General features: G+C 36.8%; 4 protein-coding genes and 1 pseudogene across 14 annotated transcripts; 4 read left to right on the forward strand and 1 right to left on the reverse strand.

Annotated features, from left to right (window-relative positions):
- Nucleotides 1-8,724: 8,724 nt before the first annotated feature.
- shf (WNT inhibitory factor 1) lies at nt 8,725-52,506 on the forward strand. The gene is made up of 9 exons (XM_081742249.1): nt 8,725-9,227; nt 14,165-14,294; nt 15,544-15,641; nt 20,322-20,466; nt 25,868-26,011; nt 28,212-28,412; nt 40,047-40,142; nt 42,522-42,740; nt 52,122-52,506. Exons 2-9 carry the CDS (start codon nt 14,189-14,191, stop codon nt 52,196-52,198), a joined length of 1,086 nt encoding a protein of 361 aa, XP_081598375.1. The 5' UTR covers nt 8,725-9,227; nt 14,165-14,188; the 3' UTR covers nt 52,199-52,506.
- Nucleotides 31,250-72,608, reverse strand: Coq7 (ubiquinone biosynthesis protein COQ7, mitochondrial). Of its 4 annotated transcripts, none has more exons than XM_081742252.1 (4): nt 72,468-72,608; nt 38,388-38,544; nt 36,336-36,485; nt 31,250-31,599 (listed from the first exon to the last, which is right to left on the reverse strand). In XM_081742252.1, exons 2-4 carry the CDS (start codon nt 38,533-38,535, stop codon nt 31,322-31,324), a joined length of 576 nt encoding a protein of 191 aa, XP_081598378.1. In that variant the 5' UTR covers nt 38,536-38,544; nt 72,468-72,608; the 3' UTR covers nt 31,250-31,321. The 4 variants fall into 4 exon arrangements, with proteins under 4 accessions (XP_081598378.1, XP_081598379.1, XP_081598377.1 ...); XM_081742253.1 differs by lacking the exon at nt 72,468-72,608 and adding an exon at nt 72,303-72,439; XM_081742251.1 differs by lacking the exon at nt 72,468-72,608 and adding an exon at nt 72,242-72,345.
- On the forward strand, nt 72,334-153,461 carry ewg (DNA-binding protein Ewg). Of its 8 annotated transcripts, none has more exons than XM_081742242.1 (15): nt 72,334-72,445; nt 94,729-94,884; nt 96,326-96,504; nt 98,507-98,793; nt 115,443-115,567; nt 117,136-117,252; nt 122,453-122,648; nt 125,301-125,413; nt 125,600-125,773; nt 136,113-136,253; nt 139,326-139,494; nt 141,418-141,527; nt 146,264-146,404; nt 147,513-147,605; nt 152,046-153,461. In XM_081742242.1, the coding sequence occupies exons 4-15, from the start codon at nt 98,523-98,525 to the stop codon at nt 152,109-152,111; spliced, it is 1,716 nt and encodes a 571-aa protein (XP_081598368.1). In that variant the 5' UTR covers nt 72,334-72,445; nt 94,729-94,884; nt 96,326-96,504; nt 98,507-98,522; the 3' UTR covers nt 152,112-153,461. The 8 variants fall into 8 exon arrangements, with proteins under 8 accessions (XP_081598368.1, XP_081598367.1, XP_081598372.1 ...); XM_081742241.1 differs by lacking the exon at nt 72,334-72,445 and adding an exon at nt 72,678-72,817; XM_081742246.1 differs by lacking the exon at nt 72,334-72,445 and adding an exon at nt 72,678-72,817 and having other exon boundaries at nt 125,600-125,746.
- A 27,445-nt stretch (nt 153,462-180,906) lies between these two features.
- Nucleotides 180,907-223,084, forward strand: JMJD6 (Bifunctional arginine demethylase and lysyl-hydroxylase PSR). Its single transcript, XM_081742255.1, has 9 exons — nt 180,907-181,174; nt 183,765-183,970; nt 190,260-190,412; nt 192,939-193,135; nt 195,502-195,649; nt 199,091-199,279; nt 208,575-208,765; nt 213,635-213,691; nt 215,444-223,084. Exons 1-8 carry the CDS (start codon nt 181,102-181,104, stop codon nt 213,672-213,674), a joined length of 1,197 nt encoding a protein of 398 aa, XP_081598381.1. The 5' UTR covers nt 180,907-181,101; the 3' UTR covers nt 213,675-213,691; nt 215,444-223,084.
- A 50,591-nt stretch (nt 223,085-273,675) lies between these two features.
- Nucleotides 273,676-274,203, forward strand: LOC145672438 (protein GVQW3 pseudogene; annotated as a pseudogene).
- Nucleotides 274,204-288,358: the final 14,155 nt, after the last annotated feature.

Below are 288,358 nucleotides of genomic sequence, written 5' to 3' on the forward strand. Positions count from 1 at the left end.
CGATTTGAACGAAACTTGGTACACGCATAGCTTATAGCCTGACAGATAATAATATTGGAGTAGAACACCCCTCGCGCGTCCAGGGGCGGAGGTAGAGGGGTTAAAATATAAATAATGGCATAAATGCTGTTAATGAAATATCTTAAGAACGACTAAACCGATTTGAACGAAACTTGGCACACATATACCTTATCGTCTGGCGGATAATAACGTTGGAGTGGAACACTCCTCGCGCGTCCAAAGGCGGAGGTGGAGGGGCTGAAATGTAAAATTTGTCGAAAATGACCAATATTAGAATCGTTTATATAGATTTTGAGGTCACTAACATCAATGTTAACACTCCAAACAGGTAGTAGTAGTTGCTGTTGTTGTTGTTGTTGGAGTAGTAAGTTAGTTGCAGGTAGGTGTAGCAGTAGTAGTAGTAGTAATAGATGTAGTAATAGTAGTAGTAATAGTAGTACTAGGTAGTTGTAGTGTTAGTAGCAGTAGGTAGTTACAGTAGTAGTAGTGGTAGTATTAGTATTAGTGGTAGTAGGTAGTAGTGGTAGCAGTAGTAGTAGTAGTAGGTAGTCGTAGTAGTAGTGGTGGTAGTAGTAGGTAGTTGTAGTTGTTGTTGTAGTAATAGTAGTAGGTAATTGTAGTAGTAGGTAGTAGCAGTAGTAGTAGTAGGTAATTGTAGTAGTAGGTAGTAGCAGTAGTAGTAGTAGGTAGAAGTAGTAGTAGTAATAGTATAATGTAGTAGAAATAGGTAATAGTATTCCAATATATTTTTAAGAAACCAGATCTCCCCGTACGAAGTCGGGCGTTAAGGCTATTCACCTTTAAAAAATAGGAAAATACTGGGATAAACTGCATGTAACGTAAGACCAACTACAGGGTGGGCTATAATGTTTCAAACGAAAATTGGCAAGTGCACCACGAAAAACGTTACCCTCACCCTTATCTCCGAAACGAAGGGGAATAGACCCTATGTTCACATAAGCATTTGTGCTTAGCATGACCTTCCCGACCCCCCTCCCCATCATATCCCAAAATATTTGCATTTCCTCACCGGACACCGTGTATACATTATAATATACTTATTGGAAATATCAATATAATATTTCCAATAAGGGTGATGTTCGTATCAAGAAGTGATATTCGAAAAATCTGCATAGAAATTTTCTAGAATTTCTGGCATGAGGATCTCTAATAGTGGATTATCACCTGTTCTCACTTTGTGTGGGGTAGGATACATTAAAAAGACTGTTTATGATGTTCCACTGCGAACTACCGTGGATGAAATAGGGAATCAGTATTTTGCATATCGATAATACTCGGGAAGAAGAAGAAGACTAGATTAACAGATTCTACTCTATAGCGTCTCACGGTGCCCCCCTACACTATCTATCTTCTTGCGTAAACCGAATTTGAAAATTGTTCTTCGTTCCAAAGATATTTTCATTTGTCAAATTAAATGTACATAAAAACCCTATATATAAAAAGTGTATATCTTTTTTTTAACTTTATGAAAGTAATTTTTAATGCTGAAATTGTATTCAAACCGCATTTTATATGGTTATTACTTTTAACAAACATTAAGAAAATACCAATAGCTCAATACCCGCGAACTTGTACCTTTTCATACACACCCACAAATATATTCATTTTCACAAAATTCATATTTGGATTGAAATATTTTTGGTAAAAAAGAACAAAGCAACTTTATGGAGCCTGCGGTGCTACTTTCCGGGGTATTTATCATCTCCCGAACCTGGAAACGGAACGAAACTTTTCTGGTGGAAATTCACGCAATGCTGCTCTTTCAGCGCTAAACAAACTTATTGCTACGTGCTTTGAATGCACCAAATCGGCCCATTGGAATGTGTCCAAGCTTGTCGTTGGCCAACCTTGTCGTCAGCGATCCAAAATCGATCCCGACAAGCATGGACACCGCAGGAATGTGTCCAGGCTTGTCGTCGTCCAACCTTGTCGTCAACGACCCAAAATGAGATGTGTCCAGGCTTGTCGGAATCGACCACGACAAGCTTGGACACCCCAGGAATGTGTCCAGGCTTGTCGTCGTCCAACCTCGTCGTCAACGACCCAAAATGAGATCTTTCCAGGCTTGTCGGGATCGACCACGACAAGCTTGGACACTTCAGGAATTCGTTCGAGTCTGGCGCAAGAGGATAAATTGAGAAGTGTCCAAGCTTGTCGTTGTCCAGGCTTGTCGTCGTCCAACCTTGTCGTTGTCCAACCTTGTCGGGAGCGACCAAAATTAAGTGTCCAGGCTTGTCGTCGTCCAACCTTGACGGCGTCCCAGTTCAAACATATTTAGTTATTTCAAGTCTAAGTATTAAAATATGCTACGTATAGTTGCAAGAGGTTGGGTCCCCCCCTTTTTTTTTTCCTAAAACTGAACTTCGGTACCTAACATTGCCACTCATCTTCATCATCATGAATTGATGTAAGAAGAGGTCGCGCGATTTCCGGCCAATTGTTTCATCACCGGTATCTTTGAGCAATGATATCACAGCCAAAGTCAAACTTCGTTCTTCAAACTTGATACTTTGAAAAACTTATGCAAGTGGTTTTGTTATTGAAATACATATCTATTCACTCTAATCAGTTTCAGAAGTAGCATTCATTTTATAATAACATAATGCCTGTAAGAGTAACCCTGAAAATGTATTTTGAATTTCCTTTTTAATACGTAACTCACTTTTTTCTGAATTTCACTGGAGTTCAATTCCTTGGAAGGACAAGGAACCTTCAATTGTCAGGCCCCCTCTTTAAACTTTAATCGCTCCCCTATCGCCTCCAATGTAACACTAGGTATATTTCTTTTAAATAAAGATTTCCAAATATGGCAGAAATACTGGAGTTTTAAAATTATTAAACCATGCTAAATAATGACAAGTTAGACATAAGAGAGAGTTATCTTTATCTACCATCTCATTCAGGGATGGACCCAACTCTCCTTCGGAGGCGGTTAGGAGTGTGGCGGTGTGAAAGATTATTAGTTTCTCTCTGACCGGACTTTTGTAGCACATCCGAAAATGATCTCAATGCAAAGGAATTTTGTCACTAAAGACACTGCTTAGACAATCGATCGGAGATCACATGGTCAAACTTGGTCGCAATTTCGAAGACGTCTTATTTCAAAACTACACAATAGAACTTGCTTTAAACAATGAAAGCTCAGTTGCCAAAGTATAACTTTGATTCATAATAATGAACTTCGAGGTTTTGTTAATAGAAAAAGTAGGAATTCCTTACACACTAATGTTACGAAGTTCTTAGTGTTTCTTTGTACAACACTGAGGTTAGTTTATTCGTAAGTTATTGCCAAATTAATATGGAGGGTGTATGTACTTGCTTGCAGACCCTTAAAGTGTTCTGGAAATAACTTCTATAACTTTTGAAACTGTGTTTGTCTTAACTTGAAAATATGCGTGAAGTGGTTTATTACGAACAGGACAAAAATAACTGTGATAGATTAATTACAAGTAATCAAGTTAGAAACACTATTGTTTGTATTTTAGTTCCAAAACCGGCCGCCCGCACTCGTTCGCTGGTCAGGTAATACACATGCTAGTGTTAACAAATATTCTACACGTAGGCCTACTCCTGCTTATAAACAACAACCACAGGCACATACGATGGAGTACTACAAGTTGCACACAACGGAGAACACCGACACGACGGACCACGTGACGATGGGGGAACAGCAGCGCCACCACCTCCCGAAGCGCTATATGACGGAGGATTCCACAGACAGTCGCCAGTCTGCGATTGGTCGAATCCAGTTTCTGGGCTTGCACCACTCTCTGTTTGCAGTGGAGACTAGAAAGTACCTACCCTAACCCAAAGCCTTAGCTTGCAGTCGAGCGAACGATTCTTTCTTCTCCTGGTTTGCAATGGAGCCTTGTAGGATACTCTCTGCTTGCAGTAGAACAGCGAGAGAATTCTATTCACAACCCGGCCTGGCTTGCAGTGGAGCCTTATCGGGAACAAAACCACTCTCTGTTTGCCGTGGAGCAGCGAGTGTCCTACACCTCCTCACGTAGTTCGCTACTGAAGGATCCTTCCCAAGACTGTCTGGTCGAAAGGAGTCTAAACCTACCTTATATTAGAGAAATTTACATTATTGCACTATACTTATAGTGTATATAGTTGATTTTCATAATATAAACCGGTTGTTATACTAGTCCTGCCATTACAAGAAGGAGGCAGATACATGCCACATACTTAGATTGCACAGTTAATCAAATGATCAAGTTCATCTCCATAACAACGAATCCTGGCTGGAGATGCCAATTTATGTTAATACCCTTTTTGACGCAATTATTTAAACCGAACAACTATCAAATAATTTAAACAAACCCTGGCTGTTGTCACCAATTGATGTTGAATGCTTTTTATGCCAAAGAATAATAAAAAATAAAACAAGGAGACATACTAAGTAAGTCCGGGCTAAGTCAAGCCAATTTATGTATTACTTAGCGCAACGGCTGATTCAGTTAAATATCAATCATTTCAGTTTCATCCCAATAATCTAAATTTTTGACATATATAAAAGATCATAGATATGAATATCCAAGTTCTTGTTAAGACAATATTCCAGTGAAGAACTCCTAGTATCTACTTGGTTATTTGCTTAAATAACATACATATAAATTCCGATTGTAACTATTTTATTGTTTATTATTATTTCAGGTAGCAAGAATAACATATAATGTTCGCTATGAAGTTTCGTTAACATGAGAAAGGAAAGAAAAAAATCTATAAGGTATTAATTGATACAGTTCGAAATTTTGTTACATATCCAAATATATTTTGATTATTATTCAGTTTTATTGTATTTCTTCAATAAATAAGATTTTGTAAATATTATTATATTTGTTCTCTTTGCTAATTCAAACCTACTTGAATAACCTCATAATAACCTCGTATTATTCACATTTACATTATACCAACTAATTATATTCTCCCTAAGCTTTTATAGAAACCTGCCTTCATTAGCATACTAAATCGTTTAAAATTTTACTACCATTGTTTTGTCCTCCATTTTTCACCCTTCTGCGTTATGACTGTCATTATACTAAATTCAAATTTCGAGCTTGCGCTTCTACTCCTCGCTAACGCTGCACTCTCCACGATTTTTTTTCAAATATCGATTCTGTGACGGAGTTAAGGAAGTCAACACTTATAATTACTTTACTGTTAGGTTACAGCTGTGTTGATTCACTATGAGCTACTAATCAAACGAAGTATAAACATTACATTGAAGTTCTGCAGACAGCATTATTGGCGTGGACAGCAAACTGTACAGCGAAAAGAAAGATGGAAAACTGAAGGGTTAACTTTGAAAAGCCCGCTCCACTTGACGTGTTTATACAGACACGGACAGTGATATGGAGAATAAGTCGTATTAGTAAATGCTGAAACAAATCTTCAATTATGCGCTTACCTTCACAAACACTCCGATAATCCCGAACTTTTCAAAATATTCAGATGACTCAATAAATGCCATCATATTGAGATATTTCAGTATTTGTTGCCTTCAAACAATTCGAGACTTTCGAACAGTTCGAATGTTTCGAACTCATCGAATGATTCGAATGTCTCGATTATTAGGAATACCTTGAACACTTTGAGTGTCTCGATCATTTCGAGTGCCTCGAACATTTCGAGTACTTCAAATTTATTTGATTGCCTCGAACATTTTGAGAGTCTCGAAATTTCGATAAAATTAAAATTCTTTATTGGTGAAACGGTTTCGAAATTTTATCGAATTTGTTATCGATTACTCGATTATCGGGACAGAAATACCACCATCGTGAATTTTTTACATCCTCTGTATAGAGAGTAATATTCACCCAATGTTTTCGGTAGAATAGGTAACAGTGTTTCCACTAAATAACAGAAGATAATAATAATAATAATAAAAAAGAAATTTAGTAAGTAATGTTCAAATTTTCCCTTTGTTACTTTCTGCCTTCAGATAGAGCTCCCTCTTGGCTAAGCGGTTAGCGTACGCGTCTTTGACGTGGGAGACCCGGGTTCGATTCCCGGCGGGAGCTCATGTGGTTCGGATTCCACGTTAATCAGTAGGTCCACTTCTCATATAGCCTCGCTGCTGAAAGGGACGCTAGACTAAAATCAGCTCAGCTCTACCTATACTTGCAACAATCTGTACACCGTCGGAAAGCTTACCGGTACTTCACTTTACTTCATGCTGGGGAAGAAGGAAATCCTGTCTCATTTATGTTCCAGTCAAACTTACTTCATTACCTTTGGAATGAGATATATTTTTTAAAAATCTTTATTGAAAAAAAATTGAAAAAGGCTTTATTCAAGCAGGCGAGGTTCAGCATATTGCTGCTTTATATCAATTACAGGGTGTGTTATACGCAATTAACTTAAACAATTCAGAAGGTTTCAGGGAATGGAAAGGTACGGTGCCCTCTACTATCTCCAGTGGCGTAACTAAAGGCTTGGGAGGCCTCCCTGAGACAACGTGGAGTGGGGCCCCTTCCCTTCGTCCGACTTCACGATTTGGGGCCCTCTGATGGCTTGGGATTCCCACAAGGTGGGCTCTGCGGGTGACTTATTTATGCCCCTGAGTATCTCGTAAACCAGGAGGAATAGACCATATGTTCATATAAACTTTTTTGGCTTAGTATGATCTTCCCTAGCACCTCTCAAAATACCTCTACCTCCTCACTGGATACTGTATAAAAGTTATGCGGCAATTTTCCATGTAGGCCTGAACGTTACAATAGAGATGAGTTAAATATACAATACGGTTTATAATGCACTTTGAATAAGGTGTTCCCAAAGCCGCCTGAGAAAGAAAATATGGTTACTAGTTTTAACATTTTTTGTATGTTTTTAAAGGAATGTTTTGAACTTGTAAAAAGATATGGGAATCCAATTGATATGAGCTCTGAAAATCTATATTAATATAGCCTATTGCTGTATTAATACTAGCGGAAGAGTTTCGTACAGAAGTTGACTATTCTTGTTTTAGTAGTAATTCAGACACGAGTATTCTGATAGTAAAAACTTGTTTAGACTTGAATTTTGAATATGCTGTATGAATCTGTTATCATCAGTTAACAAATGGTTATGAACTGTCGTTGTATCATATTTTCATATTTCATATTTATTTATTTATTTATTTATTTATTTGACTGTTCCTAGTTTACAATATGAGGACAATCCCCAATTAAGCATTACAGTTTTAGATATGGTTTACATTCTCTATATGTTATCAGTAAGATAAATTTCCACGGAGTAATAGTTTTTTTCTAACAACAATTCTAACAGAATATTTCTGAATTTCCGTTTTTCGTTAATGTCCTTATACTTTGTTGGTAATTTGTTATATAATTTTATACAATTAATATATACAGTTTTACTAAAATTTACACAGTTCTGCTGGATAATATAATATTACAATTTTGCCTAGTATTGTATGAGTGAATTGTATTAGCTAATGTAAATAGATTCTTTCTTGTCTTCCGTTACATACATAATTGTGCGATATGTATATAAACTAGGTAATATATATTTTTTAAAACATTTTTACATGAGGATCGTTCAGGCATACTAAACATTATTCTAATATATTTTCTGTATTCGGAATGTACTAGCACTTATTCTCGAATTCCCTCAGGATATAACACTATAGTTTATTATTGTAAAAAAAACTTTGCTATAATATAAGGACATGACAGCTTCTTTACACAAACTACCTTGTAACCTACGGAATACAAAGCAGAGTGAACTGAGTTTAGTATTAATGTATTTAACATGAGTATTCCATGTTAAATCTTCATTAATATATACTTCTAGAAATTTAATGGATGTTGTTTTGACATAATTCTACAATGTCTACAGTTATTGATACAAGTTCATTTCTTTGGCTCGGGAATCGAAATTTGACAATGTTAGTTTTTCCTAAACTCATAGTTAATTTTTTATGTTTAACCAACTAATAATTTTTGTTAGCGTCTTTGTAGTGAGCCTTTCTGCTTCATTTACTTAGTCTCTACTGACAAGAACGTTTATGTCATCAGCATACAATATTGACTTCACACAGCCTAGACTGTTAACCAAATCATTAATATATACAACAATCAAAAGAGGACCCAATATTGATCCTTGTGGTACTCCGTTCATTACTTTCATTATAGATGATTTAAACATTTTTCTTCTGCCATTTACTTCTTTATAGATACTAACAGTTTGACTATGTTCAGATAAATACGACTTTATCCAATTGTTTGCCACACCTCTGATGCCATAAGAAAATACCACTTTTCTAGCAAAATACCATGGTCTATAGAATCGAACGCCTTAGATAAATCAACAAAAATACTAATTACATGCTTTCCTTTATTTATATCCATTGCTACATCAGATATGAAATTAAAGATTGCAGTGTTTGTTGACTTCTGCCTTTGAAATCCGTGTTGACTTGTGGATATTATTTTATTTAAAAGGAAAAAGTTATTTAGTCGCGCTCTCATTGGTAACTCAAATATTTTAGAAAACCACGACAAAACTAAAATAGAACGATAATTATTTAACTCCAACGTATAATTATATTACTTCCCTTTTTATACACATGTGTAACTCCAGGTGTCATTGTTTATATTCATAAAATTTACCCTCAGCTTTTCTTTCCTCCATGGCAAACGCCTCATAGAGAGCGAAAATGTGATTGGTGGTCTCTGTGGATTCAGGAATCGAATGCACAGTGGAGTGATCGCACTCCGCTGGCTCGTGCAAGTAGTGTGGGGGCCGCCGCAGACTAGTTAATAATATGCAATGAAGTTGATTACATTGATATTATCCTAATAAGGAATTAAAGTTTAACATAATAATGCTCTGTACTATAACTTCCAGCGATAGTGAAGTTGGTAGTAGAAAGTGATTGAACAGTTTGTGTCAATATCGTGATTCCAATGATTAATTATAATGCAAGAAATCGGATATAGACCTTACGGCAAATACGCAATCGTGTTTTAGATTAGGGATCTGCTTTCTAATATCAATTATTCTTGTTTAGATAATACTATGTGAGTATCCAGTGTATTAAACAAGAGAAAATAAATCACACTTGGCGTGGACAAGTTTGTATTCGAACTTTCATATAATACCTGTGCAAAATTATGATGTAAATAATGTGCTTAAATAATTGTATGCACATGGTCTTTGATTTCTAGTCTGAAGTAAGTAAATCGTTAACAGTTACTAATTTATTTCTGTGTTCTTGTGTATCAGATGCAATGAAGGATTTTATTTTTCTGCGTAATGGTGTTCTGTCGACCAGCAATAAGACTCTTTTTGATGGCCTTGCACTAAAGTTTTGTTACTTTCCCAGTTTAGGTATCCATAAATTTTAAACTTTACAGAACAAACTTAGGTATTACTCGCGAAGACGGTTCTACTAAATTTTGAGACATTTCTTACATTTTCAGGTTCGGGTACACCTTTGTCTTTCAGCAGACATGCATTGAGCTCTATTACTAGCTGCAAATTGACTTCAGGAGGGCTCAGTATATATACAGTGTGGACGTATGGCATGAAACTACAGTGCATAAAACGAAACTACTTGTGCTAGGTGACCACTGAAAAGCACTAATGCTAAGAATCTGGGCAGGAGCGCAGGAGGTGGAGCGAAGGCTAGTGAGAGGTTACGTCCGTAGGGTACAGGCGCGTCAGTGACAGTGGGTATATGCATAAATGAGAATGGAGGATCTCACAAATACAATACTTTCACTATCACTTAAAATTCATTTCAATATGCTATGTACTGACAGTAGTTGCTTATATTCACACACACATTTCTTCACGAAAAATGTTTCACATCGTGTTTTACCTATAAATTGTCTATTTCGTAGAACCGTCTGCTCGAGTGAACCCCAAACGTATAATATTTGAGTAGGTCAGTGCGTAAATAATTGAAATATGTTGCGGTCTTACATCTGTGATGCATATCTACGTTGAAATATATTAACGGAAGTGTAACGCATTAAGCACAAATTACTTCATAAGGTAGCCATTAACCATACGGTAGTAAGTAAAATGTAGTTCGTGAAATCAGTGTGCTGACACTGCGCGACCATAGAAGTGTCCGACAATTAGAGCACCGCCTATGTATAAAATTTACGTATTTTCCTTTTTACCGCAAAGTAGGTCCAGTATTTTCAGGATGAAAAACGTGAAATTTTCGTAATTTGTGAGGATGTTCATGGCATATTTTTGGAATTAGGGGGCCAGAGCTTTTTGCTTAAATTCGTACTTTTGTTGCTATAGGCCTATTTTCTGTATTTTTTATGGTATGGGTTAGTTTAGGTTAGGATTTTTGAATTGGGCGGGGGGGGGGGGGAGAGGCAGGATTCTTTGCTTAAAATTCGTATTTTCTTTTTGTATGTTCTGTGTTTTTGATGGTTTAACCTAGGCTAAGTAAGGTTTGTACTGAGTAATTACCTTTACATAACATCAACCCATTTTCCGTATAAACATGGTGTTTTTTACCTGATTTTGGCCCCGTAATTCAAGAATTAATCCCGAAATTTATTTTTCATACCTTAGAAAGTGTTTTAAGAATTCCTCGGTGCACATTCATTGTAAGGACTTCACCCTTTTGCGTGTAAATGCTTGTATAAATATGCTCTTAAATATGTTATAGAAGCTATAGCATAAAAAATAAACCAACCTGTGCTGGGTTTCTACTTAAAAGTACGAATGCTATTTAACTCATTCAGGGCAAGAGTGCAGCCCGAACGGAAGCAAAGGGTGCGTCTATATGGAGCAGGCGCGTCAGCGATTGTGGGTTTGCATGTAAACGAGTGTCGCTAAAAATACTAAGTTAGGTAACTTCTCTTTCAACGATTTTGTGTGCTCGAAAACTACTTTTTTTTTTTGGGGGGCGGCTTTTGCCATTGAGATTTCGCACCATCTACACGATTTTTACATTTGAAAATGTAACTGTTTCTCCATTTCTTTATTTTAAGTCCCTTCCTAGTTTTGACACGCTTTCTGCTCAATTTTAGCAGAGTTTGAAAAAACCCGGGTATTTTTGAAAACACCCAACCCACCTGGGCCCATATGGGTTTTTTCGGGTTTAATTGGGTTTTTTCGTAATATTTCAATGTCTTTAGGGTAAATTGTTAAAATATGAGTTACATTTCAAGACTCTCATTGTCACAAATTGCAACAACTTTCTATTCACTGCTGTTTTGAAAAATGGCCGCCATTTTGAAATTTTACATTGGATCGCCGCCAAAATAAATACAGCTAATTTAGTCTCTCGTGCTTCTACTCTGAACGTTTCAACTTAAGACCGAAAATTGCGCTTTAGCGTGGATACCTGCTATTAAAAAAAAAAAAAAAAAAAAAAAAAAAAAAAAAAAAAAAAAAGATTTTATGTTGGTAGGCCGCCAAAATCTATACAGGATGTCTCGTGCTTGTAACCTGACAATTTCAACTTAAAAGACCGAAAGTTGTACCCTGTAGTGTGTATGGCCCTGGCGGACAAACGAACAAATGTAGATAGAGTCATCCCAGGAGCCTCAGTGACGTTTGCCAAATATGAATGCAAAATGTATTAATTTAAAACAGACATAATTCATATTTTATAAAATAAAGGTTTCAAAACGTCTTATATGAAATAAATATTTTTCAACGTAAATTAAAAGGTTTTATTGCTGAAGTTCACTTCCGATACTGTGTTCAATTACGGGAATTTTCCGAGCACTTGTTGCAAGATGGTTTTTCTCCGAAAATTAATTTAAAACAATTAACAAAGATATAATTTATATTTTATAAAGTAAACTAGCCTTTGGCTAGCTAGGAGCTCCGCCCCTAGTTCCCTGCATTTGCTCGGCCTACGGCCCTCGCATCCTTATGTAAGTGAATTTCGTGCATTGCTCTTTATATTTCCTGAATTTGAGCTGCTGAAGGCTTCGTCTCCACACCCTTGCACCTCTTAAATCCACAATTCTACGGAATTCTAAGTTTCTTTTCGTATTTCAACTATTTAAAAGATAATATTTTGTATCCCAAGAAAACGCACATTTAAATAACTTGAGAATTCCTTCATCCCTCTTTAGGCTCCTTAAAAATATTCACTTTTGGCAATTTTTCTGTCGGTTAGTCCCGAAAGGCTACAACCATGCAAAATTTCGTCATTCTAATCTTGCCAGAAGTGCCTAAATATTTTAAGATGCAGAAAATGTCCCATATAAATATAACATGAGAAAGATTTTTCAGTTCTCCATAACACCACACTAAATTTGGATTTTTTAAATTTTTTTATTTATTTTTTAAATTTAATTTAATTTAATTTATTTATTTGTGATTTACTTACATAACTGAAACGAAAACGTACAAGTATGCCGAATTTCAAGTTTGTATTCCAATTCCAAATACCTAAAATATGAAATTATAAGTCCAAAAAGGCCCATTTAAATAGCATGGAGAATTTCTTCATCTCCCCTTTAGACCGCCTAAAAATTAAAAATATTCACTTTTGGCAATTTTTCTGTCGGGTAGACCCGGAAAGCTACAATCATGCCAATTTTCAACTTTCTGTGTCAACCGGAAGTACCACTTTAATTTATGTCAGTTCATGTAGTCTTATATATAGTTAGGGTGTTTCAAAATGTCAAATGAAATTAAATGTCTTCCAGCGTAAAATAAACGGTTTTATTGTTGAAGTGCTCACTTCCAATGCTTTGTACGTTCAATTGCGGGAATTTCATGAGCACTTATTTCACGACGATTTTTTTTCGAAAAATGCAGCTTCCTTTACTGTACATAGAAACTCCACTAGTACGAAGTTTGAATTCAGCACTTGGAATAGCAAGCGTTACATAGTCTTCGGAACTCCGAGCATTAAGCTTGTTGAATTTGACAAGAATTTTTACGCTATTGTTGGTGTTGACTCTACAGCATGCTTATTTGAAGAGTAACAACAAATGCCGGGACTAAACTGTTGTTGGAAAACCAAATTTGACTGAAATGTTTAAAGGTTAGAAATAATACTACTAGTTTTACTAGTGTATTTACATATTGACTGGTAGTACTGGCACTTATGGCCTTAAACCCGTCAACGTATGAGGGATAACGTCTCTCGGCGTCGCCGAGCCGGCGAGCACACCTTTCACGGAAAGTATTTTTTAAAATATAAAATTGCATATTTTACTTCAAATAGATTATGCATAATCCATACATGAATTTGTCCTTTAAGCTAAGATTTTTTTAAATCTATTCAGTGCATTCAGAACTTTATAACGGTCTTATATTGAATGTTCTATATCTTAACACGAAAGCATCTAATTCGCCTAAGGAAAGCCAAAAATCTGACAAAATTAACTTTTAGTGTGGTTACCATAGCTGTACCGATAATATACTGACAAAAAGCTCAAAAACCCAGGTGGGTTTTTTCAGGTGGGTCCAACCCGAAAAAACCCGGTGGGTTATTTTGGGCTGGGCCCACTTGGGCAAACCCTGACCGTGCCGCTACTCATATCGTAATGCCTTTTTCTGTGCCGACAAGGTTTCTTATAAAAGTCTCAATCGAAATGTCACATCCACATGCAACTCCATCTTTGAATAATGGGAATCAATTTCCTTATTATGCCATAATGTATGACGTCAACATGCCTCAAATTAGTACCAACAACACACACCTTCTAACACTTGAAAATATCACATTACAATTCTTTTGTTAGGATGATTTTTACGAAAAATAAACTGTTCTCCTTCAGTTATAGAAATCTGTTCTTAGTGTTTAGAAGTCTTTTACAAGAACATTTTTTTTTTTTCACTAATTTGTAAAATAATCTTGTAAACACTATAAGTGGCATTCATCATCTGAAATTTCTATATTTAAGAACAGATTTCTGTAAGTGAAGAAATACAGGGATTATTGAGTGATGCTGCAAACGTTTCAGTTTTAGTATTTTCAGATGAACCTGTAGTTTTTAAATATCTTTTTCGAGCATGAATATAGAGAAGAAAGGGCAACTGGAGGAACTGATACTGAAGATGGCTCCACATAGAGCCAAGATAATATAACAACATAAGTTAACTTCTGGACACAAGGTGAGTGTGTATACATTTGTTAGAGCTATTTAAACTTTATCTTATCTCTTTGCAGCTGTGGAGAAATGCTGTAACTGTGATGTTGCTGTTATTATTGCTGATGTTATGTGGAGGGACATATAGTCGACGAAATGATGGAGATCTGTCCCTCTGGATCGATGAGCAGCAGGTGAAGATGTTTAGTGGTAAGTAAACAACGACATCTATATCTTATATCAATGCATTAAAACTGATCGAGTGATTTTCTGAAATATGATAAGAAAATTGACTTACCGTGAAACGAGTGTTGCTATCAGAAGCTTTTGCTTCAAAACTCTTTATTCTTGTTCTGAAAAAAGTTGAAACGATAAAGGATTATGATGGGTAATGTAAAGAGAGTAAAAGGATTTGGCATCTTTTAACGCATGGCTGCTCGGATTAGTTTTAGTGAGATTTCTGAATGTTTAGTATTTTGTAAACTCATTATTAGAAGTTCAGCTCTACAATGATAGCATTTTCAGACGACCACCCAAAACTTCCAAATAAGGATAGTGTTTTTAAACGAGGTTCAGTGATTTAGTAGAATTTTTTAGATCAGCGATTGAATTCAAGTAAGAGGGGCTGTAATTGAAATACAGGATCTAGTGTGAATTTTGTTCTTTTTTTAAGAAGACTTAGGAATGAGATGAGGTGGAATTTAGAATCATTCAAGTGGTGATAAGGAAAGGAGCTCATAAAAATTGCCATCTTCCAGTCTTAACGACTGGAGGCTTATAAAATGTGGATGTGAAGAAGATGGAGAGAATGAGCTGGGTTGGGCGGGAAAAGAATGAGAAGGTATTAGAAATGGTGGCGGAGAAATAAACAATTTTAGATATTATTAAAAAGAGGGATAAAAACTGTTTGGGACATTGGCTAAGAAGGAGCTGTATCATGAAGGATGAGCTAGAGGGTATGGTTTCAGGAAAGAGGGAGGGGCCGAAGGGGACTACAATTGATGGATAATATCGAAAAGAAAGATCGTACGTGAAGACGAAGAGGTTAGCGGAAAATCGTGGAGCTTAAGCTTCTCAATTGCGGCAAGTGATGTGCTAATAATGGCAGATTGTTGAATTCATTTGAGCTTTGGCTCAGTGGTAGAGGGTTCACCTCTGGTCCTTGGGGTCCCAGCTCGCACCAAGTGAGCTTTGTGGTGGACAAACACCGTGTGCATGGATTTTCTTGGGGTTCTCCCGTTTCCTCCCACTTTCTTCCATCATTTTATTCATTCTCATCATCACCGTCTTCTTTAGCCTAGCCGGCATAACCGTGGGACGTAAGATTTCATTTCATTTGAGTTTTGGAGTATTGTGAAAAATCAAATTAATGAAAAGCGAGAAATGTATTATTCAAACTGAAATTAGTTTAAATGATACGAAAAACGCTTTTTTTAAAATATGCATACTTATATTTTAGGTTTTTCAATGGAAATATATGCTATAGTAGATGGACATGTATTGCCATATATACTGGATCCAAACTTCGAAAAGTATCTGCCAATAATTCCTTCAGAAGTAAGTAGTGCTTTTATTTATTTTCTTATTCATTATTGTAGTTCTTTTGTGTTAAGTGTTTATTCAGGTCTCAAGTACAAAAGATAAATGTGACTATAGTAGGATTATATACACAAGAAACTTTAAGTAGCCGAATATATAAAAGTACAAGTTTTCTAAATGAGTTCCATTCCTAGTAATGTGCAAAAAAATTCTGACATGTGACTGAATGCGTAATGAATTTGCTTGCTTTTCCATGTACCTGTGAGTATTGTCTGTGTAAGTAAAATTGAAGTAATCAGGGATACATGAAAGCATCGCACAGAGACTACGTACCTAATGTTTAAATTTTTAGTGTAATAATATACTTTAAATCAGTGGCGTTCTGCAGAGGTTGATTCATTTATGTTGAGCCGAAGTCAATGTGCAAATGTACCGCACATGCGCGTCGCATCGCCATGAGATTACCACAAGGCAGGCAACAGTATCTCGTTAGTTGCGCAGTAGAGCAATGTGGTAGAGCGTAGTTTGATGCCTCCGAAACTTCTGCGGGGGATTCATTGTAGCTCTTCCCAACATTGGAGCTCTTTCCATACTCACGGCGTCGAGCATCGTAGAAATGTGAATCGTATTGGGTCTAGGTCAAAACCCCCACACGATCGGTCATAATCCCACACAAATGGACAAATCCCCCAAACGCACGAACGGTCAAAACCCCCACACTCAAGAAATGTCAAAACGCCCACACGATCGTTCATAACTCCCACACAAATGGACAAATCCCCCAAACGCACGAACGGTCAAAACCCCCACACTCAAGAAATGTCAAAACGCCCACACAAATGGACAAATCCCCCAAACGCACGAACGGTCAAAACCCCCACACTCAAGGAATGTCAAAACCCCCACACGATCGGTCAAAACTCCCACACAAATGGACAAAACTCCCACACATAGCCACAGTCACAATCCCCACATAATTGGACAAAACCCCCACACAAATGGACAAAACTCCCAAATGCAGAAATTGTCACAACTGCCACACAAATGGACAAAACCCCCACACAATCGGACAAATCCCCCACACTCTGAAAATATCGTGATTGCACGTCTTTGTTGCGGCTCTTTACGACGCCCACTTTAGTGTTTCTGTCATTACAAAACAGTGCAAGAAGAATACTTGCAACATCAGTTTAAGTGGAATAAAAAATGTTATTAAAAAGTACAAGGGCAAGACATACAACAAGGATCATTTCAGAGTGTGGGAGATTTGACCGATTGTGTGGGGGTTTTGTCCATTTGTGTGGCAGTTGTGACAATTTCTGCATGTGGGAGTTTTGTCCATTTGTGTGGGGTTTTTGTCCATTTATGTGGGGATTGTGACTGTTGCTATGTGTGGCTGTTTTGTCCATTTGTGTGGGAGTTATGACCGATTACCAGTGTGGGGGTTATGACTGTTCGTGTATTTGGGAGATTTGTCCATTTGTGTGGGGGTTATGACCGATCGTGTGGGCGTTTTGACATTTCTTGAGTGTGGGGGTTTTGGCTTTGGGGGTTATGACCGTTCGTGTGTTTGGGAGATTTGTCCATTTGTATGGGGGCTATGACCGTTTGTGTGGGCGTTTTGACATTTCTTGAGTGTGGGGGTTTTGACCGGTTCCCATCGTATTATGCAGAAATATGCGGCAGAACCCATACCGAGGTGAGCAGTTAGTAACTGGCTTCCTGTGAAAACAACCCATATACAGGGTGTCCGAGAAGTCCTTCCCTGATTACAGAAATTGATAACTCAGGCTAGAAATAAGATAAAAATATGAAACTGGTGTTGAATTGTTTACAAACTATAAAAGTTTTGGTCATATCAGTACACTTCCACATGAGCACCCTTGGTAGCACGTAGCACATCTAGGCGATATTCAATTTCCATCCACACATTAGCCAACATCACTGGAGGGATCGATGCAACGACTGTGGTTATTCGTTGCTGCAGGGTTTCAAGATCTGGTACACGTGTTCGGTAGACCTCATCCTTGACATAACCCCATAAAAAGAAGTCTAATGGGGTTATGTCAGGAGAGCGTGGAGGCCAAGCTGTTGGCCCATCACGACCAATCCATCGCCCAGGAAATGTCCTATCGAGGTAGCAAAAAAAAATTGAGACTTTGTAAAACAAAACAAACCTAACACAGACAAAACCTTTTATAGTTTGTAAACAATTCAACACCAGTTTCATATTTCTATCTTATTTCTAGCCTGAGTTATCAATTTCTGTAATCAGGGAAGGACTTCTCGGACACCCTGTATATGCATGTTCTATGATAATTCTGAAGCACATGGAATTACTTCATCCAAACTTCGGATTCGAGTATGATTTGGGAAAATTGCTATGTAGTAAGACACTCCTTGCTCTACCAGGAGTGGGAGTAGAACGGGATGACGTATAAAAAATATGGAAAAATGACAGGTATTAATATCGAATATTGATATTCCTGACGCCATTAAGTCCAGGTTCAGTTCCCAATATGGATAAGACACCCCTAACACCGTAGACAGTGTTCATCAGACTTACATTATTATCTAATTCACACCTTTCGGAATCGCTAAGTTGCATACTGTCGCTCCCGAGCTGTTTTAAGTCCACTTTTAGCTGTCATCAGCATGGTAGGTAAAAAGATGTGAAAAATAAAATGTCCAAAATGATCTTAAATAGTGTCAAATCCATAGGTTTTGGGTGCCAGGAAAACGGTTGACCCGTTTGAATTATCTTTTGAAATGTATTTAATATTTACTTCAAGGTAAGTTTTTAACATGTCAACTTCGATTATTGAAGTTCGTATTCTACCTAGATATGGGACTTGGGTGTTTTAAAATTTATGCGAAAAGTAGTTTCTTATGGATTATCATCACAGTTTTATTGAAATCGGTATCCTAAGGGGCAAGGGGATTCAAATATTTCCGATACATCTATTCTTCCCGTGCGAAGAACGAGTGTTTCAACTAGTATTTAGTATTATATATATAAAAATGTTTGTATGTTCCGCATAACTCTAGAACGCCTGAACAAATATAACCAAACTTGGTACACACCTTACAGTTTGAAAAAGAGTACTGTGGGGGGCTGAAATGAATAGTGACCCCGTAGCACACCTAGAGGAATGTGGGTGACCTAAGAATTATTGAAACATTAGTGTGATAACCATAACCGGAGTCATTGAGATGAATAGTGACACTCCCATTTTGTTGAATCCCAGATTTAGCCCGTAATTGGCTTCCCAAGAAAGGGGGGAGAGAGGAGTGATATGTAAAAATAGTTGAAAAGTACGTATATTAGTGTCGATGATGTTACTCATATATATATTTGGATGTAGCTGTATGAATGTATCATTCTAGCGGCTGGAGCAATTTCAACCAAACTTGGTAGACATATGACTTACAATCTGAAAAAAAAAAAAGTACAGTGGAAGTAAGATACTTCAAGAAGTGACATGTAAAAATAATCGACCGACATTAGTGTTAGTGTCCATAGCTTTCGGGGTCGTTGAAATAAATAGTGACACTCTCAGCGCCTTTCAGTCTCATCGGCAGAGGGAAGGGGTGAAAAATAAAATGTCAAAAATAATTAAGATTTGTATCAAATTCAACTTCTGGGGTCGGGAAAGCGGCTGACCCGTTTGAAATGACCTTTGAAACATAGTACACATCTGTAATCTGGTTTCTTTTTAAAATCATATGTTTTATTAAAGGTAATATTTTGTTGGGGTAGGATGTTTCATAGTTTATGCCAAAAGTAGAGTAACTTCTGTATTTTTATCACTAAATTTTCATTGAAATAGTATCCTAAAGGGTAAGGGAACTTGCATATTTTTCATAAACCTAATTTTTCCCGTGCGAAGAATGGGCATTTCAGCTTCTTGATCAATATAAAATATAAATTTTCTCATTCAGAAATGATTTTCATTATCATTTATGAAATATAATGAGGCTAGTCCCAAGAGTACACTACTTAACAAAGAAAACAGACGTCATTCGGATACTTTCCGACAATATAGGCAGTGAAGTCTGTTATTAATGATCTTCGTAGCGTCGTAAAGACTCTTTGCAATTCCCTGTCACCATGTGACTATATTTTACGAAATGGCAGAATACGTGGCTTTAAATTATTGGACTAGATTTTTTTTGTGTGTTTTCTTGAAAACCTTCTAGAATCTCCTACAATGGATCATTGACAAAGTGACAATTGCAAGACTCATATGTATGAACTGGCCTCGGTGGACAGAATATAAATATGTATTAGCATGTGTTGTTGTGTTAATAAGTTAGGACAATGGAAAGTATTTTCTCAGTATACCTTTTTTTTTCTGTCTTTAACTTACAATACTATTTATGAAGTCCTATTATGTATAATTTTATAAGTTGACCAGGTTTCAGTAAAAAAGATTTTGCTGTATAATTTTTCTATCCAAAACCCTAAAAATCTTTTTTGTTTTCCTAATATGGAACTTGTCCTTACATTTGGTCTTGATATAGAGAAATGTTCTTTGTTCCGTTTGCTTTTCTGTATAGGTCGTCAGTTGTTAATGTAGATATGTAATGCTTTGTTTGTATTTGTGGAAGTGTCTAGCTTTTTTTCGTTACAATTTGGTTACTGTGTCCCTTTCCACAGGTTTGTTTTACCAGAGCCTATTTTCTTCACTACCCCAGGTGAACTATGTGAACTTCACATGGAAGTCAGGTGCAAAGAAGTATTACTACAACTTCGATCGCCTGCAGTCCTTCAATGAGGATATCTTACAGGCTCCCGTCGTGTCCATCAAGACCAAGGGGAGAATTCCTCGACGACCGAAAGGTAAAATTTAGTTGGCTATTATTATTATTATTATTTCCAATTGGTTAATATAAGGTGATTTCTCATACCTTTATTCCCGATTTTACCGATTCCCGGTGGGGGCACTCGGTCGAAAAAGTGTAAACAACAGCTTTTTTAGGCCAGCCATCCTGAAAGACGTTTTCCTCATTCATACCAGGCAAATGCCGGGTTGGTACCTAACTTAAAGGTCCCAGGCCGCTTCCTTCCTTGCCTAATCCTTTCTTCGCTTCCTTTCCCCATATAGTGTGCTCGCCGAGGGACGTTATCTCTCATACGTGACGAGCTAAATGGCCATAGATGCCTAAAGCCCAGAAATCTAAATCCTAATTCCTATTTTAATTTTGTAGAATTATTTCAACTATTGCAGATCTAGTTGTGGGGGTTAAAAGTAGATTAATAAACATACCAAGGAAGTAGAAAAAGAGATCTACTGAGGAATGACACTGCAGAATTACTTCATGCAGCCTTCCTGACAGCTGCATTTTATAGACCAGAGGGTCTTCAACCCGTCAGACAGTGCGAACGACATTGACAGTTCTCATGTTAAATGTTTAATTTTTGAAAGGGATATGGCCTGCGGACCGTGTGTCCTTGTGAAAACTGTCACTGTTTTTTTATATCAACACGTATTAAAATTAAATCGGCATTAAACATTGAGAATATCTTCATAGGCGTGCGCAACGTGGGTGCCTTGGCACCCCCATTAGACAAACTTTTTTTATGTAGAATTATTACAAACTGAGAAGAGATTATGTGTAAATTATTTCCCGTCTGCATGTGTGCCGTGCGTCGCCGACCCAGCGTCGGGTGCAATGACGATATCTTTTCTTAGGGGAAAGGGGGGAGGACGGCATTCCATATGGTGGTACTTTAGATCTGGCACCCACATTCCCAATGTCCTGCGCACACTAGTGAATATCTTAGGAATCTAAAAGCAGAATATTTCGTTTTAGATCTGTTGGAACATAAGTAATAACAATAAAAAGCTCCGAGATTGAGTTTTGGAAGTTCTTTTATTTATCTAAAATTTTTCAGGCAAAATATAGGCAAAAGTTGGTAAAAAATTTACTGAAACATTAATTTGAAAATACATCAAATGTTGGCATAATCTATGTATTCAAATGCCGGGTTTATATGTTTGTGGTCAATTCTTTTGACAATATCTCGGAAACCACAAGCTCTAGAAAGATGCTATTTAAATGACTCATTGCAAATTTTGTGTAGATTGTTTAGTTCTAATTGAATATTTTTTTAAAATGGCGTTTTTTAGGGGTACACTGGAAGTATTGAAATTTTAAAAAGTAAAGCACCATATCCTACGAGTTATACATTCCAACACCACACATTCCATGGGGTTAGTATATATCTCCGGCGTTTGTTTCATGGCCAAATTATAATGAAAAACGAAGGATAACCATTTCTCCAGTCTTAAGATGAATCTTTATTTTTTGGAGTGTTTTGTCCAATGAACACCGTATGTCACTGACATTATAATTAATTGTGTGTGTAATGTATTTGCTTATTACATACCGCATGCAAGAAAAAATGTAATGAAATCTTTGAGTTTTACGTACCACGGTTATGCCGGTTAGGCTAAAGGAGACGGTGATGATGAGTAATGAATGAAATGGTGGAATGAAGAAAGTGGGAGGAAACGGGAGTACCCCGAGAAAACCCACGCACACGGTGTTTGTCCACCACAAAGTTCACTTGGCGGGGGCTGGGATCGAACCCGGGACCCCAAGCACCAGAGGTGAACGCTCTACCATTGAGCCACCGCGGCCCCCGCATGCAAGAAGAAAGAAAACACTAATCATATATGAATTAGAAACTTCAATCGAAAATAGACTCAAATCTTGCGAACGGTGCGAGATATTGAAAGAAAAACCGAAAATATCTCCCCTTTATGATACCCCTTGCCGATTTTTTCAAGACGTCCTTCAGTTGTGTCTATAAAGGAACATGTACAGATGTTGTGAGGAATGACAAGGAGATCCATGCTCGTATGTGAATGATGCAGTGTTGTAGAGAGCGCAGGTAGTAATAATAATAATTTTGACTAGGAGAACACACAACCTGGCCACTTATTTCCTTAATTGGACTTAATAAAACTTCATCACTTATACAGGAAAAATGTTCCTGGACTGCTCTTGTGTGGTACATCCGTTCGTTATTATTTCTTTTGATATTATTAATTACAGCGAAAATCGAAAAATACAAGGGTTCTACACTAACATAGGAAGTAAGTGAGGTGATTGGTAAAACTCCATTTTTCTGTACCGACTGAATTTAACACTCATTCTTTTTCTTTCTCTGAATGTTCGGGGTGCCTGTCGGTCACGAAAGTCGCGAAATCAGAAAACGTTCTTGAAAGTCAAGAAATTTAGCTTTTGGGTCACCATTTTTTTCATCTGTACAAATATAAGTAGAGAGTGGGAAATTTTATTCTACAAAATGTCAAAATTCATCGCCAAAAATGTCTGGTCGGCTTTAGACACTGCCAAAATCGCAAGCAAACCACGTTTCTATCGCATGCATGAAAATTCGGCCTAATTTACACCCAGATTCGCTCTTTTGATTGCCCTTCAGCTGTCATCATTGAACAGTAACGATGCAAATCGCATTGCATCACCGAAACTACCTACGCTTCTAACCAGTTTATTCAACTGTGAGAAGACACTAAGTTTTTATCGCTCCAGGGAACAACATTTGAAAGTAGAGATAAGTGCTAAAGTATAAGGTACTGTTATTAGATTTTGAGTGTTACGAAATTTTATGGTTTGGTAAAGAAAAGGCCACGAAATTTCATTTTAAAATTTTCGTAGACACCCTGATGTTCTGTAATTTTCATCGAGTTGTAGATTAGAGGCTGTCATCTTACAAATTAGTTCATTGCTTTCATTATGATGCTCATTATAAGTATTTTGCGAGCATTGGTAAACCATATCATGCAAACTAATAAGTTTTCAGGCAGTAGAATCACGCTATCTTCGTTTTCTTCACTTTCTTTACGTGTGAATTATATTGCAGGTAAAACAGTTATAATGCAAGAATTGAGAATTTTGTTCCTACCTCTGTATTCCGTGACGACTATCCTTATATTAGTGAGTTAAGTCGGTTATTGCTGCAATCTTCGTCAGCTCTATTACTTCTTATAAAGCTTAATTTGTTATGTAACTATTATAGAAGTTGTTTCCCTATATATGTATATATAAAGAAAGCCAGAATCATGTGAAGAACCTTATAGCTTTTCCCTTTCTTCTTATTCTTACACATGTTGACTGTTTAGAACCTTGTGTTGTTACCGTAGATTTTTTTTTATGAAGTTCATTGCAATTTCTCGTATCTGAATGCAGAAAAATCGTGGTTGTTCACTTTTAACGAACTTCTGTAAATTTTGCGTATTGTTTAAAATCAGTGTGTGTTCTTCCACACAGAACCTGTCAGTCCACTGGAAGCGTTTATTTTCTGTTGTGATTTTTTTTTTTTTTTTTTAACTTCCAGTATGTATAAAAATCAAATTATAATTTTGTATGTGCACACAAACCTTGTATTACCAACGCCAGGTGAATACAGAGATAGGTTAAACAATCATTTGATGCGTGTTATGTATTCTATAACATCCATTAGTTTTCTTCCTCTTGTCGTTTTGTCGTCTCCAATAGTTCCTTTTCAGCCTTTTCCGATACTTTCTGATTGTCACTTATCAGACAATTTTCTCCGTTCTTCGTACTCTCATTTCGAAAGCTGTGAATAATTTGATAGAGAATTTTCAGTGCTTCTACAAAATAATTGCAAGAAGCTATCTAGTTAATATGAGGCTCCAAAAGTAACGAACGCAAATAGTTCATTGTGTTGCACGGGTAGAGATGCAAAAAATTAAAGAGGGTAGGGTCGTTTTTCCCACATAAAAAGTCTGCTATTATGGAGGGATATAACGCAAATTTTAGCTTTCTGGACGGTGCAGAGGGCTTATTTTTATTTTATTTTATTTATTTTGTTCAGCTACCAAGTTTGCTTTCTTACAGTAAATTCTGCAATTAAAAAAGTATCTTGACTGGTGTTAACTTTTCAAACTAAACCTGATTTAACAGTAATTAACCTTCACTTATTATTAATAGATATGCATTCTACTGTATCAATTAGTAATTAGACATGATAATATTAATTTGAACAAAGGAAAAGACTACGAAAGTCACTTTTTATATAAAAGTATACTTACACCACATTCTCAGTTCGACTGTACTTTTCCACAAGCTTCAAATATTCTAGTGGGAAAGGCTAATCTAAGTTGTGTGCGCAAAATTAAAGAAATTGGATATGTTAAAAGCCTAGTAAGGCATAAAAAGTTATTTCAATCACGACATCTTGGGAATAAGGGGAAAATTATTTTGCTTATCGTCGAACTTAAAAAGCCTGTATGAATGCGATATAAATATCGTACGACCTGTGCTTCCATATAAAACTTGATGCATGTGACAAACTGAAGTTTTATTTTATATTTAATGTGTACTATACAATTCCATAAAACAACATTTAGCCATTAATTTTTTATTGTAGTTATTAATGATATTATTGATCTTTGGAGAAATAATTTTACCGTTAAAAAAAAAAAAAAAAAAAAAATCGTTGGAACTGGAGAGGCACGGTGGCTTAGTGATAGACAATATCGTGTCCGTTGGTTTTCTCGGGTATTTCTGTTTCCTCTTACATTCCCATTCCGCTAATTTCATTATCATTCACTTATCTTAATCATCCTTCTCCCTTAGCCTAATTGGTATAATTATGGGACGTTAAACTGAAAGATTTTATTCCATTCTTGGAGAACACACAATTTGCGTTTTTCTTCTTTGTTTTTTCCTTAAGTGGAATGACTGTGTTCCTTTGATTCTTGAATATTTTGTATTTTTCTGCAGAATACAATAATTAAATATTCGTGTTATACTAAAGAAAAGGTCAACTGGAACTAAGGTAAAGAGAGATTCATCAAATTGTTGTTCCTTCTTTAAAGTTTTGGAAAAAAAGCCCAGAAATTCCCAGGAAAAAAGTGCTAAAAAAACAAGTTTTCTTTCTTTAGAAAAACCTGTTTTTTCCGGTTCTTAAATTTCTAGTCGAGCTAGCTCAATAGTACGCCGATTGCCTAGAAAATTGAAGTGGGGGATTCGATTTTCCGCCCTATAGCGATTAGATTTTTTTTGTGTGTATTTTTTTTTTTAATTTATTCTGCACGTGTACTAATAATCTACTTCATGTATTATTTGCTTTCTAACTCATATCATTCTATTAATTAGAAATATTTTATGGTGTACAGAAGTGAATTACGTGTGTGTTTGATCTTTAAATTTTGGTAGAAAATGGGCATTTATTGTTTATTGTTCAGTTTTCAGCGTACTTCTACCATGTTCGGGAAACGTCTCTGGAATTGCGTCGTTTAGTATTGGTTTACTGATTGAAGGAAGAAAGCATAAGCCATTACCTGGAACACCACTGAGACTTCGTTTGAGGAAAGAATGTGCAGAACGAGGTAGGCAATTAAAAAGAACAAAATAAAGTTACTTAAATATGGAAATTACGCAGAAAAATATTTTATTGCTTCCACAGTTCTTGGGTCTGTTCACGGATCGAATGTGTGCTCCAAAGCTCATATAAGTTCAGCCCAATATTATTCCTGGCTTGAATATTATGTTAAAATTAGTCATAAACGCGCAGAATAGACTGATCAGCCAGAACATTATGATCACCTACCTACTATCGATATAAACTCGTCCAGGCGATAGCATTGTCACCTGACGACGAATACCTGCTAGTCAGAGACACGTACGGTGCATGTAGTATCAGTGAGCGTGCTGGTCGTGTGTAGAATGGGGAAAGCGCGCGATCTGTCTGAGTTTTATGGAGGTCAGATTGTAATGATCCGGAGGTTTGGCACGAGCATTTCGGAAAGAGCACGAGTTGTCGGGTGTTCGAGGAGTGCTATAGTGAGTGTCTTCAACAAATGGCGAAACCAAGGTGAAACGACTTCCAAACATCGAAGGGTTGGACGGCTCCCCTTATTACAGATGTTGGAAGTCGTAGGCTGGGCAGACTAGTAAAACAGGACAGGCGGCGAACTGTGGCGGAACTACCATCAGACTTCAATGCTGGACAGAATACAAGTGTGTCTGAACAACACAGTGCACCGAACACTCCTAACGATGGGCTTCCGCAGCCGACTACCCATCCATATGCCAATGTTAACACAACATCGGCAACTACGACTGAAATGGGCATGTGGCCATTGCCACTGGATTTTTACTTTGGCGCAGTGGCAGAGCGTTGCATGGTCTGATGAATCCCGATACCTTCTTATTCATGTCGATGGGAGAGTGCGAATCCATCGTCTTCCAGGGAAACAGCTCCTTGATACCTGTACTGCGGGACGGAGGCAAGCTGGCGGCGGCTTAATTATGCGCTGGGGAACATTCACGTGGGCATCCATGGTTCCAATGGAGCGCGTGCAAGGCACCATGACGGCCGAGGCGTATCATACACTGGTTGCAGACCACGTACACCCCTTCATGATGACCGTGTTTCCCAACGGCAGTGGCATTTTCCAACAAGATGATGCGCCATGTGCCAAGGCCAGGAGTGTGATGGAGTGGTTTGAGGAACACAGTGGCGAGTTCCAATTGATGTGCTGGTCCCCCAGCTCGCCGGATCTGAACCCAATTAAAACCTGTGCCACGATGGGAGGAAAGCGCTGAGAGACTTGACTGCTATGTTGAAAAATAGCTTTAATATGAGTCTTTACTTCGTATATATTTTTGAATGTTACCTGTTACACTTTCTTCTACATTAATTGTTGTGCGTTACTTATTGATCTACCCTGTATTATTTCTGGAAATGCAAAGGCATGAGAGAAAAGGGTAATTGAACGGTTGTTTCTTTTGTATTGTTGGGCAAAAGACACGAACTTTATAATGTGATTTTTTTTCTTCTTTTTTGTTTGTTTGTTTCTATCTTGAGACAATATGAATCTGTCATTCAATTACAAGAATTGCATATATATCACCGCTGCAACTTTAAAAAGCGCTATGTGCAGATTTTGTTCAAGGTGCTATTGTTACTGATATAGGAACATTTTGGTATAGAGCATATTCCGAAAAAGACTTTTATGCAGTATCGTTCATTTAAGGGATAATTATGTCATAAAATCCGCCACATGATGTTGCGGTCGAATTGCTGCTCTCATTTTCCTCTAAGAGTTCTCAAAGACAATCTTTCCTATAAAATTTTGATTTTTGCATATAACGCTTATTCAGGGCGCAGCGAATGGAAAATATTGTTCGCGGTAACGTGCGTAAGCAATTGCAGGTGCACGACTCATACGTATTTTAATACTTTTTGCATAGTATTTTAGAAAAGTTACTACGTAGCTATAGTACGTGGAGATCAAACAAATCATAGAAAACGTCAGGAATGTCGTATATCAATGTGTTCTGTGTACGTTTTATTACTATTATCATTATTAATTAAACAATTGAAAAAATGCACGCTTGCTTTTAAGAGGGATAAATGCTGACAAAATGTTCCGTCTATTCCGTTGACCGAGAGTTGTTCGATAGAAGCAGAAGTTTACGAGATTTGGTCTTTTGTCGTACGTTTAGTTCATATACTTAATGCATAATTGATATGTAGTATTTCATGTAATGTTCTTTGCTGTTTATTTTGTTCATTTTTTTTAGGTCCAGATCCAGAATGTGATAAAAAATGTGCCAATGGCGGATGGTGTAACCATGAGAAAATCTGCCAATGCCCAGAGGGGTATATGGGCCAGTATTGCAAGACTGCTCTTTGTTACCCTCAGTGTATGAATGGAGGGAGTTGTACCTCTCCTGGTCTGTGCAGCTGCCCGTCAGGATTTCAGGGGCGTCATTGTGAGGGTGGTATGTTGCTAATTCTATTCATTTCTTTGGTATCAGTTCAAAAGTTCAGAAGCAGCAATTAGTTGTTTCCGAGAGCTGCGTTGGGCTGTCTGATATTTTTTCTGGAAAGATAAATAAAATTTTCTTATTGAAAAAGGAAGAAAAGTCATTAGATAGTTCATTCAGTTAGATTAGAAATTTCTTTAGGAACAAACATTCAACAGTTCTGGTAATTTTATTTCGTAGTACATTGTAAATGCTAGAACACGATGATCTCATTCGTGGTGATTGGTTACTATCATCTTCGGTTCGAATATTCGGGTTCGATCCCTGATCGGAGTACATGTGATTCGGATTCCGTGTTAAGCACTAGGTTCATATCTCATATAACCTTAAAGCTGAAATTAGACAGTTTAGCTTCAACCATCCAGCTGTGTTCATTAAATTCTGCTGCTTTTCCCATTGTTCTGAAAAGCGTAGATCCATTGCTAATCCAGTAGATCTCTTTAAATTGTAACTGTGTTTTATTGATCTGTTATTGCATGTTGATTCGAAGAATGAAGTTGTTTTACGTTTGTTTGATTGTCATTATAACATTTGCATTCCAGGATTTAGGAAATAGGAAAATGTGCGAAATAAATCATTAGTGTTTCGGTGCCTTTCTCTTAAGGATATACTTCTCAGTCTTGAGAGAAGTTAAAAGTCAGAATGTACAATGAGTTCATATTTTAAGTGAAAATCGCTCTTCTATTAATCTATACAGTTTTATCCAGGAACAAGATTCAAGCTATTCTTGTTCAAGCTGTTCAACACACGTTCAGTATTGTTAACAGTCATAGTCGTCCTGTCACTAAACAGACGTTAGGTTGACGTCCAATGAAATTGATCCTTGTAGCTGTTTAGAATTATATTTAGCTACTTAGAACCATATTGCTAGTTAATTATATTGTTAGCATAGGCGCCTTCACGTGTGTTCGGTTCTCGCTTGGAAATGTAGTTCGGATCGCACGTTCAGTTGTAGATCTTGTCTCGTATAGCTTCAGTGCTATTTAAAAAAAAAAAAAAAATCTGGAACATACTATTACAGTGAGAACCACTACTTGGACTTTTATGCGAGCCAAGTATCCCACAGGGATCAAATTTTCGAAGCACGCGCGTTACCTATGTAACAATGAGCGAATTTCCAGAATTTTTGACTAGCGGAACCTGTTTCAGGAGAGCAAATCATAATGCAGAGTTATAGGATATTGTGGCTCATAATAAGCAACATGTCGCATTAGATGAGCATCCTTTATCTTAATATTTTATTATTTTTATACTACATTTTTATTTTATGTTCAGTGGTTGGAGTTTATCATCCCTTTCAGCACCGAGACTATATGAGACGTGATCTACAGTTTAAGATTAAATCCGAATCATCATAATGTGTTGAAATTCCAAGGCTCTTCCATTGAGAATCGAACCCAAGACCTCGTGCATCAAAGACATGCGCTAGCTACTAGATAAGTGGGTAGGGCATTTTATGTTGATCGTAGTTTATGGCTTGGTTGTTGACGGAAAAGTTTTTGAGATTAACCTATTATTACGAGGCAATTGGAAAATTACACATTGCTGGCAGTTTTCTTATGGAAAATAAGCTGATAAGACTACTGCTCATATTTCTTATTTTATATAGATATATTATATATTACTAGTTCAACACGTTACATACTGCATTCCAAACTGAGTTAATCTCGTAGTAATGTGGAGTAGTTGACTTCGTACGTTAGTGATAATGGTTGTGTACTGCATTGGTTAGGTAAGTCGGGACCTGTCCTGGCAAGTAACCTAGAGAGGTCAACACCGAAGTTAAGATGACTTAATAAAGAAGAATTGCCAGCTAACAGGAGAACGTAGTTATCAAAGTAGCGATCGTATTAGCCCTACAGGAAATAAATTGACAGTCATTTGATAGGTTATACATCCTTACAGAAGCAAGACGATTCAGTCTGTCAGTCATGCTTCTAATAGTTGTCGCTAGTGCACAGACAATTTGCAGACGAACTGATGGCTTGGAGGGGAACAATTAGTCTCATATAATCTCAAGCGTTTCTATATTAAGGATATATCAGATATCTTCATAGGACATAACTTTAAATAACAAAGCACAATATCAGCTCACTACGAACTGAGACACCATTCTAACGTTGTAAATACTTCCGTGTGGCTGAATAATGAATGTTTGTGTCTGTGGTACGAAAGACTCGGATGAAGCTTATGTAATTTGGCTTCCACGTTAATCTACAGACAACCTGTTTTATATTGTACATGCTAGAAAGAAAAATAATAAAGACAAGGAAACCAAATCAAACCATCTTTGACACAGTCCAATAATAATTACAATAAATCATAGCCATTGTCACCCGACGCAGTTACCTGTTACAGATGTCTCTCTGTGTAGACAGAAAAATTTAGACGGGTGCAATCTACCTACAATAGCAAAAACGCCCACAAAAATAAACTTATGTATGAAAAGTAAACTTAACATTTATTGCACGTTACTTCTTTTAGTGCTAAAATAAAGTATTGTTGGGAATTGCTTCTAATTATGACCAAAATGTTAAGGTCTCTCGTGGCTAAGCGATTAGCGTACGCATGTTTAGGGTGGAAGACACGGGTTCAATTCCCAGTGGGAGCTAATGTGGTTTGGATCCCATATTAAGCTATAGGTCCACGTCCGTGTCTCATATAGCCTCGCTGCTGAAAGGGACGCTAACCGAAAATCAAAGTCCAAATGTTGCATTATCATTAGATATGTAGTTATGTGTAATGAAGTTTCTCAAAGGAAAGGTAAGTCTTAAATGAAACAACAAAAGAAATATATAAAAATAAGCGTATTAATTACTGGTACAAAAATACTATACATGGAGAAAACGAGAAAGAAACTTTAGCTAGACTTTTTCAGACAACCAAATAGCTGCTTTACAGCCTGCTTTTATAATTTCAGTGAAGGCGTCGTACAGCGGGGCTTCTTCAGCTCCTTCCACCAGCCCTGTGTCATGGTGTTCTTGTTCCTCATCTCGAAATTTGCGAATTACATCTAAAAGCTCTTTATTTTTTACTGGATCTTCCATCAACAGTCTTAATTGGTTGTTGTAGTGATCCACAATCACAGATTCTACAGCTACTGTACAGGCCATCGCAGCCTTTGGACCGAGTAAAGCACTTCCTACAATGAACAATACAAGAGTATAGATCTTTCACCTATCTTGTCCTGTAAAATAAATATATGATATAGTACACTAATTGTTTGATCTAAACATATAACTTATAACCAAAAAGTAATTGGACCCAATTCTGATACATCCCTGTCATATTAGTATCTCTTGCATCTATCACGTGCTGCAACCACTATAAAATAAATTCTCCACAAGTTGGCTAAGGACTCAAGATCAGCTAATTGAACCAATAGTAGGATCTACGTCGTGACGGCGTTTCTAGGATGTTCTTCAATGTTCTTCACTTTTCACTTACGAAATTAAGCACCATATATGATTTGAGACCCTAGAAATCTCGAGGAGGGGAGGAATCCTCGAACCCACGAGGTAGTTTTTCAACAATTAGTATTTTGTCAGTCAGTTTTTCCTTATTAGTTCTCTGTTAGTTAAACAATTTGCCATAGTGATATAAGAGAATAGTTCATAAATACCTTAGAAAATACATAATTTTATGATAGCGGGTTACGGGAGCCCCCAGCCTTGGGAATATTTGGAACCATTTCATTTGAAGATAGTAAGAGATTTAACTTCAGTACGAGACTATCATCAGAACAGGGTAATTTTGTCTTCCCTATCTCCGAAATAAAGTGTATATCTGGCTACACTGGCCAACAAGCAACAGTTTTGTACTTTGGGCAGTTTTTACATTTTCTTTCTGCTCGACGCGGTGTTGGTAACAAAACTTGCTATCTTGTTTTGAGAATGTCACAGGTTACAGGAGAGTTCTATAGATCGAGAACTTTTAAATAGCCAGAAGATGAAGAATATAATTTTAGTGGTGAAAGAGGATAGCGAGAAGATATCACTTACGAGGTACGAATTACCAGGGGAAATTTGGTCCTTCAATCACATTTTCATCCCTCTCAAAGATACTAACTGAACTGTCCGACCTTACTTACCACTTGGCGCTACAGCCCTGGGTGGGCTTTGGCCTCTTCCACTATTTGCCTCCACTCTTCCCGATCTTTGCATTTTTCTTTCCATCCTCGAACCTTCAATTTTTCCAAATCACTTTTCACCCCGTCCAGCCACCTGGTTTTTGGCCTTCCTTTCCTTTTGCTGGAATAGAGTCTTTCTTTCATGATTTTGTATGGCATCCTGTAGCTGTCCATTCTTATTACATGTCCTAGCCACCTTAGTCGATTCGATTTTATGAACCTGACTATATCCTGATTCTCTATTATGTCGTTGATCTCTTCGTTAGTTCTGATTCGCCAGGTTTCTTGTTCTTTAATTGGTCCGTAAATTTGCCTTACTATTCTCCTGTCGAAAGTTCTGAGTTTTTTCTCGATTTCTTTTGTCAGTGGCTATGTTTCGGAGCCGTATGTTACTACTGGTCTTATTAACGTTTTGTATATTCTCATTTTTGTCCCCCTACTTGTGTTTTTACTTTTTAGTAACTTCATGTTTGCGCAATATGCTTTGTTGCCTAGTTGTATTCTTTCCTTTACTGTATCTTTTATGGAGTTTTTATCTGTGATTGTTAGGCCTAAATATTTAAACTTGTCTACTTGAACTGTTCGTACCAGAGATGCTTATTTATCCCCCTCGACTCGTTAAACGATGTTAAAATGCTCGAGTATATTGTCAAATTTGACTGGTTTTTGTTCGTTCATATAATTTTAATCTGTTAGCTGTATATCAAAATGAAAGCTGTAAACTATTCACGCCTGGCTTCTAATTGTATACTCACAGCTACCACATAATACTTTAAAATTCTTTTCTTCAGTTTTCACCGTCGCCCAATTTAACTATTTTATTATGTCTATGGTTGTCACTCACAATCAAATCTTTATACTATTCACTTCATCTTCAGAGGTGAATTTGGATGACGACATCATAACGATGTCATTTGTCGATTTGCAAGTACTTCGGGTGATATAGGACCTATAGTTAATTTAGTTATTTCGAAGTTCATTGATTCAATGAATTTATAGTTTATTACTGTAGTCAGATAATCATACTTGTGTGTGTTGGGGAGGAAGGCATTATTGTATAATTTTGAATTACTGTGTATACCTTTATACCTCAGTGTTCTGTTCGGCCTCAGTTTACCAATTCGCACACTAGAATAATAAACCATGTGTATCAAAAAGAAAACTGCAGAAGCTGGGATTACGAAATTCAGGCAAAGTGAATTTCTCTGAAGAAGCTCTCAAGAAATTCTATGTCCCGAAGTTATTGTCGAGCATTTTGAAAAGAAAGAAAAAAAAAAAAAAAAAAACCTCGAAGACGTAAAATTGACTTTAACAACAAAGACAGGGTTTGCCTGCCGGGTTTTTTCGGGTTGGACCCACCTGGGTTTTGGAGCTTTTTGTTAGTATATTATTCATACAACTAAGGTGATCACATTGAAAGTGATTTTTATCAGATTATGGACTTCGGGCGAATTAGATGTTTTCATGTTAAAGTATACAACATTCAACGTTAGACCTATATAAAGTTCTCAATCCACTGAATGAATAAAAAAAGCTTACCTTAGCTTGAGATAGTTACAGAACAAATTAATATATGTTTTATGTTGATAGCCTATTTGAAGTTAAATATGCAATTTTATATTTTAGAAGATACTTTGACGAGTTTAAGGCCATAGGTGCCTGTACCACTAGTAAATATGTAAATACATTGGTAAAACTATTAGTATTATTTCATACATTTGATGATAACACAAGTATTATTCAGTACAATTTAGTTTTCCAACAACAGTAGTTTAGTTCCGTCATTAGTTGCTACTCTTCAATTGAGCATTCTGTAGAATCAACACCAGCAATAGCGTAAAATTTCTTCTCAAATATAAGATGCTTAATGCTTGGAATTCCGAAGACTATGTAACGCTACTGTTTCAAGTGCTGAATTCAAACTTCCGTGCTAGTGGAAGTGTCGATGTACAGTAAAGTAAGCTGTATTTTCGGGGAAAACCTATCGTGAAAGAAGTGCTCGCGAAATTTCCACAGTTGAACGCACAAAGCATCGGAAGTGAATACTTCAACAATAAAGCTATTTATTTTACGCTGGAAAACATTTACTTTTATTTTGTAATACATGCATTATATCTTTGTTTTAAATTAGTATATTTGGTATTCATATTTGGTGAACGTTACTAAGGCTCCTGGGATGACTCGATCTACATTTGCTCATTTGTCTGCCTGTATCACACACACATTACAGGGTACAACTTTCGGTCTTTTAAGTTTAAATTTTCAGGGTAGAAGCACGAGACGCATTAAATTTCCTGTGTAGATTTTAGCGGCATACCAACGTAAAATTTCAAAATAGCGGGTATCCACGCTACAAAGGGCAGTTTTCGGTCTTTTAATAGAAATTTTCAGAGTAGAAGCACGAGACACTCTAAATTAGCTGTATATATATATTTTGGCGGCGATCCAACGTAAAATTCCAAAATGGCGGCCATTTTTCAACTAGCGGGTATCCACGGTACAGGGTGCAATTTTCTGACTTTTAAGTTGAAATTTTGAGGGTAGAAGCAAGAAACATTCTAAATCTGCTGTATAGATTTTCTCGTCAATCCAATGTAAAATTTCAAAATGGCGGCCATTTTTTCAAGACAACAGTGAACAGAAAATTGTTGCAAGCTGCGACAATGACAATCTTGAAATATAAATCACATTTTAACACTTTTACTCCAAAGACATTGAAATATTTCCAAAAAGAACCAATTAACCCCATATGGGCCCAGGTAGATTTTTTTTAAATACCCGGGTTTCTTCAAACCCTGAACGAAGGTGAACTTCTTGGTTTCATTGTTTTACTTATTCTAATGGGGACCAACAGAGTCAACACCCTCAAACCCCTTATGATAATTACCCAACTTCTACACCTTTGGACCAGACAACAGAAGACGAGATGCTATCTTCATTTTGGGGTCGATGTCCTCTTAAAAAATGTTTAGCAAGAATAAGCCTGGAAAGTACAGAATTTTTATTCGTATGTTGGTATGTTGTGTGACGCAGAAATTAGGTATGCTGTTTCGATGCATGTCTATGAAAGAAAAGAAAAGAAACCGCGGTGTCACTGAAAGATACTGACGGGGTGGTTAAAGAGCTGGTTGAACCTATCAAAGAAACTGGTCGTAATGTACCTACAGACCGATATTATCTATTAGCATCAGTTAAATTAGAAGAACTTCATGAAGATTTTACATTGATCCTCATGGGAACCCTCAAGCTGAATCGAAGACATATTCCTGAGGAGCTAAAAACGATAACAGAACACTCGTAGAAATTTGTTTACCAATCCTACTACTTGTGGCTTTGTTTCATTTATTTGTAATGATAAACCAAAGAGGAGCTGTTATTATTTCGAAAATGTTATTATTCAATGAAAGCTCAGCAAAACCTTGAATAGGTCGTGGTTAGATATTGGTATACCATCTGAACATCCATGTCTTGCTGACTACACAATTGTTAATTATAGAACATTCTGTGTGTTGTGTCAGCGAAATACTAGCTTCACATGATAATTACGGACATTTTTTTTTCCTAAGGTATTTTAATTTTGTCAGTATTAAGTATTTTTAAGCACCCTAAACATGATTAAGTAAAGGCTTGCCGACAAGTAAATGACGGTCATAGAGATTCAGCTTATTTGCAACACAATTATTTTCATTTTTTGAGTTAAAATAACAAAATACTACTTAGAATATACCGTTGTTACTTTTCAATCATACCTGCTCCAAGTACGAATCCTGCTATATTCCATATAGGAAGAAGCGCTGTTGGTCTTGCTCTGTATTTGTTTATTAGCTCTTCAAAAGTCTTCTTATGTTCCTTTTCTTGTTCCCACATATGATGAATTAAGGGACCAGAACTCGTTTTACCTAAGATAATAAACATTAATTACTTAAAACAGGAATAAATACATTTACTAGCTCTCGTAGTGCATGCATATCACTGCTTTAATTGAAGTTTATTAAGCTAAAGATGCAATTTTCATGAGTGAATATAGTATGGTGGTATTTGCTTACTTACTTTGCGCCACCGCATACTTTGAACATTGTTTTTTTTTTTTTTTTTTTAATTAGTTTGAACTATATTATTGCTCCGTGTATCTGTGTATTTGACGCACAGCTTTTAAAAATTTATTTCCAATTCGATCTGTGTCTATGGGACTAGTAGTTGTTTCTTACAAGGGAACGAGTTCTCGCATTTCACAGTATTGTTCATTCACCAGTAACTTCACTATCTACTCTATAAAGAAATCCTAGATACCGTCAGTCAAACACTGATGCTTGTCTTTTGTAAATGTAAAAGGGGTAGTGAAAACAGTAAATATTTTAGTTGCTTTTCAACAATTGTAATATACATTTATGTTAAAATTGAGAAAGAAGAAGAATAATAATTATACAGCGTTGTACAAATTAAAAGTAATAGGTTTCGCGGATCAGTTCGGCCTTCGTGCAGGAGAATGAATAGGAATTCTCGAATCTGTTGTACATTATTGCAGGAAGCTAAAAGACACACGAAGGAAATGCAAAATACCATTTAGGGCCTTTTGTGGTCTGATGCTGGTGCTATATACTTTGCATTTATTATGATTTCATAAATTTAATTATTGATTGAGCCCTTACAAAACAACGACAAAGGTATTATATTCTGAATTACTATGTACTACAATGAAACCCAGCTCACGACCTTTATCTAAAATCCGCATATTTTACGTATCCCAATTTTTCATTGGTCAAAATAGATTAAAATGCATGCAGATTATATGAACAAATACGGTATATCAACTAAACACTGTTTTAAAATGGTGAATATTTTTGCAGCAAGTAGTTTACAGAGAGACTTGTAAGGATTTATAACAGTATCTCTATTAAGGAGTTACTAAGATCATACAATACCAACTGAATTGGAACTCCGGCATGCCAACTCAAGCTATACTAGGGTGTCCTATAAGTTTCCCGCCATGTGAGAACATGAACTTTGGGCATCTCTGGAAATATAATAGAAGTTAACAGAAACATAGCGTTCAATGCGCTAATGTACAAAGGAATCCTTCCCTTGAAATACATTAATGGCTTTTTTTAGTTTCGTGACAAGTGCTCTTCTAATTTGAAATATCAAGCGGCAAGGAATGCCTAATCGTAAAGTGCTGTATGAGTTTCAACTGAGAAGCAAGATGAAACATTCGTGCAGCGAAAGGGGAGCATGCAGTGAGTTACGCCCCAGCAAAGGTATAGGTGTAAAAGAAAAATGAAAATAAGGTGATTATGACTTGCTAGTAAAAAGATAGTTTGGTACGAGTGGTCTCGGATTCGATTCCCGGTGGAGACGCTCGGTCGAAAACGTGTAACAGTTTTTCCAGGCTAGCCATTCTAAGTAAGGTATTTCCTGGGTTTTCCCCATGGACATCAGGTAGATGCCGGGAGTAGTTTCACCGAGTTCAGAAGGCAATGATTAAAAGGTACCTAATTCGCTGTCGCAATTAGGGTAATTTTCATGTGTTGTAATACATATTAAATAATAATTCATTCGGCATCTTATCGTTTTCAACATTAATATGTGAAATTTAAAATATAATTACCCTAATACAATTACAATTTAAATACAATTTATTTTTGTAAACGAAATCACTATGAATCATGAAATTCTTATTATTCATTTTTGTAATGAAATTTCGTTACAGTATTTCGTATTAAAATAAACAAGAAGGAATTCTACGTATTTTTAAACATAAATATGAAAATATCATAGTCAGCTCCTTAGTAACATGTTCTTACCAAGAATGGCGTGTTGTCCAGCATAAATTCGATCTGCACCATATTCTCCTGCATGATCCACCCGTATTATTGTGTCAATTATAGCTTGTCGATGAGCATTGCGTATCGTTGTGTGCCAGATAAGTGCCGCAGTTGAAGGACGTAACATTGCTAAAGCCTAAAAGTACAAGAGTCATATCTAAGTTTTATTTTCTATTTACCAATGGTATCAGTAATATACGTATGTACACTTGTATAAAGATGATACATTCTAAAGTGACTGTAAAATTAAGAGAAATACAGGGTGAAGTTAATGATGTTATACAACCTATTTTAAAGAGTTCATTATATATATATATATATATATATATATATATATATATATATAACTAATGATACTAATAGTGGTGCTTTTAGTCGTGTACTACTTTTACTTTACTGTTCTGTGCACGTTCGAAATTATTTGGATATGAATATTTTCGAAACAACGATTTCTTACAAACAACAGTGGGTGGTAAAATTCTAATCTTATTTAATATGCCAAATGACTCCCTTCTATAAGATAAACCGCTTCGAAAACAATTTTATCAATAAACTGGAAAGGTACTCGCCTTGTTTTATTGTACTTTGTAGTTCAAACATGTTAAAAGTCAAATTTTCGCTGACAACTGTTACCATTGTCAAGGCATATCAAATCCGCATTGAAATATTTTCATACTCATGTCTTGACAACGGATGTCCAAGAAATTTGAACTTACAGGATACAAGGAATAAACTTTGTACGTTTCTGAGTGTATTGACTACAGATTTCTTGAAACGGCTTATATTATAAACAGGATACAAAAGAAAAGGGTGAGTTCACTCCCACTTATTTATATATTAAGCTTCATTTAAGGTGACTGTCAGAAATATTAATGTGTATGACGATCGCGCATTTCAGAAGTGAGAAGTCGACTAATACGACTTATATTAGTTTCCTGTTTCTAAAACAGGAAAAAAGGTTATTGATACTTGTACATTGCTTTGCGTTTTTCGTAATAAAGGAAAGTTGGACGAGGGACACCACTGGGGGGAATAGCTTCTCTTTTACACTTCAGGCCATGTAACTTTGTAGTAAACACCATAACGTTTCTGAATTGACTTGCGATTCTCCAGTTTCTTTACACTGTCTTTATTTTACCAATTCTTTCATCATTCGCTTGTATTTATCATCCACTCAGTCTTGTCTACAAAGGGGGAAGCAAAAGACCAACACACCTTGATGCTTTCATGCACTTAATACTTCATGTAACATAATTATTATTTGCTACGCACATTGCAGAACTTGATTTGCAGTAAATATAGTATAATATTTAACATATTAAATACTAAGCGCTGTATAGGCAAATTTATTTTGACATGTATTTCGAAGAGCTTCGTAAATCTATAGAAAGCTTGTTGCCCAACGCTGCGGACGGCCTGTCTGCAGGTCATATTTACAAGACGTTCGAGTATAAATTTCATTTCATTCCGCTGGATTTAAAATAATGGCATATTACAACTTCGTTATACTGTATTTTCCACAAAGTCAAAATTTTACTGAAAATGAGCAGATATTTTTGCTTGAATTTATTTATATTTTAAGAACGGGAACTTTATAGTGTACTCTTACTCTTTTCCTAATTTTAAGTTTTTCCGCAGGCATTTGTGCTGAAAAATGTTTGAATGGAGGGAAATGTGTGCAAAAAGATACGTGTGATTGTCCAAGAGGATATTATGGTCTGCGTTGTGAATTTTGTAAGTACCCTACTCTTAATTAACTGTCAGTTTTGGGTCTTTCGAATATTTTTTGTTTGAAGGCAAGCTCTAGGTTATTGGTTTGAAGTAACTCTTCAGATCCAGTTAAAAAACTTTTTCTTGCTATTCAAAAGGTTAAATGGAAAGTAGAGCCATGTACTGAGTGGATAATTTGAGAATTAGAACACTACGTATGCAAAAACTGAGTAATTGTGGGTATATTATCCAAATATTTACGTGTACAGAGACGAAAGAAAGGTTTTTTAGGTCACACAAGAGAGAGAAGAAATGTCCCATGCTGTCGGCACGTGTTAAAGGCTCTTATTTGCTTTACCTTCAGGCAAACACGGGCAATTGGAGGGTTCAGTTTATCGGGAAGAGAGAAAGCACAAACGCTTTATCCGTACTACGAGTGAACTTTTTTACCTTCATACTAGCAATTTTGAACAAGTACATTGTAAATTTATTTTATTTTAATATTCTAATAGCGTGTCCACACTCTATGCTTATCGTTCCTCCAGTACCTTACGTGTGTGTATCTTGTTAAAATTAGTGTTGGCTTAAGACACTTCCGGGGTCAAACTCTCCCAGAGATGGTCAACTGTCCTTTCGCACGGATCTAATGTGAATTAAATTGGCGATTACAGGTCACTCTTGTGCACGGTTCATTTTTTAGTGAATAGTGTCCCAATGCACATCCTTACATTTGATTTTTTTTTTCAGCGAACAAACTTTTTCTAGAAAGCCTGATTTTGTATTTCCAAAATAACTTTTTCTTGTTCATATCTTGGGCAGTGATAAAAATTGATGGGTAGAACAGGAGTGCCCGTAGACACGTATTAGAGCTTTGGATGCGCCCATGAGATTATTTGGGGCAGGCATAATTTTACATTGATAATGACACAATGGAACTTGAATTGTTCCATAATGATTCCTTTAAAAACGTCGTGAAGGAGAACTTAGCGTGAACAACAATTCAAAATTATTTATCATCATAGCAAAGAATGCATTCTCTTTCGGGACTGCGAAGACTGAATGGTAGAGCCTTACCTCTGGTGCATGGGTTCCATGGTTCGATTCCAGATCGCGCCAGCAGGGCGTTGTGGTGGACAAACACCCATTGTCATTGCCTCCCGCTTTCTTCATTCTCTCTCTGAGCTTCAGTGCATGATCGTTGGTCGTTAAACTTAAAAAATTAACTCTTCTAATCGAAATGACAAAATTGTGGCGCGTGACATAACCGGACATAGATTGATTTTGCTTCAAAATGAGGCACAGGCTACCAAGCAAGTAGTCTTCTATATAATTTGGGGGGATTGCCCCCAAGCACTTGGATGAGATGGGAACTGCTGGGGTAGAACTAATATTTTTATATGTAAGTTTATTGTACAGGTATCGATCACGAAAGTCACGAAACCAAAAAACGGTCATGAAAGTAAAAAAAAAAAAAAAAAAAAAAAGTCACGAAATTTAGCTTTTGGGGCACGATTTTTTTTTTTTTTTTTTTTTATCTATACAAATATAAGCACAGATTGGAAAATTTTGTTCTATAAAATGTCAAAATTCACCACCAAAAATGTCTTTATGATGGGCTTTAGACGCTACTGAATCGCAAGCAAAGTGTTCTATCGCATGCATGAAAATTCGGCCTAATTTGCACCCGAATTCGCTCTTGAGAATGTTAGGAAATTTTATGGTTTGGTAAAGAAAAGATCACGAAATTTCATTTTGGAATTTTAGTAGACACCCTGTTGTAACAAGTAATAAGTAATTTGAATAATTCATTTCAAAACGCAAAAATAATAAAAATGCAAGAGCAACAGCAATTAAAAAAAAAGAAAAGAAAAAAGGTACTGGTGCATACATTCAGAAGAAAGCAATGGTTGTAACGAACCAAAACGAAGTTAATGAGGAAATATAAAGTAGATTTGTCGGGTAATTGCTGCTACTACTTCGTGACAAACATCTCCTGTCGATGAATATAGAAGACATGAAGATCAATAAAGTAGAAGGTATAATCTATGATCTCTTGCTGTGTGGATACAAAAATTACGCGGTAACTTACATGTTTTAATTTTTCTTTCCTTTGCAAAAGGTGCAGGGGAGATACACATGGACCATGTATAGTTTTGGTTGCAAAACTTCTGGAGAAGTCCAGGAGAACAATACAAAACATGATGTTGGGAATGTGGGTAATAGTAATTCTGTCATAGAGTCTAGTAGTATAGTCTAGAAAAAACTAGATTCAGAGGAAACAGGTTTTCTAATTTAAACTTAGCAGCGTATTCAGTTACAAGATTACATACTTAATGTTTGTAGTATCTAATAGTTTATGTACTCATATTGCTAGCATACTTTTATTCTATTTTTCCTTTATAGCAAAATGTATAATTCCTTGCCTAAACGGTGGCCGTTGCCGAGGAGCGAATAAATGCCGTTGCCCAGTGGGATTCATGGGTGACCATTGTGAAATTGGTACCATTAGTAGGAGGGCGTCTCCACAGAGCTCTTGTACTAAATCATGTGGACACGGATCCTGTGGATCCAATAACACTTGTGTCTGTGATGAAGGATGGTTTGGCAAACACTGCCAGAGAAGTAAGTGTAAAGATCATATAATAAAAATTATGGTTAACGAAACTGATACTCATATAACTTAGTAAAAAAAATTAGAAGAATAACTGTAAATAGAAAATTGTCGTACCTTAAAACTTTCAAAGGACATGAAATCCGCATATAGTTGCGAGGCAATCGTGACCTCTTCTTCGGCGCATCTGAAGGAAAAACGTGTTAGAAAAAAATTCATATATTATGCTTTATTGTTTTTCTTCAGATGCGCCGTGGAAGAGGCAAGGAGTGCCTCAAAACTGTACATAAATTTTGTCTATTGGATGTTTTAAGGTACGAGATTTTATATATATAACCGGTTTGTAGAAAACCCGTAACCCGAAAAACCGACATTTCGGTTTTCTCCAAAAACTGGTTCGGTTTTTTCGGTGAAAATCTTGGGAAAACACACAAAACTATTTCTGTGGAAATGGATTCGGTTTCCGAAGAACGGAACACTATTTTGGAACAAATTTTGAATAGAACACAGAAATAGAACAAATTTTGAAGAAAACCGGATCCGTTGAAAAACCGGTTTTTGTGCCCACTAATATATATATAAATTTACTGTAAGTAGATATGCATCCCATCGTACCAATTAGTAATGGAACTTAGAATAATCTTGGTAAATAACCCAAAGATAGTGAACAAGACCAGGAATTTAGAAACTAATTACTCTTTAAAAATGCTCTTACCAGGGATGAGTCTAACCTAATTATATCCTATATCAAGGTAATGAAACAAACAAACAAACAAACAAAAATATTTTACTATAACTATCCTATATTAGTGAACCTCACCATCATGCCGTAAAGTGATCGTGAGGCAGTGTGAGTTTCGTGCTCCTCACACCTTAAAAATAAAGGCCAAATCCTGGCAGCACCATGTTACCAGGATTGTGACGTGTGAGTTATATGACTCTCACACATAGCCAGAAACAAAAGCCAAGCTCCGGCAAACAACATCCAGGCGGAGCCTACTTCTCTCTCATTACCCGGGCCTTGTCGTGGCTAGAGGGCTTAAACTCTGAAGGTGACCAATCAGGTTTATGTAGCTACAAAGAAGAAGCTCTTCGGATTGAGTAAATGAGCTCAAATTACCACCACGACTAGTTTTCATCTAATTAGTAACTCAAAATCTATTGAACGTTTTTGTACCGTGTGATCTATCAAACAACTAGTCTAGATGAGCAGTTGACGAATACATAATGAACGTACTGATCTGACAGCGTATATAGGTGAAATCAAGGAAAATAACCACATTGCAATATTCTATATTCAATTTCACATGTCACCGAATGTGTCAGATCAAGCCATAACAATGAATGACATTATTTGTGATACCAAATGACTTACTGTTGACTGGATATTTTGGATATGCTTTTCTCAACTTTATAAATGCACTAATATAGGGTATTTATAGTAAAATAATCAATTGTTTGGTTTTATTACCTTGATATAGGATATAATTGGGTAGTGCATACTATATTCTTAATCTACTAGTCATGTGGAGCACTTTAATATGTAGTACATATACGTAAAGTTGTTCTATATACAGGGTGCGGCACGTAAAACCGGCCTGTCGTAATATTCTGGTATATTGTGTTTTTGGCAACAATTAAATAATCTACCTTCCTACCAAGAGATGGCGTGTCGAGGTCGGGTCGACTTACGTGACCTGCAGCAGTCACGTGCAGCCGCAGCCAGTGAAACTTGTCGAAACCAGTTGAGAAAAAGGCCTCGTTGTGTTAAGCCGGGTGAGTGTCAGTGTGTGATAATGCCGTATTCGATACCCGAGCGTGTTGCCATTGTTGAAGGGTTCATTCTCACTGGATCTTTTGTGAAAACAAAGAATTTGTTTCGGGAGAAATTTCCAGGACGTTCTGTGCCAGCAAAAAGCACCATTTAGGAATTGATTGAAAAATGGCGGCGTACAGGATCGGTTCAAAATGCTCCCAGGAACAGACGACCATCTGTCTGCACACCTGAATTAAAGATGTAGGTGGAGGAGATAATGACAAGAAGTCCTCGAAAGTCAACCAGGAGATTGAGTCAACAGGTTCATGCGAGTGAGAGAAGTTGCAGACGTGTTTTAAGGGGACTGAAGTTAAAACCGTACCGGATAAGTGTTGTGCAAGAGCTGAAGGAGCCTGACCTGCAGAAGAGGGTGCATTTCTGTTCATGGCTGTTGAGCAATGTTGCCAGTGGTTTCTTGGATCCACTAATGCTCATCATGAGTGACGAGGCGTGGTTCCATCTGTCTGGGTACGTAAATTCCCAAAACAACCGGTATTGGTCGACAGAAAATCCACACGCAATCCACCAGGTACCCTTGCATGATGAGAAGATTGGTGTTTGGTGTGCCATTTCCGCCACACGCGTTATTGGGCCCATATTCTTTGAGACGACAGTGAACAGTGACGTGTATATGGGAATCCTGGAGGAGTTTTATACACACTTGACCGAAGAGGAGCGTCAGTTATGTTACTTTCAGCAGGACGGTGCAACATGCCACACATCAGCTGCATCATTGTCCCTTGTGCATGAGATGTTTACACCAGAGAGGACAATCAGCAAAGGCTTGTGGCCTCCTCGGTCACCAGACTTGTCCACATGTGACTTTTACTTATGGGGACTGTTAAAGGGAAGAGTATACGAAACAAATCCACACACAATTGAAGAACTCAAGACCAGGATCCAGGATGTCACCAATAGCATTACAACACAAGAACTGACAAGGGTATATATGAATCTCCACAATCGTGCTCACATGTGTGTTGAAGTGGGCGGAGGACACTTTCAGCACCTGCTGTGAAGGTGAGTAGTCATATTCAATACATTACATTTTATTTATGTGTTGTAGTTAATCATATTCAATACATTACATTTCATTTTATGTGTTCACTTTACGGGCCGGTTTTACGTGCCGCACCCTGTATATCCAAACCTAAAGGGTAGTCACTTTCGGGCACGGAATTGAAACCTGTTTGGCACGTGCTTGACAAAGCCTTTTAGAAAATATATAGGCTTGAACCCAGATTCAAGGTTCAACTTTGGACTCATCCCCGGTTAGATAAAATAATACAAGTTCCATGTCTTTTCTATACTGTGTTTGTGACGTCTTAATTATTGGACACTAAATTTCGTCCGTTGCTGTTTAATTTCACTACCAGATGGTGCATAAATTCGAGAAAATAATGGTGGAAGTTTTCATATCGTATATTCATATCTCGTTCTTAGTTATAGACTTGAAGTTAGGGCTGAGCACATTGTAACAAAACTGGTATTAGCAGCGCAACTTTTTTGCTGTTTAGGTAAATATGAGCTTTGTTCGAGAAAATGTGAATTTCATGTTATGCTGGCCTGACACTACGAGGCGTTGTTTGTTAAAGAATTGTAGTGACACACAACTTCATCACGCAACAACATTTACATGCTTTGGAGAGGGGGGAGGGGGTTGTTAAAGATATAACTTACAACCAAAAGTTTCAGATGCATTAAAAGAATTAGTTTCTTACACATTTTGTGTGCTCAGTGACAGTAAATCTGTATATATATATATATATATATATATATATATATATATATATATATATATATATATATATATACAGGGTGGGCCATTTTAATTAATCCACGGAAATATCTGAAAAATGATAAAACATAGAAGAAATTTTTGAAGTACACGTTATATATTGCTAAGGGGGAAAACCAATTCCGCCAAAAGTACCCCTCCCCGCCCCCCCTAAATGGGAGTAACGGGGGGTAACTTTGAAATGTCAAATGGGAACATGGGTCGAGTAATACCTCGTTCGAAAGGTCTTGGAAAACTAAGTAACGCTGTACCAAAAGGTGTTCCATATTGTGCACCGGTTTCAAAATGGCCGCCATGATATGGTTCGGGAACTCCAGTACCCGTAGTGTGAAAACCATGGAAGGTAAATGAATGGAACAAAATTGAAATACGTAAATATCAGAGGGCATATCGAACGGTGTGGTCCCTGTGATCCCAGTGGCCTCCCTAAAGGGGTCTTGGGGGCTAACTTCAAAATTTCAAATAGTAACATGAGTCGAGTGGTACCTCGTTCGATAAATCTTGCAAAATCTAACATATTGCAGGAGAAAACGATTGATGTGAAATGGCAGTGTTCTCAAAAGGCCGCCGAAACATAGTATCCGTGTCAGAGAAAAGGTTTAGTACCCGTAGTATGAAAGCGATTGGAGATAAATCAACAAAAGAAAAACTGGAGTAGCTAACTGACGTAAGGCACATCGAGAGGTGTTGTCGGGGTGACTCCAAGGGCCAACTGAAAGGTATCCGGGGCCAACTTGAAAATTTCAAATAGCAGCTTGAAGCGAGTAGCATCACGTTACATAGACAAATTAATATCAAACAGCTTCTGTAAGAAAATTTTCGACATGAGACACCGTTTTCAAAATGATCGCAAAGACATGTTGACTGTGTCTGAGAAAACGTCTAGTGCCCATAGTATGAATACGGTTAGACATAAATGAAAATAACGAAAATTAAATAGGAAAACCACGGAGGCGTTCCAAGGCTCGAGAATAATACAACAGAGATAAAAATATTAGAGTAAAATTGCCATAATGTATAGAGAGAAATCCAAGTCCTGCAAAACAATCTCTCCCTGCGCTCTGTATGTGAGTGGGGTGGAAAGTAAAGTGAAAGTTCAAACGAGAACTCTACTTTAATTCGTAAATTAAGGCTAACCTTACAAATAGATATGGTGTGGTTGAAACATTTGTTTGTAAGGATGACGCTGTAGTGACTAAAAAAAGAGAAACTTTTATGCAATGCGTGCTGGTTATTCAGAAAGCATTTCGGGGATATACGTACACACCGTTTCGTCCCTCAAGCTCACAATATGACATGAATGCTAATAGTTAATCAAAATGTAACTGTGGCCATCCGCGTTAACTTAGTGCACCAATTCTCTATGCATGAAGTCTGCCTTCCAAACAGCATTGGGTAGGTCAAGCGTACGCCCGAACCGTTGTCCAGTCGGACATTGAAATTTTGAAGTTAGCCCACAAGACCCCTTTAGGGAGGCCACTGGGATCACAGGGATTACATCATTCGATATGCCTTATGATATTTAATTATTTCAATTTTGTTCCATTCATTTACCTTCCATGGTTTTCACACTACGGGTACTGGAGTTTCCGAACCATATCATGGCGGCCATTTTGAAACTGGTGCACAATATGAGACATCTTTTGGTACAGCGTTACTTAGTTTTCCAAGACCTTTCGAACGAGGTATTACTCGACCCATATTCCCATTTGACATTTCAAAGTTACCCCCCGTTACCCCCATTTAGGGGGGGCGGGGAGGGGTACTTTTGGCGGAATTGGTTTTCCCCCTTAGCAATATATAACGTGTACTTCAAAAATTTCTTCTATGTTTTATCATTTTTCAGATATTTCCGTGGATTAATTAAAATGGCCCACCCTGTATATATATATATATATATATATATATATTTACTATTCTATTGTTAACTGTAACTTCTAAAAAACATGATTATCACTATATGTATAAATTGAGGTGTGCACCATTCTGTTTTAATTTATTTAGTACATATTAAAGGATATAAAAAATAAAATAATAAAGTTTACAGCGGTAACTTTGTAGTATAGTATTCAAAGCATGTGATCAAAAGGGCCAATTATCTTCTAAAAAGTTCCTCTTTGTTGAGCCAGCATTTCAAGTCTTTAAATTAATTGGGACTTCCAAAGCCATCAGATTAGGGTTTGAAGAGGAGGAGAGGAATATAACTCACAGAATGTAATTACAGAGAAACCTTTAGAAATAACAATAAGAGGGATTGTAAAAGTAAAGATGAGCGGAAATATCTAATAAAATATAGTGTAAAATAATAATAATAGAGTAAAAGAGTGTCCACCGCCCACACTTGTTTTGGTCACCAGCGAGGGTAACCATGTTATAGGACTAACCTTACACTTTTGGCCGGTTCGTTTTTGTGTACGGAGTATTTCCAGGAGACTTCAAAAGAGATTCCGTGTCGTGATTCCTTATACTGTTGAGTTTTCAGCCCTTGACGGTCAGTCGTTTCCCTAGCGAGTGGGGGGAGTGATGACATCTGAGCGTTATAAGGAAAGGTAAGCTCTCCTTTGGGAAGATGTCTCCAAGTTACCCGAGTACATAATCACTTCCCAGCAGAGACCAACCCTAACCAGGATCCCCAAGATAACCCGCAGGGCTTTAACCTTGACCGCGTCTACCTACTTGTCGTTCAACCAGTTCCCAAGAGGTACCGCACAGATGAAAAACCAACCACCTCCCGTACCCAAGGGCACGTCTTACTCATCTTTTGGGAGGCATCTTAGAAGGCTTCCCTCTCCGGTAGAAATAACAGGGTTCCAACCCCTGCCTACTTCATTTTGTGGAAGAAGTACACCGTACATTACTGGTAGCGATTGGTGTAGTCCTACATCAGGCAGATATTCCTATTTGAGAAGCATCAATCGCTCTGTTCCGGTAGGTCCGGGTATAGTAGCATGCCCCATTGCCCTCTTAGGCACCGTGGTAAATTACCATGCATACTCCTGAGCCCAGTGGTCTGTGTCATTGACCCTTTTAGAAGACTGACATCCTCTTGCCCCCTCCAGTAGGAGAAATAATAATAATAGAAACGGACGCGATACATAGGAATCGGTAAAGGAAAATCGTATGGTTGAAGAACTTTAAAATGGCGTCGCCATTATCATTATTACATAACACAAAATGTGCAGAGACATAGATTGATGGAGAAGGATTTGTTCTGCGCCATTTAATCTTGCATAATAACTTAAGTATTATAATTAATTATTATACTAACTTATTATAGCCAGTTACTGCAATAACATAAAGCAGGGATGGTCAACATTTTTAGGGTTGAGGTCTAGTATTCATTTCAGAAAGCACTGGCGGCCTATTTATCTGTTCACTAACCCACTAAAGGGTATCAATAACAATGATCCATACAGATAGTATGACACTGAAAGAAATGTAAACCAACACAGCTTCATTACTTATTTATTGGACCATGAACCTTGATTGTTACTGTTGGAATAGTTTTTAAATCAATAAACGACGGTGATACTACGAACCTATATCGCTGATCACGAATTGGGAATGGCTGCTGTTAAAACATTACGGGAAAGTTTGTTAGAAATGTCTGAATTTTTTTTTAAAGAAAGCTAAAAAATTATTGGAATAAAATACTGTCTAACGATTATCCGAAAATCCGAAAGAAGGGAATTTCTTATGATGTTATCAGTCTAATTGTAGTTCAAATAACATGACTGCAGTTTAATGCTTCGCTAATATTTTGAATTGTACGTTCATTTCTGACTAAGCGCGGTGTGTTGTGTATTATACTTTCTTGAAATTGTCTTGTCTACTATTGTTTGTTTTATAATATTAGTATCGCTGTTTTACGAGTCCTTTCCCGATCTACTGCAAAACATTTTACTTTCGAATGACGAATGTAAGCGTAAAGAAGTCGAATTGAGGATTTCAACGAATTGACAAATTTCATGATTCCTAAATGTTGAAATGTATTTATTGGATGTGTCTCTTTGTGTTTAGAGGATTAGTGTTCAGTGTAGCAAGGGTTCTTATGAGGTTTTTCAGAGGGAAATAAATCGTATTTTTTCCCTGCGTTCAAAATTAAGGAAGGTTACTGGCAATAAAAAATGGAAAATCGTTCTACTGTTCAGTTCATATTTCATTTATATAGCTCTCACTAATAATATATTTGCTGAGAAAAAGTCAGACGGATAATTTATAGATGAGTGTTGTTCAAACAATATATTTGAAAATGGCTTTATCATAAATTTATATTTCATTTGTGAGTACAGTATGGGATGATCCGTGATTTAATTTAAAGGAAAGAAAAGGAAGGGATGAGTGAAAATTGTATAGGTTTTAAGATCAAAATTCAGAGTGTAGAGAATTCATACTTTGTTTTTTTTCGCTGTAGCATGTACAGCCTTGAAAAAAAAAAAAAAAAAAGAGAGAGAGAGAGAAAAAGTTAGCCTCTTATTGAAAAGTCCTGTATTTTTACCTGTGCGTGGAATAAACAAAATCTTTGGACAACTAAGATCTTCATTTCAAGCCGAAGTATAGTTTCGTACGCACTACGAGAATATACTTAAAAGAAACGAGGTATCAGTGGAGTTCGTATAGTTGAAGTTTAGCTTCCCTGTACAAACCAATTTGGACTACAGTTTTAAATAGGATAAGAATCCGCCCCCCACAGATTTGAAAGTTAATCAGTATAATTCCCAAAACTTATTGGGACTTATGCAGTCATTCTGACGCGTGATTAGTGCCATACTAAAGAGTTCGACTAACATATGTTTCCTGCAGTAGTCAGACTTTTAGTACGACGCTAATCATACGTCAAAACGACTCTGCATAAGGCCCAATAAATTTTAGAATTTAATGAGTGATTAATTACTATAAGGGGCACTAATTAGCACTCTTGAAATTAAACCAATTACTTACCAAGAATAAAATAACAGAAATGCGAATTTTTTAAATCTTTGTTCACAACAACTATTTTAAAATTAAATTAGTTAACGAATAGAGCATATTTTTAAGTCCAGTAAGATTTGTATTAATTAAAGCGTCCAACACTTGAACAATTCCAATATACTAATAATCTAACTTCACGTTTATTACGAGTTTCGCTAAACGTATTATTGCAGTTTTTACATTCCCTTATTTAATTAAACAATATTTTTCATGATACAAAGAATACTTTTGTGGAACACTATTGCACTGGTTCTAGTATCTCGAATTCGACTGAACTAAAACAGCAATTTTTCAGAACTATCAACATTGCCTGTATCGAAGAGATTTTTCTATACGAGAGTTATAACACAATAAGTCCAACATTTTAGTAAATGTTCCCATATCGGGGGAATTTTTCTGCACAACCTACAACTTGTTTAGTCAAAGAAACAGGATGAGAGCTTCCGACGTGACACCACTCATCAAGTCTTAGTTCCCACCTTGCTTCGCGTCAACAAGTTTCGTAATCATTGAGTCATCAGTTACCTCTTCCCAAAGATCTTGACTTTAACACACACACATTACGTAATTACATTACTCAGTCTTTTTTTTTTTTTTTTTTCCTCAAAAGAGATACAGTCTTTCTTTCGAGTACGTCACATTCAAGTATTGTATCGTTAAGGAGTGTGCACGCCATAGTACCTAGTCGCCATAATAGTAATCTGTGCTGTAGACCTAGTGTGTTTGTGTGTACTCTAATACATATATTTTGAATGAACTGTTTGAAACACAAATTTCGTTATTATTTATTGTTTTATTTCATTTCAGAGACACCTCGTGTAAGAAAGCGAGGAGAGAAGGAAAAGCGCCGGAGAATTCGAAATGCAGATAGTAACGATACCTGATGATTAAATGAACAAATTATACTTCGCAATGGACTGGAAACCCCGTCGTCGTTTTTATTTCAGTTGCATATCAAAAGAACAAAAAACTAATTGTTTTGCTGACCGCCATGATACCTACCAGTTGGTGCTATGTGCCTTACAAGCTTATATAAATGACATTATTGTTTGTCATGTTTCGTATTGCGTGAATATTTTCCATGTTTTTAACGATGTTTACATGTGATACTAGCTTCGTAGTCATTTAATGCCTTGCTGTGACCATATGCGTAGTGTGAGGCTTAAAGCTTTAATAAAAAGATCAAATCAAATATTGGTTGCATTATTAAAGAAATTGTCTTTCCAGGCATAAATAATGTTTTTACAGTGTGTCAAAAAGTTACTCGGTAAATTCTCCAAGTTGAGTCGTATAATGAAGCTCTGAGAACGAGTATAATTGAAGTTTAAAAATATTCCATTGAGTCAATTCTCTTTCTAATTTAGATACGCGCTTGATGGCTTCAGAACAGATTCGTATTATTAGACACACAAAAATCCTCTACATTTATATATATACTCGGGTGGCCCAAAAGTAGGTACAGTACCATACTGATCAGCTCATTGCATTTTATATTATTTCTTATTGTTATCCATCAGGTAGACTTAGTTTCTTTATTACTTGTTCTTAATGTGTTTTTACTTATATTTTAAGTGTGGAAGAGCCAAAGCAAATAAACCCATAAACTAGAATGTTATACTTGATTAATGCAGGGGTATATACCTACTTTTGGGCTGCTCTGTATATAATGTTACTTCTTGAAGTCAAATTTATCATCGACGAAAATCATCGATGTACAAAATCATCATTTTGTAAATCATCGACGAAAAGTAAACATTTCATAAAATATATGTATAATGCTACTTTTTCGTTAATGATCGTGTCTATCCTTTTTTTTTTTTTTCTGAAGACGCCAAATGCTAATGTTCGTAAATATTTTGTCGTAGAGAACCAGAGGAACGTAACTCCATTTTCATAGTTTTACAGGAAAGAAGGGGGGGGGGAGTTGTTTCTTTCAAACAAATATTGTTTTAATAAGATGGTAAAAACATTATTGCATAGCAGACAAGTCAATAACAAAGTCAATTTCAATAACACACAAAAAGCACCAAAGCAGCTTTCAGAATTATGTTCATAATCCAAGCAAACAAAAATTCCATTCTTGGAGTTACGTTCCGTTGGTCCTCATACGACGATCTGAGCAAAAAGCAGTTTTTATGTTGCATTAAAGAGGTTGTTACGCTATATGAAGTTTCTTTCAAAATGCTGGAGTTGTTCTGAAATCTTTGCAAATCACATAAAAAAAAAAAAAAAAAAAAAAAAAAAAAAAAAAAAAAAGTGAACTACAATTTTATTCTTGGCTTGACTTCAAAACGTACTAGATACGCCAATTTGGTAAGAACATTCACCATTACTGAACTGACGCAACCTCTTTACCAAGCACAGCATAAATTGGAAATGAAATGAAATCTGAGTTTTACGCCCCACGGTTATGCCGGTTAGGCTGAAGGAGACGGTGATGATGAGTAATGAATGAAATGGTGGAATGAAGAAAGTGGGAGGAAACGGGAGAACCTCGAGGAAACCCATGCACACGGTGTTTGTCCACCACAAAGTTCACTTGGCGGGGGCTGGGATCGAACCAGGGACCCCAAGCACCAGAGGTGAACGCTCTACCGCTGAGCCACCACGGCCTCCCACAGCATAAATTGGATTTAAATCATACGGCGTTCAATGTGGGGGAAAGATTTTTTTTGTTGAAACAGATGAAAATTTTAATGCTCTGATTTCAGTAGTTTCAACCATATGATTAATGTTAATATTCCTTTACACTTTAAAAGCGATCTTAGTTTCGAACATAAAATTTATAATATGTAAAGTAAGTAGCGCAATAGGTTTCAGCGCTCTCTTCGTCACTCAGGATTAAATTCTTGTAATGACAGATCGGTAATCTCTGGAAGAGAGTACTTTCAGATACTAAATTTAGTGAAGTTACATCGAGCAAGTCAACAGAGGTGTGTGGCAATAAAGTAATCTTCCGTAAGTGATTAAAAACTTATCATGGCCTAAGAGTATCATCGTGCAGAATCGATAAAGTTGCTTTTGTAAGATGCTTGATCAAACAAACTACAGACAGAAGAATTAGCGATATTAACTTTAGAATTGTACTACCGCATCCCCTGCCCCTCAGACTTTTTAATGCCCTAAAGTTATTAACCGAAATAGTTCCTACTTTAAGTTTTCTAATAATCTCATGATGTATGAGCCTCTTAACAGGCATACATAATCTATATTATTTCTTTCCAGTTTAACCCCTTTTCAATCCTTTCCAGTTTAACCTCTTTTCAATCCCCTTAGATTTTACGAGTAAAATATTTTTTCAGCAGGGAGAATTAAGAACAACATTTTTTCCAAATTTCATCTCAATACTGAAAGCATTTTGCAAAATACAGTTATCTGCCAGCCACCGATTTCGCATTTATAAAAATACTGTTCTATAATGCAAACAACGTTTAATAAATAATATACAAGAAATCAAACGATCGAACTTTCCACCTCTTTCTACACTTAGTTCCCAAGCCAACCAGTTTCGAAAGCTAGATGTTCACATTTAGTCCTTCAGTAAGATTTTATTTTAACGCTATATAATATTTACTCCCGAAGATCAATACCTCGTACTGAGATACAGGTTCTAGAGAATATGCCCACTGTCTTGCACCTCGCGCCGAATACGCTTCAAGACGGGCGACCCACTTTGTAGGACGGCGTCAGAATATGCGGGAGTATGTTAGTACAGACATCTGTGATGTAATGACGAAGGTGATGTGCGTTGCAGATTTTCTCTGAGTAAACAGTTTCTCTCAAGTAATACCATAATAAAAGCAATGAGTGAAGTCAGGTGATATGAGTAGCTATTCAACGGGATCAGGCCGCACAATCCAGTGACTAGCAAATTGCACATGCATCAATTGATAAAGCTCTTGTCCATATTACGGTGGTACTTATCCTGCTGGAAGTAAGGGAAAGTGCCATCTTCTGTTAGAAAAGACGGAAACGTTGTATCCTGAAGCAGTTCAAGGAAGCACGAAAAGGTGACAATGGTGTCAGGACGTGGACCTTCGAAATGCCTTTGAAGCATCTATATCAGTGGGTGTTTGTGTCACACTAGATCTATTCAGATTGCCATTTACGTAAGAATAGATATAGTCGAAAAACTAAATGGTCATTTATACGTGCAAAATTAAGCCCGTCTGAATCATCCTCTGACAGTTTCTGATGCATTTACACGTTGTACTACGGATGCCACTTATAAAATGAAATTTCTAGTGTAACGTCGGAAGATTATCCCTTATAGCTTAAAAGGGACGGATGATTAAGTGAAAGAAGTGATGGAATAAAAATGAAGATGGAAAAAAGACCTCGAGAAAACTCACTGGCACGATGTCGTTTACATGACCTAGGATCGAACCCAGGACTCCTCGCACAAGAGGTGAGAGTTCTACCAGTAAGTCTCCGTGCTACCCTCCCTTCGGATGCCATCTAGGCTTGCAAAGTCCGCATAATGGATGTCTGACTGAATTATTCTGCTGATAGACGTCAGTTGTCTACCTTGAAATTTTAGCGTTTGTTCTCAGCAACGAAGCAATATGACGCGTGAACCTAACAGTTTAAGGCGGAATCCGAACAACTGTAATGCATTCAGTGTTCTCCCACCAGGAATCGAACAATGAAAGGTGCCCGCACTAGCCACCACCAGCAGGTAGGGCTGAGAGATTTTTTTTTTCCCTTTCTTTTTTGTCAAAGGATCCCAGTACCATTGTGAACATTTCGTCATTGGTAGCCATCTTCGCTGCAGGGCTTGTTCGCCGCATTACTGCGTAACGAAATTTCACTATCAAAGATTCAATTGAAATTGGATCTCAGCAGCTAATTCCCCAGCCATCAGCCCTCTCTTACGTTGTTAGGGACTACCATACTTTTGTTTTCAACGGATCTCTTGAAACGTTAAAGCTACCAAGAAACTAGTTACAGCATTGCATTGATGGGAATATTCTCGTGTTATAGATCCCTATGCCATTTACAAACTACAGTGTGATTATAATTAAAGTCTCTCTTTCAAATGCTAAAAAGGTCAGAATGACTTCAAATTTGAGCAGAATATACCTGAAGAAGGGGGAAACGATATGGCATAAGAATAAAAATTTCAAATTGTATCAATAGATGGTGCTATAAGCGGTATAAGAAAAGTGGATTCGGCTACAAATGACGAAAAATATTACTTCCAAATCATTCAACAGTTGGTGCATGGGCTTTTCACTAACAGTGCCACAACTGTTGAATGACTTGGAAATAATTTTTTCCTTCACAAAACCGAAACAATCATACACATTGAACAGTACAGTTGATTTAATGTGAAACTTATGCCAAAGACGTCGTATTTCGATTCAAAATGTCACTTGTAACCGAAATCCACTTTCGTTATGTGGTTTACAACGCCATCTATTGATAGAATTCGAATTTTTTATTCATATGCCATATCGGTTCCCCCTTCAAGTATATTCAGTTCAAATTTGAAGTCATTCTGACCATTTTTTTTTCTTAGAGCATTTTGAAAGTGGGACATATAACCATCTGTATAACTTCGATGCAACATGGAGCCCATGGTTCGGAAATACCTTAAAAGATAGGCACTCGAAAAGGTAAGTCAGGAATACTGAAACCCCATCCGTTTCGAAGAGAGAGGAAGAAAAAGGATATCCTGGAACTTTTGAAAAAAGTCACAAGTTTCAATCCCTCGTTCGAAATTTGTCATATCATGATCACAGTATTCGATAATAACGAAGTACTTTGAATGTGGTTGCCCCGTCCGTCTCACTTGCATTATTACTTTTGGAGAGGCCTCCAAAATGTTGATGGTTGTGGTAGTATAGCATTCTTACTTTACAACACTGAATAATAAATGTGATACTTTAAGTGTTCGTTTAACATGTAGTGCTACTCGAAAATATACTTTTTTCCCCTTCAAAATATGTCAAACTGTTCTCTCGTCGATATTTTCATTTTTTTTTTGGGGGGGGGGGGTACATATCAGCTTAATGGTTAAAAGATGGATTCAAGATAAATGGTTCACCGTCTATAGCTAAATAAATCGGGTGTTCTACAAATAACACCCACGGAGCACAGAAAATTATTCTACAGGTAAATATAAAGCAAAGCAAAAAAGCTCATAATGATATATCCTCCAGGGCCTTCTTGAAACAAAGATTTTGATGAAGTGACAACGTTATACGTAAATGGTTGACCCATTGCACTTTTCTAAGAATTCATCAAATAGTTACATCGATTCTTCCACATGCCAGTTAAAGACCGTAGATGTTAATATTACAGGTTAATGTAAATGAATAGAAATAAAATGCCAGTTAAAGAACGTAGATGTTAATATTACAGGTAAATGTAAATGAATAGAAATAAACACAGTAATTTACTAACAGAGGAGCAAACAAATACACATACACTAATTGCTTAAGATGTGACTTTTCTTAGAGCATGTTATAACTTGTACCATATTAATAGATTGGGCCAATATTTAATCTACTGGATGTAAATGCCATTACTCTCATAAATAAATAAATATATATAACTGCTAAATTTGTAGAGCATTGCTTCTAATGGTTCAAAGTTTAATTATATTGCCATATCGTCATAATTTGGTTGGCCCTAACGCCTGAAGGAGGCCTTGGAGGTATACTATTATATAACATTTTCGTTTCATTTTGACCTGTAGAATAGTTGGCCGTGGGCGTCATTTTTAGAATATGGCCAATAAAGCACTTCTATAATAATCCGTTACTTCTACACATGGTTGGAGATGACGCAGCTAAATACGAAATACTAATACTCGGACTGATGTATTGTCAGCAGAGTTGAAATTAGCCTGAGGGAGGCCCTGCGACATTTGAAGAATATTCCAGTTATGAAAGACTAGGGAAGAGGTGAGAAAGTCAGGACACACATGGGAATTGTCGAACATTTGACGTTTTTCGTCTTTCTCCAGTTTATAATTATGGTTGTTCGATGAGGGAATGTATATCATACAAAAGCACCACTCTTAATTGAGGTTTCTGTGTTTGAATGTTATCGCTTCAGTTCCTAAAGCAAATAATCTTTTACTAGGATGGCCATTCTGTTTTAAAACATTTTAACATTACATTTCAGCACTACATGCATTTGCATATTTATTAATGTTATATATGGCAAGCGACTTTCGCCGCCTGTACACCTGAGCTAGGAGTTTCATTTATTTACTTATACATACTTCTCCGCATAGCTTTAAATCTGTCACGTACAGTATAAGGGATGACGTCCATGGGCAAGCATGCTATATCCGGGGAAGGAAAGAAGCTGCCTGGTGTGAGTAAGGAAAACTCAGGGAAAACCTCACTCGTACAATCCAAGATTAAACTTCATTTTGCATCGTAGTTAAGTCACCGTAAAGTGATTCCTTTTGTTACCTTTTCAGTTTGTTTGATCCTTAAATTTCGTATGATTCTATCAATTTCCTTGTAAATTTTGTATTGGGGGAGGAAGGACATCTGTGAAGCTTAAAACAAACACACACAAAGTGCTACGTGGCTACTAGAAGCAAAAAGTGGAGTTTTGTTCCACAAATGTAATCCAAAACTAAGCTCACCTATAAATATCTGACTCGAATCTACGGAACATATTCTCAAGAAGGGTATCTCATCCGGGTAAAGGCAGAGTAAAGCTGGTGGGCCCCTGAGATGCGCCCGTAGGAAGCAGGCACTTTTAGCGACTGTCAATGTGCGCGTAATCGGAGATAGTGCAAAATGAGTAACATACTTTTGTACATTTTACAAATATATGTTCCGATATAACAAGGAATTGGTACGTATCATGACAGCATATTGCCTTCATATACAACTACAGTTCATCATGGCTTCTACAATATTGCGTGGTTAGAAACACACTTTGCATTACGTATTTCCACATACACTGAACTGCGACCACACCAACTGGCAGTATTGCAAAGAAAGAACACACTCGAGGCTATATGTTGGCAGACAGCATTGTTACTGGAGGTGGACAGGATACTGGCAGGATTTATGAGCATTCCAATAGGGCATGAGAGTGGGTACCCGAGTAATACGTGCACTTGATGCGTCCGTTCTTGTGTAGTGAAGGTGTACAAGGAATGGGAAGAAAATATGGAAATGGTCCGCAAGAGACGGAAGTGTAGGGGCATACGAAGTTCAAAATGTGGGGCAAATGTCCGGGAATTACGTCACCAGTGCAATGATAGATGCAGAACACTCATATCTCACGTAACTATACGGCGTGAACTAGCACGCATGAACTTCCACAGGAGACGACCCACTCCTTAGGACTCTTCGTCGCGCTTAGGCACAGGAACACGCTAATTGGACCGTGGATGATTGAAAAAGGGTGTGTTGGTGCGATAAATCGTGGTTTGTGCCACTCCGCTCGGACAGGCGTATGCATGTGTGAAAGCAACAGGACGAAGCTATGGATCCCTCGTGCATGTGCGTACTGTACAGGCAGTTGGGAGTGAATGTATGCTTGGGGCACAGCGAGACATCTGTTGTGTACCTGCAGGTTTAAAGGATCACGTAAACTCTACAATGCAACATTTCTACCCACACGAAGGACCAGGGGCGGATCCAGGATATGATCAAGTGAGGGGCTAAACCATATTTTGCCCTTTTATCCAGTGTAAAGCAGGATTGAAGCCCGTTTTATCCAGTGTATACCTGAACGTCAAGGGGGGCTATAGCCCTCCCCTTTGGATCCGCCACTGCGAAGAACCCACATTTCCAGGACGACAATGCACGGTGCCACCAAGTCAGCACTGTATTTGCTTGGCGTAAAGAACATTCCACAAAACTACAATGTACGAACTGGCTCCCTGACTCATCAGATTTTAATCCTATAAAACATTTATAGGATGTGGAACGAGCTCTTCGCACAATGACTCCTGCACTGATATCTGTGGGCTCATTGTAAGATGCCATCAGGAATATATAGTGTCAGATCCCCGTAGAAACATATCAACAACTACCAAAATCCATGCCACGCAGTGTCTAGGCCAGCGTTTCCCAACCGGTGTGCCGCGTGGAAATTGGAAAAAAAATATTAATTCTATGGAAACCAAATTGCAAGACATAGGGAAAAATGTATATTTTTGTATTTCACATTACTATGAATTTCTACCATGGAAAAAATTACTGTAATTGTAATATATTATTCTATATCTATTACTGTGTAGCAGACAGTATTTCGGCTAGTACACATTTCCACGGTTAGCTGCTATGTTACGCTTCAATTGAGAGTCATACTAACACAGAGAAATGGAAGCACTTGTACGGTACGCGTCAAGTGAACGTTCATAAAACACTCATTCGCACGTGAATGACATAACACTTTGTTCAACAGCTGTGTTTTGACCGACGCATCGCAAGCTGTGTGATGACAATAATATGCACCGGTTTTGGTTAAAACAGCAAAGTTAAAAGTACAAGACATTTGTTTGTTCGTTCGTTATTTAGTGATCTTCGTTCTTAGTGAAAGGTGGATACAGTTTTCGAAAAAGAAAGCGTATTTTTAAAAATCTGAGTCCTATATTTCATTGCAATTGTTTTCTATTTTAAAATTAGAATAAAAAAATAAGCATAATAAATTAGCATGGGGGAAAACCAATGATCGAGCTTGCATCTCTGTGAGAAGATCAGTAATCACAGAAAAAAAAAAAATACCATGGTATTTTATATTTGCAAATAATATTAATACAGTGAAACCTCTACTAACGGACACCTCCCATAACGGACATATTTTGTAATCCCCAAACACTGTAATAGAAAAAGCACATTAGCAAACCTCTTTAAAGCGGACACTCTCTAGTACGGACACGGACAGTCTTTCCTGTCTTTATAGGTATTATTTACCTCCGTGTTACGGACACTTTCTCTAGAAATAAGTTGAAAACTACAGTAAAAATAATACATTTTTTGTGATTCCTACGTGTATCAGCCAGGAAGTACATGGGGTGTGACAACATTTTGCCTCTTCAACCGGCTGCTCAAGAAGAAAGGTCTCCGTTTAACAACATCCTCATGTTCTTTGCTTACATTCTACTCTCACCCAACGTGTTTTAGATACAAAAGTGCTTGACAGTTTCCCGCCGTTTGGGATGATAAGTCATTCTACTGTCCGCTGGAATCTCTATCTAAGCAAACGACAAGTTTGGTATTTTTTGCCTGCGGGTACGCATATTGTCTCAAAAGTCATTACTGGACTGCAATTAACTCACAAATTAAAGCAATACACCGAAAGTGTAGTAAGTAGCAATAAGTGTAAATTGCACAGAACTATAACATTTTATTTCCATGTTGTGTCTCGAATATAGAGTATTGGATGGCACAAGATAATGCAGGTACAGTAACATTTTGGCAATATTCGTAAATACATGATTCATGCAAAAATATTTTTCTAATTGCACAATACCTTTTACTAATTTACATAAGAAGATATTGAAACCTCTCTAAGGCGGACACCTCTCTATAGCGGACAATTTTTGATTCCCCACGGCTGTCCGCTTTAGAGAGGTTTCACTGTAGTAATATCTATGAGTGTGCCGCAAGAATTCAAGTTACACCCGTAGTGTGCCGCAAGTTGAAAAAGGTTGGGAAACGCTTGTCTAGGCTGTCATCTGAGCAAAGGGTGGATGAACAAAGTATTAGGAAGGTGGTGGCAATTCAGTTAACACTCAGTAAATTACGCATGCCTCAGGTAAGATCCCCATAAATTTGATTACTTATATATTCCTCTTTCTTAAATCAAGACATATATTTGCTCCGTAAATTTTACAAATGTATGGTCCCAGATTCTAGACCAGTATCATAATGTTTTACTTGTAAATGAATTCCTCGAAGGCTCAAAACTCTCTCAATTTCCGGCGGGGATTGAATATTTAAATTCTATTGGCGTGGGAGTAAGATTAAAAAAAAAAATTACAACAGCAGGGCATTATGTGTAAAAATAAATAAATAAATAAAAAATAAACTTAGGGAAGGTTTGTAATTAATCCTTTAAAATGTTTATTAATATTAATTTCATGAATTAAATTTTCATGAATTGAATTAAACTTAATTTTTAATTGATAATTGTTAAAAAAATCGTAAAGGTTAATCTTTATTTTTTTCTCGAAAACTCCAAAGTTGCTTATAACAGTAATATCCCTTATAGCAGTACTTTTTCCAAAAGGAAACACTAACCTTAACTTGTTTTAAAATCGTGATCAGCGTCCCCTCTTAGAATCGTCAAGCCGAGAATAATATATATTTTTTGATGGTTATATTACTTTTTTCCCCTGTATTACAGGCACGAAATGTGATTTAACCGGCATTAGGGTTGTTTGAGATTTGCTCCCTTCCGTTTCATATCCGTTTGTACACTTCTCCAAGATATAATTGCGCGCCCGATTTTTTCTAAGTCCCTTAAGATTGTAAGTTTGGCAACATCGCAGTCGACGTGATGGTAGGGGAAGTGAAAATAAAAAAAAATGAGACTTACCAAAAAGGCTCACAGTTTGCTGTTTGAAATACTCAATTGTTTTTTTTTTTTTTTTTTTTTTTTAATAACTTAATGTAATGATACATTTAGAACATCACAGTACTTGGTAAATGCAGAAAACTTGGTTGTAAGTAAAGCACACACGCTTTTCGACCACAATATCCGTTAAAAAAGGGAGAGGGAGTTGTTACGAAATTCGTTCTCTATTTATGAAATAGGAATGGAACTTCATAGTTGTTTCGATAGCCATGCGAGCTAAGTTCTTGCTTTCTGTGCGGATTTAGTACTTTTGAACCTGGTTCGAGTCCCACTCGATGCTCTTACTTTTCTTCATTTTGTAATTTTTCATTTATTTTTGCCGTATACTTTTATAGTATATGTATAAATAACAAGGAGGTGATGGACAACTTTCTAATGTATCCAAAAATAAGAAGGTGTACAGGTGCAAAACCTTTTCTATATAACCCATTGTGATTCCTTCTTGGTGCAAATTACTTCTTGCTCGAACTGTAAGATTTTCGTAAACCTCAAAATAAATCCAGAGTTCTAGTGTCCAGATCACTATTAGCCCTAATACCTCCTTCATCACTACCAGAACGCAGTTCATATTATTATTATTATACGCTTCTTTAGCGTGGGAGACCCGGATCGACTCTCGACCGGAGCTCATGTGGTGCGGGGCTTACTTTAAGCTGTAGGTTCACTTCTCATATAGCCTCGCTGCTGAAAGGGGCGCTAAACTCAAAATCAAATATATTATTATTATACACGTCTTTGGGTTCGATTCCCGGCGGGAGTTCATGTGGTTCGGGGCCTACGTTAAGCAGGTTCTCATTCTCGTACGTTCCCATAGTCTCGCTGCTGAAAGAGACCCTAAACTCAAGATCAATTATTATTATTATTATTATTATTATTATTATTATTATTATTATTATTATTATTATTATTATTATTATAAGTAGGAAATAGAAAAAAAAATAGGGTACTAAATTTGGTGAGACATTTTATTTCTTCCATTTTGTTGTTACACCCAGGGTCGTAACTTGTGGGGGAAAACGGGCAACTGCCCCTTGCAGAGAAGCTCCCCGCCGTTCGATGGAGGCCCATGTTAAGACATTTTTTTTTTTTTTTAACTCCATATACGATACGAAGATGAAATTATAAATGAAGCATCAAACAGATTCACTATATTATATAAACAAAACAACACACAAAAGGTAAATAAAACAAAAATGAGTCTGGGGCCCATTTCAGTGAAAAATGTCTACTATTAGGTGCTCTAGAAATAATATGTATTAGTATGGCTTTGAGATTTGTGATATTGTACCCTTAATTAATTTGTGATGTATGAAACGGGCTCAGGGGCGCAACTAATGGAACTGCAGATCTTGGCGTGCGAGAGGACCCACACGCTCCGGGGGTCCATAAAGAATAAGAGTAAGATGGAAAGAGGGGGTCCAAAAATTAGAAAAACAACTTTTCTATGGGACCCTATTACACGTCTTAATGCTTTCGCCCCCCCCCTCCCCCCGAAAAATTTAATTTACATCGGTGGTTACACCTATGGACTGTATGTTGTTATCTTGGTGTATCAGCAGGGTTGGCAAAAACCATGGTTTTTATTGAAAAAACAAAAAAAAAGTTTTTTTTTTTTTTTTGGTTTAAACCAGGTTTGTTTGGTTTAAATAATTTGCTCTACATATTCATATCATATATGGACAGAAATAAGTTTGTTTCATCTTGATGTTATTATGCAACAACCGGGTTATGCTGGAAGGGATCACATAAGCTTAAAGCGGAATAAAAACCGCTTCTCGAGTTACATCCGAGAGAAATTGTCCTCCATTTGAACTCGGAACCAGGACTAATTGGCCACAAATGCGATACGTCTGCCGACTCATTCACGAAGGAATCCTGATAAAAATACGTTGAACTGATCTTTACATGCTTCTTGATATAATTGTCAAGAGTAATTTCGGAAGAGCAAAAAGATAAACAGTTGCACAAGTGAAACTATTATACAGAATTACATATGGACAATTTCAAAGTACTACGGAGTACAGAAGAACTAATTTAGTTCAAGTTAGTTAACAATGACTTTTATTGGTCCAAATTAAAGAAATACAACGACTTAATTTGCATATCAGTAAGAAAAGTGAATAAAGATACGAATTATTTGAGTCCACTATGGCTCAGACTCATTTATACATAAATAGATACCAAAAATACTTCTCATTTCACTAAATGCCTCTCGTGGGGTCTATGACCCCCTCCCCCCACACACAAAGTACGGCATTTCGAAGTATTTTATCAATAGTCAACATTGAAACGGAACAATATTTAGAATTTTTCTTTGATTGCAATTACATAACACTAATAACAACTACAAAAAAAAAAAAAATAAAAAAAAAAATCACAAAACAAACATTTATAAACGTAAAAAAAAATTGCTTTTGTAGTATAATCTTTTTGAGTAATGAATGGGGAATTTAGGTCTGAATATAACACGAATAATATACGGGAGTGAAACGTGATAACCCACAAATGTGTGTTCATCAAGATTTTACAAACACTTACACTTTTATGAACATTTTTCGTTTTTTGGTTTAAACCAGCCAACCCTGTGTATCAGAACCATATTCGATTGGTTTTCACGACGATCTCACATTTTTTACTTAAACGTCTTAATAGCTCTCAATAGTATCATATTTGCCAGATTCTATCTCACAAGAATGCCCTCAGCTTCATGAAACATTGGTCATCATCTTACCCCGAACAATCTCTCATGAGTATTTTGCGAGTGGAGATGAGGTGTTTTCTCTACGGCTTTCAAATCGGTATTTTTCAAGTTCTAAGTAGTAGTTTTGTCAACGGCTGGAGCAGCTCGGCTCCCGGCTCAGTCACCACCGAGCCGAACTGAGAAGTGAGCCGGGCCAACAGCTCATCCAACCGTGCTAGCTCGAGCCGATGGTTCATTCCAACTGAGCCGGTTCGAGCCAATGGCTTACCTGAGCTGAGCCGAACCAAGCTGATGGCTCACCCCAACCGAGCAGGCTCGAGCCGATGGGTCGGTCACCTGAGCCGAGCCGAACCGAGCAGGTAGCTCATCTCAACCGACCCGGTTCTAGCGAATGGCTCACCTGAGTCGAGCCAATGGCTCATTCCAATCATCCCGACTCGAGCTGTTGGCTCAGTTGAACCGAGCCGGTTGACACCACTATTTCCAACTCGATAAAGTTTTTGCATAGCTATCGTAAAGAATTATCGATTTAAGCAGTGTTTAGTAGTTTTCATCGGTTCAGGTGAGTAGGGCCATGGTTTTCATGCCCCTTCTTTGGTTATGACCCGAGTAATCTAAATCATATCCTTAACTTTAACAGTTTTCTAAGCATACAGAAAACCAACTGGGAAAGGTGATAAATTTCCTTCTAACGCATGTTGAAATCAAGGAACGCAAGATCGCCTAGAGTAGACCCGAGAGGCACACGTAGAAGGCAAGTATATAGTATATTCACAATTTGCCAACATTATTTTAATATGTTATTTTAATATTTATATCGGAAAGTTACAAAAGTAGCTGTTCTAGAGCTACATGATAAAAATTGTAGCTCGCTACAACTATTAGCTAGATTTTCAGAAACGTATTCGCTACTTAAGCTCTTGTCACAAATACAGCTTACTTGGCATCATGCATTATAATATATGTCATGGCATCTACATGCGTAACTGAACTTAAAAGTTTGGTTAAAATATTACATAAAATATTCACAGTAAAGTATGCATTTTGTCTGCTCTTTTAAAAGTATATGCTTTCGCTGCTAGAATGGCATGTAGGCAGGGTTGCTTCCCGGAGGGAACTCATGTGGTTCGGATTCCACGTTAATGAGTAGGTCCCGTCTCATATAGCCTCGCTGCTGAAAGGGACGTTAAACACAATCAACTCGACTCGTTTGTCTGCCTCTACCACACACACTACAGGGTATAACTTTGCCTTTTAAGTTAAAATTTTCACAGTACAAGCACGAGACACACTAAATTTCCTGTATAGATTTTGGCGGCATACCAACGTAAAATATCAAAATGACGGCTATTTTTTCAAAACAGCGAATATCCACTCTACAAAGCGCAATTTTCAGTCTTTTAAGATGAAATTTTGACGGTGGAAGCACAAGATATGCTAAATTTGCTGTATAGATTTTCTCGGCGATCGAATATAAAATTTCAAAATGGCGGCCATTTTTTAAAAACAGCAGTGAGTAGAAAATTGTTGCAAGTTGTGACAATGACAATTTTGAAATATAAATCACATTTTAACACTTTTACCATAAAGAGATTGAAATATTTCGAAAAAAAAACCGATTAAACCCGAAAAAACCCATATGGGCCCAGGTGGGTTGGGCATTTTCAAAAAAGCCCGGGTTTTATCAAACCCTGCATGTAGGTCTATTTTAAGAGTCATTACTATCCTTTTGACCGATCGTCAGTATGCAATTTATTTCAGAAAATTTTCTTGTAATACTACGTATTGTTGCAAAATAATTGGAGATAGAAATCAGAAAATAATCATATTTTCTTCCTATCATCATATAAAAATTTACTACAAATTGTGAGGAAATGTTGGAGTTACAAAATATTTTTGCGTCCTGGCAAAGGTTTATTTGTAGCTTTAGTGCAAAATTCGCTACACAATATAAAAATATGTACCTCAGCTACAAGCTACAGGTTTTGACTTGTAGCGTCGTTACATCTAGAGCTACAAAATTTGTAGCTAGCTATTGTAGCTTCACTACAAATAGCGCGCTAGTTCCGAACCGACTATGAGTTATATAAGTAAGAACTATCACTTAGTATAACTTGTGTCATATACTGTATATAAGAAAAAAGCTTATGACAAAGTAACTCAATACATTTTACAACTGTCTACAGATTGAACTCTAGACAAGATATTTCACGTTTCTGTTAAATTATATTTCTATATCATCATTTTGTTTTAATGTACCTATATTAGGCCTATTCAAAATTACCCTGTATATATTCAAAAGTTTGGACTACCTTTTAGAAAATTCATTTCCGATAATTCATGAATCTTCACGCTTACGCTGGGAAGCATGAGAGAACATCAGCGTATCGTTGTTGCCCAAATTGATACTCATTAAACACAGATACTGATATTTCCAACAGAACAGCAAAGTGCATAAACAGTAAAGAAAATTGAACATTTCTAAAAAGTGAAAGATATTTTTTTAACTAACTTCGCTGCACTGCACCTTCAATAATACTGACAAAGAAAACATTGATGTTACCCATCACAGTATTGCAAAATCAAAACTTTTGGTAGTGCTCCAGCTATTATATGGCAATCAGGGCCGCAACTGCCCCCCCCCCCCCGCCAGGGAAGTGAGTGTGTTTTCTTTTTTAAAAAAGGAAAAGAGTTTGCTGCAATAATACTAAGATACTGTTTTGTACAGGAAGTATCGTTATTAAAAGTAACAAGAGAGGAACTGAGAATTTCAAACAGTAAACTGTGAGCTGTGTTCAGAAGTCTTGTTTCTTTTTTCATTCCTTCCCCTCCTCTCACTCAGAAAGCGTTGTTGCTAAACTTACAATCTTACGGGACTTAGAAAAAATCGGGCGTGCAAGTATATCTTGGAGAAATGTACAATGAGGCGGCCACGTATATCTTTGAAACATAGTCTGCCACCGCTGGGTAGTCCATGTATCATTGGTATTTGCTAAAAATGGCGCAAAGACAAAAACGATGAAAAAATATACGTACCGAATACATTACATTTGAGGATATGCGTCCTGTAAATATGTTCTCTCTTGATGTTTCTAACCGGGAACAAAGAAATACATTGACCAATCAAAACATTATGACCGTTAGCAACTTTTTAAACGAAGTAGTTGAGATCATGTGTCATGATGCATGATAGAACCGCATACCAGATAGTGACAGGCACTGTTTCATTTAGTTGGGAACACTTCTGTACCATATTCATTCCAAGAAGAATAAAGAAAATAATTTTGCGCTCTTGCGCTACCTTCCTTTTCTTCGCCTAAATCTGTAATACCGGTATATGATGATTCATATTCTTCATGTTCATGTCTTTAACGCCTTGCTGCGCAGAATGTTTCAGTTTGAATTTGTAAAGAAATTTTCGCTTTCAATTGTGTCTTCCCCATGGTGCACTTTAATACGATCCTGTTCAACAACGTACTGCCTCCTATCTGCGTACCTCAGCCATTTGCTATACGTGTACAGAGTTTGTGACCATGACCTTACTCTGTCCATGTGTTGTGTTGATCAGGTGTTTCTAATAGCTTGCTTTTCACTGGCCACCTAGCACAAGTTAGTTTGTGTTTTAAAATTTGGTTCGTGATTAATGCAGTGTCATCTTTCACAGTTATAAGAGGAAACAAATTTATAATTCCACTGAAACTGCTTTCGTTATTTCTGAAAATCGCAACACTGAATCGTTGAAAGGTACTACTTTCGTGCACTAACACAATATGGATGGATACTTAAAGTTCGTGAAGAAAAAAGCAGGACATTACAAATTTTTGCGAAATACATTCATAATGAAATACAGAATTGAAACAGGAGTAATTCTGAGTAAGGTATATTAATATAACCATTAGTAATTAGGAAAATAACGTCTAAAATACCTTTATGTTCTATAAGGTGCGGGGAGGGGCCATTAGTGGAGCTTTAGCCGACGTTTTTCTCTGTCGCTTATATGGCATATGTCTGTACACTGTATTTATATTCGTTAACTGTTAAGCCCTCCTACAACGAATCAGCACTCAGGAATACAACTTCTCCTCCCGTAAGAAATGATGTCTAAAGGTAGTAGCAGGATTTTAGGAGTTTAGATTTCTACGCTTTCGGCACCTACGGCCATGTTAGCCTGTTACGTTTGAGGGATGACGTCCCTCGGCGAGCACACTATTCGGGGAAAGGGAAGGAAGGAAGCAACCTGGGACCTATCTTAGGTACCATCCCGGCATTTGCCTGGTGGTGAAGGAGGAAAACCCAGGAAAACCTCATTCAGCATGACGGCCTGAAAAAGCTTGAGCGTCAAGCGCCATATGCCATACGATTCCTTTCCCGTATATTATTCTTGCGCTAATTCCAACATGGCAACTTTTCAGATGTCCCCCCCCCCTCCGCGATTAACATTACGTCTGTTTAGAGGAGCTCTACATGCACTCCTCGTATCCAACATTTGACCCCAATACCTCTACTAGTTTTAAAATTAACATAGCATTTTTTAGATATTTTCTACTTTCTTCTTCGCACTTACTTACCTCCCACCCCGTATACGATCTGCCACTAAACACCCTCTTTTTCTGTTTCTTTTGGTGCTGAACCCAGTACTAGCAATCATTTTCAGCAATTGAATGCACCAAATCCTAATGTCCCCTTGTTAATACATAGATTTGGGCCGGTGAGACTTTTTTTATTTTTTCACAATATAGGAAATCAGTATTTCATGTTTCTTAAGTGTAATGTTACTGGTATAAAACCATTACAAGGCCTATACTAAGGTTAAAATGAATGAGTACGTATCAAAGACTACCATGTGACATACCAACTTCCACCACCGTAATATTTCTGCAAGATGTAGGGAAAGCATATTTGTGGTTACAAGTACTTCAACCTATGTGATTTTACGCGATATCAAGTGTTTTCGGGTAAACTTGACAATACACGTTCCAGCTGCGCATCGATAAATAGGATCACTTTAAAAGGGTATAGTAGAAGAGGGTAGGGTAGAGTTGAGTAAGATAGGGAGGCCTATGTTTAGCAGAAGGGGTCCAGCTCTTTTCTCTTAAAAACGTTACAATTTTAGTAATTTCTGTTCACACTCGGTTAGTTTATGGTAGGGTTGGTTAGTTTAAGATAGGTTAGGCTAGTTAGGTTAATTTAGCTTATGTTATATTAGTGTAGGAGTCCCGCATAATTTTCCAAAAAATGACAGAATTTCGCTTATTTCTACTAATATTACGTTAGTTTAGGTTAGTTCAGGTTAGCTTATGTTAGGTTAGGTTAGATTTGGTTACGTTATGTTACGTCTAAGTACTTGCATCACTCATTTCTCCTGTAAATTTTGTGTTTTTTACGTGCTTCTGGACCCCTTGTACTAAACATACCCCGATAGGGATAAGAAGGGTAGGAACAGGGGCGAATTAGCTTAAGGTTAGGTAAGTTTTGGCCAATTTTCATAAAGTTAATAGAGTGTAATTTGTTGTTTCTGTGAGAGTAAACCAGCTGGAGCGAGCATTGTAAAATTATCCAGTGTTTTCTTGGGCATCTCTGTTGTATCCCCGGACATGAAAATCGAAAAAAAAAAAAATGTTTCTTCCCTTAAATACAAGGTTGTGACCCTGGCTTACTTGGTAGTGATTATTAATCGAAATGCAGTGTGGACGTATGGCAGAAAAAACAGCGCATAAAACACGAATCAACTTGTGCTTGGTGGCCACTAAGGTAATAGTTAAGAACAGCTACTTCTCTTCTCATCTCCCGTGCACGAGGATACATCTTACTGTTGCACTACCTAAACACCCTAAGTACAAGGGCAAGAACTCAGTCTATTACCTACTTTTTAGCATCCTAGATAGTCAATGAATAATGCCTGAAAGTATGGAGTTTCTCGTCCTTCCCTAAATGGGAAGTACGGCTCCTTAACTATAACCCCACTAAAATGCACGAATGCTATCTAATCGAGTCAGGGCAGGAGCGCACCAGGATGGCCGAAAAGGATAATATTTAGTATCTCCCCAAAGCTGTGCAACACCGTTTATGCATATACTCACTGCCGCTGACGCGACTGCTCCCTACGGACTCACCTCTCGCTATCGCTCGGAGTCCCCCTGTTCCGCTCCTGCCCCGACTCAGCATTCGTGCTTTTTAGTAGCCACCTAACACAGGTTGATTTGTGTTTTATACCATACATCCACATTGTATTTCGAATAATAATCACTACCAAGTGTGAGACAATCTTGCATTTTGGGGGAAAATATTGACTTTTTAAAAATTATTATTATTATCGTATGGTCCGGCTATACAACAATAATGCCTCAATCAGTACTTAATGTTGATTTCTATTAGTTGTAACCGCTCAAAGAGAATTTAGGTGTAAACAAGGGTGCACGCTATTCCGCCATTATCGTAACAAACACTCATTCGTGCCCAACTGATATAGTGCGAAAAACTTCATCAGCCACAATTTCTGCTAAAGAAAATATTCATCACACGAACTAATGAGTTTCAATCTATGTTAAATGGAGCAACTCATTTTTTTATCAAATATTCTACCATATTTATTGATTGAAAGAGATCTTGCGTTAAATAACTAAATATATGTCACGCATTAACATGAAAAATCAACAGCTACCATTTCAACGTAATTTCACCTTATTCAAGCATAACATCAAATTTTCATTTTAAAAATTCACCTAATAGCAGAATGGAAGACACGCTGTAGTTCACAATTTCAGTGCTAGATGTCAGTAGCATACAGTGTGATATAAGAGTACAAGTGGATATATTGTAGGAAGTAATCGATTGCTGCTGTAGTTTTGTTACACCTTACGTGATTGTAAGTATATTATATCTCATACCTCAACTGTACAGATGATGGTAGGTATTGTTGAATAAACAAGTTGCACTGAAGTGTCCACACAACTAAAGTAGATGGTGATTTAGTATCGTCTGCAAAAGTGTCTTCCGCGCAGACTCAATATGGCTACCGCGAAAATTTTGTTGTGCATTTCTTTGGAACGGAAGGTTTCGATCGATATTCATGGTTGTCCACAAGATTTTTTCAGGAGGAGTGTTTTTGGTATTAGTTTGTGCTGTTGATCACTAGTGAAGTGGGATGTGTGCTAGAAAGTACCGCTTTACGTGTCATTTTTGTGGAACAAGACGGAAAGACACATTTTCGTGTTGAAATGACCCTCCCTACACGCAGGTGCGTACGCAGCCGTAGTGTCCAAATATTAACTGGGCTTGCTCAGTGCTGCCTTGCGCATTTGTTCTTCATGCCAAGTATTTTAGTTATTTTCTCTAAGAGAAAGGTTATTTTGCATTGCAAGTGCTTTAGCGGTCTAATACATAGCCTGTTTGTACTATGACGATGTTGCATCCTGCTCGATATATGTCGGAACTGGAGGCCATGTTTCATATGGTACTTGCTTATAACTCTCTCAAGTATAGAAACCCAAAACATATTTATAGTGGTTTTTTGGGAATGTCAAGGGCGAAGGGGGAGGATCATATTGCTCTTTGTAAACATACCACTATAGTGTTTAAGGTAGTTAATTCTTATCACTGTTCCATTTCCTAATGGTATCAGTAATCCCATAGTTCTTTGCTTGTAGGTGGTTTGTTATTGATTTTCTTTGACTTGACAAATTTATAGGAGGAAAAAAGAGCAGCCTAATCGGTTTTCAATAAAACAATTTTATGAGTTTCTGTATTGTTATGAACACAAATGTTACCCACTAATTATTAATATAATTAAATTAGACTCCGTATTAATTAGATGCGGAAGAGAAAGGACATTATGTAATTTAAAAGGATCATATGTAAACATTGGTATGAGGATTGTTAATTTGCGGGATGGAAAACTATTTGTGGATTGCTTCTAAAATTTTAATTCACACGCTATGTATCAATAGGGAGCATTTATTTATTACATGATATTGACTTTTGATTATTGTTTAACCTGATTTTATTGACTTCTTTATTATGAAGATAATATTAAATTTCTGAACAGCTTCTTAGACTTATTGACGCTTTTATTCTTTATTACCTTGTACGAAAAATTACTCTAATCTTTTTGCGACTGCAACAATGGCTGTGAGAAGATTCTTATCTAAAGTGCAAGGACCGTGGTTCAATCCTTGCTACGTACGCTTGTGGTGGGGAATATCGAGTCCGTGGATTTTCTCTGGTTCACTTTTTATTTCAAAAACTACATTTTTCTCCTATTTTTTACATTATTCACTTCCTTTTGCCTATGGTGCATAAGCAAAGGCCTTATTCTGTAAGGATTTACGTAATTCAACATCTACATTGTAGTATGTGATAATAGGCTTAGAAGTTTTGCAGATATATTTGCGAAGCCTGGTACGGAATAGGACTGGTCTTATTGAGCTAAATATTCGTCTTCAAACTAGGGCAATATTTAGCACTCCATAACTTTGCCTTAACCAAAGTGATTAACACAGGATTGGAGTGTTGAGGAACCTAGAAACCCCACGGACACAGTGTTCCTCCCTTTATACAGCGGACAGTCATCGGAGAGGTCAGCTTCATTCATTCATTTGGTCTCCCTTCATCTTTGTCTGCATTCCTTGCTCTCTCCGTTGCGAATACTGTTGCTGGATTCGCCGTTGATTTATGAAAGTCTTGATGAGAATGCACAGTAGACCTCTTCCTCTAACACAGGTGGATGTGCACCATTTCGTTCTGGCTTGTGCGTCCAGTGTTTATATTTTAAAAGCAAATTTATAAATTACATTTTAAAAAAATCCACACCAGTTTGTTTGGTACTTGTTTTGGGTTGTAAACGTTGTTTAATTACATAATTGAGGTTTTATTCTTGTATCACTTATTATTTCGGGTCATATGCTTTTCTTCACGGGAATGGTGGTTTGATGCACTTCTCCGTGCCCACGTTGTCTCCATGGTGATTCTTCGGTAAAGGTGTGTCTACGTGATTGCTAGGAGAATAGCGTTGGTTCTTCCTGCGAACACCCGTGTATGGTGGTTTTGGCAATCACACGCATTTTTCAATTTATTGTGTTAAAAAGAAAGAGAACCACTTACGCTTAAATCATCGTCAAATTCTTCATAATCGGACTACCACTAATAAAAAGTCCAAAACCCAAGGTCAAGAGCAGGATTCTTTTCTTAGTAAAAGTATGGAGAAAAGAAGACTTGCGGCTCTGGTAGTTGGCTATTTTGTAGTTGAAACGGAAGAGTCAGCTCTAAGCACGAGTGCCAATTCTAATTCCTTTTGTTATTAATAAAGTTGTAAAGTATTCAGGCAGAAAGATGATAGAAGTTTAACACTGTTTCTGGAAGTGATCAGCAAAAAGCAGAGAAACTTCTTAAGCACTCCAAGTCACACGTCTGCTGAATGTTAGCCGTGGAGTGTTGTATGTTTTAATCGTTGTTTAAATGTTGTATGTAAAACATAACAGATGATAAGATTAACCCCTTCAGTGCGTAATTTTCAGATGCGAACCGCTGTAAAAAGTTTTTTTTTTTTTTTTTTTTTTTTTTTTTTTTTTTTTTTGTGGAGAACTTTGGATGTTGATTCTAAATGAACAATCATTTTCAGAATCACTAATTAATAACTATTCCTCGATGTCAGTATCGTTGAAATATCGTTTAGAAGCCATTACTGTGCTGTCTGCGCTCAAACAAAACAAAGAATGAAAACTGTATTTGACGAAGCCCAAACTCTATTTTAATTTCTTTGTTTTTCCTCTTCTTTTAATTAAGCAACAATTGAAACCAACTGAGCGCAAACTCGCTAAATATTGTCGGGATAACATTACTCATACTATGGGCAAGTATATACGCCATCCGCATAGCAGGTGCGTTTTGAAGACACTAGTTAACTCGCCACCCACATTGAAGGAGTTAAACCAGATTTTTCAAATCAATATGTAGTGGAAGTAGCTCGGATTAAGAGTGAGAAGTCACGTGAAACTGCTTCCAACACGATCATTGATTCTTGGTACTCCGGCAATATGTGAAGGCTGCTTATTACCGTCTCATTCTTTGACCATACATACCTAGTCTACTTCGCTACTTTAAGTGTCAGCATTTCAGGCGCATTCACTTGCCTTAATTATCGTCTCCCATAGACTAAAGGGCGTAACCATGGGACATTAAACTGAAAGATGACAGCTGAACAAACCACGTAGTGAATTGGAGGTGTTGTTGCCGTGGCTCTGCGGTAGATACAGCAGCTCTGATGATGAACTTAGAACGTTAAAATCATATAATCGTAATAATATATCAGGAATGTCATTTCCATATAACAGCAATAGTAGTAGAATTACTGATAGCTACTATAGGGTACATCTTATATAATAATATGCTCACCATTGCACCATGCGCACAGTGCAAAAGTAAGCACATTATTAAACAATAACATTGATATTTTACAAGAAAAATAAAGGATAAACTAAGTAAGTTGGTTTTATTTTGAGTTTACAACAGCTGCGGAACTTAGCCAGCTTGAATACTTTTATTTATCTAACAAATAGTCTCTGTAATATTGTAATTCTGAATCGAAATCGCCATTCGAACTTCTTTAAAATAAATAAATAAAACTCCTATATGTTTCACTTACCAAAAAGTGCTTTCATTAAACTCCTGTCTATTTGTTAGATGAATCTTTTACAAAGGCGTGTACTCAAAGTCATTCCCAAAATATATTAAGTTACCCCCTGTACTGTTTCCGCATACGTCGATATTAACAGGCAACTGGAAAATCATTTTTCTTTAGAATAACGAATAGACTCATTCAGAACAGAAAATAAATAAACACCAAATGATTTACTGGGCTTGCTTCCATATTATACTTTTAAAAATAACTGTTACTTAAACGGCATTTTCGTTATTGATTTCTCTTTCGCAAAGTTGCCCATAGCCATTCTTTTTTTTTTAAGGGGGGGGGGAGAGGAAAGTTCAAAGAGGCGGATTGAGTCATGTTGCTAAGACTTTTACATGAGAAGTGTTGCAATATTCAGAAATTTTAGGGTGGGTTTAGAAAAAATTTAGAGGACAAGCTCACTTGAAGGGGAAGGGGAAAAGACAAGGAATGTCCATGTATGAGCTTTTTCGGGTGCTTTGTCCTATCTGTTGATGACTCTTGGTTCTATTTGACTGTATATGCCATACATACATGCGTAGATGTAAAAATGTCTATGTAAATAGGGGCAAAAGATGTGACTAACCCTATTCCTTTTGCGCGGTTTTCAATATTTATACGCCGTTTTCTCGAAAATGCAGTTTTGTGACATTCCTTCTTTTTTTTCCCCTTACCCTTCACTTGTCATGGGTAGAGGGCTCTGTGCACACAAATAGCTATCGTTGTAATACTGCGACAAACAGGAATCGAATGATTTTTTTTTTCAAAGTGTTGTAAAATTTATGACATTCTTACCGTTTGAGTAGAAAAGGTGTGAAATCGTCAAATCAGAGAATTCACTATTATCATTGCCTAAGTTTACCACCAACTCCTGAATGAATGCCTCCAGAATTCTCTAAGTTGACGTACATTCGTAGTTAACGACATTGCGTGATTAACAACATATTGTCAGTTTAACTGTTGAATTTTTGTTCGCAACATGTTAATTGAATTGACAATAATGCGGAGGCAGCTAAACCTCGTTTAGTCCATGCTTCGTGCTGTTTCATCTACCGCGTACTTGTGGATGTGGATTTCATATTGCTGATTCCAGTAGGTTGGCTGCATTGACGTGCATTTAATCAAACCATACTATTTTCTCGTGTTTGATATTAACCATCTTCGTCAAAAAAACGACACTGGTTAGGCACTGCGGTGACGAATCAGGGGTAGAATTTAAAGTTGTGTACTTCTTTGAGACGAATTTCTTCCCCTGTGAAGTCACTTATGATTGTTTTTCGAGACTTGCTTGTTATTTTATTTTATTTTATTTTTATTTTTTTTTTTTTTTTTCATGTGTTTTAATGGATTTCGAAGGATTATCGTTTGTGTCTCCGAATTGTCCTGAGTTTCGCGGATAACATTGCTTTCACTGACTTCCAAACAATCTGGAACTTGTTCTACGGGAAAAAGAAATCATTTTATTTTTTGCTTCTGTTCCAAATAGAACCGAGCGTTATATATCGTTTTCCGTGACTCACTTGTGTATGTTGAATCGCATTTTTTTCAGTCATAATATTTATCATCATTTCATAAACTCGCACTGAAACTATTCATAATCAACAGTTAATTATTAATTCGAAAAAAAATATCTAAAATAGCACATATAACACTAACAACAAACACTAAAACACAGCAATAAAAACCATTTCGTAGAAGACTCAATCTTCAACTACCAACAAGAATGCGATCAGTGACCTTTGGTTGCCTAGAAACAGCGTGAAGGAGTACTGCAGTTATTGTTGACAGATAACTTTCCCCTTCGTTTTGATTACAGCACGTGCAGCTGTCTGTCAAAGGACAGCTTTCTTTAACTTCACTGTAAACATCGCCTCAAACAGCATTCCAAACGCGCTTCCCCTTCCGCTTGCCGATTGTTGCTGCTGATTCTCAGAAATCTGTGATAACCCAAACATATGACGTTTCCATCCAGACTAAGCTGTCTCCATCTAAGGATCTTGAAAGATCCAAGAAACACAGTCACTGCTTTATCAAACGAATCTCCGAAAATATCACGTATTATTCGTAGTCTCAAACTAACATAATCGTATCGTCATATATATTACTGGCATCAAATTGAGTCAGCACAGACGTCTTGTCTTGACAACCCTATTCTCTCTCAGAGGAAATCGAAATCCCTATATCAGTTGGGAGGCCATCTTTGCTTTCACTACTATCCAATATGGTGGAAGATAAATTGATGGGAGAGCTCCTTCGTGGCTAAGTGGTTAGTGTACGCGCCGTTGGCGTGGGGGACCCGGGTGTAACTCTCCAACAAATAGTAAATAAATAAAAAAAATAAATAAATAAAAATCTTGGCTGAAAAAAATTTATTTTGTATCTACCCAGAAATAAATAAATAAAAGAAAATGTAATTACACATCTGACTTATGTATTGTATGACGTTCACCTTCCCTTGATTGAGGTATGCCCAAATGTATTGCAAGTTTAACCAGTCACAGACCTGTTTGGGCCCCCACAGAAGTGCGCCTGGCAACCCACAAAACATTCGTGCACTCCACTATCATGTGAGAACGCTGAACTCAAACGGGGTAATGTGTGAAAAACTTCTTTGATTCTGCTCAACGATCGAAAGAAAAAAAAAAAAATCAATTTTGAAAAGGTTGTTATGTCTACTTTTGGGTTCCCCTCAAACGCCATCTGTACCGTTTCATCTTCAGTTGAACTTTTCACTATAATTATTACAGATTGTTGTTACTGAATCTACCCTTGTACCATTTGAACGTACCTAAAATTCCCTAAACTACTGGGTTTTATCTGTATTTATTTGAAATGAAAAATATTAGGTTTCAAATTATATCAATTTAATTGGTATCTCAAGAATTTTTTAATTAAAATAAAAAAATAAAATAAAATAAAATGGTAATGTGTACAGTTATGCTACATTTCTTTTGTTCAGCTACACACATGTTCACCTTCTCTATCTACATTTGCTATATTGAACGTTATTACATGTTCTTTACCACAAAATAAAAAAAAAAATCATCTTTACAAAAGTTCGCTTTCAAATCTTAAAAAAAAAAAATCCAAATTGTTACTACATCGTCCCGGTTACTTATTAGAATCGTCATGAATCACAGCATTCATTTATATTTTATATATACTGCAGGGAATTAAACATCCTGCCCCTTCAGGTTTTGTGTGCTATATTACTTATTTTGTCATAAATTATTCATTACAAATTATTCAAGCAGGAATATTCAACTGCTATCACAACATTCATTAAATTTGCACACATCAAACATTGCATTCTTACCCTAACTTAACCTAAACTTAACCTACGCACAAGTACATACATAAACAAAACACAAAATATCACACTATATAGATATATATGCACATATTAAGTATAGGGACGTGCCAGAAAGCGAAAACGGATATCTTTAATTTCCATCATTTTATGCCTGAATTTAGCGTTTAAAAAAAAAAATCTTTCAAGGTGAACAGCAAACTGATGTTTTAAATAAAAGTATCGAAGACGGGATACGAACTTCGTACCATCAGTGACGTGGTGCAGCTGTACACATAATAAATTTTCCATTTCTTTCGAGAGTGTATGAAATAGTACTACACTATAGATATTTCGGAACGCGTTACTACCAAATTCTCAAATTTTTCCTTGTATGAATCATTACGGTACTACCTAATTAATTTGGTACAGGATTATATTAAGTAAATTTTGTTATGCAAGCCTAAAGAGATATCGAAATTTCTATGGATTTAGTTACCTTCTACATTACATACGAAAATAAGAGACTGTATGTTACGTACATTTTCCATAACCCCCCCCCCCCCCTTTTCCAAAGAGAAATTGTTTGCTTACATGTGAATGATCGAAAAGTAGCTCTGTAGGGAACGAAGTTCTCTACTTAGACATATTGTAAATGGATGTCATTTTAAAACCAAATGCACTACACCAAACACGATTCTTTAACACAACTTATGAAGTTGGAGAAACTTACATCAGTCACAATCCTGCCTTTCTATCTCCGACACAAAATTTATACTTACAGCACCAAAATCCAGATTTTTGGATGAAGGGGTCCGTAGCTATCTAACTTACTTGAGGTACATTGCTTCAATTCTCGCGCTATGCAGATCGGTTTCAAAGGACGAACGAATCATTAATTTCACTCCGATTTCTAAGCATAATTTTTTTTATGTATCACAGCTTCATGTCCAGCTTTACTTCCCAATATCCCACAAACTTTGCCACTCTTATCCTTAAGAGTGCTAGGCAATCTCAAAAATTTTCATTGTACGAAACTATCGTACACATCACTTTGCGCCATGTTGCGTAATACATTACAGTACACCTTTCAATTTTGTTTCTTTTCGTTCCGTCACTAGGCTTTCCTTTTTAGATTTTTTATAACCAACTTGAACGTTCACCACTTTGGCTCCCCTTTCAAAACTAATTTTCCACTTAAAATAATCCAAAACCTTTGTATTCCGCCGAAAATTATTCACCATCATAAAATCCGTACCATCCACTATGGATGCTACTCTTCAAAGCGTCTGTCTCACAAAGATGATTACGGGGATTGGCTGATGAATCTCGACAACAATAGGATGAACAAATCGTGATTTAAGATGAAAAATACCGACCAATTGACTTTTGACACCTGATAATTCTTCGTTTACGTCAGATGATGCATGTAGAAGAAAGTAATGTTCTATTTAAAGGACTTTTTAAGAATTTATGTTAAGATGGCCGAAAATATAGAAACCAGAAATTATCAAAATTTACGTAGAAAATTATGAAACTTTTATAGATGACTCCTAACTTCAGAATTCGATAGGAAAATGTTCTGAAGACATGAAAAACACTGAAATATGAAGTTTTTACCACAAAAAATCATAAAACACAAGAAAATACAAAATGACACAAAAATCAATATACTACAATTCTACCAACTAAACTAATCTAACCAAGACACCATTTTTCCTAATGACACGAAATACGAACAAAATAAAATTTTCATACCATTAAATACATGTCTATCTACAAAACCTAATTTATTTATATATAGGGTGTTCCAAATTTTTCCGTCACATGATACCTATCATGTTGGGAGGTATCACGGGTTCGATTCTCGGCGAGAGTTCATGTGGTTCGGATTCCACGTCTCATATAGTGTCCTTACTGAACGGGACGTTAAACTCAAAATTGAGTCATGAATCGATAGATAGTGACTCGACAGTAATTGGCTCATGAGGCTTTAGGTCTACTTAAACGTTAATCTTTCCAAATATAGCACTTCTAGTATGCGTCAACGACATCAGTAGTTAAATTGAGGAATTAAAACAGCTGATCTCTATCTATTCACCAAATGCTGTCAGTTTACAGGAAAATAATTTTGAGCCAACACGGTTATATGTTGTAGCAATCTATACAGATACCCTCCCCGCCTGTCGAGTGACTAGCGTGTATGCCTGTAGTGCATGTGTTCCCACTTTCGATTCCCGGTGGGATATCACAAAAGATTTAATTTTACAATCCTTCATTTTCATTAATCATCCGTCTCTTTAGCATAACAGCCTTAATCGTGGGATGTTAAACTAAAATTTTATTTAATTTCACAGACGTCATAAACACACTGTTGGTCGTTTGTAGCGGCGTAACCATCGCTGTACTTGTTGACTTCCGTTTTCGGTGTATTAATATAAACTCTCAATTCTTCCTTCGATCGATCACTGTCTGTTCATTGTACTTTTTTTCCTGCTGAAGCCTTTTCGACGGCTTTACGATCGATTAGAGTCACCGGTGATGACTGTCGTGCGTACTATCGCCTATGAGGGTCGATCCGCACTGATAATCGTGGCTGTTAGTGGAATACCCATGCATTGATCTCTTCCTGTGTAATGTTTCCATTGCGGCTTCCGTCACATGCAGAGTACATTCAGATCACAATGGCAGTGATCATTGACGGTTTGCCTGTTTTAATTCATGTAAGTTTCGATTCTTGAGCTCGAAGCGTGCTGATTGGCCGAGTTTTCAGGAAGTTAGTTTTATCCCCTTACAAGTTTCCGTATGTGCTACTGTAGGTTTGTTCACATGAAGATGTTCATGTGTTTTGTAGATGCACGTGGTTTTCGTTTATTTTGTGATGAGGAGGAGGATGTTGGAGATAAAAGTTTATTTCCTTGTAGGTTAAAAGTGGAGCAGAATATGGTTACACACACACACATATATATATATACTCTTCTAGAAGTATTATGTGGAATATTTAATGTGTCAGCCATTAGCTTTATTCTGACAGGGACAGATAGCCTCGCTGCTGATGTCTCCATTAAACTACAACAAATCAAACAATCAAACTTCCCTGTTTTTTTCGGGTACAAAAAAGCTATTTAATTGTGTATATAAACGTTGAGAACGCTCTCCAGGATAATAGTTTTTCTTGTAACAACTTAAGGAACTAAACTGACACACAATTACAGATATTCACGTGAATTACAGATATTACAGATATTAATCTTGGTATATGTCTGTCATATACAGGGTGTCCACATTTTGGAAAATCGGGGAAAGGTCAGGGAAGTAAAAGTATGTCAGAGAAATGACAAATTGGTCAGGGAAAAATCGGTTTAGGTCCATTGTTCAGTTATTGAATTTATGAAATAGTGAATGTAGTATCGGCCTAATGCATATGTTTGTAAATTTACATTCTTTTGAAATAAAGAAAAATGTAAAAAAGAAAGAAACAAAAGCGGAGAGAGAACAAGGCCAACAATAGGGAGGTTAAAGGCTGGGGTTTCTTCCTTTTTTTCTATATTTTTAAATTATTCAGTTGCAGGGTGGATTGGTTTAAATCAGTCTGATTTAAATTGAGATTTAAATACATGATTTTTTAAAAATAAAAATCGTTGATTTAAATCAAATTCCGAAATAAATTAATTTAAAGTGAAAATATGTAAAATCCAGCCTCTGTTGTGTTATTTCAATTATGGAAGATAATCATAATACAATAAGATGCAAATATATGTACAGCACAGTATGAAAACGAGTGTTTCATGCTGAGGATGATTAGGGAAGATCCCGTCTTGAACGGGTAACGTAGGAATTCTGCTTTCTTATCTTCGTAACATAAGGTTTTTAAGTCGTTAACTATTCCAACGAGAAATTCACCATGGACATTTAAGACGAAAATTCTTTTGTGTACGCGTCTGTTTTGTTTGTTCCCAGATAATAGGGGCGTGTTTATAAAGGGGTCCGATTCCCCCTCCGAAACTTAAATCTTTGTTAGATTTTATAACTTTAGGCGAAATTTGCTTATTTTAGGGCTATATGTATTTCGTGCCGCAAGCTGGTTCCAATTTTTTTTTTTTTTTTTTTTTTTTTTTTTTTTTTTTTTTTTTTTTAGGTATGCCCCTGCCAAATATGAGTAACTTTTGTGAAAAAAAAAAAGTATTATGTTGATAAACGTCGCCGTACTTATTCCTTAGTGCTTAAGAAACATTGTTTGGGATTAGAGATGCAAAGTGGCCGGCTTCTGTGAATTGATTTTTTTTTTTTTTTATACATAAAAAGCCGTCTTTTTAGGGAAAAATCGGAAAGTTTGGCTTTTTTCATTTTCATGATTTTTCTATCTAAATAGCTTTCTTATAGTATACTGTATAGTTAAACAAGATTTCATGACCTAAATGTCATATTTCCCTCTAGAATTCACCATCATGATGGATGGAGCACATGTTTTATGAATTAAACATTAACAGGGTGTCTATTGGTCACGCAAGTCACGAAATCAGAAAACAGTCATGAAAGTCACGAAATTTAGCTTTGGGGTCACGATTTTCTTTTAAACTGTACAAATGTAAGTGCAGGTTGGAAAACTTTGTTTTATAAAACGTCAAAATTCACCACCAAAGATGTCTATGGTAGGGTTTAGAGGCTACCAAATCGCAAGCAAAGTACGTTTCTATCGCATGGATGAAAATTCGGCCTAATTCGCACCCAAATTTCCTCTTGAAAATGTTAGGAAATTTTATGATTTGGTAAAGAGAAGGTCACGAAAAAGTCACGAAATTTAATTTTGGAATTTAGTAGACATCCTGATTAAGTATGTAGTATTTGAGAGCAATTTTAGAGGCTATATAACTGTATTTTAACTTCTGAGTTATCGACATTTATTTCTTTAGATCATTTCATTTTTAGTTATTCGTGTTTCATTTCTTAGAGCTGAGTACTCTAATTTTTAGCACATAGTTAAACTTGTGTTTTTCAATATATCCGTCAGAGCATACTTTCACATTTCTGTTATACTGTAGCTATGTAATGATGTAGCAATAATCTTTTGGATGCAACCTTGAATACAATTTTATACAAATAATCAGTACGGATTTAGAAAAGTGTTTTGGGAGGGTTTTTTTTTCTTATTAATAGTTAGTTTTTTCTAAAAATGCCTGATTTTCACTTGAGGGGAGCTTGAAGTTTATGAGTAAAGGCACAACTAAAATTTCGTTTGTTTTAGAAATTCCGTAATTTCGGAGAACAGGCTTCAGTCCAAAATACACCCCCACCCTAACCCCTTTCGCAAATCCGTCATTGCTGGTAATTATTAATAACAACAATTTAAAACATAAGAAATGAAATCAGTGAGGAATCACAGTACACGCACTATCTCTACATTCACAGATGGAATTAAGAACTTTTGTCGGAATGATCGAATGCAGGACTGAATCTCGGATTTTCCAATAGAAGGGGAAAAGCTAACCACTCACTCATGTTTGTTGTGCTTGGCTTAAATGTATTTCGAGTTTTTTTTTTTTTTTTTGGGGGGGGGGGAGTTCCGTAACGACATGTTGAATTCTTGTTAAAAATTCAGAAACCTTCAGGACTGGGTAAACCGTGGTGGTGGTTATATATTCCAGAGCCTTGGAAACCAAATGCTGAGATGAACAGTATTACGCATATGATCCATGAACAGAAAATTCAGTAATTTCCTGACTAAACAAGCTTAAGGAACAGTCAGTGCATTACAGAATTTGGGACTTTACCGATTTTGCAGGTCCGAAGCACCTGATAGGTGGTAACAGATTATTACGTATGTAATAAATGAATAGAAAATACATTTTCAACATTTATGTTCCATTTCAAAGAAGTTTCTGTAGGGGTAGCAAAGGCGGAAGCAATAGGTGCATTAACAAAGTAGGTAATTTTTGAGCGTCCCATACAAAGATTGCATTTTTTCAGTCTTTTAAAGTAATACGTTGAATTGTAATAAAACAATGATTATTTTTCATTGTTACTCTAGTACGAGTGTTTATGAAAGTCTCGGAAGTCAGACACAATAAACTTAAGGCCATAACAGATTGACGAGGGAATGATATTTAATTATTTAACAATCACCACATGCAGCTCAGAGGCTATTTTATACTGGATATCGAACAACATGGAAAGGATTTGGGAAGGTACCATCCCGGCATTTTTCTGGTAGGACTGAGGGAAACACTGGAAAACCCCAGTCAGGATGGTCAGCAGCGGGAATCGAACCCATGACCTCCCGAATGCGAGGCCAACGTTCAACCACTTGAGCCACTTGATATACGTAATGAACAAAGAGAAGACCGTTATTTTTGAGAAGGCTACGGCGTCGAAACTTAAATTTGTTTTGTACATTTGTTCAGTAAATATATTATTATCTTCCCGGATATTATTATCTAGATATATCTTATCTATTATTATTAACAGTAAATATGTTATTTGTTTGAACTTACACACATAGTACAATAAATTCTGTATGTCATGTGACAGTTTTTCCTGGTTTTTGTATTTTTAATTCACAATAAAAATATTGCTTATAATGCATATGAAAGTTAAAACTTAACTGCAACTTATTATATACATGGATTAATTTTTTGGGATTCATAATAAAACGGTGCTAAGAATTAAAATTGTTTGAAATGTTTTCGAAATTCATGTTTATTTTCGAGCTTTTGTATTAGTATCTGCATCCACTACTACTTAAATGAGTTTTGTATTGTAGAGAAGCGAAACAAAACCTGCTTTATCAATTTAAAGCAGAATTTAGAAAAAAAGCCCAAAATTTCCCAACCAAAAAAGCGAAGCAGAAAAAACCTAGTCCCCCCCTGCCCCCCTCCCCCCCAAAAAAAGACTTTTTCTTCCGAACCCTTGCATCTCTATTGGGGATTGAAATAAGTTAACGACTGGCAATCAATTCAAAATTCAAGCCCAATACTTTCACTTAAATGGCATAATTAACATTTAATATTAATTCCTAATGTTTTATCTTCAGTTCGTGACTTGTATTACGCGAGAAGAAAGATTTGATTTAAATGAAAAGTATCGATTTAAATCAGAAAAATCAACAAAAATATTTTTTTAAAAAAAGTAATGTTGTTTTTTCACCCTGTTCAGTAGTCAGAAAAATCTGGAACTTTTGTCGTGGAAAGTCAGGTCATCATTTTCAGCGGGTCTTTGGTAAGACATCAAATGAAATGATTTTTTTTCTTTTTTTTTTTTTTTAAGTTTAACGTCCTCTGTTTCTCTGTTATGCCCTTTAGGCTAAAAGAGATGGATGATTAATGAAAGTGGATGATTGCGAATTAGATTTTCGTGCTTCCCACAGGGAATGGAACCCGAGACCACGTGCACTAAAGGCATACGCACTAGACGTTAGTCCAGCGAGGAGAGCCTTCTTAAATTATCAACAACAAATTTATTACATCACATGACATTCATTGTTGAGGTACAGAAGTGTCAAAACAAAATGTTTCTTCCAGTAATAAAAACGTGTACGAATAACTCGGTATTTTTAACAAGAAAAACTGCACTTTATTTTTTTTCTTTCCTTTAGACCCACTGTAATGACACTTTTCGTGATGTTTGTGTTCCTCTTATGAATAATGTGATGCGATCAATAGATCTCCTACTGCTTACTGTCATAGTATCTACAACTTCTACTTCTTTTTGTGCTTTCAATACTTCAAACTGTATTCGATCTGATCTTGTTAAGCGTTTTGTGGATAATCTGGAACTACAATGCATATCTCATATTACAGAGATATCGTCGTCTGAGATTCAATACCGCGTATCTCCAATTTTGGCGAATTTGAGTTTCTGTCACCATTAGAATCAGTATAGGATGGCGCACAATCTGGTTAAGTAGTGCATCTATAACACGACAAACGGCTCTATTATTCCCTCAAAGTAATACCACGTATAATGAGGCTTAAGCAGTAGTACTGGTCCCCGTATGTCCAGCTGAGTCGCCAAAAATTTTTTTGTGACGTCATAGGTGAAAGATTAATGACGTTCGCCCGAGGTCAATGACCTAGGGGTACTTAGGACCACCCCCTCTAGATTTTGGCAGGGGTACATAGGACCACACCCCTTAAATTTTGGAAATTGGCAAATCTAAAAATTGGGTATGGTAGCCTAGGACCATAGTATGTACATCTATTAGTATTGAGGGTCAAACTCGTTCCCTTTCATGGGTAAAAAATTGCCAACAATTTAAGTTTCGGTTGTTTTTGGCCTAATTTATCCCCTTTGGTGAGGTCTTATTACCCTATATGGTTATATGGGCGTATACAGGGGTCTATTCCCTTTCATAAGATATGGGTATATTAATGCACCCCTTTAAAATTTTGGGAGGGGCACCTTGACCCACCCCTTCAGTTATGGAAATTGCCCAATTCAAACATTTGGTATAATAGTTCAGGAACTTACTATGCATTATGATAAATTTGGGTGGTCCACCTCGTTCCCTTTTAGGAGAACAAAATTGTCAAAATATAAACGTAAGCAATACGTTGTACCACGTATTTCGTTTTTGGCCCAATTTACACCCTTGGATGAGTTCCTATTACCTTATATGATTATATGGATATGTATAGGGGTCGATTTTTTTTTTTTTTTACATAAGATATGGTTACATTGGTGCACCCCCTTTAAAAATTTGGGAGGGTTACCTTGGCCCATTCCTTCAATTTTGGAAATTGTTTAATTTAAACATTTGCTATAATAGTACTGGACCCTAATATGTATCACTATTAATTTAGGTGGTCTACCTCGTTCCCTTTCATGGGTAAAAAATTGCCAACATATAAACGTAAGCAATACGTTGTACCACGTGTTTGGTTTTGACCTAAGTTATCCTTTTTTATGTGGTCCTATTATCTTATATGATTATATGGGTATGTATAGGGGTCAATTATCTTACATAAGACATAGGTATATTAGTGCTCCGGGAGGGGTACCATGGCCCACCCCTTCAGTTTTGGAAATTGTTTAATTTAAAAATTTGGTATCATAGTATAGGACCCCAATATGTATTACTATAAATTTTGCTGATCCATCACGTTCCCTTTCATGGGTAAAAAAAAAAAAAATGCTAAAAAAATCAAATTTCGGAGGTTATTGACCCCTTTGGTGCGGTTTTATAACCTTATATGAATATATGAATGGGTTCAGGGGTTTATTTTCTTTTATAAGGCATGAGTACATTCATGCTTTCATCTTAAAAATTTGGTAGAGGCCCACTCATGTTCCAAATTATTGTCGCATGTATATAAATATGTGTTTGTAGGAATGTAATTTGATAACGAATTCGCCCCGTATTTCTTATAATGTTAGTATGTGTATAATTGGCAAAGACGTGTATGTGGCAAATTTCATGTCAAAAGAGCAGTAAATAAGAACAATAAAACGAAAATAAAACTTGATTGTCCATTTAGCAACATTTTGTTTTACTCATTCTAATTTTCGTATTTATAATTCTTTTCCTATGAAATTTACCACAAATATACATTTCCCAATTATACATATAGTATTAGTATTAAAAGTACCCTGCAAAATCACTATCAAATTATATTCTTACAAGAAGACAGTTATAGATATGCGACAATAATTTTGGACATGAGTGTACATTTGCTCACCCTTGATGTTAGGAAATTGCCCAATTTGGTATAATAATATAGGTTCTTAATATATACCATTATAAATCTCGTTTCCTTTCATGGGTAAAAATTAACAGAAATTAGTATGATCACGTGTTCGATTATTGACTCAATTTATTCCCTTTGATAACGATTTAGCGCGTTATATGGGTATATACTGAGGTTTATTACCTTTATATTTTTATGTTTCCTTTTAAATTTTGTTGGGTACACAGAACCATTCCTTAAATTTGGGAATTATCAAATAACAAAATTTGGTAAACGTTTTCTAGGACCCATTGTAAATGTTGGTGTCCCTCTTATGGCCAAATATTCAAATTTTAAAGGTTATTGACTTATTTATTTTTTTTGATACGAGTTTATTATTGAATGAGTACAAGATTTATTACTTTTTCATAAGACACAGGTGTATTTGTGTATCAATCTTAAATTGGAAGGAGTACATTTCTTATTGTTAAATCAATAATTGGTAATTGTTCTTAGAATTGGGTGGTATCTCATTCTTTGGGTAAATCATTGTCAAATATTAGTATGGTCACGTGATCAGTTATTAACCTATGATATGATTATGGGTCCAGGATATTGGTACATTTAAACTTCGTAGGATAATTTGAGAATTGTCAAAATGAAATATGGGCCAAAATATAAACGTAAGCAATACGTTGTACCACGTGATTGTCCTTGAAGTAGTGTACAGCAAAACCGTTTATTTATTAATCAAATAGTTAAAAACCGGATAGTTTGACGGATAACCGTGAAATTTTTGTTTGAAAATTTTGTTTTTAAAAATTTGTTTGGAGAATTTTTTTTATTTTTTTTGAAAATTTTGAAAATTTTTGCTTGAATTTTTTTCAATTTTTTTTTAAATTTTTCGTTTGAAATTTTTGTTTGAAAATTTTTCGTTTAAAAATTTTGAAAATTTTTAGTTTGAAAAATTTTGTTCGAAAGTTTTTTGTTTGAATAGTTTTTGGTTGAAAATTTTGTCCTAAAACTTTTGTTTAATAATTATTTGTTTAAAATTTTAGTTTGGAAAATTTTGGTTTGAAATTTTTTCAAGTTTGTACGCTCATTTGTAAAGAACCGGAACTGTTTACAACAAAAACATCTGGCAACATTGTTTATCATGATGCAATAGTACACGTCAGAACATGAACATGCTTGAAATGAAAAACAAATTATTGAAATGGTTCATTGTATTACACTGCACTCGTTAATCACATACATCCATACCAGATAGAAGATCTGGATATTGACGATACAATGTATTTTGAACTTCTTGCACTAGTTTATCTTTAGCGTATACTTTTAATTCCAATTGAAGTCTTCTAAGGTCTTCTGGAATATCGATATGGTTAATTCTAAGATTTATGTATATCGAGAGACGTACGTAGGATCCTTCTTTTAAATTTGGGAGTTGTGATAAGCAGAATTTTTAGTATGAGGCTCGAAGTTTGAACGTTCAATAATCAATCGATATGAAACAATACTTTGAACATTAGTCACAACTCACAGTCTTAAGATCATTGGTGGTGGTTGATTTTTACCTTGAGCTTTCAGAAATCTGATAGGTAAGCTTATTGAGTCTTATGACTCATAGACTAAAGGCAATACATGCTACAACACTTTGAAATTTAATCACAACTCACTGTCTAAGGTGTCGAAGGTGTCCCATGTTCTGACGTGTACTATTGCATCATGATAAACAATGTTGCCAGATGTTTTTGTTCTAAACAGTTCCGGTTCTTTACTAATGAGTGTACAAACTTAAAAAAATTCCAAACTATAATTTTAAACAAAAAATTTTCAAAAAAAGATTTTAGGACAAAAATTTTCAACCAAAAACTTTTTAAACAAATTTTGAAACGAAAAATATTTTCAAACAAAAAAATTTCGAAACAAAAGATTTCAAACGAAAAAATTTTCAAACAATTTTGGAAAAAAATCCAACCAAAAATTTTCATACAATCTTGAAACAAAAAAAATTTCAAATTTTTAAATACAAAATTTTCAAACTTAAAAATTTTACGGTCAACCGTCAAACTATCCGGCTTTTAACTATTCGATTAATAAATAAACGGTTTTGCTGTACACTACTTCATCAAGGACAATCACGTGGTACAACGTAATGCTTACGTTTATATTTTGGCCCATAGGCGATAATATTCAAGACCAATGACGTAATTTCATTTTGACAATTCTCAAATTATCCTACAAAGTTTAAATGTACCAATGTCCAGATCCACAATCCCATCAGACCCAACAAAATTTAAAAGGGAACATAAAAATATAAAGGTAATAAACCTCTGTACATACCCATATAACATGCTAAATCCTTACCAAAGCGGAAAAATTGAGTCAATAATCGAACACGTGGTCATACTAATTTCTGGTAATTTTTACCCATGAAAGGGAACGAGATTTATAATGGTACATATTAAGAACCTATATTATTATACAAAATTGGGCAATTTTCTAACTTTAAGTGTGAGCCAATGTACCTCTACCAAGTTTTAAGATGAAAGCATGGATGTACTCATGCCTTATAAAACAAAATAAACCCCTGAACACATTCATATATTCATATAAGGTAATAAAACCGCATCAAAGGGGTCAATAACCTCCGAAATTTGAATTTTTAACAATTTTTTATCCATAAAATGGACCACCCAAATTTATACTAATACATATTAGGGTCCAAAATTTAAGATGGGGGCCAATATACTCCTTCAAATTTTTCAACGGATACACCAATGTACAGATGGTGATCAGAAAAATGGAAACACCTGTAGTTGGCAACACGTCAGATGTATGGGTTGGCAGTGGTGTCGTGGCGCCCGCAGCACCGCTGGTGGTGGTGTGTTAGGTCGGTCTCCATACTACGTTACGCGCAGCAGAACAGCAGTGTCCAGTGGCTGCAGCAGACGAAGGTAGTGTAAAATGGGAGACCTCTCAGATTTTCAAAGAGAGCAAATTGTTGGTGCGCGGTTATGTGGAGTGAGTATGACGGCAGTGGCTACTGTGTTAGGTGTGTCGCGTGAGACAGTGTCGAAGGTGATGACGGCCTACACAACACACGGGAAAACCACATCGGGGAAGCGAAACAGTGGGCGGAAGAAAATCATAAGTGACAGGTCACGCCGGGTATTAAAGCGCATTGGCTTGCAGAACCGTCGTGCCACTGCGGAGCAAGTGACGGAGGAACTCAATCAGCAACTCCCCCACCTTGTTTCGACAATCGCAGTCCGCCGCGAATTACATGACATGAATTTACGGGGTCGTGTTGCACGGGCCAAACCGCTCATTAGGGACCATAACGCTTTCGCACGCCGCAAATGGTGCCGCGGCCATGCAACTTGGACCGTTGAGAACTGGAAACGTGTGATATGGTCGGATGAGTCATCCTTCACCCTATTCCCAACCACGGGCCGTGTTTCCGTGTTTATGTGTGGAGAACGCCCAAAGAAGCTTCTGATCTACAGTGTCTCCGCCCAGTTGTGAAACATGGCGGCGGCTCGGTGATGCTGTGGGCCGCCATATCATGGTTTTCATTGGGACCCATGGTTTTCATTGGGTCACACTTAACGGACGAATCATTTCCAACGATTATGTCGCAATTTTAGGAGACCACTTGCATCCTATGGTCCGGGTGTTGTTCCCGGACAATAACGTCATCTTCCAGGATGATAATGCACCCATTCACACAGCTGGCGTTGTTGCAGCGTGGTTTGAGGAACATCGGGATGAAGTTCAACAACTCCCCTGGCCCGCTCAATCCCCAGATCTCAACGTAACTGAACATCTGTGGTCCGTCTTGGAAACACGACTGCGGCGACGATTTCCACCTCCATCCTCTCTCACAGAACTGGCCGATGCCCTGCACGAGGAATGGTGTAAAATTCCACTTGCTACCATCCACGACCTCTATGTCTCCATCCCACGTCGCATCAAGGCTGTTCTGAAGGCGAAAGGTGGCCCGACACCATATTAATCTGGTAAGTTGCAATTTCGTTCAGGTGTTTCCATTTTTCTGATCACCATCTGTATCTATATCTTAAGAAATAAAATAGACCCCAATACATGCCCATATAATCATATAAGGTAATAAGACCTCATCAAAGTTGGGTTAATAACCTCCGAAATTTGATTTTTTAGCAATTTTTTACCCATGAAAGGGAACGTGATGGATCAACAAAATTTATAGTAATACATATAGGGGTACTATACTATGATACCAAATTTTTAAATTAAACAATTTCCAAAATTGAAGGGGTGAGCCATGGTACTCCTCCCGGAGCACTAATATACCTATGTCTTATGTAAGATAATTGACCCCTATACATACCCATATAATCATATAAGAAAATAGGACCACATAAAAGGGGATAACTTAGGTCAAAACCAAACACGTGGTACAACGTATTGCTTACGTTTATATGTTGGCAATTTTTTACCCATGAAAGGGAACGAGGTGGACCACCTAAATTAATAGTGATACATATCAGGGTCCAGTACTATTATACCAAATGCCAAAATTAAACAATTTCCAAAATTGAAGGGGTAGGCCAAGGTACCCCTCCCAAATTTTTAAAGGGGTGCACCAATGTAACCATATCTTATGTAAAAAAAAATCGACCCCTATACATATCCATATAATCATATAAGGTAATAGGAACTCATCCAAGGGGGTAAATTGGGCCAAAAACCAAACTACTAATTTTCGGCAATTTTGTAACCATGAAAGGGAATGAGAGGGACGACACAAATTATTATGATACATATTAAGGTCCTGTACTATTATACCAAATGCTTAAATTGGTCAATTTCCAAAATTGATGGGGTGGGCCAAGGTACTACTCCCAAAATTTTAAAGGGGTGCATTGATATACCCATGTCTTATGAAAGGGAATATACCCGTGTATACGCCCATGTAACCATAGGGTAATAATACCTCATCAAGGGGGATAAATTAGGTCAAAACCCCCCGAAATTTAAATTGTTGGCAATTTTTTACCCATGAAAGGGAACGAGGTGGACCCTCATCACTGATCATAGGTACATACTATGGTCCTAGCCTACCATACCCAATTTTTAGATTTGGCAATTTCCAAAATTTAAGGGGAGTGGTCCTAAGTACCCCTAGGTCATTGACCTCGGGCGAAGGTCATTAACCTTTGACCTATGACGTCACAAAATTTTTTGCTGGCTCGCTGGACATATGGGGACCAGTACTACTGAAGCTTACATACAGTTTTTTGTGTGTCCTGTAAAATTGGTGAAATGTTACTACGCGGTATCCAATCTCAGACGACGGTTTATTATTTTATGGCCCAAAGCAAACCGAATGTCAGTTATATATTACAACAGAGTAGTTACTAGGGAAATAATGCTACTTCGCTGTCTTGGCTGTTCAATAATAATCCTTTCATGTAAATGTATAATAATTTCTGTTCTGATGTGAGATGCATATAGTAATTTTTATATTTATTACTTCTATTGTGTTTCAGATTGCGTGGTCATTGTGTATTTTAAAACGGATCTCTTTGATATATTATCGTTTCTATATGATGAAGAATTATGTAGATACTTAATAATTGTGACTGAGCAACTTAAATACCAAAGATATAATTTAATAATAGTGAATTTTGGATTGCATTTATCTGGTAAGTATTTGTTACCATCAATAAGTTCGTCATAAGTTTGGTTATTGTGATGTTATTTCATTTAATTGTTATTAATTGGATTTTTAATTTAAGAAGGACAAGTTTAAAATTACTTAGTAAACGTAAGGAATACATTCTTAAATTAAATTTATTACATCAATGTTCCTGAGAATATTTGTTAAAGAAATGATTTTATGTTCGCTATATTATGAGGTTCATGGAAAAAAACCTCTTAGTATAAGTAGCTAGTTTATATTATAAAACATTATTTCCACTATTTGTTTCTATATACTCACAAACAATCATGTTTTAGATCTTGCAAGTATCCTTACTTTATACGAGGTTCTATCAATAACTAATGCACAAATTTTTACGCGATTTTGTGCTGTTCAGGACACTGTACTCGGCAGTTGTTTGATCAGGTGTATCTCTAGCGATAGAAGCGTGAACTAGTGGGTAAAAATGGTGCATATTACCGTTGTCTACTTGTATAGAGCAGAGGAGTATAGTTCTTTGTGAGCAAAGGACAAAATCCGAGTGAAATTGACAAGGAAAATATGGTGCGCGTGTGGGGAAGATTATATGTGGACGGTACTAACTCCCCAAGTGGTATAAAGTCTTCGAAGAAGGCCGTGTGAACCTTTTTCATTTACCTCGTGCTGGTTGTCAAGTAACAGTGTGTCACAGGTATTAAAGAGGTAATTCATAGTGATCCGCATACGATGTGGTGGATGACAAACTGAAATTTCGTTAAGTGAGAGCTAGTTGGATTCCCAAGAATTTCACAGATGTCCATCAGTTGTAGCGAATAATGACCTGAACTACCTGGCATGGTGTGCTGAAGGAGAACATACGTTTCTGGAAGATGTCAATATACGCAGCGAGTCCTCGGCGTACAACTACACGCCTAAAACAAAGCAGGTATCCATGGAATGGAAACATATCGATTCCCCATCAAAGAAGAAATTCAGCGAAAAAGGTGCTGTTGACTGTGTTGTGTGATATGCAAGGGATTTTTCTGTGCATGAATAAAACAACATGAATAAAGTTGCGTATTAAGCATATGAGATAACTGATCGCTCTGTCCATACTCTGATTATGTAGAGGTAGATAAATGGATCTGCATTTGGGCTGAACGCCAATACATGTATACGGATAATGTTCAATCGCTCGCAGTATTAAGGAGAAATTCTGACATTCGCGTAATATGGAAATAAAACACTGCAAGCGACGGGCCATGCTCAGAATGCATTAAGGAAATCATTTTATAGGGCTCATAGTACACTATTTAATGTTGATACCGTTTTAAGTGTGAAGCGAGACTTTCGGTATTTAGATAAGAGTAGGTAGGACATTGATATTACAAATTAACGATTAAATTCATGTATATGTTCAGTCAGTGTACAAGTATAAATTTACTTTTTTATGTATTGTTTTACAGTGAACTAAGCAGTATGAAACCGCAAATCTTGATACGAATGATATGAAACATTATGCGCGAGTCGCATGCTAGTCCTCTTCTCTTTTCTAAAGGAGTTGCTGTCTGATTATCATCATCACAGCAGTATCTAATGACAACATCACCACGAGATAGCAGTTCCTACTGATGAGTTAAGTGTGGTAAGTAACAGTAATTTCTTATATCATGCTTGTCGTTCATTAAATAGCTCAATAGCTACGTATATTTGCTCTTCATTGATTAATGTAGTTACAACTTAATGGATATACAAGGCTAGCATAAATGATTAATTCATTTTGAAAAGGCTGTATTTTCAAAAGTATTATACGTACACGCATGAAAGATATATGAAAAGAACCACAACTCACCACCCTCTACAAATATTCGGTATGTGCTCCTTTGGTGACATGACACACGAATGGACGATACTCGAGCTCATTCCGTATATTTTGTTGCATAGTCCTGTCAATTGTCTGCACTGCAACACTGATGCGTTCTTAAAGCCGACTAAGGATTGCGGTAGTTGGGGTACGTAAACAAGGTCCTTAACGTACCACCACAGAAAGAAGTAATAGCACAAATCAGGAGATCTGGGAGGCCAGGGGAATAAAGCTAGATCATTCTCACCAATACGCCCAATTCAGCGATGCGCAAGTTCATCGTTTAGTCACGAACTGGAATAGATAATGGACTTGTCGTGCCACCTGGAATACACATTACAAACTTCATGTGTTTGTGATTCTTTTCATTTATCTTTCATGTGTGTACGTGTAATATTTTTGAAAATGAAAATATAGTCTTTTCAAAACGAATAATTTATGTTAACCCTGTACTATGTATGCTTACCCGTCATTGATTCACGTAATAGCCACTTAACGGGGACGCTATGTATGCAAGATTATTTTGATGTCAGAAAGGTGTAGCTGTCAAAATTTATTGAATTTGTATGTAAATTGCGTTGAATATACGGAGTTTGCTAACATAAGAATAAGTTTTTTTTTTTTTCTGTAGAATATAACGCTCAGTGATGTAAACGTAGAACAGATTCCAGTTCAAGAAATTTAAATATATATTTTAGGAATCAAAAAACTACACTGTCCTGTTATTCTGGCGGTTTATTAAAGGTTTATGTGTCGGCTATAAAACAGTCTATTTTTTCGCATTAAATATATACTTGAAGATGCTATAAGATATATATTGGATAATAAAAATAATTTCTTACTTTAAGTATCCAATCCAAAGGTTTACTACTACTATGTCATTTCAACGCTCACTCGTGTCTGCATCAGTAATCCATATCCCGACTAAGTGATGTGAAATATGAACAATTCAATAAGTGCTTTACTACAGGAATTGATTATAGTAATGTTGTGTACATTTATTTTTCGATGATTCACGTCCCATTAACTCCTTCATGACACAAGCAGATCTTTGTTCAAAGAGTGAGGCATGCAAGGATTTATGCAAGGACGAAGACATCACGAAAAATGAAATGAAATCTTTAAGCTATACGTCCCACATTAATGCCGGTTAGGCTAAAGGAAACTGTGATGAAAAATGAAGGAAATGGCTGAATGAAGAAAGTGGGAGGAAACAGGAGAATCCCAACAAAACGGTGTTTGTCCACCACAAAGTTCAGTTGGTGCGAGCTGAGATCGAACCAAGGACCCCATGCACCAAAGGTGAACGCTCTACCACTGAGCCACTGCGGCCCCAATACATCACGAGTATAGAAATGATATAATAATAAATCTTCGGACTCGATACGTAAGGTAGGAAGTTAATTTCATTTCAAATATATAATATAACTATATATATCAAATGTTCACTCTCGGAACTAGGGTAATTAACTACACTCGATGAAATAAAAGTTTGCTATATCCATGCATTAATTGAGATTTGGAATAAATTACATGTTGATGGTTATGAGAATTAAAATAGTTTTGCATTGGATTGGTATCATTTTTGACGCGTAAAACGTTGGATTCGTTCAATATAGTAACAAAAGTCAAGAATTAACAATAAAAATGTACATCCTGTATTGACAGCGTAAATAAATTTGCACAATTAACAACGAATTATAAAAGTTCGTAACAATGTGTGGTCGTTATCTTTTCTTTCCATGCTACACGCTGTTCATTACATGATTTTTGTAACTCTTAGATTTAAATGTGTTCTGATGGTGACAATGAATTCAGCTGGAGACTCGACGTTGACCATGAATTCAGCTGGTGAATCTACATTAACAATGAACTCTGCCGGGGACTCTACTTTAACTATTGCTGCCGGTTCCATTAATTCAGGGATGAATCATTTGACGCATTCTGAGGAAGAAGACCAATGTCCCTCGACGCCCAACTCCCCGGCGTACGAAGGCGATCTGATGTCGGCTGCAATGGGCGACGAAGTGACAGCTCAGTTGGCTGCTGCAGGTTGGCAAAAAGACCATGGTGATTGGAATTTTGCTTTGTTTTTTTCATTTTTTTAGTTTTTAGTTCCTTTTTGATTTTATGATTTTCTTCTATTAAGTTTTATTAACATGAGTTGCTGAGTGTTTTGGAATAATATTAGTGTGTTCATATTGTGTTACGTTTTATATATTTTTATATTAAACTCTTAATTTAAAGGTTCATCGATTTAATTTTCAATTACTATACGTTTCACATTTTCCTGTTTTGAACTGCATGTGTTTATAATTCACATTTTTCGGCACAATCATTTTTTTTTTCTCTTTTAATTGAATTGACTTGTGTGTTCACCTTATTCATAAATGCTAGTTATTTATATGGTACAAGCAAAAAATGAGGTGTTAAAGCAATACAAAGTGACTACCAGTTGTGTGTGTTACGTGTGTGTTAATTTAACACCAAAGACATCACCTTTCGAGCATATCAGAAGTAACTAATAATTGTCAGCGAAAATTTGAATAGGTTTCTATTGTTTGTAATAAGCAAAGCTTTAGGCAATATATTTGGCATTTATTCCAAGTAACGAGTAACGTAATATGTTTTGCTGTAATTTGTCACGAAAGTAGTTTTGTAAGCCTGTGAATTGCATGACAATAGTTACATGAGTAGCAGTGCAGCCATCTGTTGTTCTTATCTTCTAGCACGTGAGAAAAACAGATAAGAACAACAGATGGCAGAGTTGCTCTTCCATTACGTTATTCGCTACTTGGCATAGATGCCAAATATACTGCGTAAAGGTTTGATTATAGCAAAGAGTAAAATCCAATGTAAATTCTCATTAACAGTTACTTGTTATTTCTGATATGCTTGGAAGGCGATGTTCTTAACACACAAGTAACACACTAAAGTGATAATCATTTGGTGTTGTTTTAACACCTCGTTTTTTTGCTGGATTCAAAAGGCAACAAGACCAGGTTTTTAGGGAAATAATAAAACTTGTTTGTTTTACATGAATATTGTGGATGAAAAATAGGGTAAAGGACCGAATTTTTTTACTACACCTATTTTCCCGTATGTCAGAATCGAATAATGTCATTAATGATGTTGTATATAATTGAATTTGTACTTTTACAGGAATTGGTGTTGTATAAAAAGCGGCTGTTTTCTTCATTTATCATATATATGAGGTTAATTCAAATAAAAATCTTTATTTTATATTGGAATTTAAGAAATGAATAAAATGACAGCTTGATAGTAAATTTTAATGCACAGGTTTTGAGAAAAACTCATTTCTATGACGCTAAAGTATATCGTAACAAAAAAGTTTAATATATATCACCTTTCACTGTAATCCCCATGATATGCAATTTACATAGGGGAAGTCGGAAAATGTTGACTCCTTTTTCATCGAGAAATTATCAAGCAGTGGGGCAAAAAAAAAAAAAAAAAAAAATGTGAGATCCATCGATTCGGCATTTGGTCTACGAGCAGACTTACCAACTACTCGACGAAGATCATCGAAGATGACCACTGAACTATCTCTCAAGTTTTTATGTTTCTTCGCCACCTTCGTGTCCTACCCGGATTGTGATTGTCGTAGTATTTATACTTAACACTATTCTTGCATCCTCCTATGTTTGTGTCCCCTATCTGTTGTGACTAAACGCATTTTTCGTTTCTAGCTTAATTGACAATCCTGACAAGTATTCTTTTGTGTGTCATACAAATATGTTCCTTTCTTTACCCTTGGCGCGTAGTCCCAGCAAAGGGAAAATTAATATCGCATTCTATAACAAAATTTTACCCAAGTGCTTCTATCACTATGTTTCATGTTTTCTAACGTGTATTTTCTTTCATGGCAGACTTGTTACTGAATCTTAGACATTGACGGGTGCAAAATGACCTTTGCAGTATAACACACTCACTCCCTATCTCTTACTCTTACGTCATTTGGTAAAGTACGATGAATATACTGCAGTTGGTGCTATCGCAGTGCTAGTAGAAAGTTCGGATAAGCGGGCTATCCTGTGCTCGATCAGTATGGAGATTGCAACAGTCAGTTCTCAATGGTATTGCCAGACATTTACAAAACTGAAGTGTGTTATGGCAGAAAGTGGTCTGGGGGCTGCGGTGACTTGTTGATATGGCGCTTGCCTCCGTTATGTGGGGTCTCTAGTTCGATTACAGATCACGTCAAGTAGGCTTTTTGTAGACTATGCGTAGGTTTTCTCGGGCTTCTCCCGTTTCTTCCCACGTAGAACGTTTATCTTAAGAAGAAAAAGGGCTGGCATCTGTTGTTCTTCTTTTGGACGGAAACAGAAGGCCACATTCGGCGGCTGCAGCACAAAACTATCTTCCCACCCTCGATTGCGAGCACCCTATCCACGTGTGGTCCCAACTTCGCGTTCTTGTTTCCTTCAGTGTTACGAATATATTTTCACTATTTCCTTGTAATTCATTAACTAACTATCTCACCTACCGTATATATGTAGCAGAGTAGAGCAATAAATTAATATCAAGGTTTATAACGCTGCTCGTATTTCGCACAGAAATCTTAAAAGCGTAACATATTAAATTGCATGTCATGGGATATTGATTTTTGCTTCAGATCTGTTAACGTAGGCCGAATGAACACGCTCTACTATTAACATAGGCCAGTCCCGGTCGTGGTTCGGAGATCACATTGATAGTAGATCTTGTCCATATCCTTAATGTTGTGTAAGAAGAAAAACACAGAAATTCAAACTAGCAGTTTTATTTTTGTATTTCTGGTGTAAAAATTCATCTGAATACCGCTCATTCTAGCTTTGGAACTATTTTGCCTTAAGTAATTACGAGGGTCATTTCAAAAGTCATGCATTCAGCGCATGCGCGATCGTTTGAGTGCTGTGATCAAGTTCAATTTTATCTCAGTTGTGATTCAGAGTTTGGACTTGACGGTTGTGTCTGTGTTTGCTGGTTCGCCTGGCATTGTTGTGAGAAGTGTTACATGGAAGGTAAACCCGACTCAGGTTGGATTACACATAGTGACAGCGTTCTTATATCAGAATCGAAACTACGTGGCAAGAATCCAACTGAAATTTACAGTGCCTTGCGAGAGGCTTGTGAAAATAGTGTAGTGGATAGTAGCACTGTATCACAGTGGTCAGCTCGTTTCCCTGAAGGCCAAGTAAGTACTGCAGTAAACCCAGGAAGTGGTAGACCATCAACAGCAACGGACTACACCTCTGAGATTATTATGAATGACATTTTCAGAGAGAATCGACCCAAAACATCTGAGGAAATTGCATGTGAGGCCAGAATGTCTGTGAGTTCAGTTTACAGAATGATTACTGAAAAGTTAAGAATGAGAAAAATCGCTGCCAGATGGGTTCCGCATGATCTCAATGAAGAGCAGAAAGCAAGACCGCGTACTGCCCTACAAGTGAGAGAAACACTCGACAAGTATGGATGGGAAATCTCCCCCATCCACCATATAATCCTGATATGAGCCGAGTGATTTGTTTCCCAAATTGAAGGAACGACTCCGTGGAAAACATTTCGATAGAATTGACGAAGATTCTATTGAGGTGACCCGAGTGATCAGACAGCTCAACAATGAAGGTATCCTATTCGGAATACAGAATTTACCAAAACGTTGCGAAGCTGTCATAAGCAAAATTGGAGACCTGTAAAGGTATTTTGTACAATAAAATATTTATTTCCATAATATCTTTCAGTGTGCAGAACTTTTGAAATGACCCTCCTATAAAGCAAATCAATAAATAATAGTGTTGAAAGTGACTCGCTAGGTTCAGATTGTATTTTTATTTAGTAATATTTTTCTTCAAATCCTTTAAATAATTGTTTAAGGAGAATCATACAATGTAGCAGGGGACTGAAATCATAAATAAAATTTCCCTAGTTGAACTTATGTATTTATGGTATGACAGGAAAAGGAAAAGAAAGGAGGTATCTAAGTGACAGCAGATAGCTTCTTAAGAGAAGATAATGTGTATGATGAAGGCAATGATAGCATTGCCGAAACTGTAACACTTAATATTTATTAAACTTAATAATAATAATAATAATAATAATAATAATTTATTATTATTATTATTATTATTATTATTATTATTATTATTATTATTATTATTATTATTATTATTATTATTTGGTCGTGATGCTTTTTAAGTTAGGTTCGTGTCGTCTTGCGAGGAGAAATCTTCCAATTACTGTACGTTCGTTTTTACAAGGGGCGTAAATGGGCATCCGGTATATCAATACTTCAAATGAAAAGCGAAAAGAAAAGAAAGAGTAAGATGAGTATATTTTTCCATATTTTCGGCACTGAAGAATGCCGTCACTGTTTCAGTGATCTGATGTACGCACTTCTGCGTTTTACTGATCTTATCCAAGCCCCATTCATGCTACACCATATATCGGCTAGGTCCAATATAGTTTGTACTTGTTTTCTCTGCTGCCAATGCGCGTTTTTTTCAAGGGACTTTCATTTTATTATTACACACTAAGAAACAAGGGTAGGATGACCCGAAACCTGAGGAGGTCTGGAGAGTGACCCATTAGCAACAAATCGACAAAGAGAAGAAAGACAGAGTGGAAAACTGTTTTGTAACCCAAAATCGAGGCATTTTTTATTGCAGCAACCGACTTTTCAAATAAAAGTTTTTTTGAAATAATAGTAATAATTTGACAGCCTGCTCCTTATTTGAGCTTCCGTGGTAATAATGAAAGATGCAAAGATGCATCGCAAACTGCTATGTGATACCGCTTTAAAAAAACGCTGATATATATATATATAGTTGTAAGTTAAAAGTCTGAGAATGGAAGAGTGGCAGGATGACAGATAATGTAAATAATTATGATGTAGAATATTATGATGTTATTATGATGTTAAAGTGAGAATAAGAAAACTAATTGAAATAAATAATAATGTACGGGAATCAGTAGGTGTCATGAGGCAGGGTATTACAGTTAGTTAAAACCAGGTAAGCGCTTTGCAAACAGGATCATAATGCCAATGTCTCGCCAGAACTTGAGAGGATATGGAGGAATGATTTTAAGGATATTTACACCGAAATGTGGTCAAATGTATTGTTCTGATTGATGGGTTGTGTGCTCCGGGACAGATAGATAGGTAAGTTGAGCGCTATAGGAATATCGCTAATGGTTTGTGTAAATCGAAGTAAGCATTTCGTCAATGTAGAAGGTTAGAAAGTGTGTGTGATACTCTTTGTTTTGCATGCTTTAATTATGGACAAAAATTTGAGAAGTATACTACAGTTTTCAGAAGATTTCTAACTTCATTTTGCGTAAACAAAAACGTCTACTCAGGTATATAAATTTTCTCATGGGAGTTCTTGCTCAGTGACTTACCCGCGGTGTTCCTTTCTTTCGTGGCAACTGATTATATGATTTCCAGCCAACTAGAACATCCTCGGTGTAGTCATCCTTTCGTCTGCTTGGCTATGACGTTCTGAGCATGCGCAAGAGGTCAATATCTGTGTTCGTGCTAACGTCACCAACGATGGACAGAACACGGCACGAATAACACGTAGAAAGGAAAACTTGCTCCTTCACTTTTTTCTTTTAAAGAAGTTATTTTATACTTGTGTGACAATATCTAAATAGACTATGATTGTGTTAAAGGAGTACCAGAGGTAAGCCTAGAGATGTAGATACAATCATGCCTCATTAAAATATTTGTTTGTTAATTTGAGTGACTTGTTTGCGTTGTTATGTATAATTTTTATGCATGGCCATAATACGCTTGTACTCGGGATTCGTACATGTGAAAATAGTCCCATGTATGTGCATGTGTGTGTGTGTGTGTGTGTGTGTGTGTGTTGTATGTGTAAAAGTGAATCGAATCAATCTTCTTTATTTTAAATGCTGGATATTTCGAATGGATATTATTGCAGGTTGTGGAGACTGAGATGTTAGGCTGAGTGTTAAATGAAATAACACAAACAGGCCTACATCCGGAAGAGGGATACGCAATATTAATAAAGGTCTCCCCCACACCAATATAAATCAAGTCTGTCCAATGAAAATATATTTAAAAATTTAGCAATAAATGGGTTATTACTCTGAAATAAGTTATATGAGGTTTGAATATAATTTTGACTTAAATGATAATTTCAAACTTACTACAAATATGTGCGAGGCATATATTTGAAACAAATTTTCCAACAAAATTAGCGATACAAAAACTAATAACAATCCAGCTATAATTATAAGTACAGCAAAATGCTCTACATCGAAGATACGCTGCCAGAATAGCATTATATTAACTTTACAGAATCTTCATTGGTCAAATTCGCTCGTACTTCGATAGGTCACCAGCACGGATTATAAACCAGAAATGCCTCGTGATACAACAGACCAAAGAAAGTACATAATGTATAGCAAAATTAAATTTTAAAAATCAATTAAGCAAGCAAAATATGACTAATGAGAGCATCTAGTTAAATTATAGAAGACTAGGAAAAATGCAATACTTACGTTTCCTGTTGGATCACGTAGGGCGTATGGTTGATAAATCCGTCTAATGCCGACACAAAGTTACAATTATCAAACCAACACTCTTAATAATGCTTTCGACTAAATATTTTCAGTGGAGCATCATATTAAATAATGAATTACTGTATATCACTTTCACCCAAAATATAGCACTAACAAACAACACCCTTACTAGGCGCTGCTAATGAAGAAGAAAAAATTGCTCCCGTAGGTCAAGTAGATTTCATGGCTTCTAACCTGGTCATCGATGACAAGGGCCAGAAGCCATGAAAATTCCCACCAGAGGGCAATACAATAGAAGCTTACGTAGATAGATATATATTCCAAGTACACGAAAGAGCAAAAGTTCATACATTCCATTTTAACTTGTTTACCAACATTTAAATAAAAATTACAATGTAATAAATTAATTTTAGAAAACAGACTTAGCTAAGTTTAATAACGTAAAGATGGAAGATCATACGTTACAAGACACACAATGAAGCATTCTCCGTACTTTAATTACTAATAGTGCGTAGTAGGATTAGGAATTAGATTACTGGACTTTCGGTATTTGTGGTAGCCCGTCACATACGAGGAATAACGTCTCTAGTTGATCACATTACGCGGCGAATTGGGATGAAAGGAAGGAAGCGCCCTGGGACCATCATGTTAGGTTCCATCCCGGCATTTGCTTGGTGTGAATGAGAAAAGCATCACGCAGAAGGCTGACCTGAAAAAGCTGTTCACACTGAGAATCGAACCCGGGATCGTTCGCGTTAAAGGTGATTAGCACAAAGTACATAAAACATTTTTTAGTTGGTGGCCTATGTAGTGTGCTTGCGTATACAATATCAACCATCGCCAGCGAAAGAACGTGGATGCAAAACCCCGTTTGCTGAAAAGTGCTACTACTGGGTGGGTGCATGTAAAGATGTAAATTAGGTTGGAAGAATCGCAACTACCGGAATAGTAGAAAATGTATGCTCGTGATGGTGTGTTCGGAGGTTCAACTGGTAAACGACTACCTGACATTTTTTATATTGAATATCTGGCATTTCTTCAGTAGGGATAGGGGGTCTTTTAAAGATCCAGTTCTCGTAATTACGATGTGGAATTTTAGGGGAGTTTCAGTGTACCATTTCAGGGCGTTTAGTTTGCGCGTTACGGAAGATTCCGTTTTATACAAAGCATTTCTAAAGAAATTGCCGTAAGAGCTGCCGGAGGTGTGAAAAGTTTCCGTTCTAGACAGATCTCCGCCTTATGCAAGTTCTGGTTTAAACAAGTTTCACTGTATAATTATTATTAGTGTTCTGTCTGGTTGTAACTCTTTCTCTTGCATATGCGTTACATTTTTTGATTATCTGTTGCCGTAATTACGTTTTTCGTTTGCTGCCCCACTGTAAGTTAGAAACTTCTTAATTTCTCTTCTCACATTTTCTCTGACAGAAGCTATCCAACATGTGTTTAAATGTTCTTCCCACTTAATGTTTCGTGGCCGTGTTTTCTGTGCTATGTCCCGAAGTATGTATGTGGACTATTCCGAAATATATCTCAGTTACAATCAGGAGTACCCACAGGCCAGTTTTAGGGTGGTGGCTGGGCTCACGAGATTTTTTGTGTTTAGTATGTGTGTTTGTGTCGTTAGGGAGGGGGGGGGGGAGTTTTTAAAATTGAAAACAGCATAGTGCTTTATAACCATACCAATGCTTTTAAGAATGCAAAATTGAATAAAACAGTCTACAAAACAAGTTATCTAGGTTTTGGTCTTGTCACAACCAACTCTGGTCCCTTGTACTATTTTTGGGGGGAGGGGAAATTGCGCCCAAGCATTTAAAGGGGAGGGATGGACACCGCTAGTTACGGTTATCACTTGTAATGGTATTTCGTAACGATTCGTGAGTTTTTTACGTCCCACGGTTATGCCGGTTAGGCTAAAGGAGGTAACGATTCGTGATTGAAGATAAACAAATTATGGTGAATATTCATTTGCACTGTATGCTGTGTGTAAAGATTATGCGGTTGACGAAAGCATGTTTGTTGCACAGTAACACTATAGCATAACTTTTTCCACGAGTAATGATAAGCCTTATGTGATGGAGAAAAATGAAATATGTTTTTGAAAATTGCAAATCGAAATTGTTCGAATTCTCCTGTTTTAAAACAACCCGGACACAAGAAAATTTGCATACATGTGTAGTAATCATAATTTCAGTCAAATATTTCCATCATTTATGTATTTAGATTGTTGTTTCAATAGTTGTTTAAGGGATGGTGTAGTTGGTAATCAGTTGTTTGTATTAAGCTGTGAGAGATAATGATAATAATGAAAATTTCTGTGTATTTAAAAGGTATTAGTAATGATAAAGAAAGGACTTGTGTGCAAATACATATTCAAAATGGATAGTTCAAACTCACAAGTAAAGGTTCTCTCCCAAGAATCGGGGATCCGAAAACTGTGCATATATTTAGATAGAGGAGGGCCACGAAGGAATACTGGTGAAATAAGCCGGGCCGACAGCAAAGGATAAATCCAATATGGCCGCCCGAAGGTCATGCCAATCGACTTTTGCAAGCAACCTCTCATCCACTTCTCATGGGCAGTTTGACTTAATGTTTCGCAGGTTGATATATGTATGAACACTACACATCTATTGGTTTGAAATTTCGCGGACATTGACGTATTGAAGCCAATATGGCCGATCAAAATGTCAATGTGTCACTGACTCGTGTCTGGAAAACGAATTGTACTATGGAAGTACAGTATCACTAGACGTGTACGAAAAACATTAAACGGTTCAAAATATCGCTATCTGAAAACTGATATGGCCGAACAAAATCCTGAACCAAACAGCTCTTACTACAAAAACGAAATTTTTTTTGTAAAGGTCCATTACCACTAGTAGGTGAGGAAAATAATACAAATGGATCACAATTTCTACATCGTGTATCCAATATAGCCGCGAAATACGCATATAAAATATACACTGTAAACAGCCCAGGTGGTTTCGCATGAAAATCACCTACAATTCACTGGAATAGAAATGCTAGTAAGTTAAAAATGTTGCCAGTGCCACGGTGCGAGTGTTGGCAAGAGCGATTTTTGTTATATGATATGGTTTGCAAACTTTAAGACGCGTATTCTAGGACGTTTGTGGCTAGTGCGTTCTAGACCTTCCCAAAGAAACAGTATATGTTTGCGTGTAACACTTCAAACAGATAACACAGGCACTGGCAACATTTTTAACTTACTGGCATTTCACCTGCAAAATCTGCGAAACCACCTGAACTGTTTACAATGTATATTTTATATGCGTATTTCGCGACAATATTGGATACACAATGTAGAAATTGTGATCCATTTGTATTATTTTCCTCACCTACTAGTGGTAATGGAACTTTACATCAAATTTTCGTTTTTGTAGTACGAGCTGTTTGGTTCAGGATTTTGTTCGGCCATATTGGTTTTCAGGTGGCGATATTTTGAACCGTTTAATGCTTTTCGTACACGTCTAGTGATACTGTACTTCCATAGTACAATTCGTTTTCCAGACACGAGTCATTGACACATTGACATTTTGATCGACCATATTGGGTTCAATACGTCAACGACCGCGAAATTTCAAACCAATAGATGTGTAGTGTTCATACATATATCAATCTGCGAAACATTAAGTCAGTCTGCCCATGAGAAGTGGATGAGAGGTTGCTTGCAAAAGTCGATTGGCATGACCTTCGGGCGGCCATATTGGATTTATCCTTTGCTGTCGGCCCGGCATATTTCACCAGTATTCCTTCGTGACCCTCCTCTATCTAAATATATGCGCAGTTTCCGGATTCCCGATTCTTAGGAGAGAACCTTTACTTGTCAGGTAATAATCTTTTTGTACATATTTTATGCAAAAATCATACTTAATTAGTATTTGTTACCATATGTGTCATATTTCACCAATCTTAATGTTTCTTTTTCAGCAGTGTTTTTTACTCCTATCTTAGTCGCTAACGCTCTTGCCTTCGGCGCGAGTGGTCACGAGTTCGATTCCCAGTGGGGGCACTCGGTCGAGAAAGTGTAAAACTCCAGCCATCCTGAATGAGGTTTTCCTGGGTTTTTCCTCATTCACACCAGGCAAATGCCGGGATGGTACCTCACTTATAGGTCCCAGGCCGCTTCCTTCCTTCCCCGATCCTTTCTTCTTTCCATTTCATCGGATAGTGTGTTCGCCGAGGGACGTCATCCCTCATACGTGACGGGCTAACAAGGCCATAGATGCCGAAAGCCCAGAAATCTAAATCCTAATCTTTCCGTCTATATTATTATTATTATTATTATTATTATTATTATTATTATTATTATTATTATTATTATTATTAATGTTTCTCTGCTATAAGTTTCATACACGTGTTTCCTTGGAATTACTCACAGCTTTCCAGACTGTCCAATGAGTTTCTCTCTCGGCTCTGATTTGTTTACTTTCCATCGTCAACGTTTGTTTATATATTTCGTCCAGAGTCGTATTATAAAGATCAACACTCATATCTTTCTCTTTCATGAGAACTCATTCGTAATATTTGAGGTTTAGGAGCAGAAGTTTCTGCAAGAACTGACTGTAAGTAATTTGTGTATTTCTGTCGTCAGGTCCTATGAAATAAAAATATCTTCTTCGCCTCAAACAATTGTCGCAAAATAGGAAAACTGACGTTGGAAAATTAGGGAAAAAAAATTTGTGCCTCCTACTACTGGAACATAGATTGTATAATTTACAGTAGCGTGGTTAATTGGTAGTTAATTTTACTTTTTTAAAAGAAAACATACTTGACGTGCAAATTAAATCTAGGGAGAAGCTGTAGAAACAAAAATTAAGATTTATAAACATATTATTTATTTTATCCTACAAAGTCTGTAACTTGAAACATTATTCCTTTTTTTTTTTTTTCTTGTTGCTAAGTCAATGTACGAGGGTTATTTTTGTAGGTAACTTTGAAACTTCGTAGTAAGGTGCTTTAAATTTCGCGTACTCTTGAGAATGAGTGTGTTTGCATGCTCCGGCATCCCTTGCGTACAATCAGATTCCATGTGCATTCACGGCGTCTATCTGTACGCTTCGTATTATTCGGTTAAACTGATTAGGAAAATGAACGGTTCGCCGACTGTGAAATACGCCAGTCATCTGGTTTCTAAGCAGCAAGAAACGTGATAACTGCGAATATTCATCACTAGAAGTATATGGTGGCAATTCAGTGAGTGAAAGTAAAGTGTGAAAATAAGTCAGATTGTTCAAGGAAAGTCGGGAAAACTTCCTTGACGAATCGCACTCTGGTCGGCCATTTGTAATGACTGATGATTTGGTGCAGGCCGTTGAAGTAAAAAAGGAGATTTACGGCTTCCAAGTTGTCATCGGAATTCCCATAAATTTCAGGGTTAGTTTTGTGAATAACAGATTATCATCTCAGCTGCATAATTTTGTGAGGAGGGTATCCAAAGATACGTAACAATAAATGTTTAAGTAGATAAAGAAATTACGAAGAAAAGTGGAGAATTATATCTAAATCCAGTTTTCTTTTTTAATGAACCTTAACAAATAACCGTTGTATATAATGCTTACTGTTGTAAGATTTAAAAAAAAAAAAAAAAAGGATATATAATTTAAATGAAGCCCTACTTAATTTAAAGGTTGCCCATGCTTAGTTCGTCTAATTTGGCGGAAGAACGTGTACAGTATTAAGAACCCGGCCTTTTCCCGTAATTTCCTCAGTATGGTCTTGAAAGATCGCGAGAACCTTTTCCGCAATAATAAGCAACAGTGTAACTTGGTGCCTCTAGTTTCTTTATAATTACAAGCGAAAGTCAAAAAGTAAAGGGACTTCTGAGAAAAGGTAAATTTATTCTAATGATAGAAAACTGAAACATACATTATTTCTTTATATCATCTTCCTCTACAGTTCAACGGACTTTTCCCAATGTTTCACAAGTTTTTTTGATTTCGTCGGGAAAAAAAGTTTTTTGGTTTCATCTGAACCAATTTTGCACCGCATCAATAACTTCCGCATCTGTTGCAAATCATCTTCCACTGAGCGCTTCCTTCAATGTAAGATGGAATACGCTGAGCCATGACTGATATGTAAAGTATTGGCGATTTCTTCCACTGTGATTTGTCTGTTTTCCTTTACCATATCTTCAACGATTTTTAAATTGTCCTCAGTCGTTGATGTCAATGGCCTATCTGATCTTTCTTCGTCACATAAAGAAGTTGCTCACTGTTTGAAACGCTCTATCCATTCGTAGATCTTACTTTGTGTGACCTTCCCCAAATAAAAAACGAATCACTGCCCTCATTTCCTCCTTGGTGCAGATCGACAATGGAGCTGCCGTGTTTAACGGTCTGCTATACTCCAGCAACTAACGCGGGAATAAGAGTGACACCTTACATAGAAGTGTTGCAGACAACACTAATTCAGCACTGGATACTAGCAGTGTTACCAAACCCTAGTGCGAGAAATTGCAAAAATCCCGTTACTTTTTGACTTCCCCTCTTTTCATCTATTTATTTTAATAAAAAAATACGCCCCTGTCAATACACTAAATCTACTTGGATCAGTTATAGATCGCTTATAGTCGTAGACTGATGTAAGTTTGGATCCAAAAATTTTGGATCTAGCGACTTGAACTTAGAGATGGATGGACAGAGAACTTTGCTGCTTCCTTCCATTTTATGATCATCATTCATTGTTATTCTCATATTATTCTATACTTTGTAAGATGTAATTTGGGCTGTAAAAGTATTATTCGTCCTCTTGTTTGTATGTGTACGTAAAAAAAAAAAAACATTTTTTCTAACAAAGCAAAACTCTAATATTACCATGTATGTTGTGTGAACTACTACTAAGATGACGCATGGATTGGAGAGGAGAAGGGGAGGAGATTATTATTCAAAGAATATGTTATTCCACGTCAAATAATTACTGATCTTACACCAACCCTCTTTAATTTCTGTAAAACTTTATTTGTTTGTCCTCTATGTAAGTGTTTTATTGTAATGCATTGAAAAGTGTTCGAAAATCAGTCCCTGCGGACTGCATTAAAAGAAACCAATCACTTTATTTCATGAGAGATGTGGAATATATCATTATTGCGCGAATATAGGCCGCACTTTTTCCCTAAATTTTGGCTTGAAAAATCATGTGGCTTACAATTGAGGTATTGTTCCTCAGATCATAAATCATCAATTTCAAAGTGACATGTACACGTATCTTGTAGGTTGAAATTAATACCATTACAAGTTACTGCAGTTACTTTTGTAAACCTTCAAAAACTTAAGAAGAAAATAGCCGAAAAACATATCTTGTTTGCAAAAATTGCCACCTTCATTGGGTATTGGTAACACCTTACACTGGCATAAAAATCATTTGTACGCGTAATACTTTTATTAACAGGAATACGTATCTTTGTTATACCGTATATATAATATATACGGGTATTTATATACATTACCTGTTCTTGAAAACAGAAAAGCAACTTTGTTTCGCAAAACTGTGTCAGCTTGTTTGTACCCATCTATATCAAGCACAATCACTTCCCACCGTCTCAGCATCACCAGCGTCTGATTCTTTCACCCTTACTAGATGAGCCAGAATGCTGCTCAGAGTCACTATCACAAAGAATGTCATGTTCGTGAGTCATCATTAGTTTTGCGGGAGTTAAAGAAAGGGAGGGAGAGAGATGTATCTCAAAGTATTGTCTTATTGAACTTTCTCGTAAATTTAGTACTGCGGCCTACACTTGAGATTTACTTCTTTCTATAATCTCATGTCAAAAGTTAAGGTGCGGTCTATGTTCGCACGCGGCTTATATTCACACCCATATGGTAGTTACCAAACGGTGATAAAGCAGTGTTTAATTAAGGTCCCCATATCTCCGTAAGACAAGTTCTCCATTAAGATTTTTTTTTAACCATTTAATACATTTATAGTACAGCAGCGTTCTCTCTTTCGTTGCGGAAAACTCAGATAATATTGAGAGTTAATATAATTCGGATTCAATGTCATAAATATATGCTCACGTTTCGTAGCTCCGGTGTTGAAAAGGGACGTTATACTTCCGGCAGCTAGTCAAAACCTTTACTTATATGTACATGAACACGATTCCAGGAAAATAATATTTTTATATTGTGTACAGGAAACCTTCCATTTTGTTTATTGGGTGGATGGAATAAAAAGTTGTTTTGACTTGAATATGAATTAGTCAAGATATATTCGTAAAAATTGGTGTGTACTTCTTTATGTATACACCCAGCAAAATATTACACTTCATCCAAACCTTAGAATACTCTTAAAACTCTTTATTTTAAGCCAGAGCTTCTTCATGGCTAAGCGGGTTAGCATACGCGCCTTTGGCGTTGAAAACCCGGGTTCGATTGTCAACGGAAGCTCATGTAGTTCGAATTCCACGTTAATCAGTAGGTCCCTTCTGATATAGCCTCACTGCTGAAAGGGGCGTTAAACTCAACTCTTCCTTTTAAGCCCAAACGAGTTCAGAAATTAAGTCTGGTTTCTAAAATTATTTCTCCAACGCTTCAGGGTCTTACGAAATGCGAAAATCCTTATAAACTACGTACTTCTAACAGGGATTGCTTCACGAATTTGCCTTGCAGGTGCAGGTGCAGGAACTTGTGCTACGAGCGTCCGTTGTATTTATCATGACATCAATTCCTTTTTTCAAATGACACTTCGCACGATTCATTTGCGAACGAGAAATATTGTAACAAATAATGTCTTTACAATGGTACATAGCACTGTCATCTACTTTACAATTTCTGAATGAAGTGCAGAACTTTATGACCGACCATCGTATATTTCTAATACTTTGAGAAGGACGATTTAGTACTTCCACATCTTTCGTGATAACTCGGTTATTGTCTTTACATTCAAATGTCCTGTTCACATCGCGAAGAAATTGTATTTAAGCGAAATTTGGCTTTAAATAAGTGAAGAAGTAGAATAATAATTATTTCTTAGTTTTTTTTAGATGGTATAAATTTATCTTCTCCGTTCCTCCTTCAGTTGTATTCCTGAAAATGTATTCGTGAATGAATATTTCTTAAATACGAGGTGTGATCAAAAAATACAGTGAATCATTTTATTAGAAACAAAGTAATAAGCTTACATGGAATTTGGTTTAATCTCCTTCAAAGTACTGGCCTTGGCTAGCAATGCACTATCTCAATGTTGAATCTGTGACTGGAAGCATTTCTGGAAGTCTTCTTTTGGAAGGGCGTTTAGCTTCTCTGTTGTGGCTCTCTTAATGTTAGGAATGGTATCAAAACTTTAAAGCATGGTTTTAATTTGTGGAAATAGCCAGAAGTCACGTAATGAATATGGACAGACAGGATTTTTTTTTTTTTTTTTTTCAAAAAACTCGCGGATTAAAGGAAAGGCATGGCAAATCGCGTTTTAGTGGTGAAGAAGGAAGACATTTGCCCATTTAGTCGGCGGTTAAAATGCTTTTTCACTAACCCATATGAGATGTTTTGTTCTTCGGAAAGGTCTCGAATAGTCTTTCACCTGTTTGAACAAATCATTTATGCCACTTTTTGCACGTTTTCATCTGTTTTTTGACGTCGAACAACGTTTCAATCTTTGCTCGTTTTCAGCCAACTCCTGACCGCTTTCGAATCGCTCATACCACCTGTAAACAATCCCCAATGCCACCGCTTCATACGCGGATTTTGACATTTCATGAGGTTCTTTGCTTTCTTTCCTTTTTTTTTATTTTCTTTTTCCCTTTTTTTAAGGCTTAGAACAAAACTTGATGTTGACGCGCGACAGAGATTCTTAACTCATCCTCGCTCTTCTGTCCCTTTAAGGAACTAACATGTCACAACTCTTTCAAACTCAACACTGACTGTACCAAAGGTTTTGACTGCCGCGCTTACTAGTTGAAATGAATACAACATCGATAGATGGCACTGTATAACCATATTCATCGTACTTTTTGATTACACCTTGTAAAAATAAAGTGTGACTGGAAAACGAACGAAAATAAAATCTAAAATTTTGGATTTTAAGCTGAGTCAGGAGACACACTAAATGAGACAAGTTTGAAAGGAATCCAAGAGGGTTTTTATAAGATCACTTCTTGACGTGGATTGACTTAAAAATATTAAGTAGTAAGAATGTTTCAAACTATGTTCCAGGTCCTGTAGGCGTTGCGGCGGCAGCGGCAATAGTCTCAGCTAAAAAGAGAAAGAGGCCGCATTCATTTGAAACTAACCCGTCGATACGAAAGCGGCAACAAAATCGGTTGCTGCGAAAATTGAGGGTAAGATTCTAGATTTTAAAATGTTCTTGGTTAAGTCTGTCTTTTTTTTTTTTCTTTCTTTATTTTCTTGCTTTTTAAAGTACGTATAATGTATTATTTGTTTGGTAAAAAAAAAAAAAAAAATGCAAACGATAAGTAATGGAAATAAAGACATGCTGGTAAGATTTTTAAAAAAATTTTAATGTATACCTCTGTGAAATTTTAATGAACATGAAATAAAAGCAAGGATAGGAATGGCAAAAGAAACCTTTAGGAGGAAGAAAAGTCTATTTTGTGGGATCTTGAATAAAGAGTTAAGAAAAAGACTTGGAAAATGCTTTGTGTGGAGTATTGTGCTGTATAGGCCAGAAACATGGTCATTATACAAAAATGATGAGGAACGACTGGAAACTTTGGAAATGTGGGTGTAAAGAAGAATGGAAAGAATTAGCTGGGTCTAGCGGGAAACGAATGAGAAGTTGTTAGAAATGGTGGGGGAGAAAAGAACAATTTTAGATATTATTAAGAAGAGGAAGAGAAATGGTTGGGATATTGACTAAGAAGGAACTGTATCATGAGTGACGTGATAAGAGGGTATGGTGGCAGGAAAGAGAGGGAGAGGAGACTGCAATTAATAGACGATATCTATCAAAACGGAGAAATCTTACATGAAGACGAAGAGATTAGCGGAAGACCGTGTAGCATGGAAGCTTCTCAGTTGCAGCAAGTGGCGAGCCAATAATGGCAGAATACCTATGATGAGGATGATGGTTTAATGTACCGAACAATAGATTTATAAATTCGTAAAATTGATTACCGGTGAGAGTTTACGTTATGTCTTGCTCCAGGTTAAACTGTGGATCCAAACCTTATTAATATCGCTCCAAGAAAGCTTTTAAAACTTCCATACGCTATCTACTACATCCCCACTGCTTGAATTTAAAATCAATCTCGAATTTTACGAGACGCTTACAACATATTATGCACTAACACCTTCAATATTAATGGGTATTGTAAGTTCATGAAAAAGATATTTTCTAAAGGTCATCACTTTTCAGTGTAATTGTACAAGTAATTTAAATGTTTTTTAACATGTGAAATGAAATGAAATCAAATCTTTGAGTTTTACGTCCCACGGTTATGCCGGTCAGGCTAAAGGAGACGGTGATGATGAGTAATGAATGGAATGGTGGAATGAAGAAAGTGGGAGGAAACGGGAGAACCCCGAGAAAACCCACGCACACGCTGTTTGTCCACCACAAAGTTCACTTGGCGGGGGTTGGGATCGAACCCGGGACCCCAAGCACCAGAGCTACCGCTGGGCCACCGCGGCCCCCCTTTTTTTAACATGTATATTCATGATTTGTAACATTTGCTTCCAGAATATGTCTTTATCTTGAACTTCTACATGAGGATGAATTAAAACTGATTTCAATAAAGGTGTTGTGTTTTAGAAAGCATTGACTATATGACAGATTTATTTAAAATTTCTTTTTGTAGTGATTTGTTAGTGCTTTTTACGTTTTGGTATTACCTAAATTACAAGTAAAATATTTCATTAATTACATAACTCTCTTCTTTTGTTGCAGCTAACAATTGATGAATTCGCGACGAGAGTAGGTCAGCAAGCGGTTGTAGTAGTTGCAACGCCGTGTAAGCCTCAAAATAGCTTTAAAGTCTTTGGGGCGAAACCCTTGGAAGATGTGGTAAGTTTCAGAGATTTTTTTTTTTTTTTTTTAATCTATAATACGCATCAGTAACAAAGTCCGTATCCTCACAAACATTGTTAAATACACTTGTTGCGGTGTAACCAGATGTAGCTTTGTGAACGTTATCACTGGCCCTCGCAGTACACTCTTGACACGTAGCAGCATTCATGAGGCGTATCATCACTACCACATTATTATTATTATTATTATTATTATTATTATTATTATTATTATTATTATTATTATCATTTGATATAATAGTCGTTGTTAGTAAGTTAGTTTGTTTCTCCCTTCCGTCACGTACTGCCACTTATCGGCAGTCGAGTGTACTAGTTACCAGTTGTGATAATGCCAGCCACGTGAGAGCAAATACACATCTGTGCTTATTTGGCATCAAGTTTCGTAGACATGTTGAGGTATTTGAGAGAATATAATATAAATTATTTAATAATAGTTAATAATATTGCTAGGGTTTCGTAATCAAATAGTTAGAGCATTAGACTTAACTTTCGCATGGTCTCGGGTTCGATTCTCGGCCGATGCGTCCACCCAGCATCGTAAAGAAAACCGGGAAATCACGTGAATAAATGACGTGACGGTCACTAGGTCCACAAAGCTCGAGCTACACCTGTTAGTAATAGAACGACGCAACCACTGACCACGAGCTCGACGCTAGGCTGGAATGTTGTTCAGGTAGTCGCTAACAGATGGCGTTGGAGCGCCTCACGAAGAGTTGTCACACCAGTGTTCAGTCTGTTTTAATAGTATTGCCAGATGTGTTATTTAATAACAGTTAATAATATTGATTGAATGACACGATGATCCAAAAATTTTCGTCTTCACTGTATGTCATTACGTATATTTATCAAAAGTTGTCTCAAGAAGTTCACATATCTTTAATTAAACTAGTACCGTAAGACGAGGTTATTTTGCACTTCATTGGTAACTTTGCACAAGATATGAAAAGATTTGCACAGTCCCCTGTCGGCAAAACTATAAACTGTAAAGAGAAAGTTTCAACTGCCATCGTAAGATAGAACATCTACTGTAACTGTATTTTGGCTATAATGTTGGGGGTTAACCTTAGTTCTAACTACCCGGAGGGTTTGTTTTGTAGATGTTTGGAAAGCAGTCATCGTAAAGGTCGACAAAATTTGAAAGATATCACGTAGAAGAATTTCCCTCCAAGTTAAGTGAGTTTCGTAGAATACCACTGTGTATAATGGAACTTTGAAACAATAGTTGAAATTAAAGTGTGGAACGTTTTGAACTTATAAAAAAAAAAAAAAAAATAAAATTGGGAGAAGACGATGTCAGCCTCTAATCGGAGTTACTTTGCACCGGTCCAAAGTAACCCTTTAGATAGGAAATTATTACTGCTGGTACCTCCTGCTTTCTAATTTTAGGTAAATTTCCTATTTAAGTAGATGCCTTAGTGGATTTCTTGTTCGAAAATAATTTGAGAGGGGCTTCACTCAAAAAGGCTTCCTTTTCTTTAGAAATCACTAGACTTAAGGGAAGGGGGAGAGGATTGAAGCTTATACGCATAGGAATGAATGTAATTTGGGTGGATTTCAGCCTGAAAGTCCCAAACACCGTAAATCTTCCACTGATTACGGTTGGGATGATATTCTTGGACATACGTAATAACCAAGGCAAATCAGTTCACGGGGGATTTTTTAATTTCTGTTCCAAAGTTGGCATTTTTGTATGTAAACTGTTAGAATGTGGGTCCTGTGCCGGTACCAGAAAATACATAATTTTCTTTACAAATATCGATAAGTCACAGTAAGTACTGACACCGGTACCATCATTCTAATATCAATATTCGTAGGTTGCATTCAGTTTTGTATAGAAAGTAAAATGTATAAATACTGAAGGGAAAACATCGCACAGAAACGTTATGTTCGTATGTTGAACATACTTTTTTTGTATGTGGTGCAAAGTATCCTCACCTATAGGGGTTACTTTGCACCAAATTATATTCCAATAACTATGGTCACACTGAATGTTTACTAATGCACTTGCACGATTGTTTTTTTTTTTTATATATATATATATCTAGCTAGTATATATTTCATAACTATTCTACATCATTACGTTTGTAAGTTACATGAGATTTTCTTTAAAATTGCTTAAATCTTGTGCAAACTAACCCCGTCTTACGTACATCTTTCAGATCTCACTTCGTACGAAACAATGGTTCGTTATCGAATTATCACAGTATTGCGAACAGTGATAATATTTAGCAAGAAATATAAGCGAAAGGCTAGTACTTAGCGCAGGAAACCAAAATGTTATTCTAGGGAGCGCTTTCTATTCTATCTTCAAGCCTAGACAAAGATGGAGGAGGATTTTAAAACATGGGAGAGAAATGGATAGGTAGAATAATGGATAGGTAAAATAAATAAATAAAAAATGGTTAAAGATTTAAAAAAATGCAAAACACAGGTCTTCTTGTCGGAAATGAACTAATATTAATGGCCACTCACTTTTCACTGTACAGTGTTTTTCACTGTTTGTTTATTACCCTCCAGACGGCAGAAATAAGTAGTAAAAAGACTGCTCCAAATCGCATTTATGTCTTCTGTACTCTGGAAGGTAATAATAATAAGAAGAAGAAGAAGAAGAAACAGTGAACAACAGTGACAAGTGAGTGGTCATTAATATTAGTTCATTTCCGACATAAACATTTGTGCGTCGCATTTTATAAATCCTTTTAATCATTTTTCTCCCATATTTCATATTTCCCCTCCATTTTTTTAAAATCCTCTTCGAACTGCGTCGAGGCTGAAGATTGAATGGAGCTTTCTGAAAGCACTCCCTAGAATAGTACAGTGTAGCCCGCTTGTAACGAACTCGAAAATAACAAATTGTTGGATATTACGAACATAAATGTGGTTCCTGTCACACCGCCTATTTAAAACAATGAAGAAATGACCGTATATTGCGAACAATATTTTCCGTAAAGACCGCTTATAGCGAAGTTTACAGAACGGGGTCATGTTTTCTTTTCTTGTGCTTGTGGATAACTCAGGTACCGCAAAACTGATTTTCATAGCTGTTGTCGCTGTGCAAGCCAGGCATGACTCACTTCTTCCGCTCCCACTCGGATGACGGCAGAAATCGCGTAAGGGAGGCTACGAAGGAAGATGACCCAGACAGAAAATGCAGATGGTTTACAGGCGCCTGTGAAACATGCATAAACAGGCATATTTTTTACAGGTGCCTGTACATGCGCCTGAAAATGCAGCACTTTTAAACGCATGAGACAGGTATCGATTTTTTTCACGATCATTGCATGTTCATTTCACGGAAACAGATAGTTTTCATGTTGATGGGGTTGCAACCTTGCAACGTGAAAAATGCGTGTAAACAACATATATAGAGTGGAAAGACATGTACGTAACCGGCATATTCCTTGTAGTTGACATATACGTTACCTCATGAAGATCTGACAACAGCTGCTTTTGATTTGATAAAAATCTAATTGACATGTTAAATACATGTGAAATACAGGTGTTAGCGAATTAGTGGGCGTGTTAGCGGAATATACATGTAAAGTACCTCGCATTAAGTAGTATACATGTGTCAGGATCTTGCATATGTGCAAGACAAACTGGAGACTTGGTGCCTGAATATTACTTGTTTCCTGCACCTGTAACATTAATGATTCACTCCAATCAAACTTGTTCATTACATGCACCTGTTTAACCCATTTATTGGTAATCATGATCATTGCATTTTCCGTTTACCTGCACATTGCCTGTAGATTGCATATAGGTGGGTTCATACTTCGCATGTACATGGAGATAATACAGGCAATGTATTCAGTTGTAATCTCATGTATTATACATGTGTTACGACCTTGCATAGCGAATGTCGAAGTGGAGACTTGTGCCTGAATATTGCGTGTCTCTTATGCCTATAACGTGAATGTTTAGCTCCAATCCACCTTGTTCACCACACGTATCTGTTTAATCCATTCATTGGCAATCATAATCATTGCATGTTCCCGTTCACCTGTACATTGCCTGTTCATTGCACTTACGGGAGTTACACACTTCGCATGTACACGAAAATAATAAATGTAAAATAACATTCCACATCATGCGTTTTCCATGCTACACGCTAATACATGGTATTTACATGTAATGCGAATGTCATACATGTATATTACATGTTGATAAACAGGCACCTTCCTTGTACTTTTCATTCTTACTGTATTGCGAATGTTATTTACAATCCATTCATGGTACTTTACATGCACATATTTCCTCCATTTACTTGCATGTGAGTGACAACGTGTACATTGCATGTTCTCATTTTAATGTACAGGCTCTGTACAATGCGTGTTTCCGTGCAAAATTTCCAACAGAAGTTGAATACTTTTTCGACATGCATATCACCTGAAGACTTGTGCCTGTAATATTTTATTTTACATGTGTTTTCGCCGAAACAGGCGCCTGTATAATGCCTGTCAAAATCTGACAGATTTTTACAGGCAGTTCTATGTACAAAACATTGCATGTTTCCTGAAAAATTTTCATAATAGGAAGCAGATCCCTATGATGAGGGAGAAGTGGAAAATGTGAAGCAACCCGTGAGTTCCAAAGAAGCGATCCAAAGTTTGGAAAACTTGCAACGCTGTCTTCTCGAATGCAGCAACACGGTGCCGGACAATGCATTTCGGGCATTTGAGGAAGTGGACGCGGCGGTGTAACGAACAGCGGCAGCAGACACGGTTCACAAGAAAATTACAGATTTGTTCAAGCGTGCTTGAACAGGTAGCAATAACCGCAATATGTACGATAAACTAGATAACAGCCCAATTCATAAAATTATCTTCAGATGTAATGCTATACTTCTGTATATTCTTTTTTAAGCGTATCTGCTAGTTATCTAATCCTTTGTTTTAAACGAGTTTGTTTATAACGAAGTTCGGATATAAAGAACTCATTATGTTGGTTCCTTGAAATTCGTTATAAGTGGGCTGCATTATACTTGGGTTTCTTGCGGTGAGTACTAGCCTTTTGTTCATTCATCATAATTAGTTTATTATTTAGTACGCAAATCTGTCACAGATAAGTGAATTTGTTGTATTCAAAAATAAAGTGAAGAGAATAACGAACATATTATGAAAAATGTTTTGTTATGTAAAGTTGTACTGTATAATGTTTTTAATGATATATTTCAGGTGAAAAATCTCCGTAGTGTAATCATGCAAGAGTTAGAATCTGCGTTAGCGCAACAAGCCCCTCCACCTCCTCAAGAGGACCCAACGTTATATGAATTGCCACCACTTATCATTGATGGTATTCCTACACCTGTCGAGAAAATGACGCAAGCACAGTTACGAGCATTTATACCTCTAATGTTAAAGTACTCAACAGGTATGTCCTCATTAACTGCTCTCCTTATTTATGAAAGCTTTGCAAGTACTTGATAACATTGTTTGGAAATTTTGTTTTTGAGAAAATGTTCTCGTATTCTGTAAATGTTTGTTTTCAGGATTATGTTTTCATATTGATCTTATTCTAAGAAGAATATGTTTTCTGTTTCAATTAAGGAACAGAAGTCATAGTTTTAACATATGAAACCTAGTTTTTCTATAGAATGGACATCATGTGTGAGAAATCATTAAAAAAAAAAAAAAAAAAAAAAAAAAAATGGAACAATAAATGAAAGGTCTTGATGAGAGTTCACTTTCGAAGGTTTTTTTTTTTTTTCTTTACCTCTCATCTTTGTACAACTAGTCTGTCCTTAGTGAAATACTAATCTTGAACTGCGCTTAACTTAGTAGGTCTTAATAAAAGTATGTACTTCGTTATTTTGAAGATATGCTGAAAACTAGTAATAGAATTATCCGAGGCTATGAATGCTAAGGTGGCAGTTTACCGAATGTTAGAACGGGTGGCTGCCTTGAACCAAGTATCTCTTTGGACTATTTTGGCACCTACGATACTCTGTAAGAGGTATGCTAGTCTTAAAACTACTAGCTGATCTTAAATTTTCTAAGAATAACAGTTTTCTGTTTCCTATTTCAATTAAGGAACAGAAATCATAATTCTAACATGCAAAACATAGTTTTTCTATAGAATTCCATTGCTTTGGGACATTATATGTGAGAAATTATTTTAAAAAATATATACATTTGGAACGAAAAATGGAAGGTGTTGAGAGTTCAGTTTCGAAGGCAGATTTTTTATTTACCTCTTTCTCTTTCGGTCTAGTCTATCTCTTTAATAATGAAATACTAACCTCGAACTACGCTCTTTATTAAGTAATATATTTATTTATTTATGTATTTATTATTATTATTATTATTATTATTATTATTATTATTATTATTATTATTATTATTATTATTATTATTATTATTATTATTATTATTAACTTAGTATGTCTTTAATAAGCGTATGTGCTTTGTTATTTTGAAAATTTACTGAAAATTAAAAACAGAATTATCTGAGGCTGTGACTACCAAGGTAGCAGCTTACCGAATGTTAGGACGAGTGCCTGCCCTGAGCCGAATATCTCTTTGGGCTATTTTGGCACCTACCATATTCAAAAGAATTTCAATATTTGTGCGAAGCATCCTAGTCTTTAAAACTACTAGCATTCTCAGTTCGAATTCAGCCAAAATTTCGTTACTACAGTATGAACTAATTTGAAGCACACCCTTCCTTTCTTTCTTTCTTACTTTCTTGCTCTCTCTCTCTCTCTCTCTCTCATATCTCCAAAAGAATGTTAACCCAAAACCATGACCAAATCCTCCTTATTGACATTTTGTTCTCGTTTGAAGCCGAATAGAAAGAAATTGTTATTTCTTTGCATCCTTAATGTAGACGCGAAGATGATGTTACAAGTGAGTTGACAGTAGATCAGTTGAGATAATTTGAATGTACTCAAGAAAACCAAGTAAAAGTTTTCTAATTTCATAATTGAAAAACTATTCAATATAGTGCTTATATGTGTTGCACATACAATCATAATGATGTTTTACTGGAAACAAGTCTAAATGGATCAAGGGGACACGGCAGCAGAGGGATAGAGCGTTCATGTCTGATGGGATAGGAACTCAGTATGTGTGCTTATTCTGTAGAAAATACGAGAAGTCGATTTAGAGGCCGTTCAAAAATTTTGTGGACCCTGATCCAGAAAGTAAATATTAGCCAAGATCGCAATCTTGTGATCCGTTTTTGGATCATTTTCCTAAAATTGTTGTTTACATTATATGTAGACCTGGAAAACCTGGAGACGTCAAGGAATTCATCATCAAATAAGTAAACGTGGGAATTCATCCCTGTGGGAACGTCCCATTGACATGATGATGATAGCAGAGAAGAAGATTGTGGAATGTAGAAAGTGGGAGGGAAGAGAGAACCCCAAGAAAATTATACAAACGGTGTTTCTCTACTACAAAGGCCACTTTGCGGGAGCTGAAGTCGAACCGGGATCCCCACGCACCAGCGGTAATCGCGCTACTACTGAGGCTCCCCAATCTCACTCTGTGGTTAAGTTTGGGTCATACCTGTTTCTAGTGGACAAGGTCATGTCTGGAAAAATGTAGATCTCCAGTTTACTCATTTCTTCATTACATCATTTTTTTTTCTTTTTTAAATCATATTTCCTATAGCCTACAGGATATAATTGTGGGATGTTAAATTGAATGTTTCTTTTAATTTTAAAGTTATTTCTTCACTATTATGACATCATGAATAAAGTTTTAACTGAACCAACGTGGAAGGAAAAATTTATTTTTGAATATGTATGTTATTTGGTAAGAAGTTATGAACCTCTGCCTACCTCGTGTCTTTACTTCTAATGCATGTTATCCAATATGGTACATGAAACTATTTAAGTTTTTCAACTTCTGTGTTTTTTGTACGTTCTCTTTTCTGTCCTCATGACCTGAGAAAGATTTTGACAATCGAAAAGCTCCTTGACAACTCGTTGTAAGCTTCCTAATTGCGTAGGAACAGTGTATATAGTAGTGTATGCTGGTCAATTTTTATGTTCATGAAACATTCTATTGTTTGTAGGTCGAGGAAAGCCAGGTTGGGGGAGAGAATCGACGAGACCGCCCTGGTGGCCGAAAGAGTTACCGTGGGCGAATGTCCGAATGGATGCTCGATCGGAAGAAGAAAAACAAAAGGTAATTTTAAATTGTTGATGGTGTGCAAGAATTAAAATTGCAGATGGTGGTCGTGGTGATTTGCTGTATATGTCTCCAGTATATAATTTATATCTCATTTCGTAGGCTTAATTGGAATTTAAGATTTTTTTTTCTATAAATATATTCATTTCTATTCTTTTTTTTTTTTTTTTTTTTTTTTTTCAGATCTCGTGGACGCACGCCCTTAGGCAAATAGTAATTAATTGTTACAAGTACCATGGAAGAGAAGACTTGCTCCCTGCATTTAACGAAGAAGAGGAGAATAAAAATAACGTAGCCACAGCTATCAAGACCCACAAATCAAATCAACAGGTGACCACCACAGCCACTACAGCCCAGGTAGCTCAATTTATTCACCCTCTGTGTGTTGAGCGTAGAAAACAGAGGACTCAGTGATTGCTTTGCCTGGCCTGTGTGTGTTTTATTTTATTTCTTATATATTTTCATGAGTTGACTCATGTAAGTTATAATTTTGTGAGTTTCTTTTATTACTATTATTATTAGCGATATTCTGCACTCTCTGCTTTCGAAGATTAGGAAAACTGACCGATTGACATAGGTGGTTAGCAACTAATTTAACAATAAAGAGCATCCGGGTTTGAATCTCGCGACCTCCGACTTAAGTGATTACTGGAATGCATGTTGACCTTTATCATCTCTTATAATTATTGCCTCCAGTGTCAAGTGTTGTGATCGATTACGGAGCATTGTTAATAAGATTTAGCACATCGCATTATCCAGGGCTTTAGGAATAAAAGTAGGAAGGTCAAGATTTTTTGAACAACAATTCAGAATTTCGATATTGTGCAGGCGAATAGTTGTTCAATACGGGAAGTAGAACACTAGGAACATATTACGAAATAAATACACCTTATTAGTTTATGGTGGAGAACATGGTGCCCGTTAGTTTTCTCAGGGTTCGTCCGTTTCTTTCCACCATTATTTTCATAGTCATTCACTTTTATTAATCTTCTTTAGCCTAAAGGGCATATCCATAGGAAGTTGAATGAAAATTAATTAATTAATGAAAATCAATTTTCAGTTTCAGAAAGTCTTGTTAATTTTCAGTTCAGTGGACTCTTGTCCATTATCGGAGCATGTTTTACGGTGGAATGACGAACACAGTTATTGAATTATACGAACAGAAATCGGATGGAAAACTAATCAGTTAAATAAAAAAACGATATTAAAATACTATTAAAGGAAAGATAAAAAGAAAATGGAAATAGTTTTATTTTGAAGTTGTACAAAACATCCAGACGAAACCTGCCCGGGTGCACTGTGCACTCTTAAGCATCGAGTAAAGTATGTGTTGGGCGAGTGACACGACAGATAGTAGTAAACGTGCATGAACATGAGACCAGCTGTTAATGCATAACGTGTGACTGTAGTGATACATAAAAGATATGGTGGCGACTTCAAACCCGTTTCGCGTTGATCAACGCGCTGTTTTCGTGAATTGTTTTCAGCAGAAGCATGTCAGCCTAGTGAAATTCACAGGAGAGTGAGTGTTATTTATGGGGAAAAAGTGTGTATGGAAAACAACTATTAAAAGCATTTGAGGACAAATGTTCCAGAAAGGTTAGGACCACATAACATACTCTCGGCGTCCAGGCCAGGCACAAATGTTCTCGATCTTTCAGGAACATTCTTGCCCAGTTCTTTACAATTGTTTACGATATACACTTCTCCCCATAAATTTACACTTACTCTCCTATGATTTTCACGACAGACATCCCTCTGCTGCAAACAATTGAATAACAACGCGTTGATCAACGCAGCACGGACTTGTAACCGCCGTCATACCTGTTCCGTCCCCTCCACAGTCAAACGCCACGCCAATCTGTTATGCATGCAGGTTTATTACTAACTCTTGTGTAACTCGTCCAATACACAGTTTTCTCGATTCTCAGTATAGTGCGCAGGTCTCCAGGCAGGTTTCATTTGGACGCGCTTTGTATATATATTTTTTCGAAAGGCTTTATTGTGAAAAAATTGTTAAACAAGTATCATATCTAGTTACTTGTGTGTTTTGCAATGGATGTGTAAATTATTTTGCCGTTTACAGCACTTCGATATCTCAAACCGTTCCAGAGATATGATAAACATTGCTGAAGTTTCCAACACTGCGCAAATCATGTAATAGCAAGGACTTGTAATTACACCTACCAAAAGCTATTCCTGGAATGCTATAAAAGAGAAGGAAAACAACAATCAATTTAAATATTGTCCAGAAATACGCCATTTCGAGCAGTGTTACGAACTTTATGAATGTTTATCATATCTTCTTAATGGTTTAAGATATCGAAGTGCTGTAAGCGGCAAAATGATTTGTTTGCCAATTGCAAACCAAACAGGTAATTAGATATGACATTTACCTAAGCAAGTTTTCGAAATAAAGCCTTTCAAAAAAATTCAAATTTTCAAGCTCTTGTAACTTCGTTGCTATTAATTCAAAACAAGTCATACCATTACCATAGTATCCAACGCTAAGGTATTTCCTATGTGCATTATCTTGTCCATCTCCGTTGTGCTGTCTTTGTGATAGAGGCTTCCAAACTTTGGATGTTTGTGATATTATAGTTTGCAACACTGAATAATAAATGTGGAATTTTAGGTTTTCGTTTAACATGATGATTTGAAATATGTATTAATCTGATGCAGTGCCATTTGAAAAAATTAACTGTATACTGAGATGGTAACACTGTTCATTGGATGGTGGTGTTTAATACGTAAAACAGTGTCACCCTCCTTATAGTTGCTTCGTGCAAAGTTTCGCTGTTCTCCCTCTTCTAGTTCCTCCGTTATCACAGATGTTCCAGATAAATTGTCTACCCTGTGTATATATATACGAGGGCCATTTAACTCGAAGTGGCAACATAGTTGTGAAATAGAATGTTGTGAATCACTCACCTGAAGAAGCTTACAGTCCTTCGATGTAGTCTCCGCCAGCTTGTTGAACCCTTCGCCAGATGCCTGGTAGCCGTTGAATACCTATCAAAGCCCTACTTTGTGAGAGGGTGTTGACAGTGCGCCCTCTCCGAACGAACAGTGCTCGGAATGTCACTGAAACGTTTGTCCTGAGAGGTTCTTTCATTTCTGGGAAAAGATCAAAATCGCAGGGGCTCATATCTGGGGAGTATGGCGGGTGCTCCAGTACCTAACCCATCGTCGTAACGGAGTCTGAACTGGATTGGCTGTGTGGCATCTGGCATTGTCGTGTAGGAGAATTGGTCCATATTCTAGGAGGTGTGGACGTTTTCGCCGCAGTGCTGGTCGCAAATGGTGACTGAGGTATGAAGCATTAACGGTAACGCCCTGTGGAATTTGATGTGACAGGATAATGCCTTCGTAGTCGTATGACATTATCATCATCACCTTCACGTGTGCTGGCTCTTGCGTAAGCTTTTTCGGTCGTGGAGATTCTGGGTGGTGCCATTCACTCGACTGACGTTTCAATTCAGGCTTGTAGGATCTTTCCCACGTTTCGTTACTTCTAATAATGCGGTGCAAGAAGTCATAACCTTCCTCATTGTAACGTTAAAGGTGTAGGCGCGCACATTTCCACCTATGCCATTTTTGAACCTCGGTCAGAGCATAGGGTACCTATCTGGCTGCAATTTTCTGCATGCCAAGACGTTGTGCTAGCATGCGGAACACTGATCCGGAAGAAATGTCCAGTTGCTTGCGCCTATTCACTACAAGTTCAGCGCCGATCACCGTCAAGCAGTGTCCGTACTCTTGCAAGATGAATTTCGTGCGTAGTCGTTCGCATATATCCTCCACCTTGCATTTTGTCTGATGACTCGTCCCGCCTGAAATGCTGCAACTCATCTCGCCACTGTCCGATATGGTACAGCAGCTTCACCTCAGGCCTCTACTAATCCTCTGTGAATCGTCCTAGCATTTCGCCCTCGTGCCACTTGGAATTTCATAAACATACGCTGTTCTGCACGCGTGAACATCGTGTTAGGGCGGTATTTCATACAACAATCACTTTAACAATGTCTACTCGCCACACACACCGTAATGTGGAACCACAGCAGCGTTCAACCGACTCATACACACCCACGGAACACACTACGTTCGTCATTTGTTTCCTGCCCACACGACATTCCAATCGTAGCAGCAGTGTTGCCAGTTCGAGTTGAATGACCCTCGTAAGATAAAAAAATATTCTATGATGCAGGGGAAAAAACTCATGTAGTTTAATAAGAGAATAAAGGCAACTGAAAACGTTAATTGTAGAATGTTGATAGTAGAGCTATCTGTTTTTAATGTTTCCAGTTGTAGAGTGCAGAATACTCGTAAGAACATGTCCCTCCCCCCACATTATACTCTTTTTATTTGCAGTATTTACGTTTGTGTCCGTAATTTCCCTTTTAATTGCTTCAGCATGCGATGAGAGTATTGTAACTCACAGTATTTTATTTGTTAACGTCGTTTTATAGTTTGGTAGCAAACTTCTAACCTTAAGTTAATTAATATACAATATAATTTCTTTACAGTTTTGATTTTTGTAAATTTGCGTGATTTACTGAAGTGTGGTTAGGTATTAGTTCTTCCATCTGTTATAGTGCGTTTATGTCGATTGTTTTTTTCTTGCACTTAAATATTATTCTTCCATTATCTCAATGGCAGGGCACGAAATTTCAGGTCTGATTCCAGTAACCTGATCAGAGAGTTTGATCATCATTTGTTCTTCGCAATTTGAAGGCAAACAAAATAATGGCCAAATGCCTAACGCCAAACCAAAATATTTGGTCGCCAATGGCGACCTTACTACCAGAAATTTATTGCCCTGCCAATCGTATTAATGCGCGTAATTTTACATCTAAATCGCAGTAGAGTACAAAACTTTCGGTATTAACCCATGATATATAATGTTGAACTAAAAGTCATAAGGTCTTTACTATTGCTTCATACTAATTAACAATTGAAAATTTAAATTCAATATACACTGAACTTGAGCTTATTTTTCGAATCAAAGTTTTGTAGATTACTCAAAAAATTTCCGTTTAATTGTACAAAAGGATTGACGTAGGAACATGCATGAACTTGTAGTGGACAGCAGCATATCCGTGAATTTTCACAATGTTCTCCCTTACCTGTTACTTTGATCATTTCCTCATATCACCATTCGTTTGCATTCATATATTTTGTTTACGTGTCAAATTTATTATAGCGCCAGCCACAGTAAATTAAAAATAAAAAAAAAAAAAAAAAAGAAAAGAAAGATACATCTATTTCGTTCTAAAGGCGTTAATTGAGAAAAATCTTACGAAGTCGAATTTCTTAATTTCATTTATCCAGAAGGATCTACGCTGTAAAACAATATAAAATTCGTTTCCAACCTGTTTATACATTGAGAGTTACTGAAGATAACGGAACGTATAAATAATAGGACATCTCAAGTAAATTTAGACTTGCATGATTCATTGTTTCCATCTGTGTTGTGCATGGTGTTTGTTTCAGGTTTGGGTCCTCTTAGAAGTTTGAATTAGCATGTTTGAGTGGATTAGATTATTTCAGATATTCATAATTTTCCGTTCACGGGGCAAATATTGTCATGCTTTTAGTACATTCTGCTACAAGATATATTTTTTAAATTCGTTTACAAATAGCGTAAATAGAATTATGGTGTCTGTGGTGTGGTAGAATATTGCTCAGCTGTGCAATATTCTGTAGCACTATCGAGTAAAACTAATGTTGGTGAGCTGAGCAGACAGAACATTTTAGGATCCATATGTGCTTTTTCGGAGCTGTACTACAGGGCGGGCGAAAAGTAACTCCCTAGTTAAAAATGTTTGTATATCAAGTTGAAGCTAGAAACTTACATAAAGGAAACCAAGAAAGTTCTGCCGCTTTTTGTGGAGGTCTGTGTTTCATTGGCCCTCACACCGTGAGTTGAATGTGAATGGAGATAAGACGAAGGTCAGTTGTTCTTGTGGATATATCCGGCATACTACCTGGTTGTGGCAGTTCAGTTACACCATATAACGTACCGGTTTTCCCGGTAACGCTACATTGGTTTTGTTATGTATGTTGTTATGATTTATTGGTGTCCGTATTGTTAGGTTGTGCGACACCCTTGTGTGTTGGTTTGCGTGTAGGTGTACAATTGAGTGCTTTATCCTGTGCTTGTTTTCATTGGTTTGCGTTTGTATTATAATACGGATGACATTCACTATAGTATACATATTCTCAATGTGTATGCTACATATTTACCGTTCGTGTTTAATTTGTTATTTTGACTACGTGTCAGTGGATTTATAATTATTTTTATACGATGCGTCTTTCATAATTCAATGATCAATAAATGGGATAAGTACCGGTATAATTTTGTAGGCCTATACTTAACCTGTACGTATATATATTAACAAAGCTTGTCTCAAAAAGTTTACGTATTTGTAATTAAACTACTACATCGAAAATTTTGGATTCAAATCTTACTTCGAACGAAATGATTGTTCATCATGATAGTTATCACAATATTGCGAGCGGTGATAATATGTAGGAGAGGCTAGTACTCACTGCATGAAACCAAAGTATTATTCTAGAAAGCGCTTTCGGAAAACTCTATTCCATCTTCAGCCTAGACACAGTTCGAGAAGGATTTTAAAACGGGGGGAAATGTAGATAGGTTTAAAAAAATGGTTAAAAGGATTTTAAAAATACAAAACACAAATCTTTTTGTCGGAAATGAATTAATATTAATGGCCACTCACTTGTCATTGTTCACTGTTGTTCACTGTTTATTTTATTACCTTCCAGACGGCGGAAACAAGTAGTAAAAAGACTGCTCCAAATCGCATTTATGTCTTCTTTAGCTAATAAAGATCTGGAAGGTAGTAATAATAATAATAATAATAATAAAAAGTGAACAGTGACAAGTGAGTGGCCACTAATATTAGTTAAACAGTCTTCACAAATTTTGCACGATATTAGAGGTCATCAAAAGGGAGATTTGTACGCGAGATCTTTAGAATCAACCTTGTGGTTGGGGGAATGATTGCCATAAAACTATCACATCTACTTAACATTAGAATGTACGCATTTCAAACTTTGTTAAAGCACTTATCAGTTACATTTAACATTTTGCCACCAGAGGTAGCCGTACAGGGGCACTGTAGCTTAGTGGCTTAGCGCCCATTTCCAGGCGAATGTTTCGTTGTTAGATCCTAGACCATATAAGTCTGTCGTGAACATAATCGTATCATGGGTTTTATCGGGGTTCTCTCATTTCTTGACACACTTGGATCCCAGCTCGACCAAATGGGCTTTGTGGTGTACAACCACCGTGTGCGTGGGTTTTCTTGTGGTTCTCCCATTTCCTCCCACTTTCTTCATACCACCATTTCATTCATTTCTCATCATGACCGTCTCCTCTAGGCTGCATGTCATATCTGTGGGACGTAAAACTAAAAGGTTTCATTTCATTTTCCAGTAGTTGTTCAACTTGGGGGATACGGTGGGTCAGTGGTACAGCGCGTACCTCTGGCGCATGGGGACCTTGGTTCGATCACCGGCCAAGTAAGTTTGTGGTGGACAGCATCGTGTTCATGGGTTTTGTTGGAGTACTTTTGTTTCCTTCCACTTTCTCATTTTACCAATTCTTCCATCATCATTCACTTATTTTAATTATCGTCTCCTTTAGCCTAAAGGGTATATAGTCGTTGGATTTTAAACTTAAAAGATTCCATGTTTTCTTTCATAATCACTTTCATTAATCATCTATTTCCTCTAGCCTAAAGGGTATTACCATGGGACATTAAACTAAAAAATACCATGTAATTTCCTTTTGGCACATGAGAATATCACTTGCAGCATTCAGGGATGCCTGGCAAATAATTTTGAACTTCGTATACTAGACGTACATATCGTGGTATCATTGATAAAGTGCATTTTCGAATCGTTATGTACTGTGTTGCGTTAATACTTGGTTTTAATATTTCAGCAATGTTTAGTACAGAATTCAAAAATACAAACGGTCTATTTGTTGTAGCTAACGTCGAATACCATCAATAACTCAGATGGTAGTAAAACTTACGAAGCAGGTTTATAAACATAATATTAAGGACTACTAGTTCTTTTATGAAGACTTAATGCGCTTCAGATGGTTTAGTAGTAGAACAGTCATCTCTGGTATATTAGGTTACTGGTCCGATCCTAGCTGCTGCCAAGTTTGCTTTCTAGCGGACAAACGCCGTATGCGTGGATGTTTTTGGGGGGAGGGTGTCCCCCATTTTCATCATTCCACCAATACTACCTATTTCGTTAGCCGTCACCCTTAGCTGGGTATATAATCATGGGACGTTAAAGAGATACCAAAAGTTGACTGTTTTAGTGGACTGGAGGTTGGTGATTTGTTTCCGTGTAGATTCAATTAAAAATATTACTGAACTGCAATTTGTGTATTGTGTACGCGATGTTCATAAGCTCGTAGACCTCAGGACTATTCAAATGTGTTATGAAAATGATAATTTTAAAAGTAGTAGGTTCAAAATCGAAATATTTCTGGATGTATTGACTATAGAAAAAAACAGACACACGGTCAAATTGATAAGGGTACGTATGTAAATATATATATATATATATATATATATATATATATATATATATATATATATATATATATATATATATACCTGGGTATATATACACGCTACAATAAATGTATTACTGATATCTAAATTGGAACGAAACGTACGGGTAGGACGTGGTTCGCATGGAGATCTTCGTGTAAGTTGAGGTGATCTACGTAATAAACACACAAAAATAAAATGACTGAATGTTATATGTGGTAGGTATTTATAATCCTGATTAGATTTAATTGGCACAACATTGTCAGGCTTCCTGCAGAGATAAGCTTTTTTGTTTTGTAAGTCGTGAAGTGAGTTTTGGCTACAGAAAAATGAAAAAAAAACTGAACATCCTAACAGTATCATACATGTAGTATACAATCTTCACCTCTACACTATACTAACATTAATGATCGAACCCCCGTAAGAATATGGTAATCTGTAGCTGGTATGGTGTCATTAACGAGGTAGATTCGCCATTCGCCGGTATCACAGCTTCCATCTGTTGTGGAAGACATCCTATAAAATGCGATAAACGTCGACAGATATTGCCGTCCATTCCTTTTGTTAAATTGCAAACAGCATAGTTGTGGTGTAGGCGAATTTTGGACCACAATTGGAAGTAATTCATCCCACACATGGTCAGTGGGATTGAGATGTGGATTTTAAAATGGATAGTCAAATTCGTTCACTCTCATTTCATCAGCCACTCGGCTATGACCTTTGTTTAATGGATAGCCATGTTGTCATGCTGGAAATGAAAAGGCTTACTGCCGAACTGTTATCACAAACCAGGTAGCAAAGAGAGTTTTATAATATTGCTTGATATGTATTGTCTCAGCGTTGTAGGTGTAAAATCAATGGACCGAGGCTAGACCACAAAAAATGGGGTAATACCATTATTTCACCGTCGAATTTCATGTTACGGGCAAGACACTTCAGTAGCTACAGCTCTTTTGGCGTTCTCCACACCGATACACGTCAATCAGATCGCCACAAAACGGAGCATGTGATTCATTATTCTAGTCTGTTTTCTTTCGTTGTTCTAGTGTCCATTGGTGACGTACATTTCTGTATCATAATCGACAACAGCGTTCCGGATTGTAATAAGTGGCTTATGTGCTGCAAATCTCGGATGGAATCCCAGGGCAAACAGCTCTTGGCGATTGGTACGTGTAGTGACGTCATTTCCTGATTCTATTCTAAATTATGTGGCCATAGCGAGTAACAACGACTGCCAATTTGACTTCACAACACGTCAGAGAAATTGTCGATTCCGATCGGTCTGTTTTGTCTACTTTCTGGACGGAGTTGTTCCCATTCCACCCACTGCATCATTGATTGTTGTACGTGGAATCTGAAGCTTGTCCGAAGTCTCCCGAACAGGATGATCGAATTGATGAGTCAAGCATCTTCTACCTCACTTAGGTCACGTCGTTATTCGACCAGTGAGAGGGTTGATGTTACTAGTGCACATGTTTACTAAGTGTTTGCGATCCTCTTAGTGGAATGTCGCGTGTATTGATGACTTAGGAAGATCTTTCAATCTGAGTGTCCGATCATTAATGACAATATGGTGTATTGCCGATATTCTATTAATTGAAGTCACGAAGAATTACGTGCTAAACAGATATGTTAAGGAAGTATTCTCAACGATAAAATACGTTATGAAAAATGTTGGAAAGCAATAACTTCTAAAAGCTAATATCCGTATTTATTATTTTTTTTTTTTCAATTATAACAATAATTTAGAACTTTGTAGAAACCTGAGATTTGTACGGTCTTCAATAAAAAGCCTGTAATCTTTCTTTTCTATTAATTCCATTTATCTCATTTGACTAGTGTATTGGCTTCACATTCCGATTTCTCGTGGAACATAGATCTACCGTACTTGTTCAGTATCATGAATTGAGCAGTAGCTTCCAAAAGGGCAGAAATATGGTAATGGAAGCCAATGTGTTGACGACACCTTGAACTAAACGCTGTTTGGCCGATCATAATCCTTCGTGGATTCTAACCAAGGAATTTAATTTAACTTGCATTGTATTGTGTTTACTTCGTTGAGTTAAAACATTGTTTTAAAACTTCATTTGCAGGTAACGGCCCAATATGCTTCTGCTGTGTTACAAACGATAAGTAACCCTGACGGCACGGTTTCCATAATTCAAGTGGATCCTAACAACCCAATTATTACGCTTCCTGACGGGACGACAGCACAAGTCCAAGGAGTGGCGACGGTAAGTAACCAAAATTTAATACTATTCTATGTTCCTGACTTTCTTGCGTAAAAGTATACGTAAAATATGTTTGAGTTACTACCAGTTGGCTTAATTTATTGCAAATAATCAGTTATAAATTTTCATATGCATAGATGTCGCATTGTAGCTTGTGTGATTTTGTTCTTATGTAATAAAAGTTGAAATTATATGTACATAAGCATCCAAATTATAAAACGACAATTTTCGCTACGCTTTCATGGCCATATGTGTGTTTTCTTATTAAGAAATTATGCTCCTTGTAGAAGTACATATTTTAATCATTTCGTCTATTGTAGACAACTCATATTATTATGGGTCAATCCATGCGAAGTGGTCCAGAGCAGTTGCTCGACCATCTCCGAAAATTATAAAAATTGGAATGTGATGAACCTTGTGAATGAGAAGGTCAATAACACTTTTCAGATTGTCGCATGTCCAAAATGATTGTCGCATATCTATAACTGTCTTCTTGTAAGAATATGATGTGATAATGATTTTGCAGGGTACTTTTAATGCTGATACTATGTGTATAATCGGGAAATGTATATTTGTGGTAAATTTCATAGGAAAAGAATTATAAATACGAAAATTGGAATGAGTAAACCAAAATGTTGCTAAATGTACAAGAAAATTTTATTTTCATTTTATTGTTCTTATTTACTGCTCTTTCGACTTGAAATTTGCTACATACATGGCGTTGCCGATTATACACATGGTAACATTGTAAGAAATATCGGGCGAATTCGTTATCAAATTATATTCCTATAACAACATATGTATAGACATGCGACAATAATTTTGGACATGAGTGTAGAAGTGTTCCTGAATGGCTGCCATCTTGATTGTCGGTGGAGTGTCATTTTTTGCATTTGTCAGCTTGTACATAAACTACAGTACAGAGAGACTGAGATACACGGATGATATATACTCTTGCTTCTAAATAAATATGCAGGGTTGCAAACCCATATATAAAATCACCAGAAAAAGTACACTTTTAAAGGGGCTGTATGTTGAAATGACATAAAGTGTGTGGGGGGGGGAGGTCATAAGTTTTGTGCTGAATACTATAGCATGTAAAGAGTCTGCAGAAATATCCACAGCTAGGACACTATTAGCATCGTAGATTTATGGGGGTCCAAAAGTTGAAGTTTGTGATTTTTATGCCATTTTTGGGGCGTAATATCTCAGGAGGACAAAGTGGTGGAAATTTTTGCTTAGGCCACAAAATAATTCTGTATGTAAATAAAGTATTGCAAAAAAAATGATATTACATAGAGAGAAAAAGGGAGGACATGGTAAAAACGCGAAGAAAGCACGTGCGTGACGATGGTCGTAGCCTGGAAAAATTTAAATGTTTGGATATGTTTCATGCTAGATCTCAAAAACGACGCATAGTTCAGCAATTAGGCCTGCTTTTTTTTATGTTCGGTTGTGCAGAAGTTTGCAAGTGACATTTGCTCGTCTTGCTAGCTTCATAGTCATTGCCACTCTATATGCCCCCTTGCACCCACGACACCCATAGTTGAACTGAACCGCTTTATTAAGGCACTCAATGTATCAGCAAAGTGTAATTGAAATCCAATCCCAGTTATGGAATTTAATATGTTCACAAAGTTGCGTTACATCTATCTATGCTATATAACGTTACATACATCTAAGCTAAACATTCAATACTATCTATTTTTATTATAAATCAAATACACTGAATAAAATGTAATACAATTCATATAAACAGCAATATGACATAAATGGAAAGCATACCTATTTACTTAGGATCCTCTTAAATGCGGGTTTTTGACAAGAACATTGTTAACTTGCTTGGCTTGGATTGGATTTTGAGTTTAGCGCCCCTTTCAGCAGCGAAGCTATATGAGGCGTGGACCTACTGATTAACGTGGAATCTCAGTGTGTCTGTCGGTCACGAAAGTCATGAGAAAGTCACGAAATCAGAAAACGGTCATGAAAGTGAAGAAAAAGTCACGAAATTTAGCTTTAGAGCCACTTTTTTTTTTTTTTTTTTTTTTTTTTTTTTTTTTTTTTTTTTTTATCTATACGGATATAAATACAAACTGGAAAATTTTATTGTATAAAACGTCAAATTTCACTGCCAAAAATGTCTGTTGTTGGCTTTAGACTCTACGAAATCGCAAGCAAAGCACGCTTCTGTCGTATGCATGAAAATTCGGCCTAATTCACATTCAAACTCGCTCTTAAGATTGTCCTTCAGCTGGTATCATTGAGCAGTGGCGTTGCAAATCGCATCGCATCTAACCAGTTTATTCAACTGTGAGAAGATACCAACCTTTTAGCAGTCCAAGGAACAGCCTTTGAAAGTAGAGATAAGATAAAGATAAGTGCTGAAGAATATAGGTACTGTTAATAAGTTTTTGAATGTTACGAAATTTTATATGGTTTGGTAAGGAAAAGGTCACGAAAAACTCACTAAATTTCATTTTGGAATTTTAGTAGACACCCTGAATCCGAACCACATGAGCTCTCGCTGGGAATCGAACGCGGTTCTCCGCGTACGCTAACCGCTTAGCCACGAGGGAGCTCATTGCTAACTTGGCAATACCATAGTTGTCAGTTTTAGAAAAAATCCTTTTGTTTTTCCTAACTCATAAGACGTAAGCGTCTTAACTCAGAACGGAAAGCTGAAATGAAGATAAAAGATTCTCCGGAAAGAAGAGTAAGCCATCTCACACACATTTTCATAAAATCGGATTAGCACTTCATATTTATTGTAAGGTTTTAAAGCAGATAAAATAATTTACGAAACTCAATTTTCTTCTGATGTAAATAATTAATAGTATTTAGAAGAATTATCACTAAAATCCATGACTTTTCACGAATATGCTCATTTTCATCTGCCATCCGCACAGGATGTAAAAATGTATCCGCAGTGTGGTATAATAATGTGAAAATCCGCATGGACGTGTGAAGTGGCAAGCTTTAGTTTCTGCGATTATGAATTTTCTAGTAGTTATTATATAAAATTTATCTCTGTACTTAGTATGGTTGTGCCTTTCACGTTTCTATTTTCGTTTGCAGATACACACAGGTCATGGTGACGGCACTCCTACTGTTCACGCTGTTCAGACTCTAGCTGAAGTGGCGTCAGCACAAGGGGAAGGTGGAGTTGCGGTAGACCTCAATAATGTTGCAGAAGCGACGTTAAATCAAGAGGGGCAAATTATACTTACGGGTGAAGATGGTCACGGTAAGCCATGATTTTTCGTTGGATAAGGTACAGTTGTAGTGGAAAAAGTAATTAACTATTTTGTACAATGTATGAATATAACTATTTAAAAACCTTTAGCAACGTGTTTGTGAAACTTCTGTCATGTTGTCAGGTAACTTGCAATAAACAAGCAGTACGTATTTTCTGTTAACCAACGTAGGAACAACTCCTTATCAGCAAACCTTCCTAGTCTAATTAAATTAGCGAGACAAACGAAATCTGTAAGTCCCAACTGTTATGCCGGCTAGGCTAAAGGAGGCTGTGATGATGAGAAATGAATAAAATGGTGGAATAAAGAAAGTGGGATGAAGCGGGAGAACCCCGAGAAAAACAATGTCCGCGGTGTTTGTCTACCACGAAGTTCACTTGGCGCGAGCTGAGATCGAACCAAGGACCCATACATCAGGGGTGAACGCTCTACCATTGAGCCGCCGTGGCCCGTAGATTAGTGAGACATGTGTCAACTGTAAGTAACTTCAAGGCCCTATTTGGTACACATTAAGCGTCTCTGGATAAGGCGCACATTCAGTGGAGTACGCATGGTAGCAATGTTTTTCTTCACTAAAGCTACGATAACAGTCGCAGTAGGGAAGAAGATGATATGACGTGTTTTTTACATGTTGAATTTTTACCAAAAAAAAACTGTTTGTACTGTATGTAAACAGAGAATAACGTATCACATTTGAATGTGTTTTACCAGTTTTTTCAGCGAAAAAGAAAAGAAAAAGATTTGTGGCAGTATGTTCTGTTCATGTATGGTTTCACATGGTAAAATGAGTCAGAAAAACGTAAAACTTACGGGACAAATATGAGATCTGGCAGCTCTAATGTCTTTATACTTTTGCCACTTGTTCCTTTTAAGTAATTTGTATCTGCACTGAATTAATTTTATACTTTATCAGCAGAGTTTTGAATATTATAAGACGTAACCCGCTTTCTCATAGTCCGAGCGATCACCAGGAATCAAAAGCCCCCAAATTCGAATAAACGATGCATTATAGTTGGTGCATTCATACTCTTCAGATTTGAAGAAAACTTATGGCGTCTAAAACTTTCAGGTCGTGACGTTTGATCTCTTAACACGCTGTAGTGAGTAGTGGATATCTTCGTATGACTCAATTGTTTAGTTGTCTATTAGATACTGAAATTTCCGGAAAATTTCAGCAATAGAAGATTTGGATACTGGTATGAATAATTTGTGTGGGACAGAAATGGCTCTGATTGACCACATACTTCGGTAGATTAGTAGTTTAGATGAAAAGGCTGCGTTATAGAAAGGATTTCAATTAATATCTGATAGTTCAAGTCAGAATGTTGAAGCATTGGTTGTAGACTATTGTTGTAAGTGTGTAAGATTATGTCAGAAGTAATAGGAAGTTGTAGTCCATGCTCAGAAGTTGTTTGTAGTATTGTGGTAGGATAGAAGGCAAGGTAATAAAGCAGAAAAGAAGTCAAGTGCCTAATGCTTCCTAGTGGTTAATTGTAATGATAGCTGCGTAGTCTTGTGTACCATTTTCCCTACACTTTGCTTAGAATCTCGCCTATTGGAATAACTATTCATAATATACGTACGCAATCGTCTAGTCATATCTTATAGTCTCAGATTTACTAAACAACAGATACGAAACAAATTTGTAAATATATGTGAAAGACAACATAGGGAGATATTTGTTGGTGCGTTTACATAGCCGGAGACGTGTGAAAGCGGTCTAATGTTTTACAAGTTTTATTTGTCTTATAGGCTGGTAGACGTCCTTAAATCTCTTTGGAGCAAGCATGAAACTACTGTTTGCTTCTGTGCGCTGAAAGTTAAAAAAAATCTTCCTAATAAACTGTTTTTCCTTTATTCCAATACTGCAACAGCATTTTGTATTTTTTTTTTTTTTTTTTTTTTCCTCATAGGTTATCCAGTGTCTGTGTCAGGAATGATCACAGTTCCAGTACCTGCATCAATGTACCAGATTGCAAATATTCAACAAATCCATAATCAAGGAGATGGCACAACGATGCAGGTAAGTGTTTTTCCCTTCATTAGTTATATATACGAGGAGTATAGGTTTGGGAAAAAACAAAAGAAGAACGAGAGACGAAAGGATCATTCTTTATTCGTAAATATAAACCGGTTTTAAATCTGGATTCTGGCAACATTGATAAGATCTTTGATGTGCGGTTTTGTTTTGGCAACAGTGACGTAGCAGAGAGACTACGCTTCTTTCAAACTCTTTCTTTCTTTCACTGTGCTCTGCTCGTTCTATGCTGTACCTATTTTATACGTTACGTTCATTTGGTGGTATGTATTCCTGTTCATATACCATATTTCTCTTTGTCGTTTTTTTTATCCTTGTTATCTTACCATTGAAGACGGAACTAGCTTGTTGTTCGATCCCAGGGAAGGATATATATTGGTAAGTAACCAATTTGTTGTTAATGTGGATGTATTGTTCAATGTCGATCACAACTGAATGAAAAGACATAAGTGTGATTATACTTACAGAAGCTCATGTAAAGTGTGATTGTGTTGTACCATTTATAGTACAACATATTCAATATGTTTGTCCCGAAAGGAAACGATTTTACACAATCGACACTACTGCGGGAGGAACATCTAGTGCAGTTGCAAATATTTCATGTTTAATAGCGGTCTTGAGCTCATCCAATGATTTGGGACTCTTCCTATACACTTTATCTTTGATGTAACCCCATGATAAGAAACTTAAGAAAATTTAAATCCAGTGAGTACGAAGACCAGTCGAATCCGTTGCAGATTTCAACTGTCGTGTGATCCCTAATTTCTTGCCACGTGTGCTGAGTCGACTTTTTCTGCTTCTTTCAAATGTTACACGTGCCTTTTCAACATTCTTTGTTGTTTTTGCAGTTATGGGCGTTCCTCAGTGAGCGTGGTTATCCAAGACTGATCCTGTCATTGGATTTTTTTTTCTTTTCTTCAAGTTTGCTATTATGCCTCTATCAGGTCCACATTTGACACCAAAGTTAACTGAAATGCTGTTCTGACTGTGGACTGTTCAGTGGTGCAGGTAGCCATTTTCACAAATCTGCAAGGACACAAAAGATATTATATTTATGTATGCGTTATAAACGCCAGGTGCACAGAATATGTTACTCAAGCTTTGTAACATTTCACCATATCATTGCAAAGATAACTTCTGTGTAAACTTAGTGTGTGTGTGTGTATAGATAATGGACGAAAAGAAGTTTTTTTTTATTGACAAATGACTAATATCCTTGCCCATTGTTTACCTGGTCCTTGTTACAATCTACAGTGTTGATGCTAGCCTCTGATACAAACTCGAGTTATAGTTCGGATCTCACTTTAAGAAGTAAGTCCCGTCTCGTATAGTTTAGGTGCTGAAAACTGATGTTAAACTCCAAGCAATGCACAAAAAGGAAAGAAAAAAATATTGTTTTACAGTGTGAAACTGAAAGTAGTACATGTATAACTTCTATTTGCAATAGAGAAATAAGATCAAAGATAGTACCTATTCATCGGATGCTGAATCCGCATTCAAAATGTATCTTACTCTTTTTGTTCTATTGTGATAAAGGTTGAAACCGGAAATCGTTAATTTGAACCACTTCCGGATTGGATAGACGGTTATGGGAGAAGATAGAACTTACTCTTTGAAAGTTGAGTCAATTGCAAAAAACTACATCTCGATATCTCTTGCTGTTCTTGCTCGATGGAGATACATGTTGAAACCGAAAGTTGTAGTTCCAACCTAAACGTTGAGAGGTTTAAAGTGTTCAAGGTTTTCGCACCACTAGATTCACTTGAGGAGTACAATGTTGTTGAAGTGTGTAAGGGCTATATTTGAAATAAATAAACCAAACATTCAACAATTCTAGCTGTCAGTTGGGAATAAACCTGGGTGGCCTATCTTATATATTTCTATTTGTAATTGATTATTTCCACGTTTGTACAGTCCAATTTTAATTGGTTAGTCATTTGAATTAATATATTTGCATAAGTAATAACAGATGATCAAGCGGTATTATTGTACAGAAGCGTGTAATAATCGTTAATCTTATTTCGCGAACTTGATAATAGAAGACAGCACAAAGCCTTTCGAAGGCGAATTGCGTGACTACCTGTTTTATGAATGTTAGAGACGTAGCAACATAACGTATATTGTCAGTTCAGTTTGTCTTATGTGAGAAGGATAAGGTAAACACAATTCACATGTCAAATAGTTGTGGTAATAATATTTTGATCTACGCGTATGTGTTTTAACGTGTAAAAGGAAGAAAAATATTTTTGAAGACCTATTTGTTTGTTTGATATGGTTCATCCATTATCATTAAGATTATGCCTAGTTAATGCTTATTTAGTGATAAGTTATTACCACAACTACACGGTTAACAATAGGGTAAAAGTATATCATGTTCCATTCTTTTTTCGTGCGGGATTCCAGTTGCATGTATTAGCTCTAGAATTACCACAGTTATCCAAGTGGGATAGGTACGATCTAAGGAACCATAACTGATTTAATGAGGGATTTGCGGTTTTACCTTGTTTTGGCTTGCACTGAGACATGCATAGCTTAATCTTTGAGACAAGGATTTTTTTTTTTCTGTGTATGTATATTTTAAAATCGTAAGTTGTTATTACATACCGTTTTATGTAATTGATTGTGCAGCTTGTCAACACTTCGAGAGCCGAAATATTGAACGTTGTTAGATTTCATCTACAAATTGCTAGCAGACTTAAGACATTAGAGGTATGAGGAACAAAGGCCCAGAGAAACAGAACGGCAGTCGTAATTATGGTAGACCATTCACCTGGGATGTGGGAGATCACAATTTGAATTCCAACCAGTCCAGTGGCTATATTTGGCAGTTCATTTCATGTTTTATTTATTTATTTATTTTTATTTTTAATATGACATAGATAACAGTTCAATGTTCTCCTTTCGAAGTCAGGAATTTCTGTTACTGTTTTTCATTGATTTTTTCCCTGAATAACCAGTGACACTATATATAGTACGGTTCATCCGAACTCATCCGATGTGAATCAAACTTGGGTTGATAGTAGGCTTTGATCTGCTATACAAGCGTGAGAAATATTACGGAGACCAGGTTCTTCTTTCGAGATAGTTACTATACTGTACTCTTGGGTACGTAGTTTAAAATTCAAGATTTTAACCTTGTACACCCCGAACAACCATCTGCGTTTAAGTTACCATCCCACATAATACTTTTCATTTTCGCCGGAACCACTGCCAAGCTCTAGCGTGTCACAAGCTGGAATCCATCCATATTTACATTAGTGTGTCCCCTCAAACCGACAACTAGGAAAACCGGCACCGACCACTCAATTTCACACTTGTGTGAATTCCATCCACCACCTCTGAACTTAAATATAAACAAACCTGCGACCCTAACTTTATCATTCACCTCTTTATGTCCCGTCGCTGCTCTCTGACCAAATTCTTTCCACAGCTTGCAAAGTTGTAGAACAAGCAACACTCATCCGTTGTGCACTCAGATCGTTAAAATGACAATTGAATCAATATTCCTATAAACAACATCCATACTTTAGCACACACTCCCCACAATAAAAGTCTTGCGCCAGTTGATTTGAACCCTGGCACTCCCGCTTCTGCCCCGTTTTGCATTTCGTCCCATAGTGATTGCATCAATTCAAGTTCCCTTTTCTTAATTCGAGAAAACTTCCTTCCAAACTCCGAGCTTCTTCGTGTTTATGAAAATCAATGCGATGCGTATCGCCCCTAGTATTTGCCTGTTAGAACACCCTTACACTTGAAAAACTAAAATGCACTTTCACGTTCCACCAACGATCAAGGCTCCCATCATCCAGGTTCAGCTCCGGCCCCCTGCTCAGGCGAAGAAAGACTCAAAATCACTCCCATCCATGCTGCCCGAGCACGAGTGTAGGACCTTGGCCCTGTTCACTTCACCCTGTACCCCCATGCGCCGCTCAATCCTAGTTTTTTTTTCTTTCTTGCCTATGCAGTACTTGTCGCAAGAGCATTAGGCCACGCAAATCCTTGCGAAAGACGCCCTATCCTCTAATAACTTCTGCAAGCCGAACATAAGCTTTTAAAACCTGCCCCAGACTCTAATAAAAATTTTGTGGCAAAACCACCACCCATTTTCCCTATTCCTTTAAGAATTCCCGGCCAAAGAGGTAAGGAAACCCTCTCGTATTCCGTTTTATACCTGCTCTCCCGTCCTACATGCCGTTTCAAAGCCGCTTTTCCATTTATTGGAAGGGCAACTGACGAATCCGTTTTTCCTTCCCAGGTGAAGCAAGTGATGTAAATGGCCCTCCAAGTCTGTTTCATTCCTGTTCAACATAATCAGGGGGAAAATGTAATACCTTGAAACTATGCAATAAATCGTTATGCCATGTGTGGTACTCAGTATCAAAAAGCAAGAAAACCCAATTCCAAGCTAAGAACATTAGGAATATATTCCAAAAGCGTACTCGTACAAATCTTTCGCGGGCAATAATACCCACAAAGAGGGGTTACAAAGTAAGATTGGGAGACTTTTACTTGTATCCTATGTAGGTTACTATACTGAGGTTTATCCAGCATTTTTCTGTCTCACCATAGACAAACGGTTGAGTGGTATCTTTAAATAGAGGCCCTAGTGTGCTTACAGTTCTTTCCTATATTTTATGTTATGTTAATAAATAAATTCGAGAAACAGTTTTTTTTTTTTTTTTTTTTTTTAAGTGTTTTTAAAAATAATTATTTATTTCCAGGTCGTGACCCCAGTTGTACAGGTACCAAAGGTAGAACCTCAGAGTAGCTCTGATGGTGTCGATACAATAACGATTACGCCAGTCACCGTGGGAACGGCGCATTCGGTAGTTGCAGTTGGCCAGGAAGCTCAAGTGCTACAAGTGAGTTTTACTGATTTGCATAAAATTCTTTCTTTGTTGGCATTATATTGTCACATTTGAAGACCGTTAAGATCTGAAAAGCCTTAGAATGGAATTTAATTACGAAAAAGTTTCGTTATCCAACTTAACCAAACGTTAATTCGACAACATATGTACTGATGGATTTTGTTCGAAAGCTCATATTACACTTTATTTTGTCAATCAAAATGTTATTAAGGGAAGAAATGTATTACCTTTCAAGGTATTTTCTATTAAGTAATTTATTTTTTAAAAAAATGTTAGTTAAATAAGTCTACCAAAATTAAAAATAAATGTTTTATTTATAAATATATACACTGATGTGCAAAAGTTAAAGATCAGTTAAGTTTTCATTTGTAATTCTCACTGAAAGCTGCTTTCTGATACGGTGTGGTAAAGAAAGATGCATCATCCAACAACAGTTCCACAAATTACAAAGTAACTTTATTTAAGAATGATGTCACAGTATTAGCCATGAACGGTTGGATCACTAGCAAAGGTAGAATAATAGATATTATTATCGGAAGGGGTGCCACACATTTTTTATCCCTTTCTCCACATGTGAAGCGAGTTTCGTTAACTGTTTTTGTAGTAATGTCGTACATTCAGCGGTCAGTGTTGTTTTTAGCGTTTGAAGATTTTCCAGTGGGGTGCCGCAATACATTTGCGCACATTGTTCCATTTGGGGTAGGTAGAACCTGTTTTGATTGATTGTTTCAAGCCCTTGAGATGTGTAGCAGCAGATAGTCAACATCGGTTTTTGGTTTACGTGGTCACTGGTCCATCGAAAAGTTATATGCCTGTACCAGCAAAAAATGTAGAATCACTTGTTCCATTTGTTATGTCACGTATTTTGGTAGGCGCACTATGTGCAACCACTTTGTAATAACGTCCTTTATATGATCGGATATCAGTTGTTGAATGCGTTGTTCTGTTCGATGTTCCGCGATTTTTTCTTTAAAGAACTTTCTCGTACGTTCAAGCCGCACATGTGAGAATTACAGGCGAAAAGTTGAGTGATCCGTCAGTTTTGCACATCATTGTATTATTACATTGTATTTTAACGTAGTAAAGCTCGTTCGTTGATCAGGGTTTGGAACATGCAGCTGTCCTTACATCACGGACCGAGAGGAATCACTCGTGGAAGAAAAACAGCATTGAGTACATAAAGAAGGAATATGAAGTACGTAGTAGTTCTAACTAAAATGGAAAGAAGTTTAAAATAGCAATATGATAATTCATATACAGGACTTTCTTCTTAAAAGTAAATATTTTTAACATATTCACATTTCGGAAAAAGTGCATTTCTTATTATAATTTCTTAAGAAACAGACAGTATTCTTTGTACGAAAAAGAACCCTTGTGATTTGCAAGACAGGAAAAAAATTCTTCGAAATTCTATAACTCTTATACTCAGTTTTAGAGGTAATATTATTTTGCTAATACGAGGCACATGTCAAAGAAAAGGGCTGGTAATTTTCTTACACAGGATTGGCAATATTGAAATTCAGCATGCCCTGATATTCTGTGCTTGCATCAGAGATAAAATCGTACGAATAGAGTTGGGTACTGCGAGTGGCAGTAAGGTGAAATTACTGCCGTTATACAAAATCCCGCTAAATGTGAAGTGAGATCCGTTATACGATTTCGGAACGCCAAAGAACAAAATGCAGCTGACATTTTGCCATTTACGGACCGAAGGAATGAAGGAAAGGGAAAGCAATGGTGCAGATAGTTTGTGAAAAAGCTTTCAAATGTTCATGACGATGAGCGTAGCGGAAGGCCTAATGTTCAGATGGACGATCTGGTCTGACGCGTTTCAGTCGCTGGCTTACAATAACTGAGCTCGCCAAAGAAGTATCTGAGAAAACAGTGTGCCTAATTGTGGCTAACAAGCTACTTTATCACAAACTGTGTGCAAAGTGGGTGTCAATAATGCTGACAGATGCTCACTAAGAGCAAAGAATGACAGCTGCATGTGATTTTTTGGCCCTCTGCGGAGAGGATGGGAGTGAAACCCGAATGCTGCCACTGAGGAGTCGAAACTGCAGTCAATGCAGTTGCAGCACTGTGGTTCTCCTAAAGTCAAGAAATTCAAACAAATACTGCCAGTTCGCAAAATCATAACAACTGTGTTTTGGGTCCAGAAGAATGCGATTCTTGTGGAATTCTTGAAACCAGAACGAACCATTACAGCAAATGTGTATTGCCAAACACTGAATAATGCCGTTCAAAATCGACTGTGAAGAATTCTACTGTGTGGAATTATTCTGATCCATCACAACGCCCGCTCTTACATAGCTGATCGTACTGTTGAGATAATTCAAAGATTTCTATTAAAACTATTCAATCATCCTCCTAACAGCCCCGACGTTGCGCCAGCAATTTCTTCTTCTTCACCTGAAAAGTGGCTTTCGTCGAAGCGTTTCAACGACAGTGAAGTGCACAAGACATAAGTTCTGGACTGGCTGCACTCTCAGACCGTGGATATTTACACATAGGATATACGGAAGCGTATGCCACACTACGAGAAATGTCTGGAGGTTCATGGTGACTGCGTCGAAGAATAGTACTTGTATATCAATTACAATAATTTCTTTTATAATTTTTTTTTTTTTAAATATCGGCACTTTTTTATTTGACATGCGCCTTGTACATGCCATGATAGATAGAAGCTATTAAAAAGAGTCATATTCTTTTGTGACTTTGACACAGTTCTCTGTAAGATTTGTAAGAAAATTTCTATAAATTTTCTTCTTACAACCTAAAATCACTGCAAACCTCACCTTATCCTAATATAATGAAACCTTTGAATAACAGACACTGGTGAGATAATTATAAATGTAAATACAGGCTAATATCGAAACACTTCACTGCTACATCGAAGCTGCGATAAGTCCACATATTTGCTCGAGTTAAACTGTTTGAGAGGTGGTCTTGCCATCCAGATGAACATCAATACAAAATTTGTGCGTACAAACCGAGATGACCTAAATGAAATTATTCTAAATTCCCTCAGAGGAACCCTCTTTCACATTCGGTGAAAATATTGCAATTGTGGCCAAAATATGCCTTAGAGGAAATAGTATGTCCGGAACTTCATTTTCCTAAAAGTAATTACGGAGACCACGAACTGCACCTCGTTCATTTAAACGAAATTCTAGCAGCTGCGAAGGCGAGTGGCAAAATCTAAACATGTGGGAACAATTAGCAGGTGTTATAAATTATTTATCGTATTGTCTTTTAAATGCACATGTTGGTCCAGTGTTCAAATTGATTTAAATTTAAAAAATAGTTTTTCAAATTCAAAATACATATACAGGGTGTTTCAAAACCACCGATAATGTTTGGGAGGCGATTCCTCACACTAAGATAAGACAAAAAGTATAGATCAACTTGGGTGCACAAATGCTTGTTTTCGGAATTATAATCTGCCGAAAACATGTAAAAATAAACTTTAAAAGTCCATAGCTCCGAAACTATGGACCTACCGTAGTCGGGTCAAGACTTCACTTAGGAACTAATATGTGCGCTATCCAAAAGTACATGTTTCAGAATCCTAGGGTGCTCATGTAACAATTTTTTTTTTTTTAGAGAATTTGGCTCCGGGCATATAATTTGAATTACTCATCTACTACCTCTATAAAAAATGTTGCAGAAGTACTGCAGGATTCTGAAACATGTATTTTTGGATAGTTCCTAAATGAAGTCTTGATCCGACTACAGTAGGTTCCATAATATTGGACCTTTAAAGTTATTTTTTTCATGTTTTCAGTAGCCTATAACTCCGAAAGGAAGCATTTATGTACCTAGGTTAATCTATACTCTTCGTGTTATCTTGATGTCAAAAATCCCTCCCAAACGTTGTCGGTGTTGTTTTGAAACAACCTGTATAGGAAATATAGCTTTGTGAAACACCCCCTCCTCTGACATATTTCCATCCTAAGCAATAGGAACTTTTTAAAAGGATTGCTCTCACCACCTATTATTTTGTAAATAATAATAATAACGAACACTAACAAGCTTTGGAAAGTGACCATTTCATTCTTTCAAAATCTTCGAAATCAACCTGGAGGCACTGACTGTGGTTTATTGGTAGAGCTTATCTGCGGTGCAAGTAGTCCTGTTCGATCCTAGGTCATGTGTTTGTTGTGGCCTGCATCGTGTCTATAGGTTTTCTTTGAATTACTCTTTCTTCCTTTTCCTCCAACATTGTCACTCCATTAGTTCCTTTCATAACCATTCATTTTCCTTAATCATAAGTATCCTTTAACCTACAGGATACTAAGCGGTACGAGGTTTATCCGGAAAGTAAATACTGTTTTGACGAAAATAAATAAATAAATAACATGTTTAGACAAGCCAAACTCATTTTCACATGAAAGAGCACACCTTAAACTATTTTTCGACATAGTTTCCACCAATGTTCAAACGTTTGTCAGAGCGGGCGTCCAATTTATCCAAACCTTCCTCAATGAAACATCTCGCCAATACCCGGTAAGTATGCACCGTTTCGTCACTGAGAAAACTTCGGCGTGCAGTCTAAAGCAAATGGAGTTTAAAGGAGTTGTGTTGTTCCACGGTAATGCGGGCCTTCATACTGCTGGTGCCACCCAAACGTTAATACGGCAGTTCGATTGGGAGCAGTTTGACCACCTGCCGTACAATTCCGACTTGGTGCCGTCTGAGTGCCACTTGTTCGTGCACCTGAAGCTCGAACTCGGAAATAAACGCTTTGAAAATGTTGACGAAAAAAAAAAAAAAAAAAACTGTGGAGTTAGGGATGTCTTCACTGGCGGGATGTTTCTTTGAGGAAGATCTAGACAAGTCTATCATCCGTTATAACCAATGTTTGAACATTGGTGGAAACTTCCTAGGTATGTCGCAAAATAGTTTGTGTACTTCTTCATGTAAAAATAAATTTGGCTTGAACAGACTTGTTTTAGTATTTCTTTTCAAAACGGTGCTTACTTTTCGAACACACCTCGTACCATTTTTTTAAAAAAAAAAATCAACTTATTATTGTTTTCAGGTCCTTTCATACACTATAAAAGTTTGAATGCCTGACAATTAGGATATCATAAACTGCGCCCACATTTTTCTGGCTTATAAAAAAAATATCAGAAAAGATTGAATAATTTCTCATTTTGTCAATAATTTATGGCTTTCTTTATAATTGTATATTCTTGATTGTTTTTAAGTTCTGTACCACACACCTGTTTTATGAAAATATGAGAATTGTTATGAATTTTATCTTGAATTAAATTTTAAGATTAGGACTAATTTTACCCATTCTTGTTAATGATTTCAACCTCAGACAATTTGATCTTAATAGATAAATAAAACTATAAGTTATGCAATTAAAATCTAGATTCAAAATAAATAAAGGCAATAATTTGTCATATATTGGCATTTTAGCCTTTTGTAGTTGAATTGTCTTGGAACCTTTTAGGTCATCTTTTACCCGAAAAATAAAATTGTTACACTGCTGAATGCAGGTATTCACTTTTAGAGCTGACTGTACAAATTCATATTTTATTTACACACACACACACACACACACGCGCGCGCGCAAGTTTCGTAACTTCCGTCCTTTAATTTGAACACTTTTTTATGCTTACAGGTCACCGCAGCACCTGCGGCATCTAGCGAAGGAACAGAACCACATACTCCAACGAGTTCTGAATGAAACTAGAGACCATAATATAATCAAGAGTTGTATGTGTTTTCTGTTGATATATTTATGGTGTGTATGTGGATTTTGAAGTGAGTCACAATACCAAATCACGTACAGAAAGGAAAGGCGGTGCGGGAAGATGGTCGAAAGCGTCAATGATGAGTGGGCACGAAAAGCATGAAGCTTGTATGAAGTACCAAAGGGAAGGTTAACTTCCAGTCTGCGAGCGGATTCTGTAGTGCCATTGTTAGCTGTGTAACCAAGGATCATGAAAATGTATGTGTTCTCAAAGGGGAAGATATCAGTGCCAAACGTGACGGGTACCCGGGCTGTCACTCTTTTTTTTCTTCTTTCTTTTTTGCTGTATAGTTTCTGTACAGTCTTGTTGTAATGTTGATACAAGTTTACTGAAATAAACAATCGTGCAGTGAACTTTTTTTTTTTTTTTTCAGAATGATTGTTACCTTATTTTATTTTTTTTTTTATTTATTTATATTTAAGTCAAAAGTTTGTATCACGTGGAAAGTATGGACGGATCATTTATGATTTGAACTGCACAGCATAGATAACGATTATATGATTTTTTTTTTTTTTTTTTTCGACACATGGAACAAGTTTTAAAACGCAAGAAGTACCATATATACATATATTTCAGGGTGGTGCAATCTTAGATGCTGTTAGATTTAATGTGAATTGTGTCTTTATACATTCTTTTGTTGGCAATTTGAGAAAGAAAAAATAAATATATATATATACATACAGTAATTATGAATTGAAAAAGAATTTTATTGTGTAGGAATACATCTGGTAAGTGTACGTGCAGTGTTTATGAACTATAATTAACTCTTTTCAGAACTATTTCTTATTCGATAATTATATGAATTTATCAGCAGAGAAAGAGAAAAATAAAATTTAAATTTAGTAAATGCGATTGTCTTATATGAAAACTAGAATCAGTGTCCAGTGCATGTTATATATATATTTTTAACTTTGTCTGTGTATAGACAAAGGTTATTTTGCTGACTGAATCAGGTAGTGAGTGTGTATAATTATCTGTACCATGGTGTTAACATACATGTACCTTTAATAGTATCAGTTTTACTTCTCACCTAGTAACAATAATCATTGTTACTGGCAGAATTTATTCATTACTGTTGTAATGTAAATGAAAACAAAAAGTAAAAAAATGAAAAAAAATATGCAAAGCAACCAAAAAAAAATTATGTTAATGCCTGCACCTGTTGTTAAATAACTCGAAGCGTGTTGTAATATTCCATCAAAAGTCGTGTCAATCAATGTTTATGTATTAAAAGAAAAATATTTGTACACTAAAAAAAAAGAAGAAAAAACAATTCAACAGTTTATTTGCATTTTTCTTTCTTCCTGTTCGTAGTTTTCCTTTAGTTGTGGCTCGTAATCAAATTTATTGATTGGGGTGGTTTGGGAAATTCGTGGCTTGACTTACAAAATTAGAAAATATTTTGATTAGTTATGTTCTATTTTTCCACGTAACTCCCTGTACCGAGATATGTTTACGCCATCTCTCCGGTTAACGCTCCTATACCACTTTTAAAAAATGATTGCATTTTTTACCTCTACATCCGAAGAAAATCGCTGACCCCTCCCCCATAAAAAAAAAGTTTTTCACGTTTCTAAACAAGTGAAAGTCCGAGGGGCCAGATCAGGCGAATAGGGCGGGACGGCAACATTTCGAACTCTCAAGAATGAATTTCTGCCATGGATGCAAGGGTCGTGTGAACGCGCGCATTGTCCTGGTGAAACCACACCTTTCTTTGCAGCATTCCTGGCCTTTTAATTCTGATTTCCTCACGCAAACGTCGCAGAAGGGCACAGTAGTATTCAGATTTGACGGTCTTCCTTTTCCAAGAAATCAATCTGGATAATGCTGCTAGCATCCCAAAAAATTGATGGCATAAGCTTGTTTACTGACAAAATTTGTTTTGACTTTCTTTGGGATAGGAGATCCAGGTCGTTTCCATTGCTTCGATTGTTGTTTTGATTTCGGTATGATGGTGTACCCATGTGTGATCCATAATCACAAATCTGCCTAGAAACTCCGAATCACTTTCAAACAGTTCCAAACAATCACGTGAAAGGGGAAGTCGATTACGTTTGTGTTCAACTGAAGCAACTTGGTTACCCATCTCGTGGTCACCTTAGAAAACCCTAATTCGTTTACGATAATGTTTTGTGCTCGCTTACAGGAAATACCCACAATCTCAGCTCTCTCTCAGATTTTGAGTCTGTGGTCATTCCAAATCAGGTCACAAATTTTATTGACATTTTCTGTAATGGTCGACCTTGAAGTCCACTGCTGGAGTCATCTTCAATGCTGTTCTTCCTACGCTTAAATTCAGCTACCCACTTTTTATCATGGAATACGAGGACGTGAAGTCTCCTAGTGTGTCTGTCATGTCCATATGAATTTCCTGTGCTGTTAAGCCTTTTTTTATGCAGGTACCTAATAACAGCTCGATACTCGATTTCCTCCATGTCACTTCCGCTGACAACGTCTTATAAACCCCTCACCTGAAACAATAGAAAAATGAAATATTACACAGTGGCTACCAATGGATATACAGCTAATGTATACAAACATAAAATAATTGCTTCCTTAGTTAGGCTACAATCCACTTCCTTATTATACAATTAAACTCAGGAAAATGCAAATAATTAAGAAACTTAAGAACATATAGTGATAACATTAGTGTCAGAGAAATATGGGTGGGGCATTAAGAAGAGGGGAGGAGGGATATTCCTGCTGTCCTTTGGATGTTGACTGATATTTGATCCTATGTCAGGTACTCCCGTGTGTACATTGCTCTGCCATAGTGTTGCGTGGTGGTAAAGGAGAATGGTGTACATAACAGATGCGTGTGTATTTATCGTTTTTAAATACTGATTGACAGACTCCTTTAAACAGTGTTAGCTGTCATTTTCGAGGAAATACGAAGGTAGGAAGGCACTAGCAAAACAGATAATTGCAAAGTTGGTGAAGAAGTTAGAGACAACAGGAAATGTTCTGATTGCCATATAGAGATGCAAGGGCTCGGAAAAAGCTCGTTTTTTTCTGCTTCGCTTTTTTGCTTGGGAAATTTTGGGCCTTTTTGAAAATTTTGCTTTAAACTGATAAAGCAGACTTTGTTTCGCTTCTCTACAACAAAAAACTCATTTAATTAATGTTTGGTGCAGATAATAATATGAAACCTCGAAAATGAGCCATGAGTTTCAGAATTTTTTTTTTTTTTTTAATTCTTAACATATTTACATTATGAATTCCAAAGGATTAACCAATATATGTAATAATATTTTAACCTCTTTTATACAATAAGTACTTTAAAAAAATGATACACAAATAACTAGCGAAATTGTATGTAGTATTTTTACTTAAAAGTATTATACACCCTCTTTTTGAAGCAAAATAAAGAAAAATATGAGAGAAATCTACACATCAAGAGGTTCGTTTCGGGTGGTTCTGTACATTCTTGAAATTTTTCAGTTAAGTTTTAACTTTTCATATACATTGTATGAACATTTCGAACAAATTTTTCACTGATTGATCACATACGTAATAATCTGTTGCCACCTATCATGTGCTTCGGATCTGCAAAATCGGTAAAGCTCCAAATTCTGTAATGCACTGACTGTTCCTTAAGCTTGTTCAGAATAGGGAAAGTATCGAATTTTCTGTTCATGGATCATATACATAATAGACGGTTCATCTGAGCGTATGGTTTCCTAGGTTGTAAAATATATAACCACCATCACGGTTTACCTAGTCCTGAAGGTTTCTGAATTTTTAACAAGAAAATTCAACATATCGTTAGGAAACATTTTTTTTTAATAGAAAAGAAAAACTATGGAATACATTTAAAAAGAGTGGAAGAATTAATCACTGTTCCAATTCACAAGAAAGACAACAAAACTGATTGTAATAATTATCGAGGCATTTCTCTTAATATTCTATTAATTAGATTGACCCCATACAGATGAAATTATTGGAGATTATCAGTGTGGATTTAGTCGAAATCGACCAGATATTTACCATTCGACAAATACTCGAAAAGAAATGAGAATATATTACTCAGTACATCAATTGTTTATTGATTTTAGAAAGGCTTACAACTAGGATAAATAGCTTCTACAATTGTCCTCAAATACTACGTACTTTATGTTCACTTTAATTCATAACCCATGCTCCAGCCATCATGATGGTGAATTCCAGAGCGAAATATGGCATTTAGGTCATGGAATCTTATTTAACTTTAGAGTATACTATAAGAAAGGTATTTAAACAGAAAAATCATGAAAATGAAAAAAGCCAAAATTTCCAAAATTCTCGTTTTTTCTTTAAAAAAAAGCCGGCTTTTTATGTGCAAAAAACCATCGATTCAAAAAAGGCGGCTTTTTTGCATCTCTATTCCCATACAGGTGTCAACCTGGAGAGTGATGCTGAACATAATTAGAATCTCCTCATGTATGTACAGCCAGCAACAAAACGTTCTTTCCGTTTGGTAAAATTTATTTTGAGAATAACGATCGTAAGGCTGGAACGTACAGAAAATTGCATTTTTTAAAATTTACTGAAAACTACCCAAATTATCCTTCCAATCTGGAATTATTTACGAAATAAGTTTCACAAAACGAAAAGAACTTCTGTCATTAACTGTACATGCTTCTTACGGAACAAGGTAAGTAGTTATATTTGCATGCTCAAAATCTAATGAATAGTCTTCGAGATATTCGCATTTTCTTGGGTTTAATACCGAAAGAATCACCCTGTACTTCCAAACTATGGTATCCATAAGCAGGGGTGCCCATCCCCCCCAAAGCTGATGGCGCACTCCCCCCCAAAACTAGTAATCTCTTCCCTCCTCAAAACTCAAATCCTCTAAAAACAATTGCCTAGTGTAGCAGTAGTTTTTATAGTACTAGTAATTGTTATTTTTGTTGTTGTTTTTATTTCCTGTAGTAGTATTATAGAATGCTTGTAGTAGTAGTAGGGGCAGTAGTAATTATAAAAATGGCATTACTTTTATTAGTAGTCTTGGTAGTGTACTATGTGTGTGAATGTGTGATTACATTTTCCAGGATCTGCGTAAAACGAACAACTGCCTAGCTGGCTTCACTCTGTACAATATATGGAGCTGAATATATAGAATACTACTGGAGCGACCTCTCGCGGAAAGTCTCTATTGTACACAGTGATGCCACTTTTGAGCTGGTTTTCAGTTTCCCGCAGGCCCTGGAAAATGTAATCGCACAAACAGAAAACTATACAAAATATTATCATTAATTCATTTATTATACATCATGTAGCAATTGAACAGCATTACTTATTAAGTGTCGTACATGGTATAAATAAGAAATAAATAAATGCTCCCAGCAGAAAATGGGTAAATTACCTACACAAAGCGATAAACCGACCAGCCCATCCTTTCATATAGCAACTTGCGCGGTACTTCATTCATAGAGTTTCTAAGCAGGGGGTCGGGGGATTCATTCTCGAGATTAAAAAAAATCGCATCGTGTTCCAATGTTATTCTGACGACAGAAAAATTACTTATTCGACATTAGAGTAAAATTCTTCCTCAATTTTTTTATTCCCCCCAATTTTTTTCTCGATGGCACAACTTGCGCCATTCATCCCTCCTGTGGGCGGCCCTTCTCTCTTAAAACGAACCAACCTTTCCTTTCATACGGCTACTTGCGCGGTACTTCATTCATCGAGTATCGAAGCAGGGGGTACGGGGGTTCACTCCGGAAAATTTTTGAAAATTAGCTTCTCAAAATCGTGTTTTAATGCTATTCCGACAGTAAAATTGCTAGTTCGAAAGTAGAGTAAAATCCCCCCCAAAATTTTTCTCAATGGCGCAACTTGCGCCATACATCCCCCCTGTGGGCGGCCCTGTCCATAAGTATGAGCAACCTCACAAAACGAATAGTGGTTCGCCTTCCATTTTAAACAATCGATACTGTCTTATATAGCCTCAATACCGAAAAGTAGCGTTAAATCAATCCAAATCCAGTTTTGCGGAACGACCTGGTCCTTCCGTTCGTCCTTTCATCTGTAGACAGTAAAAGATAGTGAAGATGATGTAAATTTTTAATAATAATTTTAAATGCGGATTTATCTTCTCAAAAATAGCTCCAATCGACATCCTTATTCTCTGGATTTATCATTTCGTTCCAATATTCAATGTTCACTAGTCTATTAGTTTTACAGTGAAAAACGAAATATTATTATTAAATGTGCTCAGGCTTTTGCCTTTGACGAAATCGTACCATTAACCCTCGGACTACCAAAGGGGGGGGGGTACTTTTTACAAAATTACATATACAGTATATCTTTTGTGAATATATATGTTATTGCTCAACATTTTTAGCTAAAGCGTATACCGTACCTTACGGTGGTGCAAATTGAACAATTTTAAGTTGGTGGACACAAAGTACCCCGCTCCCTTGGTAGTCCGCGTTACAAAAAAAAAAAAAAAAAAAAAAATGCCTAGGTAGTGGAAGAATTAATAGCTGACACCGAAAACGGAAGGGATATGACCAAAGATACGGAGTATTACATGTGAATTTTTTGCCTATTTCAGGGGAAGAAACTAGTGTTTCAAAATATATATCGTTAAGGTGCTGTGTAAGTAAAATTGATACAGTTTAGGTGATCCTTGTAAATAATATTATAAATTTAAATTTGGAGAAAGGAATTTTTGTACAATTGAGAAAGTACAAAATAGGATGTTATAATCTAAAATGTGCAGTGTGAAATTTGCCATGATAACATTGAGTGTTTATGAGCAGTGGTGCTATTCTAATCTTTTAACAACCGGTTCTCTCTCTCCATATATATATATAGAGTGTCCCACCAGGAAAGTGCCATATTTTGAGGAATGATAGTATTGGCCATGACAAGTAATCGATCGAGAAATCGATGAAAAGACTACTTTATTCTGTATACATTGCTTCGAAGGTACATATCTCGAGAACTAATGAAGACATTGGAGCATTCAAAAACGTGTTGTAGACAGATAGCACACGTAATAGGCAATTTAGGCATTAGGGACCGTTCACATATTACGTAACGCTGTTTTTGACCTATTTTACCCCCTTCTTCCTTGTCACACGTCGTAATGCAAGGCAGAACCACTTCCCTTTTGTTACGTAAAGTTTTTTTATTTTTGTTTTTTCACCAATTTTGCTTATTTTGGGGGTGATCACAAAAAAAAAAAAAAAATAATGGCAGAACTTTTCATTACAAAATGCTTGTATTTTGAATATATTTACAGTGTTTTTCCCCAACAAATCAAAGTATTAGAAAATCATAGTACCGTAATAATAATTTAACCCGATTAACCAGTCTTAATTCTACGAAATTCCATACTGTCGTTTTCCCAAGGAGATCGCACCCAACCTCTTAGGCCACCGATGATTGGCAAGGAGGAAATGCTGCAGGAAGACGCAGGTGAAACAGGATCTAGAGAATTGATATTGACCTCTTTTTTCTGGAATCCAGGATGCTTCCTCTATTTGAAGTTTCCCCGTGTCGACGATACAAAGAAGTTCTCTTCCCCGTAGATCACAGATTCAACGTGGCTTTACATGTGAAGGAGCAGGGACATCTCATTTGTGAACAAGCTTTCGGCCATCTTCTTTGGACTTCAGTTTCCCCCTTTTCTAATTCTTGTCCTAAATCGGTGCCAAAATGCGAATAAACTCGATTTCTCTTGGAAAAATTAAATCTAAAGATTAAAAAAATTCAGTATAAGATGAATATCCGACGAATTCGGTTTTAATATCTTATTTTACTTGGATCGTTATGTTGCGAAAAATATTATTTCACGAAAAAGAGTTTCTTCTGTTTCACATGCGAAATCCCTTGGAAGAATAGAGTGGGTAATGATTCAAATCAAAAGTTTTAAAGCTATTCTCAGAAACAGCGATACGAGTGGGAACGCGAGAGCATTTTCAAGCGGTAGTTACAATCGCTAACAACTAACTCCAGAAAAGCGTGTACCGTAAATGCATTGCGACGATAGCCACAGAACAGAGCTTTATTGTATTGTAATACACGAAGTTTTCGTCACCAGTCATGCTGGTGTCAAGTAGCGTTTTCAAATCCCTTCTGCAAGATTCAATTTATACAGGCAGTATTTTCTCAATTTTCCAAAAGAATATAATTATTTATAGAAATGAAAAGAACTAAATAAAATTATTTGTTTAAAAGATTGCATATAAATATGAGAATAAAAATAAAGATTACAGAAAAAACACGTTACGTAACGAAGACGTTAACTCCCTCCTCCCTCGTGATATACTTCGTAACGCAAGACCGAACCTCTTCTACCCCTGTGCCGCGTTACGTAATATGTGGACGACCCCTTTTATATCGATCATTTTTAACATATTTTTATGCCCCCTCCCACCAATCCCCTGTGACGATAGGGATTAAAGTGAACTTCAACGCGGTCGGGAATATTACTACTTATCTCAGCAACCCTGAAAACTATGCATTTGACGCTAATATTCATCGTTAAAATTATAGGGCAGATTGTCCAAGTGCCGGACACCGAAGTATTTTTCATTATTTCTCACAATTCTCTCAGCAAATAATGATAATAAAAAAACTTACAATGTACGTAAAGGGTAGAGTTAATAGTAGCATACTCTAAAATGAAATCCAAGACTACTTTGTTTCCTGAGTTATTTATGAATTTCCAAAAGTGACTTTTATGATGATAACCGAAACACTGTTCCCAGTACCGGACACACAATTCTCCGCGTAACAGTAGGCTTAGTAAATAGAATAAACTTACCAAGTTTAGTTAGTAAGGAATACATTCTTAGTCATGGCTTACAATGTTCACATACAAAATACGCCACAGTATCCCTATGAGCACATGCAATGTGAACCCAACCACTACATATACAACATTGTATCCAGTCTTCTTCTAATATCTCCCCACAGATAAGGCATGTTGTCTCCTTTGATTTGGTTTCTTCATCCTCATATTAGTTTTCTTCATCTTTGTTCTTTTATGTCATGTCATTTCGGAATTGAACTTTTCTTGTAAGGAAGATCTGTGTTGTATTCTTCCCAGGATGTTTTACTCCTCTTCTTTTTCCTTCTTCCTTTTCGAGACGTTTCTTATAAGGCGCTGATGTCAAATTTTCACTTTCTTCTTATCCTTTTTTTTTTTTGTAGCAATCTTTCTCTGCGTATTAGTGGCTACAGGGAAAATCTGTTCTATGGCATTTTGAAAGGCTTGTGACGTTGAAGAAACAGTTGGATTCAGTGGATTGAAGTCCTAAAACATTGTAGAAGTTGCCAAAGGGTTCACATTCGACGCATTTGGTTGACAATCAATTATCAATTCTGGCCTTTCTGATAATATTTTTGCTTGATGCAGAGAGGAAACCTATTTATTTGAAAATGTCTTTATTAAAGGGGTATATCCAGTACACACACACATCCGGATTGTATCAAATCCATCCTACAAATTTTTGGAGAAGGCACTTGCAACCAAACTACAGATATCTTTGTCAATTACGTAATTTAAAACCTAATTTTTCATATTTGCCCATCATACACCACATGCTGAATTCAATGCCAGTTTAAACAGTTTCATAATTGTTCTGTCCAATAGTCGAAGGTTATGAGTACTGTGAGGAGGAAAGCTCAACATGAAAATATGATGTGGTTTTGCATACAGAATGACCTGAAGATCTTTGTGCGTGCTATGGTCATCTAAAATTAGAAGAATCGGACTTTGTTCAGATGGATTAACTTTTTCAGCAAATGATTTTAACCATTTCAAAAACTCTGACTCTTAAATCCAACCACTCCGTTGAACATCGAATATGCTTCTGCCTAATGTATCTTCCGTAAACAGCGAATCCGTACGGATTCTAGGAAACATAAAGAGAGATGGAATGATCTGGTCTCCTGCAGTATTTGTACAAAGCATCACTGTAATATTCCTCACGTCCTGTTGTGAGCTTACTGATCTGTTTCTTCAGTCCCCCTTCCGCCACAATAATTTCAAAGAGTTGGAATGGATCACACTAACGCTACTTTCATCACAGATAAAGGACCTGTTTGGAGGAAATGAATGCTTCTTCAATAATTATTCTAATTTAGGGGCACTTTGGTCACAAGGAGGCACATGAGGTTTTCAGTTTCGATTTGCTTAGGTATGCGTGAATAGGTATAACCTTTAAAAATATATTAATAAAAAGGAATTCGCACCAACAAAGTTTGTAATCCATAACCCAAAAAAAAAATTAAAAAATTGATGAAATATTGTCAATTTGTTCTCACACTAGATATAAAGTTCCTTGCGCCATTTTGTTGTATTCTTCTAATATCAATATTTGACTCTACTTTCTGTTTAAGAATAACATATTTCTGGTTCATACTTATGCTATCCTTTCGAAGTGCTCGTGTTTCACGAGCCTATAAGTAGAATGTATGTATTTGAAAAATTATCCTTCTCTCCCTAGGCAAACTTGTGGTTGTGATCAAACTCCTTGCGTATTATGCTTTCCCAAAGGAAAAATAAATAAATAAATAACATGCTTAAAAGTTTTTTTTTTTTTTTTAAACTTAACTACAGTTATTAGCCATCGATTGGTTTGGAAACAATCTTTACAATTTCAATGCTTGTATTCAACACTATAGTGTGTTGACTAGTAATATGTAATATGTCTCCGCTATATCAAAAGATAGTACTGGTACAGTAATTATAGAATTTTTCCTGTGCTACCTCTGTCACATGAAAAATAAATTATTTTTAGGAGTAATAGGAGTCTAGGCAGATATTTGGAGGTGCTGAGAGAGGAATAGCTTCTATTTCTTATCAAACTGGTCTTCCGTTATACATAAATTTATCTTCTCAAGGCCGAGAGTGTAGCGCATAATCAGCAAGTGTTGTAGGAATTAGCTAAGGGAGCAACCCAGTTAGGATTAGCAAAATATAACCTTGGAAATGCGATACATAATGCTTTTCTTAATAAAGAAAAAAAGTACAGTGGAACTTAGATAATTCGAACCTTAAGGGACCAGTAGAAAAATTTGAATTGTACAAAAATCCGAATTAGAAAAGTTTTTGTAAATGGTTGAAATAAACAAGCAAACTTCAGGTTTTAACATAAAGACCATTATTGGAGCTAATAATAAGTATTTTAAGTACCATACACTCATTGTAAAACTAGAAAAAACATAGGTTAATACAATATGAAGTAAAATATTGTACTGTAATACGTACGTACATACACTAGCACTGTATTATGCATGAACATTGAAAAAATCATAAAAACAGAAAAAAATATTACTGTATTAATAGACAAATAACTGTCATGAGACTCAAAAAAAAATCAACATTTTTCAAAAAATGCTGAGATCTTTGCTTGTTTCCTAGAATTTAGTTTCTCGGTCATTACAAACGAATCTAACAAATTCAAGGAACGGAATAGTTCATCACTTACTTCATTTTTGCTTTCCAAAAACCGTCTGAGTTGCGTGATGTGCTTCGCTGCCTCGGCCGGGGTGGGTGCGATGACCTTTAAGCTGAGTAGAATGTGGGCGGGGCGGAAAGCGTGCTACAGTACGTATCTTCATCCGTTTCTTGGAAAATCCGATCCGATGACTTGACCTCCTTTTAGATTTATACGGCAAAAACTTCCAATTATCCAGATTATAATTCGAATTAACCATGATTTGTATATAAAATTCTAGGGACCAAGAGAAAAATTCGAAATAAAGAAGTTTTCGAATTACGGAAGTTCGAATTATCCAGGTTCCACTGTATAATGAGTTATAAATACGAGCATTATTTACTTTTTCTATTCTATTGGCGATTAATTCATATGCTGCGTACAATGCCTATACAGAAGTTACACTCAAAATTAATAGACTCACTGCAATCGCGTTCGAAAAACAGCGACAACATTTGAATGAAAGAGAAACTTATTGTACCTGACATTACTTGCTTTAATCAGGGTCTGGAAATGCCTACGTATGTGAACATAAATTAACCACTCAAATAGACTAATTATTATCGAAAATAGTCACTCAAGTGTTACTATCAAATCAATGAAAAATCACGAGTTTCTTTAAGTGAAAACAGATAATTAAGATTGTTAATCGTATACGTGGTTCTGTTTGTTAATTCAGTGTATTTGATATAGTGCTTATGATTCTATAGTGATAACTTAAGAACGAAGAAGAATATAAAAAATGTACAAAGTAAGCCAGGTAGTATCTACAAACGCTATTAAATAAATAATAACCCTTGAGCCAGGTAGTATCTACAAAATGTTATTAAATAAACTAATAGCCGTTGAGCCAGGCAGTATGTACAAAATACTATTAAATAAACTAATAACCGTTTAGCCGGCTAGTATCTACAAAATGCTAATAAGTAAGCTAATAACCGTTTAACCAGGTCTATCTGCAAACACTATTAAATAAACTAACAACCCTTTGCAAATCTTTTTTTTATAGACAGAGATTTGGGTGCTCAGTTTATGACGTTGGGCACTTAAATTTATATACAAGGCTCTACGAAAGGGTCTTGAAAAGTATTATTATTTCATATGATGGTATTTTGTACTCTTTTCTACATTTAATATATTCTTCTTGTCCATAAGTTATTCACTATATTTTTAAGTGGAGTTCAGCTTAGCGGAGAGCTTTATGTGTATTTTCCGTGGCATGTGCGCAGGGCTGGCCTTAGATGGTGCGGGGCCCCAGGTTCACAAGTAACTTTCACCAAGAAGGTTCTGTAGCACTTGATAAATTTCGTACTTTTCTTCTCTTACAAGTAAACCTATCAATGTCGAAATCTACTTTCTTGACCAAATTTGGCAGAAAGTGTGGAATATCAAGAAACGAGCATAAGCAAAATTTAAAGTGCTTCCGTTCCGTCATTTCAGAGTTGGCGTGGGTCAATGAAAACTTGACCCACGACCCACTGACCCACCATGACCCACGACCCACCGTGACCCACTCTGACCCACTACCACCATGACCCACCATCCACCGTGACCCACCACCCACGGCGACCCACTCTCATCCACTTTGACCTACTCTAACTCACCAAAACCCATTGTCAACAACTTTGAACACGATCCACGGCCTCTTCTGAACTGACTAAAGAGTTTACACTTGTAATAAAACAAGACTGTGAAATTGTCACTAATCGGAGTTTGAATTTCTAGTCAATCGCTCAAGCACCACTCTGTTATAATAACGGTGGGTCTGACCTTTACGATATAAAATGGTAAAGTGTTTGCTAGTGAGGAAATTGAAATAGTTCGAGGTGGGTGGAAATTAGTGTGTGCCTAAAATATACTAAAAGAGTATTCTTGCAAGTGTTAATTTCTGAACGCATTCCAAAAGAAACTTCTATTTGCAGGAAAATATCCCTGTACAATATGGAAAAGGTTATGGTTTCTCAGTTCACAGTATTTTTCTCACAAAAGACTTGAAAAATCAGTTTTTCATAGTGTATAAAGGTGCTCGGGTACCCTATGTGAGAGCATCTCCATAAAGTATGCTCATAATTGTAATTTGTGTAATCACTAAAACACCATGTTAAATTTAAGTTACAAATATGCATAATTACAATTATTTTGAATATTTATTCAAAGTAGTTTACGTAAAGCAAAGAAGAGACTTACTAAAAATTAGGTACAAAGTTGAATAACACAAATAAGCCATTAGTAATACAAGTATACATTTTCCGTAACTCGTAATTTTCCACCTTAAAACAAATCTGAAATCGGATTTATTTCCTGTTGGTAACTTTTTGGCGGTAAATCATCCGCAGTGGAATGATGTCCATCCTTCAGCCAAGAAATAACTAGCTCGTGTACTTTGAGTTTGTCTAGCGGTGGGCTATTAACATTGATGAACAACAAGTTAGAGAATGTTTGAGCACTTAATCTATTTCTAATATCAATCATCTGTAAATTCATAAGGGGAAATCCTCGTTCTTACTCTGTCGTGGAAATTGGTAATACTTCTACCCGATTTCTGCAACTTCTCATCGACAATCTACTTGTTAGACTTAAATCTGATAACGATTTTTCTTGGCCAGTTTTGAAATACTCAGCAAGAAGTATCATCTCTCTATCACCATACAACATCTTTTCCATATCGACCATGTCAGTTGGCAATGTCGACCCATGTAGAACAGAAACTTCATCTACCACGCCTTTGATAGGGAATCTTGTGAATAAATTATCAATTAAAGCCTGATAAACTGATGATTTCTTATTTGTTTATAAATTTAATTTTTGTAATTACACATGAAGGTTTGATACCATTACCAAGTTCCCTTCCCCGTCTAGAAAGCGAAAGCGAACGAGGCTTCTGGAAAGTATTCAGAGGTGAATGGGAATTTCCCTCCTTCTTCAACTTCAATTACCACACTGCTGTTTGCCATGTGCCAAATTACAACGAATTTCAATTAAAGTATCATAGTATAATTATTTCCTTGTTGAATTATCAATACTTTTCAGTGGAAAAAGGATGAAATTTCAAAGTTCCAAATCAAAGTAAATAGACTAACGTAAAGGGGAAAAAAGTGTAAAATTTTCCATACAATTATGCGTACAATCCAAACTTCAAATTTCCGTGTAGTTAAGCTTACAGTACAAATTTTATGCCTATTTTTCCCACAACTTTATGGGTTGATTGCCCTGTGCTGTGAACGCTCCATATAATAAACATAAGCTTCAGCAATTATTATAACAGAAAGCAATGGATATATGGAGCCAAGTACTGTATTTTTGGTTTCTGATTTTCTTTTTCTTAAATAACATCGATCGTTTTCGAGCATTTTTACAAACCAACTCACTACCAATTTTCCATATATAGAAAGTGCCCCACCCCCCACATAAAGGAGAATTTTAAAAATGATAGGACACATTCTGTTTATTTTCAAAAAACAGTTAATACACTGAATTTCAGCTCCGTAAGTTTAACGGCTTGCGAGATACTCATTTTTTTTTTCGCAAAAATTCGGATCCTCACTACCTCCTTAGGATATTATGCATTATAATAAAAGCAATATAACATCCCAATTTGGATTAAGGCGTAACTATATACCAAAAGTAATTTCATTTGACTTTGCAATTTGACCGTGATGATCAGGCACACATAGTTAAATTCAATTTTTTATAAATAATTTATATATTACAGTGATTCAAAAATGTATTTTTTTTCAGTAGTTAGCTCTAAAAACCCACAGGTCTCGAAAGCCAAGTTGTAGTGTAAGTCCTATTGCTATTACTACTATTAAAAATATCAATATCCAAGAGTGCCTGAAGTTTTTTTTTTTTTTTCACTTGGTTAGATATACTCACCTCAGGTAAGTAGACAGAAACAAGTGGAAAAGGGAAATGAAGGTCTAGAAAGTAAAACGGTGATAAATTTAAAACGGGTCTTCAGAAGATACTCTCTACAATGCAGTGAGCAGAGAGGGTCGGTAGATCATACTGAGTCGGAGGGTCGTAGTGGGTGGTAGGTCGCAGTGGGTCACGGTGGGTGGTGGGTCACTGTGGGTGGTAGGTCACAGTGGGTCATGGTGGGTGGTGGGTCACAGTGGGTCACGGTGGGTTGACCTACGACCCACTGACCCATTCCATCTCTGCATTCCATGTGAAATCAACCAAGCCCAAAACCTCATGGTGTCAGATTTCGATGAAACTTGGTATACATGTAGGTCCCTAAGAGAGATAATCATGCACCAAATTGTAAACCTGCACACAATTAGGGATGGTATCGAGACGAGACGAGACTTTGTACAGTCTCGGTCTCGTCTCGGTTTAAAAATAGCTGTCTCGGTCTCGTCTCGAATCAAAAATCGCAATCTCGGTCAACAAATGCTTGTCTCGATCTCGGTCTCGGTCTCGTCTCGGTCTCGTCTCGAAAGTCTCGAAATAAATGGGTGAAATTAAAATTGTAAAAATATTATTATTGTAAAGTCTGTCGTTTCTGCTTTTTATTTTTGACCTTATTCTTGACTTAGAATTATAGGATGGTGTACTTCTTCAGAGCTAATTTGCTAGCGCTGATGCCTTCCATGCGTGTGTTCCAGTTTCAATCATAGGGCTTTCGATAAAAGAAGAGAATTAGCTGGGTTGAATGGAAAATGAATGAGAAGGTGTTAGAAATAGTAGCAGTAGGGGAGAAAAGAAGAATTTTAGATGTAATTAAGAGGAGGAAAAGGAACTGCTTGGGACATTGGCTGAGGAGGAACTTTATTATGAGAGACATGCTAGATGATATGGTGGAAAGAAAGAGAGGGAGGGGTAAAGGAGACTGTAGTTAAAGGAAGGCATTAAAACGGAAAATTGCTAAGTCAAGACGAAGAGACTAGCTGTGGACCACCGTATATCGAAGTTTCTGAGTTGCAACAAGTGACCTGCCAATAATGGCAGAATAGTTATGATGATATGTTAGCAATATTGACCAGAAAAATGAGAGAAAAATTAAAATAATAACGATTATAATCAAACCTCTTAATATTTTAATATAATTTGAGTAAAAACTGTAAATGATTCAACTGTCCATGTCTTTTGTCTAATCTCAATTTATACAAATATTTTTGACCTACTGTACAAAAGCATCAAACTCCAACTTATTTGAAATAACAGTACAAAATCATTCACTTGTGAATACAGATTATTAATAATATGATGTTTTATAATGTTATATTGCTCAATCCTCGTGTGTCATATGCCTGAGGAGGCTAAAAGTTATATTAATAAAAAATATTCAACGTATAAGCACCCGCCCATGAAATCGAATTTGTGGTCACATACACAAGTTTTTTGTCAGTCATGAAAATGTTAATACGATATTAATTTTTTGAGCACACATTAAAAATTTCTAACGGATGCTTGATCCTTGGAGCCAAGGCCATACCCTTGTACTCGGCACCTATGGTGTACGGAATTATCGATGTTCAATACTACATTTCTGTTTAGTTATAGAAAAAGAACACTACTAATATGTTTCGAAATGATGTAGTATCTAGTTTTACCGCCACGATTATGCACCGAGGCTAAGAGAGATGATGATGATGAGAAATGGATGAAATTGTGGAATGAAGAAAGTAGGAGGTAGGGATGGTACCGGGACCGAGACGGAGTTTTATATACCGAGACGAGACCGAGACGGACTTTTAAATACCGAGACGAGACCGAGACAGGCCTCTATAACTCGAGACGAGACCGAGACGAGATTTAGGTCAGTCTCGGTTTCGTCTCGAATATTGATATTGATAGATACTTAAATTACCTTCACTCAAAATTTATTTCGTTGCTGTGTTAGATAATATGAGAACGGTTGACTCATGTACAGTGGCGTATTTAGGGGGTGGTTATCGGGCTCAAACCCCTCCCAAAATTGGTCGCGTTGCCACCCAGGTCGGCCCTGCACGGGTTCCCGTGACCCAACTTTAATTTTAAATGGAAGCAAGAGGTGAAATGAAATGAAATGTTTGAGTTTAACGTCCCACGGTTATGCCGGTTAGGCTAAAGGAGACGGTGATTTTGAGTGATGAATGAAATGGTGGAATGAAGAAAGTGGGAGGAAACGGGAGAGCCCCGAGAAAACCCACGCACACGGTGTTTGTCCACCACAAAGTTCACTTGGCGGGGGCTGGGATCGAACCCGGGACCCCAAGCACCAGAGGTGAACGCTCTACCACTGAGCCACCGCGGCCCCTGAAGCAAGAGGTGAGTGGTACCTCGTTCGATAGATCTTGAAAAAACTAAAAAGCGTTGTGGTAAAAGATCTTTCATATCGAGCACTGTATTCAAAATGGCCGCCAAGATATGTTGTCTATATCAGATACAGTAAAATGTGCAGTGCCACTAATATGAAAACGGTTGAACATAAATGAATCGAGCAAAAACTCAAATAGAAAATGTCATGTGGCACATCGATTGATATTGTCGCGGAGCCCAGGGGCCCAGGGCGCAACTTCAAAGTTGTAAATGGAAACATGGGGTGAGTGATACCTCGTTCGACATATCTTTGAAAATAAAGAGTGCTGTTGCAAAAGATTGTTCATATGGGTCACCGTTTTCAAAATGACCACCAAGACATGGTATCTGCATCAGGTAAAACGTCCAGTATCGCTAATATGAAAACACCACAACAAATATTCGAATAGAAAATCACAGAGGGTATTTATCATTCTATAGCTCGGGAATGTTGCAACAGTCGAAAAGATTATTAGAGTGAAAGTGCCATAATGGAAAGGAAGAAATCTAACTCCTAGAAAATTATCGCTCCAACCTCACTCCGTACGTGAGTGAAGTGGGAAGGATCGATGAAATTGCAAATGAGAGCCTTAGTTTTTGCAAATTGTATCTACGAAACAAAGTTATTTGAAATGTGTTTTTATAAGAGATAAATGTCTCTGTAATGGGATAAAGTATGTAAAATTCTTGTTAAATGGTACCTTCCATTTTGATTGCGGGCAATGGTTTGATGTAAAACTGAATCAACTAAAATGCGAAACAAATAAGTCGAACAATGCAATTTTAGAACAATGTTTACGAACGTTGGTTTTGTTCAACACTCCTATGCTTGATATTGGTTCGCTTCTTTTCCTTCTAAATTCTTGAATGTGATAAGTTTCACTGAGATGTCCACAGCTACATTCCGAATAACTTTCAACGGTAATTTCAGTTGTGATCCTTAGTAACGAAACGGTACATACTGATGCAGATATGTCCCAAAAATCTTGCACGCAATGCGTTAAATTATCAGGGGAGAAGAGGCGGGTAAAATGTAGTTAAACTTGAATTTCACCTTATTTTTATTCACCTTATTTCACTTTATTTTCATTCATTATAGTACCAGTCATTTGTACACACAAACGTTTCAGACAAACCATATCTATTTCAAATAAAGGTGAGGTTCTCATTTGAGATTTTACCATTCATTCCCGCTTCACCTACTTACGGACTGAGATCGGAAAGATAATTTTCTATCATTTTCTCTTTTGCATCATGTCAATTATATTTTAATCATCTTTTTCTCCGTTTCATTATACTCGAGCTGTGGAATGATAAATACCCTCTGTGCTTTCCTATACGAGTTTTATTCTGTTCATTTATCTCCAACTATTTTCATATTAGAGGTCTAGTGGTACTGGACGTTTTATCTGATACAGGCACCATGTCTTGGCGGCCATTTTGAAAACGGTGACCCATATGAAAAATCTTTTGCCACAACACTGTTTAGTGTTTCAAGATTTATCCAACGACGTATCACTTGACCCATATTTCGGTTTAAAATTTCTAAGTTTGGCCCCCTTGAAAGGCAGCCCTGGGAGTACTGCGAGAATATTATTCGACGCGCCCCATGCCTTTCCTGTTTCACTTTTTGACTGTTCGTTTATCTCCAACTGTTTTCATATTAGTGGTACTGGACGTTTTATCAGATACAAGCACCATGTCTTGGCGGCCATCTTGAATACGGTGACCGATATGAAAAATCTTTTGCCACAACGCTTTTTGCTTTTTAAATATCTATGGAACGAGGTATTACTCGCCCCATGTTTCCATTTAAAATTTTAAAGTTTGGCCCTGGTATTCCATGAAAGGCGGCCGTAGGAAGCCCCGCGACACCATTCAGTATGCCCCATGGCATTTCCTATTTGAGTTTTTATGCGGTTCATTTATGTTCAACCGTTTTCGAGATATCTCTGTGCAAAAATTAAAATGGGCCATCCTGGATATATATAGCCACGGATCCAGTATATGATCAAGGGAGGCGCTAAACCATGGTTTGCCGCTTTATCCAGTGAAGCCCATTTTATCCAGTGCATAACGTTCAGGGGGCTATAGTCCCTAGAGCCCTCCCCTAGGATCTACGATATATATACATACAGTATATATATATATATACTGAAATTTTGTACCAAGTTGGGAAATTTTTCTTGATACTCTGCAATATCATTAGATAAACAAGCAATGTTGCTAAAACAAAATAAAGTTGTATTTTCTCAAATTTTCTTACGTAAAGTATTACATATTTCTAATTTAGTTATTTAACAAAACCACAATAGCCCATACATTATTTAGTGTAGCTTGGAAACAGTGTTGCCACACTTGGTACAATTGTACCAAATTCAGCCCTTTTTGTCATTCATCGGCCCGTTGGTACCACGCTGGCATTTTCAGCCCCTTTTGTGAAAAAGTTGGTACAATTCTACCCAATTCAGCACCATTTAAGAAATACTTGTCACATTTTCAAAAATGTCAGTAAGACTTTTCCTACATTTCACTTTACTCATGCTGTGTGTTGGACTCTTTAAAAAATGCTGTTGAACATTCATTCAGTGACGTTGTACCGCATAACGCTACGAACTTTGTTTTGAATATTTGTAACTCAAACTACACTGGGAAACAACGCTAGATGGGAGCATCCGCGCCGCGCATGAAGACGAGAAATTTTAGCTTGAAATCTTAAAAAAAAAAAGGAAGAAAAACACATACACGTTGAATCAAGTGTTGAATATTCTGAAGAAGACCAGGGGTGTTCTAGTAAGTATAATTTATGTGTCGTTGCAAAGATTCTATACCAAGTTTGTTCGGGTCCTTCTATTTGGATGTTTTTAAAAAGTAATTTTTAAAAAGAGCACTTTCTTGATTTAGACTCTTGGGAGAGGGAGGGGGGAGTATTCTAGAATTTTACCTCTTTTAGTTTCGTGTTATAGAGCCATATATCACACTGGTATAAAATAATGAATTCGGCCCTTTTTGTTTCAATTTGGTACTATTTTTCAGCCCACTTCAGAGCTAGGACTGTGGCAACGCTGCTTGGAAATCTTTACCTTCCAACGGCATGGACGGTGCAATGCGCATCAACTGTACCTTAGCGTCAAATACTGTGATCATGGCATAATATATTTCGAATGAATGAAGGAACAAAGCTACAAGAAACGGAAAATTTAAATGTTTCTAAAGACTTTCCTTCGAAAACGCGCTGACATATCACGCCTCATCATGCAGATGCTTCCAAAATACTTAAATGCTTATAACGCCATTTACAACAACTGTTATTTCAAATCGTTTCAGAGATACCAAACACATTGGTAGAGATTGTTATACTGCTTAAAATGACGTATTTGTATTAATTTTTTATAATGATTATTGCTTTCCTTTTGTAACAACAACGTATGGCTTCTATAACATTACAACAATAGTTTTTGATGGTTTTAATTACAAGAAGTCGCAGTTACATTATTTTAAGCAGTGTTGCTCACTTAAATAAATTGCTAAATCTTATTCTAAATATGTGCAAATAGATAAACTGCAAAATATTTTAAAATTACTCGTAATTTGTTTCATGGTGCAAGAATGCTTTAAAGAGACGACGTTTTTCATAGTCTTTGGGCTACTTATAATGTTAATGTTTAAGTCTTCGTTCCAGCAATACCTGTAAATGCAAATTGTAACTGAAATTAAATGTAGGCCTAACTGATATATTTTCAGTAACACTAGTTGTTCCCCCTAAAGCCCGTTATAGACGAACAAATATTCCATCATATATTGTATCAAATATTTCATCAAAGTGGAATTTGAACATGTATGATATCAACTTGTATGCAACTTTTGGGTTGGTTACAACATTTGATACAACTGTTCTAAATTAGAACTTGTTCTATTTCTATCCAACATTGTATCAAAGAAAACAAACGAAAATCGCTATGCGGTGGCACTAAAATCGAGTATGTGGACACGGAAAGCAGCTGACATTCTTTTGATGCATACTAGCAGTAATCTGTTTTGTATAACTATAAAATTAAAGAATATTAGGGCTAAGTACCACAGGCGACTTCCCAAAATTGGTGTAGATTGAGAATAATATGTGATTTTTTTTTAAAAAAAAGCAAACCTTTTTTTTTCACTTTTCTTGATTTAAATGATTTCTTAAGACGTTCTGGCATGTTATTACTTTGGCGCATTCTCAGATTATTGCGTACAGATTGACAATATGCCTGTATATGATGTGTCTGGAATGATCATGTGCTATCTTATTATATGTAGTTATTTCTTCACGAAATTAATTCGTAATGCCTTAAAAATTGTTTCTCAAGGTAGGAGTTGCATTCATGAGTGCAGATTCACTTTACGAGGACTTTCTTTAAGGGTCTTCCCTTCAGCGAAATTAAACTACCGCTAATTTTAGTTTTTCTGTAATATCTTCAAAACTAATAAAAATATTCGAAAAGCAGAAAATTAGTGAACTAGACAATACAATTCTGCATGTGATACTTTTACTACAATTCGCCTATCTGCTTTTGGTATGCCGCTTTTTACAGAACACGCAAAAACTGTTAAATCTACCTACAGTTGCAAATCGAAAGCAGATAAATGAGTTGTGATAACGGTATCACACGCAAAATCGTATTGTTTAGTTCACTACGTTTCTGCTTTTCGGATATTTTTATTTGTTTTGAGAATATTGCAGAAAAACTCTAAAATTAGCGGTAGTTTAATTACGCAGTAGTGAAGACCTTTATGGTATAAATACGCATCGAACAAATATCATTTAAAAAGAGACTGTAGGAAAAGCAACTTATGATTGGTGTCCATTAAAAGCGAGGACGATATTTAACCGATTCAGAGCAGGAGCACAGCATGGGACCCACAAGTTAGCACAGGGTTTTGTTCGCGAGAGGCAGAGGCATCAATAACTGAAGATGAGAGCCAAAATGAAGATAGTGCAAAAAACAATGGATGTTGCATAAAATCAAAATAGGTTAGATTGCGTAATATCTTCGCATTTCTAAATATAAATTAGTAGTTTCACACACTGAAAAATTCCTTCGGAATTTAATATCCTACAGAACCTTCGTTAATATGTACTCTCTCATTTTAACTGTAAAACCTAACATTTGGTAACTGTTTAGTAATGGGGGAGCCAACACTAACGAAGACAGAAAACAATTTGCACTGCGAGACTCCAAACCGCCTTTACTCTATAACGCTCGCTCGGGAATACTGTGTGAATTAAATGTTATTAAAATAATCTAACCGAATGTGAATAGAAAATCGCAAAATAGTCAATTAAAAACCTGGCCCCCTAAAGCTAAATAATAGCCTAACATTTTTATGACGGACTATATATTCTTAATCAGTGCTCCAAAGTTACAAAAGTTACTCGAAAATTAACTGTTTTAGACGAAATGTAAGCATCGGACCAATAAATAGAATGTAGATTCATACGTATTTACAGAACAAGAAAGGAACCATGAAAATAAGATTTATTTGGGAATAGCAATAAAGGAGAGAAATGAGACAGAAGTAACTGTGAATAGTCACTCCATTCATTTCTACAACCTTGTTCATTATAGTTACACCAGCAGGTGCCACCATAAAACTCACATACACGTTCATGTAACCTAACAACTGAATCAAGAAATATAAACAATTGAGCAATGGTATTCACCTTTATATTTGATCGTTTATAATGGGTGCGAAAGTTTTACCCAACTTATTTGACCAAATTACCATCAAAGAAAAGTTTGATACAATATTTGATGGAAGAGTTTGACGATGTATAATTGGCTTAAGCCTTAGGCCTGGTGTACACTTTAGATTAAGAGTGTGCTTAATTAAAAGTTCTAATTACACCCAAATTACATTTCACTTGCTTTAGTTTGACCACTGACCACCTGAAACTCGATCTATACTATATAGCTATATGCAATTATTCAACGACTTACACAGTGGTGCCCCCCCTCATGTCCATGACGCACCTTCCCTCAATTATCTATCCGTAGGTGTTCTTCCATGAAAAAAAGAACTTTTCGATTAATTTTTACACCCTCTCAAACACATTTATATAGATTTTTACCCCCCCAAATATTTCAATGACGCAGTTTGCATCATAGCCCCTCCTTGTGGGCACCCCTGACAGTTAGCAATACACAGTGTTCACTTTTGTTTTGTTTTGTTTAAGTTTAACGTCCCACAGTTATGCTAGGGCGTCTAAAGGAGACGTGGAGCTAATGATTATAGAGGAATCCGAACCACTTCGGTCGTTCAACTTTACCCCTACCGGAAATCGAACTCGGGACCACGCAAACCGAAATCAAGAGTGCTATCCGCTAGACCAAATGAGGATCCTCACATTGTGTTGATTTAAATCATTCAGTCAGTGTTGCCAGATCTGAAGATTAAAAAGTAGCGTGTCTGTACTCCGAAAGCAGCGAATTCGAACTATTTGTAGCCCAAATATATAGAAATGAATACTGATGGTGCTAATGAAATAATTTAATATGAGCTGGAAAGTGTGCTGGACGTATTGCAAGAAGAAATTATGATAGACGGACGAAAACAATTCTAGACTGGATACCACGAGACAAAACCAGCCTAGGAAACCTCCTCATACAAGGTGTAACGAAATCAAGAGCCACAAAGGAGTAACCTGGAAAAGAATTGCCCAAGTTAGATAGTTGTGGAGAAGAATTGGAAGGACCTTCATCTAGCAATGGATTGATAATGGTTAATTATGATGATGGTGATCATTTTATTATATCTGGACCCCCGGAGGTAAACTAAACCAAGTCATAATTTCGTAATTTTACAGATGCGAAAAACCGGTTCCTCAACTAAGACTAAATATTTACTTTTACTAGGTAAGGTAGGGTAAAAATGGATCCAAAACTTAATGAAAATCATAGAGCGAAAAACATATTTTTGACTATTCAATCCATCATGTTGCAGCAAAACTACGAAAATTAATACCAAAGAAAACTAGAAAGTTAAGAATGACTTGTTTTGGCGAGGGAGAAAAAATAGATACAGATAACTCGAATTACCTATATACCATGTTTCGCAAGTAATTTTTAATCAATATAAAATTTCAACGTAATGAAGCAAGATTAGTTTTCTGGAATAAAGGTTGCATTCACCGTTGAGAGCTCAGGAATAAGAGTAATCTATGTTACGGCACTGGATATGTGCTTACGTAATGCATTACAACCTTATGAACTTGTATAAGAAACAGAATACACTTAAAAGGAGACGCAAACTATGCGAAACATCGGACTTCGAATCTAACTTGTTTTGTGATCCAACTCGAGACCTCAGATAGCAAAGATGAGTGTAGTAGCTCCCACCACAAGGTTCAGGACGTTCGTGTTATAAAGTGTCAATTAAACACGGAGATGTGAAACGGTAATTAAGCATTTCATCAATTTCAAACAAAATACGTATATTGTAGTAATAATTTACCCTATTTGTTAAGATAATGAACGTTATATTTTGTTTTTAAAATGACAGTCAAAGCAGAATGTATTGAATAATAATTGAGAAATTGTAAAGTTTCAATTTCGGTACGATTAAATACATTCGTGCTGCTATGTGTTGCGTTACCCGTTAGGAGGTATTGAACAATTCTGATTCAAAGGAAGGAAATAAATTACTGTATAGTACTGGAGTTAATTTAATAGAGTTTAATTGTATGCAGTTCTGAGGCTATATGAGACAGTCTATTGCTCAAAGTGAAATATGGGTTCTATTAGGGTTTTAGCGTGATATATCCACTGATCATTGAACCTGGAATACGCGCATGGAAAGTATTAGCACTAGTAAATTAGCTACGAAGAGGTACACGATACCATAATTCTAAGTCAAAATGAAAGGAAAAAATAAGCGGAAACGACAGACTGTACGAGAATAATAGTTTCACTATTTTAATTTCACACTATTTATTTCGAGACTTTCGAGACGAGACCGAGATTAGGTACTCGAGACCGAGACCGAGATCGAGACAAGCATCTGTTGACCGAGACGAGACCGAGACTGTGATTTTTTACTCGAGACGAGACCGAGACCGTTATTTATCAACCGAGACGAGACCGAGACTGCACAAAGTCTCGTCTCGTCTCGTCTCGATACCATCCCTAGTAGGAGGTAACGGGAAAACCCCGATAAAACTAAGTACACAGTCTCTATCCACCAAAAGAGCTCACATGGTGCAAGCTGGGATCGAAGCAGGGACCCCAGCACCAAAGCTGAACGCTCTACCACTGAGCTGGTACTTGTGCAAGACTCTTGGTCTTGGTCTTCGTCTTGTAGGTATGGTCTTGGTCTTGGTATTGTAGTCCTTAGTCTTGGTCTTGGTTTTGCATGCAAGACTCTTTCAAAAATTGCAAGACCAAGACTCTTCTACTCATCACTACCTGTATTACAGCCACCTTAACGGTACCATAGCTATTTACTTGGCTAGGACCCCCCAAATGTATTAATTACATGTATTAGGAGCAAAATTTAGTAATAGCGACTACAACACATCTGTTTTCCCTCGGGCCTAATATGCTGTTAAAGCGGTACTGGAAAGTAAATTTGACGGCATTAGCGTGGTGCCCCTTAGGCGGGGGCCTGATTGGGAGCAATCGGCTTAAGGCCGGCCCTGTATGTGCGCCTTAATTTATGTGGCGAGTAAATGTTGAACAATATATTCCCGTACAGATAAAGTCTTCTGCATATTAATGTTTTTCATATAGGTACAGTAATTCTGTTCGGTTGATTTTTAGGTATTTAACAATGCATAATTACTCCTGAAAATTGGAACTTTTTCCCTCTCCCCTTTGATTTTGAATTAAAACACTCCACTGTATTTCAGAACTGATTGAAATTACGCTTAATCACTTGTGCTAGATTGTGCTGAATTGTGTCATTGGGATTTTTTTTAACCTTTCTTACCGGTAAGACTATGGTGATAAAAAAAAAAAATAATTGGTTATACTTGCTTGACGTTAATGAAAAATTGCCATTAGACCCTACTTGAAACTTGTTCTGTCAGGTCTTCGGCTCGCTGTATACTTTAGGTTAAAATCATCTTTCATTTAAAACTTCTAATTGATTACATTTAACTTCTTTTTGAAAGTTTGCCCACCAATGACTTGCAATTACACCTTAATGCTCAAATCTAAGTATGGTTACGGCCTTTGTCTTAATAATAAACAGCGAAGCACGTTCATATTTAGCATAATCAATATCTGTGGCAAGCAATTAAACTGAAACAATGGAGTTAAGGTTGCAATTAAACCGTCACAATCACGTCACAATATATTGCTTTAGAACAGTGTTTCTCAACTTGGGGGTTGTGACCCTAGGGGGTCGCGAGAGGGTTTCATAGAGGTCGCGAAGATAAGCGAAAGAGATAAATATAATCAGAATCTAATAGCACAATCGTATCGAAATAACTTGGATACTTTGGGATATATTTAGCTGACAGCGATTTTCACTTGATGCAGACGACCATCGGCACTTTCCTTCCCCATATCGGCACTTTTATCATTCAGCTTACTCAAAGAGAGATAAGAGGCCTTATGCAGAGTCGTTTTGACGCATGATTAGTGCCATACTAAAGAGTTCGACTAACATAAATTTCTTGCAGTAGTCAGATTTTTAGCATGATGCTAATCTTACGTCAAAACGACTCTGCATAAGGTGGAAGAATTCTAACTGCACAATCCAGCGCAAACGTAAGTGAAATTTGAAATCAATTTTGAATTGTTTTAAATTATTGCGATTTTCATTTGACTGTCAAGCCAGTATTATCACTTTATTTCGTTTATTATTTATTTCGATTATTAGCACAAATGAAAACTTCTACAGTAGAATCCAGTACAAATGTAGCACAACCGTTTCGAAGTGATTTGAAACGTTTTGAGATATATTTTATGTAACGGTGATTTTTAGCCTACTTGATGTCATCATCTAATTTTCGATTATCATTCAGCTTACTGATAAGACAGATAAGAAATCTGAACGGCAAACTCCAGTACATACGTAGCATAACTCATTTAAGCGTAATTTGAAATTAGATTTTCAGTATATTAAAGGATGGCAATTTTCACTTGACTGGCTAATCAGCATTGCCATTTTATTTTGTTTATTATTTTTTCCGGTTGATAGCATAAACGAATATTTCAATCAGTGGCGTATTTACGATTTTGTTTCGGGGAGGGCTTTGCTAACTTTCGGGGGGGGATTTGCTTGAAAATGTGAAAATTCTGCAAGATATTTCATATACTTTACTATAGTAAGTAAGATTTCGAGGGGGCTTAAGCCCGGAATCCCCCCTAAATACGCCACTGATTTCAACGGCATTATCTAGTAGTACAAATGATTGAGTCTATTTTCGATGTAATTATTACAGTAGCTATTTTGTCTTGACATATATCCAAGAGTAGACTTTTTGACTTATGTTTAATAGAACTTTATTTATTTTTTTTTTTTATAAGGGATTAGCTCCCGAAGGTTAATAATCGAGATTTTCAATATTAATGATACCACTGGGCTCATTCCACGTTGGTCTTCGCAGTTTTTGCAAATCGAAACACAACTAAAATAAGACAATAAGAAAATGTAAGTACAGTACTATGGCATTGTTGGATAGTAAATGCGTGCAGTTTTACTATACGCATCCATAGTATAAGTAAGGGTAGGAGTAGGAGTAGGGGTAGCAGTAGGAGTAGGAACGGGTTAGAAGCCCCGTATGGGTTATATTGGGTTCTGTTCTCGACATAAAATGGGCAAATTAAAGACTTCTCCACATTTTTCTGTGCATGTTACAATCTGTGAATCCGTATAGTAAAACTGTACAAGTAAATGCATATTTTGCTTGTTTTGACTTAAACCATTTCAGTCTTTGTACCAAAGTTTCGTGTATGTTGAGGAAAATTTGGTGTAGTACTAAAAAAAACCTTGAGCTTTTTGCGAGTCTTCGTGCGATATAAACGAACATCAATGGCGGATTGGCTGGGAGTAGTCTGTGTGTGTATCTGGAAGAGTTATGTTTGGTGCCTGAAGGAGAGTGAGAGCTGAGGACGATTTGAGTTTGTTGTTTTGTAAGAAGATTACATTCAATATTTAGAATGTTTTTATCAAGAGCGTAAGTCCGTTTTTAATGTTTTCTGGATTGTAGATGAAAGATCAAGGACCAATGGATCACCGAGCACGAAAAAGAATTCGAGAAGTGAAAAAGAAAGCTCGACCAGGTGAGCTAACAAACGGGAATTTTTGAAAAAATGTCAGTAAGAAATTATTCAATTATTAACTTTACAATAACGTAATGTAGCTTAAGTGTAGTTTTTAGACATACTGAAAGGCATGAAACAATCTAGTTTTCGATGTAAGTATACGTGAAAGTTTCTTCTAACGCTATTTTTCGATGTTAAGTATATGTGAAAGTTTCTTTGAACGCGTGTAGGTGTTCCAAAATTTTTGTTTATTCTGAAAATATGTATGCAGGTGCTTGTTTTAGTGGTTGATTTGGCAAATCTTTATGCAGGCAGCAGAATTTAGGTAATGCAGTTTTGTTTTATTCGTACCAGTACTTTAATTTGAGCATAAATCGTGGGTCAAGGGCTAATATTGATTTCTTTAAGGCGTTAAGTTCCGAATTAAAATCATACTGTGTGCTAGTACTGATGCATGCTATATATAACGGTATATCGTTTACTGGGACTTTCACAAAAGTTGGAGTTGTATTATAAAATACTATTGAAAAGTAATAATCTTATCCACATTGCAGGTCGTTTCCGACGCAATCTAGGCGAATATAAGTGAAGCTACGTCAAAAACGGTATACATTTTTGCAAAGTTTGAGTGGCTAACGCTTTTGCAGTTGGTGGGAGCGGTTGGGTTCTATTCCCGTTTTCTTCGTTCACATCAGGCAAATGTCGGAATAACACTTCGCATAATATCCCAGACTGTTCGTTCCCTCGTCATTCCTTTCTTCTCACTTCTCCGGGCAGTGTGATCACCGAGGGACGTTTTCCCTCGTATGTGATGGTCTAACATGGCCACAGGTTCTGAAGCTCAGAAATCTCATTCTAATCCGTATCTTTTGAGTATTGAAATGATTTCTGTTCTTTCCATAAAGTAAACCTGTGCGCAGGTGATATTTGTGTAAGGATTTAATTCAGATGTAGGGCCTACATATCTTTGCAGCGTATAAGTGCATGGATGAAAGAATGATTAGAAATGAACGAATGAGAGTGAAAACGCAGTTTATGGCCCAATGCATAAATTCATGGGTTATATACTTCTTCCATGAGGAAATCGACCTATGTACACCTGCAGGTATGTTCGGAGTACTTGTTACTTTCCTACAATTCAACCCTGTGGTAAGCTTGCGCGAAGTAGTTCCTTCCGCTTGTCAAATAGTCCTATGTTTATAATCGCTTATGAAAAATAAACACAACTTCAGCTCTCCTTACTATTATCAATCACACAAACGAGCAAATTATTATTTTTTTTTCACGGTAAATTTTCAAAATTTCGCTAGAAACGGACGACCAACTTTGGAACTTAACCCGTTTCGTGTGGATGGTTGCATTCGTAGGGGCAGATTCACGTTAGAAACGCTTAACCGGAAATACAGCGTGCTGATTTCCGTCTTGGGTATCGCGACACCTTAGAGTATTGCATGATAGCATCAAGAGTGATGCTACGACGTTTGATTAGGAGCAATGGGTTGACACATAAATAGAAACGCAATTGTGTTTTATTAAGGCTGTACTTACCAAAAAACACCAAAATTATAGTTCAACTGAAAACGTTTTGACAGTAATTTGTCATCCTCAACACAGACTCTTGCAGAAATCTAACATTGCAAACTATATTACGTTGACTGTTCTTTCTGTATATCATAGCTCATGCAATTCCTGTAGTCTTTTAGCGCAAGTACCTTGTACCTATATACTTCTCTTTTTATTCTCTATGTGAGTAGTATACAGCTACAAGAAAACTTAACGTAAGAATTCTACAGGAGGTACATATCGTGATGTACAAGAGGGATAAATGGGATGTACACTTCTCTCTACAAGCAACATTAGTTTTCTGAAAGAATCTGCTGAGGATGGCAGTAAAGTTTTACCGAAATAGTCACAGTTGAAGTTGAATTTTAATTAATACTGAAAGTGAAAGTGCATCATATTAGATGAATCGGTCATTTCGAAAAGACCATATATTCACCAAAGTAAGTTGGTGAGGAGAAAGAAAAAAAAAACTTTGGATTGCATACTCGACCTGTACAATCGCATCGATGATATTGAGGCAATAGTGTAGGATATGTAACATAATGTGACAAGGCAATTGATCTTTTCACAGGAGATGCGCGTTTCTTCGCGTACGTCTCGACTTTGCACTAAAATGAAAATGTGGTGGGGATGGACATACGGCCGATTCGCAATGATTGATTCAAATCCGGTAGCAATTAGCATAACTTACTTGTACTAGTAGTCGCTTAATCTTATAATACAAACATTGAATCACTGTAAGTCCCCGTTTAATGGAAGTATTTCAGTGATTTACAGTTTATGAAGTTACACATTTGATATATTACATAAATTAGTTCCTTGTATTCAGTTATTTCTTCAGGTGAGATGATAATTGAGCATTAACTTATACAACAGCGAAAATTATTTTCTAAGGTATTGAGGATGGAGACACTGTGTGAAATTTCCTTTAAATGGAGGTTTAAGGTGAATCTTAAGTTGTACTGGTAATCGTTTGTTAATTATTTTAATGTTCCCTTCAAAACTTGTTTTAACTATGAAACTAATCTTCTGTTGTTCTTGTTAGAGCTCAATCAGAAGAATGCGTGGTCAGAGCTAGGATATGCAAATAAGTTCGACCTGTTCACTTCAGTTCAAGACAATGTAGAACGTATTCATGTGAACGATGTGTCGCCAGAGAAGTTTATTGAACACTTTGAGAAACCGTACAAACCTGTTGTGATATGTGGAGTTCAAGACCATTGGAGAGCTAAACATAAGTGGACCTTAGAGGTAAGTATGTCTTACGTTTAATCCCTTACCAAATACTGTTATATCAGTGAGGGAAACCAATACTTTAGCTTAACCTTTTCAGGACGGGCAGGGATTTCAAGAAAATCGTAGACCTTTACTTTGGCGGCCCTAGCACCCCTCCTAATTCTTCCATGGGTATGAATTATACCTTGTTGGAAAGCTTATGAAACAAAGATTCTAGTAAGATAACCTTTGAGGCTACCGTACCCAACCCGTAGAAGAAGAAGAAGAAAGAGAAAAAGTGAAAAAAATATTTTTTTTTTCGAAATTTGTGAGAGTCTGGCAACACTGTTTCTAGTCGTACGCTAGAAAAAATATTCTGGCCTGTAGGCCAGACATTGATAATTATACCAAAAAATGAAGGGCAAAGGTACAATAGATAGGTAAAAAAAGAAATCGGAAGATAGAATCTAGGTGAATCACCCTGTTCCTATTTTCCCGAGAAATTTTCGTCTACCCTTACGTTGGCAGGCTTGGCGACGCCCCTAAATGTCACACATAAACAAACCATACCTCGTTGGAAACCTTATAGAACAGACATTTCAGCAAAGTAACTTTCGTGTCTCTCGGACCAAATTAGTAAAAGAAGAAGAAGACGAAATTTTTTTTTTTCAAAAATACAATTCTTCAGATTTTGTCAGACTGTGGCAACGCTGATATATACCGTACGCAAGCAAAAAAAAAAAAAAAAGTCTCAGATTTACGCCAGACAATGGAAACAATGATATCAAAAAATGAAGGGTTTAGATTCAATAGGAATGGAGGGAAAAATTCTGAACACCGAGCCTACGTAAATCATCCTGTATTTTTTCGATAGATTATGGTATACGCTAACATTGGCAAGTCTGGTGATGCCCCTAATTGTCACAAGCATATCAGCTATACCTCGTTGGAAACCTTATGAGACACCCATTTCAACAGGGTAACTTTCGTGTCTCTCGGACCAAACTAGTAAAAGAAGAAGAAGACGAAAGTCAAAATTTTTGCGCAAAAATCTATTTTTTCCAAATTTGTCCGACTATGGTAACACTGGTATTTGTCGTACGCAAGGAAAAAAATTCTCACATTTACTCCCGTTATTGTGAACAATTGTGCAAAAAATAAATCGGGTAAGTGCAGTAGGAATGCACTCTTACTAACGGCAGAGAATAAACTCGCATTGGTTCACCTAACATTGTTCGTCGCAAGATCATTGCTTTTCTTTCCTTTTACTTCGTCAGGAAGATTTTTTTCTAAAACTAAATAACTTGTCAAAGGAGGGAGTTGAAAGACCCTTAGATTCAACTGATAGCTGACTTTGACCAGGCTAAAAATAGAACGGTGCGTTCTGAGGTGATAACTGTTTTCCTTTCGCTCTCTCTCTCTCTCTCTCTCTCTCTCTCTCTCTCTCTCTCTCTCTCTCTCTCTCTCTCTCTCTCTCTCTCTCTCTCTCTCTCTCTCTCTCTCTTTTTCTGTGTGTGTGTGTCTGTCTGTTCAATAAGTTATCTTGTTGGAATGTCTGTTCTATAAGCTTTTCAACGAGGTATAGCTGATATGTTTTTGACAATTAGGAGCGTGGCCAAGTCTGCCAATGTTAGCTTATACCACAATCTCTCGAAAACATACAGGATGATTCACGTAGGTCGGCGTTCCGAATTTTTTTTCTTCACTCCTATTCCACCTAAACCCTTCATTTTTCTACATCGTTGTTTCCAATGTCTGGCGCAAATGTGAGAATTATTTTCCTTGCGTACGACAAATAACAGCGTTGCGAAAGCCCGACAAATTTCGAAAAATTTGATTTTCCACCCAAAATTTTGACTTTCGTCGTCGTCGTCTTTTACTGGTTTGGCCCAAGACACACAAAAGTTACCTTGTTCAAATGTTTGTTCCATAAGCTTTCCAACGAGGCATAGCTGATATGCCTGTGACAATTAGGAGCGTGGCCAAGCCTGCCGATATTAGCGTATACCACAATCTATCGAAAAAAATAGAGGATGATTCACGTAGGTTCGAAGTTCCGAATTTTTTTCTTCACTCCTATTGTACTTACACCATTCATTTTTTTATATCGTCGTTCCCAATGTCTGGCGTAAATGTGAGATTTTTTTTTCCTTGCGTACGAAAAATAACAGCGTTGCCATAGTCCGAAAAATTTGATTTTCCACCCAAAATTTTGACTTTCGTCGTCTTCTTTTACTGGTTTGGCTCGAGACACACAAAAGTTACATTGCTGGAATGGCTGATCTATAAGGTTTTCAACGAGGTATTGTTTGTGTGTCTGTGATAATTAGGAATGTCGCTAGGGCTGTCAACGTTAGAGTACATTACAGTGGATATTGAATAAAATACAGGATGTGTCACGTAGGTGTGGGGTTCTGAATTTCTTTTTCCATTTGTATTGAACCGATGGGTTTGACTTTTGTGTATCATTGTCCCAAATATCTGTCGTAAATGTGAGAGTTTTTTTTCTTGCGTACGATGAATAACAATGTTGCCAGAGTTCCTCAAATTTGAAATATATTTTTTTTGTCTTTATAAGAAAATATACAATAAGGAAAAGGGAAATTCACTACCCCTCCTATTCACCCCTCTCAAGCCCAAAAGTCATGGACTGGGTATGGCTAGTTAGTATGTTCATTTGTCTCTATGGATGCCATTTTTTATCCTTGTAGCTCCATCAGGGGGGATACCTCCCCCCAAATTCTGAAGGGAGAGAGGGAAAACTATAAACACCCAACTTTGCCCCCCTCCCCCTTCACGGCGGGACCCATTACATGAATGATATACACAGGATTAGAAAGTCCCATCCTTTCTGAAGAGATACATATCAAAATCATATCTCTAGGTTTATTAGGAGCTGAGCTAGAGAGGTTTGAATTGCTGGCTCAAGGGTTGAGCCGTTCGTCCTGAAAAGGTTAAGGTCAATCATCATTCATTACTGGTTACTGAGTTTTGTGAATAATGCGTAGACATGAGAAAAACAAAGGAAAATAGTGAAGTAAGTTGGCAATATTTAAAATATGTTATTAGATAAACGAATAGATATAGATAATTTCAGATCTTTTTTAGAGGCCAGAAATTGAGAGTACTCTGACATCGTAACTCTCAAGTCCTGAAATTTCAATGGTATATGGAAGATCTTAAAAATAGCTCTTATCTCCGGGTATATTAGCATCAAATATAAACAAATATACTTATTCTAAAATTAAGTGGCATAATTGTGTTTTTGAAATTGAAAAGGCGCAAAGAGAAGTAGTTTGTTATTTTTAAAAGAAATATTGTATGTTTTAGTGGTGATGAAGAGAAAACAGGTAAATTTTAAGAAAAAATTACTTTATACAAAATATATTTCGATTGATGTTTGTCCTTAACGCCAGTTTTCAAATCGGTTGATAATGATTGTGGATTTATACTGGTGTATGATTATCAAGGGAGCGGTACCTTACTTTTCTGAGCTAGTGGTTCCAGGTTCAATTTCCGCTCTGAGATCATTAAAATTTGAATACATTACGGTACGTAGTTCGGATTCCAACTTCAACAAACAAACGAACTAAGAGAACAATGGAGTATACTTGTTTATATCAGGTATTGTGATTCTTAGAGTGGATCGCATGTAGTTAATTTAATAGTATTTTAACCAAGTATTTAACAGTCTATTTTCTAAAGTTGTAAGATCGTTATTTCTTTACTAACAAAAAATTTAGATGAAAATGGATAGCCAGCGTAACAAAGTCTTATAGAACTCGATGGTTCAGCGGAGCGGACACAAAAGTATCAGCATTTAGTCGAGTCTAAGGTTTTCTTTATGTTACCCTTACATTCGAGCTATGACGACTTGTGTCAAAACCTATTTCGATCTCTGGCCACGCATGTTTGTGGTGGGCAGCATAATTTCCGTAAGTTTTCTTGGGTTCTCCCGTTTCCTCCCCCATTTTTATTCTATCAGTTATTTCATAATCATTTGCTTTCGTGGGGGACATGGTGGCTCAATGGTAGAGCGCTTACCTCTGGCCCATGGGGTCCTTGGTTCGATCCCCGTCCAAGTAAGTTTGTGGTGGACAGCGTCGTGCTCGTGGGTTTTCTCGGAATACTCCCACTTCCTTATTCCATCATCATTCACTTCCTTTAATCGCAGGGTGTCTACTGATACTGGAAATACTGGAAAAATCATGATATTTGCCAACAATACTTTTTTGTAATTATTTTAATAGTCTTAGAAACAATTTTGTATCCATTAAAATTGTAAATTTTTCCAAAGCATAATTGGGCCGCGATGGCTCAGTGGTACAGCGTTCACGTCTGGTGCTTGGGGGTCCCGGGGTCGATCTCAGCCCCAACCAAGTGAACTTTGTGGTGGACAAACACCGTGCGCGTGGGTTTTTTCGGGGTTCTCCCGTTTCCTCCCACTTTCTTCATTCCACCATTTCATTCATCACTCATCATCACCGTCTGCTTTAGCCTCACCGGCATAACCGTGGGACGTAAAACTCAAAGATTTCATTTCATTTTCCAAAGCATAGTTGTACACATTAGAAATTAGACATTTAAAGCAATGGGTCGATTGAAGAGCTGTGAGGGGAGTTGGGAGGCTATTTAAAAAACGTTAAAAAATCATTGTATTTAAAAAATAAAGGCTAACTAAATTTATTAAAAATAAAATGGATTTCTTTTGATGGTAAAACAATTAGAAACCTGAAATTATCAAGAGTGTGATTATTCCTAAAGAACTTTAAAAAATCATTATATTAGGTACTGGAATTTTGCTGATAGTTATACAGAATATACTAGAAATTTGAAAATGAAACTCAGTAGACACCCTGAATCGTCTCCCTTAGGATAAAGGGCATAATCGTAGAATGTCAAACTTCAGGATTTCATTTTATTCACTTCTATTAATCGGTACTTAGTGGCTGTGTGATAGTGTTCACATCTGTTGCGTTGGGATCCTAGTTCAGTCTCAGCCAAGTAGGTTTTCTAGTGGGCGAATACCAATGGGTGTTTTCTCGGAGTTCTCCCGTTTCCTCTGAATTTCTTCATTCCATCATTTCATTCATTTTCATCATTGCCGTCTCCCTCAGCCTCCTTGCATAGCGTGGGACGTTAAACTAAATTTAAAAGAGCTGTAACTAGTCATCCTCTTCTGTAGTCTAAATGGTATAACCGTGGGATATAAAACTAAAAAAAAAAAAAAATATTTGATTCATTTCGTGATATAAGTACAGGGAAAATTATTGATAACGAATTGGAGCAGACTTGGACCACTATTCCCAGTTTCCTGGGCGGTTTCTCGCGTATTCAACCACCAGCGTCATGCCAGTTTTTCTTGTTTGATGCTTTATTTCTCAGATTTCTAGTCGTTTGTGTCCCGGTTAGTCCAACGTCTAGATTTTTCTGTATAGTTATATCGTTGTATTGTGTAATCACAATTAAAAATGTTTGTACATATCGTACAGAATAATAGCCACTAACTTTTATACATGCCGTATGTCAAACATCCTTTGTTAAAATACGTATGCTACTTAGTATATTCTATCTTGGGTATCCAGCTAAGTGATTATAAGTAAATATACATCATCATGTCAATAATTTGCGAACGAGTTGAGCAATTCGAGTACAGTTTTCAGCATTTAACAAAGAACTAAGTTTTCTATTCTACATTTTGCTACTCCACTAAAAAATAAAATAACCCTCCGTGGTCACACTGGGGTCTGACAGACCCCAGAGAAATTACTTTTAGTTCTGATTCTTTTTCCTGTTGTTTTTTGAAACCTTTCTCGTCCATGTACATTCAATTGACAACACGACCTGTTGTTACGGCTGGTACGCTGCGTCTATCACAGAATAGTAAAAAGAAAGAAAAAAATATTTAAAACATTAAATAAGACGAAAAAGTTTCTGGGGTCCGTTGGACACCAGTATGACTTCCGTGTCACTTAAAATAAGTGTGACTACGGAAGGATAATAGTGAAAAAATGTATTAACGTTTTTATTTATTAGTATAATTATTTAATTACCTTGTATTCTAACCTCTAGTAAACACCTATCCTACTTAAGTTTTGACTGTCGACAGCTGTCAGCGAAAATTCGATTTTCAGTAAGGTTTTTTGCACAGTCTGTAGTAATTAGGAGAAAGTGAGTACCCATTGAGTTTGTTGGTAAAGTTTGCTCTTGAATCTATATAATAATTTGGAGAAGAGGAGTACACACTACACAGTGAGTTTATTGATAAATATTGCTCTTCAAACAGTGTACATTATAATGTGTTTTCTCCATTTTATATTTCCAGAGGCTAGCGAAGAAATATCGGAATCAGAAGTTCAAATGCGGAGAGGACAACGAAGGATACAGTGTCAAAATGAAAATGAAGTATTATATTCAGTATATGATGACTACACAAGATGATAGTCCCCTGTATATATTTGACAGCAGTTTTGGTGAGGTACTTTCGTGGTCATACGACAGTCCTATGTATAACCTAAGTTACTGTATTCATATATTTAGTTTGCAGTAAAATTACTCGACAGATATATATATGTGATGCATTTGTGAATGCAGGGCTATGGACAAGTAGTATAGTGAACTTGCGAGAAGTGGATTTCGTGATGTATATTTTAGATGGTAACGTTGTAAGTGAGTTGACTGGGTTAGTTTTTGGAATACAATTGACTTAACATTTTTTTGTATAGAAATAGGAAAATCCGCATCCAGCTATCAGGACGTGGGTTTCACTCGACTTCATCAATCGAACACTGGGATGGGTATTTTTAAGATACAAACTCCAACCTAGTTACATCATACCAACTGTACCTGGACCTTAGTAAATGAATCAAAGAAAACAAGATGTAGGACACATTCATTTGATTTCTTTATCACGTTGGAGAGCAGGTAATACTTTCACTTACTTCGTGTATTCTGTTACTCATGTACGTATACTAATGATTACCATGCACCGGCCGCAGCGTTATCAAGACTATGGAAGATGTCAAATATACAGTAAACAAGAAAAAACTATGCATAGAAAGAGGATTTGTCCTAATTCAACAGAAATCTATATTTATAATTTATTTTACAGTAGAATGAAGAATATTTCTTGATTCTCATAGTTGTCTGATTTTTACATACTATATTTGGTGTATTTCGTCGTCTTGAAAATTTTGCTTTGTTTGGCGAAAATTCCACAAGAAAGTGTTTTTGTATCTGAATGACAAAGCGCATGAGTAGTAATGATAAATACAATCTTGAACTGTATGGAAGAATTCAGATTATGTTTAAGGGGATGGAGATAATTTGGGTGAGAAGAATGTGAAACCGTAAATATGGCAACGTGTGGATGAAATCTTGAACTTAAGAATTTTGTACCTTTGTCTGTGCATAAAGAAAATTGATTCTGTGACATGATTAGATTAGATAAGATACCTTAGTGAAAGATTTCGCATGAAGACGAGAAAATCACTTGTGAGGTCGTTGTTTAAATCTTCGATAAGAGTAAACTTAGATTGGTTGGAAGAATTCCTTGTAAACTTTTGGACAAAGTTAAAGGTCTTCTTCCCATTACCCCTATAACCCTCGGCTAGTCCTCGGGAGCATGTGTGTCATCATCTTTCTCTATGTTGTTGTTGTTCTGTTCATACAGATACTGTCACACAATACGTCTCACGAAAACTGATCTTAACCTAACATTTTTTCTGTCGAGGTCCTCTTTTCGTAGGCTTTGTGGATCTCTGTACAAAGTGCATAGCAGCAGTACTGGTCTGATCCTCCCTGTACCCACACTATCTGTTAGGCATTTCCCTATCCGCCTGGAGAGGTGCGTAATGGGAACCGAGCACATTTCACAGGGCACATTGGGCCTTATGTAGTCATTTTGACGTATGATTAGCGTCATACTAAAGGCCTCAAACATGTTAATCGAACTCTTTAGTATGGCACCTATCACGCGTCAGAACAACTGTGCATATGGCCCATTATGTTTAACTGTGTCTAATAATCTCAACATAAAATTTTACTTAGCTCTCTACCATAAAATTTTACATATACTCTCTACCATAAAATTTTACATATACTCTCTACCACATATACTTTCATCATTTTTTTGCAAAACGTCTGACATATTGGTAAATTTCTTTAACGGCCTTCCTCATAGCTAAATATTAGTGTTTTTACGTCTGGTGTGGGAAGTTCTAGATAGTTCTGGTGAAGGTGTATGTGGTTCGAATCTATGATAAACGTATCTCGTATAGACTCCGTTCTTAAAGGGAACGTCAAAAATATACTTTCAAGTTCTTTGAAATTAACCTTATTCTTTAAAGCCCCTTAGAAAGGACGCAGTCACGTGGATTTAACCAGAAAAAGATATAGGTATCCTTCATGAAACCTAGGCGAACATTTCAGACTCGCATTCCCGAAGAGCACCTTCGAAGGCATGTGTTAGCGTACGCACCTTTGGCGTGGGAGACCCGGCGGATCCCACGTTAAGCTGTAGGTTCATGTCTCATACAGTCCTGCTGCTCAAAAGGACAGCAAACTCAAATTCTAACCAAACCAGTCGTATTTATGAATAACCTATTGGATGTATTGAGGTGACTGTATAAACCGACCACCTATAGCATCCTGTAAAATCTGTATAATGTTAATCTTTAAGCATCCACGCGTTGTTGCAATGGAAGCATTCTTAACTCCATGTTGACTAGTCCACAATATTGCCGAGGGAGCAAAATATACTGTAGGGTTGCCAAAGAACTAATAAACTGTGCGGGGAAGAACGTTAAATAAATAAAAAAAAAAGCTGTTCATACGTGGGAAAAAGATGAATTATAATAAGGCTCACTAGGGTGGTCTAGCGATGTATTTTTACTAAGAGAAAGTTTTTTTTTTTTTTTTTTTTTTTTTTTGGTAGACTTAAACATCCTGTGTGTAAATCACGCCAGGTACACTATACGTTTAAAGCTGTTTTTCTGTCTTGTAGCATCCAAGGCGAAAAAAGCTGCTCGAAGACTACGAAATTCCTACCTACTTCAGAGATGATCTGTTTAAGTATGCAGGCGAAGAGCGACGTCCTCCGTATAGATGGTTTGTAATGGGACCAGCACGAAGTGGTACAGGGATTCATATAGACCCGCTTGGAACAAGTGCCTGGAATGCCCTCATATCAGGACATAAAAGGTATACGGTCAAATATAACTTCAATCTTTAAATATGATTTAATCATCGTATTACTAAACTTCTACTATTTAGGATTGTATTAAGCTGAATGGGTACAATGTTTGCAGAGGAATTGTGTTTATTATTATTATTACTCATAAGTACAAATTAACAATACATTTGCAAATTCAAATTTTTAAAAATAACAAAATAAAAGGAGTAAATAGTAGGTATACATTTAGATTGAAATTCTATATAAGTCTTATCGATAGATATTTCAAATGAAATCATTTACGTCTCACGCTTATGCCCTTTAGGCTAACGAGGAAGGCGATTCAAGTGTGACACGTAATTATGAACGATTTTATGCGCAAACGAAGTGTTTTCGTGTACAATAAATTCCACTAGAGGAAAAAGCCCTCGATCTCAACCGTTCCGGAGATATAGAGGAATAAGGGGAAGACTGGTGGTCCGAAATTTTGCTAAGTTTTGAATATGTAACAATAGTACAAGTAAAATAGATTTTTTAAAATGAAGAATTCCTTCATCTACTAAACTTTAGTAATATGTTGTATTAGACATGAGGGTTACAAACCGGAAGGGTATATAAAAATTCTATGGGTAGAATGTTTTGGAAGGGAAGGCGAAAATAACTGAGTTCAATTGTTGTCTGAAATAGGCGTGTAAGGTGTCTATGTTTAGGTTTCTTCGTACGCCGAATCGAAATTAATATAGAATCATCAGTCAAATAAGATGAAAAATATCAAAAATGGTGGACGTTTGCAACAATATGTGTTTATGTTTCATACTATTTGATTTGTACTTCTATAGCGCTTTTGCACAGAATATGATATTGTATTCTCTTCACATAATAACATCTCAGTTCCTTTGGCAATATAATTAATACATTTTCATATAACTTTTCTTATTTTCTACGTACTAAAGACATGATATATTAGCAGCTAATACCATACAGTTTTGTTTTTCGTATCAGTGGCGTTATTACTCGACCTCGGGTAAAGCTACGCCACTCACCTCAACATTCAACACAATTTTCATTTGCTGTGGTGCATCTTTCTTAACGTTTAAATGCAATTTTCAAACATATTAACTTGCAACATAACCGAAAATCTACAAAATTTCAGAGCACCAGCTTTCCCCTTTCCCCTCTATATCTCCGGAACGGTTGAGATCGAGGGTTTTTTCCTCTAATGGAATTCATTGTTCACTAAAACACTTCGATTCCACATAAACTCGTCCACAATTTCATGTCACACTTGAATCGGTTTCCTCGTAAGGGAGACGATGATAAGGCAAATGATGAAGAAATGAGAAAGTGAAAGGAAACGGGAATACCCCAATGAAACTAAGGGATATAATTTTGTTCACCTTTAAGTTACTTGGTCGGGGATCGAATCAGGAACCTCATGTACTAGAGGCAAGTGCTCTACCACTGAGCCACCGTATCCTCGAAAAGGCTAATCGAGTATTAGCTTATAAATGACAATAGTAACTACAGTCGAAGAATGAGGAAACGGTGGTTCAGTGGTAGAGGGCTAACTCATGCGGCGAGTCCCTGGTTCGATCTCATTCCATGTGAATATGTTGGACAACGTAATATGTTGTCTTTTTTTCGGGATTCTCCCGTTTCCTTCAACATTCTCATTCCATTAATTCCTTTCATAATTACTCGCTCTGATTAGTCATCCATGTGCTTTAGCGTACAGGGCATAATCGTGGGTCGTAAAACTAAAAGATTTATTTTTTTAATTGCAATTAACGAAATAGAACCCCTCTCTTTTTTTAAAAATTTTTTTATACAAGTTTTATATGTTACAGAAGATTTTCTGTATTATTTAGTTTATAATAAATTTTTAATTTCTTTTCATTCTGATTGTTTGATGAACAAATTCAATGAAAATCCATTGTAAATAGAACTCAAAGAACACTGCGCGGACGTTTCTTACGATCAGTTAACTGTGTAATGCAAGGTATTCCTCTATTTTCTATTTGAAACTCACCTTTCGTATTGAAACACAATATCTGATCGCTAGACTGGTGGAAACTCAATTTTCTATATTGTGTGTGCTGGAGGAATGATTTGTTAATTGAGCTACCAGCTATACGATCGGTTTTATAATCTTTAATGATTTATTTCTTAATCTCGGATTAAGAGACCATCTGTTGGCAATTTGTAAAAGCAACATTAAACAGTAGTTATTTTGGCCAAAAATTTCTTCAGTTTTGTGTAAAAATAATAAAAATTTATACCAATCAGTTTTTACCAATAACGTTATATCACAATTTATTCGTTTTGTGAACAAAGAGGACTCAGTGGCTTTGTGGTAGAGGTGATTTTATGTAGTAGTTACGTTCTTTCTTTTCAGATGGTGCCTCTTTCCTACGCACACTCCCAAAGAGTTAATTAAAGTTACCCCTGACGAAGGTGGGAAGCAGCAAGATGAAGCTATTACGTGGTTCAAGCTTATCTATCCTCGTACTCAGCAACCGTCATGGCCAGAGAACTGCAAACCGGTGAGTTATATCTTTAAGGTATTTTCCAGTGTGTTCAGAATAAAATTAAGATATTTCATAATAGGAATTAAGTATGTACCATTATTACTTATACTGTCAGATACCTATTCAAATATAACCTTCAGCATATACTTAAATTCTGTAGTTTTCCTTAAATAAGTGACCCTGTGTCGCGTAGTCGCTAACGCTCTCGCCTTTGGTGCGAGCGGTCCCAAGCTCGACTCCCGGTGGGAACACTCGGTCGAGAAAGAGTAACAGCTTTTTCAGGCCAGCTATCTTGAGTAAGGTTTTTCTTGGGTTTCCTTCATTCACACCAGGCAAATGCCGGGACTGTACCTAACAATAGTCTTAAGCCGCTTCCTTCCTTCCCTTTCATCGGATAGTGTGCTCGCCGAGGCACGTCATCCCTCAAATACATGAAGTATTAAATGGCCTTAAGTACCGACAGACCAGAAATCTAATTCCTAATCCTAACCACTTTAAATAATTCTGAGTGGCACGGTGGTTTAGTGGATTCTGGTGGGCAGGATCGTTGATTTGATGCTAGGCTTTGTATTATCCTGCAAGGCCATAATCATAGAACGTAGAATTATAAGATTTCATTTGTTTTCTTAATAGTTCTGTGTGCTGACTGGCATGACACACTTGAGACGGTCTTCAGGTTTGTCCTCGATATGGGTACTTAACCCGATTTCGTCTCGTGTAGCCTCTGTACTGAAAAGGACTCTCAAATCTAATATTCTCAATACTTGAATCTAATACAGTCTAGCCAGTTTCACAATAAAACTATATAAATATTCGTAGTATCTTCAAAATCTTCCTTTCTTCCACGATCCTCTATTAGTTTGTTCTTTTTGAGCTTTATGGTTCCGACAACTTAAATTTAGTTGGTAATCTCGCAAAAGCTTAAAAGCCTTAGTGGATGGTATAGAAAATTAACCTATTAGCCTTCTTGTCCCACTACATGATAGTGAAACAGATATTTTCTCCTAAATCTGGTGTTACCAAGAAATTCAAACTGTTTGATAGTTCTCGGCCAGATTAGGGGGTGAGTAAAAGCTGATCTTCTGTCACTTGAGAAAAGACGTAATGTCTTAAATGTTTTAGCAAAGAAAAAAGTAGCCTGGAAACTCGAATGGTTTGTGTTGTTTTGTTATTTGGCACTTCCAGCAGAAGAAGTTTCTTGTTCCGTTGAGAAGGAATGAAGCATACACAGCAGTTGGTCAGTGTGTTCATTTTCGGAGCATCTGCCTTTTGTTGGCAAGAGAGGAAAAAGCATAGTGACCTCCCAAGCCCACATGTGTAAGTCATTAATCGCAGTTAAAAGGGGACCAAAAATATGGCCACGTCTTTGGACACACGTTAAATTTCAGTGTTACTAGTAAGAGGATACAAATGTTTGGAGTTCCGAATACCATCCACTGAGATCCATTTTGTTGTTGCGAGAACTTTATATGGCATGTATGCATCCTGCAGTTGATTGAATATATAGTTACCACTCAGTGGTGATTTGATTTCTTATACATTTTAACTTTATTTGATTAAAATTTCCTTTTTGCTTCACAAGGAGCCAAACATGTCTTGAAAAGGAATTAGTGTAAGGAGCTTGAAGAATTTTCTTGTAAAGAAACTCGAAGAAGACCTCAACTTTTTTTTTTTTCTTAGCGTATTATTAATTTGTTGAATAACAGTCAATCCGAATTTTCGATGCCTTTGCTGGCATCACTGTCATGACATGGATAAACAAAGTGAAGAAGTTGCGGATTGAGTTGGATGAATGGGAGTTAATTCATCAACTACGTACACTCATGCCCAAAATTATTGTCGCATGTCTATAAATATGTTGTTGTAGGAATATAATTTGATAACGAATTCGCCCGGTATTTTTTATAATGTTAGTATGTGTATAATCGGCAAAGACATGTATGTGGCAAATTTCATGTCAAAGAAGTAGTAAATAAGAACAATAAAACGAAAATAAAACTTTCTTGTTCATTTTAGCAACATTTTGTTTTACTCATTCTAATTTTCGTATTTATAATTCTTTTCCTATGAAAATTACCACAAATATATATTTCCCGATTGTACACACAGTATCAGTAATAAAAATATCCTGCAAAATCATTATAAAAATTATACTTACAAGAAGACAGTTATAGATATCCGACAATCATTTTGGACATGAGTGTACACTAACGACGACGAAGGCTTCAGTAATGATATTCGAGCTTGTCAAGATTTCCCGTTCAGAAATTTAATTTTGATTCTTTCGTTTGAGTGAGAAGAGTTTTGAATGTCTACTTTTCTATCAACGATGAAAACTTTATGATAAGTTACGCTTAGTTGATGTTCTGTTTTATATCTTGTTGATCTAGTGGGAAAATAGTTGTTTTTGGTGTCACATCGTGCGTATCTAAATGTCACGGCAAGTGCATACGACTTATAGAGATCTGCAGAATCCAGGTTATTAGTGAAGAAGCGTTTGAATCTTATTAAAGTTTTCTCTTTGTTTTGGGGGGCTACCATGAAAATTTTGCTTTCTGCAAACTTTTTATAATTTCTGCCATCTCATTGTCATTATATGGTAATTGTTACTTGTTTTAGCTGCGATAAAGTACTTTTGACAGATCTGTACTTCATATTCTCAGCCTTGATTTCTTCACACAGGTGTATGGTGGCTCAATGGTAGATCGCTTACCGCTGACATGTGGGGTCTGGTTCTATCCCCGGCCAAGTAAGTTTGTGGTGGACAACATCGAATCCATGGGTTTTCTCGGGGTACTCCCCTTTACTCTTACTTTCTCATTCTGTCAATTGTTCCGTCAGCGTTCACTTGCCTTAATCATCGTCTCCCTTAGTCTAAAGGACATAATTGTGGGACGTTAAACTGAAAGGAAAGGTTTGATTTGTTCACATCCAGTAATGCACCTTAAGAGACCCCATCGCTGCGAAATTAAAATACCGCTAATTTTACAGTAATTATGTGATATCTTCAAATAGATAAAAGATAATCGAAAAGTGGAACAAGACCTCCCTAGACAATATTATATTACGTGAGATACTGTTATCACGACTCACTTATCTGTTTTCGATTTCCAGCCATTTAGAAAATTGGCTTTTATTTTCGCGCTTCTAAATAACTGGAAACGGAAAGCTAGTAGGTGACTCGTGATGATGGTACATTGTGCAAAATAACATTGTCTAGGGAGGTCTTGTTCCACTTTTCGATTATCTTGTATCTATTTGAAGATATCACATAATTACTTTAAAATTAGCGGTATTTTAATTTCGCAGTGATAAGGCCTTTTAAAGCTCTTAATGTTATGTATAAACTCCCTATACGGGGAGCTAAAAAAGCTGTGCAACGCTATAGCTGGTTGCGAAATTAATAAATGTATTAAATTTGAAATATTATCTACTCATGGTATTATTATTTTTCAGTTGGAAATCCTACAGAAGCCAGGGGAAACAGTGTTTGTGCCTGGAGGTTGGTGGCATGTTGTGCTTAATCTAGATGTGACAATTGCTGTGACTCAAAACTTTTGTAGCCGAACAAATTTTCCCGTAGTGTGGCATAAAACAGTTCGAGGACGGCCAAAACTATCCAAGAAGTGGTATAAAATTCTAAAGGTAAAAATGCACTGTAGAATTTTAGGCAGAAATGTGAAAAAAATGTCTTTATCGATGTAAATATAAAGTTATCTTTTTGTTCGTGAATTTTCTCGAGTGTTAAAGTTTCGTCGAAGAATAGTGAAGTTGTTAACGAGAAAATCAGTTTTTGAGTGTATTGATACAGTCGTAAACTACATAATTAGAAAAAAGCAACAACACAAGAAGTTGACGATGGAACTGCTGCTGCTGGTGGAAAGGAGAAAGAAGAAACTTTAAATAGTTACATGTCTTTTTCCTTCTTCATTTCGCACAAGGCTTTCTCAAATTAATCGATACTGTCGCAAATCCTTGCTCATTCTCGGTTACGTAGATTTTGTTTTCAGTACGTAAATAACCAGTTTATTCCTGCTCTCATACGAGGGCCATTGCAAAAAACATGGCAACTATTTTTTTTAAAAAAAGTGGTAAAGAATTTAAAAAATTCTGAAATACGCAAATGGAGGGTTAGTTCATATGTAAACATTACATGTAGGGAGATGGGTGAACATGCACATTACGACAAAGGTATAGCACGAGAAAAAAGACGAAAAAAATTGTGTCGTTTCAAACGTTTTACTGTCAATTGCAACGGTACACAATAATACAGGGCAGAAACATGTGCCTCTGACATCTTAGTGTCCCTGTTATTCTGTGTATTCTTGGGAAGACTCCTGATGTCATGGAATGCATGTAGTTTGTAATGGACTATATTTGCAATTGACAAACTTTTGGAACGACAAAACTTTTTTTTTTTTTTTCTCGTGCTATATCTTTATGGTGCTGTGTGTGTTCATCCATCTCCTTACATGTAATGTTTACATATGAACTAACCTTCCATTTACATATTTCAGAATTTTTTAATTCTTTACCATTTTCGAGAGAAAAAAAAAATAGTTGCCATGACTTCTGCAATGGCCCTCGTATATGCAGGATGGTCAATTTATCTTGATCACCCGCTTTAACGGAGAAACCAAAAGAGAGAGAAAAGCGAAATTTTGCACGAAGCAACTGTAAGTAGGGGGGGGGGGGGCATGTATCAAACAGAAACACTCAACAGTCTTGCCAACCCAGTTATGTTTTTTTCAAATGGCACTACGTTAGATTATTACACATCACAAGTCAACATGTCAAACGAAAACTTAAAATACCATATTTATTATTCAATGTTGCAAACTAAGAATGCTATAGTATCAGAAACATCCAAAGTTTGGAAGCCTCTACCACACACACAACATAACAGAGATGGATAGGATCAAAAGTACCTTAGTTTGGATACCATGATCTTGCTATGAATTTTTGCGAATGAATAGGAACGAAGTTACCAGGGCTTGTAAATTTGAGTTTTTTTGACAGTCTTTATTTTGAAAAAATGCTTAGTTAAGTATCATATCTCGTTACAGATATGGTTTTCAATGAGCGCACAAATTATTTTGCCGTTTACATTACTTCGATATCTCAAACCGTTCCGGAGATATGATAAACATTGATAAAGTTCGTAATGGCGTATTTGTGGAAAATATTTGAAATGATTGTTGTTCTCCTTCTCGTTTATAGGATTACAGTAATAATTTTTAGTAGCTGTAATTGCAAGTTCTCGCAATTACACAATTTAAGCAGAGTTGCAAACTTCAGCAATGTTTATCATATCTCCGGAACGGTGTGAGATATCGAAGTGCTGTAAACGGCAATATAATTTACACATCAATTGCAAACCACATAAGTAATTAGATATGATACTTATCTAAGCATTTTTTCGAAATAAACCCTTTCCAAAAAATTGAATTTTCAAGCCCTGGTAACTTTGTTCCTATTCATTCGAAAAAAGTCATACCATGAACATGGATGGTATGCAACACTTAGGTACTTTCGATGTGCATTATCCTGTTCATCTCCGTTATGTTGTAGATAGAGGCTTCCAAACTTTGGATGTTTGTGCTACTATAATGTCCTTTAGTGTGCAACACTAAATAATAAATGAATTTTTAAGTTTTCGTTTAACATGCTGATTTGAAATATGTAATAATCTGACGTAGTAACATTTTCGATTTCCAGCCATTTAGAAAATTGGCTTTTATTTTCGCGTTTCTAAATAACCGGAAACGGAAATCTACTAGGTGACTCGTGATAATGGTACATTATACAAAATAACATTGTCTAGGGAGGTGTTGTTCCACTTTTCGATTATCTTGTATCTATTTGAAGATATCACATAATTACTTTAAAATTAGCGGTATTTTAATTTCGCAGTGATAAGGCCTCTTAAAGCTCTTACTGTTATGTATAAACTTCCTATACGGGGAGGTAAAAAGTATAAAGCTGTGCTACGCTATTAGCTGGTTGCGAAATTAATAAATGTATTAAAATTATTAATACATAAATGTATTAAATGTATTAAACTGTATATTGGGTTGACAACACTGTTTGTTGGGTGTTTCTGTTTAATACATGCAAAGATGTCCTCCTACTTATAGTTGCTTCGTGCAAAGTTTCGGTTTCCTCTTTCTTTTGGTTTCGTCGTCAATAGCGGATGATCAAGGTAACTTGTCCACCATGTATTTATATAAATATATATACACATACAATGTACACAGGGTGTTTCAAAACAACCCCGACAACGTTTGGGAAGTGATTGCTGACACCAAGATAAGACAATAAAAATATAGATCAAACTGGGTGTATAAATGCTCCGTTTCAGAGTTAAAGGGTTGAAAACATGAAAAAATGAACGTTGAAGGTCCATAGCTCCGCTGCCAAAAACATTAAAAGTATGTACTTTAAAGGTCCCTAGCACCAAAACTATGGGACATACCGTGGTCGGGTCAAGACTTCACTTAGGAACTAGTATGCGCCCTATCAAAATATCCAAGTTTCACAATCCTGCAGTACTTCCGCGACAATTTTTATAGAGGTAGTTGGTGACTACTTAAAATTATATGCCCGTAGCCAAACTCCCTCTATAAAAATTGTTGTGTGAGTGCCTTCGGACTGTGAAACATGTGTTTTTGGATAGCGCACGTATTAATTCTTAAGTGAAGTCTTGACCCGACTACGGTAGGTTCCATAGTTTTGGAGCTAAGGACCTTTAAAGTTCATTTTTCTTGTTTTCGGTAGCCCATAACTCTGAAAGGAAGCATTTGTGCACCCAGGTTGGCCTATACTTTTTGTCTTATATTATTGGTATCAGAAATCACCTCCCAAACGTTGTCGGTGTTGTTTTGAAACACCCTATATATATATATATATATATATATATATATATATATATATATATAATCTCAAAAGACCATTGCTTCAAACTGTATTTCGCTCATTGAAAGGCATATCCATCTAGTTACTATATTGCCATAGTAGTTCTTAGTTGTTTCTGTTCTGTGTCCATTGAATTTACCTTCATATATAGAATTCAAATTTTCCTATCTATTTAAATTCATCTTTGTCATCACATTTACGTCTGTTGTAGAGAAGGTATATCAGTTTATATCTGATCGATTTGGCAACGCTACTGTCGACTGTGTAGTTGCACCAGAACCACGATACCGGCGGCATCAATGTGGTTTCTCAGCTTGCAGTCCCGGAGTGTCGTATTGGTGCTAGTGAAATGCCTAGAAAGTGAACCATCTTGGCTCTTATCCACGCACATTTTTCGTACAACCGAACAGTGGAACAGTGTCGGGAAAATAGTTAACCATCGAAGTGACCACAGCTATATGTACCGCGACGAAGTTACCAGCAAAAGGTTTCGTGGAATTCGTCGCATGGCAGGTCTTAACATGGCGCAAACAGATTATGTCTCGCACTACGAGCTACGTCTTTGCTTTTCATCTTGACCTGCGGTACGTACATAAGGATCGTGTTTATTACCTCCTCTTGCGCCACATTCTTGAACATAAGACAGACTCCTGCAAACTGTACAAAAGACACTTGGCGGGGTCAAAATGTAAGACGGTTGTCTCATTAGGTAAGGCCTACATTTACCTTACATTGAAGTTCACTTTCGTTGCTTTGTGCGTTCAATTACGGGAATTTCCCGAGCACTTGTTGCAAGACGGTTCTTTCCTGAAAATTAATTTAAAACAATTAACAAAGATAGACCTAGAATTCATATTTTATAAAGTACATGTTTCAACATATTATAAATGAAATTAAATATCTTCCAGCGTAAAATAAATAATTTTATTGTTGAAGTATTCACTTTCGATACCTTGTGGGTTCAATTGCGGAAATTTCCCGAACACTTCTTTCACGACGGGTTTTCCTTGAAAATCCAGCTTGCTTTACATCGAAACTTCCGTTAATACTGAAATTTGAATTCAGTACTTAAAATAGTAAGCGTTATGTAGTCTTGGGAGCTCTGAGCATTAAGCTTCTTAATTTTGACAAGAATTTTTACGCTATTGCTGGTGTTGATTCTACAGAATGCTTATTTGAAGGGTAGCAACAAATGACTGAACTGAACTGTTGTTGGGAAATCAAATTTTACTGAATACTTTTGTTACCGTGAAAGGTAAGAAGTAATACTAATAGTTTTACTAATGTATTTAGATATTTACTGTTAGTACCGGCACCTATGATCTTAAACCTGTCAACGTATGAGGGATAACGTCCCTCAGCGGCGCTGAGTCAGGAAGCACACTATTCACGGAAAGTATTTTTTAAAATACAAAATTGCTTATTTTACTTCAAATAGGCTATAAGCATAATCCACACATTAATTTGTTCTATAATTATCTCAAGTTGATTTTTTAAAATTCATTCATTCAATGCATTCAGAACTTTATAAAGGTCTTATGTTGAATGCTGTTGACTACCTTAACATGAAAGCATATAATTCACCCAAAGAAAGTTCAAAATCTGATAAAAATAACTTTCAATGTAATCACCTTAGTTGTACCAATAATATACTAACAGAGAGGTCAAAAACCCAGGTGAGTTTTTTCAGGTGGGTCCAACCCGAAAAAACCCGCGGGCTGGGCACACTTGGACAAACCCTGTTCAGTATAATGTTTCGAAGCTTGTCCTGCACCAAAAGATAATTTAGTTTATATTTCTGTTCATCCAATAGAGATTCGGACTTCCTGCTAGGTTAATTGAATGACATACTTCGTTTCATAAAAGAGTTGTGTCGAGACGAATCTATATTTCCTTTCTCATCTGTTTTCTTTTCCATAAACCATATGTACTATTTATATTGCTTCGTGCACTTTCCCCACTAAAAGTACAATTATACCCTTAGAAAGAGATCTAAGACCCTTAGAAGATTACCATCTTAACCGGGCTAACCACCCACTAGAATATCACCCATAAAACTTTATCACGAGTACGGTCAGTACTTTCCCCATATACTTTTTTTATCTTTCCCAATTTCTTTTTATGTTTTAGTATTATTTTTCTACATTTCACTTGGCATTATTTTTATTTTCCTTATATAAATCAATCTCTTCATTAATTTAAATTTTTATGTTCAATTCTTTTTCCCTCCATGTTTTCAGTATACAATCTGTTCCCTTTATTTATTATTCCGTAGTTCTTCGCTCTTCTGCAGTCTTATCTACCGCCAGCCCTATTAGTTTTGTTTAGCGCAATCAAATTTCCTATTTTTTACCTTCCCACGTAGCGTAGTCGCCACTCTCTCGTCTTTGGTGCGAGCGGTTCCGGATTCGATTCCCGGTAGGGACACTTGGTCGAAAAAGTGTAAAAGGTTTTTGAGGTCATTCATCCTGAGTGAGGTTTTTCTCATTCACATCAGGCAAATACCGAGATGGTACCTAACAATGAACCCATGCAGCTTCCTTCCTTCCCCTTCCTCGGATAGTGTGATCGCCGAGGGGCGTCATGCCCCCACACGAGACAGGCTAACATGGCCTTAGATACTCACAGCCCAGAAATCTAATTCCTAAGCCTAATTCTGATTCTTACCTTCATTTGAGTTTTCCCATTAAAAAAAAAAAAAAAAAAATCACAAGGATTCATTGTACTAGTTTATCTGAACTTACCTATTCTGGATTAAATTTGACGTGGTGTGCAGACCTTCGGCTCGTAAGTTACGCACAATCAATGTTTTAAATCAGTTCATTGGGCATAATGTTGTAGTGTTTAAGATTTTGTAAAGATCAGTTGAATTATTTTGTATGCATAAAAAAGAAAAGAAAAAAAGAGAATTGAATTGGTGGTATTATATTGTAGTTGGATACACTGAGTGTAAAAAGTTAGTTCAATAAGTCAGTTGAAAAGGTACGATCCTAGTGTTAAGACGTCCGTGCAACATTGTAACAATTGTAATAGCTAATGCCAAAATATACTTATTCAATATATTAATAAGCAATAATTTAACATATAAACGTATTAACCCGTCTATGCGAGCTTTTATTATAGTGTGCTATCGAAAAAGATTTATGTAAAAAAGTTTAGTGGAGTCAAATTACAAAGGACATTATCCTTTCAGTAATAATAATAATAATAATAATAATAATAATAATAATAATAACATTACCATGTCAACATCTCTTTTTCACTCGTGAATTATTACAGACAAATTTAATACTACCCTAATTCGAGTTAAAGTCGAACAATTTTTGCTGATTAGCATGTCCCGAATGATTTGCGTACTATTTACCTAATTTCTTACAACGGAGGATATGCTACAGCTATCATATGCCAATAAACTGAGTATTACAACATAGTCGACAACCAGTCGAGGAATCAGTTTGGTTATAAGTTTATCTGAAAAGTTCAGTAAAGGTCACAGTACTGGCCAGGCTTGTTGTATAGAAGAAGTTTTAACTTTCAATTCCTTGTGAATATCATTCTCCACAATACCATTGCAGGTAAATGATTCAAATTCATTCAAATGGAAATCATATACAGTCGTTATCTAAGGTTATGATAACGTATAAAATAAAAACCGTATAAAGGACAATTTTTTTACTACTATGCGCAATCCACTTGTCAGTCTGCCAAACTTTCATGTTATCCTGCATTCTAGTGTGTCACTCCCTGAACACTTCTAAACTACTCTTTATTCTTTAATTCCATTTTTTTAAAAATCCGTCCTTATTTGTTGAAATGTTTAGCGATAGCGCTTGTAATATACCTTCATTAGTGTGCGTGAGATTATCACTATTTTCAAGTACCAGTGTATTATGTCTATAAATTACTTACCTAAGTAATTCACAGATACAGCAAAGCCTCGATTATCCGCGGAATTGGGTGGAAGGGCACTGCGGATAGTGAAAATCGCGGAGAACTCGAAGAAAAAAACTAAAAATGAGGAGCAAACACGAAAAAAAAAAAAAAAACACCAGCATAAAAACTGTTTTATTGTTTGTATTGCTCGGGTCGTAAGGTCAGGGATCAGAGAATGTGAAATTATGACTAAAACAAGATCCTGCCACTGGTCCATAAATTCCGAAAAGGCCTATAGGTTTATGATGCACAATAAAGCTGTCAGTAATTTTCGACCTTCACACTGTAGGGCCTATTGTATTTTCCCGATTTTTTCTTCACACACCGCAGTGAATAATGAATGTATTTAGTTCGTTCAATAATGATTGGCACTTCCCCTTATAACTGGTGCCATGTAGCAGTTTGAAATGTTTGTTGATGTATGCAAGGCTATGGTACTATCAAACCCCACTAAATGGTTTTGTTTCTTTCCGTAGGTAGCACATTGTAGCAGTAGTTGTTCCAACTTGCCAGGACGCTGGTAGATAGCGAAAAGACAACATGGAAGCAGACACATGGGCAAAGGGGGACAGTGTGGTTTCTCTGGAGGGAAGGAGTGAATACTTCAGACATTCACAACAGATTATTAGCTGTATGTGGGGACACAGCACCAAGTCGCAGATCCGTGTTTCGTTGGGTATCCGAATTCAAAGAAGTCAAAGACAGTGCTGCAAAAAACAAAAGCACTGGGCGGCCTGCAACTGCACGCAGACCAATCAATGCCGCGCGAGTGAATGATTTGATAATGGAGCACAGGAGAATCACGTTTGATGAACTAGAGAAAGAAACAGGTCTATCACGGGGTTCCCTCTACACTATCATTCATGAGGATTTTAAGCTGCACAAGGTGTGTGCACAATGGGTGCCTCATGATCTCACCGTTGCACAGAAACAAAAGCGTGTGGAGATTTGCCAGCAGTTGATGCAGCAGTACAGTGTAAATCCGACCGAGGTTCTTTTAGCGTCTGTTTACCCTCGACGAAACTTGGTTCCTCTACGAGACTCCAGAAAAGAAACGCCAGTCCATGAAATGGAGGCATACTGAAAGCCTTCGTCCCAAGAAGGCACGGATGGGACTATTTGTGCGGAAACAAATGGCGACCCTTTTCTGGGATCAGGAAGGGATACAGCTGGTGGAATGCTTCCTCCCAATACGTCCATCGACAGTGAGAGCTATTGCAGTTCGCTGCATAAAAGACTCCGCCGACGCATCCAACAACGCCGACAAAGAAAATGGTGCCGTGGCGTTCTTCTCCAATACGGCAATGCATGGCCACATGTCAGTCGCCAGACAATTGCCACAGTGCTTGAACTAGGGTTTAGTGTACTGCCGCATCCCCCGTATTCGCCGGATCTGGCTCCTAGCGACTATGATTTATTCGACAATAAAAGAGGGCATGAGAAGTAAAAAGTTCAACACAAATGATGAACTCCAGCATTTGTCCGCCAGTGGCAGAGAGATACCCCCAAAGAATGGTTTGCTGAATTTCTGAACGCCCCAACTAATTTACTACCACGCAAATCTCTCTTCCCAATTCCTTGAGCTCCTCCGTGGCTAAGCGGTTAGCGTACGCGCCTTTGGCGTGGGAGACCCGGGTTCGATTCCCGGCGGGAGCTCATGTGGTTCGGATTCCACGTTAATCAGTAGGTCCACGTCTCATATAGCCTCGCTGCTGAACGGAACGTTAAACTCAAAATCAACTCAACTCTTCCCAATTCCTTCTTTTTATACCTTACAACAATCGGTGCTGCTAATCAGAGTAGAGTTACACTTCGAAACGTGCACTATTTTTGGAAATATTGATTTTTACAATACAATATATTTTTATGTTTTAGAACATAGAGTACTTATTTGCATGCGGAGTGTCAGTCCGCAGCGACTACTTATGAAAAATAAATTGAGCGTTACTGCAGCAGAGTAAAAATGGTTTCGTGACACTCGCGGATAATCAGGGCTTTACTGTACATACCTAGGTATAATCACTTTAGTTTTGTAAATAACATAGAAACTTTATTAATGTAAAGATTTAAAATATATAATTACTTTACACAGGAACGGGAGCCGGAACTAGCCGAAATAGCGGATAAAATAGACACGAGCTCAAGTACCGGCGTAGCGTCCGATAGTTCCAGTGGTTCCAGTTCCAGTTCTACCGATTCTGAATCGAGTTGCTGTTCATCCTCGTCAGATAGCGACAATGACGATAGTGGACAAGAGTCACTTCCTGAACACAAGAAAAAGAGGTAGGAGTATGTAAATAATAGTTTTAGTAAATAATTTCGAAACGTTTAAGTTAATAATGATGATGATATAGGATATAATAGTTGGGCTTAATTGTAACAAATAAGAATTTAATTAGGAGGTACTCATAGAATGTGTGATATTATTCTGTACGAAATCTTTTATTGATGCTGTTATCAAAGAAGTTAAAATACAGGGTTAGCATAAATGATCCATTCATTTTAAAAAGGCTATATTTTCAAAAGAACTACAAACTCACCAAGTTTATACACCCTCTACAAATGTTCAATATGTGCTCCTTTCGTGACAGGACACACGTCCAGACGACGTCTTTTTTCTTGCTTTCCCTCCATTTTCGACAGGTATTAACCTCATACTGCCACACTGCCACACCTGACTGGAAAGATAATAGATTCGTGCTGCCACACAATACAAACTTGGTGAGTTTGTGGTTCTTTTCATACAGCTTTCGGGGGCCGCGGTGGCTCAGTGGTAGAGCGTTCACCTCTGTGCATGGGGTCCCGGGTTCAAACCCTGCTCCCGCCAAGTGAACTTTGTGGTGGACAAACACCGTGTGCGTGGGTTTTCTCGGGGTTCTCCCGTTTCCTCCCGCTTTCTTCATTCCACCATTTCATTCATTTCTCATAATCACCGTCTCCTTTAGCCTAACCGGCATAACCGTGGGACGTAAAACTTAAAGATTTCATTTCATTTCATTTTCATTCATATAGCTTTCATGTGTGTACGTGTAATACGTCCGAAAACATGGCCTTTTCAAAACGAATCATTTATGCTAGCCCTGTATAAAGTACGTCCGGATATGCAGAAACCTAGATAATTGGGGAAATCATAAAGAAAAAAGTTGTAAAATAAAAAATAATCTTTAAAATCACTTCTGTTTAATAAAAAGGGAGGCCTCGTATATGTTGAAAGTAAGATCAGTTATAAAATTTACGATACACACAATCTTAACACTACATTCCACAGGGTTCATACACTACCTGGATAACCTGGAAATCTCAATGTCAGTGAAATTGATTTTGGAAGAAAAAATCCTGGAAATTCAGGAAGTTCAGGGAAATCGATCATATCTAGTAAAAAACCTGGAAATATCAGTGAAATTGAGTTTAATATTTTTGTATGAACCCTGTCTTTAATAATAATAATAATAATAATAATAATAATAATAATAATAATAATATTTATTTATTTATTTATTTATTGTGTGTGGGGGGGATATCAGTCAGTCAATCATCAACTCTGTGTATAGAAAAGAGCATCCTACAGCAACCACATTTTCTACACAGATAAACCTTTATTAGATCTAATCACGTACAAAAACGGGTATTTTTCTGCTTGAGGGAGGTAAAATGTTACGCATGTTTTGGTTATTTCTAAGAATGCCTTGCATGTATACGCTTCTGTTCTTTTCCACTGGGAATAAAATCCTGGACCCCGTGCACCAAACGCGTACGCGTTAACCACTACACCGCGGAAAGAGCTGAAAAAAGACCTTGTGATAGGGCGAGAAAAGAGTTGTGAGGGTCGAACCGAACCATCACATAAAGCAAGATCTGAAGTATTTGGTAATGACAGCCGTGACGTATTAGATTCAGAACAAAGGAGTCCATTGTCGGATTTTGGTCTGATCAGTGTTTTCCATGTGGTTATCTTAAAGCAGAGCTCGTTCATTTGTGTTGGTAATGATCTGTAAGTAGCTTTTGGAGCAAGCTGTAAGTAGCTAAAGTATTTTCTGTTATTTGTGTAGCATAGCTCTGGGAATCTTTTCGGAGTATTTGTCTTAGTCATTTACGACCTCTTCATTACGATTTTATGATCATATTTCTAGTTTATTGGAAGCCATTGTCTGTGTGATATTTTTTGTTCATAAGTGTCTTTGATAGTATAATTTAATCTAATACTGTGTTAGCATCCATTGATTGAAATGTAGCCGACTTATAACTGAAAGTTACTGCAAATGAAATAATCACTTTTAAACATTGTATTGTACAGTGTGATAAAAATATCAAGCAACCCTGGAGGTACTACAAAAGCAGTTGGAAATGGCCATCATTTACTATTACACATGTATGCACTCTTCTTCTTATGTTCTTGAAACGGTCTGGTGCGTTGCAAGTGAAATGTTGTCCACAGTTTGGTGAATGTGATCTGCAGATCTTCCAAAGTATACGGATGAGTTGTGCAAGCTGTTGACTTCGGATTTCTCCGTAAGAAAAAGTCTGCGGGAATGAGGTCGGAAGACCGAGGTGGCCACAATCGCTTGGAAGTGATATGCCCTGTTAACAGGATTGGCAAAATCTATGGTTTTTATTGGGAAAAAAAAGTTTTTGTTGTTTAAACCAGGTTTTTTTGGTTTAAATAATTTGCTCTATGTATTTATATCACATGTGGACTGAAATAAGTTTGTTTCGCCTTGGTGTTATTATGGAACAACCGGGTTACGCTGGAAGGGATCACATAATCTTAAAGCGGAATCTAAACCGCTTCTCGGCTTACATCCGAGAGAAATCGTCCTCCATTTGAACTCAAAACCGGAACTAATTGGCCACAAATGCGATACATCTGCCGACTCACTCACGAAGGACTCCTGATAAAAATGTGTTTTACTGATGTATTCATACGTGTTAATATAATTGTTAAGAGTCATTTCAGAAGGACAAAAAGATAAACAGTTGCACAAGGGAAACCATTATACAGAATTACGTATGGACGATTTCAAAATACTGCAGAGTACTAATGTAGTCCAAGTTAGTTCGCTACGACTTTTATTAGTCCAAGTTAAAGAAATACAAGAACTTAATTTGCATATTAGTAAGAAACGTTAATAAAGATACGAATTATTTGAGTCCACTTTGGCTCTGACCCATTTATACATAAATAGATACCAAAGGTACTTCTGATTTCAATAAATGCCTCTCGTGGGGTTTGTATGACCCCTCCCCCTAAAAATTTGGCATTTCGATGTATTTAATCAATAGTAAACATTACACAGCACATAGCGAGTCACTTTTTTTTAACTAAAAGTTAACTTTTTTCAAGTTGGTCACTAAAAGTTACTTTTTTTTTTTTTTTTTTTCAAATTTGTCACTAAAAGTTACTTTTTGGGGAGGTAAAGTGACTTTTTCGTGTAATTTATGTTATTGGCAGTTTTCTAAGAAAAATATAAAAATAAATGGAAAAAGGCAGAAATTTGTTACTCATTACTCTTTTGAATGCTTCAGTACTTGCTGCCACATGTAAAACAGTCAGCTTTATTCTCACTTTAGCTTTTATTCTTTCTAAAGCACAGTGGATGGATGGTTTAAGCTCTCAAAATGGGGTTGAGAATCCTTCTGTGTCTATTCTTTCTTCTGTCGTAATAGTCTTTTAGTTTTCTCTCGTAATAGTTAACACTCTGCTCAACGTTGTGTGTGTGTGTGTTTGTGTGGTTCATAATGTTCGTCTTGTGTTATGCTTCTTGTATTTTCTTAAGAGTAGGTGATGAATTTGAATATTTCATGGCTTTGAGAACTCTCAATGCTAAGTTAAATATAATGTCTCGAATGAAAAAATTCGGAAATAGGCCAGAACTGGTTCAGCTTCTTACATATGCTAAGTCTGCTTACCGTAACTACAAAGCATACTTAGAAAACCTAAGAAAGGAGGAAGCTCAAAAAGAAGAAGTAAAGAAGAAAAAATGGAACTAAACAACAAACAAAGAGAGATGATGGAGAAATTGACAAAGGAAAAATAAGGCATGATGAGATTTTGGTCACTTTTTGGTCATTTTTCGTGTGATTTTGGTCACTTTTCAACTATTTACAAGAGACCAGACCACTATGAGCCCTGACATTATTAAAATGAAACAATATTTAGAATTTTTCTTTGATTGCAGTTGCATAACAATAATAAACTACAAAAAAATAACAAAAGAAATATTTATAAACTTATAAAAAAACAAAAGTTGCTTTTGTAGTATAACCCTTTGAGTAATGAATTGGGAATGTAGGTCTAAGTATAATACGAATAATATACTGGAGTGAAACGTGATAACCTACAAATGTGTGTTCATCAAGATTTTACGAACACTTACACTTTTTACGAACATTTTTTGCTTTTTGGTTTCAACCATGGTTTAAACGACCTTGGTTTAAAGCAGCCAACCCTGCCTGTTAAAACTCATGCAACGAAATATATATATATATATATATATATATATGTTTGCTCCATAAGTTGGCTGACTTCTTGATCAGTCGATATAAAATCGTCACGTAGACCTCGAGTATTTGTAGAAGTGAAGTGCTTCGATGAAAGTTACACGATGGCAGTTCGTTGCAATGTCGGAGTGGGTGGTTGTGTTACGTGATTGCCGATCCTGTTGAAAAACCTTACTATGTAATTGAACTAATGAAAAGAATATCTTACTCTCGCTTGGTGAGGTTTTAGAGATATGCTGTTGATAGCGTTATATATATATACGCACCGAATTTACAACAAATTCACCAATCATGTTGATGTTGGTTGTATTACAAACTGTGTATATATAGTATATCGTTAACTTGATGATATACAAGGATATTCCCTACAAAATAATTTAAAATGCTACTCTGTCAGTTTGTGTGTAAAATTTAGAAGTTTTATTAAACTGTGAGACAAGTACCCACCGTTCTAATTCAATTAATTAGTTCGTTTAAAAGTTCAATTCATTTTGTTCCTGTAGTTCGCGAGCGAGAAACAGCTATCATCCTGGGTGTTCGATTCAAAGCTAAATTGCAATGTCTTTATTTCATTTGTAGTAACTTTGTTATATAGACCATTAGCTCTTGATGCTTTATTAGGTGATTTAAGCTGTTGTTTGTTTCTTTTTGTAGGAGGAAGCTGACCCATTCTCCACCACGGGAATACACGTAATACTAGTAGAATTTTAGGTAAGTTGTGGATATCACTTTCATGCTATTGTTCATGTGTAATACGCTAGAAAGCTATAAAATATTTAATTTGTAAACGTAAACATTATTAGTCGAAATGTGGGTATAGCGAAAGATACAGAAAACCAGCTAATAGAAAGTAGAAGAAATTAAAAGAGTTTTGGATAGCAAAAGTCGGTGAAATAGTGTTAGTGGTGAAATTGAACGAGTTACTTCTTGGCAGTGTCTTCGCTGTTAATTTTCTTGAAATATCTCAAAATCCACTGTTCCCTTCATTAGTTAAACGGGAAGTAGCCACATATCGATGTATTCACATTTTACAATCACACATCCTCTTCTAACAAAAATATAAATCTTGAGTCACTTTATCACTAAGCGGCAAGCCCCGTGATCAGAGGTTTTATTCTGGGGCTAGCAGCGTTCGCTGGTCTGTTGAATAATACGTGAAGTATGCATAATATATGCACATGTCCCTCAGTAATAGACCAAGTGTGCATAAAATTATGGTGCCTAAAGTGTAATATTGCTGTCCAGCTTTACGTCTATTCAAGAAAATTCATACTATTTGGTTGTAAAGGGTTAATACATTGATACTTACCTTTATTCCTCAACATTTAACTGACTGTTTAACTAAATGTGTGCTAAATATATTTTTTTACAAGTAATATGTTCATTACTATTAGGAAGAGGGCCAGATCCAGGATTTTCTGACAAAGGTGTACCAATAACTACCACTTCATTTGAATTATATTTGAATTTTTTAAATGATTTGAATTAAATTGTATTTTTTTAAAATGCCTTTAGGCATCTGTGGTGTGAATTAGGAGTATTGTTTTGCTCTGTGAATCCTTTTCTTTCAACCTTCAGAAAGTCGACTTAAAATATTGCTTTGCAAAATTCCGCTTTCTGTCAAGTCCCAAACGGAAACATGAGGGCAGAAAAATTTCGGAAAGTGTTGCTATTTTCACTGCTAGCTTCTCATTTTAGATAGTGTTTTATTTACAATCAAATTTCGCGGACACTCTCCTCATGCCCAAATTCTCGTTCAAGATTGAATGTACCGATCCGATTGAATGATTGCTTGAATATCGCCAAGCTTTTGGCAAACTTTGATGCAATATCTGTGCCCATTACCAGTAACTGACGGTTTCTGCAGGAGGAAATTTACGACTACGCATTTGTGTCTCCTCCAGAGATGTTCACCCTCGCGAGGGTGGCCATCTGGAGGACATCCTTTCCCTCAAATTTCCCTCGCCCACAATAACACGAGGGCGAGGGTGCGCGAGGGTGATGGACAGTTCCCTTTGCGAGGGCTAGGGCCATTTGCCAGTTCGAGGGCGAGGGTGAGTGAGGTCGGTGTAAAACGAACATCTATGCCTCCTCTACATCTACATTGAAGACAGACTCCCGCGTTTCATTGATTTAGCGAAAAAAAAAAAAAAAAAAAAAGGTTCGATACTTTTTGAATACACTTTGTATCTCTGGATTTTCTTTTTTGTTAAACTCTAAAACTAGTGTAGAATTTAAGTAATAGCATTATATCTGTGAAGCAGATAGGTTGCCTCAATTTGTAGGTTATTTTGTAAGAATAATTCTTTACGTCCTTACTAACTTAGCCCAACTCAATCTTGTTCTTTGATAAAATGCATTTAATACATTATGTCTTCACCATGAAAGATATGAAAATTTTGGAAGTTTTAACGTTTACATGTGCATATTCGTCAATGTGATGTTATTTGGTTTTATTTTCAGTGGTTCGTCTGTTTCTGATGTCAACATTTAAGGCTGAATGTCAATCTTACAAAACAAGATTATTCCGAAAGAGTTCCAACTTTTGTATGACTGAGAGGAACTTTTTCAGCGGAATTCTTCTGTCATTGCTTAGTTTTCAGAAGCAAAGAAGAAACTATTTTTGTTATTGAAACATTTCTTGAGTATCCATAGAACATTTGAATACTATTATATCTTGTATAATCTGAACTGTGATGTGTTTATAATTTTGAGAGAGAAACGTTTTGAAACTAGTTTGTTAAAACGAATGCTGTGTGCTTGTGATTCATTTTAATTTTTATTTCCTAATGTTGTCTAGTGAAATGCTCAGGATTGGCAATGGTCCACTTTTCAAAATACAGAACGTTATATATATATATTATATAGTGAGTTAAGCTAATAATTTATGTGAAGTCAATATTGTGACATATATATGCATATACATACAAACATATACTTAATATATTTCGTTATTTTGAGATAACTAAAAAAAATGTTCCATTGAAATTTGTATGTATAATTTGCAATTTATACCATGTGCCACACAACAGTCATTGTAGGACTGGTATTTGTAAATTGAATGGCTTAGTGAAAGAATGATCACATGAAGTTGGCAATTTAATTCTTGAAATGCACGCTTGAAAAAAGTTACGGAAGTAGTAGCCAGAATCAACCCGTAAAGATCTGACTTGTCATATACGGATGTTTCCCCAGTAACATAACAGTTTTCTTGCCGAACATTTTCACCTTTTGGTCATCTGTTATTTAGTATTTCGGAAAGAATAACTGTAGATAGCTCAGTGATAGAGCTCACAACGTAAATGCGTTAACCATACTTGATACATTTGAAAGAACGAAGAAAAACCGTCAGGTTCAGTTATTACAGGGAAGAGCGTATAACAATACTTTCGGGATTAGGAACGAGACAGGGTCATTTTTGGGCGTTTTCGTAGATTTTCAGTTAATGAATTATAAATCAGACTATTTATTCGATTGATGTGGTTAAGACCTTGTTTTCTAGGAGGAGGATGTGGCAATTTTATGGCGTTAAGTTTGATTACAGTGTTGGCAATGGGAGAAAAATTCACAAAAACTTCCCTAACCGAATTTTAAGATTTTTTTTTTTTTTTTGGAGCTGGCGCCACTGTTGCCGCATGGGTTCAAGTCACATCAAAAGGAAGTTATACTAAAATAAAAAATAATATCCGAAATTCGAAAATTCTCGAATTTTTGACTTTGGACTTAAATTTGAGAGGGGAAATTCGACACACACACACACACAAAATTACCATAAGGATAAACTATGGTCCAACCGTATTTGACATAGAAAAAATCATCCCGATATCTCAATTAGTGTTCACGCTGGAGAGGATTAAGTAAGTGTCACTACCGTTAGTGACACTTTGGCCACGCTGTGTCAAAAGGGTTAGAAATAAGTACGGATTGCAGAATTCCAAAAGCAAATAGCACTTTCAAAAAATCACCATCAATATTTACAAACTGCCAAATCCAAATCAGATGAATTGATTGTAAGACTGAAGAGTTATTAATTCTAAGCAGTTTTCGAAATGAGATCGTTACTGTATAACCTAATATGCCATATAGCTCAATTATGACTTGATCGCTGACGAAGTCGGGAGCATAAGCTAAAAGTATGGTAACAAGTCTTTTGAGCTAGAAATGGTTTATTCTAGATAAACTGTTGAAAATAAGTGTCATATGATGTTGTGTCTGGTTATTATTACCAGACAGTAATATTAGCGTTTCAGACGTCAAGTCATTACAATTCGGATATATCCGGTTATTCCAGTTATGTACCAGTTATTATTGTTACAGTTTGTTTTTCCGGCGGTTGAAAGCATAATAACTACTAAATACGTAGTTCTGTGACTGTAGGATTGCAGAAAACACTCTCTTTTAGTTACATTTTGAATTTTTCAGTTCGAGAACTTTATAAGCAACATTTCCTCTAACATTTATCTTAAGTAATAAAAACACACTTCACAATTTTTAAGGTCCGGTCTCGATTCCTCTGAGCGGCCCTCTCTCGCTACACTATTAGTTTAATACTTTTCGGTTCTGACCATTATTGTATTTGAAATAGTTCCGTTGTGCATAAGTTTAGTGTTTTCATCTCTGGAAACGGCTTTGTTTGAAATTGCTTTTCCGTAACATTCTTTTTGAATTACTTTATCAGATGATGCTGGATATCAACAATGTCACAGATTCGTCGTTCTTTTAGCGCAATCGTTGAGACTAACCATGTATGACAGGGGTCAAAGTAGCATTAATTTTGCAATCTATTTTTCGGTCAAACTCTCTTGCGTTCACTTATTTGTTGACCAAAGTTCATACACAGATCTCTGTTGGTTTCGCTGTTGTAAGCACAAGTAATAGCTCTTAAGAAAATACGCTTGATTTGTTAATTCACGAACGTGAATACAAACACGATTACTCACAACTTTAACCAAATAATCTCACTAGCGATATTACGTCACCATTTCGAGAATTAAATTGTTCCAACTTATTGATAATGCTTACTGATAAAACTTGGTATTTGTGTAGTACAGTATTATGAGCTGTTTATGTTAGTTTTCAGGGAAATATTCATAGTAATTTTTTTTAATAATCTGTGAGCAGTTCGGTAACCAAAGTTCATAATGACTTCAATATTTGTTCTTTTCTCAGTAACTTCGAAATGAATGGATCACATTGTGTAAATTTACATTCAACTTACAGAGAAATATTATTATCTCTGCATCAAAGAAAATTATTCTGAAAATAAGACATTTGTTTCGAACTTACTGAGAAAACAAGTATCGTGGATGTGTTCTCTTCTGGTGGCAATAGTACAACGTGCTAAACATAAGTTTTGACCCGCTGTTATGATCTTTTTCATTATTATGATGATGATGATGATGAAACAGAGGGTACTCAGTGTAAACCAGTAATTTCCAGAAAGGTCGAAAATTGATACGAGAAAGTGAAAATGAAACTAATTTTGATTTACGCTGATTTCGTCCACTTGTACAATAATTCACAAAATTAGATAGCCCTGTACATTTTTGCACAATATGCTGTGAGGAAAAGAACAATGTCAATACAGCATCTTCTGAGATGTGATTTTGTGTAAACTTGATAATAGGCAAATCAACTCACTTCACTTATTACAAAGGTATGGGCAAAACAAATTTATAGTGAGGGATGGTGCCCAAATTCCAGAGAGTATTTTAAAGTAGTTATTTTACAATATATAAATTGTATGTGATCAGCTATGCTGTTACTACAGTAGCTACTATTTGTATTTTTGAGACACTTTAAGTATTTGAATACACTCATACAATACAACAATAAGTACACAGAAAACTGGACTGGTGATGAATCGAACCGCAGTCTGCCGACTGACGAACGAGAGAGAGCTTATGAATAAATGTTAACGTTTCCTATCGTTTCCTATAATGAATCGTTTGCTTCGTTATAATAACTTAGTGAGTCCATGAAAACGAAATAATTTTTAAATGCACAATCAATTCATTTACTCAACTTTAAAGCTTGCACTGTTGTCACGTTATTTAGTGATCCCTCTGAGTTATTGTGGAACCTATATATGTAATGAGAATTTATTTGAAAACGTATTTACTTAATATTAGAGTAAAACTACAATTCAACGTAATGTTCCAACAGACCTTTTCATACAGTTATTACAACATGTGGGCAGTGCTTTCTGTTTTTTAAGTAAGAGTTTTGTGTGGATATCGATTGTGTTTTATATTTTTTTAAACTCCTATTTAATATAGAACCAACTGTGCCACTGTATGTGGAAATAATTATTTCCTTGTGACTACTGGATAATTAAGAGTATCATTCTTTTAGTATAATTTTGTTTTTTCTGTGCTTTACTGGACGGGGCGGTCTTAATTATTGGGAATTTTCTTTGAATGCCAATTTCATAGCTGAATTGTTTGTAAATAAGAATTTCCGTTAATTCGCATGTGGAGGAAATTCTTATCTTGATAGTATAGTACATACATTTATTTATTTATTTAGCATAATATAGGTGTGGAGAACTCGAATTGAGCTGTGTGCTAACATAGAAACAAGAGTTCGTTTTTTTGGGTGCATACAATTGCAGTGATCTTGTAATAAACTTCGTGACTACGGTGCTGCCTAATTCGTGTGGCTGTGTACGAACCAAAACCTCACGTGGGCATCATCAGCCAGCACATATTACGAAGGAAATGATACAGAGAAGTAGTTGTACTGTATTGTTGGTATAAAGACGTTAAATGTAGTTTTTCTTATTTTCTGTATGCTTGTTTGTGTATGTGTGCATGTGTATTAGTTATTATACAGTATTGAAATGGGACGAAGGCGCATGTACATCATAAGCAGGCCAGAAGTGCTGTGTATTGTATATACTAGTGGTTCCGTGCACAGCAGAACCGAGCGTAGGAGATATATATGTATTCAAGAACGTTAGCATTTTGCGACTTTATCATCTTACCTTTGATCGACTTTATTAGGGGGTGCTGTGCTAGAGGTAGGTCTAAAGAAAAATACAGTGCATATTTTCGTTAAGTTCAGAAAGTTTGTTACTGAAAACATACACACACAGATGTATTTTTGTCGTGTATGTCAAATGATAGAAGCTTGTTTTAAAATTTTTTTTTTAAAGCGCGAAGTAGGCACTGGAATAGTTATAAGGATGTTGCATTGTCTAGGAACTAAACTGTGGGAGTGTTTCTAGTGCTTGCTAAGTTAAATCTCACAGTGTATAAACATTGTGTGCTGATATTCCATTTATGGCACGTATACTTTAGGAACAATGAAAGAAAACACCTATTCTAGAGGAATTCGAAAATAAATAAATGTATCATTATTCATTTTCCAGAAACTATAAGAATAGTATGAAGTGTAATAGCAATGGAAAACAGATGAACAGCGTCGACATCCTCAATGTACATGTTTCTCTGAGTTTTCCCCCAACATATTCCACTCCGTTAACAATGATCCAAAGTACCTGTTTCAGTGTTGTTATTGTCTCTTGGAGATGGAAGTGGTCTGAGAATATGAATCTCTCCTGTTAGAATTTTCCACATGCGAAAATCTTAACAGGTTAAGCTCAGGTAACTATGATGACCATTCCAGAGGCTTTCTTCTTACAATCTAGCGGCTGGAAGAATCATCTAACTGCCATTGATTTCATACTTTATAGCTACCCCAAGTTTTCGTGTAGACGGAGACACTAGTGGCTACGAAATCAGTATTGTGAACCTCAAGTATTTTTCGATATTTAGTAAACCGTGATCTAATTCACAGTTTTAAGTTTGGTTCAGATATACTGATAAATATGTGAACAAACAGAAACGTCAGTCGGAAGTCGGAGTATAGCCTACATTTCTCTAGTAGTTTCTGACTTACTATATCGGCTGGCAGTTTTGTTCAAAAAACTGTAGAAGTTGCAGACGAAGGTGGTGTTCAATGTTTAAATTATTGTACCATTCCGTAAGGTTATTATACCCTGCAGTTCGCTTAGATGTAACGGGAGTGGAAATTTATGGGTTCAACATATTGTACAAGATCTAGCCATAGGTTTCGGATATATATATATATATACACGTGCGTGAGGACTGTGATCTCTGTAGAATTAATAGTCAGTTTCTTGCCTATAAGCTCAGGTATAGTTATTTGATGCTTCTGAGTAAATGGTTGGTATTTTACAGCCTGGCATATTCACTGGATTTTTAAACATTATATTCTTGGGACTGAAATAATAATAAAAAATACTTTTCTAGAGTACAGCTATATTGTAACAATAATGAAGAAGCTAGCGAAATCTACTAACGCTGAGAAAGAGTTCTTACAGAGTATATATAATAGTTTTTTTTCTCCCTCCTGAATTGTTACGAAATAATCTTGATTCTTTGGGGAGACTATGGACTTCCGACTTCGAGCGAGACTATTACTTACAATGCAGATTCGGGCTTCAAGAGTACATAGTGTATTTGACATGTATCACCGTACTAGTTTATCTTGTATATATGATCGAGAAGTACATTGAAACGGACTAATAGATTATTAATGTAAAAGAATTTTTCCCTGAAAATTTTGGTGTATTAGCTCAATTTCCAGTTCTCTATTGGTTATAACGTATTTTTAGTGTGAAATATGAAAATTTGGTAAGAATACCGTATTTCCCATCATATAAGACACATCTTTTTTCTTTGAAAATAAGTGATAAAAATGGGTTGCGTCTTGTATTTCGATACAGAGATTTCTTCATTGTTTCCGTACGATGTACAGCAGCATTCTAGTTACTTACAGGGCCACAATAGCTGAATGCTAGAGCGCTCAACTCTGGCGCGTGGGATCCCTGATACAGTCCCAACTCAGACCAAGTGAATTTTGTGCTGGACAAACACCATGTACTTGGGTTTCCTCGTGATATTCCTCTTTCCTTCCACTTCCTTGATTCCATTATTTCGTTCAGTATTATTATCGTCTTCCTTATTCTCGGAGCATTATCATGGGACTTTCGAAAAAAAAAAAAAAAAATCCAATTACGTTCAGTTCAGTGACAGTAAATGTAATTTGGATATAATCACTTTATTTATCTATTCAGTGTGGTGTATTCTTTTGGCAGAACGTACATGCACTATAGACATTCCCAGATTTTACATTTAGTTACGTGTATTGGTAACTCTCAGTAGCGTATTTAGGGGGGACTATCAGGCTCAAGCTCCCCTGAAATAAGTTTGTTAGTTTTTCGCATTCACGTACAGCAGTAATCCTTCTGACCATTTCTAAGAATTTAATTAACTTTCCATTTTCTTATGGTCTTTGCTCAGAAATAATACTGTATTTGTAAAATTTCATTTCATTTAAGAACTGCGAACTTTTCTTTTTCTTTCTTTATTTCGTCCATTCTGCCCTTTGTTTCTTTTTCTTAGTTGTTACTTTATTTTATTTCTCCTATCATACTTTCGACCGTTGTTAGTTGTGATTCAAGTCGGCCGTCGTCAGTAACATAAAGTCTCCCCCGAAGGAAAATCCTAAATACGCCACTGGTAATTCCACATATGCTCCTTACTAAAATATAATTTTATAATAAAAGAAAATATTCAGTGAAAGTATTGTTCTCAAAAGCGAATACAGAAAATGTGGTGTGTCTTATACAATGGCAAATACAGTAATTTCAATATGGATCTGAAATGCTTTTCAAAAGCAGATATCTTTTGTAATTTCTCTGTTTCAAAGAACGTATTGTATACAATTTTATGAAGGGGACAATTCGTATTTCTTTCACTAAGCCATTCAGTTGTTGGATTTGATAGTATAATTGTCAACAATGTATTTGTTTTCCATAGATAAAATAATAAGAAAAGTGTTGACCTATTTCCTATTTTTAAAATACAAAAAGAATCTGAAGAATAAAGAGAGAAAAAATAATTGATAGTCATATTTTTACATAACTATTGAACTGTGTGATAAGTGCTTCCACATAAGTTCAATCAAGTGAACAAAATGAGAAAATAAGTGATCGTTATTATGGTCATTGTATATTGTTACCATTGTAATTTAATCACAAATAAATTATCCTTATTTAACAGCTTTTAACATTAATTGCTGTGTCGTTGTATTGAGTTAAAACAGAATATCAGTGGGCAATTGCAATAATGGGGGGTCCAAAAGTGAAGAAATATCCGAATAAAATCATGGTTTTAAAAGAATTGCCAAAGTAATACTGTAGGTTAGTAGTACAGGTAGGGAAAGAACTTTTAGGACATATGACGTTGATGGTAACTATTTTGAAATATTTTTCACTTCCTTATATGAACTGGGTTCGATTCCCGTTGGCGTCACTCGGTCGAAAAAGTGTGAAAAGCTTTTTCAGGCAGCCATCCGGAAAGAGGTTTTCCTTATTCACATCAGGCAAATGCCGGGGTGGTACCTAACATGTAAGTCCCACGCCGCTTCCTTCCTTCCCTTTCCCCGGATAGTTTGCTCGCCTAGAGACGTCATCCCTCATACGTGATGGGCTAACATGGCCATAGATGCCGAAAGCCCAGAAATGTAAATCCTGATCACTTCCTCCAGCCCCCGCCAAGTGAACTTTGTGGTGGACAAACACCGTGTGCGTGGGTTTTCTCGGGGTTCTCCCGTTTCCTCCCACTTTCTTCATTCCACCATTTCATTCATTACTCATCATCACCGTCTCCTTTAGCCAAACCGGCATAACCGTGGGACGTAAAACTCAAAGATTTCATTTCATTTTTTTCCTAATCACTTCCTTATATGGGAACTATATGCTGTGTGTGATACCTTGTTCTCTCTGTAATTTTCTCAGGAATTCAATGTTGTGTAGTTTTTGCTTTATCATGTACCATAATGAAGTTATAATTTTTTTTCACATCACTGACGTGCCGTACATTTCTCCTGATTAAAGGATGTTTTTACCATTTATCCAAAACCATGCTTAAAGCCCTTTCAGGTATGCTTGCACACGTGTTTGTTATAGTTCCTTTAGGTGGTCGATATCTCGAATTTTCATTGAATACACAATGGAGTTAAGGCGTCCCCAAAGATAAAAATCTCGGGGAGTGAGGTTAGGGGAACGTGGTGGCCACTCCACAGTACCACGCCTACTGTTCCACGATTGATAAACTGCTTATTCAAATATTCACGAACACAAATTTCCGTAATACAGAGGGCATCATCGTGTTGGTAGAAGATAGGAAATATTCCATCTTCAGATAAGAGAGCGGGCAAGACATCTTCCAACATTCGACGATACTCAATTGCTGTTAAGGTACTATTGATCACAACACGAGTCCGTCCCCACACCAAACCTTCACTTCTCCAGGGATGCCAGCGGATGCTTCACACCAATGGGGAGGTGTTTAACCAGTAGCGAATATTGTTTGTTCATCTAACCAGAAACGTAAAAGTTGGTCTCATATGTGAATAAGACGACGTAGGCGAAACGAGAATTTTGGCGTATATGCTCTGTTGCCCATTCCGCAAATTCCAAATGCCAATCGGGGTCATTCTCTCTAACAGATGTTGATGCACTTGTAGCTTGTAAGGCCTCAGTTATGCAGGGGCAAAGTACACGTGATGGATTTGTGAATAACAACTTTCCTGGGAAAAACGACAAGTGTTTCGATTCGGACTCTTAATAAATGCTGCCAACATTGCTTCGTCTGTCGCTGTGCATGGCCTGCCTGATTTTGGTTTGTTGGCCACGGATCCTGTTTCCTGAATTTCTTGTAGGGCTAATGGGTGCCCTATCTGGGTGATGGTTGTTAAAATAATTAGCAACGACCCTCGTGCTTCGCTCTCTTAACATCAAAACCATCTCAATGTGTTCTGCCTGTGTCACAGCCATGATGCCTCCTGAAACGATACCAAGAAAGCCGAAAACAGTCATAACTTCGTGATGGTAAGTGATTCCTAAGAACATTTCAGATGAGAAGGTATCACAACATACGGTTTTTATTTAAGAAGATGAAAGTGAATTAAAAATGGCGGATTTCAAGATAGCGGCCATCGACATCACATATACATAAAAGTTTTCCCCTTGTACTACTAACCTACGGTGTTGGTGTTACTTTTGCAATTCGTTAAAATCCTGCCGTTTATTTAGGTGTTTCCACACTTATAGATCATCCTGTTGTAAGAACGATTTCGTCAGGTGGTGCAATCTGACTTTGAACGTAGCCTGATACCGTATCTGTTATCAATGGTGCAAGTTAAATAAAATAAGTGGACTCATAAAGCAGCTATAATTCGGAGGTTTTCTCAAATGCTGAGCTCGACTTATGATTAGAGACGAATTAAACCATGGAAAATAGGCAAGTAAGCATTTACAATTCAAGTATTTAAGCAGTAAATAAGCATAACTCCCGCTCCAGGGTTTAATTTACTACTTACTTTTTCCATGGCCTGTGGAACTCGGCGATTCAATGCCGTATTCACAAAAGCTATCCATTGTTTTTGTCCTTAGCCAACTAGATCCAGTTTCTATTTCTATTCCTGTTTCTGCGAGATCCATTTTAATATTATCCTTTATGGGCCTAAGTCTTCCTAACCCTTTGGGGATCTTATGGTACATTTTGTACCATACGCATTTTTCATGGTACATTGCGTTATTTCTCTTCTATTTGAGCTTTTTCGTCCGGGCTTTTTTTTGTTGTTTTTCAAGTCCAGAGACATTGTAGAAGACATTACGTATGGTTTCAGACCGTCCTGCGTCCAGACATAGGAGGTGATGACGTCATAATTTTGAAATAGAAATTTTCCCTTATGAAGCCTATGTTCATTGGGCTTGTTCATTTTTGGTGGGCATATTTTTTCACGTAGAAGATTGAAATTTTGCACAAACATTCAGTCCACCGAGTAGTATTTACCAGATTTTTTGTTCCGATGTCAGTGCTAAAACAGGGGGGAACCAGAGGGGCAAAGGGGTGAAAAAAGGGATATTTTTACCCCCCAAATCCCGTTTTTCGTCATTTTCCCGCCTCACATACATGATGGGGACACTTGAGTCATACCGTCTGAAAGGCAGTTCCATTCTGAAGAGAATGACGGTCGAATCATTATCCTAGGGTAATTAGGAACGTCTCAGGGATTTTTTGAAAAATATACTTCTATATAGGGAAAAATGGGACATGTTGGGTATATTTTTTTTTGGCGGGCTTACTTTTGCACCTAGAAGATTGAAATTGTGAACAAACATTCAGCCCACCTAGTAGTATTTCTCAGATTTTTTTCAGATCTCTACATTAAAACAGGGGGGGGTCCAGAAGGGGAAAAAATTGAAAAAAGGGATTTTTACACAAAAAATCCCGTTTTTCATGAATTTCCCGCCTCACATACATGATGGAGACACGTGAGTCATACCGTCTAAAAGGCAGTTCCATTCTGAAGAGAATGACGGTCGAATTATTATTCAAGGGTAATTAGGGACGTCTCAGTGATTTATTTTTTCAAAATATACTTCTGTATAGGGTAACATGGGGAATTTTCTGAATTTTTTTGGCGGGCTTATTTTTGCACCTAGAAGATTGAAATTGTGCACAAACATTCATTCCACCGAGTAGCATTTAACAGATTTTTTTTTGAGATTTCTGCGTTAAAACAGGGGGGTCCAGACGGGCTAAAAGTTGAAAAAAGGGAAATTTAGACAAAAAATCCCTTTTTCTGGAATTATTCGCCTTAGATACATGATTGAGACATGTGAATGGTACCGCCTGAAAGGCAGTTTATTCAGAAGAGAATATGGGCGACAGATGTCCCTAGGGTAATTAGGGATGTCTCAGGACATTTTTTCCCTGAGATCATAGTGTTTTGTTGTAATTTGGGGCATTGTGGGAATTTTTGATAAAATTTCTCCCGCCCTTACTATTCAAGATAGAAACTTGAAATTTGGCACACACATTCAGTACCAAGTACTATTTATCAGATTTTTTTTTAGATGGCTACGTTCACACAAGGGGGGTCCAGGGGAGGCAAAGTTCGAGGAAAAAAAATTTCCCTCCGAAATTTTCACTTTGATATTTTTTCCCGCTTCTGGTATATGGTATGAACATGCAAGTGGTACCATTTGAAATCCAGCTCTATTCTGAAGAGAATGAGGTATGAACCATGATCCTAGGATAAATAGTGACGATGCAGTAGCTGCTTGACTGAAAGTCTAAAAAATAACCCAAAAACACAAGATCCCAATTCCTAATGGTTCTTTTCCGATTGAGTTTCCAGTTAAAATTTTAAAAGTTTTCTTTCATTCTTGTTAGGTGAGCTGCTCACCGGAGCCTCCTAGATTCAATGAGTCTCACAATGGGCATTTATGGCCATGTAACCCGTCACGTTTGAGAGATGATGTCCCTCGGTAATCACATTATCCGGGGAAAAGGAAGCTGCCTGGGATCTATAAGTTAGGTACCACCACGGCATTTGCCTGGTGTGAATGAGGAAAACCTCACTCAGGAAGGCTGGCCTGAAAAGGCTCTTTACACTTTCGACCGAGTGCCCCCACTGCGAATCGAACCTTTGACCGCTCGTCTGACAATGTTAGGTAAACCGTTTAAGGTGGATCACCACCCGGAAGTCAATACATATTTTACCTCATTTCCTTTAATTACTGAGCAATGAAACGTTACATATTGTAAATATTGTACTATAAGATACAGTTATGTTTCAGCTACAACACAATACACTGATTCATTTGATTGTGTCTTCTGATGTCGAAAAAGGTGACAAATAAAAGAAAATATTTGATTCGTTTTACAATGAACACACAAGATGGCACTTGCTGTTAGATCTTACTAGAAGTGCTCAATTTTATGAAATGTTTATTTGTGTGTGTAAAGTTTTTTTAAAAATAATATTCTCATTATGAAATAGATATATTATTTGACCATTTTTCGTGTTATGTTTCACATTTTATTTGAATATTAATCTATATTTAAGGAAATAGATTTTACAAAGAAACTTGCGCCGAACGCCATAATGCATTGTTGCAAAATTTGTACGTTTATTGTGGTAGTCACAATAAGAAAATTCCTGGATTCTAGTGTTGCAGTTCGAGAAGCTGAACTCAGCTGTGAATTGCGATAAGAGTCGAAAACTAATTTATCCAGTAAGTATTCAAGCAGAATTCCATGATTACCTCCTTTATTATCTGGCATCAGTAAACACTCAACACTATCTGGCAACGCCGGACTATTCAAGCAGCGTTCAGCATAGCACCGAGAACACCCAGTGATCCACCTTAAATTATGCAGTTCCTCATACGAAGTTTCCGCTATTTTCCATTTGCGTCCCACTTGGGTCCGAATGTTCGCCTCAGAATTCTATTCGTAAAAACTTCGTTTCCGTTTTTCCCTCAAAGTAAGCGACCATGTTATGCAATCACAGTGGCGTAACTAAGAATGCATGGGCCTCCGCAAAAATGTTAAAACTAACCTCCTCTTTCCACGTTCATGAAGAAATGTAAATTTTATAAAGAATATATCCACCTTGGATGTTCCATCTAGTCAGTCACTAAAAACGCATAATATAATTGTTATTTGAAGCAATTGTATGGGACTTAGCGTTTGGCATGGGAGATCTGGGTTCGATTCACGGCGGGAACTCATGTGGTTCGGATTCCATGTTAATCAGTAGGTCACGTCTTATATAGTCTCACTGCTGAAAGGGACGTTAAACTCAAAATCAACTCAATTAAAAAGTTTCTTAAGAGAACCGTCTTAAATACATTAATAAAATACTCACAACTAATGTTGAAAAATCACCAAAACATCTCGATGCTGCTCACAACTTTCCAAACGGGGGTGAACCATTTGGAAGAGGAATTCGTTGATTCATTTGTCAACGTTAGCATGGTGATTGTCTTGATTTTGAATGCTCAAGATGGAGGAAAATTAAATCTCTTGTATATCTAGTCACCTAAGATCATTGCACAGATCTGGTAAAAGACATCAGTGACGACGCTAGAGGGGTGGAGAAGAATAAAATGAAATTATTTTACGTCTCACGATTATCCCAGCTAGGCTAAAGAAGATGGTGATTATGAGAAATGAAGGAAGTGGGAAGAAACGGGTAAACCACAAGAAAACCCACTCACACGGTTTTTGTACACCAAAGTTAACTTGGCGTGAGCAGGGATCGAACCAGGGACCTCATGCACCAGAGGTGAACGCTCTACCACTGAGCCAGAGAGAGGGGTTAAGATCAAGAGGAGGGAAGCCCCGCGCTGGCATCGTCCGCTTCTGACAAACCCCAGATGATGTAAGAAGTGCTAGTACTATAAAACTTATTATTTTCAATGCCCATCGAAAATTTCTCTCCCACTTCCTCCCCCCTTCCAAAGAAATTAAAGCTGGCGTCATAGCTGCGGATGCAGTAATAATTGTCATATACAAAAGACCTATATTCGTAATCCGTACATAGCTTATGCCAACAAGTTGACACACACTCTCTGGAGCCTGTAATTATCAAAGGACTCTCCATGACCGGTACAGAGAGTTCGTTCATTTGCTGTTCTTTTAAAATGGAAGGAGATAGATAATCTGGAGGAGGTTCCATGATTGCTGATGATTTTCCTTTGAAAATGAAATGCAATGAAATCTTATAGTTTTACGTTCTACGTGTTATGCCGGCTAGGCTAAAGAAGGCGGTGATTATTGAGAAATGAATGCAATGGTGGAATGAATAAAGTGGGAGGAAACGGCAGAATCCCGAGAAAATCCACGAACACAGTGTTTGTCCACCACAAAAGTTCACTTGGTGTGAGCTGGGATCAAACCACAGACCCCAGACACCACAGGTGAACGTTCTACCACTTAGCCACCGTGGTCACTGATTTTCCTTTGATATGTCTTTTATATCTACTGTTGATCTTTCTCTCTCTCTCTCTCTCTCTCTCTCTCTCTCTGTATCAATTAATTTTTATTATATGATGACACAGCAAAAATTTCTGATGCTCCCGCAACCATAGTTTAGTCGGTTTAGCTGCAGCAGAAACCTATATTACAGCAGAAACCCCGCAGGCTCATTGTCTTTCTTTATTGAAAATTTTATAAATATGTGTACAACGTTGCTGTTGAGCAATATTAAACAATAGGTACTTTTATATCGGTTGCCAAGGATTGGCTACAACAGGAGTGTGTTACGTACTCTCAGGTGCAACAGACATGCAAACTCTTGCCTTTCCTTTATACTATCGGGACCGCGGTGGCTCAGTGGTAGAGCGTTCACGCATTCACCTCTGTTGCATGGGGTTCTCAGTTCGATTCCAGCTCGCGCCAAGTTAGCTTTGTGGTGGACAAACACAGAGTGTGTGGGTTTCCTCGGGGTTACCCGTTTCCTCCCACTCTTCATTCCACCATTTTCATTAATTTCTCATCATCACCGTCTCCTTTAGCCTATCCAGCATAATCATGGGACGTAAAACTTAAAACATTTCATTCCTCTCTTTTTTAATACTAGCAAACATTTCAGCCGGTATAAGGAAGTAGTTGATAGATACCTTTAGCACAGCATAGTCGTACGTGTAGTTACCTGACAAGAACCACTCTTTATTGCAGTGGTTCGGAAACTTTCCGATAACGCGGACCTCCTGTGCATTCGGAAAGTGATCCGCGGACCCCTTTGCAATGCTGTCTGAAATTTCACATGGTATTAAAAACTATACTGATTAGAATTGCCACTGACAAGAACAAGATCAAGAAAAATATTGCAATAAGTAATTTATTCTAAAGATACATGATTGCTTTCTACTGAACGAAATTTCAATTGAAAATACTGTAACTTTCAAGACTAAAAATCAATATTTTTTTTTTTTTTAAAGGAAATTCACTTGATAAACAATCTTCTCAAATGTGGGGTAGGGTGTCCCTTATTTTCGAAAATTGGAAAATTTAGCGTGCCACCCGTTATTTCTTTTCTTTTTCGTTAGAATAGCTTACACATCAAAAATTTCTTTAATATTCAAATATTTACTGGTCGCTCAAGCCTTTTGAAATCAGGTATACAGAATGTTGCTATTCGTATATACTTCAAGAGATGCCCAACAAATAGCAGCACTATTGTAACAAAAGAAAAGAGCTATTGACAATAATTTCTTGTGCAATGTGCACAGAATTGCCTTGCTGTTTAACGTCCTGTTAATCTGTGTGCAGGATTTTGTTCCAATTTATATTTAAAGATCAATTTTAAAGGCTTTATCTTATTAAATAACCAAACTACCGTTGTCGCTTACGTGCAAACTGGAAATTTAAACTTGGTTAAGGAAGCTTTGGCTCACTTTACTGTATCTCGTACGCTAGTAGATCGTGGTGTTTGGTGTACCATCAATCAGTAAGACGTTTGAGAGGATCTCGTGCATTAATTTTGAGTGAGAAATGGAACGGAAAAAGAAATCCTCCTACTCGACTAGGAATAATAGTAAAATTTACTTGCTGGGCAACACAGACCATGTGATACTAGGCAGCAAACTCCCTTCCAATAAACAGGTCCTGAAATTGTTTCTCCATCATCACCTATCGTTGAAACAGACTGCACGAGAAAATTCACACTGGGTAATGCAAGAAGTTAAGGAATTTTGGGAAAGAGCATGCATTCCAATTCGTGCGAGAAAGCACACGGTCACCGAAGTTGAACAGTTATTTGAGAAGTGGTGCAAATTAAAGAAAAATGCCAGTAGGAAAACTAATACACAAGTGAATAATGAAAAACAGTTTGTGGGTGAATTAGAAAAAAATGTTTGATTCGCTTGTGCTAATGCTTTGGATTTAGTGAAGAATAAAGGAGACAAAGACTTTCTCATAGCGCAACGACAATCTGGCCGTCCAGGAACATTGGGTGGTGTGGATAAAACACTTGCCGTGAGATCTAGAGAGAGACAGGAAAGATTTTAAAAAATGAAACAGAAAGAACTGGAACGTGAAAGCAAGGAAACAGTGGTGACTTTGGATGCAAGTATTTGTTCTGATGAAATCGAAGGTGATGACTCAAATGCAATTTCTAATGACACTTTTACTCACAACTTTCAACCAACTCTACAAAAGGTAACACCAAAGAAACGAGCAAGACAGAGTGTGTTTACTTCTGAATTGTGTGCAACATGAGATAGAACTAAAGTGAGCGTTAGGAAAGCAACGTATTTAATAACTGCTACTGCACAGAGCTTAGGACATGATACAACTAAACTAGCTATAAACCGCTCAACAGTTTCACGTAGTCGGCAACATCATCGTAAAGCATCAGCGGAAATGTTGAAAGCCAAATTTTAACCCGAGGGCCACTTCAGTTCAGTGGGACAGCAAACTAATGGATGACGAGTACAACAATAAGAAAACAGAACGTTTACCTGTGGTTGTTAGCTGGTCTTGTCTGGTAAAACTGAAGACAAAGTGCTAGGAGCAGCAAAAATTAGAAAGAACCACTGGTCTTGCACAAGCTACAGCAGTTGTTGAATTGTTAAAGGACTGGAAAATAGCCGACAGAGTAGCTGCACTGTGTTTTGACACAACTGCGAGTAATACAGGAAACGTATCGGGTACCTGCACGCACTTACAGCGTCTTTTATAGAAAAACTTCTTAACTTTCCATGTCGTCAACACATTTCGGAATTAATGCTTGCTAATGCATTTAAAATTTGCGTTTGTGGTAGTGTTACGACTGGGCCCAAAGTCGCATTGTTCGAGACATTACAACAATTTTGGGACAAACTCGATCTCACCAAATATGAGCCCGGTATCTTAAACAAAGTTATATCTGATTTATTGGGAAACAACGTAGAATCTGTTCTGGATTTTTTACAACGTCAATTGTAGTCAGATCATTAGAGATGAATATCTGGAACTTCTAGAATTAACAGTAATTTTCCTTGGACAGCAACCACAGAGAGGAGATCACATCAGAAGACCAGGTGCGATTCATCATGCCAGATGGTTATCGAAGACACTATACAGCATCAAAATTTACATGCTTAATTCTCAGCTTCGATTAACCAAACAGGAAGAGAAGGAAATCCAAGAAGTCTGCATTTTTTGACTGTGTTTTATGTTAAAGCATGGTTTACAGCAACGCATGCTGAACTTGCTCCCGCTTGTGATCTGGACCTACTTCAAGGACTTATTCAATTCAAGAGCAAGATCCCACGTGTTGCAGAGGCTGCGCTTCAGAAGCTGATGAGACATTTGTGGTATTTGAGTGAGGTGCTGGTCGCTTTGGCTTTTTTGACCAAACGTTGTCGCTCGAGTGTAAATGAAGAATGGTAAAGGCTCTGAAAGAACGTGAAGGGGAAAATACTCCGTTTCAACGCAAGATTATTGATAAACCAAGCAAATACTTAAATGCTGAAATTGATTCATTTGTGACCAAAAAATCGATTCTGTTTTTTCAGTGGCTTGGCATACCTAGAAACTTTCTGCAGAGTGATCCAAGTACGTGGGTTGAAAGAGAAGACTTTAAAATGGGACTGGCAATTGTTCGGCGCTTGAACGCTGTGAATGATAGTGCTGAAAGAGCAGTTGCTCTAACACAAGAATTTAACAGAGCGATTGTTTGTGATGAATCTCAAAGACAGTTTTTGCTGCAAGTTGTCCAAGAGCACAGACGAAATTTCTCCAACTGCAAGAAAGAAACTCTTAGTAAAGAAAATCACTAGGGATGTATGGGTGTGTGTAATTATGTATTGTATATAATGTGTATATGTATAAAGAGTGGTATTTACACCAAATGTGTTACGAACAAAATGTTTTCTTCCATTCGGTTACGTAGACCTGCGCAGGTAAGGCTCTCTTGTAATTGTATGAATGGCTTATAACAGAAAAAACTTAATAAAATTTGTTGAGCTTGAGCGACCTCTAATTATTATCGTATCAAACTGAAATTTTGCTCAAATTCATTTTATATGGAAAGGAAAAAATATAAGAGGTGGCCCAGTGATTATCTCGAATTTCGTTTTTTTGGGTGTAGATAAGGGACACCCTAATGTGGGGTCACTAATGTGAGGAATGAAATTCTTTCTCTTTTTCCATAATTGCACTGAAATCCGGAATAATTTTTGTCACCATTAATCTAGATCCGATTTCACATTAAGACGATTTCGCTTTCAGGCTTTAATACTGCAAAGAGCAGAAATGGTCTGTTCACGTAAGTAAGTGGTAGGGAAAGGCATCAAATGTTTCAATGCCTTTTTAGACAACTCTTCATGCTCACAGGGCAGAAATTTAGTAAAGAAAAAAAAATTAAATTTACAAACGTAAGTATAATTTCTAATTGCTTTCTTTTTAGTAATCGAAAAGAATACTTCTTGCATAGCAGCTGTGAGTTACATTTTATTATAACACATTTCAATTTTTAGGCGTCGCGAACCTCCTGGTTAAGTCCCACGGACCTCAGGGGTTCCGCGTACCCCACTTTGAGAACCACTGCTTTATTGCATTCAGTATAACTCAATTGAAACGTCGTAGTTTAGTTGCTTCTTAGGTTATTCTCACAAAACATTATACTATATATATATACTTTTATATCTATAATAACTATCCGAAATGGAATTACGATGTTATATGTTGTGGCTTCTCAAAATGTCGTAGACTTCTCTTGTGATGAGCTGATAAGCGCATTCAGTGTTGTCAGCTATTGGAAACAGGCAATAAGTCTCTTAGCCGTCCGCGTATTCTTAGCTCCTTTTACCCTATGTTAGGTTGGTTTATTAGTGTATCTTGAGCAAGAAGGAACCGATAAGCAGCCAAAATATAAAGGAACTGAAATGTAACATTATCTAAATTAAGACCATCTAGAGATAGTTCACTATAATCATCAAAATAAAATAGTCTACCTTTTCATGCATAGTATAGCTATTCTTAATAAATGCTATTCATGGCCCAGTTATGCTTCTCTGGTTTTTAGCTAGTGGCACTATTTCCTATTTCCAATCAAATTTCCGGAACTATTACAACAGAGCTATCTAGATTAAAAAAAAAAAAAAAATCACTGACCCATTTTTTCTATACATTGCAAGTATACCGTATTCTTCCTACTATTTTTGTGGTTCGGCGTAGCGTAGTCGCTAATAATCTCGTCTTTGGTACGAATGGTCTCGGGTTCGATTCCTCAGTCTGGGAACACTGGATCGAAAAGGTGTAACAACTTATTTCCAAGTAAGTCATCCTAAGTGAATTTTTTTCTTGAGTTTCTTTAATACTAGGCAAATCCCAGGACATAATGGTACGAGACGGTTCCCTACCCATTCCTTTCTTCCTCCACAATTTTACCAGGCAGTGTAATCGCTGAGGGACGTCATCCCTCATATGTGTGACGAGCTAACATGGCCATAGATGCCGAAAGCACAGAAATCTAAATCCTAATCCTATTTCTCTCCCTCTTTTTTCTTATACATTTTTCTGTGGAAAGAAACAACACCAAATATAACAGAAGATAGGCGGGTACTCATGTAAGATACATGCTGTCATTGTCTCCAATAAAAACAGCATATTTATATGCAGGCACGTAGCCAAGGTGGGGGGGGGCGGACTCCCCCCTTCGAGACCAGAAATGAAAAATTAAGGAAGAATGAAACAAAATGAAATGAGAAAAATGAAGATCAGCCTTAAAAAAAAATACAGGAATCTTTTGGTTACTCTGTCTTATGAGGAGATTTGTATTATTTGAATGAAATACATGGTGGCGAGGTGAGTGTGATATCCTGGAAGAGTCAAGGAATTTGAAATTTTTTGAAAAGTTACGGAATTCTCAGAATTTCTGCTGCTAGTCCGGGAGATTTCAAGCGTCCGAAAGCATAGTGCCGTTGTGTAACAGCGTGGACATTTTTTTATCATAATTTTTCATCATCGCATCCTTGCAGTTAAACATGTTATTTGAAAAACAATTTTCTATTGCTCCTTTATTAACCTGTCATTCGGAACAGACAGTAGTTGACGGAATAATAATAATAATAATAAAAAATATGTGGAAAGAAAGTTCTGTTAACATTTGATTCAACATAGAAAGGAACGCAGATATTGTAAAATATTTTACAAGACATTATTGAGTAGGGCCTATATACTTTTCATAATAGTTGATGTCATAATGAAAGGAAAATTGTTACATTTGAATGAACAGATGAACAACTTAAATATTGTAAAATCTTCTTCAATACTTTTTTTTCTTCTTTCACTCGAGATTTCTTCATAGTTTGCTATTAAAATACTTACCAACCTATCCTCATTTTATTGTTCTAACAAACCAATATATGTTGATAGGAAAATAGTTTAGATTGATCGAGCTCCTGGGCCTTCAGAATTTCATGTCACGCCTCCCCTCCCCCCGTTACGAAATCCTGGCTAAAAGAGCCAATATGTTCCAGTAAAATAGTTTAGAATAGTTGAGTCCCTCGTGTGGTGACCACAGTATTTCATGACACGGACCCCCCCCCTTCCCTTCACGAAATCCTGGCTACGTGCCTGTTATATGGCATTCCGGTTACGAGACCCTGAAACAAAGTCCATAGTCTTGTCATCCATGGTTATGACTATATTAGCAAGATTTATAAAATAATTGTACTCGGAGAACCTTCGCGATAGACTATAATTCCTTACTTATCAGGCCCGTATCTACGGGGGGCAGGGGTCCGCCCCCTAAACTTTGGCTGGCCCCCATAAAATTTCACGGTAGTCTTGCAAATGAACTATAATATGATGATGAAGTATAATATGATTGGGTCGGCCCCCCTAACTTCTACCGGCCTCCCCCCTAAATTTTTGAGCTGGCTGCGGGCCTGTTACTTATGTAATATTGTTATGAAGTTTTCTGTGGCCCCAGCAATGTGAGGTTTCTTATTGCCGCCAGTATTGAACACACGAATATTTTGGTAAAGATGGCAAAAGAAGTCAACTGCAATTATATTTCCGTTTTACTCAGTATTATGCTATATTCTGACAAGCAAATTTAGCAGTGAATATGTACGTAAGTCTCTCGACTGCATGACTCCACTTTAAATCCATCTATAACTGTGAAAATATATGTTCTAAGAAAAACAGAACAAGAAATATATATATGTATGTTGGACTTCTGAGAAGAAAAAAAAATTTGAATTCAGCGAACCGTGAAACAGAGCTCGTGAGGACATCTGTTGGCTGAAACAGTTGTTCAAAATAGCCAAAAGTTATTAGGGTTATCTAACTTTATCACATCTCTACGGAGATGGCTTGGCTTTCTGCTTGCATGTGATTTAAAAATGTTCTTCCCACTTGTGAGTATATATATGTGTGTGTGTGATTGGGCTAAAGGTATCGAATTTTACAGTCCAATCATTTCTCGGAATTTAATATCCTCTTCTGGAAATTTACGATTATGGCGGTCTCTAACGATCACAAAGTGACTGCTGTACGTTTTACGTGAGATATAGTAGAGTTCATCCAATTTTCTTTGCAGTAAGTTTAACAGACTGGAATAAAGATGGTTCGGCAGGGTTCTCTATGAAATGTCTTGAATGATTATGGTAATTTTTATAAATGATAATTTTTCCGCTTTTGAAAGGAATTTGCTGTTATGGCTCATTTCAACTTCATCTACGAAGATCAGAAAGTTTGACATACTTTCACAAACTTCAAGGCTTGCAGCACGATGCTCAAGGTTAGGGAAAATTTAATAAACCGAGAAGAGATATTACAATAATCTAACACGTTTATTCAAGCTGATAATATTATCTCGTGATTTACTGTTAATTCAGCTACGAAGTTATATTTCTTTTCTGTGCATATATATATATATATATATATATTATATGTGTATGTGTGTTTGTTTGTTTGTTGATTTCTGAGAGACAAGGCACATTAATGCCCTAGAGTTGTTTATTTTAAAGCATAAACTTGAAGATTCAATTCAAGACGTCCCCGAACTTTGCTGGGCAAATATATAAGGAGCATTCTAAAAGTTATTTATTTGTTATATTATTAGCATTTTTCTTTGTAAATCTCTGAAAAACATCACAGATATTATATAACACATTAATTCAACTTCAGTTCTCAAATGTAGTGTTAGTTGGATTGATTTTTTTTCTTTCAAATAACTGTTGGAACTATAAAGCTGCAAACTCGGCCTGGAAAATGTTAAAATCTGTAATTTTTCGTTAACTATACAGGGTGTCTCAAAAGCAACCACAGATTCCTGGCATCAAACAACCAAAAAAGTTTATATGACATATAGTCCGGAAGTGGATAGGAACGGAGCTAGGCAGAGGAGAAAGGAACTTCACACCTGCCTACCGGGATAATGATAGGAGCTGATAGACCACAGTGGCCTTATAGCTTGGTCTTCCAAATCACTGGATTTGAATCCTCTTAATTTTTGTGTTTGTTGACACCTCCAAAATGATGTTTACAACTCTCCTATTAACACACTTGCTGACCTACAAAACTGCATTGAAGAGGTTTGTGAACAGTTACGCAACACCGGGAGTGATGGAACTTATTCGAAACTCACTGCAGCTACGATTAGCACGTTGCATAGATGTGGGAGGACAGCACTTTGAACATCTTCTGTAGGTACGTTTATTGTCAGCACTATGTCGTAGTAATTAGTAGTGCTATTCTGTGTAAGATACTACGTTACAAAAATATACTACGTCGTTATGGATTCTGTCTGTTATTTCATTACATGACACGACTAGTTATATTTGTTCTTATTTCTACCATCTCTCTGCAAATTTCTATCTGGTATACCACTTTCCATTGCCCTCTGAGAATATGCAACCATGCTAAGTGATCTTTGCTTTGACTCCTATTCTACATGTGCGTGCAATCGTTCCATGGATAACGACTTTTTTCTGTATGGTTTCTATCGCACCGTTTCATTATCTCTGCTGTGTAGACATTCGTTGAATCTGTATGGAGAATCTCTCGCAGTTATGTATTACCTGACCAGGATATTAGTGCCGTTTTTGGAGGATGGCGCTGCTGATGTGTTTACAACAGTTTCTCGGTAAGCGCGGCGGGACAGGGGAGCGGAGAGCGTCACTCTGCAGTGTATCCAACGATTTTTGAAAGTTGCAGTTTACATATTATTAAGTATCCCATTTCTTCGCGCTTAATAAAGAACGCCATAAACTATATAGTAGTTATTGAATGCAGGAATGGTTCAACATTCCTGTAGTAATGCAGATGTATTATGTATAATGACATATGCACGGAGATTAAGAATTTAAAAACAATGTAGCACGCAAATTGACGTGCATAAAATTGATTACGTTTTATTCGATTTCATTATAGAACAGGTGCAACCTGTAAAACTCAGGAATGACGATGCCAATGACTAAAACATTAATGTAGGATTTCCGCAATACCTTGTAACTGTAATTTTAAATCAAGTTAAGGCTCGCGATTGTTATGTTTGTTTTAAGTGCACGTTTATCGGTTGACAAATAAATTATTTTCTCGAGTTTAACCAAGGAAGAATTCCGATAAGTTTCCACTCGAGAACTGTGAAAGTCCTCCTCGTTGGTCTATTGGCTAGCGCATGTGCCTTTGCTGTATGTTGTTCTAGGTTGAAATCCCAATGAGAGCCCAAAAATTAATTTTGTAATCCACTTTCATCAGTCATCTGTCTCCTTTAGCATAAAGAGCATAATCATGGGACGTTAAACTAACGAAATTTAATTTAATTTCATTTTTTTAATGAATATAAACTCTTTGGGGGAAAAGGAGGTGAAGAAGAATTTTTCCTTCATTTTCTTTAACCCTTTCACAGAGGAAGTCGACTTTTGTCGACAGAACCAAATTTCCTTAACATGCGAATGTCGACTATAGTCGACGTGTTAAAATTCGTTTGTCCGTATCTTGGCTTTGTCGAGAGTAGTCGCCAAAGTTGTACCGTTCATTTTTGTTTGTGTTCTATTGTTTTCGATAAACAATAGAAATCACACAGAAAATCTTTGGCGACTACAATCGACACAACCAAGATACAGACAAATTTTAACACGTCGACTATAATCGACATTCGCAGGTTAGGGAAATTTTTTTCCGTCGCCTTCCACAGTGAAAGGGTTAAAGGGATATTGGATAGCTTGCCTTTCGGAATTGACTTGTAAAATCTGATTACAACGCATCTTTTTTTTTTTTTTATTATTATTATCGAAATCCAGCCTTTTGGTAAATATGGAATAAAAGTATTGATAAAACATCAGCGTATGAGTAATGTAAGCATAAGTATCATTGCTTCAACCCATAATAAATTCACAACTTTTATTTATGAATACATAAATTTCCCTTGAAGTCCGTCTGAATTTCTTTCAGACTTTGTTTCAGGTGACAAAGAATTAACAAGACCAGGAAGGTAAGGAGAACAAGACCAATAAAGATGAGTTCAAGTTGATGCATTTTAATTAAAGTCTGATGTTTGTAAAGGTAGTCTTCTAAGAATTACAGCGTGCAATTTGTGTGTGTGTGTGTGTGTGTGAGTGTGTATGTGTGTACAGTAGTATCAAGAACCTTCCTCAAAGTTTCTTCACTTATTCACTTCTTGTTTATAGAACATGTTGAACATGTTTACAAGAGTAGCTGCATATGAGGATGTTGATTTTGTTTTTGTTGCTTTTAACGAAACTTTCTTGTTGCAATTTATTGATAAAGGGGGATATTTTTTCTTTTTCTTTCTCTTTTTACTTTTTTGAGCATATACTAATAAGAACTCAAATATTGCATACCTTTACAATATTACTACACTTTCAAACTATGCTATGGACAGGGTTGCCAACTTTTGAAAATGGAAATATCGGACACCCTCCTGGAGTACATATACTCTTAACTATTGTTACGTCATTGCTCATCAAAAATGTGGGCAATCTGAAAGTGGTTACTTCACATAAAATTGAGCGATTCGGAGTTCGAATTTAATAACTTTAGTTACGAATTGGTCCATATTAGTTTTGTTATCGTATATGACTTGAAATACAAATCACCGAACAAAAAACGTTTATTTTAAAATAATAACTGTATAAGTGTTTCTCCAATTAACTGAACATATTAGCTTCATCACACACTGATCATAAAGTAGTAAATTATATAGTATAAGAGGTTACAGCTGCTCTTCCCGCTGAAACTGTGGAGACTGTGGCGCCGCCATTCAAGGAAGTTGGGTACTACGAACTACTAAAAAGCAAGAACGAATCAAATCATTCAGAGCGCGTGAGTCTGATAGAATTAGCCAATGATACACTTAGCTACTGCTAGTAGCAGACGATGGAATTAGTCATAGAGTAAGGATATAGTACAAGAGGATTCAGCTGCTCTTTCCGCTGAAACTGTGGAGACTGTGGCGCCGCCATTCAAGGAAGTTGGGTACTACGAACTACTAAAAAGCAAGAACGAATCAAATCATTCAGAGCGCGTGAGTCTGATAGAATTAGCCAATGATACACTTAGCTACTGCTAGTAGCAGACGATGGAATTAGTCATAGAGTAAGGATATAGTACAAGAGGATTCAGCTGCTCTTTCCGCTGAAACTGTGGAGACTGTGGCGCCGCCATTCAAGGAAGTTGGGTACTACGAACTACTAAAAAGCAAGAACGAATCAAATCATTCAGAGCGCGTGAGTCTGATAGAATTAGCCAATGATACACTTAGCTACTGCTAGTAGCAGACGATGGAATTAGTCATAGAGTAAGGATATAGTACAAGAGGATTCAGCTGCTCTTTCCGCTGAAACTGTGGAGACTGTGGCGCCGCCATTCAAGGAAGTTGGGTACTACGAACTACTAAAAAGCAAGAACGAATCAAATCATTCAGAGCGCGTGAGTCTGATAGAATTAGCCAATGATACACTTAGCTACTGCTAGTAGCAGACGATGGAATTAGTCATAGAGTAAGGATATAGTACAAGAGGATTCAGCTGCTCTTTCCGCTGAAACTGTGGAGACTGTGGCGCCGCCATTCAAGGAAGTTGGGTACTACGAACTACTAAAAAGCAAGAACGAATCAAATCATTCAGAGCGCGTGAGTCTGATAGAATTAGCCAATGATACACTTATCTACTGCTAGTAGCAGACGATGGAATTAGTCATAGAGTAAGGATATAGTACAAGAGGATTCAGCTGCTCTTTCCGCTGAAACTGTGGAGACTGTGGCGCCGCCATTCAAGGAAGTTGGGTACTACGAACTACTAAAAAGCAAGAACGAATCAAATCATTCAGAGCGCGTGAGTCTGATAGAATTAGCCAATGATACACTTAGCTACTGCTAGTAGCAGACGATGGAATTAGTCATAGAGTAAGGATATAGTACAAGAGGATTCAGCTGCTCTTTCCGCTGAAACTGTGGAGACTGTGGCGCCGCCATTCAAGGAAGTTGGGTTCTACGAACTACTAAAAAGCAAGAACGAATCAAATCATTCAGAGCGCGTGAGTCTGATAGAATTAGCCAATGATACACTTAGCTACTGCTAGTAGCAGACGATGGAATTAGTCATAGAGTAAGGATATAGTACAAGAGGATTCAGCTGCTCTTTCCGCTGAAACTGTGGAGACTGTGGCGCCGCCATTCAAGGAAGTTGGGTACTACGAACTACTAAAAAGCAAGAACGAATCAAATCATTCAGAGCGCGTGAGTCTGATAGAATTAGCCAATGATACACTTAGCTACTGCTAGTAGCAGACGATGGAATTAGTCATAGAGTAAGGATATAGTACAAGAGGATTCAGCTGCTCTTTCCGCTGAAACTGTGGAGACTGTGGCGCCGCCATTCAAGGAAGTTGGGTACTACGAACTACTAAAAAGCAAGAACGAATCAAATCATTCAGAGCGCGTGAGTCTGATAGAATTAGCCAATGATACACTTATCTACTGCTAGTAGCAGACGATGGAATTAGTCATAGAGTAAGGATATAGTACAAGAGGATTCAGCTGCTCTTTCCGCTGAAACTGTGGAGACTGTGGCGCCGCCACTCAAGGAAGTTGGGTACTACGAACTACTAAAAAGCAAGAACGAATCAGATCATTCAGAGCGCGTGAGTATGATAAAATTAGCCAATGATACACTTAGCTACTGCTAGTAGCAGACGATGGAATTAGTCATAGAGTAAGGATATAGTACAAGAGGATTCAGCTGCTCTTTCCGCTGAAACTGTGGAGACTGTGGCGCCGCCATTCAAGGAAGTTGGGTACTACGAACTACTAAAAAGCAAGAACGAATCAGATCATTCAGAGCGCGTGAGTATGATAAAATTAGCCAATGATACACTTAGCTACTGCTAGTAGCAGACGATGGAATTAGTCATAGAGTAAGGATATAGTACAAGAGGATTCAGCTGCTCTTTCCGCTGAAACTGTGGAGACTGTGGCGCCGCCATTCAAGGAAGTTGGGTACTACGAACTACTAAAAAGCAAGAACGAATCAGATCATTCAGAGCGCGTGAGTATGATAAAATTAGCCAATGATACACTTAGCTACTGCTAGTAGCAGACGATGGAATTAGTCATAGAGTAAGGATATAGTACAAGAGGATTCAGCTGCTCTTTCCGCTGAAACTGTGGAGACTGTGGCGCCGCCATTCAAGGAAGTTGGGTACTACGAACTACTAAAAGCAAGAACGAATCAGATCATTCAGAGCGCGTGAGTATGATAAAATTAGCCAATGATACACTTAGCTACTGCTAGTAGCAGACGATGGAATTAGTCATAGAGTAAGGATATAGTACAAGAGGATTCAGCTGCTCTTTCCGCTGAAACTGTGGAGACTGTGGCGCCGCCATTCAAGGAAGTTGGGTACTACGAACTACTAAAAGCAAGAACGAATCAGATCACTCAGAGCGCGTGAGTCTGATAGAATTAGCCAATGATACACTTAGCTACTGCTAGTAGCAGACGATGGAATTAGTCATAGAGTAAGGATATAGTACAAGAGGATTCAGCTGCTCTTTCCGCTGAAACTGTGGAGACTGTGGCGCCGCCACTCAAGGAAGTTGGGTACTACGAACTACTAAAAACAAGAACGAATCAGATCACTCAGAGCGCGTGAGTATGATAGAATTAGCCAATGATACACTTAGCTACTGCTAGTAGCAGACGATGGAATTAGTCATAGAGTAAGGATATAGTACAAGAGGATTCAGCTGCTCTTTCCGCTGAAACTGTGGAGACTGTGGCGCCGCCATTCAAGGAAGTTGGGTACTACGAACTATTAAAAAGCAAGAACGAAAAGAACGAGTCTGATAGAATTAGCCAATGATACACTTAGCTACTGCCAATAGCAGACAATGCAATTAGTTACAACTCTAACCGGTAGTGTCGCAGAGTCAATTTCGTTGCATTGTGGGAACGATTTGGATTTCCATTAGGAATATAGGGAGTTTTTCATCAGGGTAATCAGTAACACTGATAGTCTTGAGAAATCAATTAATACAATTGTTTGTAATGAAAGATAGGCTTGTTTTTAAAGTTGACCTTTATTTCCAAAGAAAAAAAGTATTTTTAGAAACATTTTGAAAATTTCAGTTAACGAAGTGAAAATCCCTCATCTGTAAGAACAGGGATGAATTCAGGGGGTAGCCCGGGGGAATCTCCCCCCCGAAGAAAGTTCATTCCCCCCCGAAGAAACTAAAAAAATTTCAGTCACAAAATGTAGAAATTACCTCACCCAATTATTTGCTTTTTTCCGTGCACGTGCAGATGAAATCCGATCTCTCAACATACATATAAATGACGCAGACCTATTCTATATAAATATTAAACATGTAACATCTAAGATAGAATACCAAATAGTCAATAAAACCTGTATTTCTTAACGCTATGACCGAGTTTGGCAGAACATGAAATTGTCAACTGTCGAAGAAAGCTTTGTATTTTAGTAGGTACTATACTCTCACCCTATATTATATATTAGTAGGTAGCACTAGCACAGATTGAGATAGGAAAGGAAAGATAGGGAAGATCTTTCAATAATTCCACATGATCTCTGATATCAGCAGACTTCAGTTCTTGAAACTGTACAGTTCTTGCCAGTGGCGGCGATTGGCCCTTAAAAGTGGGGGGGCAAGATATGATCTGAATATGTGTATATCAATGTTAGTGTTCCTGGTTGTTTCTAACACTTTGTTTGACGAAAGGTTGTATAACTAATAGGATACTATATTTTTTAGTTAAAATACCGTATATCGTGTTTCATATTTAATTAAGTAAATTGACAAGAATAATTTACTTAATTGCTCATGATTCCTTGTTCATGAACATCTTAAAATTCTGTCTGGAAAATTGTGTGATCAGATTATTTAATAACATATTTGTAAAACAAATAAATAGAAAGGATATTATTAATCATACTAATGAATAATGAGGCTTGTTTTGTAGAAGTCATATTGAAACTGGGGATTAATGAACAACTTACATTTTTAATTCCATACTTGCCATTAAATGTATGTTATTACTTTTAGAAAATGAAAGACAGTAAATACTACAAGCATATGCTACGTCGCAATTGTAATATTAATTCCTTTGAATTGCAATTAAAACGCAATTCCTGTAGCTGTCTTAACTCCACGGGAAGACAAATAACCAATACACTCTTACGCAACGACAAATATTATATGGTACCATTTTTTCTATGAACCAGTAATATATGCAAAAACTTTACATTTCCAAATGCAACTATATACCCTATACATTAACCATTTTAAATTATGGCTTTTTAAAGGTAAATTATTGAATTTCAGTCAATCAGCTACAGTATCATCCCTATCTATCCTAGGATCATGGTTAGTACCTCATTCTTTTCAGAATAGAACAATCTTTCAAACGGTTCCATTTACGTTTTCCTATCATGTCGCTAAGGCGGAAAATTTTGAGGGAAATCTGGATTTTTTCTTATTTTTTCATACTTTGATTCCATCTGGACCTCCTTTGTTAACGCACAGATCTCAAAATCAACTGAAAAATACGAAGGGGTGTACTAAATGTGTATAAAAAATTCAAGCTTTTATCTTGAAAACTAAGTGCGGGAAAATGTTTACCAATGAGCTAAGAACATTCCCACAATGCCCCAGATGACCCGTATGTAATATAAAATTTTCCTGAGACATCCCTATTTATACTATGATCATTGTTCGTACATCATTCCCTTCAGAATAGAACATACTTTCAAACGGTACCACTCACATGTCTCCATTATTTACCTGAGGTGGGAAAATCATGAAAAAATTGATTATTTGTTTAAAAAAATATTCCTTCTTTGTACTTTTTTTTGCCTCTCTGTACCCTCTGTTTTAACGCAGAGATCTGAAGCAAATCTGAAAAATACTACGGGGTGTATTAAATGTATGTGCAAAATTTAAATCTTCTAGGTGCAAAAGTAAGCCCGCCAAAAATAATATTTCTACAATAATCCAGATTCCCATATAAAAAAGGATTTCAGGTAAAAATTCCATGAGACATCCCTATTTATACTAGGATCATGGTTCGTACATCATTCTTTTTAGAAGAGAACAGCCTTCCAAACGGTACTATTCACATGTCTCCATCATGTATCTGAGGAGGAAAAATCGCGAAAAAAGGGATTTGTTAAAAAACATATCCTTTTTTTTTTTACCTGTTTGCCCCACTGGACCCCACTGTTTTATCGCAAAAATCTGAAAATAATCTGGAAAATATTAAGGGGTGCACTGAATGTGTGTGCAAAATTTCAACCTTCTAAGTGCAAAAGTAAACCGTGCAAAAAGTAATAAAAAAGTCATAATTTTTTTTAGTTATGACGTCATCACACTACGTCTCGACGCAGAAAGGCGTGAAAGCATATGTAACATGTTCTACAATGCCTTCAGGGTTGAGGAAAAAAACAAGTAAAAAGCTTTTTTGGTACTTTTTTAAATCGAATAATGAAAATTCTAGCCTATCACCGAAAAATATTTGGTCTAGGAATTAATTCGTGCGGTTTGTACGCACACATTGAAGCTGTAGTACAAACACAAAATACATAAATACCTTAAGAAAAATATTGTCCATCGCTAGCCACCACTTTCGCCCATCTGTCAGGCAATGTACGGATTCCGTGGCGAAAGAAGTCCTCATCCTTGGAAGCGATCCAGTCAGAGACCCATGTTTCGATATCTTCTGAAGAAGTAAACCGCTGTCCAATCAAATCGTTGTTCATGCAATCGAACAAGTAGTAGTCCGAAGGAGCAACGTCTGGTGAATACGGCGGGTGGGGTAAAACTTCCCATCCGACATTTTCTAAATAGGTTTTGACCGGTTTTGCGACATGTGGGCGAGCGTTATCATGTTGAACAATAAGTTTATCATGTCTGTTCTCCCATTCTGGTCGTTCTGGCCAGAGCTTGCTTCAAACGCATTAATTGTCGTCGATAACGTTCTCCATTCATAGTTTCACCCGGTTGCAGCAGCTCATAGTACACCACACCTTTCATATCCCACCATATGCACAGCATAACCTTTGCACAGTGAATATCTCGTTTTGGTTGTGATGGACCTGGTTCACCTGGTTTCACCCAGGCCTTTTTTCGTTTAGGGTTCTCGTAATGGATCCACTTCTCATCACCCGTAATAATTCGATGCAGAAACCCCTTTCTGCTCTGTCGTTGAAGCAGCAATTCGCAAATGGTTTTTCGTCTTTCAACGTCTCTGTCTTTCAATTCATGTGGAACCCAATGTGACATCTTTTGAATCATTCCCATGGCTTTCAAGCGTTTGGAGACTGTTGTTTGATCAACGCCTAATGCTGCTGCAAGTTGTTCCTGCGTTTGACACGAATCCTGCTCGAGCAATGCTGTCAATTCTTCGTCTTGAAATTTTTTTGGCTGTCCAGCTCGCTCTTGGTCTGCCAAGCCGAAATCACCACTTCTAAACCGTGCAAACCACTTCTGACACGTTCGCTCAGCTAGAGCATGGTCACCATACACTTCCACCAAAATACGATGACTTTCAGTCGCACTTTTCTGCATGTTAAAGTAATGCAGCAGGACACCCCGCAAAAACACTTTATCAGGCACAAATTGCGCCATGTTCACTTAACTACAAACTGGTGTTGTTGACGCTTTAATTCACTGCCCTATACTACGAACGATACGCGATGACAGGGGTTTGCAACACATGTGTGGATACACGGAACTGTGGGACGCTCCGTTCGTTGCGCCATCTCTTGTCCACCCGCACGAATTAATTCCTAGACCAAATAGATGATATAATTTAAATGAGTTAAGTGGTCACTTCAAAAAAGTGTGTGTGGGGGGGCAACTAACCCCTCTTGCCCCCCCTAATCGCCGCCCATGGTTCTTGCATTATTTGAAATAGAGCGCCTAAATCCCATTTCTCGCATCGGAAGTCTGTTACGTAAATGTGTTTTACGATTGTTAAAGTAAACAACTTTTCTTTAATTAAAAATAAGTCAGTTAAAGGGTGAGATTCAGAGGGCGTCATTTAGGGGGATCAGGGAGGACCAGTTATCTATCCCTCATGGGTTAGAGATTTATATAGAATTTATGAATATAATAGTAGTATATAAGTGAAAGATTGCTATTAAAAGTGATGAAGATCCTGCTCAGTGCGGTGCAATGGGGGAGGGGCAAGCGAGGGACGGTCCCGCTTGCCGAAGTAAGGGGCGCAAAATTCGGGAGGGAAAAAGAAAAGAAAAAAAAGAGGAATGAAACACATGTGCACATGTGGGCATGTGCACATATATAAAATGAAAGGAAAAAAGTAATAAAAAGTGCTCAAAATCAAGGAAAAGCAGGGTTTACTTTTTAAAATTTTCTCACCTTTCGCGACTGGTTTATCGACCTCACTCATATATACGGGGTGCCGTCGTATACTCTCGCACCAAGCGCTGATTTCCCACAACACGGCACCAATCCTACTTAAGATTTCGTAAACTAAACTATTGATGTGTATGCAGCGAAGAAACCAAGGCTAATAAGCTTGATTTAGAATCAGAAGTGTGAGAAAGAATGATAACTTTTTGTTAAGATATTCCTATATATGTTTGTTTTAAGACAAAAAATATTTGAGTTAATTTAAATCTTTTTGAAAACTTCTACATTAGTAACAAACAATAACTACTGAATATAGGAAATAATAACAAAAATAGCTACTGTAAATAGCAGTTAAAGTTTACTCTAAAATATTTTTGCCAGTTTTTTTTAATGTTTTAGATAAAATTAAATGATTGTTTTTTAATTATAATCTCACATTGAATATTTATCAGCAATTAGTCTCAATGTTAGGTAAGATGTGTATGTGAAAGGAATTGTTAAATGTGCTGCTTTCTTGCAAAAATACAGAAAAACAACCCTCCCCCCCGAGGAGTTGACATTCCCCCCTGGTGAAAATGTCTGAATTCAACACTGTGTAAGAAGCATTCGAATTATGGAAAGGCATCTATAATAATACCATTCCGGAGGCCAAGGAATCACAAAGAAAATAGGATGAAATCCTACTAAATGAGATAGCTGGGGAGGTAGTTTTTAGAAATCATTTAATGAAAAATAAAAAAGGTCAAAAATTGCAAATTTCATAAAATATTTAGTAGATTTGATTAGATTTGTATGGCTAAATGCCTCTCTAAATATGCTAGATTTAGCCAAAAATAGACCAAATTATCATTACTACCACCTTGTGAACGATAACATCACTGCGACTGAACAACAAATTCGTTACCAAATGGAATTGCGCTATGGCCGTGATCAGCTGGTTGTCAAATGCGGTTCATTTTAGAATTCAGATTCAACTAAATATATTTTCCACTGATTTTTTTTTTTTAATTTTTAAATTTGACTAGGACTAGTAAGAGGAAAAATGACCGGATATTTAACGTCCGGTTTTGAGGTGGGACCAGACACCGAATAAGGAGGTGAAAAACCGAACTGTCCGGTAAAATACCAGACAGTTGGCGACTTCCTATAGATAAGTAGGAATTTTGCTAGAACTGCTATGTCTGGTAAGAGCCTAACAGGTAACGAGAAATGGCATTTTGAAAAGAATTCAGCGTCGAAAAATACATTTCTTCTTCAATTCTATCCCTCTATTCAAAACTGAAAGAAGTTGAAATCTGCGATTTCTGTTTTCAATCCTAATCATGGAAAGTATGAAGAAAGAAAGAAAGAAAGAAAGAAAAAAGAAAATATGAAAATTAAAACACCAAAATATAAGAACAAAGTTATGAAAATTTAATAAAGTATTTTATAAAGATCAATTTTAAATGCGTATCACCATATTTACATCACGTTTTCATTAATCTTTTCATACTAACGAGACATGTATTGACAGAAACATTTATTGGACCGTAAATTCTGTAATATTAATGTTATTTGTCTGAAATTGATATCGGCCATAAATTACACCTTCGTACAGAACTTGTAACTGCTTCTTTCGTTTCAGGCCAATAGAAGTACAGATAGTAAACATATACGAGGGAAGTCATCAATTCCTTCTCCAGGAGCCATGTATGTACAAGGCACATAGTCGACTCCGAAACGTGTATAAGGAGGCCATTGGACGAAAACAATATTCGAAGATCGGTTCGACTCTGTTATGTTGTGATCATACCATTCAGCTCGGTCCCTTGCGATGTCGGAATGTTTTCTGGAAACAAAAAGAGAAAATGTTAGCTTAACTTAAAACTCTCCGATACAAATATTGGATATGCTGGTAGATTGCCATTCGTTAAGAGAGTTTCCCTCCACCAGTAGATATAACTAGGAGGTGGACTTCAGTTGTTGGTATCAGTCGTTTTTTTTTTTTTTTCAGAGAAAGTGTTTCGGGGGGCGCCCACTTAGTATTCTGGGGGACACTGCTGGTACTTTTCTATTTATTATTATAATGTAGACGTATTATTTTTGTCTCCTCCGGAGGGGCACTCTCAGAGCTCCGGGGGGCAGTGCCCCCCCAAAAAACAGGTCTGGAAGAAACACTGGTTGGTATCACGAGAAACGAACTTCTCGTTCTACATGGGCGTGGGGGAAGTGTACCTAATCTTAAAGGCGATTCAATTTCTGGGTTCAACAAATTTGGAAATTCAATTTAGGCATACGACAGATACAAAATATGAAAAAATATTTAGATTTTTTACCAAAATATTATGACATATGATTATTATAGCACGTTATTTTGATTTGGTATACAGTAGAGTTCCGAAAACTCGACCTAGTATGGGTTGAAGGGTGGCCGAATTTGTGAAAATGCCGGGTTATCGGGAATGGGGTTTAAAAAGAATAAGTACGAGTGTTTCCTCAGAAAATACAATACTGTTCTTGTATGTAATGGTTGTTTGAGAATACAACAGAGAATAAACTGCCCAGTTATGCTTAAACAAAGGAGAAGTACGTATTTTATGAAGGCATAGACCTTAAAGTCGGGTTATTGAGTGCCGACTTTTCGGGACTCTGACCGGGTTATCGAGTGCCGAGTTTACGGAACTCTACTTATCAGGAAACATTAAGATCCTTTTTCCATTGTCCTGAGGTATGGTTTAAAACATGAAATTTCATGTTTCGCCTCTGTTTATTGATCATTATAAAGAGAAACGGTAACAGATAACAAGAAGCGGGTTTTTAAGTATCTATTCAATGTCACAAGGGTACGGTATACCAGAGATATTGACCCTCGTGAGGATCGCTCTCTCGAGGGCATCCTCACCCTTAAATTCCCTCGTTCATAATGACGCAAGGGCAGGGGTGCGTGATGGCGAGCACAAGTTTCCAGTACAGGGCGAGGATGCGCGAGGGTGATGGACAACTCCCTTCGCGAGGGCGAGGATAAACGAGTGCGAGGGCCAACTTTCACTGCGAGTGCAAGGGTGCGCGAGGGTGATGAACAACTCCCTTCGCGAGGGCGAGGGTAAACGAGGGTGAGGGCCAACTGCCACTGCGAGAGCGAGGGTGAATGAGGTCGGAGTAAAATGAACATCTTTGTAGTATACCGGTATTTGTGCTCTCATCTTTGTCGAAAAAATTGAAAACTGTAGAAATCTGCACAACTTCCTGTTTCAAATTTGATCTTCTTATAGCAAGAACGCCAACAGAAATTGTACTGAAAAGTTCCTTTTAAATATACTTTTAGAATCACGATAACAGATTTTGTCCCTGAGCCTATCCCGCTACCATAACCCGAAGTGATAGATTTATGTTTTTTGGTTTCGATATTAATTCTCCGTTGTTTAGTACTGCTTGGATTTGATTTTCAGTTTAGCGTCCCTTTCAGCAACGAGGCTATGTGAGACGTGTACATACGAGCTTAACGTGGGGTCCGAACCACATGTGCTCCCGCCGAGAATCAATCTCGGCTCTCCCTCGCCAAAGGTGCGTATGCTAACCGCTTTGCCACAAGGGAGTTTGTTCAGTACAGCGATGGCAAATTTCTAACACCGCGGGCCACATCAAAAGAAAGATCAAATTTGAAGACCAATTTCCTTTCGCCTTGCACTGGCCTGGGTTTGCTGAATGTGCATCAGTCATACATTTTCTGAATCTTTGTTGTATTCTCTGCACTCCACTTCTCGTTTCAACTGTCAAAGACAGTACTTTTCAACCATTCGCTTATGGCGACACCCTATTTTTACACGATACTCACTCACTGATACATAGATTGCACTGTAACTAGAATGGTTTATTTTTTTTAAATGTCAATTTTTATAGATTTCCTGAGTATAAATACCTTTTTCACAGTTACAAAATTTTACGTTTACATTTACAATAATATTGAGAACTTCTATTATCATGTGATAGTTCAATGCCCTACATTGTCTTGGAGATCGTTACAATCACACACTCTTTAGGCTTGCTGGGGTGTCAAGATTCGAGAAGTTAAAATATGAACCGATTGGTAGCGCTAATATACAGCATTAAGAACAGACGTATCTTTAGCACTGTTCTTAGTTTGAAGGAAATTTCCCAAATCTAGGGAAATTTCATAGGTAAATTTAGCAGAGGGAAAAAAGGGATTTTTTCGATAAAACGTGAAGATCCAGGGAAATTTTTGCGCTGACTCATTGACCAATATAACAAATGCTTAAATTTTTCTTTGTTATTCAGAAACAAAGCAATACAAAAACAATAGTTTGTGTATCTGTTCAACGTGGCATAATTTGCTCCAGGCCGGTAGCCAGCCCAAAAATGTAGAGGGGGCCGGTAGAAGTTAGGGGAGCCCCGACCCACCCATATTATAGTTCCTTTGCAAGCCTACCATGACAATTTTAGGGGGAGGGCAGTGAAAATTTAGGGGCACCCTAGCACCTGGATACGGGCCTGATTTGCACCCATTGTTGACTAGATGTATTTCTGCGTATTTTTTGTCTAAAGAAGTGAAGGAAAAAGTTTAAAAAATAGAAGGGTAAATCAAATGAATGAAACAAGTGTTGTTGGCACTTCATTTAATATAGCTAAATTAATCATATTATATAACTTATGTCATTGGAATTGGACACTCAACAAACTAGGGAAAATTTGATTAAAAAAGGGAAATTTTTGAGTCAGTCGAGGGAAATTTTCTTAAGGAACCTACGAACACTGATCTACAGTGACCACAACAACTCGTGAAGCGGAGTTCGACAGTGGCTGTTATGGCGAGTGCCTCGTGTGTGGTGGTACTCTATGAGGAAAAGAGTTGAGTGGGAATTCCTATACACCTACACTGCACTTACACTTTCTTTTACATTTACACGTACATACATCCCCTTCCTTTATGTACTTTTTCTTTTTTCATTTACACTTCCCACTTTTCTCTAACTTTTTGCCCTGTTCAACTTGGCTTTCAGCCCTCTTTCACTGTCTGAACTTCTTTCCCGATTTTGATCTTTTCCTGACTTTGACCTTTTACTCGATTGTGTCCTTTTTTCCCCAAGTGTGTCCTGTATTCTATTCAATTTTGCTCCTGAATCACAAATCCTCCGTGTGAGGTACACATAAGACAATTTTGCAATCGTAGCACACATGATTAGTGAGCTGGTGCACCTACGTACCTATTTGACCGATAATGGTCTACCACAAGACAAGACAACTCGTGAAGCCTGGGACATACGCCAATCAGAACTGTTTCGCCCTACGTGTGTTGCACCGGAGCTGCATTCCGAACGCATAGCCGAGAAAATGTCAAACGTCAGAAGTGTACCAACAACGTTGCCACATTTTGAAGACATGGTGAACAAGCGAAAAAGGAAAGAACTTAAAGAATTACTTTCAGGATATTTTCTGTATTAAAAGATATTATGAACTACTTAACAAGTAAAGGCCCTAATGAAGTAATTAAGTTACCAAACGCACGAACGCTGAAACGCCTTACTGATAGATTACTCTTACTACAGCAGTGTTACAGAGCACTGAATGGAGATGAAATTACCTTTCCCGGCGCCATCTTGAAATCTGCAATTTTAAATTCAGCTCACATGACAACGCAGAAATTATAAAACTGAGATAAATGATGGAACAACAACTTCTTTACGGCCCTCACTTGGCCCCTTGATATGTAACCTAATGTTGATTTTAGATTATTTCTTCCCTCGAGGTGGGGCTGGAGTGGATGGAAGGATCATTTTGCGCTTAAATGGTATCGAAAGCGTCACGATTCATCTCAGCATTCCCGAAAACTAGGAATTGAACATTATTATTGATCTTTTTCAATTATTTTTACATTTGATCCCCTTCCTACTCCCATATCAATATGGACTAAACTTGGACTTAAACGGCATAGGCAGGGTCACTATTCATTCTAGTGACCCCCAAAACTATAGATTGGATACTAATATCAGTCGTTTCCGATTATTAATACACACTACTCCCTCACAGCCCTACTATTTCTTGCATCGTAGGAGTTAGCCATCAAAAATATTTTTATATGTCAACCTTTCACCCCTTCTTCTCCTTGCCAAAAATGTAATGAAAACCAAAGTTAGTCGAGGGTGCACTCATGCACCAAAAATAATCAAAAATCGGTGCTGTCATCTAGGAGGAGTTAGCGAGCAAAATATTACTGCCTTGAATTTTTATATATTCGTACGTAAAATATATGTGGGTATGCGCGCCGACTACGTGGGGACTGCGGCACCCACACAAATAATCTTGTGAGTGCGGCGCACCCACAAGATGTTTAGTTTGAACCTGGGTTTGAAGCCCTTTCTCTTGCGTTTAAGTCAGCAGTGTTACCGACTTAGCTAGGGCTGCTCCAGCTTATCCTCATAGTACCGGTATATTTTACTTTATCACAGCACAGCCTTCATTCATTACTCATCATCACCGTCTCCTTTATCCTAACTGGCATAACCGTGGGACGTAAAACTCAAAGATTTCATTTCATTTTTTCAAAGCACAGCCCTTTATGACAGTGCTCATAAAAGATGTTAATTAAAAATAAATCAATCAAATATCGAGACTTTCCTGAAAACATATAGTCTAACATGTCTCGACATTGATAAGCACCCACATAAATTTTGGAAAGTCAGCGCCGTTGTATGTGGGTAAGGGTATAGCATAAATATTGAAACTGGAGGAGCATTGAGTCTTCATTATATCTAGTTACAATAATGGGGCAGAGCGGCGTTAGTGTCATGAATTCATAATGAGCAATTACTTTTCAGAGCATAGCGATACATTCATCCATCCGTTTGTCCTGGTTTCCACGCCATTTCATAAACTTTGTTTATACTTAAGGATGCTTCGACATTTTACGACCTTCTTCAGCACATCTCTGAAGATATTTTTATAATTAATTTCAAGAGTGGGATGGAACATTCGTTCCAGAAAAAAAAAATATTACGAGAGTCGTACACACTTCGACCAATGGGGAAAGCTATCATAAATATTGACGTATTATTTTTTTTTCTCTCTCTCTCTCTCTCATTTCTGTTGGACATAGGAAAGGAAGAGAGAGATTTTTTGGAAACTCCAAACAAGATTTGGAATCTATTTTTCCACTCTCTCCTTCTCTGCTTTGCTCTATCGCCTGGAGACAAATAGGCGGCAGTTTCATCTGTCACTGGTGATGAATATATGTTCCAGAGCTCTGCTTATTGGTTTTCCTCGTCAAATCTCTCGTTCCTTTTCAGATAGATGTACTTTTTGGTCCACTGGTTATATAAAATGTGCGGTTCGCAACTTGAAAAATTGTTCATCCAATTTCATGTGACTCTTTATTTGTTTTTTTATTTTCTTAAAATTTTGCTTCTATATTTATATCAGTCAAAGTTGGGAATATTGTGGTGTTATGTAATCTATGTCTTAAACAGCAGTGAATTTTGTAGCCGTATTGGTTTACCAATTCGCGAGGTCTTCCAAGTCAAGCAGGGTGGATTTTGGGAGACTACTTGGAAGGGTGACTATTGGGGAAAACCATGTAGTGGTGTTAGTCTGACGTTCATTCTGCATCGTGGGGACAATTAAGGAGCTAATTAAATGAAATAAAAAGGGGACTCGTATCAAGAGAACATGGAACAAAGTGGTAGGAATCGAGATGTGTTGGCCACATATCCCCCTACTTTATGTCACCAGGTTGTTGGATTCAAGCCCTTCAAGGCTTTGTGCCAGAATATATAGCTTATGCCTTAAACCGGTGCTTCGCTCACTTGTTTCGATTCATTGCATCCTTCGTGTTCCACGATTTTTCGGCGAATCTAGTTAGAATACAGGCGTACGTAATATGCATACACAGTAAAAAATAGTTGTGTTAATTCAACTCAAATTTAACACAGGGCAGTGGTTCCAGCATGACCACCACTATGTGGTGTTAATACAACACAGATTCCGCGGTGTTAGCGTTTAACACAGGCGGTGTGTTACGTTTTTAACACAATCGGTCTTCAGCGGTGTTAAATTCGGATCTGTGTTAGTATTTTCAGTGTTGATTCGACACCATGTCAGGGTCGGTAGTGTGGAGAAAAGTGTTGAGTGTTACTTGTGGTGGTGTTGCACCAACACGAAAAAAGTAACACAGTGTGTAGTGTGTTAATTATTTTGTGTTAATATTACACCATGTCAAGTATTAATATATCACAGCCCTTGTGTTATATTAACATCATTTTCTTATTATTTCAACACAAAATCTGTCATAATTCAAGGTCAAAGTAACACAGTTTTGGTGTTAATTCAACACTCCCTATGTTAAAATTCAAGGTCAGATAACCAGATTAACACCGTTTTTGGTGTCAGTTCGACTCCAGTTCTGTGTTACTACGACACCTATTTCGGTGTTGACCTCCGTGTGTGGTGTTAATGGAACCATTTTTCTGTGTTAGAAGAGCTTGTGGTGTGCATCTTACGATTACCGAAGATTCTACTTTTAAAATAAGAATAGTAAACTACAGAACACTTCATTTAGAAAATCTTCATAAACTTTTTTGTCGTCCTCCTCAACACCTATTGTGAAAACACAACATTTACTAATAATTTGTTCAAGAATGATAGGACAGTGTAAGCATGGCCAGGAATAGTAGGTGGGGGATATGTCAGCAGTGTAATAATAATAATAATAATAATAATAATAATAATAATAATAATAATAATAATAATAATAATAATAATAATAATAATAATAGTGTTTGGTTGCTTGAATTGGAGATAGCGACCCTTTCAACATCGAGGATATATATGACAAGGACCCCCAATTTAAGGTGGAATCCGAACCACTGTAATGCGTTCAAATTTCAAGATTCTCCTACCAGAAATCGAACTATCAACCCCATGCACCAAATAAGGTTGCCACCATTCCAAAGCAAAATGTAGAATGCAACTAATGAGAGGGTAGAAAGAAATGTACCAGCGGTCCTTTTTCCGTGAGAATGTAATGTCTTTATAGTGAAGAGTGAATTACATTTACCTAATTGGTATAAGAAAAGTGAGATAACTTACATCATATCAGTTGTAGCCAACATGTCGAACGTGGTCTACTAGTTGATCGGAAAATCGTGATAGATAGAACTCAAAGGTTTGTGTCATACTGTCTGCATCTACCACTGTTATTGGTTTATGGTTCCCTCTAGCGGGCCAGTGAACATGTCGCCAGTGGTTTCGTAACTGAAAAGTAGCCCTCAAACCTAGAAAGGATGGCCACCCCTGTCCTATATCATGTATAATGAAAGATACTGCCCATTTAAAAAGTAGAGGCATATATGTTACGTATTTGTCGGTACGGAAATCGGTACGTGTGATAACCCATAACGCCGCACATGCTAGCTACTAGACCAGAGGGGAGGGCTTCGAATGTGTTTCGTAGTAAATAGGTTTACTTTTTATTTCTTTGACGCCGTTCCTTTCCATATAAACATGTCACCTTCCTCTTTTTAAAATTCAGATTCCAAATAGAAGATCCTGATATTCCTTTTTCCCATTATTCGTCCGCTTCAATGGAATACGTCACTTCGATTATAGTTTTCCCTCTATACATAAAATAGTAAAGTATTCGGATTTTTAGTTCCTCCCCGACTTAAAATATCTTTTGCGGATAGTATGCAACATCACTCCCCTTCTTTAATATCTACGTATTACAATCAGGGATCTCACCCGGGTCTCCCGTATACATATTGCAATTATGGTCAGATATCTTGAGTAATCGTTCATATATTTTCTTGAAACTTTGGCTGTTTCAACGATTAGATGTTCACTCAAATTGCTAGAAGTTACATGCAATTATCTTTAGTTTCAATATGTAGGTCTATAGAAAACAGCCATTCCCACCTTGACTTCTCTGGATAAGTATATACTCTAGCCCAGTTCTTTCCAAGGCATTTCTCATGGGAACACCTTATTAGTATACAGAATCTTACATGATACCCTTTCACTCAAATCTATATACTGTATAAAAAATGCATGTGTGTATGTTCAGGAATAATTCTGGGACGTAGTGCTCTCAACGGGTCGGGTCGGGTCGGGTTGAAGACCGACCCGACCCGAATTGACTGACCCGACCCGATGACCCGACCCGACCCGACTGACCCGAACCGTGATCCGACCTCATTGACTTGACCCGACAACCCGACCCGAGCTAACCCGATTGACCCGACCCGAGCTGACCCGACCCGAATAGCCTGACCCAACAACCCGACCCGAGTTGACCCGACTGACCCGACCCGACAACCCGACCCGAGTTGACCCGATCGACCTGACCCGTAACCCGATCCGTTTGAGAGCACTATGGTCACGACACTGAGTGAACGCCAAAATGCACTCCCATTGGGAATTAAACCCGGACCACGTGTACCGAAATCTTACACGTTAACCACTAGCTAGATCAAGCGGTGGATTTGTATATGCATCTTAATGAATATTTGGCACTTTTGAGGTTTGGTTATTTCCTTTTATAACTGATACCAATGTCCGACGTGGGAGAAGTTTATTTTTTTCTTGCTTTAGTTCTATGTGACGAAATTTTTATTCAAGGTCAGTGTTCTCACCTGCTTGGACGGCAGGGGGTCTTCTCGGAAGGCAATAGCAAGAGTCTCTTGGCGGAGACAAAAGGAAATCGTTTAACTACAATGATAAGTGTTGAGGAAACAGGAGAACACCTGTAATTTTTTTCCAAGCCTTCAACTTTCATTCCAAAATAGGTTCTTATGATTCCGGGACCCGTACTACTTTGATTTTTCTTTCTTGGTAATTAAAACGTATTTTACAGTATATATAGTTGCACGTAAGAAGATACGTAATATGAATTTTGTAATTTAAAATTTAAAAATACAGTATGGTATTTAATTACAAAGTACTAATTTTATTTCATCACTTTCAGCCCAACAAATGAAATTCAAACAATTCGCTCCCTGGGTCTTGGTCATCAATACTGCGTCTTATTCTTTGTCTTGCAGTCAAGTCTTGGTCCTGCATTTCGTAGTTTTGGTGGTCTTTCATGCTATACAAGAGCCAAGAATGCTCGCCTCATCGGTACAAATGAAGACCAAGTGTGATTTTGATTATGGTCTTTCATACTATACGGAAAGCAAGAAAATATGCTCATCGCTACTTGGTGATCACCAAAACAAGGCCAAGAGCAAGATTACTAGGCAATTCGTCTTGTATATCCAATCTTTATGTTGTTCTTGTATCGATGTCCTTGGGCTTTATGAAATAAAATGAAATATTCAGTTTAAGGTCCCTCGATTCTGCACCGAGGCTAAGGGATAGGGTGACCATGAGAAATGAATGAAATGGTGGAATGAAGAAAATGGGAGGAAACAGAACCCCGAGAAAACCCACTACACGGCGTTTCTCCACCACAAAGCCTACTTAGCACAAGCTGGGATCGAACCGTGGACACCATGCACCAGAGATGAACTCTCTACCACTGAGCCACCGCAGCCCTGCTTGGGCTTGGTCGTCCATATCCAATCTTTCTTTTAGCGTTGCTTAACACGTTAGCTGCCATGTGGGTCCGATCGGACCTACTGGAGTGATCTAAGAACATGTTCTTGTAGGTCCGATCGGACCCACAATTTCTAATTCGTCGAATTGACGTTAGAGTACTTGTATTGTTAAATCCTGTCTTTACTGTTATTGAACTGTAGTGTTTTTATTACACATGTAGGTTTTGGTCTTTGATATTGATTATTAACGCCGCTAGGGGGCGCTAAATACCAAGTAACAAGCATTTGTTGCTTTTGTAGACCCGATCGGACCTATGTTTTGCTTCTTCAGTGACATGTTAAAAAGTTTAACAATGGATTCATTATTTATTCTAATTTATTTTCACAAGATGTCAGTGTCCCTGTCATTTGCTGAATTTTCAGAAAAGTCTAGATCGCTACACTGCTATTACTAATGAGATCGAGTTCTGCGCATATTTCTTCGTTTTTCATTGCACAAAGATATTACTTATTAGCACTAAAAGCAAGATGAATATATCCACACTTCTCACTTCTGCACATGTAGTAATAAACAAATAACTTTCTAACAGAGTTGCCAGTTCAACTGTAATTTATCCCCTTGCCCACAAACAAAATATACACACGTAGGTCCGATCGGACCCCCAACTTTTATGCACGCGGATTCACTACCATGCCTTAGATTATGTTTCAATATTAATATTATGTTTAAAAATATGAACAAAACAAGAATAATGTAAGTAAGTACGCTTGGCACTCTATCGGTGAGCAACAAAATTCACCATTGGCAGCAACGTGTTAAACAACTTCTAGTTTTGTTCTAAATCCAGACTCCATATTGGCGTAGATATTAATATTACAGTCGATTGGTAAAATCAATCTTCCACATTTACAAATTAAAGTACACACAAGTACAAAAATAAGCATTTACCATAAAAACACTAGCTGCAAGTGTTCAAAATAGATTTATGGCTTCTATAAAATCAATTGAAAATTGCTATTTTTAATTAGGCAGCTAGTGAAAAACAGCAGGTTTCGACTCCAACTCAGTTGACCAAAGTGAGCTGACCCGACCCGATAACCCGACCCGAGCTGACCCGATTGACCCGACCCGAGCTAACCCGACTGACCCGACCCGACAACCCGATCCGAGCTGACCCGACTGACCCGACCCGACAACCCGACCCGAGTAGCCTGACCCGACAACCCGACCCGAGTAGCCTGACCCAACAACCCGACCCGAGCTGACCCGACTGACCCGACCCGACAACCTGACCCGAGTAGCCTGACCCGACAACCCGATCCGAGTAGACTGACCCAACAACCCGACCCGAGCTGACCCGACTGACCCGACCCGACAACCCGACCCGAGTAGCCTGACCCGACAACCCGACCGAGCTGACCCGACTGACCCGACCCGAGCTAACCCGACTGACCCGACCCGACAACCCGACCCGAGTAGCCTGACCCGACAACCCGACCCGAGTAGCCTGACCCAACAACCCGACCCGAGCTGACCCGACTGACCCGACCCGACAACCTGACCCGAGTAGCCTGACCCGACAACCCGATCCGAGTAGACTGACCCAACAACCCGACCCGAGCTGACCCGACTGACCCGACCCGAGTTGACCTGACCCGACCCGACCCGTAACCGACCCGAGCTGAACCGACCCGACATTGAGATTATTGTCCAATCCATAGTTTTCAGGATCGGTGAAATGGTTGGTGACACTCTCGGTAATATTTCAATCCCTTTAACATGTGCTTCATCGTTTCCGAAAATTCCAACTCTAGGAGGGAGGGGAAAGAAGGAGGTTATTTCTGAAATGTTTTGCTCATTTCGTGTTCAAAAAATGACCAAAATATCTCAACCGTTTGAAGTGAACTTTTGAACATAATTAGCACTTGGATTGACCTAGGTATTTCACTTTGATTAAAATGCGTATATTAAAAGGGGAAGGGATTCAAACTTTCCGTAAAAATTAGTTACATAAACGTATTTTTTTCGTGCGAAGAACTGTCATATCAGGTAGGTAATTATAAAAGATATTCTCTTTTGACAAAGATTGTTTTTATTAAAGAAATGTTAATTTTATAGAGAATTTCCGAATTATGACAGTGTCGTGCTCCCGCTACTCACTCAAATGTCAAGACTCGAAAAGTTGTAACATAAAAGATATATACGCCAAATCACAAATAAACATCATTAAAGGCAAACAAATACTTCAGTATACAACATAATACCAAATTAAATAATTATATACAAAATTTTCTAATGGTGTTAAAAATACAGTACAACGTGCCCGCTATTTCGTACATATTGCTTTGAAGGTGCCTATCTCCGGAACTATTGAAGATATCGGAGTCATTCATGGTTTATAAAGACTTTTCAGCTTGTCATGATCCTTAAGAGGCCCTATCACTGCGAAATTAAAATACCGGTAATTTTACAGTAATTGTGTGATATCTTCCAATAGATTAAAGATAATCGAAAAGTGGAACAAGACCTTTCTAGACAATATTATTTTACGTGAGATACCGTTATCACGACTCACTTATCTGCTTTCGATTTCCAACCATTTAGAAAATCGGCATTTATTTTCGCGTTTCTAAATAACTGCAAACGGAAAGCTACTAGGTGACTCGTGATAACGGTAACTCATCCACAATAACATTGTCTAGGGAGGTCTTGTTCCACTTTTCAATTATCTTTTATCTATTTGAAGATATCACGTAATTACTGTAAAATTAGCGGTGTTTTAATTTCGCAGTGATAAAGCCTTATAATATCATTCCTCAAAATATGGCACTTTCCTGATGGTATATCCAGTATATAGATAGATTTAATATGTTGACCGTCGACACGTGTAATAGTAAATAATATGACAGGGTCGCAAGTATTTTAGAGTATTTTCCCTATTAAAAAGTAAGCTTTCTGCCAGTTGGCGGTTGCTTGGCTTTTGACTTTCTACGCTTGCACTTGAAACGCATGCTTTCATACAATCTGCCTTTTGTTTTCCTTACAAGCGATGCTTTAGATCCTGCGCAGAGTGTCATAGAATCACTGGCCATTCATTGGCTATCGATTTGATTTATAAAACGCTTGCGTCAAGCTTGGATGAAACACTAAATGCAAGGTAGCCCCCATGTAACTTCGTAACTGGAATCCAGCTTGCGGCATGCTTGTTCGTTTTCCAATCAAGCTGGATGCAAGCTTGGCCGACTTGCAATTCAAGCTTACAACAAGCGGTCTACAAGTTGCTACTAAGGTTACATTTTAATGACTAATTAGTAAATACATGTTCAATTCGATATCAATCTGAGCAAACTGATTTATAGTCCGGCTAAAATTATATTATCATATAAAACTGAAGGAAAGGCAACTGATGGTACGTAGACACAAATGTGAAATTGCCATGACTCTTATCGGTGGGTCACGAGACCCTTAGAACAAAACTATGGTGACTCACCGATGGGTCACGCGGCAGTCAATGTATTAAGACACAGATTTACACACACACACACACACACACACACACACATATATATATATATATATATATATATATATATATATATATATATATATATATATATATATATAAAGTCTCTACATTTATAAAGCTGTGTATGTGTGTATAGGAGCCTATATATTAAAAAGTAAGAGAGTGAAGTTAACTCTCACAACAACCAAATTGTCAGCATTTGATGGCAGAAACTCGGGTAAGTTAGTGGACACATCTGTATGCATTATTAACAGATTTCCATCCCTTGATACTAATTGCTCATAAACTCTGATTACCTTCGCTAATGGGGATGTATTTAACGCACTCTCTCTTTCTCTCTCTCTCGTTGTTCTCGGCAGGTGTCGCTGATGTAGAGAGGTAGTTAGCTTCGTTGGATGTAGGTAGGTTAAGGTACATATATGTATATGATCGTGTGTCTATATGTGTGTGAAAGAACGGGTATAGGGGGAGGGGAGAGAACAGAATGGCTACATATAACTTCCCACTTCTATCAGCTACACTAATAGGTCCACAATCTTGGTAGTTTACCTCACCAGTTTAACAACATAACTTTGTCAAAGAATGGAGAAAAAAATCATGTAAAAAACCGAAGTACTTTACGCAAGTACTACACTACAGCGCATGAGTTCATACAGTGAAGGGACGGTGGTGGATAAATTGGTTTGGGATAATAGCGCTGAGAATGGATGTTTTAAAGATCATTTTATCTTCGCTTTTATCCATTGTTGGTCGTAAACATCCACGGTTAGAAAGCGGGAGATTCTTTTTTTGTTTGTTTGTTTGTTCTATACGTAGATTGTACGTAATGTAGGTAACGAACTTTACAAAGGATTTCACGGTGTGCTTTGAAGTATGAATACTTAAGAACATATACTGTATACCGGTATATATATATATACTGTATATATATGTTGTGTACTTAATACAAAAATAATTTTAACTTCTTATAGCATTAAGCCAGGGATGTAGTCAAGCGGGGAGATGGGGGTCTAACCCCCGAAACAATCTTCTTCCTCCAAATGGAATTTGTTCGTTAAGTGTTTATTAAACGTATTTAATACTTACAGAAAATGAAGAATTCTCATAATAGAATGTGAAAGAGAGATGTTTCTTTTTTCAAAAAAGTAAATCTCGTCTACACGTTGAAATAATTGAAACAACTGAAAGCGATTATCCAACTTGGTTACTCTCAATTTACCTAACTTGATGCAGACAATAGGCATTTCCTTTCTGATCAAGAGTTTCAATTTAATGATTTCATCGTGTAAAACTATCTTTAGTATAGCACATACCAAAAATCTCAGAAAAGTACATTGGAGAGATGCGCAGCTTCAAACAGTGCAAAAGTACTCTGCTTACGTTACGGGAACAGAAACAAGCTGCTCTTGTGTGATTTTAAAGCTCTTTCTTTAAGCTGTATTGAAAGTTTCAGGGAATACTTTAAAATTGCAGTTTCTTACTTATACTTACGAATAAATTTAGTTGAATAATTAAAGATAAGGGACAAAATGTGTAAAATAAGTACTGTATATAGAAATAACGTGTTAATAAGACCTATTCTTCTAGTTTAAAATACACTAAAAGTCTTCTGTAGTGCTCTAGCATTACAATGATTTCAGATGTATATCAGCAGCAGGAATATTTTATTATTGTGTTAGACTAGAAACATTAGGTGCTTTATGCAGAGTCATTTTGACGTATGATTAGCGTCATACTAAAGGGCTGGCTACTGCAGGAAACATACGTTAGTCGAACTCTTTAGTATGGCACTAATCACTCGTCAGAACGACTCTGGATAGAGCCCTAGGAGTCTAACTGCTACATAAATTGAAATTAAAAATACATTACGTGCAGATTGATAATATCCAGACCACCATTTATAGCTACAAATACAGAATTTCTTTATTTGCAAAACTTTGCTTTCAGTTTCTTTTTGGAAGTTTATATTCTATTGGCTTCTATACATTTCTTCCATTCTTAATTGTAGATATTGAATATTTGTTTGCATACATATTTTATATATTGCAAAGAGATGTGAATAAAGTACGGGACACAAGTAAACAACCAAAATAGTCATTAGTTTTAATGGCGTTTTTGATCGTTTATTTTTGTTCCGGACTTTATTTGATTTGCATCACTAGTCTGAGCAGGTATCGATTGACTATTACCGATATAATCGATAAATCAGCGAACTATTATGAAGAAAGTGTTTATTTTTGTTCTTATAATTTTAGTGTATGCATTATTTGTGGACAGTGATTAATATTCAATCGGTTATTGATCGCTTCTGGAGTACTATAAGGAGAATCAAAGATAGCAACTAGGGCATAGAGCTGGAATGGTATTCACCGGGTTAAGGTGCATGCTGGTGATCTAAATCTGATAGCGGATGGTAGAAGAACAATGGAAAGAAATGCAGAGGTTTCACTAAATGCTTGTAGGGATATGGGTTTAGAAGTGAATGCAGAAAATACTAAATACATGGAAATTCGCCGGGATAAATTATGGACACTCAAACTATCAAATGATACTTTTGACAAAATGGATAGTTTCAATTATCTAGGATCAATATTAACAGACCAAAACCATATCCACTAAGAGATTAAAGGACTGAAAGCAGGGAATTCGTGTTCTTATTCACTTCAAAATGTTGTCACCGCGAGGTTTTGTACCCAAACCTGAGCAAACATCAGTAATGAGCAGAGTGCAAATTACCGGGGGGATGAGGGGGATTTTACCCCGCAATCACATTTTGTTCCCCCCAAAGAAGTCAGCCGAAGTATCACCACCGGGGATGCTCGGTTTCCCCCAAAACTATGCTTAGTATAACGCCAAATTTCAATGATTTTTGCTATTTCTTGTAAGTTTAATTTTCTAGCTGTATTTCGAAATGAACGATGTAAGTTATTCACTTTTGATCATTTCTAATTTCCCGACTATTTTCACCGTTCTTTAGTTGAACTATATTATTAAGACTACGGTTGTTACATGCAACCGTATCTTCGTACCCTTCAGTTCGTCGTCGTTCGTAAATTTGACTTGACCTGATTGACTTGATTTTCAGTTTAACGTCCCGTTCAGCAGCGAGGCTATATGAGACGTGGACCTACTGATTAACGTGGAATCCGAACCATATGAGCTTCCGCCGGGAATCGAACCCGGGCCTCCCACACCAAGTTCGTGAATTTGAGTGTACTAATTGCGCATAAAGTCACGTATGGATTTATAAATGCTGTTAGCAGTTGGCCAAGAAGAGGTAAACAAATAGCTTCTTCCATCATACTTGGCGAAGGTCGGACATGCCATATTCATCCTCTACATTTGTATCGATTATCATCCCGTTTTAATTTTTGTTATATTTCATTTTGCAGTATATTCTGTAGTAGCGCATGATCCTCATTCCTTAGTAGTTTGCGTGTATGCAACTCAAAAGTTGCGTTTAATTTGTGGTAATTAGCATAGTAATCACTGCCTTTTACAGTTTACGGAATGAACTTTTGAGACTGTACTCAAAATTTGAGATATATTCTCTCGTGGCTATATGTTAACGTACACGCTAGGGATGCGTCCTTAGTGAGCAGACATGTTAATGAAGATGAGTAAGCGCATAATTGAAGATTCGTCTCAGCATTTGCTTATACGACCGGTTCTCCGTGTATGTATGTATAAACACTTCAACTGGAGCGGGCTTTTTAAAGTTAACACTTCATTTTTCGATCTGTCTTTTCGCTGTACAGTTTGCTGTCCATGCCAATAATGTTGTCTGGAAAACTTCAATGTAATATTTATACTTTATTTTAATAACGTAGCACATAATGAATCAACTCATTTGTAACCTAACACTCAGGGCGGATTCAGGACAGACTGCTGGGGGGAGGGGTTGTAATACTGCTACTTAGAGCTACTTTTAAGAGCTTCAAACTCTGGGACAGTGTTGCCAATTTGGGGGAAAAGTCGCTAAACCTAGGACATTCGACTTGTAAGATGGAGACGAAAAATCATTTTTGCTATTGACGACTTTTTTGGTGATTTTTAAAGGACAATTTGACAACCTTCTTACAATTCTAGCGACTATTTTGCTCCAAACAACTTGTTCTATAATCAGACACTTTTAGATTGAAACAGTTTTTTTATATATGTTTCTTTTCTCTTTTTTATTTCCTTTAATCAGCGGAAGTGAGGAGGAATTGGATAAGCATAGGATTACAACTTTATCATTCTTCCACAGTCCAGCTTTTTTGTAACCCCTTTCCCTTTTAATTCAATTTTCAACGTCCTTTAATTTACAAAGCTGTTTTTGGGAAGCACAGGTAACATACATTACCGATAGCAAGGCGATTATATGTACAGTATAAGTGCGATGTAAAGTAAAATAGGTATCAGCATGATAATATACTAATGAAAGCTAAAACTCTACTTAAATCGGTGGAGCATCCTTTCACCTCCGCCCCTCGCCTAGCAAAACATAAAATGATGCTACTGCTTCAAAATACAAATAAAAATACAGAAAATAACAGGGAATGAACTCCGAATTCAATAGTTGGTTGCGTCCTGTACACAAAGACATGCTAGTAGTAGCAGCAGCAGTAGCAGTAGTGGTTATACTAATATAGCATATTAGTAATAGTGGGCCTTATGTAAAGTCGTTCTCGTGTGTGATTAGTGGCATACTTAAGAGTTCTACTAACATATCTTTCCTGCATAGTCAGATCTTTAGTATTACGTTAATCATACATCAAAACGACTCTGCATAAGGCCCATTAGACCTTGACCTTGTGGAAAACATGATAAGCCGTATAAATTACATCTGCAAGTTTAAAGGAGTACATATAGATAAACAATTAAACACACACACACAAAAAAAAACGACTTTTCACCCTAAATTGGAGTCTTTTCATCACTCGTTTCGCGAATTTTTATGTCAACGTTTTGGTAACACTGCTCTGGGATGGGTTATATATATACAGTGGAGTCTCGTTAATTCGAACTTGGATAATTCGAAATATTGGATAATTCGAACAGAAGTCCATTCCCCTTGAAAACTGTATTGAAAACATTAGCAAAAATCGTGGATAAATCGAACTTTTGAACCTATGTTTTGGATAGTTCGAAGTAAATACAATTGAAAAATTTTAATGCTGGACAGATGTAAACAGAGAAATACAGTTTTAACGCGTTTTCAGTTATCCAGATGCAGTCATAGGGAAGAGTAATACAAAATATAAATAGAAAATCTATGTAATGATAAAGATGAAGGTGAGTTGGGGAAGAAGTCAAGATAGAGAACGTGTGCCAATTTCATCTTGTTTCAGAATTGGTTGAAAATTTAAGATGAATTATTGATAAAGACAACCAAATGTTATTCATATCGTATTCTACGCAATTCATGAAATTCAAGAGTTATTGAACATACACGAACAATCAAATTTAAGTAAATGAGGTTTAAGACTTCTTAAAAGTGAGAACCGAGTTCAAATTGTTACTGGTGTTTAATTGTTTGAGCTATTCAATATATGTTGTAGTGTTGTACGTAAATATATTTTCCATTGTACACGTAGTTTGAATTATGTGGAGTCAATGTCGTTTGTTAGTTTACGGTATTCGATCACGCAAATAATAAGCTGCTTTAAAGGTAAAGTCTACACCATATGAATATGTTTTTGATGCACAGTACTTTGGTTTGTTTGTAGTTATATATGTGAAAATGAATGTTGTTGGCTAATTCGAATTTTGGATAATTCGAAGTTTTTCGTGTCCAGTTGGACTTCGAATTAAAAAGAGTCCACTGTATATATATATAAAGAAGAAATTATCTATAAGTGTTGACTTCCTGAGCTCCGTCACGGAATCGATATTTGAAAAAAAAAAAAATGAATGAAGAGCGCGGCTTTAGCGGGGAGTAGAAGCAAGCTCGAAATTTGATTTTTTTTTTTTTAATATTCGATTTGACTTAGAAGCTAGATATCGGGACCAACAACAATCCATTTCTCGTATGATAGGCTAACAATTAGACTTTTTTTTTTTTTTTTTTTTTTTAAAGTAAGTCCGGTTAACTGATAATTTTAGTGGTTTTCATAATAGGACTGAAGTAGGTTTTCTTTTGCAGGCTGTGTGTAATAATGCGAAATGGAAGATTTCAATATGAGTGGAAAAATTAACATACACTTGTGATTATAGGTATCGCTGGGGCCGAATTATTAAGTAAATAAACCTTCGAGAGCTACGGACACAAGAGTGTGTACAACATTTAAACACGTTCAGAAAGAATAGGTGTGGTGTGTGCATGTCAGACAATATATACGTACATAGTAGATTTATTGAATAAATAAATCTCTTATTTATTATAAATGTCATATTTATTTGTGTGTGTGTGTAGGGTAAGACAATAATGTCTTACTGTCTCATTTTGAATTATTGCACCTTCAGACTTTACGACTGTTGGCCTATTTTTATCTCCTCCAATATAGATTATTTAATTCCCACACTGGTGATAAGTATGAATAACTCACAAAGGAAGTACTTGAAGTGATACGCGGCGATCTGCATGTGTTATATATCGTTGGAAAGGTCATACTGGGTACACCTCATATGTGAAATATCTCGCTTGAATGGATCCTGTAGGGGGCATGGCGACCATTTGAAGATCAGAACAAGGCACGCTCTGAAACACCAGAAAACGTAGACAAAATAGGAAGCTATGATGTAATTGTTTTCAGACGTGGTATATATGGGTTTAAAAGGTAGGTGAATAGGAATGTTTAAAAATCATTCAAATGTTTACAAATCAAAATGGCGGATTCAACATGGCGGAAACAAATTACAATATATATATATATATATATATATATATATATATATATATATATATATATATATATATATATATATATAAATAAAAAAAAATCGAGCTATGGATCTGAAATTGGGTATATTCGACGTCGCTATGTATGAATCGAATACCAAAACTGTACAATTCAAAATGGCGGACTAAATGCAAAACACTGTTATTGAACTGAAAGCGGGTAGGTAATGTTTTTCGGGGTCGCTGAGTACGAATTCAGTGTTAAAATTGCAAAATGCAATATAGTGGATTTAATGTGGCGAACAAAATGTGGGCGCGGTGGCTCAGTGGTAGAGCGTTCACTTCCGGTGCTTGGAGTCCCTGGTTCGATCCCAGCTCGCGCCCTTTGGACTTTGTGGTGGACAAACACCGTGCTCGTGGGTTTTCTCGGGGTTCTCCCGTTTCCTCCCATTTTCTTCATTCCACCATTTTATTCATCTCTCATCATCACCGCCTCCTTTGGCCTAACCGGCGTAACCGTGGGACGTAAAACTTAAGATTTCATTTCATTTCATTTCCAGATGTGCACAATTTCGTTCTATGAACTTGTGCTGTTTTCACGTAACACCATAATCCTGTTGCTACGGAACTTTTGTGGTTTCTTGTCAAAAAATTGTGACACGTAATTTTCACAGGTATCTTTTGAAGCTAGCTTAACTTCATTTAGGAAGTTCTGTAGATACTGAAACAAGTGATAGTCTGACGGTGCCTGTCCAGGCTATACTATACGGTTTATGCATTCAAACCTCCCAGACAAGTTCTCGTAATTTCTGACGGGTCTTAAAGATGCAAGCAGTCTGGCGTTGTGAGCGTGATACACGACACTCTGTCTGTTGACTAGATCTGGTCATTTCTTTTGAATTGCCAGGAGCAGTCAACAGTACAAATGCAAGTTTGGCTCTCTGCTCGGCGGTAGTTGCTCGTGATGCACAATGCCCTCCCAATCCCTCCAAACGCACAACATAACCTTCCTGGGCGTCAGTGTGAACTTTGCCACAAACTGTCGAGCTTCTCTTTTCGACCACGATATTTCCTCACATTGTTGTCCAGTGGCGGATCTAGAAAGTAAAAACTGGGGGAGAGGCAGCCAGAACCCAGACTATGATAGGTATATCATGAGCTTACTATAAACTTTCAAAAATATATAAATAATAGCTTAAATTCTTTTTGTCACTCAAAAAACTGGGTGGCCTAGGCCCCCCGACCCTGGCCTAGATCCACCATTGTTCTTGTCGTTTTATCACTCCTGATCAACAATTTCAGAAATTGCTCGATTTCGTTACATTTTAGTGGAGAGTAAATACTTTCTAGTAAGATTATGTGGAGCCCAAACATCGATTTTTTTTTTAAATCCAGCTTTCTGTAAATGGTTTAATACAGTTTGGAAATTAATCTTAGGTCACTGGCAATGTCATGGTTACATACCGCATTTGCTTGGATTTTGACAGACTATTATCCTCATTTGCTATGATTAATCGCTCACTGCGAAGAGCATTTTGAACATAGAAAATTTTACAGAACAAAACGACTGAACCTTCTTTTGACTGTTGCCTTCGATAACGTCTCTTATCCATAAACAGTATACATTTATTCACGGGCCTGCGCTAGAGACCTGCATGGGCCGAATTTTTCGGCCCGAGCCCAATCCAGGCCGAATGTATCTAGGCCCGGCCCAGCCCGGGCCCGAAATATTTTGAAGATTTTTGGCCCGAGCCTGGCCCGGCCCGATAAGTTTTTTAAAATTCTTGGCCCAAACCCGACCCGGGCCCGATAAATTTTAAAAGTTTTTGGCCCGACCCCGGTCCGATAAATTTTTTAAAAAATTAGCTCTAGCCCCAATCTTTCTCAAAATTTAGTACTAAATTTGACCTATCCATCAGAAACATTTTCTAAACTCTGGTTCACAACCTGACGCTTGCCTCCCGAATGGTACCATTGCCTCCTAGAACTTTGCCTGTCATCGAGAGAACAAAAACTCCATTCCCTGTAACAAAAATCTGATTTAATTGATTTTTAGCATAAAGTGAAGATGGCAATATTGTTTAGCGACAGGCAAAACATTCCCACCCCTTCTTGTTATATTTTGAGTTCAGTGAAGGTCAAGGTCAGAGCTCAATTTACCACATAATGCCTGCAATCCTCTATAGTGAAGTGGAGCCGCTAAGCAACACAAACTGTAAAAAGTTATTGCATTCTTTGTAATATTTTTCACACACACACACTTCTTCAACGTTTGGCTTTATTCCAATTATCGTTTAACGAAAGTCAGTAATTATTAAAGAATTGCAATTGATCGGCCCCAACCCGGCCCGACCTGAAGAGAAATCAATGTCGGCCAGCCCAAGCCCGGCCCGGCCCAAAGAAATAACAGAGTTGGCCCGCCCAAGCCTGGCCCGTGCAGATCTCTAGCCTGCGCAGCATTTACGTAGGCGAAATAAAATTGTAACATATAGTCAAATTTTTGCGTAAAGTTCCCTCATCTTTACAGCGCAATACTTTACGTCTGATTACAAGAATTTTTGTACATTTACTAGCTTCAACTTCAACGTCATCTCGTGCGAAAAAGGCTTAATACATTTTAGATTACCATATATGAAGACCACAAAGGAAAAGGGAGGCAAGTCAGTTTTTTTTAAAAAATAATTTTACACAATTGTCCTGTTTTCCACTGACTTACCTACTTCTTCCCCTGAAGACAAACTCTTTAGCATTAAATTTTTTAAGTGACTAACCACCTTCTTATCGTGGGATTTAATTCATGCAAATTACACCTTTCAGGCTACATTATTCTGCTGTTAACTCATTTTCGACCATTTCTTCATTTACTTCCTTTTCCCCCTGTGGTCTTCATACAGGGTCAGTCTCTAAAGTTGGACTGATTTTTTTCTTTTCTTTTTACAGACTGACGGCGGTTACTCCACTTGTTATTGGTTGAGGTGGGTCTAAGGAAAGAGGAAGCAGCACCAGTCGGCTGCCAGCCATAGCAGGGTAAAGATCGCTCGTCATCGTAACCTCTGCGAGTGACCCTCGTCACGCTGCGTCATGGCCAATCTTTTGGAACAGCGTTACGCCATCAAATTTTGCGTGAAGCTCGGTAAAACTGGGAAAGAGACTCATGAAATGATCAAGACGGCGTACGGTGATAACACCATTGGAAGATCGAGTGTGTTTGAGTGGCACAAGCTGTTTAGGGAGGGGAGAGAAGAAGTTGAAGACGCTGCACGGTCAGGACGACCTTCGAGCTCCAAAACGGAGGAAAATGTTGCAAGAGTGAAGAATTTGCTGGACAGTGACCGAAGATTAACTGTTCGCATGATTGCCAATGAACTTGGCATTGCTAAAACCCAAGTTCACGAAATTGTGCACGAACAATTGCAAATGAGGAAAATTTGTGCAAAGTTAGTGCCGCGAGTGCTGACAGGCGAGCAAAAGGACGTTCGCAAACGGATCTGCCAGGACCTCCTCGAAGAAGTGAGTGAAAATCCGAACTTGTTAGACAATGTGGTGACTGGGGACGAGACGTGGACGTTTGAGTATGACCCTGCGACCAAACGTCAAAGCACGGAATGACACACCCGAAATTCCCCACGCCCCAAAAAGGCGCGCATGACGAAATCAAAAGTGAAAAGAATGCTCATTTGCTTTTTCGATTCACAAAGAGTGATCCACAGGGAATTTGTTCCTCACAGACAGACTGTCAATGCAGTTTTGTTTTTATCTCTAGGTCCTGGAACGGCTGAGGAAACGCATCGTCCGCGTCCGCCCAGCCATCGCCAACTCCTGGCGACTGCATCATGACAATGCGCCGAGCCACACAGCCTTCCGAGTGGTGGCGTATCTGGCCCAACATAACATTGCAACATTGCCTCAGCCACCCTACAGTCCCGACCTTGCCCCACCAGACATTTTCCTGTTCTCCCGCCTCAAAACCACCATGAAAGGGCATCATCACGGCTCGGTGGAAGCATTACAACATGCCGTGACGAGGCAGCTGAACAGCATTCCAGTTTCCGCCTTCCAGGAAGCGTATGAAAACTGGAAATCCCGCTGGCAGCGGTGTGTGGATGTAGGAGGATCATATTTCGAAGAATATTAAGCGTAAGTGTTATTTCTGTCAATATCTTATTTTTAATTACTCAGTCCTACTACTTTAAGGACTGACCCTGTATAATAAAAATCTAGGCGTTTGGATAATTATGACCCTATTTTGTTGTTGCGAGGATTGAATTTTGTTTTGAAATGCCACCGAAAGTCAAATTACCACCTTGCCTTCTAGTGAGGATGTTCATTTTGCGTGATTTTGACAATAAGACACCTGAATGTACTGTATATTGGTGTCTAGAACCATTCGAGTCGTTGTTGTATTCCTACCAGTATCTGAACCTACTAATATCCACACCGACAGCTAGAATATAAGTGGTCCTCTGTACTACAGAACTTTTTCCATCGGGAGCAATTATAATTAATTACTATTTCCTAACACGGTAGGGTCCCACAAGTTGTCCCTAAAATCTGATTGCCACATAGCACATCTGATAGAGCATCATGAGAAACGAACATGAGCAAAATTTAAGGTGCTATGGACCAGAAGAATAGGAGCTACGGGGATTCAAATTTTGAATATCCAAATAATTATATCATGGAATTATATACGTTTAAAGTAAATATCTTGAAAACCGTTAAAGCAATCAAAACAAAAGTTCTACAATATAATGAGAACAAAATGCCCTATCGAAAACCATAAACAGTGTTGCCATAGGTGAAGCAGTGTTGCCAACTCAGCATAAATATATTTTATTTTAAACAGCATCATATATAAGTGTGCACAGATTTAAAATGCACTATTATCACTAAACATGACAGTGAAGTATAGTGGTGCAGTGTTGCACGCTATTGGAGCTACATGTGCTGAAAATGTACAATGAAGAAGGCTAGGGAACAAAGGGTAATAAAAAATGCATTAGAAAAAAGTGAGGATTTTGCAGACAACTCGGAAAAACAAAGTGATACACACGAGGAAAGAAACACGTGTTTTCTAATACTGTAAACTGATTCTCGAGGTTATCTTATCAATATTTGGAAGAGTACTTTCTTGGTTTGTGTCTTTCGTGTTAAGTAACATATTCTTTTACTTTCTCTCCTACATACCATATGATTATGGTTGTACACCGTAATATTTTCATATTCACATTGGAAATATAATTATTTTGTTATTACCTCATTTCATTTTTAGTCGGACCGGATAGCGGTGTGGTTTAGAGGGCTAGACAACCGCCAAATTAGGCATCGCGGGTTCCAATCCCGCCTCGGACATGATTTTGTTGTACTTTTCACCTTACATTTCGTTGTTATCTTTCTCTTTCGTAGTGATTCGGATCCCACTTCGCACTCCTATATAGCTTCGAAGCTGACACAGGACCTAAAATTGCATTACTCAATTTCATTTTTCAAATGCATCAATATTTTGTGACATTGCTGACATTTTGCCGTGTTATACTATCTGTGTTATGCATTTGAACTAAATTCATAGTATGAGCCCAGATTCCTTTATTACCATCTGTTGACACATATCAGACTTCTCCATTGTACATTTTCAGCACACATAGCTCCAATAGTGTGCAACACTGTACCACTACACTTCACTGTCATGTTTAGTAATAATAGTGCATTTTAAATCTGTGCACACTTGTATAAGATGCTATTTAACATAAAATATATTTATGCTGAGTTGGCAACACTGCTTCGCCTATGGCAACACTGTTTATGGTTTTCGATAGGGCATTTTGTTCTCATTATATTGTAGAACTTTTGTTTTTATTGCTTTAACGGTTTTCAAGATATTTACTTTAAACATATATAATTCCATGATATAATTATTTGGATATTCAAAATTTGAATCCCCGTAGCTCCTATTCTTCTGGTCCATAGCACCTTAAATTTTGCTCATGTTCGTTTCTCATGATGCTCTATCAGATGTGCTATGTGGCAATCAGATTTTAGCAACAACTTATGGAACCCTCCCGTGTAAGCACAATTTGAAATAGTTGTAAGATCTACCATCGTTTTAAAAGAAATTCTCTACTTTGATACTTTTCATCTACCCAATCTCTACTTTATTATCTTTCAGAATAGTTGCTATGAAGGTATTGACTAGAGAGAGACTAATCCGTTAGGATCACTTATCTTCTAATACAAAAAAAACGTACGCACTAAAACCATTGTGTGCAACGGTAAACCTATTTACTCCTGAATAGCTACCGATATAATTTCAATTTACGATCTAACTGTAATTAGCGTTGCTAATTAATCCATGAATTTAGTTTATCAGTTGCACAGGTTCCTCTGTAGATGAGGCCATGTGTACCGTTTGAATATAATTAGCAAGGAGATATTAGTACCACATTCATTAGTTAATATATCATAATTTAACCACATCACGGATTATCTATATGTAGTTATGTTACAATAATACATTCTTCTTTATAGTCATAAAGGGTCCTAACTAAAAGAAACATTTTCTTTATGCTATGAGTTTTCAGGACACAAAATGGAGGCGTCTTGTTTTTGTGTCATTGGAAACATAAGTTCTATTTATTTATTTATTTATTCATTCATTCATTTATCTATCTATCTATTCACTTCTAGCTTGACACAGTGTTTGCAGATCTGAGGATTAAAAAGTAGTGAGGTCCTGCTATAAAAATAGCGGATTGACTATTTGTAACCCAAACATAAAAATTAATTCTTTTATATATATATATATATATATATATATATATATATATATATATATATATATATATATATATATATATATATATATATAAAATTGAAACACTTGGAGTTGGAAATACATCAGATGTCTGGGTTGGCAACAGTCAGATGGGGACGGCAATTTCAGACTGTTTGGCAGTTGTGTACTAGGCAAACTTCATACTGCGTCAGAAGCAGTAAAACTGCAGTGTGCAATGAACTGGGCAGACAGTAATAGTATAAAATGGGCTACTTTTCTGATTTCCAATGAGACATGATGTTCACGTTTACTACAACTATTAGCCCTAAGCACTCACTGAGATAGGAAAACGATCAGTGGTACTGCAACAGTGCAAACTTAAACAAAAGTCTAGTGTTGTCAGATCTGAAGATTTAAAGGTACTAAAACAAGAATTGAATTACGTAATATCGAACATATTAGTTTTAGTAAAACTATTGTTCATTGTAAATAGAATACTCAACAAACAAAACTTTTATTGTATTATACAAAACTAACAATCAGTGATTTCATTTGTGAAAATAAGGAAGTAGCACATTCTTAAAGAGTTATAGCCTGCAGATAATTAAACATTGCCCAAAAAAGTAGATTGAAGCCCAATTTGAAATTTTAGTAGCGAATCACTTAAGGATTCGCTCAATCCGCTACTTGTAGCTCAATCTGGCAACACTGGCTTGACATACTTTCATGGTAAGTGTAGACGAGGCTATTTAGAAATTTTCAAATGCGCATCGTTAAGGAGTTTCAGAATTTATAAAATACTAGGTGAATTGTCCGTTCTTCGTATGGGGATAATGGGTTTATTGATACTATTTGAACACCCCTTTAGATACACATTTTAATGAAGTTGTAGTGTTAAAAATCCATTAAATATTCTATTTTTCGCAGAAATTTCTATCCCCTATGCCCCTTAGGGCCCAGCTTGAAATCAAAGGGATAGTTCAATATAGATTCTAACTATATTTCAAAATTCATTTGAAAGAAGTGAGACATGTTCTCGATCGCAAACAACAGACAACGTCAATTTCAATGCGAAAAAAGACATTATTAAAACACCCACCTAAAAACCGAAAATTTCAAAAACTGTGGAACCCGTATCGCCTTATTTTAAATGAGGAGTTTACATACCGAGTTACATCTTCCGAACTTGACGGGCTCGTGAAATAGTGTATTTTACATAAATTTTCAACCCCGTCTACCATCCTCAGACGCGCCCTTTAATCAATGCAAAATCAAGTAAATCAAACACCCTTTTTAGAGCAAATTTTATCATGAGTTTTTACTCTTCACCATGTTTCTGCACCACACAGCCAGATGCACCATTTACTTACAATCTCCGTTAACGACGAGGGTTCTTCTGAAGACACATCGGGCTTTGAAGATGCTTCCAACATGTCAACCACTAGCTTTGAAAAGTAGGAGGTTCTAAGTTCCAGCATAATGCTATCTTCCAACCTTGTCCGCTAAATACAGGAAGCTATACAGTAGTGTTCACTACAAGAAGGGTAACTAGCTTATTTCAGTAGCCATACATATAGTAAAAAAATCATTCATAAAGCAAAATAGCTGGATGGCTAGAGCTACCTCGCATCTTTCGGGGAGTGAAAATTGACGAATTTCGGTTCGATTCGGACGATAGTAACTATGTTCGAATTACATTTCAACTGCTCAACCGCTTTCCTATGTTGCGATCACAAGCAGCAGGCAATATCGCTTTGAATGTGAAGAAAGAAATTTTAAAAAGTATCCACCTTTCCCCTTTAAAATGGGAATTCTCAAAAACGCTGGGACACGGGTCTACTCATTCCTAAATAGACACATCGGAAGAAACTCAGTTTATCATATAAAATTTGATCTTTCACTCCCCTACTTAGGATACGCATTTTGATGAAAGTAACACGGATAAAACCCCAGTTCAAGGTAGGTGGTATATACAATATCTAAGAATTTATTTCAATCGGTTCAACTGTTTTCTGATGATGCGATCAGAAAAAATATTTGCTTTTATAGATAAGACCTCAGAAGGCCTTAGAGTTTAGACAACCCAAATAACTTTACTATATTTCAGGTTGTATACTGATCAGGCACTTCTGTTCGTTTTTTCTATGGGGGTCTATCCATTCTAAGTGATCAAGCATGTGCAGCTCGACCATCTAATTTTTTCATGAATCTACAGATCTGTAAATTTTTGTATATTAACTTATGTCCCCGGACTACATGTACACACAAATTCAGACCTCTACGTTAGGTGTTTCTTCTTCCGAAACATGTTTTCAATGTCCAAAAAAGATTTTATGAACAAAACACCTCCTAGAGTATGACGTCATTACTTAATACTTTGACCCTCTTCTGCTCAAAAACACAAAACTTACTTTGTTGTGTGTTATGGTATACTAAAGGACTAAATATTCCCAAAATTTAAGATTTTTTAAAATCCAGGCCCATTGGAGATATTGGACAGCGAAATGTGCTAAATTGGCATAATTCCCCAACTTTACAACTTTTTTCCATGCCTTTGGGAGCAGCTACAGATCTGTAAATTTTTGTGTATCAACTTATGACCCCAAAGTGCGTGCAAACACTAATTTAGACCTCTACGTCACTTGTTTTCTCTTCCGAAACTTGTTTTGAATGCCCAAAAATGTTGCTACTACAGACCCTGATTCCACCCCCTTCAAGTGGTTTTAGGAAAAAATGTTAAGAGATCAAAGTGTTAGCTCTGCACGAGTTGGAGACGTCCAGCAATTTTCAATTTGGTAGGACAAATACATGCTGAGATATCCAAAACAACATAAACGCCTAAAATCGATAAAACGCAAAATGAGGGCAGCCGTTGCGGCGCCATGGGATGTTGTAAAAAATTGTGGTTTTGAAGTATCCTGATATAGGTAAACATTTATGAAAAAAATAGATTTTTTTGGAGATTTTCGAGCGCCAATTTTCCTTTTTTCTCGATCATTATCTTTACATGGATTGGCACTTGACCCATAAATGAAACTGAAAGTCGCTTTATTTCTGCCACATCACGCTAAGACTATTGAACAAACGTCGTTTTTTTTAAAAACATAATCCTTCACTTACCCCTCTTTCAGCCATTTTCATTCGTGCTATAAGTACAGTGAATGGTGTTGTAGTTCATATTAACTTACTATATCAATTTTTTTAAACAATGAAAATGCAATAGATGGCACCACGTGAGACAATCAAAGTATAATATTCGTATATAGAGTCTTTTGAACTTCCAACTTTGCTATGCATAAGGTATGGGAAATCCTACACAACGAGCATGTTCGTTCTGACAAAAGATATCGGAGCAAAAACTGTAAAAGATAACAAGAAATACCTCGTGTCCATAAATTATCTTTACTTCTTTAATAACTTTGAAACTATATTAGGTAATAACAAACTTGTTTCAACATGTGACAACATAACTCATGACATCTTGTTTTCCCTCACACATCATACTGGCTATTCATGAATATCAATATGTGAATCTCTAGTTGCATGGACAATGTCCAGTCGGTATTCAATTTCTCTCCATGTACGCTCTAAGAACCCCACGGCGACATGATCAAATGCATTGTGAATTCCTGGCTCCAAGTCCTATCAGTCTGTAACCTTGGTTTGTTACAATCTGATCCTTTACAAAACTCCAAAAGAAAAATTCTAATGGGTGAGGTCAGGTGACTGTTGCTACCACCAAATCGGACCATCTCGCCTAATCTATCTATCCGGAAACTTTTAAATCAGAAATTATCGTAATTTAGGGACCAGTGAGGTGATGCTCCATCTTGCTGGAATGTGACGTCAGGTTGCAGGTTTTTCAATTGTGACACAGCAAACTTGCAGCCTGTTCAGGTAAACATTACTGTTGACTGTAAACTCGCTGAAAAAGAATAGATCACTGATGTAATTGTGTATACGTCCGTAACACACATTAACTTTGGGACTATCCTTTTTAATTTCACGTGTAACTTGAAAACAGTCTAATCTCCATGTACAAATGTTGTGGCGGGTCCGCGATGGCTCAGTGGTAGAGCTTTCACCTCTGGTGCATGGGGTCCTTGGTTCGATCCCAGCTCGCGCCAAGTGTGAGCTTTGTGGTGGACAAATACCGTGTGCGTTGGTTTTCTCGGGATTTTCCCGTTTCCTCCCACTTTCTTCATTCCACCCTTTCATTCATTTCTCATCATCAGCGTCTCCTTTAACCAAACCGCCGTAAAACTTAAAGATTTCATTACGTTTTCATTTACAAACGTTATGACAATTCTGTTTGTCGAATACATGAAAAGATGACTCAATGGATAAATAAATTTTTTCCAAAAAATTATCGTTTGCGTCATTCTTGGCTAGTATATCTACTGCGAACTGTTGGCACTGAGGTTCACCCGTAGGCATTAGTGACTGAAGCAGCTACCATGTAAGCTTAAAGACGTAACTTCTTATACAAGCCTTTGTGCTCTTTGTCCACGTTGGCGTATGAAATAGATGAGCGACCCGCCCTTGTTTATGGAGAACGCTACCTGTTTCCAAGAAAGACGGATGCCAAATCCGAATAGTTGGTCGGAACGGTGAGTCACTTCCATATTGTGTCCGAAAGTTTCATTGCGCTTGGTTATCGGAATTCATTTTTATGAACAGCCTACACACTGAGCTTTCCCCTGTGGCGTCCACATTTTTCATCAAATCTGCGTCACCTTGAAAATAAAAGAGAGAAACATTACAAGTTATCTTGTCCCATGTTGAAAACCATTTGTAATTATCTAGTACAGTTTTAAAGTTATTAAAGTAAAAATTGTTAAGGTAATTTGTGGACACCCGATAGTATTTTGATATGAATTCAGTGTTCCAAGAATAAGACTTATTTTTCTATTGAAGCCGAAAATGGTAGAAATTACCTTTTCTAATATCAATACCATTTCTATTTTCATATTTTAAATACTCAGCAACTAGATCTTTGTTACTCAGTCCCAGTCTCAGCAATTGCTGTCTCAGCAACTGCCCTCATTTGCACACCCTAGCCTTTACTAACTTCTCGTCATCTCTGCTGCAAGAGGTTTTAGTTCGATTCCAAGCCACTTGATCTTGTGATGGATAATATTGTTCCAGGTTTTTCTGTCGCTTCTCTCCTCTTTCCTTTCACATTATCATTCCACCAATTCTAACATAATCAGTGGCGGATCTAGGCTGAGATTGGGTGGCGTAGGCCTTCCCAATACTGAAGATATTATTTATATATTTTTTTGTAAGTTTATAGTCAACTCATAATATACTTATCGTACTGTGCGTTCTGGCTGCCAGCCCCCAGTTTTCACTTTCTAGATCCGGCACTGGTCATAATCATTCGCCTTCTTTTAGCCTACAGTCCATAGACCTGCAACATAAAACTTCATAATCATTCGCCTTCTTTTAGCCTACAGTCCATAGACCTGCAACATAAAACTTCATAATCATTCGCCTTCTTTTAGCCTACAGTCCATAGACCTGCAACATAAAACTTCATAATCATTCGCCTTCTTTTAGCCTACAGTCCATAGACCTGCAACATAAAACTTCATAATTATTCGCCTCCTTTTAGCCTACAGTCCATAGACCTGCAACATAAAACTTCATAATTATTCGCCTCCTTTTAGCCTACAGTCCATAGACCTGCAACATAAAACTTCATAATCATTCGCTTTCTTTTAGCCTACAGTCCATAGACCTGCAACATAAAACTTCATAATCATTCGCCTCCTTTTAGCCTACAGTCCATAGACCTGCAACATAAAACTTCATAATCATTCGCCTCCTTTTAGCCTACAGTCCATAGACCTGCAACATAAAACTTCATAATCATTCGCCTTCTTCTAGCCTACAGTCCATAGACCTGCAACATAAAACTTCATAATCATTCGGCTTCTTTTAGCCTACAGTCCATAGACCTGCAACATAAAACTTCATAATCATTCGGCTTCTTTTAGCCTACAGTCCATAGACCTGCAACATAAAACTTCATAATCATTCGCCTTCTTTTAGCCTACAGTCCATAGACCTGCAACATAAAACTTCATAATCATTCGCTTTCTTTTAGCCTACAGTCCATAGACCTGCAACATAAAACTTCATAATCATTCGCCTTCTTTTAGCCTACAGTCCATAGACCTGCAACATAAAACTTCATAATCATTCGCCTCCTTTTAGCCTACAGTCCATAGACCTGCAACATAAAACTTCATAATCATTCGCTTTCTTTTAGCCTACAGTCCATAGACCTGCAACATAAAACTTCATAATCATTCGCTTTTTTTTAGCCTACAGTCCATAGACCTGCAACATAAAACTTCATAATCATTCGCTTTCTTTTAGCCTACAGTCCATAGACCTGCAACATAAAACTTCATAATCATTCGCTTTCTTTTAGCCTACAGTCCATAGACCTGCAACATAAAACTTCATAATCATTCGCTTTCTTTTAGCCTACAGTCCATAGACCTGCAACATAAAACTTCATAATTATTCGCCTCCTTTTAGCCTACAGTCCATAGACCTGCAACATAAAACTTCATAATTATTCGCCTCCTTTTAGCCTACAGTCCATAGACCTGCAACATAAAACTTCATAATCATTCGCTTTCTTTTAGCCTACAGTCCATAGACCTGCAACATAGAACTTCATAATCATTCGCTTTCTTTTAGCCTACAGTCCATAGACCTGCAACATAAAACTTCATAATCATTCGCTTTCTTTTAGCCTACAGTCCATAGACCTGCGCCATAAAACTTCATAATCATTCGCTTTCTTTTAGCCTACAGTCCATAGACCTGCAACATAAAACTTCATAATCATTCGCTTTCTTTTAGCCTACAGTCCATAGACCTGCAACATAAAACTTCATAATCATTCGCCTTCTTTTAGCCTACAGTCCATAGACCTGCAACATAAAACTTCATAATTATTCGCCTCCTTTTAGCCTACAGTCCATAGACCTGCAACATAAAACTTCATAATTATTCGCCTCCTTTTAGCCTACAGTCCATAGACCTGCAACATAAAACTTCATAATCATTCGCTTTCTTTTAGCCTACAGTCCATAGACCTGCAACATAAAACTTCATAATTATTCGCCTCCTTTTAGCCTACAGTCCATAGACCTGCGCCATAAAACTTCAGATTTCAATTCATTTCATTTAGCAACTTTTCTTATCCCCTCCAGCAGCAAATCCTTAAAGCCTTATCATCAACAAATTCTCTTGTCCTTGTGACTTACTAATACTATCTCGCAATTCTTTATCTTCTCTCCTTTCACTCACTTCTGTAATTGCTCTCGCCCTTACCCTTACTGAACCTAAATTTCAGTAACTTCTCTTATTCCGCACACTCCTTCCCAAACTTCCTTGGCTAGTGAAAGTGGAGACTACTCTCTTGACGGTCCCATTTTTTGTTTTGTTTTATCATCCACGTGTGGATCTAACCAACTTCAAATATACCCTAAAGTTATTATAAAGTATTTAATGCTACTTCTGTTATGATAGGGTATTTGATTATTCTAATCTCTTCTCTTCAAAATTATTTAGCAATGGACTGAGCTATTCACTTGAAATTCCGAGAAATTTACAGGTAATTTGATCGTAAGATGTACTCTAATTTACCGAAAACGCCATCCTATAGCTATCTGAGAGAGCAACCACATAAACGAAAACCAAGTCACAGAGTGGATACCTCGTACTTTGTTCCTTGTTTTAAGCCAAACAATACATCATTAAAGTCCAAATGACTCGAATGTTGCATTGTTTATAGACCATTTGGAGCTGCAGACTTCAAAATGCGCCTTGTTTCCCTCGGTTGGGTTGGATTGTCAGTGTTTTTGCAACGAGACTGGGAAGAGGTTAGAGAGGTTGGTTTGTGAAGGGTGGGGGAACTCAGAGAAGGGGGATAGTAGAACGACTATTTCTCTCTAAAACTAACCGGTAAAACTTTCTCTTGCTTTCGTGTCTAACGTCGTTAGCAAGTTGTAGCCGAGTTTCGATATCCCTTAATATTTTCGACCATGATGTCAGTGCGGCTCTACTAAAATCCACCGCCTCATCCTTTTCCTCATTTTCTCTCCCCCCTGCCTCCAGACCGCTCGACCGAGACTACCATATTTCCAGGCAGTAATCCGTTGGTTGTCGTGTCATTCTTACCCACTAATTACAGATCCCAAACCTACCACAACAGTGTTGCCACATGCCATAACGTTCCTGTCTTACTTGTTTCCAGCTTAATTCCTTCCATATATTTCATTGTAAAATATTTTTCTGTCATAATGAACGAAAAGAAAGGAAAAGAAACTGAGTATGTTAAACATTATTTTTGGAAATGTGTAATGGTGCATAGAGAAGAATTTATTTTCCATGTCGAGTACCATTGAATTTTCATGTTCCGCCATTAAAGACACGGAAAACCAGTGACCTCTATTACTGTAAAAAAATTAAAAGCTAATATATTAAGGAAACCACCAATCTTAAGAACAACAGCTTTGTGTAATAGAATGTCTGTAAATAATAATGAATTAGATATATGTGATATGTTTCCCAAGAATTAGAAATGCCGTTATCAAGAGTTACGAACATACAATTCAACACTGTAATTGGGCGATTGCCTGTTGTGTTGACAATAAATAAATAAATATTTGCTTCATGTGTTGTAAAAATAAATTTGTTTACTTTTAATTGATATATAAATCCTTCTGTACAAATCATTTTTAAAATATGCTAAGAATCGCTTTCGATAAATTAGTTTTTAAATTAATACATTATGCGCTATACAGAAATAAAGTATCCTTGTGCTATGCAACCCATTTGTTATATTTGTCGAAAGTGTTGCATACACGCACGGCTCATATTCTTTTAGTACATTCAAGCAGTAACACAAGGCAAGTAATTAACTTCAAGAAAAATAAAAGGCGTGCACTTAATTTTCTCGTTACACTTTCGTAAACTAAATCATGTTATTGCTGCAGTTATTAACGAAACATGTTCTTGTGAAATACCATCAAAATTATGTCACTTTTGAAAAATTTCTCTTTTAAGAAAACTCATTCCTAAAAGTCAACTACCCCTTTGTATGAAATGTTTTATGCCGTATTTAATATTGTGAAGATATGTGTATTTAGACAGATGAGAATATTTTATTTTGAACTATGGGACATTTTATTTTAAAAACCATTAGTATACAGTGAAAAGGATAATCATTCATTTAATGTTAATTTACTTTTCGACTTTTTTTAAAAGTTAATTTGCCTTTCCTACTAGGAAGTCTTATTGCTGTCTGTTATTTCCTTCTTACACTTGTAATTTCTCAATTAATAAGAACAACAGATTGCTTCCCCATCCGCATTCGTACCATCACCTTACCTTGGTTAATCTACGAGCACGTACTTTTTCATCACGACGGAAAATATAGTTTATGACCGAGGATATGAATCTGGAAGGGACGCTAAACAAAAACGATTGAGAGACTTTTGGAAGGGACAGTCGATATGGAATTAGAAATGAGTTAAGATGTAGACCGCGAGCTTCATTTTCAAGTTTACGACAAATTTAGCCTTGCTCTGTCCTAAAGAGCACATTTGTATCAGCTTACGTTACATAGCTGTTAATGACGGTGAATTGTTTACTAAAAAGTAGTTTCGACTCTGACTGAACTTACGATCTTCGTAAAGTTGGTTTTCCTGTCCGGGTTTCGCTAACTCTTAATCTTCGACTACTTGGACGACCAGCCAGCCAAAAAGAGAGATGGACGGACGTCAGCCCACTGGAAGAATCGTAAGTTCAGTCAGAGTCGAAACTACTCTTTAGTAAACAATTCATCGTTGTTAACAGCTATGTAACGTAAGCTGATACAAATGTGCTGCACAATATGTTAGGGTTATTAATAAAATACACGATTCGTACCTGAAAAAACTTAAAAAAAAAAGCCTTAACCCTTAGAGTATTTATATGTTGTGGATGCTTTTATAAGATGTAAATTACACAATATTATAGTGTGCTAATGAAATTATTATTTATGATGTATAAACAAAATCGTCTGAATCGTTTCCGACAAAACTGTCCGAAAATAACTCACCTCCAAGAATATACAACCTCTCGTGGACTTTTTGAAACAAATGAGTTATAGTCTATTGGCAGATTATAAATGAAATGTCTTTTTAAAATAAAATATAACCAAAATTACCTGAGTTCTTTTTGGAAAAATCGCCCGGAAATAACTCATCCCCAAGAACGGGATAAATAAGTTTTACTGTATTGTCAAGTTTGTTGTTCGCCGCTATTCTTAATCTGCCGGGATCGCACTTATAGTACACATGCTAATGCAAATATTTATTTTCGACATTTACTTATTTATTTTTCCTGTAATCAATATTACCTATATTATCTGTATCAATTTCAATTTGTTTTTATTATGTAGAGTTAAAAAATGATAGATGACATGTGTAGACAACTGCATCTGAAAATTCAAAATGCTAGAAAACAAGAAAAGATGTAAAATTCTAACATTAGTATATATAAGAAATTAGGGAGAAATGTCACCAGGTTTGGACGACGTATCTCTAACTTCAATTTAGTGCAATCATTTCATTTATGTCAGAAGGGCCTGGACAAAAGGGCGATGAGAGAAAGTCCCGCGTCATAAGGATTCCGCGACTAAAGGGTCCCGCGTCAAAAGGGCCAGGTTCCAAAGGGGCCCGCGTGAAGAGGGACCTAGTCAAAAGGATCCGGGTAAATACAGCCCAACGGCCACAGATATGTCCCAGAGATGACTCTGTACGTTCATTGCATGATACTTTCTACTGTTGTTCATTTGCATTCCAGAAGTTTCCAGATTACCGTAGCGCACTACCACATTACAGGAGATTTTTTCTCTTCATATACCTTAGCTGTAATTTAGTATAGAGGGCTGGCATCCAGGGGTTCTTAGATTTGAGTTGT

This window comes from Thermobia domestica, chromosome 16 (genome assembly GCF_964235325.1).
Source record: "Thermobia domestica chromosome 16, izTheDome1.hap1.1, whole genome shotgun sequence".
Classification (NCBI taxonomy): domain Eukaryota; kingdom Metazoa; phylum Arthropoda; class Insecta; order Zygentoma; family Lepismatidae; genus Thermobia; species Thermobia domestica.

What these genes read in the sequence shown, in the direction of transcription:
- shf (XM_081742249.1), top strand. Translation starts at nt 14,189, where the DNA reads ATGTTGCTGTTATTATTGCTGATGTTATGTGGAGGGACATATAGTCGA. An exon ending in GAAAGAATGTGCAGAACGAG is followed by an intron (nt 26,012 to 28,211) that starts GTAGGCAATTAA and finishes CATTTTTTTTAG; the next exon opens with GTCCAGATCCAGAATGTGAT. An exon ending in TGGCAAACACTGCCAGAGAA is followed by an intron (nt 42,741 to 52,121) that starts GTAAGTGTAAAG and finishes ATTTCATTTCAG; the next exon opens with AGACACCTCGTGTAAGAAAG.
- Coq7 (XM_081742250.1), bottom strand. An exon ending in TGGACAACACGCCATTCTTG is followed by an intron (nt 36,486 to 38,387) that starts GTAAGAACATGT and finishes TTATTATCTTAG; the next exon opens with GTAAAACGAGTTCTGGTCCC. An exon ending in AGGATTCGTACTTGGAGCAG is followed by an intron (nt 31,600 to 36,335) that starts GTATGATTGAAA and finishes TGTTCATTGTAG; the next exon opens with GAAGTGCTTTACTCGGTCCA.
- ewg (XM_081742242.1), top strand. Translation starts at nt 98,523, where the DNA reads ATGGTGACAATGAATTCAGCTGGAGACTCGACGTTGACCATGAATTCA. An exon ending in CCACAGCCACTACAGCCCAG is followed by an intron (nt 125,774 to 136,112) that starts GTAGCTCAATTT and finishes CTTCATTTGCAG; the next exon opens with GTAACGGCCCAATATGCTTC. An exon ending in AAGTCCAAGGAGTGGCGACG is followed by an intron (nt 136,254 to 139,325) that starts GTAAGTAACCAA and finishes TTTCGTTTGCAG; the next exon opens with ATACACACAGGTCATGGTGA.
- JMJD6 (XM_081742255.1), top strand. Translation starts at nt 181,102, where the DNA reads ATGAAAGATCAAGGACCAATGGATCACCGAGCACGAAAAAGAATTCGA. An exon ending in TTGACAGCAGTTTTGGTGAG is followed by an intron (nt 190,413 to 192,938) that starts GTACTTTCGTGG and finishes TCTGTCTTGTAG; the next exon opens with CATCCAAGGCGAAAAAAGCT. An exon ending in CCTGAACACAAGAAAAAGAG is followed by an intron (nt 208,766 to 213,634) that starts GTAGGAGTATGT and finishes TTCTTTTTGTAG; the next exon opens with GAGGAAGCTGACCCATTCTC.